The 270,933-nt window shown below is 44.1% G+C and overlaps 6 protein-coding genes and 1 non-coding gene across 17 annotated transcripts; 3 read left to right on the plus strand and 4 right to left on the minus strand.

Moving 5' to 3' along the window:
• The first annotated feature begins 776 nt into the window (after positions 1-776).
• Positions 777-5,065, plus strand: STMN1 (stathmin 1). The gene is given in 6 exon segments (XM_053398724.1): positions 777-846; positions 849-903; positions 2,220-2,284; positions 3,139-3,311; positions 3,734-3,925; positions 4,605-5,065. Coding segments are annotated over 6 exon segments (612 nt in total). The 5' UTR covers positions 777-791; the 3' UTR covers positions 4,677-5,065.
• A 3,991-nt stretch (positions 5,066-9,056) lies between these two features.
• PAQR7 (progestin and adipoQ receptor family member 7) lies at positions 9,057-13,659 on the plus strand. Of its 2 annotated transcripts, none has more exons than XM_053398726.1 (2): positions 9,057-9,475; positions 12,397-13,659. In XM_053398726.1, exons 1-2 carry the CDS (start codon positions 9,072-9,074, stop codon positions 13,490-13,492), a joined length of 1,500 nt encoding a protein of 499 aa, XP_053254701.1. In that variant the 5' UTR covers positions 9,057-9,071; the 3' UTR covers positions 13,493-13,659. The 2 variants fall into 2 exon arrangements, with proteins under 2 accessions (XP_053254701.1, XP_053254702.1); XM_053398727.1 differs by lacking the exon at positions 9,057-9,475 and adding an exon at positions 9,504-10,393.
• Positions 13,660-21,997: 8,338 nt separating this feature from the next.
• AUNIP (aurora kinase A and ninein interacting protein) lies at positions 21,998-37,904 on the plus strand. 2 transcript variants are annotated; one of them, XM_053398729.1, is made up of 4 exons: positions 21,998-22,069; positions 32,850-32,988; positions 33,566-33,692; positions 36,853-37,904. In XM_053398729.1, exons 2-4 carry the CDS (start codon positions 32,896-32,898, stop codon positions 37,752-37,754), a joined length of 1,122 nt encoding a protein of 373 aa, XP_053254704.1. In that variant the 5' UTR covers positions 21,998-22,069; positions 32,850-32,895; the 3' UTR covers positions 37,755-37,904. The 2 variants fall into 2 exon arrangements, with proteins under 2 accessions (XP_053254704.1, XP_053254703.1); XM_053398728.1 differs by lacking the exon at positions 21,998-22,069 and adding an exon at positions 31,535-31,642.
• Positions 37,905-40,226: 2,322 nt separating this feature from the next.
• On the minus strand, positions 40,227-62,248 carry MTFR1L (mitochondrial fission regulator 1 like). 8 transcript variants are annotated; one of them, XM_053398732.1, is made up of 9 exons: positions 62,021-62,247; positions 58,814-59,167; positions 57,139-57,218; positions 56,210-56,303; positions 54,284-54,388; positions 52,002-52,111; positions 50,581-50,792; positions 46,801-47,113; positions 40,227-40,615 (listed from the first exon to the last, which is right to left on the minus strand). In XM_053398732.1, the coding sequence occupies exons 4-9, from the start codon at positions 56,222-56,224 to the stop codon at positions 40,510-40,512; spliced, it is 861 nt and encodes a 286-aa protein (XP_053254707.1). In that variant the 5' UTR covers positions 56,225-56,303; positions 57,139-57,218; positions 58,814-59,167; positions 62,021-62,247; the 3' UTR covers positions 40,227-40,509. The 8 variants fall into 8 exon arrangements, with proteins under 8 accessions (XP_053254707.1, XP_053254708.1, XP_053254709.1 ...); XM_053398733.1 differs by lacking the exon at positions 57,139-57,218 and adding an exon at positions 57,432-57,465; XM_053398734.1 differs by lacking the exon at positions 57,139-57,218 and adding an exon at positions 59,294-59,520.
• A 5,178-nt stretch (positions 62,249-67,426) lies between these two features.
• SELENON (selenoprotein N) lies at positions 67,427-94,314 on the minus strand. Its single transcript, XM_053398739.1, has 12 exons — positions 94,019-94,314; positions 86,384-86,501; positions 80,343-80,473; positions 79,775-79,987; positions 78,651-78,775; positions 77,010-77,147; positions 75,460-75,541; positions 74,527-74,715; positions 72,106-72,211; positions 71,743-71,855; positions 71,424-71,525; positions 67,427-69,989 (listed from the first exon to the last, which is right to left on the minus strand). Exons 1-12 carry the CDS (start codon positions 94,235-94,237, stop codon positions 69,819-69,821), a joined length of 1,707 nt encoding a protein of 568 aa, XP_053254714.1. The 5' UTR covers positions 94,238-94,314; the 3' UTR covers positions 67,427-69,818.
• A 7,594-nt stretch (positions 94,315-101,908) lies between these two features.
• MAN1C1 (mannosidase alpha class 1C member 1) lies at positions 101,909-228,700 on the minus strand. Of its 2 annotated transcripts, XM_053398740.1 has the most exons (12): positions 225,943-228,698; positions 178,799-178,895; positions 135,112-135,227; positions 130,029-130,109; positions 125,430-125,524; positions 118,120-118,243; positions 114,170-114,263; positions 110,769-110,884; positions 109,417-109,636; positions 108,653-108,825; positions 103,965-104,080; positions 101,909-102,797 (listed from the first exon to the last, which is right to left on the minus strand). In XM_053398740.1, the coding sequence occupies exons 1-12, from the start codon at positions 226,555-226,557 to the stop codon at positions 102,674-102,676; spliced, it is 1,971 nt and encodes a 656-aa protein (XP_053254715.1). In that variant the 5' UTR covers positions 226,558-228,698; the 3' UTR covers positions 101,909-102,673. The 2 variants fall into 2 exon arrangements, with proteins under 2 accessions (XP_053254715.1, XP_053254716.1); XM_053398741.1 differs by lacking the exon at positions 101,909-102,797 and having other exon boundaries at positions 103,961-104,080; positions 118,120-118,234; positions 225,943-228,700.
• TRNAE-CUC (transfer RNA glutamic acid (anticodon CUC)) lies at positions 148,387-148,462 on the minus strand. Its single transcript has one exon. It is a non-coding gene; the product is annotated as a tRNA-Glu (tRNA).
• Positions 228,701-270,933: the final 42,233 nt, after the last annotated feature.

Consider the following 270,933-nt stretch of genomic DNA (forward strand, 5'->3'; position numbering starts at 1 on the left):
GGGAAGAGGGGCCAAGGGGGTTTCTCGGGCGGGGTCTCTGAAAAATCCGCTTTTGTCTCTGACGGCTCCGTTGCTTTGTCACCTGAGTGGGCTGCTGCTGCTTTTTAAGCGAGTGGGTGGCTCGGTGGTGACCAGCGGGTAGGAGCGGGGGACAAAGGACCGCGAGTGAGGAAGGCAGAAGGGGCGCGTGCTCTCCTCGCGGAGGCTATTGTTCGCTCGCGCCCCCACCCCAGTTCCTGAACAGACTGGCGGCGCCCGCTCCCATTTCCCCCGTCCTCTGGTTTTCTTCTTGACAGGAGTAGCCCGTCTATTGTTGGAGGGAAAGGGGCGGCGCCGCTGTTGCTGTCGAAGCTGCCACCGCCGCCACTTTGTCGCGCCCGCCGACGGGGATTAAAGGGAGGGGGCGGCAGGCGCGTTCCTCAACGGCGTGAGGGGCTAAAAATGTGACTTAGGAAAAAGGTGGGAGAGGGCGGGAAAGAGAAGAGACCCCGCGTGCAGCGGGAGGAAAACGAGAAGAAGCCCCGAGCCCAAATAGACGAAGAGGCAAGCGGCCCTCGCGGCCGAGGCGGGTTTTTTTGTGTGTGACGCCGTCTCGCTCGGGATTGTTTTGGCGCGCCGAAGACGGGAGGGTGGAGGAACGCGCGAGCAGCAGGTGCCCGGATGTTACCGTTATAGCTCAGATTCTTCCCTCCCTCCCTCCCCTCATTTTTTTTTTTTATTTTTTTCATTTTGCTGAGGGTGGAAGCGCGCGCGCGCGCTCTCGGGCTGTTTGAATTCGGTGCGGTTCTAGAATGGCGCGTGGGGTGGGCGGGGCTTCGAGGCAGGCGCCGCCCTTCATTTTCTCTCCTCCCTCCATCTTTTCCCCCTTCCACTATCTTGCATTATCTTTGATCCTTATTGGCTGTGAGTATTTTCTCCTGGTCCCGCCCCATAGTATGTAGTAGAAAGCCAGTGAGGGCTTTTTTCGAAACCACCCACCCCTGCTTTCAGATCTTGGGCGATGTTGCTAGCCTTTGGTTTTTCAGCCTGACCGCAGAAGAGGTGCCCCTTAAGAACCCCAGCTTTTTGCTATTGTGCGTGTTTTATTTCTTCTCCTCCTCCCCGCAAAAGAGCTTTGTTTGCCTGGGAATACAAACATACATATGGGTGCCATTGTGCTACATTTAATTAGATGTTATCTTAAGAGGTCAGGGGCGGAAGAGAAAAGGTTAGGGCAAGACTCGGATTTATTTAATGTATGCCGCCTTGCTTTGTTAATACTGGGTTTAGCACAAACGGTTCTAGATCTCGATTATAGTGAGCTACCCTTTGTGTCTTGAGGTAGCAAGAACAATGGCGCATACCAATCCTAGGCTAGCAGATAAAAAGGAAATATGTCATCCTTCTGAGGCTCCTGATGGAGGGTTTTAGTGAATCTAGGAGCATATATGTAAGGCTTTCATTGCTTTTAATCAACGTTGAAGGGACAGATGGAGCACATCTGCCCAGTGGATTAGTATTCGTTGCTGGAAATAAATTTCAAACCATAGTGTCTTACTTTTAGGTACCCTTGGATATAGCTGGAGGAGGGGGAGGCAATAAAATTCTCAAACATATCAACCTTCTTGGTGCCCAAGCAGCCTGCACTCTAGCAATCTATCTAGCCTTAGGTGCCTTCATTTGTCTAGCTGGTAGGAAAATCTGGTGTACCTTCTTACAAAATACTTGCACTTCTGGTTGCCCACTATCTACTTAAGAGCTTGGGGCACAGAATTGTTAATCCCAGACATAAATAACAGGATGTTTGAAATGGACACACGTAATTTGAAAACTATTCGTATTCACCTAGCTTGAGACACAGGACCAGCCCCTGCTTTATTGTGTATATTGGTAATGCAGTGTAAGACTGGTCTGCTTCACTCCAGTAAAGCACCAAGATTGTGTTGTAGCATCTTGATTAATTTCTTTTAATACAGTTTTGAATAATATGAGTTAACAGTGGTGGATCCTTAGTGTTGGGGGTGGGGCTGATCCGAGGACATAACTTAATTCAGAGTACATCATTCTAGATATTTACTATGTATAGCAGATTGGTTTCTTTTTTCCAGGTGTGTTATTTTGCATGTCATCCAAACCTAAATAAGGACTAGAAACTGGTAGAAGGAAAACACTGAATAGAGAAGTTCAAGTCCTAACACTTATGTAATGATACTATCTATCTAATGTTTCCATCTTCTTAGTGCTCACCTATTGAAGTTCCTGCAGCAAATTATTTTGGAATCTACTTCAGCCATGGCTTCTTCTGGTAAGTGCTACTTTATCTACTAATACTTGTGTTAGAATCATGGGACCCTGAGGATCATCTAGTCCAATCCCCTGCAATGAAGGAATATACAGCTGTCCCATACAGGGGTCAAACCTGCAACCTTACCATTATCAGCACCATGCTCTACCAACTGAGCTATCCAGATATACGTAATGATGTCTCAAGATACATTTTTAATAAATTAAAAGCATTCTAAGTTACTTAATACTTAAACATCAGTAAAATGTATATTAAAATGCATTATAATTTTTTCAATCGCATCAGCATTAACCTGCCAGTGTTACAGCTATATTACACATACTGAAAAGCACAGATGACGTCTAGGCTTGAATGATAGTGTTCTTGTCAGGTGCGATATAACTAAGGTTCATACCTACATCCTGTGACAACTATTAAAATGTCTATAACTGTCCTCAAATGGTGTTTTTATTGTAATTTGACTATGTGTGAAACTAAATTTTGCTGTAGGTGCCCAAATATTGATAGTAGGATAACTGTACAGGTCTTAAGTGTGAATATTTAGCAAATGCCTGTATTAAAACATAAGGCACTTTTAAACTGGATTTGTTGTTTTCAAGGAAACAGGGATTGTGCCTTTGTGGAGGTACTTTGTATTCCATTATAGGCCCCCAGGGACCTCAAACAACACTTAACGATGCAGAGGGAAGTGGGAGCCTCAATTAACTAGTCAAACAGGTTATAAAGTTTGTACTGCAAATGCAGACTTGAAATTTGATTTGCTTCCTTGAGCTTGAGGGCACTTATAAGCAAAAGTGTGTGTTAGCATGATGTGGCTCAAGGATACTAACTATTACTTACAATGTCTCTTCTAGACATTCAGGTGAAAGAACTAGAAAAACGTGCTTCTGGACAGGCATTTGAATTGATACTTGGCCCTCCTTCAAAAGAAGCTGTTCCAGAGTTTCCCCTCTCTCCTCCAAAGAAAAAAGATCTCTCACTGGAAGAAATTCAAAGGAAGCTAGAAGCAGCAGAAGAAAGGCGCAAGGTAAACATTATTTTTCTAGTTCTAAATACTACACTACATTGTGCACAAGTGTATACTTGAAATGGTAGCCAGTTTATAGAATTTACCATTAGGAATGCCGTAGCCCATGAAAAATGCCTCAAACTGGATGTTACAGCACCTTAATAGTTATAATAAATTGAGGATTAGATAAAGATTAATAGTTCAAATAGAATTGCTGCAGTTCTGTTTGAATTTAAGTATACTGGAAGTGGAGAAAGAGATTCCAAGACAAATAGGGGAGACACACTTGTCTATTCCATGTCTGCCCTGATTTGGAACTAGCTTAGCTGCTAGTAGACTGAGGCCACTATCAATGACTCAGATGATACTTAACACAGCCCAACAACTGTAATTGCATACAGACCACTCTCAACTAAACATGGAATGGATCTATATTCTAGTCCCATGAAGCTGAAGTGTTGAAGCAGCTAGCTGAAAAACGAGAGCATGAGAAAGAGGTGCTGCAGAAGGCAATTGAAGAAAATAACAACTTCAGCAAAATGGCAGAGGAAAAGTTGACCCACAAAATGGAAGCTATCAAAGAGAACAGAGAAGCACAAATGGCTGCTAAACTGGAGCGCTTGAGAGAGAAAGTAAGTCTGGTATTTAAGATTCTCTATAAAATAATGGAATATGAACTTGGACCACCAGTGACATTTACAAACTAGGAACAGTAGACCTTGGTTTAAAAAATAAAAATTAACACCTAACTGCTCAGAATTTGTACATAATTATTTAATTTTGGAGGGAATGAACTATTGGAATCACAGGACTTCCTAAGTAGCAATAAGGTAAGACCAAGTCAACAAATAGACAGTTAATACATACAGGTTTCTACTGATAACCACTTCCCTAACATTTGACTAAAACAAAATAGCTGCAGTTAGTTCTTCGTTTTGTCCCTGTGTTAAATACTGTGTTGAATAGGTATTTAGTGGTAGAGTTTAAAGAATGCTTTTGATAAATGAGAACTGCACAGAGCTGGAGGTACTTAAAAACTGGATGGGTGGATTTTTTTGGCTGCATGAAGCTTAAATGTTAACCTGTTGGGATGAAAACCATGCTTCTCAAGTCATTAAACTATAGGGTGCCAATCTGGTTGAGTGCATCACTATGTAAAACCCCAGGATATGCTCCACAGAAACTGCAAATTGTAAGTTTTATTTTAGTCCAGACTTTGCATTGTGTTTATAGAAACAAAACAGTTTTGGTAGCAGTAAAACCCCTGAAGAACCAGGTTCTATCTCACTATCTTAACTCTTGCTTTACCAGGACAAGCATATTGAAGAAGTACGGAAGAACAAAGAAGGGGGGAAAGAATCTGGTGACAACGAAAGCGACTGACTTCATCCTGGAAACTGACTTTCTCCCCTTTGTCTAAATATCCAAAGACTGTATTGGCCAGTGTTTTTGTTAAGTTTCTAGAAAACTGATGTAGAGCTGTATAGTTAGATCCAACTGTACACATGCTTTGGGGAGCTAGAGGGGAGTCCTTTTCATGTTCACTCTTTTTCTAAAATGTTGTCTTTCCAGTGTAGCTATCTTGTTGCATTTCTTCTATTCCAGTGCATTTGTTCCTGGATTGATGGCTAGTGCTGTATTCAGCTCTGACATATTTGTGAAAGAAATATGTAGTGTAATGCTCATGCTGAATCTGTTACACTTCAGAATCTGTCGGTTTTAAACATATTACTGTAACCAAGTGACTTAATAAAAGCTGCACAGTGCTGTTATCACAGGTGACTGTTTCTGAGACTAGCATGACTAAATATGCAACTTGGGCATAGCTATGGCTAGAACATTTTGATGCAATAAAGAACAAAAAATGCTTGCAAGCAATATATCCAATGGCTAGTCATGTTTCACAGTAGCCAGCTTCCTTAGTTGTTGCCTATTGTCCCAGTTTCACAATAAGAGCTTTGTCTTGCACCTCAGCAGTTGTCAGCTGGTGGTTTGTTAAACAATTAAGAACCATCTCCCTCCCTGGATAGGCTTGCACTTTGTAACAAATAACTTCTTGTTAACATGACTGTGATCTGACTTCTAAAGCATTTGCCTGTTAGTTTTTAAGTTTCATTTAAAATTTTGGGGTGTCCATACACCCTCAAGCTCCAAAGTCACCATTTTTGCAAACTGCTCTAGGTTCAAGTATAGTGCTTGGGATAAGAGAAAGCTTAGGTGGTGCTGGATATTAAAGAGACTTTATTGTTGAAACATACTGACTTAATACTTTTAAAAGGGAACTTGTGGATCTTGTAAAATGATTGCATTGCAGAGCCTTAAATTGGTTTTGGGAGTTGGGTGTGGGGAGTGATAGCAAAACAATGATCTGAAAGATGGTGTCTGCCAAATAGTGCTTGTTTTGTATCTTAGTGTTGTAAAATGTATTTGCCAGTTGGAGCAACTCCCCCATGTGGCAAAAAATGTAACTACATAGTCCCAGTATGGAATTCAATATTCCATTCTGAAGTATGGGTTTGTAATAAATACTTAACATTTCAGTGCACAAACAACTACTGCAGGCACAATACTTAATTCAGAAAATAAATTATAAATATTTTAAAGAATAGATGGCTTTTCTTCACTTGCAGTACGGGGAACGCCCAACCTAGCTAGTACTGTGTTCATAACCAATCTACTTTGATGAGAGCCACTTAACAAACCTTTTCTCCCCAACTCCCCCCCCCCCCAAGCTCCTGGAATGTTTCATAAGTAGTGTGACTGGTACCAGGTTATTCAAGCTGTATTTTAATGGCATAAATGCAAAATTGCTTCCTGTCCATGTCTCTGTACAGATGTGTGCTTGGTCAACTTGCTCATTACATCAACATATAAACATTACTCTGTAACCTATTAGATTTAGTCAGCCATCAATAAATAGACATAACTAAATTGGTTTCTTTTCCTTGCTGCCTATAGATAGTAAATACCTTGCCACCGAAAGCGCTTGTGATGCTTTAAAATGGGGGGGGGGGCGGAAAAATGAATGCTGAATGTGTGTATTTGCTAACTGGGAAGTATTCTTAAAACATATCTCCCAAGCTTTCTTGGAGAAAAAGGGCCTCACTGCATTCCTGCTTACCTCAATGGGACATGAGGTAAGTGCATCCAAGATAATCTTGTCCCTGTTCTGTTGCTAAGGGCTCCTTAGAACTTTCAATTTGATTTGCTTGCACAAAGCTTAGGTGGCGGTTAGACATCCCAATTTGCTTGTGGGATTGTCTACATTGTCTTACTGTTCATTGATTCCCCACCCCACGCTTCTCAGGGCATCTCCCCATCACTTAAAACAAGGTTTTTAAAAATGAAAATTGATGCACTAGGGTGACAGACCACAGTTGTCCAAAGCTAAAGTTCTTGTATGTGCTTGAATCACTCCTGCAAAATAGTGGCAAGTCTGGAGGTACACAAACTCTCTCCCATAGTCTGGAATAATTCAGTATTTTGCATCACTTGTCCTCTAGCTATGCACCAGATGGAAATATCTTGTTTAACAGACCTTGTGCAGGTAAAAAGTTTGTTTGATACCAAAGTTCACAAGGTAATGATGAAGAAACATACCAGTTGACATGCCTTTCTGGTACTTTCTGCTGTCAAGTCCTGAGTGCAGAGACTAGAAATGGGTAAATTAATGTATAGTAAATATAACTATTTACTATAGTTGAGACTCAAATACTTTGGCCACCTCATGAGAAGACTAGACTCCCTGGAAAAGAACCTGATGTTGGGAAAGATGGAGGGCACAAGGAGAAGGGGATGATAGAGGACGAGATGGTTGGATAGTGTTCTCAAAGCTACCAGCATGAGTTTGACCAAACTGCGGGAGCAGTGGAAGACAGGAGTGCCTGGTGTGCTCTGGTCCATGGGGTCACGAAGAGTCAGACACAACTAAAAGACTAAACAACAACAACAAATATAATAGCAATACAGCTGCCATTCTGAAGGGATGAGCCAGGCATGCAGGAGAGGCTGCTCTGAAAAAAGCACAAGCAGGGCTTTAAAACTTAATGAGGCAAATAAGCAGTGGCTTAATTCTCTACCCCAATGAATAAGAATTTTTATTTTGTGAACCACCCTGAGCTCTTTGATGAAAGACTGTATATAAATAAAAAATATTAAAGGTGTGTACTGTGGGTGGTGGAAGACTATTGAGAAGACTATTGAGAAGTTTTAAAAACTTCTAAATGATTAATAGCTGTGCATATAGTCCAACACAAAATACAGCTTAGTGTGCCTTTGTTAGCAGCCATTCGGACATGTAACACAGATTTTGCATTATTCAGTACTTCAGATTTAGCTTGCTATCTAGTAAAATATCAATGAATTCCAAACTGGGCAAATAAGATTACCAGTATGCAGTACACATTTATATTCAAACGGTTGTAGCACATAAATGCAGGTAAGCAATGTTTGATAGCATAAAACTCAGAAGAAGTGAAACTCATAAAACTTACTTAATAGTATGATTTTTCCCATAATGGCTTTGCCATAGGGTAGGGGGAAGACTAAATTAGCCATTGGGTGAATCAAAAGGTGGATGTCCCACATGTCAGAAGTCCCTTGTGCAGCATTTCCCGAACAGCCCGCTGGGTGTTGGGCATGGGAAACGCGCGGCATGGGACTTTGCTAGACCTGAGTTGGGCAAAAATGTTTTCTGCAGGCATTGGCTGTGAAAAGTTTTTCACACAAGTAGGTCACAGCTCTTTCAGCCATGCATTTACTCCATTCTTGTGTTACATGATGACTGGTTTGAGTCAAGTGAGTGTAGTTTAGGGAACAAGGCCTGAACCTACTTGGGGTTTGTGCTGGGCCTAATTTGGCCTGTGCCCCAGAACTTTTCCACACCTGTCTTGGCATGAAAGCACAGGATCTATGAAAGGTGATTGTGGCTGCTTTGTTCCCTGGTCCTTTGCTGTTGTGCTAAGGTACGATTTGGTTTAGTGTGTTGTCTGAACCTGGGCTCCTGGTTTAGCTTTCCTGGACAAACCTTGCAGTTAGTCTAGGGAGAGAGAAAAACAGTGGGTCTGGACGTGGGTGTAGCCAGGATTTGTGGGGGAGGGCAGCGCTTCAGTTAGCTATGTATTTTTATTGATTTGAGGAGGGGCAGCTACCCCCTGCCCCCTCTTGGCTACGCCCATGGGTTTGGATAAGTTGACACAGAGTGATGCAACAGCAAAAACCAATGAGAAGCAAAGCAGTCATTTTCTGGGAGTCCCTACACTGGTGAATTTCTGGTAAGGCAGGTTAGTGGTTGGAGCCCACTCAAGGATGGTGGTGGGCAGAATTCCTGCTTTGCATGGGGTTGGACTAGATGGCCCTTGGGGTCCCTTCCTCTCCAATTCTATGATTCTTTGCTGCTTCCCATTGGGGTCCATGTAAACATAAAGCAGAAAGAAGCTGCCCAGGACCCAGAGGAACAGTGCAGGATCCTAGTGCAGAGTCCAATGGGTTGGCAGGCATTGGACCAGGCTTCCTCAACCTCGCCTGCTACATGTTTTTTGAGACTACAATTCCCATCATCCCTGACCACTGGTCCTGCTAGCTAGGGATCATGGGAGTTGTAGGCCAAAAACATCTGGAGGGCCGAGGTTGAGGAAGCCTGCACTGGACCATCTCAGGTTATCTCCTCCATGCTTTATGGCAGCTCATGTTTTGCAACAGAGGCGATTGGGGATAAGGACACGGAGAACAGGGCTCCTCTGCCTTTAATAACAGCACAGAGGATGGAATTTTTGGCACATGAGGCGAGAAAAGCTGCGCTTCCCGGGATTCCCCACACGCATCTTCCCTCGGCGTCTGAGGGAGGGAAACGCAGCATGCGCGTCCCCTTCCTGCAGCTTCCGCATTGGGGTGTCCCCCCCGCGCGCCTTTCTCCCGCCCGGCGCTACTTTCGGGTGTCGGCTGCAACCTCCAGGGGGCGCAGCGCCTCGTTGGTCCCAAGTCTTCGGCGGCGCTTCTGTTTGGTTTCTTCCTGCAGCTGCGTGGGAAAAAGCAAAACAGACGAGGCGGGTCTCTTGGGGAGAGGCGGCTGTTGCCGCAGAGGGGCGGCCTTGCCCGGCTAGGCTGGGTCGGCGCCTCTCTCTTTTTGCTCTTCCTTCGGCGCTTTCAGACGAGCATCCTCAGGAAGAAGCTGCTGGCGATCGGTAAGAGGAGTGGGGGGGGGGCACCGGAGTGAGAAAATGCGGGTCCCCCTCCTTTTAAGGGACAAGATGCCCAGTGCGACGGGACTGTGTAGTAATAGAGCAAACCGGGGATGAGAGATTTCTGCGGGGAGCAATTATTTGCATAATGCAACGCGAGTCCGGGAGGCGTTTAGAGAAACTGAGGAAAGTGCGCGCGCTTTTGAGTTAAGGTGGGTGGCTGGGGGCAGTTTCCTTTGCTCCCCAATCCTATGCAAGCTTGCTTTAGAAGTAAGCCCCAAAGACATCAGGCGGCACTTACTCTCGAGTAAGTGTGCACCGGATCACGGTTTCCTTTGCAGCTTGGCTGCACTTCGGAATAAACCCCACACAGCTCACGAGGACTTGCTCTAGAGTAAACGTGCATAGGATTAGTTTGCAAGCTTTTACCGCCTCAAACTTTCTAACATCTTGGTAGTTCGTAAGAAAAGTTGGTCAGTTTAAACTATGGAGCGATCAGGGAGCTTCCCTAATAGGAGGGAGCGCGGGTGGGGAGACCAGTTTTTCTTCTAAAATGGGCGTGAGGTGTTTTTTTCCTCTGGATTTAGGGCTATAAAATGGGGCAGTCAGCCTGTGGATCTTTCCATTGCTGGCGGGGTGTGTGTACCTTGCTTGGAAAAAGAGCGTCGGTCAGCCAGTGTATATGGCTTTTTTAAAAAAGAGAGAGTGTTTCACAACTTTAAAATATGGAACCAAACGTTTGAGTACAGGGAGAGGCAAAGCAAGCCCGGGCTTGCAAATGTTGGGTGAGGTGTTAAAGAGAATGTGAAGTCTCGTAGGCATCTTTATTTTTAAAAGAAAGAAGAGGTGGTAGTGGAATTTCTGAATGCAGGAAAATATACAAGTTCTCACATGGATTCCGGCTTAAGCAGCTTCTTACAGGTCCGTTCCTATATAGACAATTCAAACCCCGCCTTCATCCCTTTGCATTATATAACAATGGGGTTCTGTTATGTATCCAGGCTGTTGGGTTGTGGGGAAAAACTGGGAGGAGGTTGCTATTAGTGCTGTTGGCAGCCTGTGGGAGAATTGGAAGTCTAATGATCACCAGACTTTCAGCTGATTCAAAGACTGACATGTGCATATTCCCTCATGTTATTTTCATTGTCTCAAAAAAGCCACCTATCACTGAATAAGCAGGATGCCTTGCTCTTTTTAGAAGAGTTGGTGTAGTGAGGTGACTTGGCCGTCTTATTTTTTGTAAGCATATTTAACAGTAACAGGTACACAGCCTTGATCTACAAGGCCTGCTCAAAAGTGCTGAGGAACAGGCTAGGGTGGCAGGTGGCGAAATAAGTTAGTAGTTGAAGGGAGAGCCAGTCATTCACCTGAAACTTTGGAGGGCACCCCGTTGGGAAAGGGGGCTCCGGGGTTTCAGAGAGAAGGCTCCCTTCAGCTGCCACCTAATCACTCTCACTAAATCCATCCTGACTTAAGACTGCTAAAATTTCCTGCCTTGGTTCTGGCGGCCCATGGCTTGGTTCAGAGTAGAAGAGAGCCTGGCATTTTCCCTCTGAGCACTGCAAAAAAACCCATGTTTATTATGTTAAGAAAGTGATCTCAGCCAGACGAATCTTTGGCTAGGAGGGGGTGCTCGTGGTGTTAGGAATTCTGACCAAGCCCATCTTTGGCAACAGATGAAAAAATGCCTTTGAACAGAATGTTTCCTGTAAGGAGGAGGTTGAGTGGGTTGCAGTTTAATGGTGGTGGAAATCAAGGCCAGGCAATGCTTTTGTTGTTGATTAATTATTTCATTCATTTTGGGGATTAAAAAAAAAAAGGAAGAAGAATTTCCACACACACACCAATCTATTTGACAAAAATCTAGAGTTGTAGTTACAAAAGTTAGAAGCATGAAACAGGATCCCCCCCCCCCCCGGCTTGATGAAAGAACTTGGTAAAATCTGGGATGGAAGCTGAATGTTCTTGGATCTTAAAGGATGCAGGTGTTGGAATCCTAATTTCCCATTGCTCAGGTAGCCTGTTGTAATGGATTTAGCTCGAATGGTGTTGTACAAAGTAAGCTGCTGGCTACTGCTAGCCAGCTGGCCAGAATCCCGTATCTCCAGTGTTCTTCTTCCTCTATCATGATTTGATTGCTCAAGTCAACCCAATGGCTTAATTATTGTGTATTAACTACACAAAGGCGCACCTGCAATCCATGGCTTTTTCTTGGTTTATGAACTTTGCTTTGCTTAACGTTAATTAGCTTTATTTGTGAACCAGGCCACTAAGTTTAGTCTGCAAACAGTGGACCACTGATAAGCTGCTGTTGTGCTTCTCTGCCTGACAGTCTGCCCATGGTATGCCTCCTCGCAAGCTCATTCTCAGCTTCTCACCTCTTGCCTTGCAAAAGTGATTGATGTAATCAAAGCAGGAGTGAAAAACGTTACATAGATTCATGTTATAATACTGCCCACATAGTTTACACCTTTCCCTCCTTACTCTAAAGGGAATACGCTCCTTTTTGCAAGGCCAATTCCAGCCACATTTCATTTCAGAAGCAAGACCCACTTCCTTCAAAGGGTCTTGTTTCCAGCTAAGTATCAGAGCCAGGCAGTGCAATTCCTCTGCATGTTTACCTATAAGTTGCCTCACTTTGCTCAAAGGGGCTTCCTCCTACTGCGCCTAGGATTGTACGCTAACAGCCTACAATCTAACCATGACTGCTCAGAACTCAGCCTTATTGACTGCAGTGGGGCTTACTCCCAGGTAAGTAGGGTTAGGATTACACTGCTGAGCTTCTCCTCTGTTCCCCAAGCAGCCATCTGCTCTGCCAATTCCCCCTGTGACTCTCGTTTCAACCACTGTCAGTTATTGCATCCATTGTTTCAAAATGCAAACCAACACAAACCCAACTCTGCTTCCTCTTTTCTTCCTGAAAGGGGTTGTTTTGCTCTGCAGGGCCTGCCCACTCCGGCCATGGCAACGATCGTGTCCGAAAAGCTCAGCCGCCTCTTCATCAGTGCCCAGCACTTCTGGAAAGTCCCTCGGCTGCTGGAGGAGGCCCTTCCCTCAGCCTCCTGCACGGTGGAGGCATCGGACGTGCCCCGGCTTTTCCAGAAGCCCTACATCCATGCCGGCTACCGGCCCCTCAACCAGACCTGGAAGTACTACTTCCTGTCGCTTTTCCAGCGGCACAACGAGGCCGTCAATGTCTGGACGCACCTGGTGGCTGCCTTGGTCCTGGTGGTGAGGTTCTGGCGGCTCTCGCAGGTGGTGGACTTCCTAGGCGACCCTCACACGCAGCCCCTCTTCGTCATCGCCGCCTCCTCGGTCATCTACGCAACCTTCAGCACCCTGGCACACCTCCTGCAGGCCAAGTCTGAGTTCTGGCACTGTGCGTTTTTCTTCCTGGACTATGTGGGCGTAGCCACATACCAGTACAGCAGTGCTCTGGTGCATTACTATTACGCCATTGAGCCCGAGTGGCACACAAGGGTTGCGGGCTTCTACATCCCGGGAGCCATTTTGCTTGCCTGGCTCTCGTGCGCCGGCTCCTGCTATGCCAAATACAGGAGCCCTCACCTCTCTTCCCTGCGGGGCAGGCTCTGCCAGGAAATGCCCTCTGCCCTGGCGTACGCCTTGGACATCAGCCCGGTGCTGCACCGCATCTACGTCTCCCCTTCCTCCGGACTCACAGACGTGGCCGTTTTATACCACAAGTGCCACGTCCTCTTTTTCCTGATTGCGGCCTTCTTCTTTGCCTACCCCTACCCCGAAAAGTGGTTTCCCGGCAAGTGCCACTTTGTGGGCCAGGGGCACCAGATCTTCCACGTCTTCCTGATGCTTTGCACCCTCACCCAGGTGGAGGCGGTGCTTCTGGATTATGAAACGAGGCGGCCCATCTACTCACGGCTCCACGGCGACCTGGCTCCACTTTTTTCTTCCCTATGCCTTCTTGTGGCATCCATCTGCTTCTTTACGGCCCTCCTCATGACTGCCAGAGTGCAGCGCAAACTGCATCGGAAAGAGGAGTGAGAAGGACAGAGTGGGGGAATAGAGGGTGGGTGGGTATTGATCTGCCAGTTTCCTTGTTCTCGCTTTGGGTGTGCCTGTGTCACTGTAATTCAGGGGACTGGACATTTTTGCCTGGCGCAGCTGGTGTTTCTTCCTATGGTTAAGAGCACGTCGCTTGCTCCCTTTGGAGCAGCAGCGAGGGTGGGTCAGATATTGCACCAGAAAGGAAGTGACATGAGCACAGCCATCTTGTGGGAGGAAGTGGCCTGCTTCCTGGATGCAATAGGACTTTCCAGGAGGTGGTTCTGTTTCCCCCTGCCTTCCCTTTGAGAGAGACAGTTACTCCTACACTTAATATGTCTTCCCTTCTGGTTTTCTCAGTGGTGGAAGAGTTCCAGGACAGATGGACGAAGGCTAGCGCCAGGTCCATACCTGACTAGGTGGGAGGGTCCTTCAAGCATCAACGGCCTCTGGGCACATGCCAACTTTGCTCCATGCCAAAGCCATCCCTCGATGCTCTTTGGCATGCCTGACCTATGCAGTCACAGACCCCATGGTGCATCTCCACAGATGCAGGGGGAAGGGACCCTAGCAAGGTTGGGTCAGACTGTGGTGCCTTCACAGCTTGCCTTCTGGCTTTCCACAAGGTAGGGGTGTCCCAGAGAAATCATTCCTGTCAGGTGCAGCAACAATCATCCAGCTAGTTGGGAAGCTGCCATGTTTACGTGCCTTAAGGAGTGGAACCCCATAACCCTTTGGATGGGGTAAAGCTGAATTGTAATATTTGGAGTAAAACTCACCCTAGTAATTTAGGTGAATGTGACGCATCCAGGGGAAAATGAGTGTCTTGTATGTGTTTATCTAGAGTAGGGCTGGCTTTTGTGGCTGGCTTTTAAAAGTAAAATGAACACACACACACACACACACACACACACACACACACACACACACACAAAAGTGGTTAGGCCAAAGGACCAATTAAAGCAGGGCTGGGGACCCTTTTTTATCTTGAAGGTTGAATTCCATTCTGGGCAACCTTCCAGGGCCAGAGACAAAAGTGGGCATCTTTTGTACAGGATGGTAATTTCTAAACACCCACACCCCTCTGTCCTCCATCCAGGCAAGCAAAGAGGCATTATTAGAGTTCAGTGACATGTTTCAGCCAACCAAAGACACTCAAGGAGGATGCAAAGCTCAGCTGGCGATGGGTGTAGCTTAGGAGTGCATATGGCCTGGTGACAGTCCAGGGGGCTGGATAGGGAGGCCTATAGGGCCACGTTCAGCCCCCAGGCCTGACGTTCCCTATCCCTGATCTAAAGCAACATTCTGTCTCCAGCAGGAACACAGGAAGCTGCCATACCAGGCCAGGTCATGTGACCATCTACCCCAGGATTTACGCTGACTGGCAGCTGCGCCTTTTCACTGGAGGCAGCCAGGATTCGACCTGTGACCTACTGCCCTCTGCTCTGCCGCTGAGCACATGTTCCATCCCCAACCAGAGATGCCTGTAAAGCTCTTTGGTGGAGTGTTTTGGGGATAGCACTTCCCTGAACACCAGGGTGTACTTTGCCTGGAGGTGCCAGCTCAGTTGGTGAAGCATGAGACTCTTAATCCCAGGGCTGTAGGTTCGAGCTCCACGTTGGGCAAAAAGGTTCCTGCATTGCAGGGGCTTGGACTAAATGTTCCTCATGGTCTCTTCCAACTCTACGATTCTATGGTTTGCAAGCCTGTGTGTGTCTTGTTTTAAAAGACCATCTGCCATTGAGAAATCTTGTGCCGATAAATCCCCATGTTAATTATGCAGTTGATGAAAAAAGGCTTCTCCTTCTTCATTTAAAGCAGCGGTGGCTCACCTGTAACCCTCCAGGTGTTACTGGAATTCCATCAGCCCCAGCCAGCAATAGTCAGTGATAAGGGCAGCTTCAGTTCAACAACAGTCAGAAGACAGTAGGTCAGTCACCACTGGTTTAAAGGCATTTAACATCAGGAAGAGCCTATGAACATTTCATAGAATTGGAGAGTTGGAAGGGATCCCAAGGGTCATCTAGTCCAACCCCCTGCAATGCAGGAATCTCAGCTAAAGCATCCATGACAGATGGCCATCCAACCTCTACTTAAAAATTTTCAAGGAAGGAGAGTCTGCCGCCTTCTGAGGGAGTCCATTCCGCTGTTGAACAGCTCTTGCTGACAGAACATTCTTTCTGTTATTTAGTCAGAATCTCCTTTCTTTTAACTTGAAGTCATTGGTTCGAGTTCTACCCTCCAGAACAGGACAAAATTCCATCTTCCATGTGACAGCCCTTTAGATATTTGAAGATGGCTGTCAAATCTCCTCTCAGTCTCCTCTTTTCCAGGATAAACATACCCAGCTCCTTCGACTGTTCCTCATAAGGCTTGGTTTCCAGACCCTTGATCATCTCGGTTGCCCTTCTCTGCACACGTTCCAGCTTGTCAACATCCTCCTTAATTTGCTCAGAGGTAGGCTCTGCTGTGTCCAGTAGGGCTCCTGACTCCCAAGTAAGCATTCGTAGACTTGCGGCCTAAAGGGGCTGATAATGTTGCACTTCAGTGCCCCAAGCAAGTTTGTAGAAATACTCCTGACTGCCGGTGGCATGTGGCAAGACGACAAGGCCTTGTGTCTTGAGACAGTCTGTGGCCACCCACCTGGCTGGAATCTTCATTGCTTTTCAAAATGCAGCCATCTGATTTGACTTCACCCTGTCGGAAGAGTTGTGTGGATTGGCACTTATGAGCTTCCTTAAAGGGGTGGGGTGGGCTTGGTTGAAATGGGGTGCTCTTCAAACCTCTTAAATCAAAGGTGTGGCTTTTAGCTGGCTTGAGTCTTGCTTTCAGTCGGACTAAAAAGCCCTTGCTTTTAAAGTAGACCTCTCGGAAGAGTGCCATTTCTGAATACCTGGTGGACTTGCTTCTTCAAGTTATTTCTGGTGCTTAAAAGTGGGGGGGGGGAACCTCTCGGGACACAGAAATGTGGCATCATTCTAGACTATAGTTAGCAGAGAAGATGAAGAGGGGTTAGGAGCAAAAGCCCCGTGGGCTGCATGGCATTATTTTGAAGGCTGCATGTGACCATCCCTGTGTGTGCTGGGGGGTTGTTGTTTATATCTCAACACAGCCACTTTTGGTCTTGTACAACATTTTGGAAAGATGATCTTAATCTCTTCAAATGGCCATACTTAATCATGAACATTTTTTAAATTTAAAGAACAAAGCCTATCATGTTAGGGAGCAAATTGGTCCAGAACATGCTCCTTTCCCACATGGCAGTGATTTCTCTCTGGGGAAGCAACATGCTCCCACATCGGAATTCTAAAGTGGTATCCTTTCAAGAGAGATATACCAGATATACACTATTTCTGAATGTGTTTGGTGTTCACCTAATGAATATGATGCAATTCAGAGTTTCATATAAAGGAAATTTCAGGGAGTTATGCAGAATTTTGCAGGAACTAAGGCTGGGAAGGTCATGTTGTGTGTGTTTTTTCCTGTCTGTCTGATATTTTATACGTTTTAATGGGCCTGTTTCTGCCATTTGTTTCTATAAAGCAATTTTCACAAGCCAAATGTTTTATAGTCTTCTGTCTCGTTCATCCCCACAGCAACCCTTTCGACAGCAGTATAACTAGGACATCGTCTGTAGAGACAACTTTGATAGGGGTGTGTCAGGGAACTGCCATCAGTGCCGGAGGGAGAGAGCAAAAGTCAGAGGGATTCCAGAGAGTGTCCAGGGATCGGGAGAAGCAGCCCATCTTCTGGGGAAGAAAATCAGCGTAGCACCAGTGGAGAAGGGGGGCAGATGGGGGAAGCGGTGAGGCGGTCCCATGACTCCTTGCCGGGGACCAGCGGGGAGAGTAGGGGTCCTCCGTTGCCCACGCCCTCCTTGCGCAGAAGGCTTTCGCGCAGTGAGAGTAGGAGGAGACTAGGCGTCAAAGAGCTTCTTTGCTGGAAGAAGTTTAAGAAACGCCCACTGACGGATTCTGCCAGCGATTGAGTCAGCCACAGGTGAGTGGCTGTCCGGACAGAAAAGGTTCACTTTCGCAACCCAGCCAGGTGTTTGCACCCAGCCGGGGAGATAAGCACCAGCTTACGCACGAGCAACCCCTAGAACCATTACAGGGTGCAAAATTAGTTACCAGTAGTCACAAACACATATTGATGTTTCCTCCTGGCTTTCTCTCCTCTCAACTGGCATTGTGACCACTGGACATTCTCATTCCCGATATGCTCTTGTGGGAGGTGGGTCTTCCCTTTCCTATCCTCTATGATTTTCCACCCTGAAGTATTTTTGTACTTCTGCAAACCTTGGGGTTCCCTCAAGTCTTCTGCTACCTTTTTCTTGTACATGGATGGTTAGGCTACATGAGGACCAACACGAACTGCCTGGACATTGAATACAGAAGGGATGGTTATAATAATGTCATGCTTTGCAATAATTAAGCTTGTTTCCAGAGTAGTATATTTATTTCTGAAAGTAGTGTTTCATGGCGCCCCAGTCTCCAAGCAGTGCGAGATTCCGGGGTTCATTTTTCCTTGGGAAATGAGGCACAGTGGAGAACATGATGTCTTTGTGATATATGAAATATGGTTTATTTATACAGTGGCACCTCTGGTTGCGAACGCCTCTGGTTGTGCACGCTGCGGGTTATGAGCTCCGGTAACCTGGAAGTAGCTGCTCCCGGTTGCAAACTTTGCTCCAGGATGTGATCGGAAATAGAGAGGTGCGCTTTTGCTAATGGTGCCTCATGTTACGAGCGGTTTCTGGTTACGAATGGACCTCCAGAACAGATTCCGTTCGTAACCAGAGGTACCACTGTACATATATATGACCTGAGCCTACGAAGGAGGGGTTCAAAGCACTACACTCCAATAGAGTCCTTTCTCTCCCACTGTTGTCAACCTTCCAATTCAAACAGGCAGTCCACATTGTGCTCCAGCCCCTCTCTCCATCTTGCTGAAACAAACTGGAACCTTTTCTGCCAGGGCAAATCATCACCACCACCACTGCAACCTTGGATTTGGATTTGATATCCTGCCTTTCACTCCCTTTAAGGAGTCTCAAAGCGGCTAACATTCTCCTTTCCCTTCCTCCCCCACAACAAACACTCTGTGAGGTGAGTGGGGCTGACACTCTCTGTTCCTCCACATGCAGCTGCTGGGTGACCTTGGGCCAGTCACACTTCTTTGAAGTCTCTCAGCCCCACTCACCTCACAGAGTGTTTGTTGTGGGGGAGGAAGGGAAAGGAGAATGTTAGGTACTTTGAGACTCCTTCGGAAAGTGATAAAGCGGGATATCAAATCCAAACTCTTCAAACACTTCTAATGCTATCAATGGCTGCTAGACATAATGACTATGTTCTGCCTCCAGTGTCAGAGACAATATGCTGCTGAATAGTTGCTAGGAGTTGAAATTGGAGAGAGTTGCTGTTGAGCCTCGGCCCTGTTTCGCTTCACATAGGAAACTGCTTGGCCATTGTAAAAGCAGAATGCTGGTCCTTTGGTCTGATCCCACAAAGCTCACCTTATGTAAGTTTTTATTGTAGCTACCATTTTGTTTCCCCCACAATGTCTTAGACTGACACAGTATTTGGGGGCATTGCAGATAAATCAAAATGGCAGCTACTGGGAGGCAGGCACCCACAGGGGCTCTGTCACTTTAAAAAAAACAACCCACTGCTTTGTTATATGGTATTCTATCCCACAAATCGGGGGGCAGGGAGGGGAACCTATTATATAATAACCAAGGTCCCTTTGCCAAGAACCCCCTCAGATTTGCAGCCAACGCCAATGAAAAGCCAGCCATCCATTGTCTGGTTTTGGCCAAAGTCTCCTGGGGCTCCATTAGAGATGTCCACAACAGTTTCTTGTTTTGTTTGTAAGAAAAAGTCACAGGAGACTGATGGGGAACAGAGGAACAGCAGCATAATTCTCTTTTCCCTTTGGGTGGAAAAGCAGCTGGAGGGATTGATTTTGAGCAGAAAAACAGCTGGAGGGAAAGGATTAAGCAGATGCTTGCACCCCTGGTTCTCCATTCCCATTGGCAGCCTTCGGGAGCTATTTTTCAGTTTTAATAAAGCTAAGAGTTGCTTCTACATGTGTGGGAGACAAGTTACACGTGAGCCTCTGGATGACAACAGCCAGCAGGTTTTTCTTGCTCATCAACTTGTGAGCAAGAGTAATCTATTTGAGAAGTGGGGATTTCAACAATACTGTTCCTTAACAGTTCATAACCATTCTTAATGCACCCCAATTTTTACCAGTCACACTCCACAGGCACCATTATGCAATGTCTTTTATCCATTGCATATATCTCAAGTCCTTTTTTTACCTTTTTTTAAAATAAAAAATATATAGTTATGGAACCATCCTTAAAAATAGGCCCATGTTACAAAAATATTACAAGACATATCAAGCTTGAAATACTTCTGTCTTGGGAAAAAACATCATCACATTGTAAGGCTCAGGAAGTGATGTTGATTTTGCAGCTCCTTCAAGAGTAAATAGAAGCATGGCCTCTAATGAAATTCAGGGATTTTTTTTTGTTTTTCAGCATGCTGTAAATAGTTTACATTTGGATAATGTTTTTAAAAATCATGTTTCTAGTCCATATGCTTTGGATGATGGAGTGTGTGGAGGAAGATTAGATGATAATGCCTGCAGCTCATTTTGAAACTAGGGGGTAGGCTTCAAACAGAGAGTTTTAGCACAATGTAACTCCACTTCAGTCTATAGCTGCCAGAATTTTGTCTAAGAGCCACCTAATATTCCATGCTAGATCACCTACAAAACCTTATCCAATTCTGTGATCCAATTCTGTGATACCCAGATTGGCTCTGCAGGAGCTTTTACAGAAAAGATCTCCCCAGCTCTGGTACTATCTCCCTCGATATCCAGACTTGTTGTGTTTTTTTAATTGATGCTAATGCTTTGTGCTTGGCTTAGCTTGGTTTGGGTGGAGATCAGGACTATTGCCTAATAAGAATTCCTCTTCTCAGAAACAATTGTTTGTATAATAGGCATGTGGTTGCAGCAGCCTGGAGGTTTCCTGTGTATATTCCGAACCCAAGAAACCAAAGCAGAATTTATCAGGCAGATTACACATGACATTTGCTAAATGATTGACAATGTCTGTTGATAGCAGCCAAAAGCCCCAAAGAGCTTTGGACTGTTAGGGTATTTATACAGATATTGAGGTTGAAGAACCATCATCACATTTATTTTTCTTTCTTTCAAGTCATAAAAGCTGCCTCCAGACTGTCAGTATTTTAAGGGAAGGATTCAAGCCCATACTTGAACACTAGGGTTGTGCAATTAAAGTGAATTAAGGTTCTCTGTTGCCCTAGGAATTAAGGTTCTCTGTTGCCCTAGGACAACAGATCCGCTTAAAAAGAACAACTGGATCTTTTGTGGTTAGGAACGTCACAGGGAAATTTAATGAAAAGTATGGGATGAACTAATGATTAATGGGAAAATGTGTAAACATAGCATGCAAGTAAGTCAGGATAAATGCTCATTATTGCATAACCTCCCAATGATCAAATCGGAATAGTCTAATCACCATGTAAGCAAATCAGGATGTATACTAACAGGTCGCCTGGAAGGGCCCCAAAAGCTTGAAAATGGTAGTTTTATTTTACTGAATGTGTTCCTCTGTCACAAGCAAGCCAGCAGTAAATCACATCATGCAAGTTAGAGTTAACTCTTTATTACTAAAAGTATGATCTGCACAGACTAGGCGGGGTGTCAGGCCTAGTGAGCACAGCAGCTCATCCCTGGTAGGCCTGGCCCCCATTCTTCTTCTTTGGCGATTACTCGTAGCCAAGTAAGATTGTCTTCCATGACCACGGTCTTAACAGTGAGTCTGTAAGTGACTATAGAGGCCAATTCTGGATCCACACGTCCTTCCACAGTGGGGACATAGGTTTCCGGGTGGGAGTTGATCATGGTGAGGGTTTGCCAAATGTGCCTTCCTCTTAGCACATTTCTCCCTTTTGTCCTGAGTTCGAGCGTCTTCAAAGTCCATGACACCTTTGGTAAAGGCTGTTCTCCAATTGGAGCGCTCGCAGGCCAGTGTTTCCCAATTGTTGGTGTTTATACTACATTTTTTTTAGATTTGCCTTGAGAGTCTTTAAACCTCTTTTGCTGACCACCAGCATTACGCTTTCCATTTTTAAGTTCAGAATAGAATAGTTGCTTTGGAAGACGATAATCAGGCATCTAAACAACATGACCAGTCTAACAAAGTTGATGTTGAAGAATCATTGCTTTGCCACTGGTGAACTTTGCTTCTTCCAGTACACTGTCATTAGTTTGCCTGTCTTCCCAAGTGATGTGTAATTTTTTTCGGAGACACTGTTGATGGAATCTTTCAAGGAGTTGGAGATGGCATTTATAAGTGGTCCATGTTTCACAAGCATATAGTAAGGTTGGTAGTACAATAGCTTTGTAAATGAGCATTTTGGTTTCCCTGCGAATGTTCCCTCAAACACTGCGCTTCAGTCGGGAGAAAGCTGCACTCGCAGAGCTCAGGCAATACTGGATTTCGGCATCAATGTCAGCCCTTGTGGAAAGATAACTGCCCAGGTAGGAGAAGTGATCGACACTTTCCAACATTACACAATTGAATTGGATTTGTGGCACTGCAGAGCAGTTGTTTTGTGCTTGTTGGTGCTGCATTTTGGTTTTTTGAATGTTGAGCGATAGGCCAAGCTTTTCGTAAGCTTCTGCGGAGATGTTTAGGAGGGTTTGGAGGTCATTCTTTGAGTGTGCACACACCCTTAATAAACTACAGTTCCCAGGATTCTCCATGACTAAGAGTGCTTTAAATGTATAGTAAGGATGTGACCTCTGTTCATCCAAGCTGGGAAAGCTTTGTTGGAAGCAGAGTGTCCAACTGGGGTTTGCCCTCTATTGCCTGCTACTGCAAGCAGATGAAGGCCCACTTAGACACGATGTTTTCTGCATTTTTAGCCCTTGCATGGCTTAAAAAGAAACACATAGCTTGCGATGGGCCTGTAGAAACATCTCCTTTTTGTGTGGCTGGACTGTCACCTATTGTACATAGAGAAGCAACATTTGTTGCCGTGCCCATCACTGGCATGTGGCCCTTGGAAGGTTGCCCATGAAGGATTGTGGCCCTTGGGTTGGCAGAGACCCCCAGAGCTTGCTCAGGAGAGCTCCCCGGGCGCCTCTGGCCCCTTTCGGATTCCTTGCCTTGACTCCAGCTGGTACTCCTCAAAGCAGATGTGGCGTGGAGGGTGCGTCATTGTATATACCACAGAAGAACGTTCCTTCCTGTTGCTCACATGCGATAAGCAATTGCACCCTGCCTCCATTCTGCAACCCACAGCAGGAAGCCAGAGTGAAACGAACCCAGCGCCAACAGCCCCGCCGTCCTGCAGCCTGATTGATCCAGGAAAGTCCAGAAATTGTGCAAAAACAAGGCGGCTAATTAGCTGCACAAATAAGTCCCATGTCTAAAAATAACAAAATAATCTTGGGCCACTTTAAATAGAAAATGCTATTAAACAACAACAACAACAACAACTAGTTAAAAGACTATTAATAGTTTAATTCTATACTCACTTAGCTGGGCAAAAACCTTGTTAAATTCCAGGGGATTTATTTCAGGGTAGACATGGTAAAAGTTAATGTGTTAAATGCTATTTGTTCCTCTTTTAAGGAGCTGCTAGGGTCTTTAGTCATTTCTGTTTGCTTCAGCAGACTAAATCTTTGCTCCTCACCCCCCCCCATGTCAGACCCTTTTCTCAGAGCATGGCAACGGGGTGAGAGGTGACATGGCCCCTGTAATTTTGGGAGCACTTTTTGAGAGCGCTGGTGGCGGCAGCAAAAACTGTGTAGATCAGGGAGAGGGAGAGGCAGCAAAAGAAGTAGGAACAGCAGAAGGAAAGGAGTGCAATGTCTTGTGCCTAATCTACACATGGCGTGGCCATTGAAAGACTTATCCTCTGTCAATTGGTCTAATCCCCTATTAACAAGGGTTTGGAACTTCAAGCTTAGGGTCTGAATGCGGCCCTCCAGGCCTCTCCATTTGGCCCTCAGGACTTTCTACAAGCCACACCCCTCACAGACTCTGCTCTGTACTTTTTCTGCTTTAAAGCCTCCAATGTATTTTTGCATCGCTGGAATGTGTCCATCTGATGATGGCTGTTCCTTGTCTGGACAGAGGCTAGAGAGGGATGTGTGAGTGTGTTTAGGAATCAACGTCCTGGATAAAGGCGAAACTCAAATTCATTGCTCCGCTCACTTTTGCTTCTGATCCCACCCACTATTCACATGTGGCCCTCGGACGTTTGCCTATAAGGGAATGTGGCCCTCGGACTGAAAATTGTTCCCCATCCCTGGCATAAAAAGTTTTATTTTGGGTGGGGGGTGATCTGTGGATCTCCAGATAATTGCTGGATAATTTATTGGCCATGCTGGCTGGGGCTGATGGGAGCTTGAGTCAAAAAACATCTGGAGGGCCACAGGTGAGCAAACCCTGTTCCAATGTGCAGAAGAGATATTCCTCTTTGGTGGTTGGAAGGAAACTTGGCGGGAGTAAAATCTCCCAAGTCTAATAATGGTGCAGTCCTCACAGCCTGCCAAATCGGAAGACAGTCCCTGCATCAGAGTCCCTGGGGACAGAGAGAGATGAATGAAGGGACCTTGATTTTTGAGCAGGCTTTATCAGTACCCCCAATAGCTGAGTCCATCGTCCTCTACTCACCCGCTGTGCAAAGGTCCAGCCAGACAGCCCAAAGCGAGGTTAAATGTATGCCATGTTTAAATAGCTGATAAAAATCCTTTGTGGTTGCTTGACCCTGTCTGGGCTGGATGCCTGACAGAGAGACAGGCCAAGACATGTGGGGGCCTGAGAGGGGGGAAGCCAAAATACCCCGCCTCAAACTGTGCATCCTGAATGCACTGCTTTTTAATGGGGCACAGACCTTCAATTCTAATTCCTGTTAGGGTTAGTCCTAGGGATACCCTATGGTAGGGTCTGTCTGAGCCCTAGTCTACCCTGTGGTAGAGCCTGCAGACAGTCCCAGGTTCAATCCCTGGTACCAGAGAACCAGTGGTGGTGCAATGGCTAGAGCATTGGATCAGGACCTGAGAGACCAGAATTCAAATCTCTACTCAGCCATGAAGCTTACTGGGTAACTTCCGTGCCGGATTCCCAAATACACAGAGTGGGCCCCATGCCTTTTAGGGCCCCCACAACAATGAATCAAAATAATAAAATTCATTTATTAAAATTGTTGGTTGGTAAAATAAGAAAACATATTAGGAAATAATTTGCGAGCCCTGAGATTTTGACTGCCTAGGGGCCTCTGCAGGGTTTAATCTGGCCCTGGGTAACTTCTGGCCAGTTACTGCCTCTCAACCTAACCTTCCTCACAGGGTTGTTGTGAGGATTAAATGAGGATGGGGAGAACCATGGAAACTCCTTAGAGAAAAAGGCGAGATAGAAACGCAGTAAATAAATAAATCTCCAGGTATACCTGACTGAACTAGGTAGGCGAATGGTCAGACTTTGTATTGAAAGCATCTTCCAAGTGGCTACAATTCTCTCTTCCTGGCAAAGGAGGACCTCTGCTGTCCTGCTCTTAAAAACACTTGCGTCGAAGATGGAATTATCTTCCCATATGCAGGCCTGTTGGATCCACTAAGGTTGTCACAGGGAGCTTTTTCCATGGCTGCCCCTGTGGTTTGGAACACCCCTTCCGCCTTCTTCTCTTTAAGCCATTAGGAGTATGAGATCCCTGGGCTGAAACTTATTTCTGAGCAGAGAGGATTTTGCTGCAAGTTCCCCTGTGGAAGTGTGCCTATTCCCACCCTCAGGTACGTAAGAGCAAAGTGGACTTTTCAAACCTGCAAGCTAGAGGAGCAGAGAGGTTGGTGTGTGCAGGGAAGCCAGGAGGGAAAAGGAAAATGTGGATACCTGTGACTCACTGTGCCCAGGGGCAGGGCTGGCCATGCCTGCTCTAACCATCCCCACTGCAAGAACTGCAGAGATCCCAGGGAAGGGCTGTAACTCTGTGGTAGAACATCTGTTTTGTATGCAGAAGGGCCCAGGTTCAATTCCAGATAAGGCTGGGAATGTCCCCACTTTGAAATCATGGAGCGCTGTCAGCATCAATCAAGAGTCAAAGAGGGGGAGCTGGGCCCAGCCTGCAGGCCATTTGGGCAGGTGGATGCGGCTGCTCATCTGTCAATTGCCTGATATCATCAGGCCATTAGGTAAAGTGTTTTGCTTGCCCTGGGCAATCTGAAATCAAGCCACACAGGCAAAGGTTTAGAGGTTTGGCAAATTCCACTTTTGGCAGGGAGCTCCATTTTTACCCGTCCCACAGCTGATGTCATATACGACAGCAGGTGCAGGACAGAGTGGCTTGGGGAAAACAGTCCTGCGGGCGAAATTAAGATGCCTAAAATGCATTTGGAAGCTCCCCATCACTGGGCGTAGACCATGCTGACTCAAATGGATCAACCGGCTGATTCAGTACAGGGCAGCTTCCTATGGAGGACTAGAGATCAGAAAATGGCTGCCAAGGAGTGATGCTCTTCAGTTTCGCTGGATAACAGGCAGTGCTGTTCCCAGGATTAGCACTGCCTGGCAAGGCATCCTGAGTAACCTGCTTGGAGCGCTGGCGGAGGAACGGGAGTGCAGAGGGAGTGGACCGCCCTCAGCATCACTATTCCAGTAGGGTGCCATTGTCCGGACACAAGCTGCGCACCCCCCACACTGGGCGCCAAGCCCCCACAGGCAGTGCACCATGCCCCCAGAACGCGCGCCATGCCCCTGAAAGTGGCATGCCCTCATGGGGGCGCCAGCTACGCCCCTGCCTGCTCGCCGCTCCCGGTAGCAGAGCATGCAGCTTCGCCACTGGCTAGGAGAGAGGGGAGATAAAATTGAGGAGTCTCACAAGCTGCTTCTTTTTCCCTGTTCAAAGTCCGTTTATCTACATTAAGTAAAGGTCACTGGAAGTCTTTCCAGTGGAAAATAACAAAAATACACAGTAGTTAGACTTCAGTAACATACCAGTACTATTACGTCAGTTGGCCTTCAGCTCAAGAAACAGCTAATTATTTCACCCAATTTATCGCAAAGACTCTCTTAGCAGCTTTGGCTAAGAACACTCTCCTGTAAGTTCTGAGACAGCTGTTCCCCAACTTTTTTCTCCATGGAACACTTGAAAATTGCTAAGGGCCTTGAGGGTCAGTTAATGACTTTCCTGTTGTAATGGGATGTGTTAGATGCTGTATGATTTTTCATTTTATTTTCATTGCTTCCAATAGTTCATTTATTGTGTTTTATTAAAATTTAAATTGTATTTTTGCGGATGCCACAGATAATAATAATAATAATAATAATAATAATAATAATAATAATAATGGTGTGTGCCAATCTGAACCTCTTCTGTGGTTTGTGGGAGTTGGTCCCTATGGTTGAAATACAGAAAATTAATCAACTTGAGTAGTGCAACTCAAATTGGGTCTAATGTCGCTTCTGGGGCCCCCACAGGATCAGGGGCTCTGTGTTGTAAACAAAATCTGCCCTTTTTCCCTTATTGGGTATCCAAGAGCCCATATAGAGTCCTTAAGTGGGTTCTTTATCGGTTGGAGAAAATAACAGAGGCCAACCAGAGAATATTGAGAAGCAAAGCCGCTAGTAAGCCTGATCTTTATTATAGCTGTTGCAACAGGGTGCTCCCCTCACACGCAGGAGGACCCAGAACAAAGGTGTGCCTGCCCTTATATAGACATTTTAAATTCCCTGCCCTGGAGCTCAAGACCACCCCTCCATACATCATACATACATCACAGAAGGGGTGTAACCCAAGACCACCCCCACAAACATCATACCTACATCACAGAAAAGGTGGTCTACAACAGAAATTTGAATGTTGTTTTCCTGTCTGCCAGGTTATCTGATAATGCCTTATCTGATTGCCTTTCCTGGTAGTCTGGCCATTCCTTTGAGATGGTGATTACCAAATTCCTGAGACAATGGGGAGGTTCCCTTACCCCCTCCCTCCTTGCAGAGAAAACATTTGGTCAGTTTGGGAGCCAAAATGGTTTCAGCACGGTCTTCCTGTGCTGTTCCAGACGTGGTTTATATATTTATGTACATGTTTGCTTGGTACTGTAATAGAATTTTAAGGACATATATATATATATATATATATATATATATATATATATATAATAAATGTTCATAAATGTACCAATGTTTGGAGCAGCACAGGAAGACCTCATGAAACCATTTTGACTCCTTGAAACCATTTTGACTCCGAATATCAGTCTCTGTAAGGTCAGCCAGGCTTTCCTGACCTCTTTTCTTGGAAAATGCCCCCCGCCTTCGTTTCAGTCTCTTTCAGTCCCCCCCTCTTACTTCTGTGCCTTAACAGGTAAATTTACTCCCAAGTAAGCTTCCTTTCATGAGGAAACTGCAAGGGGGGGGAGAGTGTTTGCTAGGAACTCCTTTTGGTGTGGAAGGTACTCTTACCCCTTTTCACTTTCTGTGTGTGCTTGTTTGAACCCTTAAGTTACTCCTATATAGTAGGCTTACCCTTACGATGCAAGTTCAGGAAATTGTTCACTCTTTATTTTATAACTCTTCTCTAGAAACTTTGCCCAATCTGGGTAGTTTAAGAAAGTAAATTCCCTCTTAAAACTGTTTATCTTAAGGTTTGTTAAAGGCTTCTATATGAAGTTGGTACTTTAATCTTCCCCTTCCTTCTTTTTCCCTTTAGTACATATGTGTGTTTGCATGATAGGGCATTTCCCAGTTGTGCGTCTGTACTTACATGCATGTGTCTCTCTGATAGTACAAATCTTGCTGTGAACCCTGTATTTTAGACGGTTGGACTAGGCGACCCTGGGGTCCCTTCCAACTCTGCCAATTTATGGCTACGTGGAAGGCAATGTATCTGCAAGCATTGGAGGGTAATTCTTAAGTTCTGGTGTATGGTGATGGGTTGAAATTCAGCCCAGCTTTGCTTTTTGGTACAGAAAGATGGAAAGATTGGTTTTTAGAGTTTAGAATAGATAGTTTTAAAGGGTGAGAGGTGGAAGCCGTGATGTTTTTGAAGCAGAACTGGTGATATCAAGCATCTGAGTGATTATCTAACAGTTTTGACATTTATTACCTATCTAAGACCTTAAAATTCTTATAACATCTAAAGCTTAAGCTTCATTAGTTTCATAGTAGATCTACCCGTTTCTCATCCCAGACTTTGTGTTCTTTTAGGCTTCAGGAAAAGCTGTAGCTATGGGGGGGTGGTGGCTTCTAGCCAGTTTTTTTTGCCCTGGGTGACGCCTCCAGAGGGGCCCCACTGAGGCTCCCAGCCTGTATATGTGTGTACGCAAATGTGCACAGAGGGGGTGCGAAACTGGCTTTTTGACCTGCGTGACATAAAGCCTCATTTTGACCCTGCTTCAAGATCTGGTATACCCTTCCCCTCCCTTTCTTACTCACTCTAGGCTTTTGCTAGGGAGACTTCTACCCTTTAGATCAAGAAGCGTATGCTCTGTGATTTGCTGCCCGCTTCTGTTTGTCCAGTAAAGGTAAAGGTAAAGGTACCCCTGCCAGACTCTAGGGTTGTGCACTCATCTCACTCTATAGGCCGGGAGCCAGCGCTGTCCGCAGACACTTCCGGGTCACGTGGCCAGCGTGACAAGCTGCATCTGGCGAGCCAGCGCAGCACACGGAAACGCCGTTTACCTTCCCGCTGGTAAGTGGTCCCTATTTATCTACTTGCACCCGGGGGTGCTTTCGAACTGCTAGGTTGGCAGGCGCTGGGACCGAACGACGGGAGCGCACCCCGCCATGGGGATTCGAACCGCCGACCATGCGATCGGCAAGTCCTAGGTGCTGAGGTTTTACCCACAGCGCCACCCGCGTCCCCTCTGTTTGTCCAGTAGAAAGATCCTAAACTTCTTGGGAGTGTTCTATCTTTTGTGATGGCTTTGGCTAAACAAATAAATAGTATTTGCCTTGGGTGGGTGCCTAGGCCCTAGGGAGACACGTGGGTAGTGGACACACATGTGGATTAAAATGTACACCTTGAGACGATGACCCGCCCTTAGAAACAGATAAAACAAATTCCAGTCAGAGGAATAGGGTGGCTCCTGGAAACATACCTCATACATCTAAGGACAGGGTAAATGGGTGTGTCTTCAGCAGTCACTGAAAGCTGTAAAGCACCTCTGTGGGGAAGGAATTCCACAACTTTACAGATAGTGAAGAAAGAAGCTCTCAGTCCATGGATGCTCCAGGGACCAGCTTGGGAGCTCCTGTTCTAAGAGCATAAGACAAGCCCTGCTGGATCAGACCAGAGGACCCATTTAGTCCAGCATCCCCCCACTGGCCAACCAGATGTCCAGGGGAAGCCCTACAAGCAAGGACATGAGGGCAGCATGGCTCTCCTCACTTATGTTCCCCAGGAACTGGGACCCGGAGGCATATCCTGCCCCAATACAGAATGTAATATATACCCATTGTGACTGGTAGCCTTTGGTAGTATTTAAAAAAGGTAAAGGGGCCCCTGAGCATTAGGTCCAGTCGTGACAGACTCTGGGGTTGTGGCGCTCATCTCGCTTTACTGGCCGAGGGAGCCGGTGTACAGCTTCCCGGTCATGTGGCCAGCATGACTAAGCCGCTTCTGGCGAACCAGAGCAGCGCACAGAAACGCCGTTTTCCTTCCTGCTGGAATGGTACCCATTTATCTACTTGCACTTATCCTCCATGAATTTGTCTTAATTCCCCTTAGAGTCACCTAGGTTGATGGTTGCTGTCTCTACATCTTTTAACTTTGTGCTGCTATGCACTTCCTTCTCTGTCCTGTGTGAAATGTGGTAAAATATAATCAAAACCTATGTTAAAATATGCAGGAAATAAAATCCGCAGCACAGACAAAAATATAAATACTGGTGTCATACATCATGAAAAGTAAAGCTTGTTTGATAAAGAATGTATGCTTTTGTGTTTTTTCAAAGCAGCCTTTGGTGGTGCTTCCTGAAACCTGTGCAGTACCTAACAGAATCTCCTTTGAATTTCTGCCCCCACAGTCTAGGGTTAAGACTGTGGCCAAATGTGGGTTTCCTGTCTTCATGTTCTCCCAGCTGATGATGATGATGATGATAATAATAAATTTATTATTTATACCCAGCCCATCTGTCTGGGTTTCCTCAGCCACTCTGGGCGGCTTCCAACAAAATATTGAAATACTGAAATAATGATTTCAGTTGTTTTGCCTCAGTCTGTTGTGTACACTGGTACAGACTACACTCGTCAAAGGCTACATGTGAATAACATAGGAGTGTACAGCTCAGCTATTTGTGTACACAGGCTGTACACTCATTGACTGTCATGTGTGGGCCTAATGCAGGGAGATTGCCCCAGTATGGATTGTGGATTCTGTACCCCTCCCCCTTGCTCCACCTTCTGAATCAACACGTCTGCTTTGACTTTTTAATTTGTTTATTGCATTTATATCCCAACAGCCCCGTGAAGTAGGTTAGGCTGAGAGGTAGTGACTGACTCAAGTTCACCTGGTGAGCTTCATCGCTGAGTGGGGGGTTTGAACTTTGGTCTCTCAGTTCCTAATCTGACACACTCACAACTACACCACACTGGCTCTTTGTGGGATTACTTTTGAAACTGAACTACACAGCCACTTTCGTATTTGGTGTGTGTCTGTCCAGATCTCTGGCACAATGAGAGTTGTCTTGGACCCCTGGGAGTAATCTCCGCGGTTATAGCTGTTAAAACTGTTGCATCCGTTGGCCTGGGCTTACTTGCAAAGTAAATAGGCAGCGGGTGGGGCTGTGTGTGTGTTGGCGAGAGTGTGCGGAGGGATGCGGGGATAGAGACGACTAGCTCGGAATGTCGCAAAACATTCACAAAGACCGGCTGGGCGCAGCTGCGAGAGCGAGCGAGAAAGGGGCGTGGCAAGGCGGCGGGAAGAGGCTAGTGGGCGGGGCAAGGTTCCTGCTTCCCCTGCTATTGGGCATTTCCTAGGGCGACGGGCGGGGCTTGAGACGCGGGAACGTTGAATTCTGGGAATCGCTTTGCAACAGGGCAAGTCTGGGCTGAAGCGCAAAGTCTCCTGGTGGGATAGGCTCTTGTTGGCGCTTCCTCGGATGCAGGTAATGCTCTTGCAAATGCAAGGTGGGCGAAGGGAGGGAGGCAGGGCGGTGTGGTGCTTCCGAGACGCAGATTGCAACCCCGCCCTCACTGAAAAACCTGGGCCGCTCCTTCTCTCTCAGCCTCCCCGGGACGAAATGGCGAGGAGAGAATTTTGTGCATGCTGTTCTGAGCTCCTTGGAGGAAGGGTGGGAATTTTATTCTTTTTTTTTTTAAAAAAAGGTTGCAAGTAGGACCACCGTCAAAACGTTGCCTGCCACCCTCTCTACGAGGAAGCATTCAGTGCTCACTGAGCATGCTCAGTTCTCCTGAGATAGTTTGGTCTTCCTACCCTCCCTCTCACCCTCAGCTGTTTGTGTGTGCAAAACTCTGGGTTTCCCTCAGCCTGCTGAGACCTCCGTCTTGTTGCTTACATCCCACCTTTTCTTCAAGGAGCTCCATGTGGTGTATGGGGCTCTCCGTCGCCCCAGTTTATCTTTACACCTCCGTGGGATAGGTCTAGGCTAAGAGGCTCAAGTGAGCTCCATGGCTGAGTGGGGAATAGGTCTCAGGCCAACCCCCTTCCCACTACACCACGGGGGCTTCACTGAATGTGCATGGCAACGTAAGAGTCAGTGCTTGGGGAACTGAGTTTGCTGTTAGAGAATCCTTTCCCTTCCTTCAAAGGTGGGAGGCTGTAAAAAATATAAAACCAATTAAAGGTTTTTTAAAAAGATTTGGCAGTCGATAGCAACTGACAGAGGTAGTGGGGAGGTCTGCAGCATTTTGGGGCTGGGGGTGGCTGCTGTGGAATTTACATTTCCCTGATCCAGCAGGCACTCAGGTTCTTTAAGTAGCTGAATAGGGAGACACGAGTTTTAAATTGCCACTTAGCCATGAAGCTTGGTGGGGGACCATGGGCTAGTCATATTCTTGGCTTAACCTACCTGGCTGGGTTCATATGAGGATAAAAGAGGGAGGGCTGAGCTCCTGGGAAGTTTGCTTTCCCACATTCATTGTTAGACGCAGAATAGTTTACCATGAAGGTTGCATCCAACCAACCACTGAGATGGGTGTGGAAGCAGATGGTATCAACGTGTTGAAACAATAATATAGGCTGGCCTTATCCCTTGCCTATTTCAGCCCTGAAGCTATTGGGGCAGGGCTGCATTCCTCTGCAGCCACAGAGACTGGTTTAACTTAGTATGCATGCCTCTCCTCTCTTCTTAGATTGCAGAAAGCCTTGCATCATCTGAACACAGAAGACAAACTGCTCATGAAACAGAAGGCCAAAAGCCCAGCACAGAAGCAGCCTGAGTCTTGTGGTGTCTGGCTGGATACATCAGCCCTTAAAAAACGCAAAATACAGGTAACGGAGGAACAAGTCTGAAAATATGTTTTTATAACTCCACATTGTAAGGTGCCAGATCTGCATATGGTGGAGAATTTTTTTGTCATCCCTGGGTGCCAGCTGATAATTTTAAGACTACTTGGTGAGTTTGTGGTTGGTGCATACTTGGGACATCACTTAATATTGGGAAATGTGCAGTGAGATAGGTAGACACCATGCAGGCTGTCTGGCCTGAGGGCCTGCCCAAACCTGGAACAAACACTGTCCTGGAGGAGGGCCATGACTGGTTGGAAGGACCCCTAAATCAGTGCTGCAACACTTTGTCACAGGGCCCACGTGCAAGTCCTGTTCCCATGGAATTAACATTTATGGGAATAAATCAGTTCTGAACAATAAGGAAGAGAACGTAAGAACCCTGCAGGATCAGGCCAAAGGCTCATCTAGCCCAGCACTTTTGTTTTCATGGTTGCTTGTAGGCAGAACTTGAGTGTGACAGCAACACTCCCCACCTGTAACTCCCAACAACTGCTATTCAAAGGGATGAATTCCTGCATGGTGATGAATTCTGACACAGAATTTCTGCTTTCCCACCCAGAGCTTCATGGCTAAGCCAGTATTAAGAACACTGAACCAACTTTCGCATTGTCCTCTTCCAACAAAAGCACCTCTTCAATGCACCAAGCAAACCACCATTTCCACCTTCTTCAGTACACAACAAGCAGGTATGTTGGTGTTTTTTTGTGTTCTAGCTGAGGGCAAAAGCCGGAAGATGTCATGGGAGGAAGCTGGGCAACTGGAACTTGGGATTCTGGATGTGATGCTCAAAATACTCAAGGTCAGGGCTAGGGAACTTGTGCCGCCCCTACAAAGGTTTCTGGATTACAATTCCCAACATCCCTGACCCTTGCCTCCTGGCTTGGGCTGGTGGGGACTGGGAATCCAGCAACATCTGCAGGGATGTGGGTTTCCTAGTCTGGCTCCAGCCTCTTCCAGATCAGTCTGCAGCCCTATTCATGTCTAGAGTAAGGTGCAGAGCTGCACTCCGAGCACTGCCTCTGACATCATGTTTCTTCTCTCCCTGCAAATAACCCTGTTGCATGCGGTGGTGTGAGCAGAAAAGCTCAAAGCAGGAGCTCCCACTCATGAGTAGCAGGTACATGCTATCAGGACAAATATTCAAGTGCCCCAGTTGGGCAGAGCCCCTACTTGTGAGCAGGGGTTTGTGCATGGGGATTTCTGATTCCACAACCATATGCAATGATTATTTTGTGGGCAGACAACAGGGCTTAAAGCATTCATTGTTCTACACCAGGGAGCCTTTTTCAGTCCAAGTGCCTCATTGGACTTTTCAAGGGCCACATGCCAGGGGTGGGAGGAGCCAGAGGTAAAGTGGGCTGGTCAATGATATCTTTGTGCAGTAGGCTAGTTTCTGCATGCATCCCTCTCAGTTCTTCATCCAGGTAAGCAAGAGGCATTAAGAGTTCAAGGGTGCATTTCGGCCAAGCAGGAACCTGGGTGCAAAGCAGGGCCACGGAGACGCAAGTCCCGGGCAGAGTTCTGAGGATCTGATACGAGTGTTTTCCCTTACTGTACCTGCTTGCACCCTATACATAAGCAACGTGTCAGTGGGGCTTCTGCTGCACTTGGCTCCATATGCCGAAAACAAATGGAAGCACCTCTGTTTACAGTATTGGATTTGTCAAGAAGCAGAGCACTGGGTGTTCAGCTGAATGGGTGCCTTCTGTTTTTATAGCAAATTAGGTTAGATCCCCTATTTAAATTTTAACCAAACAAATCTCTAAAATTTTGGTGTGATTTTTACTCATGTGAGTGAAAATGTATAGGCTGGAACTGCAGTCAAATACACCAAGGCAGGACTTTGTGAGGAGAGACCTGATCCAGCTGCGTGTCTGGCCTCTGGTCAGGTACACAGCAATAGTGCCAAGCATCTTGGCACAGGGAGCACAGTGACCAAATCCAATCTCATTCATTTTTATGCACGACTGATTGTGAAATATCTGATTAGTGCTCTGTACCTGTATGCCTGGTGGATAGATATGGGCACGCATGTCCTAGCTGGATTGGCACATATAAGTGGTATGCAAGCCATGCTACTTTTGACTAAATATTTAACTCTTCAGATGTGCTGTCCTGTGAAGGGAAAAGTACTCTTTTCCAACATGCTTGTACCATTCCTTAAATGTAGACCACCTCTCCATTACTATACTGAGACTGCTATCATCGTGTTTTATTTTGTGGGGTTTGGAGACTTCTCTGTGTTCTGTTCAGAAACTTGTATTGCTGTGCAACCACAAAACTCTTTCTCGTGGAGTGGAAAGCTTAAACTTGCCTTTGTCACCCTGCTGCCATGTTGGCTGGGGCTGATGGGACTTGAAATACAAAAGCATCTGCAGGGCACCAGCATGGTGAAGGCTGGTCAAAATGCTTAAGGTGCAGTAGTTTGCACATTATCCCAACAGCAATGAAAAGGAAAGTATAGGGTTTAATAACTTGCACAACATTTGCAATGCTTTCTGTAAGAGGATTTATTATTTCACACTTCCATTGCACCTTGCATTGTGTAAACACTATACAAAACCACACAATGTCCTTTAAAAAGCTTTGCTTCTCCATTGTCTGCAAACAAGGGTGCGGAGAGGAGGTAGCAACTGCCCACTCTACATCAAATTTAGAATCACTTGAAATATCCTATGAGGAACCAGAGGCAGATGGGAAAAGGTAATTGAGAAGAGCAGCAAAAAGTGACCCTACTTTGCTTTCACTTCACTTTTCTCAAAAAGGACAGACCAGCTGTTTTGTTGATTGCATTCTCCATGAAAAGGGTATGACGGGAATGCTGCAGAGATCTGGGAGGAAATAAGAGTGTGGTCTGCTGGCATCAGTCTGAGGATTAACTTGCCAGGCAGCAACAATGGTGCAGCACAAACTTCTTGGTGTTCCTTGAACAGTCCTCCTTTTAGGCAGAATATTGATCAGACCTATTGCCCTCATATTGCAGGAAGGTGGGTGGGTAAAGGCAGAATAGTGACTTGCTTAGGGCCAGTGGAGTGAGTCAACTTTTTAAATCCGGCATAGGCAAACTTGGCCCTCCAGATGTTTTGGGACAACTCCCACCATCCCTAGCTAACAAGCCTAGTGGTCAGGGATGATGGGAGTTGTAGTCCCAAAACACCTGGAGGGCCAAGTTTGCCTATGCCTGATTTAAATAGGGAAAATCTTGCTTGCACTCATGGCCATCCAGCAACACCAGAAATCTCCTGCCCTTTTAATTTAAAGTAACTTAAAATCTACTGAAACATAGACCTTGCATGCAACGATCCTTCATTTCCAGGATACAAATATGCAAAAAGGGGGAGCCTATAACACTTCTAATGTTTCTTCTATCTGTTATCAACAGTGGTGTTGGGTTTTTTGGGGGGGGAGGCTAAGGCACACTTTTTCTGAAAAGCTGCAGTACCTTTTGCTTATATACCCATCCACTCGCATGTGTCGGAGTCCATGTGCAAGTTGTTTGCATAAGTCACAGTTCTGGGCCTCCCCCCACAACTGGTAGCAGAAACCCATGACAAAGAAAGGTGCCCATGTGGATTCCTCTGGGGTGGGTAGTTCTTCTGAGTCTTTGAAGCAATAGTGATTCCAGAGGGGACTGGTAGTTTTGTAGTGTTACTAACCTGTCCAGGGGCAAGGGCTGAGCAGTTTGTCATGGAAGCAATTATGTGATACCTATTTTTTTTAAAAATTGCCCATGGAAGGCTGCTGATTTGTATTTGCCATTCCAGCATCATACTAAGTTTTTGTACAGGCTGTGTGTTTGATCTGTCTGGTTATATTCAGATTCAGCTTGGGGTTGTTTTTTTGCAGAGGAAAAGAAAACCAATCCAAACAGAAGGCTGGCTGTTGCATCAAACCGTGCCTCCAAGGTGAACAACCCCGAACTGTTTAGGAGCGGAAAAACCATGTTGCCAGCGGACATGCTTCAGGAAGGAGGAGGATGGACCCAACAAACACCAGGTTTACACATTTCTCCTTGCAATTCTACCCCTCCTGAAGCCCAGACTACCACTTGCATCCTCCCAACTGAAAGAAGAGACTCTGCTACAGAGAGAAGAGATCCTCAGTTATTAAACTTCATTCAGCAGCTAGAGGAGAAAAGGGATCCTGATCACAGAACTCTTTCTGATTTGGCTTTGAGAGAGAAAAATAGTGGTTGGGAAAGAGAAAAACATACCACCTTGTTTCCTCAAAGCAGCCAAAGCCTGACAGTTACAAGGAAGGACACCAAGACTCAGAGAAGACACAGGTGCCCACCCTCTTGTTATAGCTCCTTCATGCAGTCCTGTGACTCTGAGAACATAAATCCTCAGCTAGAGAAGAGTACAATGGAAGTGACGCCTCTGAAGAGTATCAATCAATCTGTTGCTGGGCTCTGTTTGAAAATCAACAAGGCCACCTGCAATTGTGATAAAGGGATTGAGGACAGCCAGGTAGGCCTGCCAATGTTTACGCAGGACTCTGAGGGTCACAAAGTCATTTCTCACCTCTTTGTTCAAGGGAGAGGCAAAACATCTTTACAAAAGAAGCTTCTTGGTGATGAAAGCAACTCTATAATGAGCCCATCCTACCACGCCTGCTACTCTGCAGAGAGTTGGAGCCACCTATCCCCAGGCGGGAGCGTGTCTGTTCTAACAGACAGTAGTGAGAAGTCATGTTATGACTTGTTATTCACCGAGGATTCAGAAGGCAATAGAGTCATTAAACACTAACTCATAATTGCTCAGTGAGAGAGAAATGCCTCTAATGCAGACTTTCAAAACAAACTGATGCAGACCTTAGGTGTATATATGTAGCGTTCATACATTCTGCATGCCGGTTTCTTTATAACTTGTACATTGCCTAATAAAGAAAGGATATCATATGGAGTATTGTTAATGGTTCCTGAAGCTACAATTGGAAAAAATATGCAGCTGTGTCAGGAAGAAAACCCGGATTACATTCTAAACAAGCAGGGGCTTCATGTGCTCTATTAGGTCATTTTTGTCTTAAGCAAGAAGACTGTTGCTTTGTGGGATAAGGCTTGTATTCCTAATTGTTACACTGTGCCTTCCCCACTGCTCCTTGCAAGGCTTCCCAACTACCTACCATTCAGTTTTCTATGAATTTTCTTTATCAGGTGGAGGTAGAATTAAAGTGGAGGCTGCCTTGGACTCTGTTCTCTGTGTTTTAAAATGAATTGGTACCTTTAAAAAAATCTGGATCTTTGTATGCAGGGGGGGGGGTTGCTTTAACGTTGCAAATTTCATCTGGTTTCTTACTATTTTTGTTTTTATCAGATTTTCCCCCTGGAAAAGATAAAGGACAAAAGAATACAGATTAGCATTTTGATGCTAACGGAGTTGTGTGGATGCTACAGAAAGCCTGCATGGCTAACGAGCACTGAGCTTACAACACACTAGAAGGGAAGCATTTTTATGGCCCTTGTCTGTAACTGACATAATGGAGAATTTTGGCTTAGTATATAGCAAGCTCTTCATGCCAAAGCAATCAGAATTGTAGAGCTGGAAGGGACCACCAGGGTCATCTAGCCCAGCCCCCTGCAATGCAGGAATCTCTTGCCCAGCGTTGGGGCTCGAACCCACAACCCTGAGATTAAGAGTCTCATGCTCTACCAACTGAGTGAGCCCAGGTTCATGCAAGAGTGACTGCAACTTCCTGGCTTATAATACATGATATATAAAACCTTGAATGATCTGCCAAACAGGCCACATTAACAGAGGACACAGCTTAGGCAGGTTAAGTGACAGCATGTCACTCACTCACCCTACAACATACCTCTACAAGCTTTTAAGGAAGGCTACTGACTTCTCTAAAGTGATCTGAGTCCCTTTCAGAACCACACATTAGCACTAATGCGTGCAAAAATCCTCTCCTCATCCCTGTGCTCTCCCAAAGGACTGGACGGGAGTTCTGAGTGCAGCCATTACTTTGAGAGGCTGCTGTCAAACGTTAAGAAGGGAGACCTGATTTCAAAATTAACTCTGAGGAAGGTCAGGGGTCAAAACTGCCCATTCAATGAGTTCTTAACCTCACCCACCTACAAGGCTCTTGTGAGAAAAATGCAGAAAGAGGAACCCTGCTCTGCTACATGGAAAACATGATGCACCAGATTCAGAACCGTGGCTTAAAGAAAATGGCAGTGATGCTCCTAGAGTTGTATAGAGGACAGAGGCACAATATAACTGCTTACGGTATCTGTCATTGCTCTTAAATATAGAATAAACAGTGGCTGAGAAGGTCCCCATGAGTTTAAACACAACCCTACCTTTAACAGACAAAAGCCAATCCTGCTGCTTATTCCGTAATTGCTCTCTGACATTCTGCATTTTTTATCCCTTAATTACAAGCTTTGAAGGAGCCAAGGAACTTAAAAGATAAAATAAATGACGCTCAACCACGTTTGCAGTACAGATGCATCCCCACTTAAGTCAGGGATGGGAAATTTGTGCCCCACTAGTGGATGAGAGACTCCAACTCCCATCAGCCTCAGGCAGCATCACCAAGGCTCAGGGATAATGGGAGGTGTAGTAAGGCAAGAGCTGGAGGGACACAGGCTCCCCACTGCTCTGGGTGCAAAAGCTGGTTTGCTCTTCAAAATCCTACACAAATAAAATAAAAAATACTTCTTGCATGAGATACCTTAAGTTCAAAGTTTTTTTGGAAGAAGCGTCCTTCAGCTACAGTATCAGTTTAGTATCTGCAGGGTAAAAGCAATCTAACTTCCATAGGCAGGCACAGGCAGCTACGAGGCTTCTCTCTCCAAGTCAACAAGAGGATGGATTCAGATAGCCATGCTAAAGCTCACTTGTAATGCATGTACTTAATGGGGAGTCAATATTTTCTTACATTGCCCAGACTTTCACTCCTAGGTTTCCCCCAAAAAACACTCTGGAGGGGAGGTAGCCTTCCTAACACTTGGTAAGCATGTGGTTGAAGGCTGCAAGTTTACCACCTGTCCACCTGGTTACACGTGCTATATGGTGTGCCTCCCTTTCCTTGTCAGCCAGTGCTGGAATATCTATCCACTTTGAAAAGGTACTTGATCGCCTTGAAAAGTTAAGTCCGGAGAAAAAGAGAAAATGCATCTTTCAATGATTAAATTTTAAAAACATCTCTACCTGAATGTGGAAGGGATACATTTCTATCAGTAAGTTATCACAGGCTTCAGAATTGCAGCAAAATTATGAATAGATCCTTTTTAATTCATCTCGCTACTTTGCTAACAATGCTTCAGTTCAAAATGTGGAAAACCATTTACCTTTTTTAAGTCTCTCTTGGCTGTGTGGAAAACAGCAAATTCACAGTTCTGCTTGGGTAGGAATTATTCCTCCCTCCAACACACGCACATACAGAGTAGAAACCTAATCCCTAAAGGACTTTTGATGTTCAAGGAAGGCAGCCACTGTGGAGAAAGATCTTAGGAGAACGATAATTTACTTTACAAGGTAACCAGTGAGCATAATTTTAGTTCTTCTTCATGTTTACATCTTCATCCTTCAAGGCAAACTTTCTTCTTAAAACCTCTGCTATAAGAACTGCAGGATCCTCCTCTTTCAGTAAAGTTCTGTTCCTGAAAGGAGGATACAAGATGAAGGGTATTAACAGGAGTGCAAACCACATTCTGCTCCACCATCCCCAATTGCTTTCTTCAACAGGATTTAAAAAATAAAATAAAGTAAGCTAACAAATTAGTTGTGGTTTAACTGCATGTTTTTCAACAAAGGGGCTATTATTCCAAATCTCTTACTGGTTTGTGTTTTTTTAATTCTTGTCACCATCAAATCCCATTTATTTAATATTAGGTAAGCAGTAAGAATAGGAAAGACTTTTAAAAATTACTTCCAGCATACAAGTTTTTACCTAGCAAATTTAGGGCCTTTCTAGAGATTTCGCTGATCCCTAATGATGCCACAGGCACCCATGATTATTTGTGCGACATTCCACATGCACAAATTACAAAATGCACTGGATGCACCAGACAATGGCTTCCTCCCCTCGACAGAACTGTCAAGGATAATGCTAGACTGGATTCCTCCAACAGGCTAATTTTCAATGTGCAAGGAACCTTATGTCATGGGGGAGAGGAAGCACCCAATAAAGCAATCTCTCTCTTGCACCCTGAAGTGCTATTCTATTGTCTGAGTAGAATTAGTAACAGTTAGAGAACTTCTCCAAAAAATCTGCAAGGATGAAGCCTACCTTCTGGCAAAAGTACAAAAACCAGGATGAAGCTGGCACAATAAAGAACAGATTACACACTCAACTCTGTGGAGAACCTTTGGCTCTCCAAATATTGCTGAAATTCAATGCCCATAATTCCCAGCCATTAGCCAGGAATTGCTGGGCTTGATGGGAGTTGGGAGTTCAGCAGCATTTGGGGGCGGGGAGGGGGGGAGGTTTCTCATTCCTGTTCTTGCAGAAGCAATTCACCACCTGCTTCTCTGCCCAGCACAGTATGCAGAAGTGAAGAGTCACCAATGTCTGTACGCATGGATTTGCAATATGGGCTACTACAGGGTGATGTGTGGAATTTCAAGCGCACAGCAACAACTAAAGTCTCTGAGGTAAATGTATGCGGTTTGCGTGTGCAAAAGAACATTGATTCCTTTATACAATAAGCATCATAAGGATCTGGAATCTGTCCAGTTTTAAATTTTAGCTCTCTTATTTCAAACACGTTTACTCACATCTGTTGTAGCTCTGGTTTTCAACCACCTTACGTTCCCCTGATACCTAGATAATTTTGTTTACCAGTTTAATTAACTAGGGGGTGAGGGCGGGAATCCCTATGGGTAAGCAAATGAAAGGCTTCTCTACAAAACGTTATTAATTTTCTCCTGGTAGATTCTTAGGGTGGTGGTTCCCCACCCCCCAAAAAACAACTTAAATATTGATGATTTTAAGCAACATCATTCTGTAAATCTATCAAAAGGACTCCAACCATTTTTCTTCAGTTTTGCTGCATACATTACCAAGTTCCTTCATACTGTGCCAACCTCAAATAGGAGCAGCATGCTTTGGGACAAAGAAAAGTCATTTTGAGCCCAAGAGGCACAGAAGTCATAGGATTTCCTCCATGCAAAAGAACATTTGTCTCTTCCTTCATTCCAAAGATTGGAAACTTGTGGTCCTCCAGATGTTGTTGTATTCCCAGCTCCCATTGATCTCAGCCAATGGGGGCAGGAACTGTAGCCCACAACATTTGGAGGGCCACAGGCTCATCATACCGGCTTTGTGACTTTTAACTTGGCAGATTCCTCTCCTCTCTCATGGTAACCATAAGTTGGTAATAAATAATAATAATAATAAAAATCTCTGACACAAAAGCCACTCACTTCCTTGTTCTGTGTGAACCAGTCCAGATTTATTATTTTCCTTTGTTTTCACCATTACTAGAGTATATTAGAACTTACAACATGCATAAGCATGTGATTAAAAAGAAGGGGGCACCTATATATTTACCATTCTTTAAGCACCTCATCTATAAGCATGACAATGGGACTCAAGATTTCAAAAGTGGTAAGAAATGTGAACCCTAGGACCCCCACCACATTGCTTCTGAAATTTCAGCCATTAGCATACAGTTCCTAAACTAAAACCCACACCCTGAAAAATTGAAAGGAGGCAAACTGACCCATTTAGTTTAGGGCAAACCATTTCACAAGGATTCTGAATGACAGCAGCACTGCACCTTCCTTTATTTTTTTAAGTGAATGGCACCACTTGGCTACTTTCTCCCTGTCCAAAATGGATTTAATTACAGCTTTCCATTTATCACCATTCTCATCATTTCTTCATAGTCAGCATATGCTGGGTCAAGAGCAAGTCCAAAGTGTTGCACTCATTACACAGTGTCACGCCCTGCTTGCTTCTGCAACTTACAGATTAAGGAATGTTATATTCTGATAGCACTTTAGCAACTCAAAGATTCAAGAATAAGCCCAGCTATAGCTACCCACCCGCCATGCTCTAAATTTGTGTCATGCACAGGGAGAAATGCAGTGGTCTGCATTGCCGTAAGACGAAGCAGCTTCAAGGGCAACCCTTGACTCTGCTGTTCTACAAATTCATCTGACAGACACCCACTCTAATTTCTATAACTTCTTGTAATTTATCAGTAAGACTGGCAAAAGCACCAGTAAACTCCTCTAATCTATTTATCTCTTTGCTTTTCTCACAGATGCTTAGACTAAACTTCCTCAAACTGCTGGCACAATGGATAATGGCAAACCTCTCTGATTCATACTTCATTGTATCAGAGGTTATTCAATTTTGTCCGAGGGACCAGTTGTGCAGAGCTGTAGTGCTGAGATCCAGTCCCAACATTCCCGTGGGCATCTGACAACATGTGTTTGCAACCGTCTCCTCTGCTCAGCAGGATGAGGCTGCACCTAGCTGAACAGTTCTCTCCCATAATAGCCCTTGTCTGCTGCTGCTCACTGCAAAGCACAAAGGGAGGGGGCAGCTCTTAAGCGCCTTAATTCTCTTTGTCTCAGATGTGCCCAGGAGCTTCGCTGCTGTAGCTACGTATACTCTGCAACATTTGTTGTCCAGAGTTCCTTCCACCCTGCAACAAAGGACACACATTTCTGCCAGGGCAGGGTCCCATTTGCTGCTAAAAAGGAGAAAGCAGGATTTCCTGTTTTCTACTAAGAAGGAAGCTAATCTCATCATTTTACCATGGACTTCCAGCACTCACAATTCAGGTCATTGTGGGTATGGCAAGGAGGGATGTGCACATTACATATGATGCAACTAACATAATTTGACGAGACACAAGAGGCAGATTAAAACGGCATTTTAAAAAAGTTCTACAAATCTGGATTGCTTTTTAAAACTAAAGATAAACCTCTTTTAAAAAAATATGTAGCGAAAGCCGCTGGCCTTAGGGAAGTGGGCTTTAGCTGCAAGCTTTACATTCAGAAACTCCCCGGTTCAATTCCCAGTATCTCCAGTTAAGAAAAGACGGCACAGCTGGACCTCTGCCTGAGACTCTGGGGACCTGCAGCCTATCAGAATAAACAATACTGGGCTAGATGGAATACGGTAGCTTCCCTATGCTCTTTGGTCCAAACTGGACACTGACAGGGCAAGCCACTTGTATTGATTCACATCCGTGCCACATTTTGGTATAAAAATGAGAGAGCACCTTGATTGAGCTATGCTAAAACTGGCCCCTCTTCCCCCATGCCTCGCTGTATTCCTTTGCTATTGTCTCCCAGTCTAGCTATTTAATAAGAATGGGCCAGGGATTGCTTAAAGTCAAACTATGTACACTGACTGCCCTGAGTGTCTTGGTGGAAGGGATAAATAAATAAAAAATTGTGAAAAAAGAAACAAATAGTCATGGAGGCAATTGCTGCAAGTATAATTCAAGAAAGAAAAGCTACATATGGCTATGTTTACTCGATTATGGAAACTACTGACTCTCTTTTAGAAGAATCATGGTCACAAATATGAGTTTGTGAAACACTGTTATGGATGTAGATAGACTTTCTGCTATTATGTGCTTAAGTTTAGACTTTGTACAAGTTCTGTTAAGACCTGAGATTTGAAAATAAAGTCTAATAAAAAAATTAGCAGTTACTTGTTCAAGGAATACCATTATATTAGTCCAACAAGTGCAAGTACAGATGCATTACATATTGTTTGGAAGAACAGCAATGCAATTTCCCCGTTACTGGATGTTGTAAGTTACTCAAATCTGAAGGCAAATGAGTCTGACTTATGAAAGGAGGTGGAGCAATTGCTGCTAATTCTTGCAACAGGTCAAAACAGTAGCAATCGCACCGCTTTTACTGTAACTGAGATTTTTCTTCTTAAAAGTTAATATATAGAGAGGAATAACCCCAACAGCAGCAATCTGGCAGATATACAAGCAGTATGAGAAGAGATCAATTTCAGCTTTGAGAATCCTATTCCAGTTTCCAATAAACTCAAGCAAATTTTTTTAGAAAGCTCAAATGAGAATGTGATTCTTCCTTCTGCATAATATTCTGTTCCTTAAGAAACCAGAAGGGACAAACCAAGGGCAGCTGATCAAACAAATTACACTTTAATTCAATGTTTCCATGGTATCTCACTGCTTATTACCAGAATTAAATTGCTCTAACTGGATTGTGCATTAAATGAATAAGAAATATTGTAATTATTGTTAAATGTGCTCCCCTTACTTCCCTCTCTCTAATGAATTCAACTTATGATACCATCTGCCTGTTGAACCCTCCAAACCTCAAGAAACACTATGTTCAAACAGAGTGCAGATGAAACAATAGTGAAAAGTTTAGCTTGAAAGAGGTTTTAATTTTTGCCCAATATTAATGCATAAAAGGGTGTTTTTTTGTTGGAAGGTGGTATATAAATAGTCTAAATAAATAAAACACAAAAACTTGCATGTAAAAAACTATCTATTATTTAGCAAGCATTCCCAGCTTACTGTTTTAGTTATATATTCTATTGTTCCTCCAGTGAGCTCAGGAAGATATCCATGGATGGGGGTGATCCCTGTTTACCCTTACAACAATTATGCGATAAAGAATGGCTAGCTTTAATTCACCCACTAACCGTAAGAAACAAGTTCAGGTTTTGTTGTTTGGAGCCAATGGCTATAACATGGTTGACTAAGGATTTAAACTAAAGTCTCCGTTATCCTGAGATAGAGAAGCTGTGGCGCCCTGGATCATATCAGCCTCAATCAGATATAGCCAACAGTCAGAGGTGATGGGATTTGTAGTTCAACATCTGAAGGGCCACAACATGCTAATCATGTAATCATATATGCATATATTGTAGCAACCTAGGAAGGCTTCATGCCTAGAAACTTGCAGAACACTTGGCAAGTGGTTTTTTTGCTTATCAAAGTACAACATTTTATACTCATCTCCAGAATGACACATAGTGAGGCAATTTTAACCATAAACTGTACAATGGGCAATCTGGGAGGTAGCAGAGGGAGAAGCAGGCAAACAGGAAGAGACAAGGCAAAACCTCCGACCTGTAGCTCTCATGTTACCCTTGTCTCTGCTGCTAGAATAGTAATAATCTCATGGGAACCTATGGCCCTTCCAAAGGCTGTTGGAGTCCAACTCCTATAATAGAAACATAGAGTTGGAAGGGACACCAAGGATCATCTGTTCCAACCCCCCGTAATGCAGGACTTCTGACCACAGCCACCCCTGGGTGGGCTCAAACCACCCACCTTCTGGTTAACAGTCAAACGCACTGACCCATCAATCCCAGCAAGCATGGCCAATGCTTAGAAATGAAGGGAGTTGCAGTCCATAGCATTGTAAGGGCTACAGATTCCCCATCGCTAGTTTAGAACATTCAGATCTTCAGGGCAGTGGTTATAATAACTTCAATCTGGAGGCAGTTTAGAAGAACCTACTTGTTTTTTTGACCATGGTGACTAAGTTGCCCTGGTAGTCAGGCAAAGAAGCTTTACCAAAACTGATTCTTTTCTTATTAGCCAAAATTGACTGTGATAAGCACAGGCAGGCTAGCAACTTTGGTGAACTGATTTGCACAGTTGTCCTTAGAGATCAATATTGTAAGGCCAATTATAAGAAAGGCTTAAAAAACCTGTGTTATGGTGATGCAGGGAAAGTACATAAGAACTAACCCTTGCAAATATCAGTCACAGTGCTAAAGATCAGCAGAGATCACACAAAGCAAAACTGCAAAGCTTCCAATCAGAAAAGAAAGAGAGACACTTTTGGGGATGGAAAAAGAGAAAACAAACAAACAAAAACTTACAAGTCTTTGTTCTGTTTCATCCTATGAATGTCTTTAAGAATGCCCATCATATCGGCAAAACTGCTGGCCTTGGACAGGGACACCGAATCTTCGTCGTCGGAATCCTTTGGGTCTGCTTTACAACATTCAGAGGTTGCAGAACAAAGCATGGAAACAGATGGAAGCTCTGGGCTTTCTAATTCTGCCTCCTCCTCTGTAATGTCACTAATGACAAAGGAAGTTGTAGACTGGAATGAGGATCCAAAACAAGGTAAGGGAGAAGAGACATTTGAACTTCCTGGTGATAATAAATCAGGTGTTAATGAAGTGGAAGCTGGAAAAAAAAAACAATACACATTGACATAAACCTAGTGCCAAACTACAGGTTTTATATTCTGCAACAGAACATGTACGCCAAGCCTATATACTGGCAAACCTCCCCATACATGGACATAAGCCTGCCTCCTGCCTTTACTCAAATGCTGGTTATAATGCCGCAAAAGGGGTAAAGCACTTTTCCATCTCACACCCTCCCATTACAACCACCATCTTCTATATGGCAGTATTTCAATGTATATTGTTAAGATTATCTTGTTCCTATCTTGCCACCCCAAACACTGAGCACAAAGTTCTCAGAGCCAGCTTGTTATTCACCTTATATCACAGATAGGAAAAGAACTGGCCCACAGTCACAGGAGGCCACTTTTGGCATCAACCAAGGCCCATCCTTTCCTTCCCAGTTAGAACCAACCCAGCCCTGTGCACACAATCACCTCTACTGAACGACTTTCCTTAAGAGCCACCCTTGAGAGGGTGGAAAGCATAACTCTGAAACAATTTCAGGAACCAGGATACCTGTCTTTTGGTCTAGAATGACACACATTTGTGAGAGCTCATGTGCCTCGGGTGCAAGATCTCAAATGGATATCACAGAAGGAGAACAAAGCACATGAGAAGGATTCAGGTTCAATCCCTGGCATTCCAGCTAAAATGGATGGGAAAGGTGATGGCAGTAGGTGATGGGAAAGACCTTCCTTTTGTCAAGGCCCTGGAGAGTTGTTGCCAGTCAATGCTGATCTAAATGGACAAATCGCCTGTGCTGGTACAAACACAACTCCTTATCTAAGTTCAAAGTCATCTGGTAATATCTTTGGGAAATCTATTACCTTGATGCTCTGTTAAGGGAATATTATGCAACGGTGGCAGTCTGTGATCAGTGCTTCACAACACTGACTTTAGAGTTACGTGCAAACACAACTGTTTTACAAGCTTAGTCATAAGAGGAACTGTGGCTTAACAAACCCAAGAAGCCCCCTCCCCATTTGATCTTCCAGAAGCTGTCTGGAAGCTTCACCTGACATCATAGTGATGTGGGTGGCCCCACCACCCTGTCAAATTTGGTCCATCGGGGGTGAGGAGATAACAAGCGGGCCAGAAAAGGTTCCCCATCCCTGTCATAGGCCATTACAAGAAAAGGGCATGAAGAAGAATGAAGCAGAATGCATCTTCTTTCCTTTTTACTCTCACCTTTATTTCTCCCTCTGACACTCCCCATAGTAAATTTTGGACTGTAAACTCCTCAGGGCATGGACTTTGTCTTTTTGTTTGTTACTCTGTACAGCACCATGCAAATGGTTGGCTCAACAATAATACAAATAAGCAAATTACATTGTATTAAAAATTAAGCAAAATATTTTGCCTGAAAAACTGGGGATGCAGAAATCATAGGATCCTGGCCATTATAAATTAGAATTTGTGACAAATTCTGTGCAATTTCTTCTAACATTATATAAGTCTCTCATTTATGTCTGGTCTGTTTATCAAAATGCTGTAAGGGGCACACACATTATACAGAGCTTAAATACAATAAAACCAGTTGATAATGTCACCACTCATAAAATGGAACCAAAAAGCACCATAGCATTTTAAAGCGGGTGAGACAGATGCCCGGTTAATAGTAATGGGTAAATAAAACAAAAACTTTGAATCTTTATTTCTCAAAGTGCACAAGGAAACATCAATGTGGGTTTCTTTGGACAGCTGGGCCCTGTTTTGTGGCTCCTGCCAACTTTACTTCCTGTGGCAAAGAGACCAAGGGCTGGTTCAAACTTAATGATAAAACCATAATTTAGAGTTATGTGCTTGAGCTGTGGTTAGTCTTCAGTTTGCATGCTCCCCAGCTTCCCTCTTTTGCATGCCAGTAGGAGGAGACGTTAACACTTCTGCCTTGGATTTTAGATTAACCAGGAGTTTATGTCTGAATCCAGAAGCTCTGACTAAACTATGATTAGACAGAACAGGAAAGAACCAAATTGTGGTTGATAATGCTAGCTTGTTCAAGGAACTCTATTTTCAATCAGAAGAGGAAGTTTTCAGCCTCTTCCTCTTGGCATGCAGGAGAATGGTGTGTCCACACGCCACCATGAGGCTCACTACAGCTGATGCACATGATACTCAATTACGGTTCAGCTATATGTCCAAGTCAGTACTGAGTATGGCCTCCTCTGATTTAGGGAACGGATGGACAAACAAGGGTATGAAATGTGTGTCAAACTTTTTAAAATTAGTGCAGACTTCATTTCTCTAATATAGTAATAGCTTGAATAATATTTTTAAACAAGCAATGATTTTGGAATTTTACTGTCCCCTTTTTAAAAATAAATAAATTGCTGTAATCAAATAGATTGATATGAACTGGCAAAAACCAATAAAAGTTTTTGCTACAAAACCGGCTTTAGGGGGGGAAACCAACTGCAGAAATTAGTTACTGACTGTGGAATATCTAAAATTAAGCACATAAGCCTGGTAGGCAGAACACTTTTTGGCCCCAAGGAATAATGCCAAAGCTACATGATGGAGAAAAACCACACAGTGTCTAATATCAACAGCTACTCAGGTGATGGCCCTAGAAATACAACTAATATCAGGAAAGAATAAGAACTTCCCACCTTTCAAGCTATACTATGCTATTAGAGTGATCTTTAAAAGCTGCCGGACTATAATTGCTTGGCACTTTATCTATTCTAACCGTGCTCCATGCTCCTTCTCATAGTCTTGCCCTTACAAAATACACATTTCAAATGTGGGCATTACACAGTTCAACATTATGTCTGAATACCTAACCCTTGATTGCCTGTGAGTCGCAGGTTCCCTACTGCTGTGACACTGCAGTGAAAAGGGGCAAAGTTTTCTGGTACCCTCTCAACATGGAATAAAGGCAGCAGCCACACAAGAAAGTTAAGGAAATTTGTGGAATGAGGTCAAACAAAGGAAGGTGGCAGGCAACACCTGCATATGTTGCTCCCTTTCATGTGTTCCAAATTTAAACTAGTCATATCTGCGCCATTTTGTTAACAACCTGACAACCAGGAGAGACAGCAAACCCTTACTGCACTTCCTAAGTGAATCTCCAAACTTACTATATACTTGTCAAACCTGACAAACAATTCCAAGGGCTGTATCCAATACTAGTCCTACTCAGAGCAGACCCACTGAAATTAATAAGCAAAACTTAGGTCACTTAATTTTAATGTGTTTGTTCTGAGTAGAATCTCCACCCCAAATTAGAAGAGAACAGGACAAAACACGCATCATGCTTTCTTCACAATAAAAAAACAAATTTTTACCATCCTCTTTGCCACAACTTCTGGTTATCAAAATGGAAATATAATTTTCAAGTTGTTTGCTCATCTGCTGTATCTACTCTTGTAGGCTTGCAAACGCTTACACACCCACCCCATTTCAAATTAGTGCACAAGATTTTGAGATGTTTCCTCTGAGCGCTTGATGCTGGGTACTTACCTGACTCTGCTGATACAATCTTAGCAATCTGACTACGCAGGTGGCTCAGTTCATCTTGGAGTTCTGTTGTCCGACTCAAAGCGGGTAAACCTGGTTTCTTCAAAGCCAGCAGCTTTTCTTCTTGCTTTCTCAAATTTGGGACAGAGGCATTCCGCTGAATAACAAAAAGTGGCGTGGGCTTCCATTTGTGCTTTAGTGGACGAGTGTCTGTCCTACAAGTCAAGATCCCAGAAATTCAAATGAAACTGGCCCCAGTGAATAATAGTAGTCCATGCTCATTATATCATACAAAGTTTGCTAGCTGTGACTGGCCCTTCTCTCATCACTACAGGACCCCATTTTTAGCTACCCATTAGTCTCTTTTCTCTCTCATTATTTATCTCTCAAACTCCCATCACTTCAAACTAACCTGAATATGTACCCATGGTGCAATGTTTTCTTAGACAACACTATCCCTAATTCAAGTTCATAAAGACATGAAGACATGGTGCAATGTTTTCTTAGACAACACTATCCCTAATTCAAGTTCATAAAGACATGAAGAAGTGTTCAACCAAATTTTACTCCGTGTAGACCCACTGAAATTAATGAACATAACTAAGGGTGGAGTTCAACTAACATCTATTCAGAGCACATCAAACTGAAATAGACCTAACTTAGTCAAGTCCATCAATTCCAATGGTTCTACTTTGAGTACGCCTAGCATGAAATTCCACCCTAAATTAGGTTCATTAATTTCAATAGCATTATTCTTGAGTAAAATTTAAGTCTTAAAGCATTGAAATATGAGTGGTATTTAGGACAAATTACAATAAAAAAGGCTGAAGATAGCCTAGACACCACCTACAGAGCTTTGAAACCACCTGAAAATAGTATTTTCCAATAGAAGCAGTTCAAACCTGAATCATCGTGCATGTATGAGTTAGCCCTTATTCCTCTTTGTTTGCCTGCTGCCACTTCACAATCCATATATTGGTATGTCCTGCAAATGTCTTCTGTACCTGCCTAAACCTTTTAAGTAGCTCAATTCTTCATGCAGGATTTTCTCCTACACCAATAGCTCCCCCTAGCACTTTGTGTAAGAATCAACTTCTAATTCAATGTCACTCTTTCTTCAACATGAGCACCAATTGGTCCCCTACTCCATGTTTCTGACCTTACATGAATATCCCTTAGGTCTGGAGCACCTCTCTCGCTCTCTGGTTGCCAAGATATATGAAAAGGTTTTCTCTCTCTCTCTCTCTCTCTGAAATGGCACCCATGCCTCATTACCTTGAAAGACCTACTATTAAAAGAAAGATAAAGATAGGAAGCCACCTCAATATTGCCCTGTTTTCAGGAAGTGATCATGAGCAATAACTGACCAAGAAAGGAAGAAGGAAAGTCAGGAGGCATGAGAAGAAAAGGAGAAAGGCTTGTACCTGACTCTAGCATATGTTTCTTCGTCATCTGAAGCTATCCATGCTACGTCTGCCAGAGTGGGGACAGGGGGCGTGTCATTTAAATAAAGATCTGATACATTAGGTAATTCCTGAGGAACAGAAAGGAAAAGAAAATAGCATTATCATGGGGCTGTAGAATCATTTTCTGATCAGTTCTGTATTAAGGAGAGAGACGGGACCTGCAGCAAAATGTAATATATCTTCATTACCCAACAGGTGTGGTCTGAGTCAGGATTCTAGCCAGCCAGCCATGACCTCTTTCAGGATACCATGAGCCATTACAGACCCAAGCAACCCAAGTGACTCCTTTCAGTTTTTATTTGCCATTTTTATTTTCCAGCTGTCACTCAACATTCCCTGGATCCTGGTGTCCATTCAGTACATGCAGGGGTGGAAAAGGGTTTGCGCCTTCTCACCTTTTAATATATATATATATATATATATATATATATATATATATATATATATATATATATTGCCTTGTGCGAACCTTGGGGTTCCCCTGAGCTTGCCAATACCTCCCCCTTTTCCCTGATTTGGCTCCATCTCTGTTGGCACAGCAGCACTGATTCCACTATTAGACGGAGTGATGTGTGGGCAACTCGTTCAGCACCAACAATCATGCTACAGATCATTTAGAGGCTGTAGCTAATTTGCATCAACTTGAAGGTTGGATGCTCCTCTGAGGTGTTACGTGGGACTAGAGGTGATCATGCACTAGACAAACAATTAGCCAAACCTAAGTGAGCAATGATAGGGTATTTGCAAATTTATGATTTCCAAAAGGGACACATCGTGCACACATTTTAATACTTTATAAGCAGCCCTCCAAGCATCTCTGTGTTACATAGGAGTTGGAAAAGTGGCCTATGTATGTCCTCTGAAGCCTACAATAGTGCAAGTGGCAAGAAGATGAGGTAATGAGTTGCTACAACACAACATAACTATCTACCTTTTTGCAAGCTTCTCAACAGCTGGAGAAATTAATGCTGGAGTTCAGGAGCCTCATGCAGCAGAGGTTATGTAGAACTGCCTACTTTCTTTGCTATTAGGTATCCCAGGCTAAGCTCTCTTGCTTGACAGCTGGGAAGACATACTAACCCCTAGCCCCAAAGTCCGAGAAGGCAAGAACACACATTATCTGAATTCTAAGTTTATGGGGTTATAAACAAGTTCTAGTATAGCTAAACACTCCCCACCTACATGACCCGTTAAACCCCCCCCCCTCAAAATAATAATGAGGATGTTAGGACTTGCTTTCTGGTTTCATGTAATTTTCCTATTTACTGTGAGCAACGTTGGGCACAGTCCACCCTGGAAACGCAGCATATAAACTAAAAATAACCTAACCTTGAACTATCAATATACAAACACAAGCATCATCTTGCTAGACAAGCAAGGGTCCTCCCAGTATAGCATTCCATTTCCAACAGTGGCCAGACAATACACACATTTTGCACCTTTTAGCCACATATGCAGCTCCTTTGCATGAGCCAGCATGCAAACCAACTGAGTCTTCCATTAACTGTAGTTGCCTGTTTCATTTGAACTGTGAAACTATCATTGGCAGCTTTGAATCGAGCCAGGCTTTGTTAACCATGGTTTCCCAGTTCTGACCAAGCACGAAACTATAGCTAGCTGAGGACTTCCTAGAATGAAGAGGCTGTGTCCAAATAAAGTCCGTACATATACCAGCATATGAAGCAGTCATTAAGGCAAAAAGAATTAAAGCTTATGGTAGGACTGTCAAGATTTTAGATCACCAAGCCAAATTTCTCTCAGGAGCTGCACCCCATTTCCCAGGATGCCAGTCCTATATATGCACATTTAGCAGAGTGTAGCTTCCATTAAAGTAAAAGAAACTTCTTTTTGAGAAAACATGAACAGTACTGGGCTATAAATGAGAGTGCTATTGCACCCTACATCAAGAAATCGTATGCCAACATATCCTAAAGGGTAGCAAAAAGAATTTATTTAGTTAGAAGCATGCTACACTTCCTATGCAGGTCCTGAAAGTCACAAGCTACACTTATTTCATTACAGGAAAAAGTCATTAAAATACGGGCTTGGAAGTGGCTAAAAACCATCAAATCACTGCTGGAATAGTAATTATTGCCTTTCTACGAAGAATTCTGACAGACTGACACGTAGCAATAAAAAGAAACTTCTTTTTTTAAGCAAAGCAAGGCTGAAGAGCAGGGCTCTGCATTTAAACCTGCCTTGAACAGGTGTGCAAATTCATCTGAACTTCAGTATTTTACCTGGAAGCATGCTCTAGGACACGGCTTCAAAGGAAGGTTTGTCCCAATCTTTCTCACAAAGCTGCGTGCCGAGCCATAAGGTTTGTTCTGCCAAATTGGGACAGTCTGAGGGTCAAAACAAAACACGTAATGATATTTTTAACCAATAATCAGTAGTTCAGTTTTTAGATAGTCTCCCTCATTTTGTGGATGAAACTGTGAATAGCCCAGGCCCAGAGGAATAGAAGCACAGCAATTGCTGCGCTGTGCAATTTACTGGGTTTTACTGTAGACACAGAGCCCCAGGAGAGAGATCAGAAGCCTGTGAGAGATCAGAACCCCATCACTCCAGTATAAAGGGACCTGGGAAAACCTGCTGAACTGGTCACTGCATCTACCCCTGCCAAACAGTTGACAGAAGCTTTTTGCAGTCAGTTTGTTATTGGGAGAGGCCACCAAAACCATCCCATACAGACACCTGTGCTAATGAACTAGCAGACTGCTGCAAGTGTTTCCACTCTGACCACATTCTATCCTGCCATGTATTGCACCCTCTCTAACACCAATACTATGTGCAGGAACCTATTTCTGTATGCTGATCACAACCAATCAATGGCAAGGGCTTTGAAGGAGGCCTAAATAACACAAACCATGCAATTTTGATAGTAAAAAATTAAGAGGTGTCTGCCTTGACACAATTCTGGGAATTGTGGTTTGAATCCATTATTTTAAAATGTTTTCCTTGCTAGAGTGGCTAAGGTCACTTTGTTTAAAGTAAGAGAGAACTTCTGTTTAATCCATTAAAAAAGTTGTCAACAGCTGGTACTATAAATACACCCCTACATACCTTGGGGCCTAGGCCACCTGTCAGTTTGTCGATTACATTTTTTAATGTTTATTTTTCATGCTATTACTGATGCCCCAAGGCTGCAAAACACATTTCTGATAAAACAGACACTAAGCTGACCTCTCATTTTAAGTAAAAGAGTTTATACCTTGATTTACAAATGCTTTGCTAGAAAATGGGTAAAAAACCTGGGACCTTCCAGATGTTGTTTAATTCCAACTCCCATCAGCTCCAGTCAGCAAGCCCAATGGTCAGTGCTGATGGGATCTATAATCCAGTAACATCTGGACAGCAAAAGGATCTCTTCTGGTGCTAAAATATATACTGCTGAAAACGTGGACTAGGCTACATGAAGGAGGAAAGTCCAAGCATTCACTTCACCACAGGAGAGTTATTACTTTGACCCTCCAGATGTTGCTGAACTACAACTCCCATCATCCGTGGTCACTGGCTTGCTGGGGCTGATGGGAACTGGAATGCAATGACACTCTGGCACCACATAGTCTAACAGATTTAGCTACATGATGTCATCACTAAGTTCCAATCACATTGCTCTAAGGGTGTCCAACCAGGCTAGCATTCCCCATTTGTCAATTTGCACTGCGACAATTAAAAAAGCATGAGACAAAACAAGGAATCGGCCCATTTGCCTCAGCAATGGGGACGCGTTCCCTCCTTATTTCACCTAACATACGTTCAGACTGAGAGCCACCCCTGGAAAAAAATGGGTGCAAGCTTTTAACTTTCTCACTTTTGGGGAGCTTTGCAATAGAAAACTGTCACGTGGGCAGGCACGATTATACACACTGAACACAAGAACATTATTATTATTATTATTATCATCATCATTTTACAAAAGTACAGTTTTCAAAGATGCCCAAGAGATTTCGGAAATTGAATTCCATCAATGTTCAGTTGGATTTAAGGATGAGTTCAGTGTCTCACGAGCACCAGAAATTGTATAGACCCTGGAAAGAAAGCCTAATTCAGAAGAGCCATATTCTCAAAGTGAACAGTATGTTTTGGAAAACACAAACTTTAAAGGTCTTCAATATTGCAAAAGTAAAAATAAAAAATGATGTTAACAGCTGTGTACTTACTGAATCTGCTTCCATCTCTGACCAAACAGGAACAAGTAAGTCAAAGGTCAAAACTGCAGCTCCAGATTGTGCACTAGCTTCATAGTATTCCACCCTTGGAAGAAAATTATCTGCTCATTATGAACATAGACAAGGGCACGTTCTAAATTTGTCTCATTAAAGTGGATAAGCAGTGATACGAAGAATCCCAATTACATCTTAAGCAGTTATGTAACTGTATTCTAGGATTAAACTAGCTCACAGACTTAAGAGTCAGGCAGAATATCATCAATTATGTAGTTCACCATACACATGGTGCAGCAGAATACACTCTACAGAAACTGTTCCTGGCAGGCACATATACTGTCTTAAAACCTAATGCAACTGATTTTGCAAATTCCCGGGGTAGTTAACTTCACTGCCCAACAATTGCTACAATCAGAACGAGGCAAGGGTGCCCTCTAAATGCTATTAGACTACAATTCCCATCAGACCCTGCCAGGATGACCAATGAATAGGGATGATGGGAGTGGTAGTCCAAGAACTTATGGAAATGACCACATTGACTATCCTTGTGTTTGAATATTATCCTGGTAGAAGGACTAATGTTTCAAGCAGAAAGACAAATGCCTTCTTTAATGAGAGCTAAGCCACCCTTCTGGCCAGCAAACGGCTGGTTGCCCGTATAACCTTGCAGCAGATAATAAACAAGTGGTACCCTAATGTACCTTCCATCAAGATGGAACTTAGTTAGGAAATATGCATCAAATAGTTCAGTAACCACAATGGAAACTGGAACTTTTGAGTCAGCAGCTCCGCCACAGATATACTACAATTTCTGAAGATTCTCCTCCAGTTTTCTCCCTTTGTAACCAGCCTACCAAGCATACAATCCAACCTAAGCATTAATAATCTGTCAAAGGAATCACAATAGGGTAAGGCTGATGCACCTAAATTGTCTGAGTCTGTTAGATTTGGATGCTGACAGTAGATTTCTTCACAACAGAGGGATGATGCAGGGCCTTTCTTCCTTTTAGTCTCCCTCTACCCTTTTAAACTGAGATATAAGAATTAGAGACCCCAGAGAAGATGGCAAGCGCTGCTGTAGAATTACAGCATTCCCTTCTCTAAAAATGGGACTCACAGGACAACCAAAAGGAATTCAGCTATTTCTCATGATGGGAGTTGTTAGGTGATGTCACATTCACCACAAATGTATATAGAACAAATCAGCAATCCACACCTTTGTAGTTGTTCCCACTTTCATACGATTGACTCTGCAGAAAGAAAAACCCATTTACTTACCAAGACAGGGGGGGAAACCCTAAAGTTTTGAAAGAATAAGAGACCACCAGGAATTGCCTATGGGAAATATATTCCAAAAGTATCTACTCAGCTGTTTAGAACATATTGTATTCCAGTTTCTCCCCTTTCAGCTATTTGTTTGCATGCTGCCCAATAACAATTTTGCCATTTCTACAACCAACCATATAAGCAAGGTATAAAGCTTCTCAAAGGTGACGTAAATTCCGATTTCACCAAATTTCACTAGAGACTAGACCAATTTGGTTTTAGGGATCTACTTGGAAAACATAAACTCATCCTCTGAAGGATATTTATTGGCCTCTACAAAAATAAGACCAGTGATGTGGGGCAGAAAAGTTTCCAAAAAAGATTGTTTTCCAGTGCTCTGTTTTTCTGCAGAAATTCTTTTGTTTCCCAAGTTAATTAGTAACAGTGAATAGATGCCAACTGCAAATAAAATTTAGACAAGCTTGGAAGTTTCAACATCTTTAGTTTTTGTTACCAAATACAAATAGCATAAACTTGTTAAATCAAATAATTTCCCAAGGCATCAGGAAAGCTTCCAGTGCAAATTAACCTGATTTGCATAGGAAATATTTTTATATCAAAACTTTCCAGAATTATGCACCACTGGGCAAGACTGGAGTAGGATACAGTATCCTACTATACTTTTAACATTTGCCATGAGAAATTACATATACTGTCTTACATATCTTACATATAGTCTACTACAAGCAAGCAGCAGTGATCACACATGAGAACATTTAGCCCTTAGATCCACTGATCTGTATTACAAGTTTTATCTGAAGTGATTACAAATGAAACATTGTCCAGATTTAATACAGCTTGCCAGCTCTGAGCAAAAAGGCACTGGCTTGCATATGACTATTGGGTTCAAATCCCAATAGAGCCACCAGAAGCAAAAACCAGCTTTCAACCTAAGCTTGTCCATGTTTAAAGGGGAAACAATAGCCACATGCATCACAGCTATAAAGTATGACTGTAATGCACTTTATACAAGTGCTACAGAAAGCAATATGACCATTAATAATATTTTATAAATAACCTTGCCGCTAACAGTGCTAAGTGCTCTGCAAAAAAATTATAAACTGTCCCTGTACAAGCACCCTAAAAGGAAGATGCAAGGTATGTGAGGCAGGAAAGGAAAAGTCTACACTGGGAAAAGCCAGGGTAAAGGCACTTCAATGTAAAAACAAGAGTGTCAGGTGGAAGGAAATTCCAGTTATAGTGGGTTGCAAGGAGGAGAAAGCAAACAAGGAAAAGTGATGGTAATATTAGGTCTAATTAAAAGATTGGTACCTGCATCAATAAGATCTCCCAGTGTGCTAACCAATGACTTTCTAGTTTCCTCTTATGTTTGTTACATTCTTCAGAAGAAAAAAGCCACCAAAATTTCTTCCTCAGCAGCAACAGGTCTGATAAAAGTGATAGAAAGCTGAGCCTTCAGCAGCCTCCTCTGCTCTGAGACAAGGTCAACAGACACACGGCTAATGATATCACAACTCAGCCAACCAAGGATAACCATGCATGACAGCGATGGGCTCTTTGGCAAGTCACTCAGCCAGAGGCGTTAAGTGGAGTTGTTGCTTATCTACCCCCAGCTCACATGCTGTTTATGTTGAGTGAAGGCACTGTCTGCACAGGAGCCTGCAGCTTAAAGAAGAGAAGCCAGAGAGAGATTTAACAAGGTCAGTAGCAGGAACAGCAGATCAGAGATTAAAATCTATTGCTGAGGACAAATCAACTGCTTTCTCAGCTGAAAAATCAAAATGCACTCACATTTCGCTCACTTTACACTGGTGAATGGGGAAGGAGGGGGTGTTTCTCTCTTTGTGTGTGTAAGGATTCTCGACTTGTATGCCTGAAGTGCTCTCCAACCTTGTCTATTGAAGGAGGAATGGGCCCAACTGTATAGCCCACAGAACTGTCTGAATGGCCCACTTCCACCTTCTTAAACCTGTCTGGATGCTTTTGGGCCTCTGCTCTGTGTCCATATGAGGTATGGCCTGGTGGGCAACAGAGGCAGAGCATTCTCAGAGGTGGAACTCAAGTTATGGAATTCCATACCACAGCAAGTCTGCCTAGCTGTCTCTTTATGTGCCCTTAGGCATCTGCTTTAAAACAGTTTTGTTTTATATGTGCTTTTTAATAATGCACTCTGAGCAACAAGCATAGAACCAGTAGATGCCGTTTTAGTCAATGTATTTTTGTCTTGTTTTTTATTGCTGTTCAACCGAGTTGTTTTAAGAAAGCTTTGAATTGCCTAGGTAGTGTTGTTTTCAAGTGTAATGGTGGGGCAGATATGTTTTAACAAATAAACACTTGAAAAATAAAAATCATAGTTATAGCTCCTTAAGATATGAGAGGCAAAGTGCCCTCTGCATCGAATCACTTTGGTCCAGGAATTCCCAAATTTTGCCATGAGAGGGGCTGAACCATACTGAGAATTTATGTTACTATACTGGATGCATCTATCAGTTTTCAACAGCCCTGCATCTAAGCACTAACCTGGTAGCCACAGGTGACAGCTCCTCTCCTTTCTATCAACCAGTGTCTAGTGCTAGTAATGGGCTGGATGAGGGTGAACAAACTGAAGCTTAATCCAGACAAGCCAGAGGTGTTTGTGGTCAGTTGAAAGAAAGATCAGGGAATAGGGAATTGACCTGTGGTGGGTGTTAAAGGTAAAGGTAAAGGTAAAGGTAAAGGTACCCCTGCCCGTACGGGCCAGTCTTGACAGACTCTGGGGTTGTGCGCCCATCTCACTTAAGAGGCCAGGGGCCAGCGCTGTCCGGAGACACTTCCGGGTCACGTGGCCAGCGTGACATCGCTGCTCTGGCGAGCCAGAGCCGCACACGGAAACGCCGTTTACCTTCCCGCTAGAAAGCGGTCCCTATTTATCTACTTGCACCCGGAGGTGCTTTCAAACTGCTAGGTTGGCAGGCGCTGGGACCGAGCAACGGGAGCGCACCCCGCCGCGGGGATTCGAACCGCCGACCTACTCTTCCCCTAAAAACTCAGGTTTGCAGCTTAGGTGTACTCTTGGTTTTGGCAGTTGCCAGGAGTGTGTCTGCACATTTAAAATTAGTGTGCGGCCAGCTGCCTTATGGTGAAGGGTGGGTAATCAGCTCCACTATTACCACTCCATCAACAACCTGATCCTTGTGGGAAACATTTAACAATTTGAGAAAAAAAGACTCTTAAATGCCAAAGACTGAGGACTTACTACTATCAACCTCGCACATTTATTATGCCATTAAGACATTTTACTAAATAATGAATAGGCCTAGCAAGGCTTTTTTTTAAAGTAGGTAGGGATAAAGTCCTTTGGTAAGCTATTTTTGGTACAAGGGGCTAATGTTACAATTAACTACACACTTACCTGGGGAAAAGTCCCATAAACTCAGTGCGGCTTACTTTTGAGGGCATGTGCATACAACTACATTGTCAGGTTGCAATCCTGCACAAGCTTCCAAGAAAAACCAGCAGGTGCTACTTCTGCACAAACATGTTTCAGGCAATTTATATTGTACTCTTCAATTGAATATACTGCACTCAAGGCAAACTGACAGTTTTAAAGCAGGGATAAGCAAGCTGTGGCCCTCCAGATGCTCCCATCATCCCTTACAATTGGCCATACTGCCTGGGACTGATGGCAGCTGGAGTTCAGCAACATCACATATTCCCCAGCCCTGTTTTAAAATAAGATAAAATGTGTGTGTGTGTGTGTACAGCACACAGAGAAGAGCATTAAATGGCTCTGCACAATGGATAATCTTATACAAAAGCTATTAATAAGAGTCAAGTACAGTATTTGATCTAAAAGCCGTTCCTCCCAGAAGCCCCCAATTTTGTAGTTAGTACTGGAATGCGGAGATAAGAGAATAAATTCTCTATAGCAAAACCAACAAATAATATTGTGATGCAATTTGAAGACTAAAGCTGCAGTCCTATCCCCATTTGCCTGGGAGCAAGCCCCACCGAATTCAACAGGATTTACTTCTGAGTAGTCATAGTTAGGACTGTGCTGCAACACATTTCCCACAGCGTAACCTTTTCACGGTCTGGAGAGTCTTACTTCATCAGATGCATTTAAGGAAGCAAAGCTGCAGCCCACCCCCAAAAAACCTTGCGCTACGCCATAATAATGCTGTCGGCCTCCTCTAGGGCGCCACACGCCTCTTTTACGGCTTTTGCTGCAACGGACTGCCGCGGCCACCCCTCTGCCCTTCCCTCAAGGCGGAGAGGGGGAAGGCACTCTGCACCTGCTCAGGGGCACTGCCGTCCATGCTGACGCCACACCGCCCCAAGGGCTGGGCCTTCTAAAAATCTGGGGGGCGGGAGGGAAAGAAAGATGCCTGGCAGGGAGGCCGAGACCCGCCTCCTCCTCCTCCTCGGCCATGACAGAAATTAAAACCCTCCCGGGAAACCCTCCCTCCCTTCGCACGTCCTCCTGACACGCCTCTCCCTGTGACAACCAACGCCGCCGCCTCCCCCTCCGCCGCTTACCCTTCCCTCGGCCTGCAGGCCGTTCCTCGCCCCCCTCGCAGGGGGGGCTTTGTGTCGCTTCGGGGTGAGCAGGGGCGACCCGCCTTCGGAAAAAAACAGGCGGCGGCGCCGAGTGAGGAGTGGGGGGAGAGAAAAGAAACGCCGCGAGGCGAAGCCGCCGCTTCCCAGCAACCCCGCGTCGCCCTTCCGCTCGGAAACAGCTGCGGCGGCGGCGGAGCCCACCCCTCGGGTCCCTCTCCGCGCATGCGCGCCGTGCGGGAAAGGGGAGGGGAGCCGCGGGAGTTCCCCGCTCTCCGCTTACCTGGGCTGCTCTCCAAGAAAGGGCGGGAAACGGGCATAAGCATCTTCCCTGAGGCGCAAGCTCCGCCACTGATGCGGCCCTCTCCTAGGATGCGAGGAGGAGGATGCCGGTTGCTCAGTATAACGGCCTCATTACACACTGTTAAGCATACTGTGATCACCGTCTGTAGTTTTTTTTGCGTTTCATTTCCTCCGGATCTTAACTTTTACCAGTTCTCTCACCCCAACCATAATATAAGCGCGCTTGCAATTCAGGATAATACTCCGCGCACCACAGAAAGGTTACACCATAATCAATTTGTTGGTCTTTTAAGGGGCCACAGGGTTGTAAACAAGGCTTGTCCTACTCGGAGTAGACCCGTCAAAATTAATGGGCAAAACTTCGATCCATTAATTTCACTGGGTCTACTTGGAGTGGTCGGATACAACCCTTTGTTTTCACTCTTTCAGTGCTACAAATCAATTGTTGCTGCCTGTAGTCCCGCAACACAATGTTGCTGCCTGGAGTGTTCAATGCCCTCCTCCAGGATATTCCGTTCCATTCCCTCCCACCTCACTCAGTCCTGGTTGAACTGCTTGGGGTGTTTCTCCCCTAAAGATTTTTGGAGTTCCCTTAAGTCTGCTTCTACATAAGCAACAGCACTCACACTTGGACATCTGGAATAGAAGGGATGCTATGAAATTGGTCTTTTTGTAGCAAGTCTAAAGCTGTGATCCTCCAATCTACTGAAATTTGTGAGACTTCTTAATAAACATGCATAGGATTTGGCTGCACAGCTGAAAAACAGATCTGCTTCAAGATATGGGCCAGTCCACAAATTTAGCTTTTCCTGCCCTCCTTTGCAGTTAAGAAACCACTTTCCCTCTGCTCTCATCTTCTGTGGGATGTAGCTTACTCTATACCATGGGTAGGCAAACTAAGGCCCGGGGGCTGGATGTGGCCCAACTGCCTTCTCAATCCAGTCCGCAGACAGTCCGGGAATCAGTGTGTTTCTACATGAGTAGAATGTGCCCTTTTATTTAAAATGCATCTCTGGGTTTTTTGTGGGGTCTGCCTGATGTTTTTACATGAGTATAAGGTGTGCTTTTATTTAAAATGCATCTCTGGGGTATTTGTGGGGCATAAGAATTCGTTCATTCTCCCCAAAAAAATATAGTCTGCCCCCCCCACAAGGTCTGAGGGACAGTGGACCAGCCCCCTGCTGAAAAAGTTTGCTGACCCCTGCTCTATACAAGCAGGAAATGGAGGTCAGAATGAGGTGGTAGAGTTATGGCAGAGTGAACTTTTCCACTTCCCACTGTAGATAATGCCATCTTTTAGTGTTCTGCCGTACAAATCAAGCAATTCCCTGCAAGTAGAAAACCAGCACAGCATGAGGTGATCTGGATTAAACAAACAAACAAACAAACCGCTCCTTTATGTGCTAGTTGTTTACACGGGGGAGCATTCAAAAATGTAATCCTGCACCTATAGCCCAATGCCCTATTGCAGCATTTTGTTGCCTCATTCCGCTTGCATGTATAGGCCAACTTCAGCTGGAGATTTCAGCCCAATGTGGGAGTCGTGTTGCATCTGCTGTGTGTCTGCTGCCCCTGAACAATTAAACTGCCAGGAATAATTTGGGTAAGACACACAAGACTCTGGCAATATGTAACAGCCCCCTATGAATTTATTTATTGCATTTTTTAAAAGCTCTGACATCACTCACATATACACCTTCCACTGTCGGCCTTGCCATTCCCTTTTAAAAAATTCAAATATAATGTATATTGCCACTGTATCAAAACATAAATCACACACAAATTGGGTTCTCAATTTTTATTACTCAAAAAAGTAAACAAAGCTGCAATATACTGAGGACATTCCATACAAGAATATACTCATAAAGTTTTGCTAGAGCATTAAACAAATTGGCTGAACTGGACGGCATGTTACTATACACACTTGTATTAGTGAAATGTGTGCTTAGGTATTGAAACACATATGTCTTTTTAAAAATAAATTAAAAAAGAAGTATGCTGCAGGTACACAGATTTCTTTATGGTGTACTGAATAATTATACACCAGTTTAGTTTCAGAGTGACCAGAACACATTTAGGATCTGGAGTGGGGAGGAATGCCACAGGTTAAGATAATAAATATATGGATTACATCAGTTAGTTAAAAAAATATCAAGTTTAAAAATAAGTAGATCATCACATTACTGACCATGTATTTTCTGCATTTTAAGTAATTCTTAAAATTTCTTCAATACTGCTACAAAAAAACTACCCACAATTGTCCTCTAATATAATTTATGACTAGTAACACTGATTAGGTCTGAAACATTCCCAATGTAATAGAGAATGTACAGCATCGGAGAAAGCTCACGTCTTAAATGAATCCTCTCTATTAAGTAAATGTTTAGCAAACAAAAAACAAAAACACGCACATTTTTTAAAGTAAACATTTTAAAAAAGAAGAGAGCAAAATCACAGGGGTTCCTTTTCTCCAACAGTCAACTGTCAAAAATCAGGCATGACCCACTCTTGATTTAAGATCATACCATCACAAAGTACAGATGAACAGGGAGAAAAAAATGTAACAAACACCTAAATTTTCCTCTCTTTGGAGTTATCAAAATATTTATAAAATTCTTGAAATATATAGAGAGATAATATGAAAAAAGTTGGCAACATTTTTTTAAAAAGTTAAGACACAACTTTTGCTTGAAGTCCATGGCTTGAAAACTAGAATGGGTTAGCATCGCCAGGTGCAAAACAGGGCAAGGCTCCTGCACCTTGAATAGCGGCGTGGAAGAAAGAATTGTCACTGGTCCTGGCTTGCACAACAAGCTGAACCTGCTGCAGTTCCCTCTACCGCACACTGAAAGTGCAGGAGCCCTGCTCTCTTTTGTATCTGACACCCTGGAATAGATGAAATGGTTAGACTTAGCGTTTTACAGTGCAATTCTATTACATGTCTTCTCAGGAGTCCTTATGCATTCAGGGAGACTCACTCCTCCTAGGTCCACTGACTTACTGTTATTAAAGGAGTATTTATAATCCTTGCTTTTGGATCAAAGCCCTTCCAAGGCCCCTTGGCATAGCAGCCTTCACCAACTTGGTGGGCATTGTAGTCCAAAACAGCTGGAGGGTGCCAGCATATAGGGTTGCAACAACAGCAGCCTTTCTAGACAGAAGACCAGTTCTTAGGGAGGCACTAGATTGCTTTTGTTTGCTAGGGTTTTCTTTATTTGCACAGACCATAGCAAATGAAGAGGGAGATCTTTATTCAGCAGTCAAAGCTCTTGGTAATCTAATCAGAAGAGTAGGACAAAGTTTAAACAACAACAACACTTTTCTAATCAAGAGACTCAGCAGTTGGGTTTATTAATTTACAGCACAGTCCTACAGAAGTAAGCCCCACCAAGTTCAATGGGGCTTGTTCCCAGGTAAGTGGCTACAGGGCTTTAGATGTAACGTTCTGAAGTGGACCTGACAGTAATTGCTTCTTGAACATCAGCTGAATAGCATTCAGAGATAGCCTACTCTTAAATGCTTGAAAATCCAGCCGAAATTGAAAGTGCTCTTTTTTCAAATGAGAAATGCTGATGTTTAGCTATTGGATCACTTTCCTATCACTAAGAAAAGCTGCAGAAGGCAATCGAAGAATAATGCTGTTGAGAGAAATGAATACTGCTTGCAAACGCCATCCCTTCCCCCACCTCACCGCCCCCCCCCAGCCGAAGTGAATTCTGCAATGTGTTTCTATCACATCAGTCACTAACAAAGTACAAATCCCACACAAGTTCCCACCCTGCTAAAATTAATGCTGGGAAATGTAATGAGAAGTAGGGAAACAAGGGACATTCTTCAAACCAACTATTGAACAGGATGTGCTCTCAGGAACATTGTCCGGCTCTTATTAGGCTGTGGCAAGTGACTGCATTTGATGGTTTCCCACCAATGGCTTCTTTACTCTACCAGCTTGAAAGAGAACCACAACCCAATGGCCAGGAATAATAACAAAAAAATAGGGGGGATACTTTATTTTATAATCAATAGGAGATAAGAAAAGTGCAACCCTTTCCCATCTGAGGTCCTCCCATTGCCCCCCCCCCCACAATACCTTTCTAAGTTTGCATCTAGGACTTTGAAACTATATTTGACGATCTCCTCAATGCTTCTTTTAAAGGAAAAATGTTGTAAATACTGGAGATTGCGCAAGCAGCTGTACAATATTACTTCCAGAGGAAAATATCAGAACGTTCCAAGCTTGCAGCAACCAAGCAAAATATGAGAAACAATACTCGAGACAAGCCTGACATTTCATGGTTGAAGGAGAACTATGGCAAACTTCGTGCAATCTTGACCAAAAGCTGCTCTCTCTAAACTGCAATTGCCTGTTCAAAGTGATGGGTTTCCATTCTCAATTTACAGCTCCTCTCTCCCCCACTACCCTAGGCTGTTTACTGGTCTGTATCAGTAGCTTTTACATCAGTGCCTTTCAAATTTCTCAGCTGCAGGGAGCCCTTCCTACAGCAACTGATCTGCAAAGGAGCCCCTGCACATCTGTCTGGAGCCCCTGCCTATTGATGAGGAGGCTGGGAAGTGTTCTAGGGCAGACCCAGTCAAGGCTATGCTTGGCCTGCTGGGTTTCACCACAGCCTGTCTGAACTGAGAATGGAGCTTAGTCTACATTTGTGCCCCGTGTCTGTGCACTATACTGGAAGTCTGGGTAGTGATGCCCGAGCAGTGTCTCAGGGATGCTTCTCTACCATTACTGACTTTCAAATTGAGGAACCGCAGATAAACATTCCAGGATTTCCTAAGATCAGTCTGAAGACCATCACATTACAGGCAACTCCCCAATTATGCGGGCATTACATTCCGAGGCAGCGCACATTGAAGTGAAATTGCATATATTGGGAACACCGATGAAAATGCCTGCAAACACCACAACCGCTCCCTCCAGACTTCCTTGCTCAAACTCCCAACTCTCCACAGCCCTCAAAGGTCGGTGCAAGGGCTCCTGGGATTGTACTTGCAAAGGCTTGCAGGATTGCTTGACACTGTTTTCATGCCATATTTGCAATTTTCATACTCTTTTAGGGCCATTTTTGCCATGCCACTTCCAGGTTCATGGCTATGTGTGTATGCGTTGTTGCGCATACCTTGAATGCATGTAAATAGGGAGTTGCCTGTACATGAAAATAAATTTGGAAGGTCTGCCTTCAGCCTTTTGGGAATGGGTGTATGTCAGTTTGCATTTCTTAGTGCAGAAAGTATTGATCTGATGTGTAGAGATCTTTCCTATTCTAATTAATTCAAGAGGGTTCTGGGAGCTTCTCTATGTGAAAGAAGCAAGCAGAAGGTTCATGTTTGGGTTATTCCTTCAGAGAAGCTGAGTACAGCTGGTTTAAACTGGTTCTGTTATCTCTTCTGTCAAGGTCATGCTGACTCTTTCTGTCTCTCTTTCCTTCTGGTGTGGTGTTCTGTACATAGTGTTAAGGTTTAGACTTATTATAAGTTATTGTAAGTTTAAGTTAAGTCTGCTGCAACTGGATTTCTTATGGACAGTGCCAATCTTGAATGTATTGGATTTGTGACCATTATGCTCATTTGTCTTCAGTAGCAGTAAAGCTCTGCTGGATGAAATACAATTGCCTCTGATCTATTTTTGGGGAATCCTGCAGTGTGTTTAAGTTGTTACTCTGCTAACTATACATTGGAATGTACTCTGGATCAATACTGATTACAATTCCACGGCAGCGTATTCACGCACAGAGCACTTTTTGGCTCACCTGTGGACCAAACTACACAATGGGAACTCCCTGTGGGTGTGTGGTTTTTGTTCAAATCATGGCTAAGGAGGAAAGCAAATAAGCCTCCCCTCCACACACACTGCTGTCCTGGTCACGACACACACAGGGGAGCTCCACCAATGTCAATGCAACTTAGGAAAGAAAACTCCAAAGACATAGCTGCAGCACACATTACACCATGAAGTAATTTGGCTTGTAAGCCCCATTAAACACAGTGGGACTGCAGTACACTGACCTCTCCCCCGCCCTTGGCCCCTCTCCCTACCAGAAGTTATTGCAGTGGCTCCACCCCACCAGGCAAGCCACTTCTGTGTAGGAAGGAGCTGCAACTCACATGTGTTGCAGGCAGCACAGAAAGGCTGGCCCTGAAATGAAAAAACTGCTTAGATCCGATTCTTCTCCCTGTACGTGCAAAGTGGCATTACTGCATGGACGGCATCGTATGGCAAAGAAGAAAAGCAATCTTGGGATAAATAGCCCCATTTTAGAACACTCTGCAGGCCCAGGATTATGGGCATGGCAACCATGTGATTGTGACTCAGAACGAACTCTGCGGTGGGGGAAAAATCAGTTATGTAAAATCACCCTTAAACATTTAGGTTTGGACAGTGACATGATTACTGTGAACGCAGCCCCCTAAGACTGTATGTGCTTTAGGAAAGAGCAACTGGTTTTTCTTGACTTGAAGTCACAATGATGAAAATGCATAGGATCAGCAGCTGGAAGCCCTAGGACAAAATCTGGCCCCTGGAGGGGTCTGCAGAGCCTTTTGTGACCTGGTTTAACCATGCTAAAACGTTTGTTTCGAAGGTTCCCCCCTCTGTGAAATAGCACCCACCTGAGCAGCCCACCAGACATCAGTGCGAGTGTAGCAAACACACAGGTCTTGCCTTGTTAGCCAGGAGTGTAGCAAATAACATAAGTGTTGCTTTGGGAAATAACCGTAGCCCAGTGGTAGAGCAACTGCTTTCCATACAGCAGGTCCCAGGTTCAATCCCCAGCATCTCCAGGCATGGCTGGGAATGCCCAGCTTACTGAAATCCCAGAGCGCTGCTACCAGGCAGAGTGGACAATATTGGATGGACCAACGGCCTGACTCTGTATAAGGCGGCTTCCTAGGCTCCTATACCTATGCTCAGCGGCATCCTTGTAGGCGCTGATCTTGAAGACACAACCTCCAATCTCCTTAAGTTTGCATCACAACAGTTCTAAAATGTGGAGCCCTTCGCAATGTAAGAGCGATTCAGGGCCATGAATGGGATCAGATGCCAGAGCCAATGCAAAAACATGGTATCCCATTCACAAATCAACAAAGCCTTTATACTAAGGGAACAACACCAACTGAATTCAGGCTTTGCATGAGACGCAACCTGCTGACCTCACACACCACAGCCCAGATCTCAGACTTCTGTGCTGCCCTGTTCCTAGTCTCTATTGTTGGCTGCAGGACGATCTGCTTCCAACAACTAGAATAATAATAAGACCAGTTCCTTTCAAAATGGTCCTGAAAATAATTTGTGTAATTGCAGGTGTAGCAGCTTCATATTTTTGAGGGACGCTTACTTGACTGGAGATCTTCCATTCAAGGACAGCACTTTACTATTCAGTACTGCATGAGCTCAAGGAGTGCCAGAAACAAGAACTCCTGTGTCTTTGGTGATCAATTGGAGGGCATTGGGTTGCTTCTCTGCTTAGGCCTGCAAGAACGGCTTTGCTCTCTGAAGTCCTTCTTTCAGGAACTGGAGGTAAGTTGCTGTTGAGGGATCTTCAAAACTGGCAGAGAAACTAAAGATGCTGCTCTCAGCTTCTTCGGGCTTCATAGAAGTAATATCCAGGAAGTAGTTGGCATTGATGTGGTGGACCTGGGAAATGGGAGGATGTGTTTAGGAAAAGACCATTCAATCCCTACGTTAGTTTTCTTTTCTCCCAGAAGTCATTGCAGGTGGATGGAGGTTGAAGCCCATTTGCCTTGCCCTCCCAAGGAGCAGGATGCACTGCATTGTTTAAATGCAGCACCTGCTGCTTCAAGGCAAAGGTGGCTGATGCCCTTCAATTTTAAACAGAGGTGGCTGCTGCTGAGGGTGATGAAAAGAGGCCTCCACCTCCTCCTCTTTGGGAGCCACAGGGCAAGGGAAGCCAGCCAGTCTCCAGGCCCCACTTGCCTGTAGTGGCTACTGGTAAAGTCTGCTCCCTTCCCCAGCTTTCAAAAATGGAGACAGTGGAAATACATGTATTCCTTTCTCAAATCAACCCCTGATAAAATAAATGGTTTAAGAGGGCAAAAAGTGAACCAGAAATGTGTGCCTGTACAATTTGGCAGAGGGCTTTCTCGGTGGTGGCACCCACCCTGTGGAACGCCTTCCCATCAGATGTCAAGGAAATAAACTATCTGACTTTTAAAAGACATCTGAAGGCAGCCCTGTTTAGGGAAGTTTTTAATGTTTGAAGTTCTATTCTGTTTTTAATGTTCTGTTGAAAGCCGCCCAGAGTGGCTGGGGAAACCCAGCCAGATGGGTGGGGTAGAAAGAATAAAATTGTTGTTGTTGTTGTTGTTGTTGTTGTTGTTGTTGTTATTGGATGGGAGGTGAAATGTGGAATGTGAAAGATTCTTCAGGGATTCAGGAAAATGCAGAGAAGTGGCCTGAGCAGAGTATGGTTTTAGTAAAACAACTTTTATCAGTAAGTGAGGCCTACCAGAATCTTTCATGGCTGTCTGATCAGGTCTAGCTTCTCTGTGTGTAAAGACAGAGAGAAGGAGAGGGAGAGAGCACCTAGCTCCCAAGTAAAGAAAAAATGTTTTGGAACTGCTCTGGATATGTGTATTCTAAAAGTTATTTAAAAACATGAAGTGGCCTACTAAACATTGCAACATGAAGCACAGAACTCTCTCCTAAACCTTCATTCAGTCTTATCTCCTCCTCCAAGGTAACATTCTACCAAGTTCTTCAATACCATTTGGTACCCACAGAAATATTCTGTCTATTAAGAAGCACGCTTTGTGAACCTATTGACTTTTTGTGGACCTTGTTTCCTGAGCTTTTGGAAAGGACAAGCAAAAGTCAATCACTACGAAATGCCCTGACAGTTTCAATCTGTAACTGCCTTGCTTAGCACAAGTACTTTGTATTGCTCCAAAATGAAACTGTTTTTCAGCTCTGAGAGGCAGCTGTTAGATGCTCAGCTGCAGCTGCTGCTGCTGCAAGCATATCAGAGGGAGACAACTGCCATCCCCAGCAGACACCACAAATTCATAAAAGAAGGAATTAACAAAGGGAAAATGGGAGCCAGAGCCCTACCACAGTGCCGTTGGGCAGACAGATCATTATCTCCACGGGGAAGTTATACTTTTCAAGGTGCAGGTCTGCGAGTTTGCTGTTGACCTCGTTTTCTCTCTTAGCCTGTGGAAAACAAAGTCATGTCTTAAACTGCTTTCAGTTACAAAAAGCACCTACTTAGTCCAAAATTGACAGCTCGAGTTTCTTTGGATGTCTAGAATAGGCGCTAGTGAGGTTGCTTGTGGGGTATGATGCACCCATTCTTGACCTGCCATCACCACCTTGTATTGACAAGCCAGCACCATCCATTGGCACTAAGCTGGTGCAGCTGAATGCTTACCTGTAATTCCTCCAGCTCCTTCACTAGTGACCAGGTGCTGATGAAACTCTCATTCAGGAAGGCGAGGATGGGCGAACTTTCCAGGACTGTTTCCCGGAGAGTTCGCCCTGAACCTGCTCAGACACAGAAAGAAAAAGGACACTTGCTTGTGGGGCAGGGGGTGGAGAACCCACCAATACATATTATTATTATATTTTTGTATAACGTACTGTATATGTTTATATCTTTTTAATCTTTCATATTATGTGAGAAAGGAATACTACTACTACTACTACTACTACTACTACTAATGGCCCTAATATGGATTTGGATTTTTTTACATGTTCTTTAAAAACAAACTGTGATGTGAAATGCTCCTCTTACCTCAGCATGACTGATCATCCAGTGCTCCCCACAACAGTATGGAGTGCACCAGCTTACTCTCAGATTTTGCTCTCTCAAAAGCTTCAGTAAAGGGAAGGTAGGAAACCTAAGACCAAAAGAAGCAACAGGAAAAGTTGAAAACATGAGGGACAGAGCACTTGGTCCGTCCCTGACCAGCCTGCTTGCTTGTTTAAATTCAATTCCACACACACACACACACACACACACACACACTTACCAAAATGCAAACCATACATTTAACATTGATTTCCCTTCCCGCCCCTTCCATGGATGGTTTTAGTTACCCTTTAGCGCTGCATATTCTAGTTATTCTGTATTCTCTCTTTCTCAGTTTTATCTCACTTTACTTTATACTGCTGAATTTACCGTATTTTTCGCACTATAGGGCGCACTGGCCCATAGGGCGCACCTAGTTTTCAGGGGGGGAAATCAAGGGAAAAAATGATTCCCCCCCCCCGCGGCAGCTCTAGGAGCAGTGGACAGGCTGCATGCAGCCTGTGCGCTACTACAAGACCTTCTTCCTGCTTTTGCGGGAGGTGGCAGAATTCCCTCACCTCCCGCAAAGCCCACAGGAGCCGCGCGCGACTCCTACGGGCTTTTCGACCAGGAGGGAGAACGGACTGAAACGGCCAGTCAGTCCCTTTTCCCTCCTGGTCGAAAAGCCCCCAAGAGCAGCACGCTCTTTAAAGGCCGTGCGGCTCCTGCGGGCTTTTCTACGAGGTGGGGGAATTCCCCCACCTCGTAGAAAAGCCAGCAGAAGCCGCGCACCCTTTAAAGAGCGCACGGCTTTTGCCTGCTTTTGCGGGAGGTGGGGGAATTCCCACAGGAGGGAGGGAGGGAATTCCCACAGGAGGGAGAAGGGATGGACTCGGCCAGTCTGTCCCTTCTCCCTCCTTGGGGAAAAGCCCCCAAAAGCGGCGCGCTCTTTAAAAGCTGCGCGGCTCCTGCGGGCTTATCGACCCAGCTTGTGGGGCTGGCGATGGTGGGAAGCGCTGCTTTCCCCCACCGCCAACCTCAAAGCCGGCTCAGAGAGTAGCGGGAAGGCGTCGTGCGCCTTCCCGCTGCCCCCTGATCATCTGGGGCTGGCGATGGGGGGAAGCGCTGCTTTCCCCCACCGCCAGCCCCACCGCCAGCCTCAAAGAGCAGACTCTTCTGGCTTCAGCGAAAGCAACATGAAGCCTCCGGAGCGCAGGCTTCCTAGGCTTTGCGTTGCTATCGCTGAAGCCAAGGAGCCTGCATTCGCCCCATAGGACGCACACACATTTTCCCTTCAATTTTGGAGGGGGAAAAGTGCGTCCTATAGGGCGAAAAATACGGTACTCTTAATCTTTCTAACACCTTAATTTGCTTACAATAATTTTTCAAATATTCTACAAATCTTTTCCAATCTTCATTGAAAGTTCTTTCTTCCTGGTCTCTTATTCTACTAGTTAACCTAGCCATTTCTGCATGCCCCATCAGTTTCGCCTGCCATTCCTCCTTTGTTGGTATTGTACCCTCCTTCCATTTCTGAGCATTATACCATTTGTGCTGCTGTACATGAAAAGATTTTTCTGGTCTCTTGCTACATCTGAGCCAATTCCTTCTTGCCTATGGCTACTAGGATAGTCCTTAAATGCAAAGCTTTATAGCCTATGACAACACTTTTTTAAAAAGTGAGAGATGGGTTAATTACAATCCTTAAAAGTCGCACAACAGGTCAAACAGATGAGCCCCTTTAAGGAAAACCAGGCTTCTTAAGGAAACAGCTAACTATAAACAATACCTTCAAATTGCACATTTTACTACATTCTGCCCCCCAACTCCCCCCCCCACATTTTTCAGCTGATTAATTAGATGTGGAAGGGTAGTTCTGGTTGCTGGATGAATGAGAATAGCATTCAACAGCTCATGCTATAAATTCGCTCTTTGTTTCAACTCCCACAAGCCACACATGTCTTGTGTTTCCTGCTGATAAGGTAAGTACTGTGCTAAGCCTGCTGGGTGTCCTGCTCTGCTTGCAACAGAAAAATGCCCTCCAAGACACCTCCATCACTTTCATCTTTTTAAAACGGCACCAGGGACTTAAGATAACAGGAAGGATGAACAATGCAGCACTTAAGGTCCTGCCTGTGCCCTAAGAAACCTGGTTCTGGTCAGAATATTCCTCTGTGGACTCTGCCAACATTTGCATCCATCCATCAAAAGGATGTACTGTACAGTCATTTAAAAGATCCCAGAGTCTTGGATAGAACTGCTGTGATGCTGTGTTAGCAGACATCAATAACTGCAGAGCCTGGTCAATTTCACAACCACCAAATCAGGCTGGGAAGGCTCTCTGCATTTAGCCCTTCCATACATGAGTGCTGGCAGAATAACTTAATCACGTTTAAGGGGATGCAAGGTAGGCTCTTTCCATACTTTCTTAAATGGATACATGGCAACTTCCAGTTTGCCAGCAGCCTCTTCCCAGCTTATTTCTCGCTGCCAGGTGATCTCTTCAAATATGAACTGAATTGGTTCTCCTTCTGAGTCTCTGCTGTTAATCACGTTCCCGTTTTCGTCGTGAATCACGGAAGGGACCGAGGGCCCCAAAGACTCCAGTTCCATCTGCAAGACAGAAGGCACTTAACTCTCAGTGAACATACACTGGTCTCTAGAAAACAGACAGCGCTATAGAGATTTCACACACAGGGATGTGGAATGCAGCCTAGAGCCAGGGTGAGTAGACATTTGGGTTTGTGGGATCTACTTCACATTTTTCTTTTTACTAGATTACTTGAGGTCCAACTGAGCCAGGTGCCAAATAAATATGACAGGAATTAAAGAATTCTGAGCCCAGAATTTGTTTTCCATTCAAAAAATCCACTTCTGCTTACCTCCTTCCAGTTTTTCTCCCACTTCAGCTGTGCAAAGGGGGTGGGGATTGCCATTGTTAAATAATTTGGGGTCAGAAATCATTGCCAATCTACTTCAAATCACTTAAAGATCTACCAGAAGATCCTAAGCTACTGACCCATTCCTAAAAGGCTAGAAGATAAGTTGCAACCATCTAGCTATTTGCTATTTATTTATTCAGCTTCTAAGCCACTCTGTGGTCCCAGGGTAGTCTACAATGTAAACTTCAAAGCACTATAATATTTAAAAACGAACCATTACCAACCACTATCAATAGCCACTCCTTCTACTCAACAAAATGTACTGCAAAAACCAAGGAGACAATGAAACTTTTCCCTTTATACTCTTTTGAATATAAAGAATAATACAAATCAGGCATGCAAATGTATAAGATGGAATCGGTCAGTACTGTAATACAGCGGCACAGACAGTCCAAATGCAATTCTCGCTGCTGACCTGAGGCAAGAATCCAATATCTACTTCCATGTTGCTGCTCTCCAGGGCACCATAGAGCCACTCCATGTCTACATTGAGAGACCTGGTGAGAAAAAGCCAGAAAAAGTCAGGTGCAGGATATCCACATGTGCTGAAACAATGTTTGTTAATTTTATCAAAATATATTTTATCTTGCTCTTCAGTCTGGAAACCTTCAGGTAGGTTGCAATGAATTAACACAATTTGAAAGCAACGATTAAAAAAAAACGAACGAAGACCCCAAACACCAGACCTCCCAAGAAAGCAGCATGGAATCAATTTGCAGTTAGCTAAATGCCTGCTGAAATAGCCATCTAGCTTAGATGGTTATTTTTTAAAGAAATACCTGTGCACCCTGATGGAAGACAGAAGTAGAGAAGCAAGGAGAACATACCATCAGCTTCTGAAGGACTATCAGTGGCCTGAGACAATGCTGGGGTAGTCCAGGGATGGGGAACTTGTGACCCTCCAGATCTTGTTGGGACTCCCAATTCCCACTGGCCCCAGCTAGCATGGGCAATGGCCAGGGACGATGAGAACTGGAGTCCAAAAACAAATGGATGACCATAGGTGCCACCTCCCTGATGTAGCCCCTCTCGTCTTTCTTGATAGCTACTTTGGACATGGGTGTGCCCTGGAGGAAGGTAGAAGCAAGGAAGCCTAAGCCAGGGACCTCACGCCACCAGTTCTTGAAGGGAACATCGGTTGATCTGTTGGCCTAAATTCTATATCATTTGTTTGTATTAGTATTTTAAAACTTTAATCGTTAACCACCTTGGGAGAAAAGCGGTATGTAGGTATATGAAATAAATTAACTGCCAGTAGCAGTATCTAATGCTAGTCCTACTCAGAGAAGTCCCATTGAACTTAATGGACATGAATAACTTAGGTTTATTCATTTCATTGGGTTTACCCTGAGTAGGACTTAGCTGAATGCAACTCCATGCCTTTGCTCCTTGCAAAGAGGCCAGCAGTGATAAGGCCAGGTGGGCGTCTCTCAGGAGAGCATTCTGCTCACCTAGCAAACCTTAGCTGCCCTGGGGACACAAAGCAGGGCCTCTGGTGTTGACATGAGTGCATGTGCAGGTTCACTGGGGAAAGAGGAAGCGCCAGGTCTCTCTGGTACAGCATCTGTTTTCATGCAGAAAGTCCCATGTTTGACCCTCAGCATCTTCAACTAGGGCTGAGGGCGACTGCTGCCTGAAACTGGAAAGCCACTGCCAGTCAATACCAACATTACTTAGCTAGGTGGACAAAATGTCTGACTTGGCGTAAGGTGGAGTCTTATGCTACTATCTTGTGTTCTTAAAGAGACAACCCTTCAGCTTTAAATCTATTAAGAACTGAAGCATAAGCCAAGCTGATCTTGTACTACAAATGATCAACTTCCAAACCACTTATTATGTAAATCTCAGAAGCTGGACTTAAAGTAGAACAATGCAAAATAATCAAATGTGTGGAGCTTGCACATTCAAGTTAAAAAGGCCATTTGTGGTTTTGTCAGAAGATGTTGGAAGTGGGGCAACCCTCACCTGTTGTTAGGAACAAACAGCTTGAATTCTCGAACGTGGGAGGAGTCCTTGGAGAGGACGACGTAGCCTGTGAACTGGGCAGGGGAAAACCAGAACGGGAAATCAGGAGGCTCGTTTAGTTGGAACTCTGCATGGATCCTGGAAGAAAATAAGAGAGAAAGTCACCAAGCAATTAGCTGTCCTGAGGAAGGCTAAGAAGCCAAGAGTAGGCCCAGCTGCTATGTGGCTAGTGGTGTTTGCCTAGGCTGGGGGCAAAAGCATGGGACCATATCCTGGAGTACCACACAACTCTCGCCCATAAAGGACGCTTTCTCTTCCACCAACATCTGCACATACAGTAGAACTACCTGTATTTACCATATTTGCAGTTCTGCAACAGATTTCTGGATGGGAAGTATGCTGGGCAGCTACTCTATCTTTTGTTGGAAACACTCTAGGCCTCCCTCCTAAGATGGAGCCATCACTATGGTTTGAAGTCTAATTTATCTTTGTAGTGTTCTTGCATCAATATATGAAACTCTGCATCTCACTGGTCGCTTGGATCACATGGGGGCTTCCCATGCCAACGTCAAGCGGCTCCCACAGAGGACACTGCTGATGTGGGGAGTGTTACGAAAAAGGAGCAATGCAGAAGCGAGCTCCAGGTGGCTGGAATGGTAAACAGGAAGCTGATGTTATGGGACTGTACCGTGGGAACCAGGGACGGTCTATTCAGGGCACTGAGCACCGGATGTTAGCTCAGAGTGGCACATGACCCTGTACTGGAAGTACATGGGTGGAGTTTTTCTCTCTCTGCAGTTGGGATGAGAGAGTACAGACATGTTTTCTCTGTACTGCTGGAACGACAGAAATAAAGGAATGTAAACATATTTCTGTCTGTCTCTTTCCCCTCCCCTGGAATGGAGGAGGGGGAGGAATGGTGTGTTCTTCTTCACGTTGGGAAGAATCGCCGATAAAGACCTCGCCTTGATCTTGCCGGGAGGACAGGCAGGGAGGTCAACAAGGATTCAAGCCGGGCACCTGGAGGGTGGCCAATTTCCTCTGGACTTCGCTGGCTCTGCTGGCTTGAATTCAACAGGGAGTACCCACATGGTCTATGCAACTCCTATGATATTGCTTAATGGCAGCTATAGCACGTCACTGTGAGTAAGCTCTAAACCATGGTTTACTGTGCATGAGTTGAATGTCCTGCTTCACTCCTCCCCATGCTAGGGAGAAATTGCCCTTCATTCCTGGGATTTGCACTACAAATAAACCATGACAATAAGCTAGTCCTTGGGGTGTGTTGGAGTGAAACAACCCATGAACCCTCGTTTGGACAGGGAACATGGTTTGTTTCTCCCCAGCATGAGCAAGGAGGAGCGAAGCAAGCCAGTATCTATGCAGAGGGAAGCAGATGTACAAATGTGGCCCATATCAATGCAAGGAAAGCAGATCAAGGAATTCATGTATTTATGAGCATTTGTACCCTGGCCAAAAAGACTCCCAGAGTGACTTACATACAATCAATTAAACAGAGCAGTCCCTGCCTGCAGGCTCACAGCATAGAAGAAACGGCAGAAAAGGAAAACAGAACAGGGGAAACGGCAAAGGTTACTCAACCAGTCTAACCGCAAGCGCCCTCCCCTTATGCAATTTTACCTGAAGGCTATCTTATAGTAGAACTCGGCAACAGCTTGGATGCAGGCCACGGCTCCTTGAGGGGCAAACCGAGTTTTCACAAACGGCCGGGGGTGGAACATACTCAAGAGTTTGTGGATGATGACCTATGTTGGGGGGGGGGAGTACAGGGGATTATAGCAGGTTGCAGCCAGTAAACCTAAGACCCCAAAACTACTCCCCTTCAAGGCCACATTCAATAACCACACCTGACTAAGGAAGGTCATCTTCTCTGTTTTCTTAGCCTCTTTCAACCATTTATAGCCTCCAGCATTCTGAATATTGCTGTTAGTGAGCTTTAACATGTCATACTCCATCTTTCCAGAAAACAGCAGCCAAGGACTGGAAACGGATCTGCTTGTTTTCACTGTTCTGCATTGTTCAGATGCCACTGAACTCAAAATATCACATGCAAGGAAGGTCCCTTCACCAATCCCTCTCAAGCTATGTGCTAGAATTGACGGAACCACCCTGCGCATCTGGGGTGCTCCCAAAAGGGTGTCTATTGTGGAATCAGCGCTGCTCACATTTTTCACAGTGTCCGCATGACGCTGTTATCCAAATGCCAGCAAGCACTAATATGAGCCCCCAAGAAGTAGAGTCTGTTATCAGAATCCACATCCTCAAGCATTAAACTAGGGATACAGCAGTTCTGTTAAGTCAATCAGTGCACAGGTGACACTTAACTTATGCTGGGGTTACATTCTGGGGATAGTGCGTAAAGCCAAAATCGCACATTGGATTCAATGGCAGGTGGGATTGCCAAAGTCAGCCGCCTGCCCCCTTTCCACCCCACTTTTTTTTGGCCAAGCACCTAAAGCTGAACGTGCACAAGTTAAATGTGTGAAAGTTGAGAGTTACCTGTACGTAAGAATATCTACTTTGAATATAGTAATGGGCTCTCTTACTAGTCTGTGTCTTCACCATAGCTGAGCGGTCTCCCACTTTTTACCATGCTATCTTATAGCTGCAGACGGCTTTTGGCCAAGCAATAAAGATTTAGATAGAATTGCAAGTCTATGAAGCACTCTGAACACTCAAAACATGATCCATCGTGACTACTCCCTAGCCTTCCAATTGATGGCAATGATGAACCCTTCGCCTACCTCTTTCCCCTTGGGGGCCGGAGGGTAGAAACGGTTGTTGGGAAGGTACCCAGTAAAGATGTTCAGCTCACTGGGAATCACCCACCAAGGATCAGCAAGTTCCAGTTTATTCTTTGGCGGAAGGAAGGCCTTGAATTGCTGGGCGAACATCAAGCTCAGAGGGGAAGCCGGAGCTGTCCAGTTGCGAAGCCCAGAAAGCGCAATGTGAGAAATCTGCAGAGCCAGAGAGACACGTTAGGAAGCAGCCCTGTGAAGCCTCTTCCACTTTAGGAGGCTGACGGATCACAAGACATTCAGATATTACACTATTACTCCATACTTGAGCTTTCTTAACCAAGGTTTGGTGCAATGCTTGAACAAAGCTATTACTAGAAGGAGAGACTGCCTAGCACTTTATTTTACATTCCCAGTTACAGCAATATAATTGGAGCAAAAGAAAAACAAGCACACATTTAATTCATTGACCTGATGGTTAAAACTGGACCAGCCTTCGTATCAATCCACTAATGCTTCTAGTTGATTGATCTACTGATTAAAACTTGCAGCACTAATTAAATGTGATACTCACTCCAAGGAAACCGTCTTTGCTCTTTGTCATTGTGTCCATAAGCAAGGGCTGGAATTTTGCAATGATAGAAAGAGTCTCCCCATTGGGATCCAATATCTCTTCTTCCTCAATCCCAGTTACTGGGGCAATGCCTGAAAACAGATCAAGGGTTACAAGATTTATGTATGCATTTCATTAACATAGGACTCAGCTACACTGGGCAATGAAAAAGCGCTTTATATGCGTTGTATGTGCATTATAATGCTGTGACACCAGATGGCGCTGTGGAGTTCTGTTTTTGCAAACCCGATTTCTCATACAAAGTTTACAACTTGTTTAAATGAAACACTTCTTTGGTGTGTCTAGATCCATCCATAGTGTTATTATTAACGTAACGTTATTGGTGACCTACAAATCCAATTGAAGAAGTAACCATTCGAATTACATTAAGAAAAGAACACCCTGCCACAGTGAATCTATTATAGTTCCTGTTACAAATGCTGCAACTTATTGCATTGAAAACTGCAAGTTCCACTATTTAAATTACTGAAAGAAAATACTATTTTCCCCCAATGCATATAACAGTTTTCATGTGGATTATTATACTGCAGCTTGTGACTTAAAATCATTATATATTCTTAATATTAATGATTGCTTATAAAGCTAAAGTGGTACCTCGGGTTACATACACTTCAGGTTACATACGCTTCAGGTTACAGACTCCGCTAACCCAGAAATAGTACCTCGGGTTAAGAACTTTGCTTCAAGATGAGAACAGATATCGTGCTCTGGCGGCGCAGTGGCAGCGGGAGGCCCCATTAGCTAAAGTGGTGCTTCAGGTTAAGAACAGTTTCAAGTTAAGAACAGGCCTCCGGTACGAATTAAGTACGTAACCAGAGGTACCACTGTACAGCATAAAAATTAATTAAATCCATTCATTTGTATGCATACCACTGCTATGAAAATATAGTTACTATATTAATTTAAACAGATTCGCAAATAAGAAAAAGCTATACAAAATTTTTGCACAACTTTTAAAAACCCAGTATTACTTTAAACCTGGCCACTGGCTTACCTGTGAGATCTCCTTGCCCCTTATATGCCCATTTGGCTACTTCAATTTACAGAACTGGCACTGGTGCAGGTGCTATATAATACTCTTTTCTCATTCGTAAGAAATCGATATTTCATTGTGACAGAACCTACACTTTGGAACTCCCTGTCTAATGATATCAGGCTGGTCATCTTCACTTTACTTTTTTAGGCCCCTGCTAAAAACATTTTTGTTTACAGGAGCCTACTCAGGTATCTAGAATGCTGATGAGTTTCTTAGTTTATTGCAAGTTTCAAATTTATAAGCGTTTTCATCAACTCTTGTACAGTAATTGTTTTTACTAGCAATTTGATTGCTTTATTCTTTCTGTATACTTCTTTGAGGTTTTTTATTTTTATAATCAAATGGTATATAAATTTTATGAAATAAATTAAATAAATTAAACCAAGAGTCTTCCATATATAGTCAAACTTTCAGCGCATTTAAGTCTGCATACCCCCTACCAGTCTGTATGCCTCCTGCACTGTTTTCATTTCACTGTGATATGAACCAGCTTGGTTTTTCTACAACTCTATAATAAAGCAATAAGAAGAATTTATTATAATAATTATTATTATTACAGCACCCTTTATGACCATGCAAATTGGAATGAAGCATTCCAGAAAGAAATGGGCTCAATAAAAATATAATTTTACTTCTTCTGTCTCTTATCCCAGCTCTACGCATTCAGATATACTCTTGGTCCTGCAGAAAGCTGTAATTTCCCCTGCACTGCCTTTTCTGTGCTATCCCCAATGGAGTCAGATAGCAATCACCGAGAAGCTCCGTCTGAGAAGCTGAATTCATGTATGCATCTACTTGTAAAGCACAAAAAATTGTGAGGCATCGTACAACAACTGGAAACCACACAGGCCCTGCTAAAAGGTAAATAAAAGACACTTTAGGGAGGAAAGAAAGAAAAGTAAAAGTAAAACACAGTGGTACCTCGGGTTAAGAACTTAATTCATTCTGGATGTCCGTTCTTAACCTGAAACTGTTCTTAACCTGAGGTACCACTTTAGCTAATGGGGCCTCCTGCTGCTGCTGCACCGCTGCTGTGTGATTTCTGTTCTCATACTGAAGCCAAGTTCTTAACCTGAGATACTATTTCTGGGTTAGCGGAGTCTGTAACCTGAAGTGTCTGTAACCTGAGGTACCACTGTAAAAGGCGGGAAGGTTCCTCTCTCATAATTCTAGCTCTCAGGACTAGCCAATGAAGCCAGATGCCGGAAGATTCAGGACAGACAAACACAGCGCTTACTTCAACTGTGGAATTTTCTTCCCTGAGATGCACTGATGGGGGCCACCTGCTTGGATGACTTCAAAAGAGAATCAGTCAAATTCACCGAGGGTAATGCTAATGGCGACTAGCAACAACAGCTATGAACTACCTCCACTGTATGCCTTCTATTGAGACTCACAAGGGGGAGAGTTGCAGATACATTCAGGTCCTGTTTGAGGGCTTTCCATGGAGACACCTGGTTGGCCACTGTGAGAACAGGATGCTGGACTAGATGGGCCATTGGCCCCACCCAGCAGGGTCCTCCTTATGTTCCTATGAAGGAGAATCAACTGGCGGAAACCAGGGTGAATAGTTGTCAAGACAGGTCAACGGAAGGGCCTTGCTTTCTTTGCCTCTCACCCAAATTGTGGTAGCAGCTGTTTGGAGTCCAAGAGGGAAGGGACTGGATGGCAGCCAGGCTAGGCAGAACAATATAAACAGCCTTATTCTCCCCCTGCCTCTGCTACACTCTAGAATGACTGGCCATTGAAAGCTCGTGAGAAGATGGGTGGTAGTTTTTCTGTGTTACATGATGACAGAGACATGTTGAAGACACAGGCTGAACTGGTGTGGGTTTGTGGTGGTTGCACCAATGCTCGCCTGCATGCCTGGTTTGCAAGACGATGCAACCCACACATCTTCATGAAGGGATCACGCTTTCACTTCTCCACAAGCACAACTAAACCCAAACATGCTCGGCCCACATTCCTACTACTAAGGTGTATCGTTGGCCCTAAAGCTGGGAAGGATGAAGAGCAAAACGAAGCATCCATCTGAGCAGTTCTATCTCTGTGCAGTAGGGGGCACCAACAGACCGCCAGCAACTCCTTTGCATTCTGCTTTGAACAAGGCTCTTTCATTTCTTGTGCATGTTCTCAGCTTGAGTGTGCAACAGCACACACCGTTTCTGTGAGAGCGCTGCCGTTCTGCTACATTTACCAAGTGGGCATGTCAAGGCTGTGACTGGCAAGGAGAGATCTGTGGGCAATCATACAGTCTAATTCCAGGCAGCCACTTTCCCTATCCCAGGCTGCAAGCAGGAGGCACCACTCTGTACCTGGCGGCTAAGTTTTTCAGCCTGGGGAGGGCGCAAACACTGTGGTGCCAGCCCCTGAGAAATTTGGCTGGGAAGAGCCTGATCTCCCAGGATGACTAAACTGGTCGCTGCTGTGTTGGGTCATGCCCACAGAGCCACTGTTTCTGCTCTTTGTCTGACACGACAGCGCAGGGGCAGAAATGTTTGTGCTCTTGAAAGCACAATAGGCAGCCAGCTGTGAGGACTGCAGAACCCACACTGGTGTCACAATCCCCTTTATCTGCTCTGCAGATGGGCAGGAAACAAGGGCTGCCTGAATCCCACTCCCCTCTGCGCTGGCTGTGAGAGCAATCGGGCGGGCTACCCAAGCGAGTGTCATCAAGCCCACAAGTAACCAGCAGGTGGAAGAGCCACAATTTCTGTATGCAAAAAGATTCCCGAGATTGCTTGCGTCTCGCCACCCGCCAGCTCTCTGGTCACATTACTGCAGAGCAGTATCTCTTGCATTCAGCTGCTCTGAATCCCCTTTAAGCCCCAGACAAAGCCAACGCGTGCAGTTCTGCAAGTCCGACAATAGGAACCGCAGATTTAGAAAAATTGCCCTTTGTGAAAGAGGCGTCTGGTGCATAAGCCTTTCGAAAAACACAGAAAGCTTAGCAGCCTTTCGTTGTGTAAATCAGTCTAGGGCTTGAGCAAAGAGAATTAAGGCAAGAGCAGTTGTGTGCTGGGGGCAGCTAACACCCACCCCACCCGCCCGCCAAGAGATCTCCAGTTTTTATATGCTTATGATGTTTGTTTTCCCAAGAAAACACCAAGAGGTAGGTCATTTGCACACCCAAGGGGGACTTCAAGATGGCACACTTTTCAAAACAGTCTCTGCAAAGACCTGAAACTCATTTGGGTCACCTGGCTGCTCTTGATGCTTATTGGAGCTGCACGGGTTGCTAGGAGGTCCCTGAGCAGCTGCTCCAGAAGAAACATGGAATGGCTGCTGCATTGCTATCAGCAGATGCTTTCAGGTAGTCATCAATGCTTCCTGGACATTGGGCGTCCCTTTAGATTATGCTGCTTAACAGTGCAAGCCTATGCATTTCTACCCAGAAGTTACACCCAGCTCAGCGAGGCTTCCTCCAAGCTTAGCGTACATAGGATTGCCGCCTAAGCCATGCAAATAGCTATGGTACTCACACACAATGAAAGCAGAGCTTAGCTAAAGATACTGGTTTTTTTTTAAAAAAAATAGTTCCATTGGTTCCCAGAAAGAAAAACAAAACAACCTCCCCTTCTTGGTGAGTTTTGGCATTTCTTTCCCCCCAGATGTTGACTTATTCATCTATTGTTTTCAGTGGTTTTATCACACGGCATATCGGATAGGCTACTGTAAGTAACATCATCCTGTTTAAGAAACGGTCGCGAATTGGGATGGCTTTCTTATGTGACCAACATAGAAGGAATAGCAGCCAGATGAGGAAATGGTGTTGAATGAGACTCAAGACAGGAAGATGTACCTGCGTGACATCCATGATCCCCCTGCCATGACATTTTAGCTCAAAATCAAAGGGGGAAAGCGGGGACCGAGGAGGGGCTTGGGATGTGGCGAGAAGAGGTGATTGGGGTAGCCCAAGCAAAATGGGACTGTTCAGTCTGCCTTGGGACTATTGCAGGTTCCTCCAGGTCCTCAGCTGCAGTGGGGTTCTCTGCAGAGTCCCAAGCCTCTTCCGGGGGAAAGGTCATGGGTCAAATGGGATCCTGGCATATATATACTGTGAAAGGCACATATTTAAGGCTGACCTTTAAAATGCATGCACTTTAGTGGCATTTAGGTCCCTGGCAAAGATCTGTTCCTTTTTGCCTGGGCTTTTAATGATGAGAGATTAATGAGCAATTCTGTTTTATGCTGTCCCCCGCTGCGCAGGGTTTTATGATCCTGTGCTTGGGATTTTTCATCTTATATGTTAATTGTTTTGCCTTTTTATGACACCATCGCTGTACGTGACGAGTTGCAAGCTGCCTTGGGGACCACGTAGTCATAGCACAGGTTAAGAATGTTTCTTAAAAGTAAAAATAAAATAGAATTGTACCCATGCATAACTCTTACTAACTGTTCATTTTCACTAGATGTTTGCTGCACTTTTGCTGTTGGAACCACCATTGGATGTGCCCTATCTCTGGAAGGTTCACGCTCTTTCCCTGGGGTGCTTTGATTTCGAACCCAATTTCACCAGCACTGGGAGACCTATAACAGCAGTTCCATGCCTGCCTAGGGAACCAGTGGTAACAAGAGAATGAGATGGTTTCAAACGCTTTTTACTAACCTATTGTCATCTGGCTATTTTGGACTAAAACTCCCATCAGCCCCATTTGACACACCTGTGCCAGCTAGGGATGATGGGCACTGTAGTCCAAAATAGCCAGAGGGGATCAGGTTAGGAAAGCCTGGTCTGGATTATCACTTCAGTTTTCCAGCTGAAGAAATGGCTGGAATGTCGTTGTCCTCTCCTCCGGGAATTAAGCAGACAATGAATGAGTGACAAACCCAATGTAAGAACTAGACAATCTGTGCTCAAGGGCCATAGTTTTGGTTTTGGTTTGGTTTTTTTAAAAAAGCAAGATGAACATGTATTTGTCTACTCAAAAAATTAGATGCCTACCAGTTAGCTTCTCTGCAATTGGTTTGAACTCCTCAGGACTGATGTACAGGTCATTGTTCGTATCCAGGGACGCAAAGAGGAAAAGACCTTCGTTTCCCAAAGATTTCAGGGCTGTCTCCTGTTTGGGAAATAAGAGAGGTGTTGATATGCACAAGTTACAATGCAAGCCTAACCATGTCTACTCATAAGTAAGTCCTACTGAATTCAATGGATCTTACTGCCAGGTAATTGGAATCAGGCGTACAGCCTGAAATAATAATACGTACATTTATTTACATGGCTCTGTGCAGAATTAAAATAAGAACTTCTACCCTGGGGGCAGGGCAGGAGGCATATAATTTGAAACAATGAATATAAACTATACAATAAAATTAATAGTTTAGCATACATAATTCAGAAGCTATTCAAATTAAATTAATTCAATTTAAATTAAAATATTTCAATTTAACTTATAACCTGAGCTTAGACCACAAATCTGCTCTGGCACCTGTGAAACTACCCGATATCTCTTATATGTCTTTTGGGAGGCAGGAGAATGCTTCACTGGATATATTAAGTGGGCTGAGGTTCCAAACAGAGGAGATGCAAGAAATCAGTGATCAGATCTCACAAGTTTGCTTTTAACTTTAAAGGTTGGAGGAGGGTGCCCCCCAATTTTGAACAGAACAGATGTTGTTGGACACTAGTTCCCATCAGCCCCAGCCAGCACTGCTAAAAGTCATGGATGATGGGAGCTGGAATCCAGAAACATCTTGAGGGTGCCACACTGTCTACTCCTGGATTTTTTTATTTATTTTTTTAAGAGAAGGACAAGTTTGGATTTGATATCCTGCTTTATCACTACCCTAAGGAGTCTCAAAGTACCTAACATTCTCCTTTCCCTTCCTCCCCCACAACAAACACCCTGTGAGGTGAGTGAGGCTGAGAGACTTCAAAGAAGTGTGACTGGCCCAAGGTCACCCAGCAGCTGCATGTGGAGGAGCGGAGACGTGAACCTGGTTCCCCAGATTACAAGTCTACCGCTCTTAACCACTACACCACACTGGCTCTCTACTCCTGGATTAACTGGAAACAATTCAAGGACAGGCAAGAGCTGAGAGTTGGTGGAGTGGTTCTGCTTCCCTTCTCTCTCTCCAGAGAAAAGGTCTAGATAGGGCCTTGGTTGAATCCAAAAGAGACTTCCTTACATTCTTCACTGATTAGTTAGGCTCTCTTTAGAGTATGGATTGGTCTCCCTGCATGGTTGGGACCCAAACTGGCACACATGAATCACATTTGATTTTGCAAGAAGAAAAATATGAAAGTCTTTTCTTTCTTTTTCCTTAAGGAAAACCTACCTAAATAATCCACACCCCATTTGTAAGTCAAGGAGCATCCCTGCCATGGAAATCACATCAGACTCACCCGAACTGTCAGGGAATTGTCCACAGGTAGCTGGCAGACCTGCAGATATTTTTGTTTGGCTCAGCGCTGGCCAGTGAACCATGGAGCGTGATCTGCACTCCTCTGATAGCATGGACTTATATAACCAACCCCGTGCATGAACCGTAAAGGTTACAGTCACATTTCACGTTCCGAAACGCACCAGGAAGCAGCTCCAAATCCAAATTAAGGCTATGGACACACTGTGAATGTGGAAAGTGCAGTAGTTTGGGTGGATATTGAGACCACTTCAGGCTACTTGGGTTTCCAAGTGGCGCTGACAGCAGAGCGGCAATCCCTGTATGGCAATAAAACATGACTGTCTAAAGTCACAGAACTAAGGGAGTTGGGAGCAGCTGAAGCATGTGAAGATGCATGTGAACTGAAGTAACAGTGAAGCCAGCAATCCAGGAATCCCAGCCTTACATATTTCAGTGCTGCCAGCTAAGCTCTCAGAGGAAGAGGAGTACCCAGAGAGCCTTAAATTCCAGAGTAGGGGTAGGGGGAACCTTTCCCAGTTCAAGCCTTGCATTCCCTTCTGGGCAGCCTTCCAGTGGGTAGGCCAAATGCAAAAATGGGTGAAGCACTGACTGTAAATTTTACTTTGTACAGTAGGTTGGTTTTTACACTCACACACCAATCTCTAGCCTCCATCCAGGCAAGCACTAGGTGCTTTGGATTACAACCATTTTGGATTACAACCATGTCAAACCCAGAAGTGCGTGTCCCTTTTTTGGATTACAACCCATTTTTTTGGGATTACAACCAATTTTGGGGGGGAGACCCCATTGGCGAAAGCACACCTTGGGTTTACAACCGGACCTCCGGAATGGATTATGGTTGTAAACCAAGGTACCACTGTATTGCAATCCAAGGACACATTCCTGCAAAGGCAAAAACACTCCAAACAGGTGCAAAGCAGGGCTGGGGAGAGTCTTAAAGGTCAGGTGGTGAGGCCTGGAAGGTTGCATTCGGCCCCTAGTGCTGAGGTCCCCCAACCTCATTCTAGAAGGAACCCTGCAATGACGCAAGGCGAGGTGGTGCCATTAAAGGAGGTGGGTTGATTTCGCACCTGGGCCACAATCCCTCAATTCACTGGGCCTTGTGCCCCATGTCAATGAGAGTGTGTACCTGGAAGCTGCTATTTGGAGTTTCTGCTGCAGCAAAACCTCTAAGGGCAGCCCTCCTAGCTTCTTCACTCTTTGAACAGCAAATCAAGATATGCTAAGGCAAGAAAGGCATCACCAATAAGAAGGTGCTGTTAATTGTATTTAGACTGCTGCCACTTTATTTTCAGTGAACTGCTTCGAGCACAATGCACGTGTAGGAAACCTAATATATAAATGAACTGGTTGTGACTAGAGGAACATGGTGAGCTACCATTGCAAGTCAGACAATTAACTCAGTATAGTCCATACTGAGTAGTAGCAGCTCTCCAGAGTTTCACAGAGGAGTCTATTCAGAGATGATGGGGATTCTGCATGCTAAGCAGGTGCTCTACCACTGAGCTATGCTCTTTTCTCGTAAAATCCTGGAAAACCTCCTGCACAGGAAGGTTTGTGATTAGCCAGACTCATTGGTCCATCTTGCTCTGAGGGTTTCTGACTGGGGCCCTTCCTGGAGATAAATCTGGGTTCTTTTGCACTGTATGCAAAAGAAGTTCTCCTCAGAGTAGACCTATTGAAAACAATGGACCCATGTTAGTCATGTCTATTTATTTCAATGGGTTTACTCTGTGTAGCACTAGCATCAGATGCAACCCATGGGCTCTACCAATGAGCTTCCTCAACGACGAAGTATCTTCCATACCAAAACATTTCTTAATTCTTGAACTCAAGAAATCCAAGCTATACACTGGCTTGGGCAAAGTGAAGATGATTTGCATTCCGTGGGTCAGAAAAAGTGGAGAGTTTTAAGCACTGGGAAACATTCCTTCCCAACTCACCAAAAGCCTGGTGTAACCCTCTAACAGCCCATCCCAGCTTCTTAGCGTTGAGCAGGACAAAATCCCTTACATCTAACATCCAGCTGGGCGGAATTCATTCAGAAATTTCTACTGCACAATCCACATTGACAGAAATGGGAGAGGTCATGTCATGCACTCCTAAAACACGGGGAGGCTGTAAAGTATTATATAATAGTCACAGCTAACTTTCTTGCTCCAGCTTCCATAAGCCAGATCAGGGCGAAGTTCTCATTGCACTCTTTCAAGCTAAGCTCACTCCTATTGCAGTGGCGCAAAATTTTGCTTCATTTAGTCTGTTTTAAGGATATTAGAGACTCAGGCCAATCCCTTATACAAAGCAAATGGGAGGGGCTGCCAACACCAGCAAGCCCATTTCTAGGCTGATGAGGCACAGCCGTGGGTGGATTCATACAAGTTGCATTTCCGTTGGCTACTCTGCTCTCTTCCCTGCAGCCAAGGAGTCTCCTCCTCCCAGTGCAACGAGTCTCCTTCTCTCCGCAGTTCAAGCTGCAGTGATTCTGTGCTGCCTGTGACACCATTAGTGTTCCCACAGCTCCCAAACCCGTTTATTTTCCATCTGCCGCCTGCCAGCCTAAAAGGATGCTAATGCTGCCTGGAAGGTGCTGCTCTTGTCAATTACCGTCAGGAAAGCACTCGAGTGTCTTGTAGGGCAGATCCAGGGCTGCACCAAGCAGACAAAAAGCAAAGACAAGCTGGCAAGGGACACAAAGCCTGGATTCAGAAGAAGCTGGAAGCCCAAGCTGGAGCTGAAAGCCTAGCAGAGGGCCCAGACGCCACTAGGTACCAGGGGCGAGGACATCTCTGGCAGTGGGTCAAGGCTATTGTCAGGTGCACTTCATGGTCAGTGGTGATGTGTAGAAGTATATAAAATTATGCATCACATGGAGAAAGTAGATAGAAAGAAGGGGTTGTCCCCCCCCTCTCTCTTCTAACACTAGATCTCATAGACATCCAATGTTGGAAGATTCAGGACAGACAAAAGGAAGACTTCTTCAAGCAGCCCATAGTTAAAGGATGCAATATACTCCCACAAGGAGCAATGATGGCCACCAATGTGGGTGGCTTTAAAAGATTAGACAAATTCATGGAGGAGAAGACTATCAAAGGCTCCTAGCCATGATGACTATACTCTGCCTATGCAGTTGTAGGCACTGGCAGCAATACTTCTGAATACCAATGGCTGGAAAAAGCTGGAGGGTAGAGTGTTCTTGTGTCCAGGTCCCACAGGCATCTGGTTGGCCACTGTGAGAACATGATATTGGTCCAGACTGGGCTTTGACCTGATGCAGCAGGGCTCTTCTTATTGTTAGAATTCCTGCTCCATGATTGCAGTCATAGGATTGTTGTCTTTCACATGACGGTATATGTTTTGACTCCACAGAGTGGGAAGTGACGGAAACAGGATGTTTGTGTTACTGTGTTCAGTGAAGTGGGACTATTGTCCTTTGTTTTTCCCCTCTTCGCTGTCTGATGCTAGAGAGAGAGTGAGCCATGTAGCAGTGCTCTCTGTGTGTTTATATGTAAATAAAGTAGATTAGCCAAAATGCTGAGTTGCTGAGGTCTGTTACGCAAGTTGCGCAAACTCTGCGGATCCCTAAGTGTGCCGGTGTCGGTTGGCATCGGTCGCTGTGATGTTCGGGCAGAAGAAAGCTTTTGAAGCTCCCAAACGATCGACCAGGAGGGAGAGAACATGCCAGTTGGGCAAGTGTCTCTGTCAGGGTCCTACTTGAGTGCAGACTGAACTCCTGACACTTATGTATGTTATGTTCTTATGATAGTGGCAGGGAGGAGATGGGCCCACTCTCTGAGGAAAAGGGTCATAGAATCATAGAATTGTAGAGTTGGAAGGGACCCCGAGGATCATTTAGTCCAACCCCCTGAAATGCAGGAATATGCAGCTGTCTATACAGGGATTGAATTTGCAACCTTGGTATTATCAGCACCACACTCTAACCTACTGAGCATCTTGCCAAAGGGACCGCCCAAAACCTAGAGCTGGCCTTGATACCACATTACTTCTGCTCATAAGGAGGAAACAAAAGAAAAGCATGGGAAAGGAAGCCTGGAGCTGAGAGAAACACCCTCTCTCTTCTCCCAGACTGCACTGCCAAACATCAAAGAATACAGCAGCTCTTGCAGAAGCTGAAAATCTCTATTCTCCTCTGTAAGTACATTTCTTGCTCTGGCGGCTATTCTCCCTACTGACAGAGCAAGTGGCCACACTCTCTGGATTCATCTATATGGAAAATACATTAGCTTATTTATAACAGCATCACGGTCTCCTGCAAATAATCCTGGGATTTATCATTTGATAAAGATCCCAAGCACCCTCTCAGAACTCCCTAAGAGTCTGTGGGGAGCAGCCAGGGGGAGACTGATAAAAACAGTTTACATTTGTAATATAGGCATGCCCAATATGATGGACAGGCAAGGAGAAAACTTGACTTCTCAGCTTGCACATAAACAAACAGGACAGCAATTAGGGTATTAATCCGGCCTTGACCACATTCTACAAAAAAACTTGCTAGGTGTACCTCATTCAAAGTATTGAGGAAAAGAACCACCAGTAATGTTTCTCTGTTCACTTAAAAACAGTGCTTATCTGTCAAGAAGAATTATGGGATATCCTCACTCAGGAAGAGCTCTGTAGCACCAGACTAAGCGCCCATCTAGTGAAGCATTCAGTTCCCACAGTGACCATCCCAGATGTCTATGGGAAGCCCTTGTGCAGGATGTGAGCACCGTAGCCCTCTCTCACTGTCATTCTCCAGTAACTCATATTCTGGATGCATACACACTACACATTTAAAGCACTTCTGAAGCACCCGCCCACCTACCCAAAAAGAATCCTGTTAACTGTAGTTTACGCAAAAGAGCAGCATTTTCAAGCATCCTTCAGTTCCCAGGATTTTTGTAGCGTGTGCACACTTTAAATGTGCTTTGAAGTATGGTGTGCACACAGTCTCAGAGGCATGCTGCCTCTGGCATTGGAGATCATAGAACTGTGGAGTTGGAAGGGACTCCAAGGGTCATCTAGTCCAACCCTCTGCAATGCAGGAATCTCAACTGAAGCATCCATGACTTTTGTTTTCCTCGAATTCCTGGGCAGCGCCTGGCACTTCCCACTTGGAAATACTTAAATGTAATTCTGCATCACACACCAGATACTCTAGAAAGCCCACAACCATGACAAGATGGCCCCCACCACAGCAACTGGCGTTCAGATATATAATGCCTACAAACACAGAGGTTTCTAGGTAGCTGTTATAGCTAATAGCCACAACAGACCTTTCATGAACATATCACACACACCTTGTTAACATCATCTAAACCTGTAGCCATCATCACATCTTGTGGCAACAAATCCCATAGTTTAACAATGTACCTCAGGGGCAGATATTGTGGTGCACCCCATATTATGTTAAGGTGCTACTGGTGTGTGATGCAGAACTAGATTTAAGTATTTCCAAGCGGGAAGTGCCAGTGCTACTGGAAGGATTTTTTTATTTTGTTCCCATATTATGTTGTTCGACTACAACTCCCATCAGCTCCTACCAGCCCCCATATCGGATGGCTTGGGTTGGTGGGAGTTGTAGTTCAACATCTGGATTGTACGGGGTGAATAAATTTGTGCCTGTGAATCTCCCACCATTGTGCTTCATTGGATGACTAGTGTTAGGGGAGATGCGGGATGACGGCGATCCCATCCCTGTGGCTGTTAATTGCCTACATTCATTAAATGCTACGCGAGGTATATTTACAGTGCAAGCGTATGCACGTCTACACAGAAGTGAGCCCCGTGGGATTCAAGCGGACTTGCTCCCAAGCACACGCACGCACGATTGCAAACCTCAGGCTACCAGCCTATTCACTGGTACATCCCGCTGAAAAATCCCACACGGGACTTGGGAGAGGACGGCACTGTGAAGTTGCAGTGCGATACACACTTTACTTGGAAGTCACGAGGCTTCCTTTCTGAACAGGCAGCTCTGGGGCTGCACTAGACACAGATTGCAAAACAAAAAGGCTCCCCAAATGCAAAACAAAAGACACCCCCGAAATGCCGTTTTTTGCCCGCCAACTTCTTAGCCGCACAAGACCAGCCCCGACCCCGCTCATTCTCCCCTTCGCTGCCCCCCAAGCAGCCCCGACTTCCAGCATCCCTCCCCGCAGGCGCCTCGCAAAGATTTCTCCGTCCCCCGCGGCGAGGCTCCCTCCGCCGGTACCTGCCGCCGGGCCACCTCCGAGTCCCGATAGTACTTCGCGGCCAGCAGGGCCGCCACCAGCGCCAAGGCCAGGCCCAGCCGGGGCAAACGCGGCGGAGGAAGGCGCCGGGAATTCCCGCCGCCGGCCTCGCGCTCGGCCTCGCCGAGCGCCGTTTCTGGCGGAGCGCGGGGCGGCGAGGCCTCGGGGGGCCTGGGGCGCCCCTCTTCTCCCCCGGCCATCACCCGCCGCCACGGCCGCTTCCGAGGCCCCGTTTTCCTGGCTTGCTCCCGCCTCGCGTAGCCTCGCCTGGCTGAGGAGGCGCCAGAGAGGCAGAGCCGCGGCCCGCTCGGCCCACAGACTGCAATGCCTCCCTGGCGTGCGTTGTTGCCTCGCTGCTTCTCCGAATAATAATAATAATAATAATAGCAATGTTGGTTTATGGAGAGTTAAAGTGGCTCCAGGTGAAACCGTCCTCCCACATAGGAGATGTACTAATACAAGGGGGCGGGGGGAATTATTATTATTACAGTACTGTACTTCTATTAATGGATATGCATAGCAAACGTGCGTAGGTCCGTCTGCCCAGCAGTGTTACTTCCTATTATTCCTCTGTCAATACCACGCCTTGTGTGTGGGCCGTTTTGGCAACCCAAGGATCCCCGCTTGGAGAATTATAAGGTTGCTGTCAGTATGTATGGTGCATAGGACTGTAATGCAATCGTATGTACGTCTGCTACTCGGAAGTAAGCCTTACTGATGCTCAAGGGGGCTTACTCCCAAGTACGTGTGCATAGCAAGGGCTTGCAACCTTTTTGGCCCCAATGAAGGGAGAAGGTGGGAGATAGGTTTTTTTTTTAAATTTAAAAAACTAAATAAAAATTCAAAAAAATACAACTTTTCAGTAGTTCGCTAAAGCAGCACAGTGGGAAGGGCCTGTGAAGGGGGTATTTAGATTATTTTTTAGTAAAGACTGACTCCTACTGGTCAGAGCGGAGTATTATTTGGTGTGCATTTGCTTCAGAGAAAAAACGCTTAAGGCCCCTGCAGACTGGTATTTTCTGGTAGCTGTTTTTATGCAGCATGTTCTTGATACAACAATAGTCCATTAATAGTGGATTTACACTGGGCCATCTACACATCATTTGACTTTATTAGTTTGTTCTGCAATGCTTCCCCAGTTCTACCACACCATTGTTCTCTGGAGGGTCTATAGCGCAACAAAAGCATATAGCGCAGCAAAAGCATAACATTTTTGGTGTGTAACAATTGGGAGGCTTAAAATTGGAAGTGAAGCAGTGTGACAGGCCCACAACTTTTGTAGGCGCAAACAGTATGAAAAGTGGGATTGCATGTGACCACCCCAATATCATAATTGACACACATTGTCAATGAAGGCACAATACAAAGGATGTCTGGAGAGGCCCTTAATCAGCTAAATGTCCCTATGTGATAGGGTTGCCATATTTCAAGGGGCTATATTGCTGAAAATCCAGGATGAACCGCTGCTTTCCGGAATTTCCCCCCAGACGTCACTTCTGCTATTGAAAATCCAGACGTAAGGCAACCCCACTGTGTGAGAATATAAGAAGAGCCAAAAACCCATCTGGTCCAGCATCCTGCTTTCACAGTAGCCATGCAGATGCCTGTGGGAAGCATGCAAGCAGGAGATGAGTAACATCTGGAAGACACCATGTTGGCTAGTGCTGGACTAAGGGATGAACCAAGGCTCTACGCTGGCTACCCCTGCTTAGTCTAACCAACCTCACAAGATCGTTGTGAGGGCCTTTATATGTCCCCGTGATGGTTAGGATTTATTATTCAGCAGTTTGTGGGTGGCACAATTAACATAGGTCTCATTTAAAACCAACTCTTAGATCTTTAGGATTAAAAGGTACATTGGTGGTCATCTAGTCTAACCCCATAAATGCTGTGAAGCAAAGTTCTGCAAGGATCTCTGCCCTATTCTTTTCCACACATGCAGAAGCAGCCATCGCTTCTTTATTCCAGAATCCTGGGAGTGTAACCTGACAGCTATAGCGCCTGCAATCATGCTTTCCACCAGGAATGGGGAACCTGTGGCTCTCTAGATGTTGGTGGACTGCAACTTCTATCATTCCTGACCATTGGCTATGCTGCAGGAGCTGTTGGGAGCTTCTGGAAGGTCATGGGTTCCCCATCCCTGCTTTATACATGGAAGTTCCCAGGTTCAGTCCCTGGCATCTGCAGGTAGGACAAAGAGAGACCCCCTGTCCGAAACCCTGGAGAGCTGCTGCCAGTCAGTGTAAGCAATCTTGAGCTAGAGGGCCCAGTGGTCTAACTGTAGAAGGCAGCTTCTTGTGGTTATATTTAATTACACAGGAGGCTCTTGAACATGACTGCTGCTGACACTGATCTGAAAGGGTTGCTTCCAGCCAGCCTTTGATTAATTTCCTCCCATTACTCCTGGTTATTACACTCCTTTTACATCACCTTTCCAAACAATCCCTCCCCATCCTTGATGTTTACTCTCCTCAAGTCCTTCTGCATGAATATCACATCCCTCCTTCCCTGTTTCGCCAAGCGATACATATTAAGTTATTTTAATCTTCCTTCATAAATCACTGTCACCCAGTCCCTTTCTTTGTTTCACACAAGTCTTATGCTCCCTATGAAATTCTCAGTCCGATCAAGTTTTAAGGCTTTCTCTGCTGCTTCAGACTGTGTGTGCGGACAAGCACACTATGAACACTAAATGTTTTTTGATCTGTTGAAGATCTTGGAAAGCATGAGAAGCAGATGTTTTTGGCAGCCCTTGCCAACCTGATGCCCTCCAGATGTTTTGGACATGGTGGCTACAGACCATTTAGGAAAATGTGCTGGAAAGGGGGGATGACATGGGCTTTGATGCAACATCATCTAGCCTCCCCACAAACAAATCTGAGTGAATCCTCATTAAATAGCCATTGTTGTCTAATCTCTCTGCAAACAAATTAGGATGAATGCTCAACAACAGGTCTCCCTCGTAGGTCTTTGCATTTGCCATCTTTGTTTTGTTCATCCCAAATACTGAGAAGTGCTAGTGTAGGTACAGGGATGAGATTATGAGATTAATCAGTTAATCTCATTAAACTCTCTCTCCCAGAATGTTGGTGGAAAAGGGGTCCTTCACTGCTCCTGCAATGCCAAAATGCTGAGGACATTGATTTAGAATTGGAGGAAAATTTTATTGGTGCAAAATGCCATTGGAAAACAGTTTTGAGCATGGGTTATTGGGCTTGAGCAAAAATTTCTTGCAAAGGTAGACTTAAGTCTATTTCAAGAGATTTCATCCATGGCCCCTTGACCATCCTTTCCCAAAAACTCTTTTAAGCTCTAGAGAGTATCATAGGTATTCAAGGCTATCAGCTGTTCGTGTAAATTAAGACACCAGCCCCCTTGTGTTTACCAAGAGTGACAATTGTTCAAATTCTCTAGTAGCTGGAACCTTAGCAGTTGCCCTAAAAGTAAAAGAAGTGACTTGTTTGAGAGGCAGCCAATTTCTATCCAAGTCTCCTAACTGCTCCTGCAGGGCCCTTCCTTCCCCAATGGGACCAAAAGTCAGGGACAAGATTACCTCATTGCAGCTGCTTTTTCCTCATATAAAGCGGTCTGATCTCTTTAAGATCAGATTCAGAGGCTCTGCTCAATGATCAGCTAAAGCGGAAATTCAGATGGGCAAGTACAAAATCATAAGGGCCCAGCAGCCCACAACTTTTAGAAGACACCTGAAGGCAGCCCTGTATCAGGCAGCTTTTATTGTTTGATGTTTTGCTATGTTTTTATATGTGCTGTAAACCACCCAGAGTTGGTGGGGAAACCCAGCCAGATGGGTGGGGTATAAATAATAAAATCATCATCATCATTATCACCATCATCATCATCATTATTCTCACAGTGGCTGACCAGATATCCCAATGGGAAGCCCACATGCAGGACCTGAGTGCAAGAACACTTGCCCCACTTGCAATTCTCAGCTACTGCACCATGCACATGGATGTTACAAAATCATCCATGGAAGCACAGGGTGTTGAAATGGTAGGAGGTTAAATGCTTCCTGAAAAATCCTAAGAACATAAGATAGTAATGCAAGGTTAGCTTGGATCCTGAAAAGACAGGAGTAAGAATGAACCTCCCCAACTTCTCCAAAATTAAAACACTGCTTCTTTCTGTTCCTTCACACCAGCAGTAATACCTGCAGGCATAGGCTTTGCTGGAAGCAGCACGATGAACCTTTCCCACCTGCCCTGCCCGGGACCCTTATAAGGAGGTGCTGCCCTTTATGAATTAACTCCTGCTTTATCTGACATCTTTCTGGGGGCTGCTCTTTTGCTTTCTGTCCAGAACATGAATGAATTTTAGTATTTTTTTAAAGTGTTAGGATTTTGTAAATTTTACACCCACAAACCCACCCCTCATCCTTTGTGAGATGCCTTTGGGGCTTTTCTTGGCCAAAAGGTGGCATGGAAATAATATTAAAGAATAACCATCAGACCTCTGAGCCTTTGTAAGTTACTACTATCCTTGAAAAGTAAACTGATCTTTGTGTGTTGGTTTTCATTTATTGTCAGCCGTCTCAAAGGCCCGTTGTAAGGCAGAAAGCCAGGATATAAATATTGCACATAAATAAACAAAAAATCTCATTTCTCTCTCCGTAATGATTAGGGAATTGTGTGCACTTTGGATTACAGGATAAGAGGTGGGGGCAATTCTCTTTATTTTTCTACAGATTACCTTGTCATAGCACACTTCAAAAATCAATCAAAATCAGAAATGAAGAAAACCCTCACAGCTGGAATGACTGTGCAATTCGTGTCAAAAGGAAGCTTTTGATTCCACAAGGAGGATATTTTAATCCACTGTAAAATTACTTTGGGCTAAGCTTATTTCCTTGCTATCAAAACCTCTCAACAGGATGACTCACATTCTCAAAGCTTTACTTACTAACAACTATCCTTCTAGGAAGAAGATTATTTGTCCACCTCCTTATACCCAAGATGAAATTTAAGTCTCTATCTGACAAGTCTTCCTTCCCTCTGAGACTTCAAGAGGTGTAAATTCAAAATGAAAGCTTTGTCTTGCTGCCTGCGTGAAATGCTTTTCTTTCCCCCCTTTTTCATTGGTGACAAAGAAGAAGGAACCCAGAATCTGATGAGAGAACAGAGAAAAATACTTCTAGCGGTAGAGGAATTGAATGATCCACTCTTACAGAGGAGAAAAACTACCTTTCAGCAACATAGTAAATTGGAAGTGCTAGCACTTAACACACAGGACCAGGCAGGATCTAGGTGTGGAAGGATCTGTCAGTTTTGATCCTGTTTTGATTTTTCCAATCTTAAATTCAGTTCTCCATATTTCCACTGCAATTTGCTTTTTTTAAAAAAAATCCTCATGAAAGTTCTTCAGCATTTTAGAATTTCTTCTAATTCTCTGTATGCATTTTCAACACACATCTTTGTGAGCAATTTCTCCTAACAGATAGCATTTTGTAGGTTATTTTCACTCGCATGGTCACTTTTGTGCATATTTCCCTATAATGCATGCATTTTTATAAACATTTGTTTAGTTAGAGAACTGCATCATGAAATTCAAATAAGCGTGGGTTTTGAAGGATGGTTGTGTTTTGGTTCTCATGTTGCTTGAATGCGAATTTCTCCCCCATCCTTAGCAGAATCTAACCTCATGTGTAACCTAAAATGAACCATCATGAACTACTATGAAGCATATCAACCATTCCTTGTTTCAAAGGGGACTGCTTTTCCTCAACACTCGTCGGCTGCTTGAAGAAGAGTGTTTCTGAGCTCTGGCAGCGTGTGCTTCCTTTATCACAGAGCTGCCATACCAGCACTTCCTCCTTGGCAGAGTCATAGTGAATTTTTTGAAATACAGTACATATCAAAACAGCATCCATTCATGTCCCCCCGACAGTTAAAAATCATGATTCATTTTACACACACACCTCACACACAAAGAGTGTATGCAGCATATATACTGAGGATCGTGGAAGTAAAAATGTTTATTTTAACCAGAGGTAGAGAACCTGTGGCCCTCCAGATTGCTGTAGGACTCCAATTCCTTGACATCCTCTATGCTAAACTGTCACAAACAACAGTGACACTTGAAAGCTTCATTATCCCAGCATTCACTTGCCAGACATTCACTTGCTTGTCCAATATCATCATGCAGATGAAAGAAGTCACAGAACTGCACTCTCCTTCGTTTCCATTCCATTATATCACTGATCCTGGAGTTGAAAGCCAAGGCTTACAGACTGGGCAGTTTACAGTTTCCTTAGGAAACAAGGTTCTCATCATAGAACATGGTTCAGAATGTGGCTGAGAACTGTTTACATTTGCATCCTGCCTGCCTAAAGGATTTGTTGTGATGTGAATGTTTGCATGCTTTTATATGGTTTATTAACATAAATTTATATCCCACAGCTTCAACTTAAATTTATGTTCTCCAGGTGGCAAGCGAAGTTATAAGAAGCAATAAGAGTACGCTTTCTCACTTCATTGCATTTCCATAGTTTGCTGCCGCATTGTTTTTCAAGGTTCTAAAAAGAGCTGGGGACATACATGGCAGGGACTATTTCCATGGTGCTAAAAAGCCGGTGATCGATTTGCATGCCCTGGGTGGTTTTTCTTTGGGTGGGGTGTGTGTTTCCCAGCTGCTCCATGGCCCTTTTCGAAAGCCCTAAGGGTGGGATAGAGGAGCAATAGGACAGCTCCCCCTGTCACTTCGCAGTAGCAGGCCTTTGCAAGGCACTTGAGCAGAGGAGGCAGGGGAAGAGGATGTGTGGTGGGGGGGAGAAAACAAGGAGCTGGGTCCTAATCCTAGTAGGGCTTTAAAGCAGGGCAGAGCCCTATTTGTCCTAGTGGATCACTCTCCACTGAATGTTCCATTTACCTATCCAGGCTAATGAACAGTGACAAACCTCTCCTGATGAACTCCTTGTCCTTTGGCCTAGAAGCCACTTATCAGTTCTTCCCAATCTTGTGGGCATTCAAATGCATGCTAAGATATTCTGCACTCACAGCAGGCAGTTCAATCTGGGTTAATAGACTTGTTCAGAAAGAAAAGAAGAAAAAGTGTCGCCTCTAGTGCTTTGCATTGCAACCAATTTGTTTTTCCCTTTTGCTGGTTTGTCAGCTGTTTATTATTATTATTTAAACACAATAATTTTATGCTGGTCTGTTTTTATGCTGGGTTCCGAATCTTGATGTACTTTGCATTGAGATTGCTTTTTTACTATAATACATTTCTGTATTTTGCAAACTGCACAGGCTCAATGGGTGGTCCAGAAGTTGATACACAAGTAAATTAACAGTCTGCCATCTCTGTCCACACTTACTCAATGGAATGTGCCCAATCTCCTCCCGCCATTCTTACTGCACCAAGTGCCTTCGCAACCTGCTGTTCCAGAGCAGGAGAGGGACATTCTCCTTCCAGCTGCTCATGTAGAAAATACATTGGGGCTCCTCCAGAGACCTGTTTATTGAGCATATATCCTGATTTGCTTGCACAAAGCTTGCACAGTGATTAGAACATGTCCAGTCTTTACTGAGGATTTGTTCTGATTTGTTTGCAGGGCAGTTATATGGCAATGAGCAGTAACCTTGATTTGTTTGCATCTCTACATCTTCCTGCTAATCATTTGTTCATCTCACGCTTTTTCAGTGCATTCCCATCACTTTCCCAACTGCAAGAAGTCCGTTTTTAAAGTTGTAAGTAGGGCAACATAGCACTTTCACTGTGAGCTTGAATTCCTCCTGTGAAATAAAGAATTTGGAGGCTTCCTTAGAGGATCTACTGAGATCTTCACACGGTCGTCAGTCCCTTCCCTCTTCCTCTTAACCTTCTGTGCCAATACACGAGCAATCCAGTCACACTCCTTATCGGACAGGAATTTTTATTCTATTCCACATCTCTGAGTATTACAGAAATGAAATCCTTACAAGTGCCTTGTAATATTTAAGCTCCAGATGAAAACGAAAACAAAGTGGGAGGGAAACAGAACAAATTTCAAACTTTAGAAAGCAAAAAAAGAATTACACATGATGCAATATTCAGTAAACATTTTAAAGAGCACAGAAAAGAGAGAGGGAGGGAGAGAGAAATGATGCCTGGGATTCAGAATTTTGCAGACATCTTCTGATCATTGATGGCATTGATTCCACTTAGGATGCAAGTCTTTTTAGGGGGGGGCAGGAAGGTGAAAATTAGAAAGATGATAAAAATCAACGGTATCTAAAAAGGAGCATGTGGAAGGGGATGGGAGGGAGACAAGAAGAGTGGCACAAACCAGCGTCTGTTTTATGGCAAACTCCTTTGGCCATGTGAAAACAAAGTCAGTGGATTCCGTAGAAATTCTCCGTAGAAAGGAACGTCCATGGTTTTGTGTGCATTATGGCCCATATTCAACATCCTCATTATCAGGTTTAGTGTAAGTTCCCTCATAGAGGAAAAAAAACCCCACAAAGGTGCTTGTTTCACAGTTTTTTATGCTCCCCGATATAACACTGTCCTGAATTGGACGAATGCCCCCAAAATACCTTTCTGGGAACACGCGCATTCCTTTACTGGAAAGGAGAAAGAGGGGTGGGGAAGCAAGTAACCCTCCACATCCCACTGCAGAAGCCGCGAGGGAGCAAGCGCCCCTATTGCACGCTTGTCTTCAGGATAAGGTCTGTGCGGTTCACGGGCAATGGGTGGGCTTCGGTGTTGAACACCCAGTCCTCAAGAGACAGCACATCATCTTCACAGAACAGAAGATAGAGGTACCTGGAGGAAGGAGACAAGTCAAAGGAATGCGTGTGCAGATGGGGTGCTCCTATCAATGGAGAATCAGTGGTTAGTGAGGAAAGCAGATGCCTTCTGGATATTGCTGGACTCCCACTCCCATCAGCCCCAGCTAGGGGTGATGGAATTGTAGTCTAGCAACAACTGGAAGGTCCCAGGCCCCTCAAGCCTGCATTAGAGTGCCAGGGAAGCTAAGGGTTTCGTGGAAGCTTATCCAAAGTTGCCCAGCAAAAAGTGCAGTTGACAGCAGACAAGTTTCCTTACACCCCTGACCCAGAGAGCATGTCCAATGCCCTCGGCAGAACGCAGCAATAATGTGGTAACACTGGGGAGCATTGTAGAACCAACTAAAACAGAAGAAATCCATTGCTAATGCACTATTACTGTGTCAAAAACGTGCTGCAGAATACACCTGTAATAAAACACAAGCCTGCAGGGACCCTAAGACGGATGGTGATTGTGTCACTTCCATCACAGGCATTCAGCTGGGAGGTGTTTTCTTTTCAACAGGCAGTCATGGTAGCAGCAGTAGTGGGAGATGGGACAGGCTGTGAGCAAGCAGGGAAAGAAATCACCCTGCAGCTAGCAGCCTGAGATGGAAAAGGGGCAGCCTCCTCCATTCTCAGGCAACCAGCTATGGGATGCTTCCTCTCCCGAAAGGGGAAAGAGGTGCAACCAACAATGAGGCAGGTGACTAATGGGCATGGGGAGAACATCTACCAGGGCTCAGTTTGCAGGCATGCCACCAAATCAAGTCATCGAGCACAGTGGGGGCGGGGGGTGCACTTTGAACTCTCTTCTTATATTTTGTCCATACAGATTCCAAGTAATGAATATGTACATATGAACCAGGCCTCTGGTGAGTTTCCAAAGACACGCATGGCACTTACAGGTGTCAAGTGCACACACAAAGCTAGTTCCATTCAACAGGGAGAATAGGGAAACAAGTCAGCAAAGCCTCATCTTAAATATTCCAAAGTACATTCCAAGTCACTCCAATGGATCAGAGAGGAAATGGCCAAGGGCAATTGGCAGATTCCTGCTTTATTTAACATGCAGCCACTGTTGATGACCCCCTCCCCCATGAAAGACATTCTCCACCCTTCACAGCTTTCTGTGGAAGAGGCGCTGAAAATGTTCAGGACTTACTTTAACGTCTCTGCTAGGAAAAAGCTCTGCTGCATGTTGTCGTGACTCGGGTTGGTGGTATAAACATCGCGGATCCCGGAGAAACCAGCTTCTACTCTGCAATATTTCTCAAGTGCCTGGTTGTGGGGTGGGAGTGGGAGTGGGGAGAGAGAGAGAGAAACAGTCAATCTCTTCCACTAATAGCAGCACAGCAAACAAGTAGCTCATTAATCATAATCAGTTGTGTTTTACCCATGCAGGTTTATGAGTTGGATTTGTGTTTTTATAGAGGCTGAGCTCCCATTGAAGAGCTTTTAATGATTCCCCAAGGGTCCAAGAAAATAGGCTCGCCACTGATGGTTAGCACTTTCTGTTACACTCAGTCTCCTGTAAGAGCCCTCAAGTACCGGCTCCTGAAGAAGTCTTTCCTGGAAATATTGTACAATTGACAGAAGGCCACCCGACAAACACAACTGCCAGCACATTAGGAGGGGGTCTTCAAATGTCCCATCCTGTCATAGGTGGCTCCATGAAAAGGCAAAGGGAAGCGATTGACACAGGCTGCAGACTCTAGGGGGGCCATTAGGGATGGTGGAGTGGGGGACAGACAGCCCTAAGACTGGAGCAGAGGAGTCACAGGGGTTCCTTGTGCTCCTGCTTGGTTGGAACGAAGAGGCACGCCAAGAAAAAAAAGATTGTTGGAAACGTAAAGAAAAAGAGGGGAATTTCTACCACATACAGTAAGGTTAAGGTTCATTGGGATATGATATACAATGAGTTAAAGAAAATGTACAAAAATACCTTTGTTAAAAAACCAGAAGCGTTTTTGTTAGGTATAGCAGGAGAAGAGATTCATAAGATAGATCAAAAATTGTTTATGTACGCGACAATGGCTGAAAGAATTCTATTAGCCCCAAAATGGAAGCAACAAGAAATACCAACAACTGAGGAATGGCAGATGAAGATGATGGGAGTATGTGGAATTGGCAAGGCTGACCAGGAAAATCCAAAACCAGCGAGATCAAGCTTTCCAAAAAGACTGGAGTAAATTTGTACAATATTTGAAGGACAATTGTAAACATTTACCAACACTAGCAGGGTTGCAGTAAGAAGGCTTGTAATGTTAATTCTTATTACCATCTTACATTTACTTAAAAATATGAGATAAAATATAGGAGGGGAAAGTAAATTGGAAAAGGTACAAATGCGAGGATGTAAATTGGAATTAGGAAAACCATGAGGTTGGGTGGAAGGAAGTTGATAGCTCGTACGAGCAAAAATCTAAGAATTTTATAAGGATGTATTTAATATTACAAAATGGAAAACTTAATAAATATATTATTATTATTTTAAAAAAGAACCAAGAAGTGTGGAGTCCCTGCCAAGCCCTGACACTCCAGCACAGATTAGTGAGTTAGCTGGAGCAACAAGAATACCCAACTCAGCAATAAGGAACAAAAGCAAAACTTAATAACTGAAATATGCACCTTAATCTGATTCGCTTCACATTTGGCTCCAAGTATGGAATTTGGAATTCCATCACCTGACCATCCACCCCCCACATGCCAAATTAATAATTGTAATCTGGTGAGCCAGAAATGCTCCATTGCTAAAGTGATGTGGAGATCAGACGTGCCAGGCACTTTGTGCTCCTTGGGCTACAGATGCCCCCTCCCTCCCAATTCTAGATGTGTGTAACTGGGGTTGCCCAATGGTGGTGGCAGGGGGACGGGACACTACAGATTCTCAGAGGCAGCTCCTTCTTGAGCCCGGCCTTGGCTGGGGAGGGCGGGGTATAAATAAAATGTATTATTATTATTATTATTACATGTCATGCGTGTGGTGGTCAGCCTTGGCACAGATTATAATTTTTTAAGCATCCTGGACTTTAGCCACTTCAAGTTCTCCCCACACTACACCCAAAACAGATGTGTTGAGGAAATAGAACTCATAGCCCAATACTCCACCTCACATGTGCTAGGCATGCTCTGTGCTCAGATATGTGCACCAAATTTGTTTTCAGAAGCACCATAACCCTTTGTGGCAAGAAAATGTACAGAGTGACTTAAAGGCTACTCAGGTTTAGAATGTCCACACTACAATCAGTGTCTATGAACTGTGAGTTCACTAAAATTTCAGTTTCCAGAAAGGCCTGGAAGTATCCTAACCATCTGCTAGTGTGGTGAGTCTTCCATGTTTGCAGGAGGGATTGACAAATGCTCCCCACTCCCTTCAGACTTTACTGGTACTATCAGGGTGGCTTGGATTCTGTGTGTAACCAAATGTCAGCTCCCTAGCTACCAATTTAATCAGGTGTACACCTGGAGATCCCTGTTTTAGGAGAGAAATGTAAGAAGAGCCCAGGTTTCAGACTTTTCCAGCAACTAGAATACCAGGGGCCATGCATGTGCTGAACAACGTGGCTCTAAATGAACTGAGGAATTTTTAAAAATACCCCTGTAAAAGAGTGAATCCTCATGTACCTTTATCTCAAAATGCCTGGTACTGGGATCACAAAGTTTACCTCCAGGTGAGAGGGATGGTTGGTCAAGATGCATCTTTTTCAACAGGCATTTGGACGAGGAGAAACCTGCTTGCTGATGCTCTTAGAAATTGGTTTTGGTGATTGTTTAGCTTTTAATGGCTTGTGTTAGTTTTCTGGATTTTATCAGCTGCTATCTATTTATTTTTGCTGTAAACTGCCCAGTGGTCTGTGCAAAGGTTGGTACATAAATAATCCAAATAAGTTCAGTGGGAAGCAGAAGCCCACACCTGTGTTTGCAGAATGCAAGCTTACTAGCTGGTTAGAGCAGGCTTTTCCCTTCTGGCAGCTGACCAGGTACAATGAAGCTCCCAGTGTCTCACCTGGATGAGCTGCTCCTGCCAATTCTGCTGCCGGCTATCCCCTATTCCTCTGCTGTCTTGCTTGGGCTGTGTCTTGGAACTGACCTCAGATTGGCTTCACAGAGTAACACACTAGCTATTTTCTCTGGAACTGACGTGATTTGTTCACTCAGTTGTTAGAGGGAGCCAAGACAGTGCTGCTGCCATAAACCTTCTTGTCCTCACATCTTTCTTAAGAGATCTGGCTATGTACTGTTTCCCCCCTCCCCCGCCCTCACAATGGCCAGCGTGGAGTGGCAAAGCACAGCTTGATTCACTTGGTGGAGGACAAGTGGTCAGCAAGAGAGGCTGGCAACACAGACAGTGAAGACCCATCTTCATTAACTGCCAGATTGTCCCTTTATATGCCATGCAGTGTGGTCTCTCGTTTTCTTTCAACAGCACAGGTTGGCATCATTCCCTTATTTTTCTTTTATTTAGCATGCAAGTGCAGCAACATTTTTAAAAACTATTTAAAATGTTTCATTTGCCTTTTGCACTAACTTGATAAGTGAGCACACAAACAAACAAAAAATAAATAAATAGAGCTGTTTGGATCTCTGCCATTATATATCCTGCAGCCTGGCCCCTTCTGCCACTACTGTTAAAAAGCCTACGTGAAATCTGTCAATTTCAGTTTCTCTCTGTTTCTCAATTTTCCAATCTTAAGCTCAGTTCTCCACATTTACACAGCAGTTTCCCTTTTAAGGAAAAAAGTTCCAATGAAAATTAATCAGCACTTTAGTATTAATTTCTGCTAATTTACCCATTTTTGTATGCAATTTTGCAGAGCAATTTTCCTAGTAACAATTTTCCTAGTAAAAATTATAATTTTATTTATTACCTGCCCTCCCAGGGGTCTCAACATTAAAAGAAAACATTAAAAACAGTTTAAAACAACTTACAATCCCAAAAGTAAGGTGAGTCCTAAGGATGCATTTTTAAATGTCTCTGTTACTAATATATACATCTTTAGGCACACCATACACCAATATAAGCATATATATTTTAGCCCATTACTTGGCTGGGGCACTGCATTGCAAAACTCAGAGAAGCATGAATTTCAAAGAATAGCCGGAGTTGCAGTTTGCATATTGCTTCGGAAAGTGAGAATTAGCTAACTTCACCTTTAAATGAGAACTGAATTGAATTTCTCCCCATCCCAACACATGTATTTTTACTGCTATGCTAAATAATATTGTGGAAGCATGGTGGCTGAGCTGAGCTGCTTCCAGCATTGAAGGGCCAAGGTACAGAAAGGATCTTCACACCTGACTCAGCTGTGAAAGAGAGGCCTGCACTTGGCTCTCTCTCCCACCTGGGAAGACAGTGAGAAACTGAACCACAATTTCCACTTCAGATGTATTCTTAAGCCACGGGTGGCTCACCAATTTTCACTAGAGGTTCGCATTTGCCCTTGGCCAAGTTTCCAGGAGGAGAGCACCCAACATCTAACAGACAAACTTGCACACAGATAGTCACCCCTTAACTGATTCGTGCAGAGCATCAGAGGTAGTAGATCACCTCCTCACTGCTCATCATATAATTAATCTAACGACCAGAGAGGGAGGAATTTGCATGTGCACCAGGCTGCTGGGCTCTACCCACCCCAAGGGTGTCTCTTCTTAAAACACACACACACACACACACACACACACACACACACACCCACACACACACACACACCCCTCTCTAACTTTTTGCAGTTGCCAAAACTGGCTGGTCTTTAGGAGCCAGAAACGAAAGCCCTTTTTTCTTTTTTTCAAGCAACCCCTGTCCTAAGCCAAGGGAATGGTGGTTAGCAATGATGGTTTGGGAGGAAATACCTGTACAGCTTCCCAGCCCCACTGCCTGTACTTGGGATTGTGCGTCAGCCTCCACATGTACATGTAACTTTCAACAACTTCAGGGCGCAGAATGTAATAGCGATCGCTGAGTCGGGTGGCCATTGCTTCGGTGCCAAAATCAAAGCGGAATGCTTCTGGGCCCAGCTTGGTTTCTGGCAAAGGATACATTAGACATTCAGAGACGATTAGAACTTTTATGTTTATCACACCTAGGAAGCTGAAGTTGGGAGAAGCTCCTAAAATATACACCTGCAGCGACTAAGAATCAGAAACGTTTTTTTCAGAGCTGTGAGAAGCCCTGATAGTTAAAAGCTGAACAGGATGGGTGTGCTCTCAGATTCTACGGGATATGGGGTTGATCCCGATCCATAGCCCCAGTGGAACTACAGTATGCAGCTTTTCTTAGCAGATTCTGGACAGTTATAATGGAGAGGTCCCAAATGCACACAGCCCTGCGCATAGGCCTCCCTGCAATGTCAGGACCACAAAAAGCTGCCTCATACCGAGTCAGACCATTGCTCCATCTAGCTCACTATTGTCTACTCTGGCTGGCAGCAGCTCTCCAGGGTTTCAGGCAAGAGCTCTTCCCAGCCCTAACTGGAGATGCGGGGACTGAAGCTGGGACCTTCTGCTTGCACAACAGATGCTCTCTCACTGAGTTATTATTCTTCCACCTTTAACTAGGGGATGGGAGTGGTTGGGGCAGGCTTTGCACTGATCTTTAGCGCAGGCTCAGCTTCTACCTGAGCGGACGTAAGACTCGTGACAGGTGTTCGTAATTTCTGCAGCTAGGTCCATGTAGTGCTGTTTCTGTTCTTCCCCAGCATGCTCTGCTCCAAGCGCTATCATCCCTCCGGAGAAGCAAGCCAAATGGCCCATTTTGTGGTCCAAGGCGCCACCTCGCCACTCTGCAATGTATGTCAGCCCACCGGCTGATTTCTTCACCAGGTGTTTTTCTATGGCCTAAATTTAACAGCATTAAGAAGAGAAGAAAATAAATGGGTGTTATTCCCAAGGAAACAAAGGGCTGACAAACATGCATCCTCCTGAACAGCCACCATGCTATTTATATACTAAATATATGCTGTTGTATTCAGTGTTAGAGTAGACACATTTAAATCAATGCACGTGGCTAATTCAGGTCTGCTAATTTTAATGGGTCTGCTCATTAAAGTAGGACTTAGTTGGATACAATCCTATATACAACCCCATTAAACATCAATAATCCTATTAATAAATGTATTAATCACCTTTCAACAACAACCAATATCCAAAGAAACTTGCGGTACAAAATCAGACTACTGGGGCAGGGGGGAATCACACTAATTATGTTTACAGCACTTTTGCTTTCTTTTCAGTCCATATATTTCCTCATTATCATTAACCACCTTGTGGGGCAAGTCATATAAAAATTCCATTTGATAGAGAGGATGAAAACTGTGAAAGGGTGCAGAGATAAGAATTTAAGGCCAAACACAGCTGGTTATTCACCCTACAGTGGAAGTCCAGCATCGCAGCTTGCACTACAAATGCACATTTCAACAGCCCATGCACTGAATCACTGTACATTTTCCCTTGCTTTAACCTAAGTGTGCCAGTTTTTCTTTTTAAACTGAACATATTTGTTTCTTTATACATTCATCTTCATATTGTCGAAACAGAACAAAAACAAAAAGCAATTTTAAGATAGTTGCAGACAAGCTCCAGGAATGCACTTAGGTATGTTGGTGATGTCACTGGTGCTAGCCAAAAGGCAATTTCTGCAGGTGGATTTTCCCTGGTTCAAACTGAACCATTCAGAAAAGATGCAAGATTTTTCTTTTTTAAAATCAGAGCCCACCCTGGGACAGAAGAAGTGATGTCTGAAAGTGCCCTCCACACCCCAAAGTTCCCAAAACATGCCTTGGCTTCATCCAGAGGATGAAAGACAAAATGGCCAGCTGGCCTGAGGCTGCCCGGTGACTCCACAGCAGAGGTGAGATTTGACTCTAAGCATCACAGTGTTTAAAGTTCTTTGAGGCAGCTTGTGACCTACACATTGCTGCCTTCCAATTTGCTGTGACATTTTCTCAGCTGCAAAAGGAATTGAGCTTACCTCTAGCGCATTGTCATACATGGTTTTGGCTTCGGCATCCTTCTTGTCCGACATCAGCCAAGATTTGATCAGATACTCATAAAAACTGTCCCCAAGGCCGCCGATGGAAACATGATCTGCAGCAGCAAGAAGAATAAAGCATTGCCTTGTGATTAGGGCTGTCATCCAATGGAAGAAAACTTGATTGGTTAATAGAGTAACATGAATATGATTGTTTGATTAAATCTGCACAGGGGTGTAAACAGACACTCTGAAGACAGCATGCTTCCTTGCAGCATATGCTCTTTGGAGACATGCCCTCTATGTGTGTGTAGAATGCCTCTTCCAATGTAAGAATATTAGAGTCCCAATGGATCAGGCCAAAGGCCCACCTCATCCAACATCCTGTTCTCACAGTGGCCAACCAGATGCCTGTGCGAGAAGAAGTAGAACCCGAGCACAACAGCCCTCTGCCCACTTGTGATTCCCAGCAAGTGATATCCAGAGGCATACTGCACCTCCAGCTGCTTTGAGGTTTTTTTCCTTTAGTATGAAATAAATATACAAACAGTGGAGGTAATACAAAGCCATCATGGCTAGTAGCCACTGGTAGCATTATTCTCCATGAATTTGCCTAATACTCTTTTCAAGACTTCCAAGTTGATGGCCATTGCTGCTTTTGATGGGAGCGAATTCCATAGTGTTCATTTTAAAACAGTGTTTTCCTTTGCTGGTCCCAGAGGATGATCCGAGCTACAGGAAAGCACCCTTCTTCTCCCAACCTCAACATATGTAGCTCCTGACACCTCCTGAACCTACCCCAGTCACCCACCCTATCAGAGTTCCTTCCTTCTTGCTTCTTTCCTCATTTCCCCAGGCTGTAGTTTCAAAACAACTGGAAGGGGAAGTATTTCATTCAAGAAAAATGCACTGATTTTTATTTTCAAACAGTGGAATTTGCTGCCAAGGAGTGTGGTGGAGTCTCCTTCTTTGGAGGTCTTTAAGCAGAGGCTTGACAACCATATGTCAGGAGTGCTCTGATGGTGTTTCCCGCTTGGCAGGGGGTTGGACTCAATGGCCCTTGTGGTCTCTTCCAACTCTATGATTCTATGATTCCCTGGTTGTATTGGCTTGGGTTATTCTTTAGTTATTGGATTTTCCACATTAGAGGGGAAAACCAGGTTAATAAAAACACAGGGTGGCATTTTGATGCCGACGTGAACATGTTCATGCTGCGAAAAACATGGCTGCATAAGCAGCACCAATTACACACACACACACACACACACACACACACACACACACACACCAAATCTCATTTGGAAATACCCAAAATATTAACTGTCTCATAGCAGGAGAATTACACATGGCGCAAACACCTCCCTCACAATGACCTCTGGAAAATTCTGCAACTTCTCCGGCTCCTTAGAATTTCACTTTCAAACATAAGCCTACAAACCTAAGGACTAGAATCTTGCTTTAAAAATTAAAATCAATAAAAAAAACCCAGATACCCAGGAAGCTGAATTTTGCACCCCATACCACTCTCTCCAAAAGACAGCATATACTCAGCCCTGCCTGTTGCTATGTACTTCCACCAGACATTCTGTTCTCCTTACAGGAGGGGCACAAACCGCAGGGGATGAAGAACATGCCATGGCTGCAAGCATCACAGCAGAAAAGCCCATCAATTGACAGAACAGCAAGTTCAGAACCTCCTGGCAGCTGGCGAGGCCGTCTAGATTTTGTAGTTGTGATTCTCTGCCTGGAGTGACATATTAGAGTCCTGTGGAGGTTTCTATAGCTGTAGCAGATTGACAAAGAGGGGAGGTGGACTGAGCAGAGAACCACGATGCCAGGTGTGGAAATGTGTGCAGAATACTGAATCGCAGAGCTTTTCCAAGGCTACCTGCTCAGACTAAGCAGCTCTGCAACCTGCTAGCCTGAGGGAAATCTGCCTGGAAAACCGTTGGACAGATTTATAACTTTAAAGTACACTAGGGGGGATTTTATTTTTACATCTCAGCGCATAGATTCTTCAGGGCAGCCAAGGGTGTGCAAATCACCCTTTTTTTCAAAGAAAAGAACAGAATTTATTCCCACTGCTATATATATATTCCTAGATGTGAATACATGTATGGCGAGCCTCTCCATCAATGAGTATTCATGGTTTCCACTTGAAATGCAGGTTACTATGTGGTGGCTTCTTGCATGTTTTCAAGCTTACTGGAAATACCAAAATCCCATTCTGAAGATTCTCTACAGTTTTTTCATTGGTTTCAAGCACAGTCAAGCCTGGCAACATACTCTGCTCCCTAACCTGGCACCCTCCAGAGGTTTTTGATCACAGCTCCCTTAAGCCCTAGCCTGCACAGCTGACTGCCAGGAACATGGGGGGGGGGGAGGCAGTGGATGGAGGAGTGTTGTTGTAGCAGTAGATGAGGGGGGATGGAGGGCATGGTTAAGGCTGGCCATGGGTGGGATTGAGTGGGCCATTTGCACTGTTATCAGTGTCCTTTCCATTCTTAAAATAGGTGGGGGGTTTTCTGGTAGCTCAGACAGCAACAGAAGGACTAGTGACACATGTGCTGCTTGTGACCTTCCCTGTTTGACCACAGTGTAAAACACAATGCTGGACTAGATGAGCCTTTGGGACCTCCTCATACTTTATCCTAAATCTACTGCTTATCAATTTTATTTGATGCCCCAGAGTTATCTTATTATAAGAAAGGGGCAAGGAATTATCCACAGCATATATACTTTATAAACCTCTAACTTGTCCCTCATATTAGTACCCCACTCCCCTGGTCTGGTCCTTCCTGCCCCTTGCAATGTTTTAGCTTAGGAAAGTGCTTTTGGCCTCTGACAATCACAGGGGAGAACAGAGTCCTAGAATCCTGAATCCCTTCAACTCTCTTTATAGCAGGCCTGGGAGAACTGTGGTCCTTGAGGTACTGGTGACCTACAACTCCCATAGTCCACCATCATGTGGACGGCCAGAGATTTCCCATCCCTGTTTGATAGGAGTCTTTCAGCCTATGCTTGCAACTGCAAGAGAAGAAAGAGAAGAGGAACATCCCAAGGGTTAATACGGTTGGTGCATTGTGGAGGTCACTTGTCCAAGGCTGCCCACCCCGCCTCTTAGTCTAGTTCGCCTTGTGTGGTCCTGGATGTTAAGAGATACTTGGCAGGGATCAGGGCTCTGGGCGTGAGTGATGACTCTCTTGCATCTGTTCAGGAGAATTGCTTTGACTGAAGCACCCTGCATAATGAGCTCCTTGATTAGCATCAGTGAGGATTTTAATTTGGCGGCTAATGTTTCCTTGGCTTGATGCTCTTGCCCTAGTGAGAGGCCCTAGAAAGTCTGCCACACATCAGCAAGCATTTCCCTGGCTCAGCCGAGGGACTCTTGAAATACTCACGCTGCACCCAGTTCCCGGTTACTGGACTGAGGAAATTAGGGTAAAGTCCCTGTGGTTTCTCAATTCTGTTCAGGACTTTGCGGATGTTCATCACCTATAAGCAAAAAAGAAAGCAGAAGAGATAAGCTCCTTTCTTTTTTCCAATTCACAGGTGGGGTTTTTTAAAACAACAACCCATAAACAAACTACCTAACCAACCAAATTGCCAAACAGCACCAGTTTCAATCAGTTCTGTGCACACCTTGTTGTCCTTTGCGAAAGCAAACACTGTCCTTCATTTCCAAATCTGTGGTCTTCAAGAGAAGACCTTCCTATAAGAACACGAGATAAGGAATCAGGGCCTGCTCTGAAAAGTCTGAAGGCATGTCATGAAGCTTCCTATGTGGGCTGGGGCCTAATCAGTCCTTTGATGGGAGACTGGCCTAGAACTCCACAGGAGTTTCAAGCAGGTGCAGGATATGAATACACTGGGTAGAATTCTAATTTTCAGACATGCATTAACTCTTCCCAGCTGTGACTCACACACTCAACACTAATTAGGCTTGTGGGGAAGCAATGGAAGCTTTCCCTCACCTTTAATTACTGCTGAGGAGGGGAGTCAGTGGGCCAGGCATTGTTCTGTGGGTCTGCTGCTCCACATAGGAAGCTACGTTATATTCAGTCAGACCACTAGTACAGATTGGTACATTTACTAAGGAAGTGATGTGATTTGGTGAGTGTTACGTCAACCTCCCTCCACAAGGGCACTCATGCTTGGGAAAGGGCTCCTCTTCTTGTGTCTCAGGCCTTGAAGTGGGTTACTCCTAAAGAATATAAACCTAGTGTTGCCAGATAAGGTCAAAGTCATCTCCCTAGCTTGCTGCTTCTAACAGTAATCAGCCAAATGCCTCTGGCAGATTCAAGAGTACAAGAACATTCCCTCTTGTCTGTCCCCAGTATCAGGCATTCTGAGGAATACTGCCCAGAAGTACATGTCCTGGGACATGTGGCTACAATTGACACTGCTTGCCAGAAAATCTCACCCATTCACTTTCCTACCATTGCTTCGGATTCACCAGGGGCCAAAGGCACCAGGCTGACAACTGAAGGCCTGTCCCAAGCAAGAAAGAATGAAGAAATAGATGCAGCTTCCTATAAGTTCCTGATAAGGAAAAATCAAATCTGTTGCCGAGCAACTGCAGCCTGTGGCCTAGCAACTACCCATGCATTCCTCCCTGTTTTCCCTTTGCCAACAGACCTTTGGCTGGCTGGGACATCTCTTGTCTCAGGTAGTTGGAAAAGCCAAGCCAATGGCGTCTGGCGGGCCAAACAGCAGCCGGATCTGGCTTGAAGGCTGCCAATAACTGGTTCTATGGTACACAAAGGGCAATGGCCAAGGGTGTTGGCATTTCACCTCAATAAATATTCCTGATAATTCAAAATTTAATAGCTGTTTGGCAGTGAGAAATTCAGGCAGGTGTGTGAGTCCCACTACTTTCAATGTGGATGGTTTTTACAGGAGGCATTTCTGGCCGCCTATGTCTCACATATTTTATAAAATCTAGCTAAAGTGGTCCTATGCAGACACAATACTTAATCATAGTTTCTTTTAATCTTCCATAGTTGTGGTAAATCCCATAACTTAACTGTGATGGAAGTTTGGTTTACAAACTAGAAAGTGAAACCAGAGTTTAAAACTGAGTTTGCCAACCATGGGTTGCACTGTCCTCTGTTTTAAAAATTATACCTACACTGAACAAACCATGGTTAAGGCAGCTTCCCCTTCCCCAGGGTTAAGCAACAAACAGGGGTTAGCAATAACTAGGATTGAGTATGAAGTCTGCCCCAGGTGCTTTTAACTAGCCAAAAAAGTTGGTTCTAGCCACATAATCATAACTGTTATCCTGTTAACCACCCTGAGACCTGAGGGTATAGGGCAGAATATACATTTAATAAACAACAACAACAACAACAACAACATCATACTGGTGCAGCCGAAGAACCTGGCACGTTAATGATGTGTCCATAACAAACAAGGACAGGCAGTGCCCTATTAAAGGGCCCAGGCGGCCTTGGCTGTGCGCTAATGAGCTGATCAGCTTTTCAGAAGCCCATTTCCCTCTAGATGGCTATCTGCAACTGGTTCCTCCTGTGCGCTTTTGTTTTCTCACGCAGCTTTAGCTTTAATCTACTGCATGTTCAGAGCAGGCGAATCCATTAAACAAGCCGGTTCTCACACTTATTGATTGGCTGGGCTTAATAGCACAATGGAGATTCAGTCGGCCTCTTGGAAAAGCATTAAGAACCTCACCCCCTCCCCCAAACCCAGAGCTCTCCTCATACACCATGGGATGTCTTATGAACAAGACATATCTCTAGGTTAATCATAGAATCATAGAATTGGAAGGGACACTGACGATACTCTAGTCCACCCCCTGCAATGCAGGAATATGCAGCTGTACCATACAGGAATCGAACCTGCAACCTCGGTGTTATCAGCACCACACTCTAATCAACTGAGCTGTCTAGGTTTAAAGCTGAGTTTGCAAACCATGGGTTGCACTGTCCTCTGTTTTAAATATTACACCTACACTGAACAAACCATGGCTAAGGCAGTGGCCCTTACCCTCTCACCAGGGTGTTTCTACTCTTCCTTTCCAATTTTGCCTTTCCCACCCTACTAGGTTTCCTTTCTCTGATCTTCTTTTCGGCTTGTGCCCTTTCTCATTCACTCCATCCTTCAGTAAACTTCATCACTCTTATGCAATGGGCCTTTCTGCTGCCCTGCTCTGTTCAGGCCTTATCTTCTCCATTCCGATTCCGTGGCTTCCCTGTTTCACATTCATCTCCTGCTACTCTTGTGTCTCTTGCTTCTCTGCTGCCCCTGCCCTTTTGCATCCTATTATCCATTCTGGGAACGGGCTGATTGTTCACAAGGTGTCTTGCTGAAACAGCAGGGAGAACTTATCAGAGCGGTTTCTACCAGGGTGGAACTCTGGGCTGATCTATTCCTGCTGGACTCGAGGGGTGGGTTCTGATTCTAATTGGAGCAGTTTGTCTCCTTCAGAGTGAGCTATTCCAAGGATGCTGAGCTGGAAGGAAGCAAGGGAGGAAAGGAAGGTTCCCAGCAGCACATCTAGTTCTTCGTTCTCTCACACACAATGAACAAGAGCACGGAATAAAACCTTGAGGTAAAAAACCAACGCTAATACAATTATTGTCTGAAAGCAGCTCCAGAGGAGCTCCTTGAGCTGCTGAAGGAGGAAATTGCAAAATCACAAAATATAGTGTGCACCTAGAGGGGGGGCATAAACCTGTCTTAGTATTAACACATCTCTCTCATCAACAGATACTTTGGCAGGCCTAAGAAGTTGGGGCGGAGGCAGTACTTGGGCTTAAACACACAACCCTCCTTTGGACATGGCCAACAGCAACACAGCTGCTTTTAGAAAGAACCATAAAAGAATCAGGATTTTTCTTTAAAAAACTCTGCTTTCCCAAACTGGGTCTTCTAAGGGCTTCTCAGACTTTCCATCCACAGTGTCCTCATTACATCGGTCAGGACAGCACATTCAGGAGTGCCTTATTTTACTGACAGACAGTCAAAAAGGTGCCCCAGTACAATTGCTGGAGTTAGCCAAGGCGCTTAACCCTGATGACTCCCTGCGTCTTGGCTCTGGGGCTGGAGGGAGAGTGCTGACAGTAACTGCTCCTGGAGTTCCATCCAGCTCATCAGACTGACTGACACAGCCTGGTGGGCAGAGCCAGGCAGCTGCAGGCTTGAGTCTGAGTCACCAAAGAGGCAATGGGCAGGTTTGTGTAGCAGCAAGAGGTTCCTGCTCCTCAGGAGCTCCTCAGCCAGATGGGTGGAGTATAAATAAATTATTATGATCATCACCACCACCACCATAAGCTACAATTACATCTAGGGAGGAGGAACGTACCCGTGAATGTGTAAGGATTGTACTTGCCTTTTCAGTATAAACAGGATTTCCGGACAGCTCTGAGAGGTGCACAAATTCTAAGTGGAGGCTGCCAAATTCTGCTAAAATGCTGCTTCCTGCGGATGCCCATCCCCAGCTCCAGCTCATTCCACTGCAGGGGGCAGAAAAGAAAGCCTTAAATTGCTAAGCACAGAAAGCAGACTCCCAGAGCCAGCCCCGCTGCAAAGCTGGTACAGTCTATTCACTGCAAGGTCTAACTGTAGGTCAGTGGCTTTCGAACGGTGTTACTGGTAATGTTGGGATTCCTCAGAGGTTTAACGGGGTCCCTCAAAGAAAAGGGTCAGTGGCCCCCACCACTACCAACCGTCCACTCCTACAGTGCCCCCAGAGTGTGTTCAATGTGTTCTGAAGTGCACTACCCAGAGAACAGCCTTGCCGCACAGCAGAGACGGGGAATCTGCTGCTCTGCTACAATTCCCATCAACCTCAGCTAGCACAGCCCATGCCCAGATATGATGGGAGTTGTAGTCTAGCAACATCTGGAGGGCCACAGCCCTCCCTTACAGCCTTCACCAGGCCTGAGTCACTGACTGACTGTCCCAGAAGCATCTGCAAGGACTGACAAGTGTGCAGGAGTTTCTCAGCAGACAAATTCACCGAGAAAGGGCCGCAGCTCAACTTAACAGAACATGCTTTGCATGCTAAAGACCCCAAGCTCATCTCCAGTTAAAAAGACCCCCCTGGTAGCAGGTGATGGGGAAATGCCTCTGTCTAAGCTCCTAAGGAACCACTGCCTGAGTAAACAACAAAGGTCTACATGGTTACTGCCAGAAGGAAGCTGCCAATGTACGTGGAACAGATGTGGAAATGACTCCTTGCAGCTGTTCGAAAACCATGGACCTAGACGTAGGGGTGGAATACCTCAGGTCCAGGCACCAAAGGCAACCCTCCAGGCCCCTCTCTCTGGGTCTCTGCAGTCTCCCAGGCTACACATCCTCCCCAATCACACCTCCCATTGGCCTTGCTTTTCGCCCTCCTCAAAGTGTTTTTGCCTGGCTGGAATGTGTCTTTGTGAACTCAGAAATTGACTCTTGCCTGCCTGGAGGGCAGATAGAGAGGAGTGGGAGAATGTGAAGAAACTAGGCTGCTGTACAGAATGCAATTTGCACATTAGTTACACTTCCCACTTTGCCTTGAATGCCACCCACCGATGGCAAGTAGCCCTCGGCAGGTTGCACAGAAGGGAATGCGGCCCCCAAGACACACCCTGGACATAGACCATGACTTATCAGATGTGGCTGGTAAGATCCATTTTCTTGTTCCATACAAGTAAACTGAAAGCACTGGAGCGTGCCATTCACTGTTTGAGATGGAGCAAATGCAACGATTATTTTTTTTTTAATCAAGTCTTTTCACCTTATCCCAGCAGTTCTGCTTTTCTTAAACAGGCTTTTAAAGACTTTAATCATTTTCCACCTTCAAACAACTATACTATGGCTATCTTTCCCTGATCTTTTTGCTGCTCAATTAAAATTTTTATGTTTGTGGCTTCTTGGTTATTGCCATTAATTTGTATTGTGGATTTTATTCCTGCCTTTCATCAGATCAAAATGTGGGATATTAAGCCATAACCATAGTATATAAAAATAAAACGCACTCAGCCCACTGGAGAGAAATAATATTGTTGGCCTACAGCCTGCGTTTTTGCAGACAGCAAAAACAGGAAGTTCTCATAAGAAAACAAGAGCCTGCTGATCTAGTCTAGCATGCTGCTGGGCAATGGCTGGTTTAGAGCAGCATACAGCTCTCACAGTGGCCAACCAGATGCCAGGACCTGTGCATAACAGCACTCTCCCTACTTGTGATTCCCAGGACCTGGCATGCAGCAGATCCAGCGGTGGAGGCAAAACATAGCCATCATGGCTACTAGCCATTTTAATCAGTCTAATGCTCTTTTAAAGCCATTCAAGTTGGTGGCCATCACTACTTCGTCTGAGAGCAAATTCCAGAGTTTAACTACAGGCTGCTTGAAGAAGTACTTTCTTTTGGGTTTATCCAGACTTATCCTCTGCGCTTTGCAGACATGGTCTGAGCACCCTGAATCAGAGCAAATGGCAATCAATCAACAATACAATAGCCCAAATAGATTCAGTTTTAAAGAGTGGGTTTTTGCAGGAAAATTTATGGAGAGAAAAAAGAAGAAGAAGGGTGCTCTGACATGGCATTTTAAAGCACAGACCTTTGCCTGGAAAAAGCAGGGCAAAAGCTAAGTGTGGATAAGCCCTATGTCTGCTCTGAATCTCCCAATCATTAGATGTCCCTAAATTCCACTATTAAGAGAGAGGGAGAAAACTTGTTCTCCATCCATTTTCCCCACACCATGCTTAATTTTACACACCTCTATCACATGTTCCTCTTACTTGCACATTTTCTAAACAAAAAAGCCCCAAATGTTATAGCCTTTCTTCATAAAGGAGTTTCTCCATTCCTTTGATTATTTTGGCTTTCAAGGCTCAAAGGCAGTCTTTCACAAACTGCTCCCCGCCCCCAATATTTTAGAATACAACCCAGCATTTTGGGAGTTTTGTCCTAAAGATCTGGAAGGCACCAAGTTAGATAAGACTGTACTAGTGAGCGAGTTCTCGGACAAGGTTAGCAAGCTGTATTTGGCCTGAATGTCACAGGCTGTGCAAGCCTGAGAACAGTGTACATTTCCCCACATTCACGCAGAGCGCAAACAACACCATTGGCAGCACCGGTCATAGGTGACTGGGATAATCCAGAGCACAAAACCCAAAGCCTGAAGCAACAAAAGTGCTGCTTCTGGTCTTAAACCAAAAATGACACATGCAGCCCCAGTCCTTGAGAACACTGCAGAGAGCCACTACAGTGTTAAGAACTTGCTCACCAAAGGCAGAAACTTTCTCACTTATCTGCTTCAATCTCATAGCACAACATTCTTGATTACAGTCTTTCTTTTTCTTTTTAATCATCTCTGCCTCTTGCACTGCGACCCATATCTTTCAGGGTTTGATCTGAAAATAGCCTCTGCAGCTGCTGGCTTGGGAGAGTTTCAGTAGTTTTCATTTCAGGAGAGATGCAGACCTGATTTTGCAATCTCTTGAATAGCATGATCATGGGTGGCAGATTGCTGCGCAATGCTCCCTTCTCTTGGTTTTGTTTGTTTTTTTAATTAAAAAAAGGAGGAGTTAATATTGCTCCAACTGGGGGGAGACAGCAGATGGCGCTGAAAGGCTTGTGCAGCAGGCACCAGGATCGCTGGTTCAAGGTTTATAGACAAACGCTCTCTTGGCGAGATGTCAACTGCGGACAGATCCACACCATACATTTAAAGCATACGCAACTCACATTTAAAGCATGTAACCTGCCCCCCAATCCTGGGAACTGCAGTTTCACCCTCACCCAGCTACAATTACCAGCACTCTTAACCAACTACAGTTCCCAGGATTCTCTGGGAAAAGTCATGTGCTTTAAATGTGCATTGAGTGTGCTTTAAATGTAGTGTGGATCTGCCTTGTGTTTAGATAATAGGATGGGTTTAGATAATAGGATATTTTCAACGGGCAGTTGCACCTCCAACAAAAGTTGAACCCAAATTACCTTCAAAAGGCATTATGAAATTAGACAGATTCACAAAGGATGGGTCTTTCAACAGCTATTAGCTGAAGGAGACGTCTATGTTCAGAGGCAGCTACCTCTGAATACCAGTTGCTGGGAAGATCTGTTGCTTTCATCCTCTGCGCATGGGCTTCTCACTGGCCTGCTTGTGGGCTTCCCATGGAGTCACCTGGTTGGCCACTGTGAGAACAGGATGCTGGACTTAGATAGGCCTTTGGCCTGATCCAGCAGGCTCTTCTTATGTCCTTATGTGTGTGTGTGTAGTCTCATGACTGCAAGCTTGAGGGCAAGGCCTGCATCTTTTAATTTTGCTTTATGTACACTGCCTAGTTACTTATACATACTTGAGAAAAATAAAAATTCATTAAACACACAAACGTTGGATTCAACATTTTTGTTATTTTTTAAGCATTTCGGATGGTGGTTGCCTAGCAATTCATCCTCTGTACCGCTGTCACTAAAGCAAGATTAATAGGGTCAAGTTATAAGAAATTTGTTGGGTCATAAATCCAGGTCTGTTTGCCTCTAGCAACAGGCATAAGATATGTGCCAGGGGCTGCAATAATGCTAAACTCACTTACCTGGAAATAAGCCCCACTGAACTCAGTGGGACTTTACTTCTCCACAGACACAAGTTACAGAAAATTGCTTCAAGTTGCAAAAAACTGAAAGGAGGTTTGGAGAGAGGATAGAAAACCTGTATGGCCTTTTACTTCTTGGTTAACAGGGGGAGGGTCTGTGCAGATTTCTTCCTTCCGTCCCAGTCAGACGTCTTTGATAATCGTCACCACCATGCCCTTTTCTCTCACCCCTTTGGGATTATGTTCTCACATATGGTCATTCAGCTCCCCTGCCTCCTCCATACCCTCCCATCGCAGCACACTGCTCTTTCAGAGTCTGTAAAGCCTCAAGAAACCTCCAAACATTTTCATTTGTTCAGTGTTAGCCAAGGTTGCCGGTGAGATGTCTGGAGGATTCTAGACCAGCAGTATCATTTTCTCAAGTGCCACACATGTGGCATTTGGGGCAAAAAGCCTAGCTGGTGGTATTGAGTTTAGTGGAAAGGGACAGAGGGGAAGCGCAGCTCTGGGACTTTCTTCAGAGCAGAAGCATCAATGCCATGTACTGGAGTGACAGGGCAATTGACAGGCCCTCGTTGCTCTAGCAAGGCTTACAAATGTGTTTGTGACAAATTAGCATGGAGAAAGTTAGAAAATGGGGGAAATAACCAAGCAAAGGCGAGGTAATTCTTTTTCTTTGATGTGGGTTCCTCTTTCACACTAGCAATTTAAATCATAACACTTCATTGCAGGATTGTTTACGTTTCTAATCAAAAGCTAAAGGTTACATTACAGCTGCCTGAATAACTTTTGTGAAAGCCTAGTGTTGAACCTGTGCAGTCGTAAGTAAGCAGCACTGAGTTCAACAAAGTTTACTTCCTGGAATTTATGCATAGGATTGCTGTCATTGCTAATCCTAATATACTGGGCATTCTGTTATGTAATGCTGTTGTATGTGCTGTATTTGTGCTGGTATACACAGACAAAGAGCAGCACCACATAGCATAAGATCCTATTTATTTATTTGTATTTGTGTGTGTGTGTGATTAGCTATGGGGGCTATCGAGATGAACTTCTGCACTTCAAAATTCACCTCAATGCTGATTCAGCCAGATTAAAAAGAATTAGAAAAAAACAGACAGGACTTTATTGAGAACAGCATCCTGAACCAGACTGTAACCCATTGCAGTACAGGCACAATGTGAGGGGAAAAACACAACCACATCCTGTACAGAGTTAGGCCACTGGGTTCATCTGCAACTCCCTCTTGGCTACAGCTCTCCAAAGCCTCTGAACCCTTCCCAGACCTGACACCTGAGAGCTTTTCAATAGGTTAGACTAGTTTCACAAGGTGAAGAAAATCTTGGCATGCCTAGAGGTGTTTGTGTGGCTGGAGAATTATAGAAAGATCTTACAACTTGAAAGACTGAAGTAAAATTATGATAAAAGTGTGCAAAGGCCTTGATGTAAGATGATGCCTTCTGCCACACAAAAAATAGAGGGGCTATGGCTAAACACCCCCCCCCAAGCAATCCAGGAATATGAGATGGTTTGTGCCACTGAATCAGTTATTTCTTCTGATCTGCCTCTCTTCTTATTCCCCCTCTCCTCCCAATCATTAGATCACATTTTCAAAAAGTTGTTTCTGTCTGCCACCATGAGAGACAGAAACTGACTTTGAAAGCGGAGACTCTCAGATTGGGTTGTCCTTAAGCCTCAAGGCACCTTTCACATATACTGTACATAAATTTACCGTTAATATTTACCATGTTGCACTTTTTACATATAAAAAATAAAGAGGCAGGGTAACAAACAAAGAAAAATCCAGCTTTTCTTGAAATGTTCCATCAGCAGTCCCAAAATAGCCAATGCCCTTTGGCAGCTGTGCTCAGAGCAGCTGGCCATTGTGATGCAGTTCTTGTGGGGAGGGAGGAGCGGGGCACATGATCCCAGCAGCTGTTGGTCTTTTGACCAGAGGCTGTGCCCTGGCTGTACCCTTGTCCGTGGGGTTCAGGCTCCATTCTTCCAAAAGCCTATGCATCACTATGCATAGGATGTTGCCCACTCTTCGTTTTAGAATATGCCATCCCCCACACTCAGGCATAGTTCCTCTCCCTGTCTTAGGGTGAAACTCCCAGTCAGCTGCTGTATGTGGGTGCAAGGGAATGAGGAAGCCTCTTTAAGCAAGCCAGACTCTATCTGAGGGTGGGCATGCTGGCCAGGGCAGGGTGGGGGTGGGGAGTGAGCTCTACCTGAAAGCTATTTCATTGGATCATAAGGATCGTGGAGTTGGAAGGGACCATGAGGGTCATCTAGTCCAACCCCTTGAAATGCAGGAATCTTTCACCCAACATGGGGTTTGAACCCACAACCCTGGGATTAAGAGTCTCGTGCTCTACCAACTGAGCTATCCACCGTGAGGGAGCTGCAGGGATGGCAGCAATGCTTTAAAAGCGAGATCTGGTGTTGAGAAAGTGGAGAGGGAGGGTTTTCTTTCCTCTACCCAGCCCCTAACTCTAGGACATAAAAAGATGGAGCTGAGGTATGTCTCATGCGTATACAATCAAAGATTTGAAGTAGCAAACGCTTCAGTTTCGGCCAGTTCCAGTTTGCCTAGGGCACGGGTATAGAACTTTTTTCCAGTCTGAGGGCCACATTCCTTTCTGGGCAACCTTCCAGGGGCCACATGTCAATGGTAGGTGGGGCTAGAGGCAGCAGTGGGCACAGCAAATAATGTAAATATTGCCTTTGTACAGCAGGCTAGTTTCTGCAAACACATTCCTCTCTCTATCCTCCACATAGAAGAGCAAAGACATATTCCAGCCAGACAAAAACACTTGGGGTGCAAAGCAGAGCCAGTGAGGGGTGTGGCCTAGGGAGCGGAGGCATTGCCCAGTTAGCATGCCCAGTGATCAAGGACAATGGGAGAAGTAGTCCAAAACATCTGGACGGCAACATGTTGGCACTAGGGGAAGCCTACCACCATCATGCTCTGCTTGTGAGCTTCCCAGAGGTACCTGGCCACTGGAAACGGGATGCTAGACTTTTAGCCTACCCTCTAGCTGGGCTTGCCTGCTCTCATACCAGATGCAACATCTGCATTTATTGAAGACAACAGATGAACAATATGTGCCTTGCCTGCCCAGGTTTATGACTCCCCGTGGGATGCCCGTAGGTGTGTTAAAGGCTGGCAGAAGTTTCTCTCCAAGTTCTAGGGCTTTGCTTTTGAAGACCTGTTTGAAAGAGAGAGAAAGAGAAGAAAGACATCGTGAGAAAGCAGATAAGGAAAATAAGAACTGTGCAGGAATGCAAATTGTGTTGTGTTTCCAAATAGCAATCTCCGTATGTTTAGTTTGTAAGAGGCACTTCACAGAGAGGCAGGCTGGGGTTTCAATCCACACAGACTTTATTTTTTCTGCCAGGATCAAATGCAATGTCTTTGTGTGCATTGGCCACAGGGGCTATCTCTCCCCGCCCCCCATGCAAATGTAATGAACTATTTGAACCATCAGCTGGTGCATCAGGTTGGGATGGCAGCTTCACACCAACCCCAAATCCCGCCAAAGCAAACCAGGACACAAATGAATTCATGATTCGAAACAGCAGCTGCAATGCAAAGGGAGATGAAGTGACTGCACCTGAACCAGTCACCTGTGAATGACTTGAGGAGGTGAGGAAAGATTCACCCTGGAAATTGATCTTCTACAGCTGGAGACAGGCATCATTTTTGCAGAGCATTTAGGATGATAGGAAAGAGGCACTGTTGTCTATAAGGTGCACACTCAGCCCACTACAAACCCCGGTAAGCCTGCAAAGCTCTCTTTGACCAGATGCAATAGCATACAAAAGAAACTGATATAAACACCACCAATAAGAATGCCTCTTTCATACCACCTTCAGCAGCCTTTAAACCTGTTGCTGGTCTGCAGCCTAAGCAAGTCAGGAGTTGCCAATTTAGGATACTAACCAATAAGCTATGAAATGATCCACTTTGGACATTTGTAGAAAGAAGGGCTTTGGCCAAGAATGTGTGGTGTACATTCAAATAAACAACAAGGGGTTGGGAGAGCTGAGAGGACCTCAGCTCGTCTGCAGTCTTGGGACTCAGCACAAGTAATTCATTTGCAATAAGATACCTACTATCAGACTCCGCATTTGCATTCTCCCCATTTCTCCCCCCGCCCACCATCCATGTAATTTACAGGCGAGCCCTGTGTTATCTGAGGAAATGGAAAATGAAGAGGATTACGTGAATGCGTCCTTACATCTGGCATGAAAAACGTGGCATCTCCTCGTGTGGCACAGCTCATCTCTCCCCCCTCCTCCCCACAAGCCACTGCTCCTTTAACCAGCTGAGTAAAGACTAACCAATAAGTCAAAGGTTTCAGCTTCAAATCCTGCCACCTGATCTACTGCCAACTCACTCAGAGAAGCTGGCTTATGGCTTCTCTCCACATATTCTTATGCTAATGCCTTGGCAGGCGTGCCTTCACTCTACTTTGAGAAGTGTAATCTTTGTTTTTGTTTTTGTTTTTGTTTTGGCTGGAAGGGTGGGTGGAGCAGGATGGGCATTGCATGTCTGAGATGTTCACGCCAAGGGACAAAAATGATTTCAGGAAACAGAAACCACAAGGGGTCTGAAACTTGAAGCACAACCACAACAGCTCCTAATGTAGTGTAAATATACCCACATCACACAGTCTTTTTGCTCACAGTTCATTACTACACAATGAACATCAGGATCTAGAACTTCAAGTCCACAGTTAATGTCTTCCTCTTCCATTTTTTAACAGTTTACTGTCTATTCTAGTTCATTTCCAGGGTGTGTTTTTTTAACTTGGCAAATTAAGTTTCCCCAATCTGGGCCTGCCAATTCTTTTGCGGAACAATTACTACCAGTGCTCAATAGATTAGTCATGACAACAGGAAACCTATTAAGTTGCTTAGGGGATCGTGCACAAGCTTTTTCCTTCAAGCCCCCCTAAGTGAGTCCAAGCTGCAGCTGATGGTTCTAAGACAGCAGGAAATCCTCTGGAGGCTATAGTCCACACTGTTTCCTATATATCTGGGGGCCATTCATTTAGATGGCAAAGATCAGGTCCAGAAAGAGAGAAGAGGTGGAAAGAAAAATGACCTGGATGTACCTAAGCCAGGCATGTCACAGAATTTCATCAGAAATGGAAGAGAGAGTGGAAACTGCCACAAATTACATACTTGCAAGAGCTAGGGCAGCCTTCGTCAACCAGGCGTCAAGGGGGGTTGCAGTTGAAAACATTAAGGAGACATCAGGTTGGCAAAGGCTGAGCTACTAAAATAAACAGCTCCACAGCTCAAAACACACTAGCATTTTTATTTTTTTTAAGTAGCAAAATGCTAGAACATTTGCACACAACTCCTTCCATTTTTGGCCCTGGATTGGTTTAACTCTCTTGCTCAGATATGCAAACCCACCAGCTGGTTCTGTGGACAGGGAGCTTGCCGAATGCTCCAGCCTCTGCCTTGGGCATTTTGCGCAATCCCTCCATGCCCACCATCAGAAATAGATGATGCGAACAGCCTCTGCTTGTACTTGGGAGCAGCGGGAAAACAAGGAGAAAGCGTACTGCAGTGGAATTTTATCGCTCAGCAAAATTCATTTTGGCAAAGGAGATTAATCTTTGTTGAGGCTGGAGGCTGCATCACCTTTGGAAAGCAGATGGCATTCACTCAAAAGGGAAGAAACATCTTTGGAGGGACACACCATCGGCTGCAGGGGTATCACTAAGGCCTTCTCTTCCCCCTGCCCTAGGTTCATACCTTGCCCATTCAAAGCCTGTCAGTTAAAAGCAAACTTCCTCTCCAAACCAGATCTGGGATTTTGGGTCATCAGGGATGGCCCAGTTCCTCAGGGCTTGAGTAGGCAGCATGACTCCCTCCAGATCTGTATGCAAATACATATTTTCAAGGTGTGAAGATTAAGCTTTGGGGCAGGGAACCAGGAAAGGAGAGGTAGCATCATTTGTTCTGTTTCTGTAGAATAGGGTGAGCTGTAGCTTAGTGGTAGAGCACCAGCCTTGCATGCAGAAGTCCTGGGTTCAATCCCCAGCATCTCCAGGTAGGGATGGGGGAGAACACTGTCTGGAATCCTGGAGAGGTGCTGCCAGTCAGTGTAGACACTGCTGAGCCATATGGACCAGTGGTCCGACTCAGTATAAGGCACCTTCCTATATTCCTGTGCTAGAAATATGGAGGGACACCAAAGCCCTACCTCCTGATCCTTGGAAATCTCACAGACAGAGGAGTCCCTCTCTGGCTTATGCCGCATCACCAGATGTTGCTCACACACTTGCAAGACTACATTTGCAGTCGTACGGGCCAGAACCCCTCTCAAATGAAAGCTGGAATTTTCAAGGTACCAAATCCTGTCCTCAGCAGTGAATTATTGTGCCTTTCCCGTCCTTGCATAGCATCAGTCCAGGGGCAGGGTCTGTGTGCTTTTTGCAAGTACAAGGACTGAAATCCACAAGCAAGCTAGGATTTCTAACCAGCCCTCTCAAATCCAAGGCCACAGCTCCATGTGCTAAGATGCTGGTTTTCAAAAGGGAGAATGAGAAAATCAGTCATGAGGATAAGTTGCCTCAAAGACAGCTTATTTATTTTTATGTAGTTTAGCAAATTTATAGCCTGCCTTTCCTGCCAAAGATACCCTGGGCAGCTTCTTTGCCATTGCGACCCTCTCCCTCTTCAGTGCACAGAGGACTAGCATATGGATGGTAGAATCCCTGCGTAGGATTCTGCGATGTACGCTAACGCATGACACCGGTTGCATGGAGCAACAAGCTCAAACACACACAGCATGCTGTACGAAGGGAGGTTTCCATCCCCCCCAAAAAAAAATTCTGTTTTTTAAATAGCTTGCTAAGACAGTGAGTGGCTGGCGTTTCCATGCCGGCTGTAGAAGAGGGTGGGTTCTCTTCCACTGCAGCTGGCATAGGAAGGCACCCTCTTAGCAGACTAGTCTTTTGTTTTTCTGTAAGTTGGTCACTTTCGTTGGCTTATTATTTACAAGACTGCTCTATCTTCTGACTAAAAGTTCTGAAGGTAAGTATTACTCATCTGATAAATGAAAACCCTAATGGGACTTTCTGTCTTTGGACTGAGTTTTGGTGGTGGTTACAAAACGTGGGGGTGGGGGCCTTGCAGTTGGCGGGGCTTCCGCAGAATGGTGCAGGATGCCTTGGAAGGCAGAAAACAGAGCTGAAGGCCTTGTCAAGCTGCCTTGACACTCATGGCTGCTTTTGCGGTGATATAGCGGAAAACAGCCGCCACTAAAAATGACACTTACCCCACTGCAGCATTTAACATGACCCCGAGGGACCTATGAAAGTTCTTCTCTCGAACATCAGGAAATTAACAAGTTCTGAACGCAAGGCCAAGATCACGGCAAACAGCATTTCAGCAGGGACCAATGTACCAAACCAAAGAGCTATTTAGGAAAAATTGTCCACGGGAGAAAATATCTATACAGATGAGCCAGGCAAAGTAATTATGCAAGACTTAATTAACAGCAATCATCAGCATTCCAATATTTATAAAGGAGTCAGATTTTTAGCTTGCTGAGACACATGGGATTGCTTCGAAGGGTTTGGTGGTTAGGGTTCTCTGGGGGCAATTGTGTGTGTTGTGTGGATGTTGGTGCGTGGGTGTACGAATGCAGCTCTCTCAGACGCTCCATGTATGAAACGATGTGGAACAAACCTCTTCTCCAGTTAGGTAATATGCAGCCAGAAGCCCTCCGACGTAGCGGATGTTCACTTCAAACAAGGAAGCTTCGCCATTCTGTGGAAAACAATGTGGGAAGGTTTCAGGTTATATGCTAACCAGATGGTAAGACTGTAAGACTGACCAGTGACACAAAGTAAGCAAAAACACATTCCTCAGGATGGAACTTGAAGCTGATACAGAGCGTGAGGCTGCTGGCCAAAACAGAAGCCCTGAGTTTCCTTGCAACTTCTCCTCCAGTAAATCTCACTGCATGACATCATAGCACTGAGCGTGTCGCTGCCCACTTCCATTAGCTGCTTAAAGGGGTGGGGGGAACATAATGGTGCCTAGCAGTGAGATGCTAGCATGGGGGAAGGGGAGATGGAAATGCAGGGCCTTTGCCAGCAGTGCTATATCTAGCAGTGCTCTTACGAGAAGAAATCACACATGGCTGCAGCACACACTGAAGGGGTGCAGAAGTGAGCCTTGGACTTGCTCACCCTCATCCACATTATGCTTCGAATGAAAACTGGGGCCTGGGCAGGTCGGTTCCCAAGCAGGATCCCACTTACACAATCCATAGGTTGGCAAAACGGGGGTGGAGGGGCTTTCCATGTGAGGGTTTTTTGCAGACAGACCTCTGATCACATTTAAGAGGCTATGTGAAGTGGGAGAGAATATGCACATCCACAGTCTGCCCCTATGCCATAAACTGCTCCTGTGTGTGAAACTGACATGCCAGGGCCATGTGTGAACTGCCACATATCATGTAGCACAGTGGTGGGAAACCTTTGTCCCTCCAGGTGCTGCTGAACTAAAACTCCCATCAACCCAGGCCACTAGCCATGCTTGCTGGGGCTGATGAGAGTTGTAGTTCATCAATATCTGGAGGGCACCATGTTGGCTATCCCCGAGGGGTTCTTAAAAAGATTAAAAATGATGAAGTCACATGAGGAAAGTACAGGTGACTCTCAGTTTACAGTGGGGTTACATTCTGCGGATTGCCAAAGTCTTTTTTCCCAGACGCCCACTCCCTTTTTTTTTTTTTTTGCCAAGTGAGTAAAGCTGAATGTGTGCATGTTAAAGAACTGTAAGTTGTGAACCACCTATATACTAACCCTAGAGTTACCTGCTTACTAGCCCTGCTGTGAACTTTACTCAGCAGAGGAGGCCTTCCCACATGCAAAGGAAAGGGTGGGGCTTCCAAAATGGCGCTCTCCAGATGTTGCCGATGGGCCAATGGCCAGGGATGATGGGAGCTGCTGTTCAGCAACCTCCAGGGGTCAAAAGTTCCCTACATCCAATACAGCCATTTTAAAAAGTGAAAGAGCTTTACATGACTTCCCTAACTTATATAAATTCATAGGTGGGGGACTGGGCCAGCAGTGCCAGCAACCGAGTGTTTGAACGTTACAAGAAGGGTGTTGGCAGGAGAAGGCAGGAAACATGATTGCTGAACGCTTCCTGTTCCCTCTGCTTTGTGTCTCGTTTGAAGAACTCGCATATCCATTTCGTTCAAATAATGGAGGGATACGTTATGGATAGGCAGGAGACAATGGGGTATTTCTAAGCAAATACATTTGGGACAGTATGGTGTAGAAGGCATCCGCTGATTTGTAAATGGGAGTCTTTCAGATAACCCTTTACCTGCAGCTAGTTGTGATCTATAATAATCCAGCTTTGGATCAGTGAAATGTCAAAGCAATTGCAGTCAAATTGTTCCTTTCAAAGATTTGCTCCTCAAGCCTGATCCTGCATGACAATTCAGTTTTGCTTTCTGAATAAATATCAGCTTCTTGCAACACACATGCACGCACGCATACACAGCTTCCAGGTAGAACATCTACTTCAGGGATAAGTAAAAAGCACCATTAGAAAAAGGGAAATGGAAAGGAAGTGCAAGAAAGCAGCATACATCAGCCTTGAGAAAGGGTCGCAGGTTTCTCTCCTCACATCATATACAGGGAATAACTCTCTCTCCCTCCCTCTCTTTCACACACACTTTACTCCCCACAAGGAGCTCTCAGTGGTACACATGGTTTTCCTCTTATTGCCTTCTCAACAACCTAAGAGGAAGGTTATATGAGGAGTGTGCAACTGGGTCAACAAGTGAGTTTTACAGTACAACAGGGATCTGAGTCCAGGGCTCTGTACACACTATACATTTAAAGCACACACACACACACCGCCACCTGACAAAGAATGGTGGGACCTGTAGTTTACCCCCAGAGCTACAATTCCCAGAACCCTTAACAAACTACAATTTCCAGGGTTATTTGAGAGAAGCCATGTATGGTGCATATACAACCACTGTGGCATATTTCAAGTTCTGAACATTTTCAGGTTGGTGTGACTTTAGAGTAATGTGTGGAATGCCACAAGCCTGACATTTCATAGCTAAGTACACACATTAGTAAAACTGGGTCTCAGATGTGCAGGCAGGGCAGGGTGGTTGAATCCAGCTGTTAGATAGGTCAAGCCTACCTGCCCCATGCTAGGCTACCAGTGCCTGGCTGTGTGTGGCCAGGTGGGAGCATCAGATGAACACACATGGGAAATGAGATGGTAAGAGGAAACAGTGGCTGGGGTGCCCTGAAGTGTAGCCCACACACCATCCAGCGGAGGGACAGACAGCCATGAGGTGTGGCATTTTTATTTAAGGATAAGACACTTGCCCAGGACCATCCAGTTCTGACTGGACAAGTTTTGAACCTAGGACTTCCAATTTTAAGTCCAATCCTTTTAGGAAATAGTTAATTCATCTCTGCTCAAAAACAGACAGAGTTACCAGCCTTTGGGAACAACGCACTGTATATTTTATTGTCCAAGTGCATCACCTTCATGTTGGTTGATTCTTGACTGCTGACAGTATCAAATATGTGTGCACGCGCATGCACACACACACACACGGTTTTTAATGCAGACCTGGTCTCACCCACATTTAAATCCTGCGATCCAGCTATTTAAAAGGTTCATTCTTGAATTTGCAGATTGATCTGTGAGGGCGGATGGGGTGGGAGAAAGAGCTTTTGTGAAAACACAGATCAATTATCCCTGTCTATTCCATCTCTTGGCCTATCGATCTGATGCCAAACACAAACCATTCAACCAGAATTTATCAGATGCGACTGTCCGTTTGCAAGTTCGTGCTGGTCACCTCTTTCAAAATGATGCTTTTCTAGGAAGGTGAAGCAGCTGAACTAGCTGCTCTTGCTTTAAAGAAAATGCTAGTTATGCTGCAACAACTGCAGCACAGCTCTGAAATTAGAATCTGAACACCATCTTGGTAAACACAGGATCTGAAACCTCAGTAGTTCTTGAACCAGAGACCGAAGGGATGCATGCCAGCCTGTGCATATCACGACCAAGCTCTAACCTTAGGTGAGAGTGGCACAGGGACTGGCAAAGAAGCTGTATCTCAGTGGCTGAGCATCTGCTAAGATCCCAGATTCAATCTGTGCAAACTCTCCAGCTAGGGCTGCTAAGTTCCCTTCCCTGAAGAGTAATGGCCAGTCAGGGTAGGCAATGTTGATTTAGGTGGGGAACCCTTTTCAGGCCAAGGACCACATTCCCTTCTAGTGACCATTTACCAGCTGTGGGAGGGGCCAAAGACAAAAGTGGGCTGAGCAACTAATAAAAATGCCATCTCTACACAGTAGGCGAGTTTCTACACATACTCACACAGCCCTCTCTACCCTTCTGCAGGGCAAGTAAGAGGCATTATAAGAGTCCAAGAACACATTCCAGCCAGGCAAAAACAATAAAAGAGGGTGCAAAGTTTATCCAGTGAGGAGTGTGGCTTGGAAGAGGAGGCGTGGCCTGGAGGGTGCAGACCTGAGGGCCAAAGAGAGGCCTGGGGGCAGCATTTGGCCCTAGGCCTGAGGTTCCCCAGCTTCCTATGCTCCTCTGTCTCTTAACAGAAATAGGCCAGAGAAGATCCTGATCCCTATTCCAGCTTCTAGGTCAGCTACTCTCATTGGTCTGAAGAACAGTGGCGATTCTCTCCCAGTATTTAGCCTCTAGGCTTATTACACAGAAGGCTGCACTAGCTCATGCAAAGTTATGTTTAGCTTCATTTTCAAATGGTGATTAACTGAAGCGGAAGATTCAGAAACCCATTTATGATGGCCAAATACCAATATCAGACTTAAATGTTCATAAGAGAGCCCCTGCGACCCAGTGATTTCGGTTCAGGTCTGGGAGGTTTGGGTTCAAGTCCCTCCTCCACCAAGTTGCCCCATTCTGCACCTCCAATAAAAATGTGGTGTTAGACTTAACACAACTTTTTATAACAAATTGAAAGTGCTAGGCCTTTAACACTTAAGCTTCAAATGCCTGCAGCCATGTTTGACTTCTGAAACACCAACCTTGCTCAGTGGACAAGGAGGAGGAGGAGGAGGAATTGGAGATAGAAATAAATGTCACTTAAGGGGAAAGCAACAGAGAAATTGACATGATTGGATTTTATCTTCTTTGGTGCTCTTATCCAGTGAGCAAGGGAAATTCCTAAATGATAAGAAGCATCAAGGACACTTTGGGCTCATTCACACTTCCTTTTGTGCTGTGTTTCTAGGCACAGGTCTGGGAATTCCAGGTCTGTATCCCAGTGGGTTTTTTTCCTTTTGTACCAGAGCTTTCACTGGCTAAACCCACATTTTACCACTGAACCGGAGTAAATGGCAATCAGGTTTTCAATGGATTGCTCCATTATTTTGCTTGTTTGTTTGTCCTGGCACTTTCCCTGGGAAAATAGACATGTTACCACTGAATCAAACTAACTAACTAACTAACTAACTAACTAACTAACTAAATAAATAAATAAATAAATAAATAAATAAACTGGACACGGACTTGGAATGCCACTGGATCTTTGCCTAGAAAAGTGCGCAGCAAAGGTTAAGTGTGGATGAGCCCTTTCTTGGTACTTGACAGAACTGCACTAATTCCCAATTCTCAGCTTGCTTCTGCTGGGTCTGCATGCCTTTGTTTGTGAGGAGCCCAAAGTCAAAACTCCAGGGTCCCAAACATGCCAGGCGGTTTCTGCAGCTCAGAGAAAAATATTCAAAGACTGACTCACCACATTCAAGTCAAAGTTCTTCTCCACCCAATCTTTGGCTTCTTGGAATTCTTCTTGCAGCTCCATGATATACAGAGTATCTAAGGCATCCACCACAGTTGCTCCCCGGAGACCTCCTGCATCAGCAGAAAACAGAACAGTTTGAAATGGATCTTTATTCTACTTCCCATGTGTTTGTGCATGGATGGTTGTAAAAAACAACAACCCCAGAAACACTAATGGTTAAATGGCATTTAGCACTCACGTTATCATTTAGAATTTATACAAGATTCCGGCTGGCATCTGTGCTGCTGTTGTTTTTAGCTACGTAATTGTTTTAACTGCTTTTATATATGTATTGGTTCTTAATTGTTTCTATATATGCTTTTATATGCACATTTATTGCATTGTGAAATTGCTTCAAGATGTTTCATGGGAAGCAATTCATAAATGAAATAATATGGTACTTTTAAAGGGGGCAAATTCCTTCCCCAAGGAGTTTATGCCTGAAATTGTGATTGGGATGTGTATGTGTGCCAAACAGAGAAGCTAGGCAACAGAGAAATGGCTGAGGTGTAAATGGGAGTTACAACACACACACACACACACACACACACACACTGCTTGCTTGTCAAATTGGCTTCTAAGTGGTTTCCAAGTATAAAACCAATTACAAAAATATATCCACTCAGAATTAAAATATACAGTTGAACAATTTCACCAAAACATTAAATACATGCTTAAAATGTAGAATAAAACAAGCCCATTAAAGAAACATAACAATGAAAACAGTCAAAACAGCAATTGCATCCGGAGGTTCAGGTGAGGAGTTGAGGGAAATGCTTGTCTAAATAACTGTGTTTTCAAGAGCCAGTGGGATGTCAATACTGATAGGGCCTCTCATATTTCAGCACAGAAAGCATTCCATAACGCTGGTGCTACCAGTTAAAAAACTTGCCTTTGTGCCACAGCTCCATAGCTACATTTGCAGCTAAAAATTCAGCTGTTGCTGAGTGTCAAGGGGTTATTGCTGAAGGCTTTCCAGACAGGGCAAGTTCTGGTGAAGGGCGCTGGAGGACTTTGTCATTGAAATTTCAACAAGAACCCCAGTTTTCAACCCATCTTTAAAAACACAGCTTTAATTTTTATATCCCATGTTGAAACAGTGTGTTCAGCCTGGGTTCACGCCAATTAATCAGTGCAAGCAGCATGATCAAGTCCATCAGCTGGGTGACTGGAGAACGGAAATGGAGCATAGACCAAGAGTTCTCAAAAACAGAGAACAGGCTTTCACAGCAAAGCAAAGGCAAATAGCACCTCTTACTTGCTCCTCTTAATCTCCAGTTTAATGAGCTTCACATGGAATCCCTGCCTTTTTCACAGATGCCACACACTGAGATGACCTCCTCATCAAGTTATCCAGTGCAACCCCGCTAACTCTTTCCTGGTTAGTCACCAACAGTTCAGACTCAGTTGGAGTTCTTCATGGTCTGCCTTGGATTTCATCATCCCAAATAATGTAGCATGATCCCTACACTCACATACCCATTTGCTTCCTCCCCCTTAACCAGTTACCATTTCATCAAAGCAGGAATAGCCAATGCGGGGCCCTCCAGATGTTGTTATTATTTCATAAAATGTATATATCACTTGATTGTATAAAACCTCAAAGCAGTTTACGTGTTGTTGGACTTCAGTTCCCATCAGCCCCAGCCAGGAGGGGCGACGTTCAGGGATACTGGGAGTTGTAGGTCAGAAATATCTGAAGGGTGCCCTGTTGGCTACCCTGACCTCTTATCTTGTGACTGCTATGTGTACTTAATAGCCTTTGGGGAAGGATTTTGTCAGAAGGTTTTTACAAGATCCATGTGTACAGTGCCTATCAGTCCAACCGTATCTATCTACCTGTTGACAATCTGAGAGAATTCTGAACGACCGATGAAGTCAGGTCTCCTAAAGCAGAAACCGTAACAATTTGTCCTTTTTCTTTTGTCTCTCTAACAATTTTAATAAAGCCTCTGCTCCTAATCTGTCAATTCATATGAACAAGAGGGAGGTTCACCTATCCTAAGTCCTCCACAGAACAGTCTGCTTCCTCTCCAGAAAAGCAGAATTCTGGAATAACCTCATATGACTTCATGCTCTCACAGGATCTTCATTCAGGTGTAAAAGAAGGGAGTGTATGCAGTGGTATAACATGGGTTGCCAGTGCCTAGGGTCACACAGAGGGGGTGGGTGGGAAGGAGGGAAGTGGATGTAGTACGCATGCATATTCAACTGCCTAACGGTGTCAGAGATGTCACTTCCTGGTTTGCATGGGAAAGTTGCTTTCAACGGAGCCCAGAGATGGAAGCATGAAGCTGTATTTAGGCAGCACTGGGTGTTGATATTTTGCATCTGAGGCAACTGCCCCTGTGCTACACCACTGGGTATATGGCCTGAAGCATGTTGAGCAGGTTCCACTTCTGCATGTTTTCCCATTCAGCCTTCCCAGATCATGGACTGGAACAAGACCCGGAGCATGTACACAGTGGCTCAATTTGAAGAAGGAAGAAAAGAGGGCAAAGACATCAGTAAAACAATCTCTCCCTCCATTGAGTTTCTGGTGCCTGGATGCAGAGCAGAGAGGAGACAGACCCTGAACTGTCTGGTGTTTAAGGGCAGAAAATCCCTAGGGGTATATTAAGATCCTATAGTATTGAGTTTTTAAAATCTATGAATGACTCAGTGAAAGCAATACTGTCAGGAGACTTAAAACAGAAAAACCCTTTAATTGGTTCACAACTCTTCTGATAACTCGTGGCACTCATCAGCCATGAATTCGAAGCCAAAATGTGTTAAAGCCTGATAAAAAGCGAACGGTGTGCTCCTGGGGAAATCAGCTGCAACAGATGTCTGCGTGAAAATAGTTTGTCAGACCATTCTGAAGAACTGCTGCTTGGGTCACACCAATATGGTTACGCATGGGATTCCTACCAGAGAAGCAGAGCGCCATTAAAGACCAAACACACTGGCAGGTATCTCCAGAATGGTCTCTGAAGGGATGCTTAATGCAAAAGACAAGTTGCCTTACCACTATGACAGCAATGAAGAAAGAGTGTTTTTGTTCTGTGTTTCTGGTTGTGGCCTAGGCAGATAAATGCCAGGAATTAAGAGTGAGGCTTATATATGCCGTGAGAGATAACAGAGAGCCCAATCTGAGGCAGATCAGAGCCTGAACAAATGAGACCCAAGACATTTTAGTGCTCGAAGTGGAGAGTCTAGATTATACACCCGCCATACACCAAGCAACACAGGGTATTCAGAAGAATGCTGCCTTCCACAGTAGAAGCTGAACATAGCCATTATGGCTCCCTACCACTGATAGCCTTGTCCTCCATGAAATGTCTCATCCTTTTGGAAAGCCATCCAAGTTGATGGCGACCACTATCTCCTGTTGGATCAAATTCAGTAGTCTATGTGCTGTGTGAAGAAGTTCTTCCTTTTGCCTTCCAATGTTGCCTCCGTTCTAGTGTTATGAGATCCTGACTGACTGCATAGCTCCAGCGAGGCTGGTGTAACATGTACGCTTCGGACCAAGCTCTGAGACCAAAAAGTCTCTCCAGGCTCTTTCTGGTTAAAGCACAGTTTTCTCCACAGCTGCCTGGCAAAGGCAGGAGCCATTCTCTAGCTGCAAGAAATGACATGCAAGATCAGATAGCTCTCTTAACGGAGAACCCTTTGTTCTGTCAGACAATGAATGCACATTTCCAGTGAAAAGTGACTCATGGCTTTCTAGCACCGTTATGAATGCTAAGAGATGACAACAACTGGCAACAGCAGGTTTCTAAACAAACACTCTGGGTGTCCAAAACAAGCCTTGTCAAAGGAACGGTGCTGCTGGATTAACTAGCAGAGTATAAATTCCCTACTGAGCAGGGATCTAGTGGTTACTGCCATTGTCCTCCAGCAGGGGGCAACAGTGCAAATGCAGACCAAGCACAACTGACTCCAGCGCCCCACTGTATAAACCACCAGGGGCTTCACAACCTTGTCACACTACCAAGCAGAATGCCTCCAACCCCCTGTTTCTGCTGCCTTGGACTGCAACAGCAGAGGGGTTGTTGAGCACCCACCATGCCAGATTAGGAGGGCCAGAGGGCTGAGTATGGCTTTTATTGCAGGTTTTCAGTTGCAGGCAACCTTCAAACTGAGTTGCTACCCAGCTCTGAAGCTATTAGGTGAGATGCAGCAAATTTAAGCTGCATTAATAAAACTGCAGTTTCCAAGTCACAAAAAATAATGTACATCCGCAGTCACCCCTGAGTGCAATTCGTTAGATGACTTTTCCATGATGACAGCCCTACGCAATGCTTAATTCCCTTCCCTTGTAGCTAGTCTTTATGTTGATGCACACCAACCACCCTGATATATTAAGAGAGGGTGGTACTTTCTAGAAATAAAAATAAATGAACAAACTTATTTATGAAATATTTATATACTTCTTGATTATAGCAAGACCTCAAAGCGGTTTACTAAAATAATAAAACAATAAAATCATGAGTAAAAAACAGTTTAAAACAACTATGTAAAACATGAAAAACGACAACCCAACAATAAGCTAAAAACCAGATTGGAACACATGCCAGCAATTCTACATGACTTGATAGGCTTGCCTAAAGAAAATGCTTTAGGCAGACACCGAAAAGAGTCCAGTGAAGGTGCCTGCCTAATGCCAACAGGCAGGCAGTTGCCAAGTATGAGTGCTGCCACACTGAAGGATAATTTCCTGCAAATGCAGAATGAGCATCATGTGGCACCTGTAAGAGGGCCAGGTGGCTCCCCCACTCGAGGTCATTGAGCAGAAGCTGGGCAGCCAAAAGGTTGTCCTAGTTGGCCTACACAAACCCCCTCCAACTCTGTGGATTCTATTACTGTAAACTCCTGATGGGACTAACCATGGAGGCTTGGCTAAGCCATTTTTCTCAGCTCCATCCTCTGTACAAGCCAAGTGATAGTGGCCCACATCACATGCTTAACATGGGCAGTATTGGAAATAGGACAATGGAGGGTTCACAGACCACTTGAAGATTGCTGAGGCTCTTGGAAGACCACTTAATGGTTGTTGTTTTTCTGCCTGTTGTAGCAGATGTAATGTGCTATACTAAATGCTGTATGATTCTTATTGTGTATTTATTGCTTCTTTTATTTCTTATAGATCACATTTTGTTGTGTTGCAATTTGAATTCCATGCAAATAAAATAAAATGCTATGTAAGAAATAAAGGAAGGCATAAGACACCATTGAAAATCAATATGAATATTCAATGTGATGGAGGTGCTGCTTCCCATCTTCAACCACAAATCCACACACGGACCACCTGAATGAAATTTGGGGCCAAACTCCTGCTCTATGCCAAACTGTACCTGAGGCCTCCATATCTCCCCACTGCTCAGGACTTGGGACATTCAAACACAGACACAAATGTATTTCACCTGGCCTTATGAATACCTATATAGTATTTTTATTATTATTATATGATGTTTTTAAGCCTGTGTGCATATGTATAATAATAATATTTTATATGGTTTCTGATTCTGCACATGGCCCTGTGATTCTTGGATGAAGGGAGAGTTAGAATTAAAATACTAAAGATAGATAATAATATAATATGGCACAGTACAGAGGCTGGGAAGCAGCCTTACAGTCTCAATAACACAGTCATCATTCTCCTGCTGCGTGATAGAAGAGAATATCTATTCATGAGACCAAAGAGATGTGGACCCACCTGGAGGGGAAATCTAGCAGGGAGCATCAAGTAAGCTGCACTGAACTTTTAAAAGCAAATATTAGGTAAGAGCATCATAAATAAGGTTTGGAAAATATTTTAAAATAAATGCAAATAATTATTGGTAAACCATATTTTGAAGAAAAGCTGGCATTTCCTGCAAGGCTTTCATATGGTTGGACCAACCTCACTTTAATGACTTTTTGTTTTAAAGGCTTGCTGGTTCATTCAATTACTAGATTAACGCTTTTGACAATTTTGAACCAGTCAGCAGATTGCTGACCACAACCAAATACACACACACACACACACACACACACACACACACACACACACACATAGTGTGTATGTTTTTCTGGCAGTTATGAACAATGCATCGAAAACTAGGGGCACCTTTGACCACTGCAGTAGCAGAGAAGAGAATTTGATCATTTATTTTATTTAACACATTAATATACTGCTTAATGATAAAAACAATCCACAGAAAATGAGACTATAAAACAACAACAACAATTTATCAAAATCACAAGCACAAGACCTGCTTGCTCAAGGTGGTTTCACACATTACGTTTTTAAGATGCACCTGCAAAGTTTAAGTGTGTGTCAGAGAGAGAACACACACACATTTTCAATGCTTTGTAAAAAGTATGTGCATGAGGGACCTGTGATTGCTTGTGGCTCCTTGTGACACATACACTAATGTGTCTGCAACTGCACAATGTGCAAAGGAGGTTTTTAAGCAGTGTTTGGATGGCCCTCTATCACGGATTCTTTAGCTGTGATTCTTGCATTGTGGGGGTTGGACTGGATGACCTTGGGATCTCTTCCAACTCTGTGAAAGCTGCCTGTAAGCAACAGCTTCCATGGGAACCCTCCTGCCCATGTACCACAGCTCCAGTCCTGGTCCCAATCCTGCACTGGTTGCTGTGTACATAGTTGCAAAGGACCCAGCGCTCACCCTCCACATCACAATGCTGAAGATTACTACTGGATCTTCCCTCTTCAATTTAACTCCAAATGTTTGCTGGTAAAATACAAGCCCTGCTCCTGAAGGATCCAGTGGGCCACCCAGCAGTTGGGGGAAAACAAAACAGTGGCATTTTACCACACACACAGCTCTGCAGTCAAACTGAAAGAAAAACACAGAAGACAACAAATTGTGCAGCCCCATGCATGTGCCCACTAGCCCCACGGTTATGTGCAAGGCTTCACTTCATAAACTTTTCACCTAGTTTGATCCTCAAGGCAAACAGTGGAATTGTTTTTAAAAAGATGTAGTGTTTAACTTTCTCTCATCTTGTACTACTGCCATTATTATACAACCTAGCCAGGTTATCTCAGAGAACAAGCATTAGCACCTCATTTGTAGCTCAGGTTTCACATCCACCTGAGTAATAATGGAGGTATCAGGGAAGGCAGCTGAAACCCAGGTTGAGGGGCTGATTCAGTCTGTGTTCCCCTCATCCCTGGTCTGCGTGAACTATCAATTTGTCAACCTCAGGTCTGCTCATGGGCAGAAAGAACTTGGCAAGATAAGCCTGGGCTTCTGCCAGCTAGTGGCAAAATAGTACCAAAGGACGATGACCTAACTAGCAAAATCTGAAAAGAGCACAAGGGAAGAGAAGTCACCCTCCCTACAAAAACAACCCTGTCCCAAGCTCCAAGGCTGTTTCAAAAAAAAGCTGATTCTGTAACATGTTTACAAAATGCAGTGACCATGAAAAATAACATTGCCCGAGCCAGTGCTTTCCTTTCTTTTTATCAGCTCTAATGATTTTGCAATATTAATGATTATGTGCTTTTTATGCCGTTTTCTATTAATGGAAGAAATGTACCAGCTCTGAGCAACATGGGACACTGGCGAGAAGACAGGCAAATATGGGGGGGGGGAGGGAGAGAGAAACAAACACCCCCAAAGAGCGCCCGAGGCACAGACTATTACTGTGATATTGCAAAAGTAGCACATTAATGGGCTTGATTTAATTTGACGATATAATCCACAAAAGCCTTTCATAAAAGAGGAGAGAGAGAGAAGAGAGAACTAGATTCCCCCCCCCCAACTAAACAGGAACTGCGAGACGAATAATAAAAGCCATGCTTAATTGAAATGAAGAAAAAAGAAGTTTGGATTGGCAAAGGGGCTGCTGTGTAAAATAAATGTCTTTAAATACATGAAATGCACTGAGGGATTAATAACAAGTGCTGCTCTTTTATCCAGCACCATGAATGGTTTCGCTTTCTCTGTTGCAGCGTGTACACAACAGAGGACAGGCTTCAGTGATGCATTGGCCTTTTGTAACAAGACACAAAGCTATTATTTCATCCTGTTCCTAGAATGCTTGATGTCCAAGGAAGCAAGAGGTGGAAGGTTTGCATTTGTCTTACAAAGGGACTTAAGAATCGGCTCCTTTCTTCTGCAGCACCTTTGATTAGATCTGCAAATAAAGGGACAGGAGCAAGTAAGTGTGTGTGTGTGTGTGTGTGTGTGTGTGTGTGTGTGTACACACTAAACTTTACAGGGTGAGCAAAGCAAAATATTTCTCCTGGAATAGTGTTCAAACCAATAAAGCTTTGCTGTAAGACAGGGTTGTGGAACCCGTGGTCCTCCAGATGTTGCTCATATCTCCGACCACTGATTGACTGTGTTGGGGGGGGGGCAAACCGGAGTGCAAGAACATCTGGTCTCAAGTTCCCTATCTCTCTTATAGGAAATAAACATCTATCCAGGTTTTTGCCAATGGCCCCACAATATGTCCTGCTGGATCACGCCGAAGGCCCATTTAGTCTGACACTCTGTTCTCACCACAGCCAACCAGATGCCCCAAAATGAAGCTCACAAGCAGGAGCTTAAGTGCAACAGCACTCTCCCCACTTGCAACTAGAACTGGTCTTTGTGGGCATACTGCCTCCGACAGTGGTGGCAGAACACAGCCATCACTCCTGGCAGTCACTGATAGTCTTGCTGCCCATGAATTTGTCCGTGTCTCTTCCAAAGCCATTCAAGTTGGCTGCCGTCACTAATCTCTTGTGGAAGCTGAATGTTGGGAAGATTCAGGACAGACGAAAGGAAGCATTTCTTTTAGCACAGAGCTAAAACAAAGGACAGATAGCTTTCTGAAAGTTCAGATCAGTGTAATGTCTCTCTCTTTCTCAGGGATGTACTTCACATGGAGATGGTTAGCCCATGTCTGGCCTGTACACTTCAGGTGGTTGGTTCCCGCAACTGAACTCTAAGCAAAAAAAGGGGGGGTTGCAGAGGGGAGGGGATCTATGCATTAACTAAACAAAAAAGAGATCTCAGGGAGAAGAGTTCTAGCCCCACCTGCATGTAAGTTTCCTGTGTGCTGAACTGCACTGGCTATTCAGTAGGAGAGCATGCCATCATTTGAGCCTTCCAGTCTAACAGACCAGCCTATTTTTTGTCAAAGAGATGAAATGATGTCAGGCACCACCCAACAGGGTGTTTTTGTGTAAAGTTCCATTGCAGTGAACGGGATCAGCTCTTCCCCTTAGTTTCAGAGGGGACATCCCCCTTTGGACTGTGCCCTTTAATGTTAAAAAAATCCCTTATCTTTTCAGCCTAATGCAGAGGCTACCAGACACGCTCTGAAGTGGCTTCCTCATGGCATTTTTATTTTTTTATCTATCTATGATGAGCTGCTCTCTCACTTAGAACAGGAGTATCTATTTTCATCTGAGCAGCACTGAGGAGAGAGAGCATGTAGAGACAATGAGAATGGAAGTCAAAGGTTCGCTGTTTTACGCTGTCACTAGACCAGAGCGGACAGACGTCTCTGAATGAGCTCTTGCAAGCCTTGTATTATGACTGCCTATTTGAAGACCTTCCCAGAAATATGCCTGCATTCAGAATAAAGCCTCTATAATTCAGGAAAGACAAAACAAATTCAAACCCAAGCCTATCAGTATTTGACTACATCCATGTCTTCTCCTGAAAAACCACTGTTTCCAACTGCTTTCTACAGTTAGAACTGGAAACCTCTCTCCCACAAGGAACTGTTTAGGTAAAGAAGAAAACTACCTGTTTTCACATCTGAAAGGGGCTAAAACCCTAAACCATCCAAAAGTTCAACCTCATCTACAACCTAAGTTTCAAAACCAACAATCCACATTACTTTCACTTAAACCAGTAGTTTCCAGTTGCTTTAGTCTAGGGAATTCACTTCTTAACTCTTGCCTGCAATTTGGAACTCTGTTTTAAATAATGGAGATGTCCCTTTTTCTCCTTCTCTTTATCTGTTTTTCACAGGCTGATCTATACTGCAGGCACACTGGATCAGCAGGCATTCTTTCCCCTCAAGTGACCCCAGCGAAGGACCACAGCTCAGTGGTACAGCACATGCGTTGCACTCAGGCTCAGTCCCCGAAGGCTCCAGCTGCAAGGACAATGTAGCAGCAGGTGATGGAAAGACATTTTCCCCCAGATAACTGAGAGCTGCTGCTAGAAAGAGCAGACAATCCTGGGCTAGATGGACAAATAGCCTGAGCTTTCCTATGTTTCCATAAATTTTAGTTCAGGGGAGGGCAGTAAGAGATTGACGGGAGATTCGGGGAATGGTTGTAGCTTAGTAGTACGGCATCATCTACCTTGCATGCAAAAGACCCCAAGTTCAATCCCCAGCATCTCCAGGTGGGGCTGGGAGTACCTCCTGTCTGAAACCCTGAAAGGCTGCTGCTGGTCAGTGTAGACTATACTAAGCTAGATGGAGCAATGATTGACTCACTAGAAGATGAGCCTGGTTAGAGTGTGGTGCTGATAACACCAAGGTTGTAAGTTTGATCCCCCGTATGAGCCAGCTGCCTACTCCTGCATTGCAGGAGGTTGGACTAGATGATCCTCAGGGTCCCTGTGCAATACAAAGCTCCATCCTTAGCCTCTCAGAAGATGGCTATACTCGACATGGGAAGCTGCCATAATACAGTCAGCCCACTGGTGCATCTAGCTCAGTACTGTCAACAATGACTACCGGTGGCACTCCAGGGTTTGGGGCAAGGCATCTTTCCCAGTCCTACCTGGAGGTGATGGGGATTGAACCTGGGACCTTATGCATGCAAGGCAGATGATCTACCTTCCCCTATCTTCCTCCCATAAAATGTCATCCACCTGGGCAACCAAGTTTTAGTGCCATGGCCAGGACTGACGCCAGACTAGAATGAATCCAAGTAATCAGTTTCCTCCTAGCATGTCTGAAACTGCACTGCTGCCACCTTCTCAAGCCCCTTGCCCCAAATGAATGATAACATTTTTTAAACATCTCAGGGGGCAGAGAAGTTGCCTTAAGGAGGGGACACACTACTGCAACCCCAAAAACTCCCTCCTGGGTAGTCACAACCAGCAGTCTCAACCTCAATGACTTTAGGAAGCTAGAATATTTTTGTACATCAGTTGAAAAGCTTGTACAACATTATTTATAATTCAGACTAGAGACAGTCCATTAAAAGACCAGCAATTCTGTGTGTACCTCAACATCGGAAGGAGCTGCATTTAGTTGCAAGCAGAAGGCTAGAGGCTGCAACAAGCTATCTTGCCTTGGAAAAAAAAGACTTTGAACTATTCCTCAACTTGGATGATGCTGGAGGATGTTGAATTACCAAAGATATCGTGGCAATTTCATACAAAGGCAAGCAGAGAGCTGGAACAACGCTTCACTTTGTTCAGCATGCTGGCAGGGTGAGATCCCTAGTGGAACAGGGCTGCCCCGGAAAAAGATCAAACGCATAAAATTCAGTCAGGTGGAAGCAGTGAAGCAACTAGGAAAAGAACCTTTAAAAGCTTTGGTCAGATGCACACCAGAGAAGACACCAGGGAGGTGTAAAGGAGGAAGGCAATTTTGAGATAGCAGGAATGCGGTCTAAGGCCAGCCCAGAATGGCATCCTAGAACTAGTTTATTCCAGTTTCTCAGAATCACTTGTAAGGATTATGATCACCAGCCCAGATCTTAAAGGCTTTGAAGGGGGGGGTTGACCGCACACACCCCTTAAGCAACATCAGGAATCCCATTTTTGGGATTAAAGTGTGAAAATGAACACTGGGATTTTGCTGCTTTCCCTTCCCATGAGTTGGTAATCTTGAGCCAGGAGACTGGCAGAATCATTGCCTATGGCCTATAAAGCAAGGAATTAATCTCAGGTATTAATGTTGGATTGGGGCTATTGCAGAATTTATCCTGATGGAAAATGCATCATTCATTATGGACCGATATGGCCACCTGTTCCAAAATGCTGCGTGTCAGAATGATGGCAACAAAGAGGAAAATGCTGAGTTCCTTAAGCACCAGTTACCTACTCTGCCATAAGAACCGATGAGAGAGGAAGCTGCACTCTCGGAGGACACTGCCCTTTCTCCTGACTGCCCTGTATGCTTGGAACTGCCTCCCCAAACACTTGTGTAATGCCTCCTCTTTACTTACTTTAAAATCCCTCCTCAAAATCCACCTTTTCTATGAAGCTGCTGGCACAACCCCTAATTCCCATGCCCCACTGTAACTGAACCGAAACACGTGCAACCCAACCAATTGCAAATTGCATCTCTGTTTTACCACCCTGTTTTCTCTGCATCAGAATTTAGATTGTAAATTCCTTGTAGCAGGGGCCTATCCTCTTCTACTCTGCATTACATTATGCACCCTGACGGCACTAAAGCAACATCATACCTGTTCTCTCTCTCTCACCCCACCCCCGCAAAACCAGGCTAATACCCATGCCATCCTTGTTGCCTTTTCAGAGAAACTGGACAGGGCAGAAAGAGAAATGGGAAAAGCAGAAAACTATTAAAATACAGAAGTTTGACTGGAACTTTAGAACAATCCTGCTGCCTACCTAGAAGAAAGGGCTGGTTTGAGGGCAGAGGGGACTTTCCGTTGATCCGTTAGCCATGGTGAAGTCAGAGAATGACCCTGCCTTACCCTGGGAGAAGGTGTTATCTTGGAAGTGAAAGACTGTCACCTATAGAAGAAGCTAAATCCAAAGGAAGCTTTTGCAAAAGGCATGCAAGACAAGCTAACTTTACACAGCAACGTCAGAAAGAGAGAGAAAGTTAAAATACTCTGCCTGCAGAAACGGTCACAAAACTGTGGAAGCCTTGAGGATGACACAAGGCTTCCATTTGTTCTCTTCAGCCGCAAGAGGAACTGCCCACCATAGAAGCAATTTCAGATAACAGCAGAAGCAATCTTTGCCCACTCCTCATGTCCGAGAACTGGTACCACGCAGTTCTAAGGCCAGTGTTGATTTATTCCATTCGTTCACAGAGAAGAATAGGCACATGGAATGAGTGCAACAAGGCAGCTTTGTTCAGTTTTCAACTCACCCATAAACCTTATCACTCCTCTCTGCTCTATCTCTTCAGAGTGTTGCCTGTGAGAGGTGCTGAATGGACAGCTCTTGAGGCAGAACAATGGCAAAAAAAGCAAAAGCAAAAAGCACAGGAAGACTTAGGATCACAGAATTTGCATAGCTGGAAGGGACCACAAGGGTCATCTAGTCCAACCCCCTGCAACGCAGAAATATTCTCTCCAACATGGGTCTTGAACCCAGGATCTTGAGATTGAGATTCTCATGCTCTACCGACTGAGCTAGCTTGAAGAAAACCAAGTCCATGGGTTGAAAACGACATGGAGCCTGGAAGGCAATTCAACCGCAGGCAGACCTTCAAGAGAACCAGTACCGGTACTTTAACAATGGATTATGTGACCAACGGAGAAATGTCACCCAATGAAACTGATGGGCAAGTAATCCAGGTCAAACAAAACGGAGGCACTTCCTTCACACACAAGCATAATCAGCTTATGGAATTCAGTTGATTATGCTTTTGTGTGAAGGAAGCAGAGATGCTGGTTCTCTTGAAGGAGGTGTCTTTTCTCTGTTAAGAGAGATGCAGAGATGCAGTTGTGGCCACTAGCTGAGATGTCATGGAGGTGGTTGGATCTATCAATGGTTTGGAGGCATGAGATGAAATGGAATATCCATGCCACAGTAACAAGAATGGGAGAAGTCTATTGCCTACAGCCCTTTGGTTGGGTTTTTGGGAGACATCTGATGGCCACTATGGGAAACAAGATGCTGCACTAGTTGGACCCAGCTTGGTCTGATCCAAGGGCTTTTGGGGTTGTGCCCAATGTAGTGCTAAATTAAAGTCACTTTGTGACTTGCAAAATGTTCTGTGTCAGTGGGAAATTGTTGGATAAGCAAATGCATAAGGAGGTTGCTGGTACTTTTTTACACAACAGATTGCAAAATATGTTGTGCAACGACTTTCTGTTAGTGCAACTGTTGTGTTGGATTCCTCTGTTATGCAACATTAAATCTCTCCTACCCACTAGCTCAAAAATCATTGCACTAGCCGACAGAGAACATTGGATACTGATTCTTAACAGCCAGGTAGAGAGTATAACCCTGAAAAGTTTCCTAAAAATAAAATGGTCCCAAGTTAAATGTCCAAATGCCTTCTTCCTTAGTGTCTAATCACACTCTCTAACCATTAACACATCCTGCTTCTCTTTCCCCAATGAAATTCTTCCTGCCATAACACTGGCTCTTGCAAAAATATTCTAAATTCTGCTACACCTTGCATAGACGAGCCGCATGAATGCATTAAAATTGAGCAAGTTTATTATGAACTGGAAATCCTGCACTGAGTTTTAACCACACATAGAATTTTTAGGCATGCGATTCACAAGCCTTGGATTGCATTCAAATACCTGTCTTGACTGCCCTGCAGGAAACAAATCCTGGACTGGAGCAGCTAATAAGCCGCTTTCACTTCTCATTTCTTTCCTGTGAGCCCGGGCCTCTCTCCTGAGATTGACCTAGAAAGGTATCCGTTAGGGCCAATTGTGGTGATGGTTCAGCGACAAGGAACACATCACCCAAGGCTCATTAGGAAGTACAATGTGTGTTCAGTTGCCTGTTTGGGGAATACTTTGGAAGGCACACGTCAACCCACACAGCCATGGACACTAACAAGTTTAAGTAAGGCTGTCATGTAATCAAGCCACAAAAGCACTAAGTAATCACAGACGCGGGGAGGGGAGGTGCTCCAAGATCCCACCCTTCAATTCACGTTTGCACTGATTGGTACAGACAATATAATTTGAACATGACAAAGAAAGCACAGGAGGAATAGGAAAGCTCACAACAGAGTTGGAGATCTGCCTGCGTTCTGGGTGCAAAGGCTGGCATGCGCTATAGCAAGGGCAAGTGCTAACCTAGCCCAGACACACATTCTGCACACCAGGTGAACAGCTGTAACTACCTGTGAGCCACCTGTCCTTCAGAAATGAGTTCAGGATTGTTCCACCCTTACTCAACAATTTTCAGATACCTCCCTTCCAGCATGCCATCCCTTTGCTCCTGGTGCTCAGGAATGCATGATCAAAAAGGCAGGAGGTGTCAAATGAAGACTTGGGGACATTGTAGGCAGCCTTATTCCAGGTCAGACTGTTTACCCATCTAGTGGAGGTGTTTTCTACCCTGATTGGCAGCAGGTTCCCAGGGTCAAAGGCAGCGAGACTTTCCTGTCACCTGCTGCCTGCCCTTTTAACTGGGGATACCGGGAAATGAACCCGGGACCTTATGCACACAAAGCAAGCCTCTGCCACTAAGCTACAGTCCCTCACCTACAAGCTTTTCTCTTCCCACCCTCTTTGCAGGTGATCTGAATGGGTGCCTAACAACGCTCCCTTCAGTGGCTCCTCGCTAAACAAAATCACAACCAAGAAGAGAGAAGGAGGGGGCCGCTTTCGAGCAAAGTATACACTAATCCATTCTGTCTACGTTCAAAAGTGAACAGCACAAGTCATTAAAAAGCTATCATACTTAATCTTGCATATAACAGGGCGCTTAAACGCTACAGAGTTGAATTTGCAAATAGCTTTTCTTGCTAACTTTAATAATGGAGTTTACAACTGAAAAGAAAGGAGGAGGGGGCGAGAGAGAGAGAGAGAAGACAAGAATTTAGATGAGAACAATATAAATCCAGATCAAAAATGAAAGGCCTCGACTCCCACTACTCTTATGTCAAATCATATTTGTCAAAACAAAATTAGTGCCAAGATCTTGTTTGGAATAGAAATTAGGATGCTGTTTCTATGAGACCTGGTTTACTTAATACTTTGTGCTTAGTCACAGAAGAATTCAGTCATTCATTCAACTCAGTCATACCTCTTGCAGGTCCTAAGGAGCTGCCAAAAGACAGGTCACAGGACATTAGACAAAAGCAGTCGCTTCTGCTGTTGTTGGTGCCTGGATAGGGATTCAAATGTGCTCAGCAGCTTTGATTTACACTGCTGCCTCATTAAACTAGAAGTCCAGAAAGGCAGGACTTCACTGTTATGAGTTTAACAACAGCTATGAAGCTCAGGTGTCAAATTTTGGTGCTAGGGTTGTGTGCTTGGGCCTCAGCCAGCATAGCCAATGGTTGGGGATGATGGGACTTGTAATTCAGCAACATCTGGAGGTACCATGCTGGCTACTCCTGGTTCAGACTATTTAGTTAGCAAGAGCCAGTGGTCCAAATTCTGTAACTCCTCAAGGTCCAACAAATATTTATAGGGCAGCATCTTGGGAAATGCTTTTAGAAGGCAGGGAAAAGGCAACTGTTTCAGCAGAGTTGTTTACAAGTGCTCAGGTGCAGGGCCAGGAGCCAGGAAATGCTGAATTCTAATATTGACATATGCTTCACTTTAATTTTAGATTTACTTCAACGCCTGCATTGATTTACTTACAGACTCTAGGCCAGTTGTTCAGTATTTAGGGGAAGGGCTACAGCACATGTGCTTTGCATGCAGAAAACCACAGCTCCAGTCCTTTACCTCCTCATTTATTTATGTCATACTAGGATATTTATATATCATCACCTTTCCATTCTGCAACACGGCTTCCAGAGTTCCAGTGTGGTGTGATTAGAGTGTTTCAACGGCAAACTCTCCACCCAAGCATGAAACTCACTGGGTGACTATGGGCCACTCACTCTCTCTCAGCCTAGCCTAGGTACAGAATTGCAAAGTTGGAAGAGACCCCCCCAAGGGTCATCTGGTCCAGCCCCCTACAATGCAGAAATCACAGCTAAATAATCCCTGACAAATGACCATTCAACCTCTAATCAAGAACCTCAAATGAAGGAAAGCCCACCACCATTCCACTGTTGGACAGCTCTTACCACCTGAAAGTTCTTCCTAATATTTAGTCAGAATCTCATTTCTTGCTATTTGAATCCACTGGTTTGGGGCCCACCCTGTGGAGCAGCAGAGAACAAACTTGCTCCATCATCCATTGCTCAGCCCTTCAGATAACTTCAAATATCAGATGGTTATTTTATCTCTTCTCAGTTTTCGCTTCTTCAGGCTAAATATACCCAAATTCCTCAACTTTTCCTCATAAGGCTTAGTTTCCAGGCTCTTTATCACATTGGTCACCCTTCTCTGCACTTGTTCCAGCTTGTCAATATCCTTCTTAAATTGTGGTGTCCAGAACTGGACACCATCCTCCAGGTGTGGTCGGATCAAGGCAGAATAGAGTGGTATCATTACTTCCCTTGATCTGGACACCAATGTTCCACTGATGGAACCTAGAATTGTATTAGCTTTCTTTGCTGCTGCATCACACTTTTGACTCATAAGCAGCATGATAAGCTTGTGTTCCCCATCTTATATTTTTGTATCTGATTATTCCTGGCTCAAGTGTAGAACCTTACACTTTATCTCTACTGAAATTCATTGTGTAAGTTTTGGCCTAGTTCTCCAAACTGTTAAGGTCATCTTGAAACCTTATTCTATCTTCTGAAGTATTAAGCTCCCCCTCCAAGTATGGTGTCATTCGCAATTTGGATGAGCATCCCCTCTATTCCTTCATCGAAGGCATGTATAAAGATGTTGAACAACACCAGGCCCAAAACAGAACCCTGTAGAACCTCAATTGTCACTTTTCCCCAAGATGGAAAAGAACCATTAATGAGAACTCTTTGGGTTTGGTCAGTCAACCAGCTACAAATCCATGTAACAATAACATCATATAGCTTCTCTGCAAGACTATCCTGAGGGATTTGGTCAAAAGCCTTACTGAAATCAAGATATATCCACAGCATTCCCCTGATCCACCAAGCTTATAACTCTATCGAAGAAGAAGAAGAAGAAGAAGAAGAAGAAGAAGAAGAAGAAGAAGAAGAAGAAAGATTAGTCTGGCATGAACTTGCTTTTGAGAAACCCATGAAGGCTCTTAGTAATCACATCATCCTTTTCTAAGTGCTCACAGACCAACTTTTCAATTATCTGTTCTAGGACCATTAAGCTGGCTGGCTGGCAGTTGTCTGCATCCTCCCACCCACCCCTTGGAAGATTGGGACACTTGCTTGCCTCCAGTCCACAGGTCCATCACCAAGATTTCTCAACGAGACAGAGACTTTGAAACTAGGCCTGAAAGACCCTTTAGTACTGTTGGATGCAGTTCATCAGACCCTGGAGATCTGAATTCATTTAAAGTAGCTAGGTAATGTAGCAGGGATGTTGTGAGGATAAAGTAGGGGAACCATATATGCCACCCTGGGCTCCTGTAGGAGCGGGTGGATAAAAATGCAACAAATAAGGAAAGAACAGTGCCAAAAAACGAGGAAGAACAATGTTTAATCTGCTTTTTCTGGTTTTGGCCAGTTTGGGATGGAAGAAACTTCTTTGTGAGAATGCCAGGGGAATCCAAAGAATTTGCTCCTTACGAAAAGGGTTGTGGCTGGCTTGTTCTCCAATCCTCTATCCAGAAAACATCCAGAAATAGTGAACAATTCTACAGGAACTTTTCTTTTCTTTTTTTGTAGACAGGACCAAGCTTGCTTTTCATCTCTTTTAGACCACAGACCAGAAGTTACTAGCCAAAGTATGTCTGGGCATATGGTGAAGTAGCTTATACCGACTTTTTTACAAAGTTGCAATACTGCCAATTAAATTCAGTGACCTGGTGGAGAAGCAGCAAAGGCATGCCTGGAGTACTTAGCCCCTGACACACTGCAAACTTTCAAAGTCATAGCTTGTCCTTTTTCAACCCTTTTTCTTTTATAAAGAAAGCCAGATATTTGCTTTTCTTGAAAGCTGAGGTTCTGCTGGTTTTAGCACCAAAGGGTGGGGGAAAAGGCAAGGGGAGGAAATGCAGAATTGTTGAAAAGAAAAATACCCTGGAAATGGGCAGTGATTTTCCTCTCACCAGAGCTATTCAATGAGTTTGAATCCCCATCTCCCAAAAGCTAAGCAATTCTGATGTAAATGCAGGTTCTCTCCCCCTTCCCAAACACATGTACAAAAAAAGAAAAAGGAAAGGAAAAAAAGAAATTGTTTAGGACAGAAACTCCATAATTGTCCCCTTGCATCTTACAATTGCAGCATTACATGAACCGACTTCTACCAAACGTTAGTGGTAAATGACAAATGTTCTGGATACCAAAAGGAATTTGCAATCCCCGCCACAGTAGGAGATATTTCATTTTAGCTCTGTTTCTTTTCTATGGCGGTATTGTCTGTGAAATAAAAAAGAAAAAAAGAAAGAGAAAATAGAACAAGAATGTAGCTTTTGTTAGCTAGCAAGAATGCAAAGTGAACCAAATGGCCAATGCAGTAGCATCATAAAGGGAAAGAGAAAAGAAAAAACAATTTCTAGGTATAATGATTTCATTTATGATCCTCTTACACACACACACACACACACACACACACACAGTTCAGATACAACACCAAACCATTGTTGGGTTCTAAATTAAGAAATTCTGTGCTTGTACTCTCCCTCCTTTGATGCCCTGCAATTCATTACACATTTCCTCTTTAATGCAGACTATAGTCTGTTGTTTTAGCCAAACCAATAAAGTATGGTTTGCACTTGTCCTCCAAACCAGACATCAACACACAACTACATTGTGTACACACAAACTACACTGACATACAAGCAAAAAATAGATTCACATAACACTGAATCGTAGTTTGGCATTAAATGTGAACTGGCTGACAGTTCCCATATGCTGAGGACTGGTAAAAGACATTTAGGGGGTGATTTCTCCTATATGAGTTTCCTAAATCAGAGCCCTATGGGGCTGCATGAGTGCCTTCCATATTTGTAGAGAGGTTCTCATTTGCAAGCAGCAGACCCCTTTTTGTAGTGACACAATTATAGTCCTACCAACTCCAGAATTCAGCAACCTCCACAGTCCTCACAGCATAAAATATTCCACAGATAAAGCCTATGGAGTTATTCAGCGGTGGTTGTTCATTTCTGGGACTGGCAGGGCCACCATGTATGGAAGAGGAGGAGGAAGAAGAAGAAGAAGAAGAAGAAGAAGAAGAAGAAGAGGAGGAGGAGGAGGAGGAGGAGGAAGAGCTAGTAGACTCAGTCAGAAAGAAAATTCACAGTTTCAATGAAATGCCCATTTCTGGGAAAGGCAGGGCACTTAATCTACCGTGAAGCCAGTTTTAAGAGGACAACTAGAGAACTTAAGAGTAATTAAGAACTGTGCATTATTTGTACACAGCTTTAGTCAGGCAATATTTCCAGAGCTGCTTCCAGAAACTATCATCAATGAGCATAATGAAATTATATAATAGTACATTTTGTACTAAATGTCTCAAATGATTAGTACACTGAGGTATGCTGCACCAGAGAATGAAATGATTGCCTGATAATCTTATGCATATCAATTCAAATAGTAAGACTCATTAATTTCAACAGAGCTAACTCTCAGGAATGTTATTTTATTATTGCAGGATGCATTGTGGGTCTTTGGGGAATCAACTCCAGATATATGTGCACCCATCTATAAATACAGTAACTAAATTTGACCTGTAAAGCAATCAGTAATTTGTTAAAGAACAGAAAGCAGTGAGTAGTAATAAACAGACAGTTCTCCCACTGGAGGAATGTAACAAGTGGTGTCCCCCAGGGATCTGTGTTGGGACTGTTTTTTGTTTTTAACTAGTTAATAAATAATCTCGAGTTAGGGGTGAGAAGTGAGGTAGCCAAGTTTGCTGATGACACCAAATTGTTCAGGGTGGCGAAACAAATAGGGGCTGTGAGGGGTTTCAAAAGGAGCCTCTGCAAACTGGGTGAGTTAAAAGGCAAGTGTAGTTCAATGTAAGCAACTGTAAAGTAATGCACACTGCAATACCATAGCTACGTGGGCGCCAGCTGGGCTTTTTGCCCCAGGTGAAGCTTCCAGAGGGGCGCCATTGAGGCTCCCAACCTGTATGGGAGTACACAAATGTGTGTGGTGTGTGTGCGTGCCAAACAGGGGCTTTGACCTGGGTGAAATAAAGCCTAGTTTCATCCCTGCACACTGAGGCCCCAAAAAATTCCTAACTTCACATATACATGAGTCTGAGCAAACACTGACTCACCAGAAAAGAAATATTTGGGATCATGGTGGAAAGGACAATGAAAAGGCCAACTCAGTGTGCAGGAGCTATGAAAATGGCAAATTCTGCGTTAGAGATCATTAGCACAGTGATTTCAAAAACAAAACTGCCAAAATTATACACATCAGTGGCGCAACCAGACATGGAAAACTGTTGACCCAGCACCTCAAAAAAGAGTATCGAGAAGCTGGAAAAGATGCAGAAAAAAGTGGCCAAAATAATCAAGGAATCTGAAATTTTGTGAATGAACGTGCTCAGAAAAAGGGGTTTTTCGGTTCAGGGAAAAGGTATGCAATGTGGGGGAAATGGCTAGTGAGAATTTTTTCTTCCTCTCAAATAATACATAATATAAGAACCTGAGGTCATCCAATGAACCTCAATATCGATAAATTCAGGGCAGACAAAAGGAAGTAGCTTCTTCACACAACTGTGGAATCTGGAGAATAAGGCAATGGCAACTAGCCCCAATGGCTGTATACTACAAGCAATATGTCCCTTAACGTCACAATCGCTAAAGATCGGGGGGGGGGGGTGGAGTTGCTGCACTCATGTGCTGTTTGTGGGCTTCCTACAGGCCTCTGTGAGAGCAGGATGCTGAACTAGCTGGGCCTTTGGCCTGATCCAGAACCGGAGGCCTAATCTTAAATTCTGGCTTTAGCAGTTGCCATGCAAAGCATTGCCCTATTAAAATCATGGAAGCATACTTATATGAGTTGCTAAATTTATGAGTTCTGGCTGCACACTCAGCAAAAACTGAAGCCATTCACAATAGCTTTAACTTATTTTAAAACTGCCTTTAAGGGGGTGAGGTCAGCTTTCAACTTTCAAAAATATCATTTGAAAATTACCTCTTGGGAAAGCCCTCTCTTTCATTACTTGCACTAGATGTGGAGCCATATGCCACAGCCATAAGGAAGGAAGTTTCTTAAAGTGAAGGTGAGAGCAATTTTGAAATTATTAGAGTCTTTGCTTTTATACTTTATGAGCCATGAGATTAAAAACAGATATCACGCCCAAACAGTTCTCTCTCTCTCTCTGGTTATAAACGAAATTGCAAGGAATATGAAATTTTGCAAATGAATATATGTTCAGAAAAAGAAAACCCTTATGTCTATAGTTGATCGGATCTGCAGAAAGGAGTAGCCATTAAACATACTACTGCTTTTCATCTCACGTCTTAAACTTTTTCAACAGTGTTTGCAACTGTACAGCGCTGAACTCACATCAACCCTCAGTACATAAAAACTGGGTATCAGATTGATGGTGTTTACCCATCCAATTTGGTTGACTGAAGTTTTGTAACATGATATGATTATTATGCATATAATCCTGATTTGCTACAAGGCAGACACCTGATTGGGTGTATAGAACCATCTGATTTGCAGAAGTCATGCCAAAAGCAAGGGTGAGAGACGGGGGGGGGGGAGGCATTTGAGGAAAAACTGTATAATTAGACTACCAATGTTATAAATAATTCAGCTACCAGAAAAATGCTAAAGGACATTGGAAAGGGAAGAAATATATGACAGAGCTTCATAAAATTATGAATGATGTGCAGATAGAGATTTTTTCCCTAGGTTATAACTCAGGGCTGTCCAACAAAACTGATCGGCAGTATGGTCAGCATAGACAAAACATACTACTCTACACAACCAGCACATTCACATGTGACAGCAAGCCATAAACCATGCCTTAGCATGAAAAAGATTTGCTCTCATTTTCCTCCCCCCTTCATTGTTGGAAGCAATGAACCACAAGCGTTGGCTTAGCCTAACATGTGAACCAGCTCTTGGTGTTTGGTTCTTTCCAGATAAACCATGATCAGTAAGCCAAGAACAAACCTTGGCTTGACCATCATGGTTTGTTTTGAGAAGAAACAAACAACAAGCTATATGTGTATGTTCATTTTGATCACCTGCTGCTGCCTCAACCTTTCTTCTGCTCTAGGACATATATTCTGAATCATAATGAAAGAGTCACTTCCCTCCTACTTCTTGGATAAAGTCACCGTATTGGATTTGGGATTGAAAAAAGCCAACATTGCACGACAGGGTTCGATAGTTTACTGCCAGATTTACTATAGCTGTTAAGATGCTGCAGTGACTCACACTGAGCAATGCAGACAAAATTGTGATTCACAAAGGCTTCAGATGTCAAGCACACACAAGCGTGCCTTTGACGAATACAGTTACCTATGTTTGCATGTACACCTTGTACTTCCCTCTAGCAGTATCAGGACTCAGAGAGAGCTAAGGCCAAAGGATGATGAGTCATCATACCTGGTCACATGAAATCTGGTGCAAAATTAAATATTTTGAAAATCTCAGGTGTCTAGTCCAGCTGCAGATGCTGGTGACTGAACCTACAAAACAGATGTGCTATGTGCAAAGCAGATGCTCTGTCACTGAACAGCAACCACTTCCTGATAGGGCTGGGCAATGTCAGTTTTTCAACATCACAATGAATCACCAGCCCAACATTGCAATATAGTGATATATTGCAATGTTGAAAAGTGGAGGGAGGAACAAGCCACATTGGCCCCAAATCTTGTTCCTCCCTCCACGCAGAGAGAGTCACGCACAGGCAAGCGCCCCCCCACCACAATATATCGCCAGATGAAGGCCCCGCCGCACTCTGGTTCCCAAACCGGTCCTGGGCAATGTACAGATACATCGCCCAGGCCTAGTTCCTGAAATGCAAGATGCCCTCTTCCAGATGCAGAGAAGGAGTCTTACAGCACATTTAAAACTAATACTTATTATAACAGAATTCTGTCATTCCCAGTAGCCCCAAATGCTTGTCTCAAGCTCCTCTTCCCGCTTATTCCGTTCTCCCCCCCCCCATGCTTCCCTGTACAGCGGTACCTCGGTTTACGAACTTAATCCGTTCTGGAAATCCGTTCTTAAACCAAAACCATTCTTAAACCGAGGAGCGCTTTCCCTAATAAGGCCTCCTGCTGCCGGTGCCCTTCCACTGTTCGGATTCCGTTCTTAGACCAAGGTAAAGTTCTCAAACCAAGACACTATTTCCAGTTTTGCGGAGTTTGTAAACTGAATCGTTCTTAAACCAAGGTACCACTGTACTTCAAACTCCAAGAACAGCCAAACAACAGAGCCAGACCATCACATGAAAATTATCCAGGTAAGACGTCTCAAGTCCTATCACGATAAAAGACCTCTTGGATAAACCCCTATACTAATACTAATACTTACAGCAGCAGGAGAAGCATTCCTGGTATTGCGCACAGCTATGGAATTCTCATCCCTGCAGAAATGTGGACTAGTAGGACATGTTCCATATTTTAGTCACATTTTAATTAAGTCTTTATATATGGGATATTGTAGAATACAGTTAAATAACTGATGAAGAGAGAAAAAAGTATATCCCCCAATTTAATTTCTTTTTTTAAAAAGTTATCAAAGATTTTAAAGATAAAGCTATACACAAGTAGTCAGTATAGACTCCATAAATAATCTGGGGGTCTCAGAAATCTCTGCTGTCTTAGGGAACAATCCAAACTCAATATCCACTTGGATGAGCAGAGTTTGGAATAGGCAGATCTACAGATCAGCTAGGGCCAACTGAAGTCCCTCATCCCAGCTCAGCTGGAGATATGCTAGCGTAGATCCCCCATCAAGGCCCAGTTGGATGAGCTGAGGCCAAAGAAACTCTCAGAAAAGTGGTGTGCTGAGATAGACATACTTCGATTCCAAAACTAGTTCAGCCTAGCAACCTAGCAGAAGTTACACTAGCAAAAAGGGTTGTATAAGTCAAACTCTAATTTAAAGGCTTTTCTATCCTCCACCAGTCTCAGGACAGCTCTGCTCTTGATTGGAGTTTCGAACGGGGGTAAATTACAACAGCATAATTTACCCTGGTGCAAATTACGCTGACTTCCAATAATTTGGGTTGTTCTATTGGTCATTCATATTTCCCCTCTCCCCCCAAAAAAATCTGATGGGTGAGAACAATAACATCAGTCCTGAGAGGGTTAAACCCTCCTGATCTTAAATGCTGCATCAATACAAAGCAGCCATTGTATGATAAGTGAGAAATTTCAATATATTTAAACGCCTCAGCATCACTCTCCTGCCTGATATATTGGGCTATGCAGTTGTGCATTTATATATTTTTTTACAATTCTACTGGCATCTGACCTCAATATCCTTTTAATTTAATCCTGATATTTTGAAAACGTGTTCTGTTGTGGCTGGGGGGCTTAAGAAAACAGGGCAACTGACCCCCCTACTGTAGGAAAATATGCTAGTTAAGAGAAATTTTTATATAAGGAAGAAACACGGCGTGTCTCACATTTTCTTTTACATAATATTCTTGCATGAAATGTTTTGAAATAGGGAGAAATTCAATTTCTACCTTTAATAAATACATTTCTTATTGTCAATTGAAGGTATTGTGCATGGATAACTGAAAGCTATTTTTGAGTTGGCACATATATTTAAGATCCGTGTGATTTAATAAAGATTTAACAGGATGAAGTCTGTTTTCCAGGTAGAGTGTTTTACATATTTATGTGGTATTTGGAGATAGCTATGAACTTCAGTAGTTGGAGAACTAAAGTACTAAACAGCCGGTCATGCCTTTTTACAGGATACTCCATTTCCCCATCTCAGTTTTCCATTTTTAAATTTATTTCTTTTTATGCTTGCCAACAGACAACATTAAGTGTCTGAGTCAGCAGAACTTTGAAGAAGCTGGTCTGAGACTTTGCTTTTTTTAAAAAAAGAAAAGAAATGCTCCATTTCTCATTTCGCCAGGAGAAAAACATCCTTAAAGAACAGCATTAACAAGATCTGTCCAACAGCTGATTATAAGCCATCTCAATCTGTTTCATCTAGTCAACAACAGCTCATCCCTCTGAATTCACAGGCAGAACTAATTAATCACTGTTCCACCTGTACTGTACAATGAGACCCAGCCTACACACTGCACAACTGCTGTCAGATTTACGACAAATTGTAGACAAGTGCCATGATCAATGCTGGTTTTTGGATTTGCACAGGCATCTATGTTACTCAAAGCCGTCTCCTGGAGACTGACACATCTTTACTGTGTGTACTGTACTATTTCTTTTTGCCAGCAGGCGAAACAATTCAGTTCAAAGAAAACCAAGCCAGGCTCCTATCTCAGTGGTACTGTGTATGCTTCATACTCAGAAGGTCAGAAGTTTGATCTGCAGCATCTCCAGGAAGGACTCGTCTGAAACTCTGAGATCAGGGTATGTTGGCAGTACTGAGCATTTGTCTCACTTAGCATAAGGTGGGCTTTATTCTGGCAGGTTTTAGGGTCTGCTGAAAATATGATGCCTGTGTTTCAGTTTTACAAATTGTGTTTTTATTGTTGTATCTTTAATATATTGTATTTTAACACTGTGATTTTCAGTGGCTGAAGGCTGCCCCGAGTATCGTTTTAAGCACTAGAAGAGTGGGACAGAAAAAAATAAAAATAAAGACAGCTTCCTATGCTCCTAAGCCAAGAAAAGAAGAAGAAAGTAGCTGGCGTCACTGGCATGAGGCACCTCAAGTCAGGATGCAGCCCACCCGCTGACCAGTGCCTCTAAGTACACCTTTCTTCTCCTTCCCCTTCCCCTTCCCCATCAAAGGTGTTTCATTTTTTGGTTTTTTTTTAAGTGAATGGTTTCTACTCATTTTAAGGTTATATTCACATCATGGTCTCTCTCCCCCTGCCCCAAATTCTATGAACTGTAGTTTGTTAAGCTTCTCCTGACAAACTACAGTTCCCAGAATTCTTTGAGGGAAGTCACGACTGTTAAAGTGGCACAGGAGTGCATTAAATGTATAGTGTGGATGGGACCTAATAGCAGGGACAGTCAAGGGTGTCTTTGTGGGTTGTAGCCAATGCTAGCCCTACTCAGAGGAGACTTAGTTGAATACAACCCTGAGAGTGCTATTGTGTTGAAGAAAGAACCAGAGCAAAAACGGCTCTGGGGAATTGTGACGAGGCAGATTTTGTGCAGATCCAAATGTGCCAATTGAAAGAGAACACCACAAATATGTTATTGGCTAGAGGCCCTCTAGGCTGCTTTATTTTAACGCCTGAAATTAATTGCAAGCTGGTTAAAGGTAACACGATTTGCCTTCTTCGTCATGCACCTCCCCAAGGAACTGCATCATTCCACACGAGGCCCGTCGAAATGAGCACCCGCATCCCATCTAAAACAATTATCCACAGACTTCAAGCGCCTTAGCTAGTTGCTAATGAGCAGAAGCAGATAATTCCTCTTGGATCCAAGAAGAGAGGAGAGTACTATCTGCATCAGAAAGAAAGAAAGAAAGAAAGAAAGAAAGAAAGAAAGAAAGATGCATCCTTCAACTCTGCATGCATTTAAAAGAGCAGCAAGAAATGTGTTGTGATAAGGGAAATGAAACAGCTGCAGCTCCCAACAATATTTCCCCGCAGTGAAAAGTATTCAGAAGGTTTTGGCCAGAGCAATAGCTTGGTGGCACAACCTGCAACTTTCCCCATGAGGCTTCAAAGACTGGGAACAGAACAGAAGGCAATCCAGCTGAGCTGGTAAGAGGTTAAACTCAAATATGGCACCATCAATGATGCCGTGTCCTATACAGGATTGGCGGACCACTTTACACTGACATTAAAAAGGTGAGGATTAATTGTGTTGAAACAAAAGCTACATGGATGGTTGCCTCATTTGCCCCAGGATCTTCTGGGCATTGGAAAGCTGCCAATGTTCCTAGTATGTGAATGAGAACTGGGGTAAAAACAGGTGCTGCTGCTGATACCCTGCAAGATAATACACTTTTTCTAAGTCAGACATTTATATTCATGGTATGAAACTTGTTTGAAGCAATAAGTTTTTGGGAACATAAGTATTATCCTGGAATCCAAGGTCTAAAGGGACCAGCAAATGGGCTGGTGCCCAAAAATGCCTTAATTGTCACAGTGAATGAGGCACACAGCAAAATCCTATGTTTACTCAAGTCCCACACTTACGTCAACACTGGTACTTGCTTCTAGGTAAGTCTTCAGAGGACTGCAACCTTAGAGAAGGAAAGACTCCCAGTAGATCTCAGATTGAATTTTCTGACTGAACACAAGATTCCTTAACCCAATTTTCTTGAAAAATATCCCAGGAAGAAGACTGAAATGTTTGAGGGCATCTTGTTCCACCACTTTCAGAAGTAACAAGTTGCTTTTAGAATTTACATTTGCTCTACCTTCTCAAAAGTCAAGCAGACTGCTCCCATCCTGGAAAACAAGGTGGACAGCCGTATCTTCTTTCTGATAGCAGACACACAATTAAAAACATAACACATTGTCCTTTAGTTTTATTTTTTAAGGCTAAACACTGTCATTTCTTTCAGCTTTTCTAACTTTTTTGGAGAGTGAGATAATATGCAAGTGGGCGTGCTCTCCAATGCGAAGAAAAAACCCCACACCAAACACCAAAAATCCAAATATGACACTTGTTGGACTCATTTTGCTACTTCCTTATGCTCAGATACACTAATGAGATAGAAACATGCCACAGTAACACTATTTAAATTTATAACCTCTCCATTTGCTAATCTAGTCCTACCTCAAATTAAATTCAACTCCCTTCCCAGTAGATATAGCACATACTATGTAAGGTAAAGGTAAAGGGACCCCTGATCATTAGGTCCAGTCGTGACCGGCTCTGGGGTTGCGGCGCTCATCTCGCTTTATTGGTCGAGGGAGCCGGCGTACAGCTTCCGGGTCATGTGGCCAGCATGACTAAGCCACTCCTGGCGAACCAGAGCAGCGCACGAAAACGCCGTTTACCTTCCCACTGGAGCAGTACCTATTTATCTACTTGCACTTTGACATGCTTTTGAACTGCTAGGTTGGCAGTTAATAATATTAATATTATGTACATTAATACATAATACTATGTACCAAACCTATTAATGAATTACTGCAAAAAGTTAAAACATACACTTTCTTTTTTGCTTTTCTTTTTCTACTAGCAACTCACGACACAGCTGAAAATGGTTTTGTCAAGCCTTTTCGGCTTTGAGGTTGAACAGAAAAGATTTCCTAACTCAAAAGACAGCACTCTGAAAGAGTTGCAAGGCTCTTCGGTGCACCTACTATAACTCTACAATACATGAAACTACCCTTGAAATTGGCAACCAACCAGATATGAAAGCTAACGTGCCGTGGGATGGGGGGGATGGGGTGAGGAAGAAACTGTATTCAAGGTAATGATCAGGAACTAAAGCTATTACCTGGGGAAAGTACAGGAAAGATGCGTAAGAAACGAGATGTCAATCGGAGATCACAGAGAGGTTAGCAGAGAACTGGCATATTAATTCAAATCCTGTTGGGGGTTTTTTAGTGAGTGGGGAGTTGAATTAAGCTGAAGGAAACATTTAGTTGCTTGGTGCCTCACCAACTACAAGGAAAAGAAAAGAAAAGCCCTCACATTGGAAGCTAACATAACATGATTAAGTCTGATGCCTCCTAATCAGGGCTGTATAGCAGAGAATTAAAAGTCAAAGGAAATGGGCTACTCTGGCAGGTAGATATAAATTACGCAAGAAGAAACTCATTGCGGCTTACCTTTAATTTTGCTGCTATACATAGCCCCTTAAAATGATTTAAAACTCACTGTCTTTCCTAAGTAGACAAGGGAAGGAACATTATATGCAGAATTTAAAATTAAAAAGGGAACAGAGCTGCAGGCAGAGAGATGTCTTGCACAGAGGAAGTGCTAACAATCAGAACCAAGGACTCAGTGCGCTTTGCTGTGCTTGCACGGGTGCCCACATTCATTACCAGATGGATGGTGAGGGAAGAATACTCCCGTAAAAGAATACGGACTTGTTGTAATGCAGCCTCCTACAATGAGAAACGTTTTCAAACAGCTTCAACAAAACAGGGTGTTTTGACAGAATAATAATGTAATCTAGGGAAAGTTGCTAACACTCTTTCTTTCAGCCTCCATTCTAACATAACACAGGAACAATAGTGTGCTATCCTGCAGGGTTGCAAGGACAAATGAGACACTAAAGCTGTCTGCTCTGGGGAATAGTAAGAATAATAATAAAAACAAAACACCGCGGAATCCTACTGATATCTACAAATAAGTCTGAATGGCTTTTGCTCGCATCATCTCCAAGCAGAGGAAAACAAGCCCCTCCCTCACATCAAGGTACAGGGCTTACTCAAAATTTATTCTGCGATCAACACACTTTTGTGCTTGCCATGTTCTATAATGTTCCCGGCTAAGGACTTTAGGGCTCAAAAGCTGGAACCACAGGACCAAGAAGCTGGGAACAAGTATAAGTGAGCTGTAACAGTAAAATACCAGAAGTCCCCTCCATAGTAACTTGGAGCAGGGCTTTTAAAGTGGCTAACTTCGGGACTTCCGGGGTGGCGCCATCAGCAATGGCGGACTCCCTCTGAACTGGAGGGACCAGCTCCGCGCGAAATGGGTCGTTTCCGCTACGGCGAAGCGGGGACCCTTTAAAAAATCACAGGCGGATGAAGCCTGTGACCATGGGACTCGGCAGGCACCTTTAGCGCCCCCCTAACCCGCAAAGGAACCCATTAACGGGCTCCGAAGCGAAGAGGGGGAAGTGGCGCGGTGCTGTGAGTCAATTGCTTTTTCCGTGGAGCGAAGCCGCATAGCCGTTGCCGGAGAGCGCTGCCTTTTTCCTGGGACAATTTGGCATCTAAAGAATCACCCGTGAGTACTTAAATCTTGAACAACTGGACTTTAAATAAGGACTGGCCAGAAGAGAGGAATTGGACTCAAAATTTATTTCAATTTGGTACTGAAACGGGAAGGTCTAAACAGGAAGTCAGCCTTCCGTTTCTTTGTAGTCAGAATAAAGCAAAGACAACGTAAACTAGAGCTTAGAAAATTACTTTTAAAGGATTGGCTTTCATCATTTAAAATCGTGGAACCCCCCTTCGGTAGCAGGAGAAGAAGGGGGATTTCTTTTTGGACTGTTTAAACCTGCAGAAGTGAGTTTAAAGTAAAGTAACTTTCCACCGTCCTGATCCTGGAGCGGAGTGTCAGGACTGACGTTTGAAGCTCATTGACCAGAGACAAATGTTTTTGACAGACAGCTAAAAGAAAAGTAATATAGTGATTCCATTGTTTCCTCTCGCATTTCAAAGGAACAAATATTGACAGAATATCTTTAAAAAGAAACTTTGTTGCTATTGTTCTTAAAAGAAAGAATAAACAGAAGTTTTCCCCCTAGAGGGAGACTGTGAAATTGTAACCAATTTCAGAAGCTTGCAGCTGCTACAGATTACAATCGTTGGAAAGGACTTGTGACCTTGTAGGACAATGTTTTCAGAAGCTCTGTTGGGTGCTTTCTGTAAAATAAATGCCCTATTGGATCAGTTAAGTCAGAAGACGGATTTGATGACTAATGCGGCCAGAATTTTTGAACAGGCAGTAGGAAACTACATGGAGCCTACCCAGGAATTAAAACAGGAGTGTGCTATGACAGCACAGATGAGAGAAGAGGATGCTGCTGAATCCTGGGTGCCAGAAATGGAGGGAGTTGCGGCCCTGCAGGAATATGAGCCTTTGGATTTGATAAATGAATTTGGAAAAAACCAGATTTGGAAAGATAAAGTTTGGTTTGGTTTGGAAATGGGGGGTTGGATTGACCCTCCCATGCAGGGATGTTTGGACTTTCTGAGTCTGGTAATGGGCCATCAAATGTTTGGAGCTGTGGGGGCTCTAAATTTTGGAGGAAATCTGAAACAGGTGTTTAAATATTACATGGAGTTTAGTCTGGATTATGGAAATGGGGCTGATCTGCTGAAAAGGGTCAAAAACATTACTAAGATGGAGTTCCCACGAGTGAAAGGAAAATATGAAGAAGAGTCACGGAAGGGACATGGAAGAGACTTGAGGGCCTCAGATATAAGGATACCAGGTTAATGCGCTAGATTAATGGGACAAAAAGGACTGACAAAATCCGGGACCAGGAGGAAGGGACGCTGGATGAAGATTGGATTGTTTTATCTTTTTTTTCTTTTATCATTAGGACTCTTTTAAAATAATTGATGAATGTTAGAAAAATGTTGAAATGGAACTACCTGGTTCTAGTAAAAATGTTTAAAGAATTAGGTTAATGATATGGTTATGAGTTGGTAAAAATAAGATTTAAGTTTTAAGTTTTAAGGTTTGCTATAAGACAAGATGAGAATAGATTAAGGTAATGTAAGGACAAAATATTATGAACTATGGAAAGGATTTGCTGTGATAATTATTAACCAGGATATAAGAAAGGGGAGGATGAGGAGGTCAAAGAAAGAAGGTAATGAAAGTTGAAAATTTGAGAATGATGGGTGTATTTTTTCCCCTATTTTTCTGTTTTGTCTTTTTTTGTTTTTTGTTTTTTATAATTTTAAAAAAATCTTTAATAAATATTATTTTAAAAAAAACAGAGTGGCTACCTTCGGTTTGTAGAACAGCATCCCTGTTGAGATATGGCAGATGCTCTCTAACTCTACTTTCTGGAAACAGCAGAATACATTTTTTTGCTTCAACAAGCTTTTTCCAACTGGATGATACTTTCATTAGTTGTGGGGTTAAAACAGTTTTAATTGCTTTGTGGCATGTTTGTGAATCACCCTGAGATGCACATAAAAGGATATTAATAAATACTAGTACTAATAATCCTGGACTGTGCACTGAGGCCTCATAGCAACCTTTTCAGGCACCAACTGATGTAGTGGCATTTATTACCAACCCCGAAAATTGGCAGGCAATATTAAGCCTCTGTTTTGGATGCCCTAAGATAAAAACTAGAAGTCTGGTCTTCTTCCTTATGACCAGGGTATTCCATTGTGCTTGCTGTACTGCAGGCTGCGGGCCCCAACTCAAGCCACTGCCGGCACATAACAAGTCAGAGTTTCTGGTTTGTGGTGGTTTACTGTGAACAAGTGCACAAGTGCCTTTCACTCCTGAATCACTCTTAAAATGCTTGGCAAAAATATGTTGGGGTTCAAAACTCCACTCAGCCATGACACGCTCTAGATGGCCTTGGGCTGGCCACTCTCAGTCCACTCTCCCTCCCAGGGTGGTTGTGAAGATGAAATGGAAAAGGGGAGAACAATGCACACATTTTGATCTCCTTGGAGCAAATGTAGGATATAAATGCAACAAGGTTTTTTTAAATAAAAAAATGAATAGAACTGGGGAGGGGAGAGGGTCCCAAGTTCAGAGGAGCGCCAACATTCATCAATAGAATGTGAACAGAAAGACACAGTACAAGATTCTTGTTAAAGGCTACTGAATTATATAACATAGAACATCTAAGTTCAGCATCCAGCATGACCTTCCATTCTCTGAATTAGATGGGTACAGATGCTTTATAAATGCACAGGCTCTTAGGAGAAGTGAGGAAAGGATTGTGGTCTGCTAATGATCAGATTCAAAGAAACAGAGAAGCAACTTGCGTCCTCACTCTAGTCTAGAACACAAAAGTGATGCCTGTAGATAACTTTTGGCCAGTTAATGATGTGTCCTGTTTGTCCTTGGCCAAGGCGCGGGGGATGAAAAACGATAGAGGATAAATGTCAGCTCAGATGGGAATCAACTGAGAAATATCCAGCTACTTCAGTGCCTCGATAGAGGAAAACAGGTTTGCTGTGACTGATCACAGAGCAATAACAACAACCCACAAAAAGGCCACAACAAAAAAGTGTGCTGGTTAAAACTAATATTCAGCCAGGCAGCTGTCACTTCAAAAGAAAAAGAATAGCAGGTCATTGCATTCTAGGATATGGTAATAAAAAACACACAACTTTGCTAGAACTGCAGAAGGCAGGGTGGGGGAAGAGATAAAATACATTTTCTCCTGCAAAATGTGCAAAGCAATTCCGAGTAATGTGGCACATGACAGCTAGCTGGGATGGATTTGGAATGCAAATTTAGAGCAACTCTGAAATCGATCACAGAAAAGGACCCCTTTGAGGTTTTGAAATTGTATGAGCCTAAGAAATGAGGCATGGACTCAAGAGTCCCCCAACCGTCCTTTCACTCATACAGGGACTTCTTTCATCTGTAATGGTGCCCGTTAATACTTTCATCCAATTACCTTGTCCTGCATTCTACACAAACATACCAGCTCCCATTGCTTTAAATGAATTTGAGCTTGTTTTCCTATAGTCTTTAACCAATGACTTGAAAACAAAAAATTACCCACAGCAGTATGAGACGGCATGGAAAAAATGGGTGGTTCAGTGGTAGGCTGGTTGGCTCAAGGGACTGCTAATGAGACGCACGGCCTCCTATCTAGGTCACCCTTGCATTCGTCTCTCCAATGGCATGGCAGAACTACACTTGGACAAGCACTGCGTAATGGAACGACAGCACAAGAGGCTTTCGTTTTGATTCATAAAACCAGCCTTTTGTCAAGGTTTGGAGTGTGTAAACAAGGTTTTACTCTCCCAGTCATCTACAGAACCACAAGGAAGATGCTAAAAATGAGCGTGAAGATCAGAAAGAAGTCAACCGGCAAGAGGCATAAAATGGAATTTCACGAACTGAAAGGAAACCCAATACATTTTGAGCTCTAACAGACCTGCACAACTTGAGATTCATCAAGTCAAATGCAGCCCCAAAAGTCATAGACTGAGTCCTTCCAGATGTCTTTGAAACTCTGTGTTTTTGTAGTCTCAGGAAGGCAGCCCAACTAGTTTAACTGAGGCCCAAGCAAAGTGCAATTTGGCCCTGCTGACCTTAAGTTGAACAGCCTTGTGCCTGGGTAGCCCTTCATCAGGAGGCTATTTGAAAAGGAAATATTCTTTAAAATGCAGGGATTTTTTAAAAATGCCCTTTTTTATTCTAGTGATCCCCCCCCCCCGATGCTAGCTGCACCCTAGCAAAATACATTACTAAGAATAATTATGAAGCAGCCAGCAGATTTTGAACGAAGGGGCATCCTGCTTGGTAGCCCCTTGCCAACACTGTGTAAAACAGATAGCACACTGATAGGGTGAATGTGGAATACTAACTGAAGCAGTCACTGGGAAGTGCTGCAAGAAATGGGATTTAATATTCCGGAACACAGGAACCGAGGAGGTTGGAGCCACCAACTTAGGCAATTTAAATAAGGAATAGAAGATAAGGCTCTCAACAGCTACTAGTCATGATGGCTATATGCTACCTTTAGGATCAGAACCACCATGCCTCAGAATACAAGTTGTTGGGGAAACACCAGTGGGAGAGGGCTGTTGTTCTTTTGTGAGCTTCCCATAGGCATCTGGCTGGCTATTGTGGAAAAGAGGGTGCTGGACAAACTAGGCCTCTGGGTCTGACCTTCTCCTTTCATTTTATACCACTGTTTCTCCAGGGATGTGTCAGGGTGACACACATTGTTCTCTCCTCCTATTGTATCCTCAAAAACAATTCAATGAGGCAGGTTAAGCTACTCCAAAACAATTGTTTTCACTCCCGTGCAAAATTATGCAGATGTGGTTGATTAAAACTCCCATAATTAACTAGCTAAGCCTTCTTTGTATCAGGAAATAATAGTTCTAATGACATTCCCTAATAAAAAGATAGAAAGAAACCGAGGACATTTTGGGAAGCACTTTCACCTTCTTGACAAGGACACAAGCTGGGCCTAAGAAGTCTGTGACTTTCCAAGAACGTTTTATCTTACTATCTTTAGGTCAGCGCAGCACATGGTCCACTGCACACAGTGGAACATTGCTGGAGGGGGGAGAGGGGGGGAAACAGGCAGCAGATCTCCACACAGAATTCAAGAAACTTCACATCATTAAACTTCGCTTGTCAACATTCATGCTGCTGAAGCCCTTCCAATGTGCCAGTTGTCACAGATTCAGTGCAAGAGGAACTTGCCAGGACTGGCAAAGATGTGCAGGTTTGGGAGGCAGCAACAAGCCACAACAGCATTGGCCCAATTTAAGAATGAAACTTAGCCATGAAGACGACAAACCATGTGCTGTGTATATTTGTGTATTCTGGTTTTTGCATGTGCAGCATTAACACACTGACACAGAGGGCATCTGGATTTTGGATTCCTGCTATGCCAACAATACACACACAGGGGTCAGCAACCCGATTAAAGTGTGATGCCAGAAACATGCCAGTTATCTTTTTCATAATCAGTATCACTTTTAGCTCCCGCTTCTGACAAGCCAATTTTAGATGCTCAATGCAAATTGTAATGAAGTTGGAGCTAGGAAGAGAATTGATCTAGTAAAGAATACGATCTAGCATAAGAAGCAGCTTATTAGACTCTAATATGGAGTTATAAATAGGACTGTAGATTCCATATTATAAAACATTCAAACAATGGGCCAAATTCTGTACCAAGGACAGCAGAGCCCTACCTTATGGCGAATAAAGCAAATGCACACATAGTTCTGTGTCATGTGTTAGAAACATAGGCAGCTGCCTTTTAACAAGTATGACCATGGGCCCATCTGGCTCAGTATCGTAAACACTGACTGGCAGCAGCCCTCCAGGGTTTCAGGCAGGAGCTTTCCCAGCCCTACCTTGAGACACCAGAGATTGAACCTGGGACCTTCTGTATGCAAGACAATTGCTCTACCGCTGAGCTATGGTCCTTCCTCAAATTATGCTGAAACTGCCTGTTAGTATTCCTCAAGCCCTGCCACTTTCAAGAGTATCACTTCAGCCTTAAGGGCTAGCAGATTGCTGTTTCAAAAATAAGCACACATTCCATTTCAAGAGAAATCTCAGGAGGTTGAATTCCTCATCAGACACTCAGTTTTTACACCTGTGTCCTACTGCAGTCTTTGAAACCAGCCAAGGGTTCCTCCTCTTCATGTCAGCTTCCAAGTGGAAACCATATTCGCCATTGGCAACATCTTTGCCCATCATGGAACTCACTCTCTCAGGAGAGTTAACAAACCCCAAGTCTGAACACATCTTTCTGGATGCACTGAATGAACTACTTATTTAGTTCATGTTGGCTTCCAGTGTGAGAATTAACCTCCTGTTTCAACAGCGTCTCAACTAGAAGCGAACTCTATTAATGGAGGGATCACCCACTGAAATTCTTATCCATCTCAAGCTTTCAGTAACATTAAAGCACCGAAGCCAAATTTGTAAGTAAGCAAATGGGGGAGGGGGACTGCTGCACCATCTTGGCCAGAAGAGATCCAGCTGTTCCAGCCCCAAGCCACTCTTAGAGGTGCCATAGGAGACCTGCTTGATTGGACTGGAGAAGGAAGGTTGATGCTTTCAGGTTCTGATGAGAGCTTGTATGGTAAACCTGGTGGATTCCTACCCTGGGGCATTAGGAGAGGTACTCTCCCTCCTGGTGTCTGGAAAGAAAGGGATAAAAGCCTACGTGAGAGCTGAGGATTGGATTGTTCAACAAAATGGACCTGCCATCTTCTTGATAGAATCAGCTCCTTGATAGGTCCACTGGAAAGAAAATGGCATGCTTTAGAAAGCTACTACGCCTCTAGCTTTTTATAGCATTTACATCTTGTACTTTTACAACTGTTGTTAGAATTATTATTTTTTATAGTTATAATATATTATTAATAGATTCGGAGATCTTACCAAAATGAACTATTACAATTATTGGAAATTGAGCTTTTTAACTGAGTTGTTAAGAAACTGTGTGACATATTGATACTGATTAGTCTTTTTGGCTGTGTATTTTTGCTTTTATTACCAAAATTTTTATTGCTCTGTTTTGATTTGTTATGAGCTGCCTTGGGCACAATTCCGGGGAAAGGAGGCATACAAGCAAATTGATTAGTAATCAGCTACACAAAGGTATAGAACAAAAACTATGCCCTGGGCCTAACACTGTTATGAGAATCTGTTTTTATTTACCATCTGAATTCAAGCACGAATTAAGACAGGGAAACAAGTCACAAGATGGATCCTTTCGGCTACCAACATGGTGCACACAAAGTAATACCAGGACGGGGGGGGGGGCGGAGAGAGAGAAAGAAGAGGAAAATCTCTAGCATCTAAAAACAGCACTGGAGTTCAGATAGTGACATATCAGACCTTAACTGATAAATTTTGTTGATGCACCCTTAGAACAGAATTCAGCTCCTTTCCCCATAACTATATAAAATGCTGCCAGGCTAAAGGGATTTAAAACGTTTTGTCAGAATAATAAGTAGATATGACAGACACAGGGAGCAGGCAGAATAATAAGTCTGTTGTATAATGGCAGTCATTGTGGTGACAGGTGTGCTTGAAATGCCTAGCCAGATAATAAATGTCCTTCTCTCTAGCACCTCTGAAGGAAAAAAGGATCACGGTGCACTTTCCAATGTTAATTTGCTCAGGTTACTGCAGAACCAGCAGCAGGATGAAAGGAAGGAGGGGGGGGCAGTGAACAGGCATTACGCTGGGCTTACCTTAGCAAGGGGTTGTGTTAAAATGGTACAATGGGGACAGGTAAGGAAGAGTGCAAAGGTATGCAGATGAGAGAGAGAGGCTGTCTGGATTTGTTTGAGGCAGCTGCACCTTCAACCTAACCTAACCTGATTCACACCACCACCTGCCAACTCAGAATGAAGCAAGGGTTGGGGCAATGAGAGGCAGATGGTAAAAAAAAATCAATAGTAGAAGAGCTCCCCTTGACACTCAGGCTTCAGGGCCAAGCTACAGTTCTGTAGATGGCTAGGTCCAACAAACAACATCATGCTCATAGCTACACAGGAAGCTACAGTAAAAAGTAAAGGTAAAGGACCCCTGACAGTTAAGTCCAGTTGCGAACGACTCTGGGGTTGTGGTCCTCATCTTGCTTTACTGGCTGAGGGAGCCGACGTTTGTCCGCAGAGAGTTTTTCCGGGTCATGTGGCCAGCATGACTAAGCCGCTTCTGGTGAAACCAGAGCAGCGCACGGAAACCTTACACCAAAGTCAGACTATCGGTCCAATGGCTGAGTATTGCCTACTGTGATTGGCAGCAGCTCTCCAATGTTTCAGACAAGGTGCCTTTTCCCAGCCCTGTGCTGAGACACTGGGGATTGAACCTGGGACCGTCTGCATGCAGAGCATGTGCTCTACTGCTTTCAAGTGTTTTTTGTGTGTGATCTGACTGACAACTCTAAGAAGAAAAGAATAGCCTGCTGGATCAGGTTGATGGCTCATCTAGTCCAGGACCTGTACTCAAAATGGCCAACCAGATGCCCGTGGGAAACCAGCAAGCAGAACATAAGCACAAGAGCACTCTCCCCTCCTGTGGTTTCTAGCAACTGGTATTTGGAAGTATTTGGAAGCTGCCTCAACGATGGAGGTAGGGCATAGCCATCACGACTAGTAGCCACTTTATTTTATCTGTTCTAAATCTTCTAGCAATCAGTTATTGGGTGTCTACAGTTCCCTCCTAGAGCAGGCATGTCCAGATTCAACCATTCTTCAGTATCACAGGCAGTGTGGAGATATGCTTGAGGGAGGGGCTGCTCATTCACCCCCTAGTTCCTCCTCAAGTTCACAATCTGGCCACTGCTGAATAAGGAAGGTAATGCCGTAAGTGAGCATCCTATGCACAACTGAAAAGCACATGTTACACCCTTAAGGAACTTGAAGATTTCGCAGTTGCACACACACAGTTGAAAATAGCCTTGGTGTGGTATCCTCCCTCCCACGCAGAAGCAGCTGCAAATAAGGCTTTTGCTCAATTTTGACACCTCCAGGAAGGAAAGTACCGGGGCTGCCTACGCTTCCCATCTGTGACTCAAAATTTTTAAGCCTTTGTATCAAAGGGGAGATTGGGGAGCAGAATCTCCTGAATTCTTAAATGCACTGAGTGTTGTTGGGAGTAAAGTTACTCGGCAAGGGGATCCGCTGACTTTGCTCTGTGGGGAGCGGAGGATGAGAAGAGCACTAACTAGCACAAGCCCTTCTGCTCCAGGACATTTTCTCAGGAGCTCTCATAAATGCAGTACAAGTCTCTCCTAAGTAGCACCAATAGCTTGAGCATGATAAACACATTAAAATATTCTCCGACTCTTGTTCCCTTTTTGGTGTCATGTTCCTTTAGGAGTTTGGGTAAAGCTTAGCAGATTGGAAAATAGTTGCAAGATGCAGGAAGGCAAGGAGCACAGATAAAGAAAGCCAGACTCAATCACGGAGCACTTCCAGATGGTGGTTTTCCAAGTATACAACTGTGTACAAGTGCAGCACCCCCGGGGAAAGGAAGGGGCTGCTCCTGCCCCAGTGCTCCCAAGCTGCATGAAGGAAGCCACTGGGGGTGGGGCTATCTCACCCCTTATACACCCAACTGATCACTGCAATCTGCAGGTGAGGGCCTCCTGCGAACATTTTATTGGGAGATCCATTCCATGCAATAATTGGAATTTGGCCTTTAGCGTGATGGCAACTACTTCTTGGAACCCCCTTCCAAGCTAAATATTATACAGGTACTTCCTCTCTTATCTTTTCAGTGCCTACAAAACACCTTCCTCTTTCAACAAGCCTTTCATGTAGAGTTCTTTCCCAGTCTGCACCTCTATTCGAATTGCTTTTAGATGCTTTTCAGATTGTTTGTGTGTTTGCTGCTCTCAGAACCTTTGGAAGGATGCAAGGATTCGTCCATTAACTCACCAACTCTGGCAACAGGGAAGAACCCACAGTTAAAAGAGTGGGATTATTAACAGGAGCCTCTCAGCTGAAATAACCAATTCCACACGAAGAGTAACATAGGAGCAGAGACCAAGGCTTTAGATTCTGCAGTGACTTCAGCAAAAGTCCAGAGGCAACTAAGCCATTTTTAGAAGCAGAGTGGTGGGAGGGCAGAGGTTCGTTCCGCTTCTTCTCCCAGAGGCAGCCTTGAGCAGGTGGGTCAATAAAGAGAAATTATCGAGTGCATTGTATATAGCTGCTCCAGTGCAAAACTCTCCATTTGCATGAAGCTGTAAAAGGGCCAGTCTTGACATGAGTCTTGAGGAGATGTACCAGCAGGACTAGTGTAATGAGGGAGAGGAATGTCAAGTGGCTGTAGAACTGGATCCTGGGGGAGGGCCCAGAAGTTCAGGAGGCACTGCTCTAGATGTTGAGGAGGAGCCATGTGGGCTGTCAAAGAAAAGTCTTGCCTCAAGTCCTCTCAGCAGAGAAGCCACCTGATGCAACTCTGCTGCCCCCTCCCATCATCAAAGCGCTTCCTGTCCCCAGGAAGACACCTGAGGCTAGATCAGACAGTGAGCTGACCACTCCAACTCTGCCTCTAAGGATGTGGCTGACCTAGCCCACTCACAGGAGTGCCTTTTTGCTTTCTCAGTCCCAAAGCTTGGATCGCCAAAGCAAAGCAAATGATTGTGCCCACACTGCTATTCAGAAGGAGAGCTCAGGACACGTGTCAAGTGTTGGAATGTCTTAGCTTATGCTCCACCATGTAACTTAGTGCTCAGATATAACAGCTGGCTTGCATCTATGTTTTGGTCATGCAGTGAATTCTGGATTAAAGCCTTTGGCAACTATTGATCAGAGAGTCCAAGTACTGCGCCCTCAAATAGGAGCCAGGACAGGTCTATGTGTTAGTGGTGATGGTGGAGAGGCAACAGCCAGATGTCCTTATCTGATCCTTTACACAAGTGATGGAAAAGGAATGAGAGAGACTAAATGCCAAGAGTGCCCAGACCTGATGGGCTGAAATCCAGGTTACAGATGGTGGCCGTCACAATTCCTAACAACCCTCCTGGCAGCCTCAAGGGTCCTCCATGCTAAAGCAGTCCAAGCAAATGCAGCAAATGTCAACCACCCAAACCAGCAGCCTACAGTGTGCCTCAACAATTTTGTTTAAATCAGAACAGCTATAATGCTTTTCCAGCTTTACGTAGAGCTGGCTAGAGATTATTATACTGTATAGAAATTAACATTTTTTTTAAAAAAATCAATTTGTCAAATCAAAAGGTGATGGCATTGGGGAGCTGAGTGACAAAGGAGGCTGCTTAGCTTCAGAAAAGCACGAGGGGAGAGGGAAAGAAAAGAAAGAGGCCGACGAAGAGAACACCAGCTGCCTAAGCAGCATAAGCATTTGAGTTACCCAAAACACTATAATCGGCTAAAGAGAAAATTATACAAACCAGTAAGCACACAAAGCAAAGCCTTTAATATTGATTCATGTTTTCAATATTTCATGAGAAGCATCTTTCTCTGAATAGAACTGACGTGAGAGGAAATGCATGGCCAGTTCAGAGAGCCACAGATTCATACTGAGAGTAAGGCCACAGAACCTCCACCTCTCCTTCACAGAAGCTTGGAAGCAGGGCCCAAGACAGGAAAGGGGCAACCTTTCTGGTTCCACGGGGCAAATCCTTATAAGGATCGGCTTTACAGGCCAAAGTTGACCGGTGGCTTGTCTTGCCCATCAGTCAGAGTGCTTTATGTGGGGTTCCTGCTTGGGAAGTTGTTGGCCGCATGTTCCAAGCACAGGTCATTGTTTCTTCCCTCCCTACCACTGATGGCTGCAGTTTGCTGATGTTGTTCGAGAAAGGTATTTGATTCTCCCCTCTCTGCCAGTTGACGGGGATAGAAGAATCAAGGCTGCTTAGTACTGGGTTCAGGTGCATGAAAGAGCTCTCTGGCACACCCAGCCCCAGTGCTAAGCAGAATTGCTGCCTCTTATTGGCTGATGTGAGGGGACAGCAATCCTGCTTGGTCCTGGAGCATCAGAGAGCTCCTTGGTGCACCCGGAGAAAGCAGGGTCATTCTCCTTTCGAATCAGCCGAATGATTGAAAGCTGTACAGTTTTTGTCCTAAAGTTCTGCTGCTTGTTCTCTGCTCTCAGAAGGAAATCCCGAGGGGCTTTCAGCTCATCCAGGGCCCATGATCTTGACTGTAATCTCCCCATTGCTTGGCTCAGTAGGGATCTGCCTGTGTGGCGAGGTCATTAAATGACCATTTTGCAATCACTGCACATTGTGTAATCTTCATTCCACTATGTAAAAAGGGCAGTTAACTTGGTCATAACTCTGGACTGCATCTAAAAGAGTGAATTTACAGGGGGAAACCTGTTCTGACAATTCATGTTGCAGGGGAATGGTTTCATGCAAGCTTTTTCAGAACAGAACTAATTTCAACTGCTTTTACATACAGTACCTACCTTTTGCAATTTTAAAAAGCTATGATACTAGCATGTAAGGCCCTAAGGCACATCTCCTTTCAGGAACTTGGTCTGTTCCCCCCCCCTTCCAATCTCCCTCTACTCTTCTTCCTCTTCCTCTTCAGACATATATACCTGTTCAGCCTCCAGCACAGATTTATGTCCCTCCACCCTTCCCAAATTCCTTAGGATTCTTAAAACCTTCTCTCCCCAGTTGTCAGGGAGAAGCTTCATGGCTGTTGTATGGGCCAAATAATCAGTATTCTACACAGCCCAGATTCTGCTGGAAACAGAAAGGACTGTTGCTCCCGGCCTTGATTCAGTTTCGAAATGTGTACATCTGTCCTACAAGGGGAAAGTGTGGCTCCACCGTGGGCTTAGTCAGTCCTTAATGTATGTATGTCTGCCTCTAATCTAATTTTCTATTTCCTAAACATTGAACAGTTGAAATTGTTCCAGCAAATTGTTCAGCTCACCAAACATGTTCCCGATGTGCCCATTCTTAGTGAGAGGTCTCAGTTCATTTTTCCCCATTGCATATTGCTTGTAGTTGTCCCAAGCAAACTTCATCATCTGCAAGAAAAAGAGAAAGACGTTTAATGGGTATTTGGATATTAGACTGCTGCATTCATAGCCCTTATGAATCGCCACACTGAAAAACAGATTAGAAGGCAGACAGAAAAGGCAAGGTGACTGGTATTGATGTAAGAAGGCAGGAATTTCTGTTCTAATCTATATTGTCATAATCAGTGCCATTTCCATTCAGCTGCAGTTCGGTTTCTGCCACATACCATGTTATACATCTCACTGCCCAGTATTTAATGTAATTTGCATAACATTAATTTCAAAGTGCTGGCATGCTCTGGTCCATGGGGTCACAAAGAGTCGCACACGACTAAACAACAACAACAATTTCAAAGTTAGGGAATCATTTTTTTTTTAAAAAAAGTCATTAATTGCATATAGTTTTTAAATCTGCAAACAACACTGTGAATGAATCCTATTCACTTGACTGATTTCTGTTCCTGACCATAGGATTTCTCTAGTATCCCTAATCACATTTGTACAAGGTTGAGGCATAGCCTAAGGAGAGCCCTGCTGAACTGGATCAAAGCTGCATCTTATCAAGCATCATATCTCCCACAGTGGCCAACTAGATGCCTCTGGAAATCTTATAAGCTGGACATGAAGGCTGAGGAACTAGGGCAAATAGTGCTGACATGAGACACAGTTCCAGGCCTTACTGATAAATTTAAAATGAACATGTCCAGATGGCTGGGCTGGCACAAAAGACTTTGCCACCTGAGTTGCTGCTGCCTCTGCCACCCACTTCTCCTGTGTCACTTGCTGCTCTAACCCCTTGATTTTTATAATTTTGCCAGTTGATTAGTAATGGCTATGCTAACTCTCTGCTTCCCTTTCCACACCATCCTTGCCTTGTTCTGAGAAAAGGCCAAAGGGGTACAGTGGTACCTCAGGTTACAAACACCTCGGGTTACAGACTCCACTAACCCGGAAGTAGTACCTCGGGTTAAGAACTTTACCTCAGGATCAGAACAGAAATCACCCGGCCACGGCAGCGGCAGTGGCAGTGGGAGACCCCATTAACTAAAGTGGTACCTCAGGTTAAGAACGGTTTCAGGTTAAGAACGGACCTCTGGAATGACTTAAGTTCGTAACCAGAGGTACCACTGTAATTTCTCAAAGTGAGGCATTGTAGTCAAACTTTGCCCAACCCTGAGGGAAATGTGCCATATGCACAGAGGTTTTTCCAAATTTACAAGTCCATAATTTTTTTTAAAAAATGAACTGGGTGATACACAGGGTGAGGCACAGCTCAAACATGTGTTAGTTTGCAATGTCATCATTCTGGAGGTAACTCTGGGGTCACGAAAGGTGTGGGAGCATTGGTTATAGCATGTTCTGAAGCTGTGGTTGGAGATAAGATAGAAATATAGAAAGCTGCTTTACACCAATTCAGACCCTTGGGTCTACCGAGCTCAGTTATTAACTACACTGACTGGTAGCAGCTCTTCAGGGGTTCAGACTGTTGTTCAAAATACCGTATTTTTTGCTCTATAAGGTGCACTTTTTCCCTCCTATAAAGTAAGGGGAAATGTGTGTGTGTCTTATGGAGCGAATGCAGGCTGCGCAGCTATCACAGAAGCCAGAAGAGCAAGAGGGATTGCTGCTTTCACTGCGCAGCGATCCCTCTTGCTGTTCTGGATTCTGAGATTCAGAATATTTTTTTTCTTGTTTTCCTCCTCCAAAAACTAGGTGCGTCTTGTAGTCTGGTGCGTCTTATAGAGCGAAAAATACGGTATATGTAAAGGAAGGAGAATTCCCTTGTTGCCAAAATCCAGGTTTGGGGCAAGTTCTTTTTGTTGACAAAGCGTCAGCATTGATGTAAAATCACAAAAATATGCATCAAAGTAAAGTAGAAATATAGACTTTTCGACCTTTAAAATATGCCCTCCAAGTTCCTTCCAAAATTTTCCACTTGCTCTGGCACAGAAAAAGACCACACATTTGTTAAGTTAAAAATGGTTTACTTACAAACTCTCCAAAGGTCAGATTCACAAGCTTCAGAAAGTTGCACAGGGAGTAAAACTTGACTTAGTTACAAAGTGGTGAAAGTTCCTAAATTATTGGTACAGGAACTCAAAGAGTGGCTTGGGAGAGCCATGCAGTCTGAGCTAGAGCAACCAGCTCAAGCCTCTTGAGCTTCTCAGAAAGGCTAAGAACAAATGCCCATTTCTTCCCAAGGTGAGGGGAAGTGGACATAAGTAAACCTGGTTGGACAGCTTACTCTATGGTATTAACCCCTTAATGCATTAATTAGACTTAATCATGTTGTTTATATGAGGCTGGCTATGCAACACAGACAAGGGTGTCTCCCAGCCCTACCAGGAGATGCCAGGGATTGAACCTGGGACCTTCTGCTTGCAAAGCAGATACTCTTCCACTGAACCATGGCCCTTCTCCAACAGATGGTTAGAGATGACAACAGATGGTTGGAGTGGAAGATGGTTTGGAAGAACAATGGCTGCCCAGGCTATGTCTACCCAACCTAATTTCTCTTCTGTTGAACAAGATTTTGTATTGTTTCAAAACCCTGTATAACTAGAGGAGACAAAAGGGTGGTGTGAAGCAAAACCTCACTCAAAGTCCCTTTCTTAAAAGCTATCGTTTGTCTCTTGCTTATATGTTATGTGGACCTGATCTATGCTTGGCTAGGAGACCAGAAGAAGCCTTTCACAGAAGCCAGGAGGAGCTGCTAAAGAGGAGTGGAGTGTAGGAATATATATATATATATATATATATATATATATATATATATATATATCCACATCTCAGAAAAAGCTGTGTTTGTCATGCCTTCCTAAAAGATTCCTTATGGCAAAATAAATTCTCCAACTCCAAAGAGCATGGTTTGGGAGCGACTTCCAAGAAATCATCAAACTGGCCTTCCGGGAAAGACTCTGAGGCATGGGGTCATTGACACGTATGTACAAACATAACTTTTTGCTTTCCCTTCGCACGCTTAACTCCAGCTGGCAGGGGAAGTGAAAATGACAAATATCCACCCTTAAGAGACTAGAACTGGTCAGTTGCCAGGCTTTTCCCTAAACAAGGCCTCTCGCTTTTGAAAAATGCAATCCAAGGCTACCTATTTCGCAGAGCTTTCTAAGGTCACAATCCTCAAGCAAGCTTAGTCTGCAGCCAGGGGTACAATTAAAAAATGCATTCACTAGCCCAATTAAAAATTCCATTTTTGCCACAGTTGCCATCAAAAACTCACAACAGCATGTACGGGGTTCTATGCATCTGCAAGAATGTTTGAATGCCCTTCTCATACAAACTTAAGAAAATGCTGCTGCATCTGGCCAATGGCTCATCTAGTCCTGAACCACATTCTCACAGTGGCCAACCAGATGCCTCCTCTGGGAAGCTCTCAAGAAGGACCTCAACACAACAGCACTCTCGCTACTTGTGATTCTCAGCAATTAGTATTCAGAGGCATACTCCAGCAGTGGAGGCAGAACCCAGCCATCCCCCTGACAGCCTTATCCCCCGTGAGTTTGTCTAATCCTCTTTTAAAACCATCCAAGTTGGTGGCCATCAAAAAACCTGAAGGACCAATGATTACCTAACCCTGGTGTAACAAGTACCTGTCAAGCAAGTTTACTTCATGCTGAGACAACACAGTGAAACTCATTCAGCCTAGGGAAGCTCTATCAGACCTTGGTGCCTGCTCATGAACCCTAGAGCAGGAGACTAGAGAATCTTCTTTCTTGTGAGAGACTTTGGGGTGACCTGTGAATTTGTTTGTGCCCTGGGTGAGAACCAGGGTGGATGGTTGGGTTCACAACTATTTTTCAAGTCAATGGGGGAAAAAGGGATGGGGAGCCCCATTTTTGCCATGAATATACCATTTCAGTCTAAGCCCAAACCGATTTAGCAGTCTTGTAATTTCAGCTGGGTGCCCATTCAGCCAGGACTTAAAATATGAACTGTGGGCCTCCCTAACATGGCATTAAGAGGTTATTCATCTTCTTTACACAACCTTGTGAATGAACTCATTGATAAGGATCCTTCCTGTTTTCCTATGCACGTTTCTCAGGGCATGGTCAGTCTGAGGAGGAGCCAGGCTTCTCACATCCAAGATTTCTAGAGTTCCCAATTTCTGTGTGTGGGTTGTGCTTCTCTCTCCAGCTGTATAGTTTCCAAAACCCAGCGTTACTAGCATCTGGCAGCACTCACTTTAATTAGCACAGGCATCCAAACACCCAAACACCCACACGTGTTACTACGTATAGTGCTTGGTTTAGTGGGGAGGAGAAAAGAAACCCCACACTGAGCTAGCTGATAATATTAAGATGCCACCATCAGAAGGAAGGAATTCTGGATGAATCAAAAAAGAAAGAAAAAAGCTAGTCAGTTTTTGAGATTCAGTGTGGGATGAATCAGTTTTCAGAATTCATTAACTCTCACAGCCTAAATGTGCTCTCTAACAAGAACACAACCTCCTGTAGAAGGCTTTTGAGTATGCATCACTCATATGATGCAGATATCTCATACCACTTTTTCCTGAGTTTAAATATAATGTTGTCTACCAATGGCATTCATCCCAGCTAAGAGGAGGATGGCAAAATTAATGGATTAATTAAGACTTGTGAATACGTACACAGATGTTGTTGGCCCTGGCCTTCTGTCCAAATGAAAGCTATCATAGCATAAAAGAAAATACAGTGGTACCTCGGGTTACATACACTTCAGGTTACATACGCTTCAGGTTACAGACTCCGCTAACCCAGAAATAGTGCTTCAGGTTAAGAACTTTGCTTCAGGATGAGAACAGAAATCGTCCTCCAGCGGTGTGGCGACAGCAGGAGGCCCCATTAGCTAAGGTGGTGCTTCAGGTTAAGAACAGTTTCATGTTAACTACGGACCTCTGGAATGAATTAAGTACTTAACCTGAGGTACCACTGTAACAGAAACTGATTTTTTTTTACAAAAGTTATGCCTGGTCCCCTCAATGCAATTTTGTATCTGCCACAGGTGACTAATCAATAAACTATTTTCAAGGCTGGATTAACAGAGAGATCAGACAAAGGTTTAATTTTAAATATTTGCTCCTCAATTAATGGCAGAGCACACATTGAAAAGTGCCTTGCTATCTGACTTTTAGAAGACATCTGAAGGCAGCCCTAAATAGAGATGGTTTTAATGCTTGATGTCTTACTGCGTTTTAATTTGTTGGAAGCCACCCAGAGTGGCTGGGATAACCCAGTCAGATGGGCGACATATAAATAAATAAACTACTTCTTCTTCTTCTTCTTCTTCTTCTTCTTCTTCTTCTTCTTCTTCTTCTTCTTCTTCTTCAAGTCACTGTCTTCCCCACCTGCTGTACCAAAATTAATGGCAAACACATTGCGCAGTACACAGCTAAATAGCTGCAGAAGCAGAATAACTCCCACTTGCACAGCAGGACTTCCCTCCCTCTCCTCTCCCCCCCATTTGCTCCAGGGGGTTGTGGGGACCCCTAAGGTAAATTTGGGGGGCAGAGGAAGACTGGGGAATAATTTTCCATTGCGCTAACAGAACCAATGACTTAGTATTATGCTGAATTCTACTAAGAAACACATTTTCCTTCCAGTTCCTATTGAAAGCTGGCAGATATACAGTTAAACTAATATGGCCTCTTTTCTATCACTAAGAACCATGGTTGACAGACGCTATCAAAATTCAGTTGAAAACAGTGCCAAGAAATCTTTTGAATCTTATGGATGTTCTTTTTAAAAAATGAAAGTAATAAAAAATAAATATTTTGAATCAGAGTCTGTCACAAAACTAACCACATTTGTTGTTTTTAGTCCATTTGGCTTCTTGTGTGTTACTCTCATAGGGACTACTCTGTATTCCAGATTCCTCTATACCTGAAAAAAGAAAGTGTGAGCATTTGTTTATTAAAATTGTAAATTAACTCAACAGAAGCGACACCACAACCTTCCTTCAGTATCCTCTAAAAAGGTGCCAGTGTTGAGACTTAGGTAGCAGATTCATACATTTAGTCCGGTCAACTGATTAGACTGAGCCAGCTGATCAATCAACTGGAAGTACAGTATTTGATTGGATGGCAGGTTTTATTTCATCGTTTGCTTATTTATACATCACACCTATTAAAAGTAAGCAAGAAACATCATCAGGCAAGTCATACAGCAGTGGGGGAGGGAGTTACCTTTGCTGCAGACCACCCCCCAACCCTAGAAAAATCCCAAATTCCGGAGGATAGGAATCAATGAGAAAGGTAAGTAATATAGTTTTGTGATTTTCACCTCCATTCATCAAAAATGAAGAAGGCGGGGTTCCCCAAATCTGAGAATAACTACTTCAGAGTAGTACAATCAGTGCAACAGTGCTACTTAATCATGAAAATGAGGTTAATCAGACATTTTGTAATTTTGCATACTGTGAACTTCTGCAGATGTAACACCCATTTGCTGCCAACGGGTTGGAGAAGCAAATCAGCAAAGTATACTCCCTGCCTTCTCAGGGGTGCGGTTAAGCATTTGGGCAGCACAGAGAGACCTTACCCGTGGTTAATGTTAACCAAGAACTGGAATCACAGTTTTAAGTGGCTAGATCTCAGGGCAAATATTGTTTGTTTGTATGAGAAGCACACCCTCCTACAAATTAAAACCGCCCATCAAAAGGGTGCTTGTGCCCAGTAAGGCAACAGTATGTATTCAGCAGCAATATTTCAGACCAGCAACCTAAAACAGTTTTTGTTCATGTTTGATCTTTTGCCAACCAAATGGGAAATGAGGCCAAATTTCTCATGTTGTTATGAAAAGGCTTAGCATTAAAATAAAATAAAAAGAGAGGAGAGGAGCGACTCACTGGTCGGATGCTCTGACCACAGTGCCTGAAACTCTTACACTTATTCTCCCTTTCTGTGCTTAGATTCACAGGGAGGATGGATTGCTTTCAGCATGTTGCCTAGTGACACCAGAGAGCCAAATGTGTTCTCTGGTGAGCAACAACCATTACATCTACACTTCTTATACTCTTATGATTGTGTGCAGTCCGCATATTTCAACATCTTTTCTTTTCTTTCTTTGTCCCGTGCTCCCCTTTCACCCCTGCTACAAGAATATTGACTGCAAGTGTTTATTAGTGGCAAAAATTATTCAGGCTGTTCCAGATAACCCAGTTTTCATTGATTTATTACAGAGCTTTAGGGGCTGGAAGAGGATGGCTCTTTTAAAAACCACAACTCAGAAGGCCCCTGATCAAATCTTAACATACTCTACTTTGGTAGCTAGTGATTAGAATCCAAGTTGCTGGATACAGTCCAAAGGCAGAATAAGCTTTGTATGGATTCAGTGCTTGGTCAAGAGGCATGACCATGAACACCAAGCAGCCAAATACCACGTACTCACCCTCTCTGCTGCTGTTAATACCAAATACCATGTACTCACCCTCTCTGCAGCCCTCTATCCCTTTCACTATTTTTCCAGTAAGGGTAAGCAGGAAGTAGGTGGTGGTTTCAAAGATACTGCCTGATATATTTGCACCCAAATAATCCTGGAAATAGTCAGATATCTTGTGGCTGCCTCGGGAAAGGAGTTGCTTGCTTACTCTTCCTTAACCCAAGAGAATGGACTGGGAATGAAGCACAGGGGAAATATGGTAGCGAAGGGGGTAGGATAGGTCCCAGAAAGTAAAGATGAAAGAGATCAGCTGCAAGGAGAGAAGGAGCTCATTTAGTTGGAGCCCAAGAAGGGAGGTGGAGAAGACAAGGAAGAGGCAGAGCAAACAGGTTTCTGGCAGCTCCAAGGCAAGAGGCAAGGGAGGTAGAATAGCCCTAGCAACAGATGGTTTTTTTGGAGGGGGGGCATCATGGAGGTGGGTCCTGGGATGCTACAAAGGGCCAAATGGGAGGCAAGAAACCTTGACACTGCATGCAGACTACTCATTTCCCACAATACACTTAACTTCACAGGCTGCGTACTATTTTAAATCACTTGACTAGTGCATCAGTTACAATTCCCATTCCTCCAAAATTATAAAGCCTAATGTTTCAAAGCAAGAGCTTTGTGCCGTTCCCACTGTTTTCGAGGGAAATCATGGTTACTTATGATGAGACAACTGAAATGGCTTAAAGTTAACCAGAATTCAAAGCAATTAAATTACCCTGCTCCTGGTGTGAGGAAGGCAAGCCGCTAATGCATAGAAGGGAGGCCCTTGGGGCATGCGATAAAGAAACCGGGTCGGCGCTAAATTCTTTATCAAAGAAATGGCTTACTGTGGAGATGCATCTAAAAGCATATTGTATAGGTCTAATCTGATACATGGAGGAGTTAAACACTGGAATCCTTTGGTTAGACTTATTTGCAACGGCCTAAGCTATCAGCAGGGGTAAAATGTGAGCTTTACCACAAAATCAAAGTGACTAAAGGAGCTTATTCTGGACTGTACTACTTTTGGTTGCTGCATTTTTAGTTGCTTCCACAGTAAGATCTCAGGATGCATTGTATTTTTTAAAACACCACACTATTCAACTGGCTCCAATACTTTGGCCACCTCATGAGAAGACTCCCTGGAAAAGACCCTGATGTTGGGAAAGATTGAGGGCAAAAGGAGAAGGGGACGACAGAGGACGAGATGGTTGGACAGTGTTCTTGAAGCTATAAACATGAGTCTGACCAAACTGCGGGAGGCAGTGGAAGACAGGAGTGCCTGGCGTGCTCTGGTCCATGGGGTCACGAAGAGTCGGACACGACTAAACGACTAAACAACAACATTCAACTGGCTCCATGACAAAACAAACCAAAACAAAAAATGCTTGGACACAGAGTTTTTAAATGGGACAAGGGGTAAGTGTGGATAAAGCCCTGAGACTTCTCCATGGGGTGTGACTCTGTACTCAGCTGTGGAGGCAGCACAAACTTATTGGCAATGGGGTGGGGGTCAGACCCTGGGCTTATCCTCCAGCAGCAGGACAAGAGCCAGTGGGACTGCCTCCCCTTCCCTGGCCTCCTTCTCATTCTGCTCCCTGTTGAGTGTCCTCGTCATCTGACAGCAACTGCAACCCCAGCCCCGAGCTCACAGCACAGTGTTGGAGGCAGCCCACCTCTGAATACAAGTTGCCGGGTATCAAAAGGGAGGAGAGTGCTGTTGTGCTCAGGTTCTGAATGTGAGCTTTCCATGCACTTCTGGATGGCCACTGTGAGCACTAGACTAGGTGGGCCTTTGGCCTGAACCATCTGGGCTCTTCTTCTTGCTCTTACTGAATGCAGCTACTGCTTCAGAGGCTTGGTAATAAAGCACAAATTTTGCATGTACATGACTCCAAGGATCTATCATTGACATTGCCACTGAAAGTGTCTTGGATAGCAGAGCTGTGACCCAAGAAACCCCTGTTACAAAAGAACTTGCATAGCAAAAGCCCTTGATAAAAGCAATCATGTCAAAACACATCAGGCAACTCTGCAATAAAACCTTTCTCAGTTTTGGCATCGCCGAGGTATATTTCTCTCTTGTTCTGTATAATTACGATCTGCCATTTAAAAGAGGAATGCAGTCCCGCCCAAGAGCACAGTTGGTCCTTGCTACTCTAGAGCTCTCTTCTGAATCTTCCCTTGACTAGAGACCCCAAGAAGCCCAGGAGAAAACATGTCCAGAGAGGTGTCTCATGGACAGGCCATGTACTGGTGGACGCATGCAAGCCTTGAAGGCTCTTTGGGTTTGCGACACAATTTCCAAGGCTGCCTGTGATCATTATATTAAAAGAAAAAAGAAAAAGTGACATTTGACTAAAAGGTTTTGCTCAGCCAGAAAAGCATTAAACCACTGCAGACTTTTACTCCCTCTAATTTAAAAGCTGGAAGCGGGTGGAACAGACCCAACACACCAAAAGAGGTTACTAGGCAACCCTACGAAACGGACAGCAACACAGATAATCCATCCTAAAGTAATTACACTTTTTCTAATTAAAGATTACTGTAAATCCAATAGATCCCAACAGGAACTCCAGCAATTTAGACACACATTGGCTAAGTTATCTGTTTTCAAGCAGTCACATTAGCATCTAACCCTTCACAATAAAACACTAGGAAAACAGAGGAGATTTTAATTTAATAGGACTTCAAACAGGCAGCTACTAGCCTTTGCATTACTTAACAGTCCTTAATGCAGATCTTTCACTAATTTGTATAAATTACTCCTGGGATTAGATTCTACAAAAAGGTGCCAGAGTTGAAAACTGATTCAGCTTCCAGTGTCAGGTCTCAGCGTTACAGAGTGTGGAACGACAAGAGGAGAGTGTCCAAATAGGCACAGAATGCCTTCCCTACACACTGCGTAATCATAGCCAACTCCCATTTATCAGGAATCGGGAGGGCAGAGTTCCTGGGAAGTCTTGATGCCAAATGCATCCTGTTAAAATGAACTCTGCTGACATGGAAGATAGAGCAAGCTTGTTTTCTCTGACTCCAGAGGGTAGGACTCAAACCAATGGCTTCAAGTTACAAGAAGGGAGATTCCTACTAAACATCAGGAAGAGCTTTCTGACGGTAAGAGCTGTTCAACAGTGGAACCGACTCCCTCAGGAAGTTGTGGACTCTCCTTCACTGGAGGTTTTTAAACAGAGGTTGGGTGGCCTTCTGTCACGGATGCTTTAGTTAAGATTCTTGCATTGCAAGGGGTTGGACTAGATGACCCTTGTGGTCTGTTCCAACTCTACAATTCTATGATTTTAAGACTCCCTGGAAGTCTTTTATTCTGTATGAAATGGGAACTAGATAGGATGATATTATTATAAGTATTTTTAAAATTAAAAAATCAAGCACCTAAAATTGGTTGTTGCACAGTGATATTCAAGAGAGAGAGATTTGTGTTTTGCATAATGCTGGAGAACTTGAAAGCTAGTCTGTGACTTTTTGCTGGTTCAACTGTGCATTTTGGAATTTTTATTCTCTTCCTTTGCTTTTGTGGGTGTATTGTAGAATACACCAAATGAAGCAATCCAGGAATAGGACCCTAAAACCATACGAATATTATTTTCTACCACCTGAAGATGGGAATTTACTAACCTTGAGATATAATTTTGCCATTCTAACAACTCTGTGAGGTTAGGCTGGCCCAGGGCCACCCAGTGACCATAATGGCCGAGTGGGGATTTGAATCCTGGTTTCCCAGCCCAGCACAACACTTTAGCTGTTACATAATTTGAGGCACACAGAACAATTCCACTGCCAAAGTGGAAAGGAAAAAATCAGCCAGTGCGCTCTTATCAAAGTAACCTGAACAGCTGCCTGGGGCTGGTTGGGAGTGACAACTGTCTTTCTCAGTAATGAGGACTAAGACCTTGCTAGGGTGTTTGTTTGTTTTAACTGAATGCAGGGTTTGTCACATCCCAAATTCTGTTCCAGACATCAGATCCTGTGCGAATGAAATCATAGAACAGTAATGGCATCCACTTACAGCTACACACACCCAAACACACACACATCAAAAGTTGTGCTGAAATGAGATTTGAAAGCCTACCAAAGCTGGTGCAGAAGTATAAATACATTTATGCTATTTATTTATTCCTAAATAGTAGACAGATACTGACATTTTCTGTTTACTATAAATACTGTTGCTATCAACAAAGCAAATACATTCTTATAATGTTCAAACAACTAGATTGTGGGGGAGGTTTACCTTTTCCAATACAATTTCTAATTATTAATAAATAAATAGGGCTAGTGAGTAAAAAAAGTCAGCTCTGTCTACGACTGTAAGCCTTCAGTGAGGAAAGCAATCAAGTGTTAGAATTAAGAGCACAGCTAACAGTGAATCTCAAAGTGCTAATTTTCTAAATACTAGGTGACTGGTTCTTTTGGGTGTAATTTAAAACAAAAAACAAATTAATGGGAAGCATTTAAACGAGTAACACCCACCCAATCTAAAGTGGTATGGTCCCATTCCCACAGGGATGTACCATTATTCTGAATGGATACTACCTGAAAAGGCTTGACCAAATTGCATCAATCAGCTAAGGTCCACTATGATCAAAAACAAAAACAAAAAAACCCCAAAACTGTAGACGACCTGCACTGAATTTTAGCAGACAACAGACTTTCCTGCATACAGTGCTTGAATCAGAGCCCCAGAAAGACTCCAGTGGTAATTCACCAATTTTTGTACTGGAGGAATATGCACACTCCTCCACTGAGCTCTGGGAAGGTTGAGATAGTCCAAGAGAAAAAAGAAGTTGTGGTAAAATTGACTGTGATTTCACCACATAGCCAGCTATTCAAACTAGCAAGGTAGGGGGTGGGGAACAGCTTTATAAAAGCCACAGAGAACCAATAGCTATGCAAGAGAATTTTTAGTTGCACCAGTGTTTTGCACAATTCTAAAGATAATTTAGGTCTTCCTCCCAGAGCCTGATTCCCATGCAACGATCTGATTGAACAGCCAGATTCTGAACACAAAGGCTCTACTTCAGAGCTTCCTCTTTCATTAAGTAAAGATAAAAAGGAATTGTAGCCTTAGATAAGATAAGGGTATCTTCAAGGAAAGTAATAATAGTAGGCTCAGCTGAAATTTAGGGGACGCCCACACTTCTACTTGTCCCTTTTCCTGTGTCTAGAAAACACAGATCCCAGCAGTTTTCCCCTTGCCCCACTCCTTCCCCAGGGAAAAACCTGCTCTTCAGCTCTAAATTGGAACAAAAGTCAATCTGGAAAGAAACCCAAATTGCTGTTTGCTCCAACTGAGCAGCAAAGAGTGGTTTTCCCTGGGGCAATTAGCAGGACAAGAGGAAGTGTGGTTACACTCTGACTGGCAGCAGCTCTCCAAACTTATAGACAAGGATCTCTCCCAGCCCTACCAGCAGATGCCTTGGACTGAACTTGGGAACCTTTTGCCTGCAAGGCAGATGTTCTACCACTGAGCTATGGCCCTTCTCCAATTTGGTTGCCATTTATGCAGCTCTTACTTAACTGCAAGCAAGAAACTCCCACACATACAGTGGTACCTCAGGTTAAGAACTTAATTTGTTCTGGAGGACCGTTCTTAACCTGAAACTGTTCTTAACCTGAAGCACTACTTTAGCTAATGGGGCCTCCTGCTGCTGCTGAGCATGATTTATGTTCGCATCCTGAAGCAAAGTTCTTAACCCGACGTAATATTTCTGGGTTAACGGAGTCTGTAACCTGAAGTGTATGTAACCCGAGGTACCACTGTACATCATTTTTCATATTTTGTGGGGTGGAAAGATGCATTGCCCCCATCACTACAATGCTACACAATGGCTTTAGAGAGGCTGTTTCCAAACTAATCCATCTCAATGCTTCCAAGAGTTGCTGGGTTGCCACCTTAAAGGTTGTGAGAATAATATGGCTGAGAGATAAGCAGCAAGCATAGTAACAGGGAAGCCCCTTACTCTTCAAATGTAGTTCTAAAGACTATGGTTTTAAAAAGATGTGCGGTCATTTGTCATTCCACAGGAAACTGCAGATAATATAATTTGTTTTATGAAACTAGGCAATTTAGACAAGTTATTTAATTTATTTAATTAAACAACACAAAAGAGGTAACATTCATTTTAACTGTATCAGGGAGAAGGGAGAGGAAAGGGAGAGGAAGCTCTAATGCCTGCTGATGTTTCAAATCTAAGGTGGTCTTTGATAACCGCACATCCATGATAAATTGAGAATGTGCCAGTTGTTAGGGGATTAAAATTCTTAATGTTCTCTTTGGCCTACCTCAGCAGGCCTTCGGCAGAAATTCCCCATCAAGAAATTCTGATTTATCCCAATCATTCAAGAAGGAATAAATGATGTGTTGAGTCAGAGCACTGCAGCTATAGACGATACAGGGTTAGAGTCAGCGTGACATCATCTGCTTGGACCATCACCTTATATTCATTATCTTCTGTCTTAATACTTTACATCACCTCATTAGCCCTGGTTGGAACCATTAGTGTGTGCAAATGCAAGGTCAATGAGAAGGTGAGGCAAAGGGCAGCCCTCATGCACACTTCACTGCAAAGCAAAAGTCTTTAAGACAAATCCAATGGCCATTACACTTAAGCTTGCAAGAAGTATAAAATTTCTTTGAATGCACTTAACCTCTCAGGCAAACTGAATCACGCAGAAGCAAAATATGATTATTAAAGTATTAAAATGTTTCTCTCTCTGGAGTAAAGGTTAACACCGTTAAAGGAATACTAATGTCTCCTCAGCATCAAGCACCAAGGCTTCTACAGCAGGCACGTCCAACAGGTAGATTGTGATCTACCGGTAGATCACTGGATGTCTGTGGTAGATCACTGGCTCCCCCCAAAGAAGCTCAACAAGTTTGGCTCCCCTAAAAAAAAGCTCAACTTGTTTGCCCTGCATCCCTAAAAAAAGGTAGGTAGATCACAGCCAGCTTTTAACTCTGTGAGTAGATCGCAGACTCTTGGGAGTTGGCCACCCCTGTTCTACAGGATCTTCCTTGGTAGGTTTGTGATATCAGCATAGGATCCGTTTAAACTTCAAAGCATATCCAATGGATGTCCAATGCATGACTTCCCCAAAGAATCCTGGGAACTATAAGTTGGTAAAGGTGCTGAGAATTGTAACTATGTGAGGGGGAAACTAGAGTTCCCAGTCATGTGCATTGCTTTAAATGTATGCTGTGGATCTGCCCAAACCTATCTGCTCAGGATGAAAGGGATCAGGTGGCACATTTTGCAAACTGGAAACTGAAGCAGAATTCAAGATGAACACGTTTCATTTCATTTAGAGTTGGCGCTATCCCAAGATTTTAAGCACTGGCTGATTCTTAGGAAGCTTGATTCCAAGCATGAAGCACTTTGTGCCAAAATCTGGTGCTACAAGATAGGAATGCCAAGAATCTGCCGCATATGCGATCCTGGGTGGTGGAAACAGTATGTCTGGCTTCAAAAGAGCAGATTTCTTCCAAAAGATAGCCTTATAAATATTTGAAAATAATTTGGAATCCTTGTGTTTTTTGACTTCACATTTGTCTGCTGGGATACCTGACACCAGGACTCATATGCCTTTGCAGTTTCTATGAATTCACGTGCAGAATTCCTTGCTTTTAAAAGACATGCTTCCGTAATGTTAATTCTGCTGTTAGAAGAGGCAGAAGGAAACAAATCGCCTGGACATGTGGAAACTGTGAATTAACTTTGTAAATGGTACCTGCAGAGGTCTGGGCCTTGCCCAAACCATGGTTTGTTGTTACAAGAACTACCCCTAGTAAGCCTTGGGCTCATATTGTTCCTTTGCTCTTTATGTAAACCATATTTTTCAATCAAAAAGGATAAAATTATGTCTTGAGATCCTAGTTTGATCACAAAGTTCTTTTTTGCCATCTTTGGATAAAAGAAGAAATTATGGTTTTCTGCAAACTGGAACCCAGAGACTTCCAATGTTTGCTACTCACATAGAGAAGGCAAAACATCAACGCCTGAGGATCACTGCAGCTAGTTCACAACCCAGTTTAGATTGCACAATAGTAGAATTAAGCCAATGTGCCTCTTCCTTGGCTCATGGACTAAACACGTCTGTACTTTTATTTTGTCCATTTTAGACTTCTTTACTCTCTTTTTTTGAGTACAAATCAAGTTTCTAGACCTTGTGGATCTGGAGAAAAGTATCATTGAAGATGAAGAATGAGACTTTGAGAAAAACCCAACCTGCAACTTCCCATCCAAATCATGATGGCAGCTATCACAGCTGATAGCCTCATTGGGGTGAACAATACCAAAGTGTTTCATCAGCCGAGACACACTTCTACTTGAAAAAGCTTCCACTGAAGAAAGAGGACATTTCTCACCCTGCCACGAGGTGTTTCCTGACAGCAAAAGTTCAAAAAGGGACAAAATCACAGATACATGGGTTATGTGAGCAAGTACAATGTGGACATGAAATTCTCATACTATGAAAATGAAAAATATTGGAGGCTGTTTTACTTCTCTTCCTCTTTTTTTTTTTTTTGGCTGCAATATTCCCCAAGGATGCTGAATTGCCACATCGATTTTCAGGCCCAACTGCACAAAAGGCATTAGAGGAGAAATGATACCATGCCCAGTTAGCTTTGGTCTGGTTTTCATCAGGCTCAAGCAAATATTAGGCAATGTACAAAATGTGCTAAATACGTTTGGGGGGGAATTCAGGGCAGCCTGCTCAAATCCATTCCAATAACAATTTCCAAGTGTGATGTCCTCTTTCAAGTGAGAAGAAGAAAAATGCCATTCATCAAAAAGGAGATGATCAGGCCAATCATACTTAGCCAGCCGCTTGCAATATATTTCAAAATTATTATTAGATTAAACCCCAAAACAATTGTGACAAACGCAAATTCTTACTCCCAATTTGCAAACGATGAAAACACTAGCAAGCAAGAGAGCTGAGTTACCCAAGGTCAGATATGCTAACTGAAGCACAAGTAGGAACAGTGCCCTGGAGACCTCCTGACTCACCAAATCCCCCCCCCCATGAAAACTGAAAAGGAAGAAAAAATCTTTCAAAACACAGTTTAGCTTAACTCCTAATTAAATGCCGAACCCAGCTGTACAGAGCCATGAGAAATATTTTTAAAGCCTTAAAAACAGGGGCTATATTAAGCAATAATCCCAGAGGTACCTAATTTGGGAAACATCACAACAGAACTGGTTGACTTTGCAAGTTGTTGCTTTCTAATGAGGCAGCAGAATGCAAGTGAGTGGAAATGGCTTTGGAGGGTGAAACAGCACAAGGCTAGGGGGCTAACTGTGGAGTGGGGGCTGCAATAGGCAGGGAGGAAATGCTATTTTGGGTCCCTTCACCTCTCTTAATTAGATATTACAGGCAATTCTATTAGTGGCTGAAGGTTTTTGACATCCCTGGGGCTGGAGAAGGAAAAAGAGGCCCCTTGTTTGCCCCAATCCCCTTTATCTAATCCTGCAAATCATATTCTAGAGTGCAAAGCAGAGCGGGGTAGGGTATTTCTGAACAACACAACTCAAGGAACAAAGCAAATAAACTAGCACTTTTTACTTATTTATTCCACTCTGGGTGGTAGTCAGGACATTGGTTTTCGATGAATAGTGCTCCTCAAGGAACAATTTCTGTGTTGCAAACACCATCCCATCTACCAATGAACTTTGAGAATTAGGGGGCAAGTTGCAGGGCAAAGTCGCTGTGTAGGTAACCACAGGGAACACTGACACCAAGATTTTGGGAACCTCCATCACCATGGAACTCCAGATAACCTTCTCAAGAACCTCAGGATTCCCCGGAACACTGTGTGGAGGTTCAGATGTAACAACAAACCATAGTCTGAGTGAGCCCTGTATTTTATATACTCCCAAATTCCAGCTTCCAGTCTCACTTGAAATTTGGCTACAAAACCAAAGTTTGTCATTCCATCTAATTTGGCCCCTAGATTAACATTAACATGCAATTTTTTTCCGTGTAAGTAGCAGCTGTTGGGAAGCTCAAGTGGCACTGAGAACTTGGGAGAGTCTAGTAGCCATGGTCTCAAACTTCTTCACTTCACCCACAAGGCTGTTCAGGCTTCTCTGTGGCTTGATGATGACGATGATGTTGATAAAAAATATATATTTATATCCCACCCTTATTCCCATTTACATAACATTTGTTATGTGAATGCGATGCACATTTGTTAACTGCATTCACACTTTCAATAGCCTTACTTATCTGACCCTATGTTTTGCCTGCTAATCAGGATTGCAAACTTTAGTTTTAAGTGTAATTGCAGTCATGCTTCGTGGGCAAAATGGTTTGCCACTAAATCAGAAGGGAGAATGGAAATTATCATGATTGTGAAGATTTTGTCTGCCATTGGTCCAGCAATATCTGAGAGGGCTGGCCACAGGTTCCCCATCTCAGCTAAAGCTAAGTGCACAATAGCAGGACTCCATAAAACTGAAACAAAAATATATTCATTATATTTAAAGGAAAATCCAGAAAATAATGAAAACCTGCTAATAAAAAGACTGAGGTGCCACAAAAAGATCCCAACGGAAGCATTTAATTTTAAACTTGAATCAGCTATAACAAAACCAAGGAAAAGAGCAAACAAAACTGTGAGACAATGTCAAAGCTCCAAAACTGTCAGGCAAGATAAAAAAAAAAAATCTTTACTTCCCCCTGAAAAGAATTGTGTGTGACCTCAAAAGCCATCATCCTGATGCTCACACTAAAATATTAAATAGCTTCCTCTAAACAACAGGCAAACAACAACTTGTCACTTATCTTTTTAAAAATAATTTGCTTTGGATTTTTAATCTTGTCCAGCCTGGTGAGACAGCTTTGAAGTGAGGTGCGCCCAAGGGACGAAAGGGCGTGTGAGCACAGAGCTTGCTGACATAACACTACATCACAGTTCGCTATTACATCTGAACCAGCCAGGTTTGAAAACCACCCTAGGTCTGGTGCAGACACAAATGGGTTCCAGTCTTTCAACAGTAATCATGGTGTCTACTCTGAAGGTGTGTCAATGCTAACAAGTACTTGGGCACATTCCTTTCAAATTCTGCCATCTCAAACCACTGGTGCAAATGTAATACAGCCCTATGGCTAACGCTGACAAAGGAGGAGAGGGGTAAGGTGGGCACGACCCTGTGGCTCACCTTCAGTCATGGTTCAGGGATCAGTACTGTTGCGTCTGTACCTCCCAGTCTAGAGGAAGCAATTGTTTTCAACCTGCTAATGTTACACCCTGCCATTCAAGAAGCAATCAGCTCTGCGTCAAAAATTGCAGCTATTTTCCAGGATTAAACGTACCTATACCTTCTGCCATACTTTTCTGACCCCCTCCCCAAAAAGAGAGAAACCAAAAGATTTCCTTGCAGTGAATACTGAATTGGTGAAAGAATACAGCTTGTGTAATAAATGAGCATAAGAACTAAATATCATTATAATCAACGATAAAGTAATCATTAAAGCGATGAGTAGGCAGCTCTCTGGTCAACAATTTTTGTTCTATGGGCTACAGAAGAACCACAATTTAAGTTTTCATGCTATCAAAATCCAGCTATCCATCCTGATACTTGTAACTCAGCTGTTTAAAAACTTTAAAAATTATTTCTTATTGCAGAAAATGACCAGAAGGTGGACGGGACATTTGAGGAATGCGATGGTTTCTATCAGATCATTCTTTAGGCTAAATGTGTTTTCAGGACTAAGTTGTAATGTATTTGTTCTTCTCTTTATTAAAAGGCTCAACTGTTTCATTTCAATCTCCTGACCACAGACTGGGAATCTTCCATGTTCCTCCCTCAACTATTGTGTGCACATTTCCCTTCCATGGTTATTTGAAGTAATGATTTGGCATTACAGGTGTATATATCAGCACTAATCATGGACTGCTCTTGCAACCAGAATCTGTAATCTAGATTTGACATGGTTCTGCAAATCTGGTTAAAGAAAATCATAGAAAGAGGGGAGAACCTTGCAATTCAGTACAAATGAAAACAGTTTTAGATTAAGAACCTGTTCTGTACTTCCGTAAAGCACATGAGGTTTAGTAGTGGGACAGAAAGGGAAAAACTGAAATGGAATCCTGGTATATACAAGAACACATACACACACCACACACCTCCTAAAAGGAAGAGAAGGCACTTGTCTCTTTCAGTGTTCTGTTCTAGATCAGCTAATGGGCCTATCCAGTCACTGAGCACTATCATAGACTGTTTTATCCGCTACTCATCCATTTAGCACTTAATATCTCTTCTCATTTTCTTCCCTTTGACAGCCTCTGAGATGGACTACTATTCTTGTGTTGTTATTCACAGAAGCTGAGGTAGCAACTGCTTAAGGCTGTTAGTAAATACATAACCAAGCTAGGGTTTGAACCCAGGCCAAGCCTGTCACTATCTACCAAACCACCCTGGTTCTCAATGCTTGCATAATTTAAGATAAATAATCCCTTAGGGGAGGGAAATGTATACAGCAGGCGTGCACAGGAAGGGTAATGCAAAGTTAAAGCTCTGCTTAATGTAAACCAAATACACACTGGGAGTTATGAAAATATGGTGCTACGGTAGCTCAGATTGTGATGAATAACAGCACTGAGATGGATACAGCTTCCTGGAGTGGTGAGAAAGTGAAAAATAAGGAAGAGATTTCCTCCTGCATTTGCAGAATGGCATTAAGTTTATATATACTCCCAAACTTTTAATAAAAATCCCAGTTTTCCAAAGCTATCTGACATGACCGCAAGAAACCTTTAAATCATCCGCCAAGCCCCACAAGTGGAGCCATACGCAGATGAGATCAATGAACGTTGAATTAAGTCCTGTTTTTATTTTTTGAGTCAGTGAAGTCACAAAATGATTAACATTATGATCAGCAGGATAGACGGGGGGACCAAACAGAGAAAGACCATACAGCAGAGGTAGCTAGCATGGTGCCCTCCAGATGTTTTCTGGACTGCTACAGCCATCAACCCTAGTCAGCAAGCCCAAAGGCCTGGGATTATAGGAGTTGTAGTTCAGGAACATGGAAAAGTTTCAGAAAAGGACAACCAAAATTGTCAAGGGGATGGAGCAGCTCCCTACTGAGGAAAGGCTACAGCATTTGGAACTGTTTGCTTCTGAGAAATGATCAGTAAGAGGTTACATGATATAAGTTTATAATATAATGCATCGCATACAGAATGTGCCCTGCCTCTTAACACTAGAACTCGTAAACATCCAACGAATCTGAATGTTGGAAGATTCGGGACAGAAGAAAGTACTTCTTCGTGTAGTACATAGTTAAACTATGGAACTCACTCCCACCACAGCCAGTGATGGTCACCAATTTCAATGGCTTTAAAAGAGAATTAGAAAAACTCTTATTTCCTGAACATAAATTCAGTTCTCCACATCATAGTTGCAATTATTATTTAAAGTCCTCAAGAAAATTCACAAACATTTTAGTGCACATTTCTGCAGATAATTTTTCCTGAGAAAAAGCATTTCCTCTAAGACAATGAACTGGAGTATGTATTCACCAGTATATGCATTTATTATAATGTATCCTAGTATATGCATTTTTGTACACAGTACTTGGCTGAAAAGCTACATCAAAATTCAGAAAAGTAGAAATTCCATAGGATGGCTGTGTTTTGATTTGTGTATTGTTTCAAAAGCTGCAGATTAGGTTCAGTTCTCATTTAATCTAATTTCTCTTTCTTCCCTACTCCTGAATCTCATCCTTTGTTCGTTAGTCATGTTGGAAAAACTGAGTGGGGGAGTAAAACTATTCTCTCCCTTTCTTTTAGTTTCCTGTGTCCTTTTTTAATCCTCTATTCTTGGCATTAATACAAAAATAATCTCCCAATACAGTTCTCTCCTGAGTTTTATGTCTCCAGCAGAAGCTGAACCGGAAATTCCTTTTACCTCTAGATGTCTCGTCCCAAGAAATACCTGGAGGCTGCCTTGAGGGCTCTGACATGGCAGGTCACTCTTTTCAGAGTTTCTGTGAAGCTCCTAATTAGAAAAAAACAGGCAAGTTCTCTCTTGCTGAGAATCTCAGCGTGCCTAGCACAAAATACCGCAGAGACCCTTGTTCCCAACTTGGTGCCAGAGAACAAGAAGTTAGAGAAAGACAGTATATTTTTCCAGCAAGACTTGGTGTCAGAACACACAAGTCACACACAGATCTTCAGACATGCCAAGGGCTAAGAAAAATGCTCTGCAGAAAAATATCCAAAGCACAGGTTTCAAAGCACAGGTGCAGCCACGCTAACGGATCAACTCCTCACATATGTGATAAGTGGTGAAGGTAAGTAATGGGTGGCTGCAGGTGGGAAGTTTTCTTCCTCTGCTCACCACTCCTCTCTCACGTACTTCCTGTTCCTCTGCATGTTTCCAACATGTGAGGAGGGGACAGAAAAATAGTGGCAGGAGGAAGGTTTAGCCACTCTTCTCCACCTCTGTTTATTGGATGGGCAGAAGTGACTTAGGACATCCAAAAGCAGGCTCTCCACCTGTTTGGTTCTCAGAAATGAGCAACGACACAGAAGCTGTTACGATGGATGTCAAGCTGGTATTATTTAACCTCCTCTCCACCCACCTATGCCCGTCACACACCAGTACAGCACAGTCAGCAAGAGCCCAACAATCGCCACTGACCACCTTAGAAGGAACATCAAAAATGCACCCAAGTCTAGGAGCAGGACTAGGATTGAGAAGGAACACAGCTTTGGTCTTTGCCAAATGTGGGTCATTGCCAAAGACATGTAAAGCACTTCCTACTTTTTGGGTGTTCAGGAGCTAAGCTGCATTTGAAGACTGGAGTCTGCTGTTCTCAGGTGCTGCCCTGTGGAAAAGGATGCTTTGCTTAGGGGTGGAAGCAGAGGAGGACTTTCAACTCCTTACAACACCTGCTGCAACGAAAAAGGTCTTTTTCACATGCCTGAAGTTCAGCAAGGAGGGTCCTGTCTAATCTCAGTTGGGAGGGAGTTCCACAGGTTTGGGCCCACAACACAAAATGCAGACATACAGCTCATGGATTGAAACACACACGCGTCACTTCTGGCAGCCTGTCCAATTTATTATGGTTTCTTTCCAAGCACCTGGCTTCTTCATCTGCACCATTTGTTCAGCACTTTATTTTCTTTAACCACCCACTTTTCCTGGTTCATTTAAGAGTGAAGCCCGCTCCAGTGAGCAGGGGAGGTGCCCTCAAGATTGACACATGATTGCACAAATCCAGTTTATCCTGTAAGCTAGAAAAACAGGATGCTCCCACCCCAGGTCTGTTGATCTTTTAGGCACTTTCTTTCACCACATCACAAATCTCCCTATTTGTAAAACTGGCAAAGGTGCTGCTCTTAATTACTCTTCTTTATTATTTCCAAGGGAAACCAAACAGAGAATAAACAGATGCCTGCCCTGCAACAGACTGAAAATGGCATTAACGGCTAATAAATTATTGGACACTTACACCACCACGAAGATTGTTACATTTTGATGTCCATTTCAGTAAAGCGTAATTGTTCTACTCAGAACTAAGGCCAGGTCTTTAAAGAGAGAAATGATAGAGGAGTGTTACAGATCCAGATTGAGAGTGCAGTGGTGAACCCTTTTCCCTTACACGCTTAGATACATACACATACACACTTGTATTTGTATCAAATAATGGGGGTTTGGGAGGGTGTAATGGTGTGCTAATCTTAATTTTTGCTATGGTTTGTTTGTTTGTTTGTTTGTTTGCATTTATATCGACATAATTCCTGCATAATTCCTGGGACTACAAAAAATAAGGGGCTGGCAAACATCTGGTTGGTTGTTTCCTCTCTACATAAGCTGTTTTAAACTATTTTTAATATTGTGTTTTAATGATGTAACCTGCCTTATGGTCTTATGGTGAAGGGCAGGCAATTAATTAATAAATAAAACATTCTCTATTCTTCGTTTATGTTCTGAGCTAAGTAAAATATAAATAAATTAATAAATTCTGCCAAGGACAGTTCTTAACCTTTAGGGGGTCATGCACCCCTTTGAGAATCTGATGAAAGCTCTGGAGACCCTCCCTAGAAAAACGCACATCAACATGTACACCCAACATTTTGCATACAATTTGCACCTGGTTCACAGATCCCTAATACCAAGCCATGGATCCCTTCGTAGACCAGGAGGGATTATGAACCCCTCCTCTAGAAGATCTCTGCCTGGCAAGGAAGGCCTCTAGCTACACCAAATATCCTATATACTAACAGTAAACTCATTATCCAAGTGTGGATCCTCATGTAGCCAAAATGGCACCATCCACATGCAAGAGGGAGGCACCAACAAGCTTGTGAAAATCCAAAGATCTGCAAAAGTATGTTTTTGAAAGAGATTGGGATGGTGGTAAAAAAAAAGCAAACAAGCACAGCTCAATAAGGCCTGAGCATGCTCAGTGGACACAGAATGACAGATGAGAGAAAATGTGGTGGCAGGATGGAGTGGGATGGAGTAGCCTTGAAAAGGGCATGCTGGAACCCTGAACAGAAATATTCCGCATTGCAGCATTTTACTCAAGGACCCTCTTATGGAATCCTTATAAGCTCTCAGTAAATTAGCTTACATTATCCTAACAGTATGAACCGTAATTGTTTAATTTCCACAGTCCTTCACACATATGCAGTATAGACCACTGTGTAAAACTGGTGAGCTGCATTTAACTTGCTGGGTCATGAGTTGCAAGCACCTTTTCTGAAACTCCAAGACCTTTGGGGACAAGGATCCATCTTTCTTTCAGTTGTACAACTGAATATTCATGAAACTTCCCTCAGGGTAGAGGAGTTGTAAATCTGCATTAATAAATGCTGGCAATTCAAATGGCATTCTTTGCTCTGACGCCAGAAGTTTAATCTATTAGCTGGACTTGCTTAGACAGATGCCACCAGGATGAAGTATGAAGTCTTATAACAACAGTGCTTAGTTACTTTTAACCAGGAAGCTCATCTCATCATTGCAAGCAAAAGCCTTTTAATACAGGCATAATAAAACCACTTTGTTTTTACAGATACTAACACTGAGAAAGAGAGCACCGGGCTCGCAGCCTTCAGAAGAATGAGCATGTTATCAGTAAAACCAGAAAACGTCAACAGGAAATATGATCTAGAAGTGTTAAAAAGCTGAGACCCTCTGCAAAAACATCGAACTCCAGGTGTTTCCATCTGAGGTTAAAGCTATGTTCCAATTCCTAACTTCAGTTTCTCTTCATCACTCCTCCCATTTCTTTCTTCACCTCTTGACTACATGAATACCTAAGAGAGTTTCTGTACTACCTACGCCTAATTATCGCCTCTTCCTAGTGAAACCAAGGGCTAATAGTAATACCTCCACTCACTTCAATCCTGTTTGTTGACTTGGAGGAAGTTAAGCACACATACACACACATGCACAGCAGCTCTGGATAATTAGAGGCTGAGGTAATTATTTAATATAAACATACAGTGATCTGAAAGAAAACCAAGATGCTCATGCATGAAGTTGGGCCAGCATACCCTGGTATTTCTCTGGCCCTAGTTTCACAGACTCAGGTAATCACATTATGGATTGTCTTTTAGGTAGAAAGGTGCTGTAACCAACCATGTACTCTTGATGGTTCACTAGAAAAGAGAAGCCAGTGGTTATAGCACTCAACTTCTTCCCTTACTTGGAAGCAAGTGTAAAAGTTTCCTCAAACTCTTCTGACTTATTTGTGACCAAAGGAGAACTGGTAACACAAATGCATGTATGCTTCCCCAGTATTTCTGACTGATTGGCAAAAATAAGCAATCAACAGGGATACAAGGCTATGGTGTTTATTCCAGTTGCACAGCCCATCTGTCCTTAATTCTTCAGCATCAGCATAATAAATATGTGTACTTTGCTTTCATATCTCTGTTATTACAGGTGGATTCAATCATGCACAACACAATCATCTAAATATAGTTCTAATGTTCCATTGAGCTCACATGACCAAGAAACAGAAGCCAAAGGGTTGAGCTTTGAAACTGAAAGGACAAGCTAAGCAGGTAGAAGCAGGCTTGGTTCTCAGTGGCTCAGGTTAAGTTCTCTAGCACAAACAAAATAAAATGGAAGCAATATGGAACACTGCTGAGAACAAATAAACCCAATAAGACACAGTTGTGATGTGCATCCTTTTACTTTCTCCCATATAAGCATATGACTGCCATCAGTTCATATGCAGAAAAAATAACCTTAAACATGGGTACAGTAAGGTAACAGCAGTGGTGAAAAAAGAGAAAGTCTCCAAGATGTACACAATGTATTTTGTCCCATATTTCAGATGTGGGAAAACTTTTTTTTACCTAGTCAGCCATATCCTTATCTCTCCAAGATTCCCATGTGCCAACTTTTTATTATTTTTAAATTTATTATTTTTATTCACTCTCAAAACACTTTTACATAACGAAAAGGAGAGCCACTGCATTGCAACAAAAATAAATTAATACATAACATAAATCCATCCATATGCACATGCCTGCCTCCCAACAAGAAGGGCAAAAGTTAAAGGTTACTGCTGTAGCCCCCAAATTCTGTCTTGATCAGACCACACCTGGAGTGTTGTGCCAGTTCTAGGCACCACAATTTAAGGAGGATATTGACAAGCTGGAATGTGTGCAGAGGAGGGAAACCAAGATGAAAAAGGGTCTGCAACCAAGTCTTATGAAGAACGGTTGAGGGAATTGGGTACATTTAGACTGATAAAGAGGAGACTGAGAGGAGGTATGTTAGCCCTCTTAAAATATGTGAACAGTTGTCACATGGACATTGGAACAAGCTTGTTTTCTCCTGCTCTGGAGCCTAGGACCTGACCCAGTAGATTCAAGTTACAAGAAGGAGTCTCTGACTAAACATCAGGAAGAAGTTTCTGGCAGTACGAGCTGCTTGAGGGTGGAACAGACTCCCACAAAAGGCGGCGGACTCTCCTTCCTTGGAGGTTTTAAGCAGAGGTTGAGTGGCCATCCATCGTATATGATCATTGATATTCCTGCATTGCAGGAGCTTGTACTAGATGACTTCTTGGGTCCCTTCCAACCCTACAATTCTATGATTCAACAAACTATGCTAAGTGGTAAAGCTCAGGCACATTGCTCAACTCCAATTCATGCAAATAAATCAGTGTACACAGACTGAATATCAGAGAACTCCTTGTCCTGCTGCCGTGTATGAAAAGCTACCCACTCATATGCTGCCAAAGTTAACAGATCCTCCAACCACTGTACAGTGTGGAGTAAGAGATACTCTTTCCAGTATTACAGCACCAGTCACTTTGCCACCATCAGCGACCACAACATCCAATTTTGTTGTTCTTCAAGTGAGGTCCCATTACACTGGAATGTAGTTCAACTGTACATTAGCATCCACTAACATCAAAGATTTTGATCTTGTTGGAAGCGCCCAACAAGTAGCCAGACTAACCATATATGATGTCTCTGGTAAAACAGGTATGCATGGCTTGTCCGAATTGGTCTCACAGGTAGAATGGGAAGGCCTGGTGGGTTGAATTAGTCCTGCAGGCTGAAAGTTTCCCAACCCTAGCTTATGTGCTCTGACATGAAGTGCTGACAAAGCCTATTGCACACAGACAAAAACACATGTAAGCATAGGCCAAACTAGATGTTTACCTGGTAAATGTGTGGCCCCAAACCCGTGTTTGCAAAAATAATGTGGGTGATTATGGAAGGCAACTTACATGAGAGAGACAGCAGAGAGGAGTGATGGCAGGAGTCCTAATCCCTCCCATACCTTCCAATCCTTTCCTGCAAATGCCTCCAGCAATACCCTTATTCATACAACAGAGAAACAACAGGCTGGGAATGAAAATTCTCTCTTAAGTGCTAGTTTTGGCCCACACACTGGACTAGGAATTTTTGCTTATCTTGCATATTTGCTTAGTGACATTACACAGGCAATTGCCTGCAGAGCTTCCAAACCATAGACCAACCTTCACCAATCTGATGCCCTCCAGATGGTACCCAGGATGGCCATGCTAGCTAGGGCTGATGGGAGATGTAGTACAAAACACCTGGGTACCAGGTTAGGGAAAGGCTGCTGCAGATTACAACAGCAACAAGCTTTGTGGACTGGCAGCAACCACCAATGCATCTTAATGTTATACATCAAAGGGACTTTTTCAAGTCTGAAAAGTAAATCTTTCCTAAGCATGCATAATACTAAGAACCAATTTGATTTGAAAAGATAACTATCAGCCTCAACCATGAACGATGTAAGAAGAGCCGAAAAGTCTGATGCAACAGGACAGCTGCTTCCCAGTGCAGTCAAACAGGAAATCCCCATGTAGATGTGGCCTGTACTGTTTTGCAATCCTCCTTCATTCTCCAAAAAATAAAATAAAAAGTTACGGTAAGTCTATGACACATAGCCCTACTGATGGATTAAATAATTTTTGGCTGACAAGTCATCCACCTTTAAAAGTCACTGATCAATCAATCAAGTTGAAATTAAATGTTTATATTAACAAAACCTCAGTGAAAATGCATTTTTGAGACACGGAAGGAAAAGGACAGATAACATGTCAAATTTAATAAATGAAAACTACCACCCAGTTAGTAGGAAAGGCCAACTTTAATATTTGCTTTTTCATTGCATATTCCAGCAATTCACCAGAATCAAAACAGCCTTGAAAAAATGAAAAGGGGTAACCTTAGCTCAGAGCTTGAGAGGAAAGAGACCACCTACTGGTGGCTGATAGCTATGCGTAACATCCATGCTAAGAAGCAAGGCTACCTCTGATTATTAGCTACTAGGGGCAAGCAGGAGAGCAGTAGTACCTTTGTAAGCTTGTGGACTGACTGGCCACTGTTAGGAACAGTATGTTGGACTAGACAGACCTTTGGTCAGATCCAATAAACAACAATTAAAATTGGTCACCCATGAATAACACCTCGCCTGCACTATGACTTCAAACAATCATGGGTTCCCCCAAAGAATACTGGGAACTGCAGTCTGTTAAGGATGCTTAAAGTTGTTAGGAGACCCCCATTTCCCTCACAGAGCTACAATTCCCAGAGAGTCTTAACAATCAATCCCTCTTCCCAGAGAACCCTAAGAGCTGTAGCTCTGTGAGGGGTCTCCTTTAACAAGACCCCAGGATTCTTTGGGGGGAAGTCATGACTGTTTATAGAGTGGTATGGCCGTGCCTTAAATGCATAGTGCAGATGGAGCCTAAGTTAACTAAAGATTTATGTACTAGATGAAACACACACGTGTTTATTTTCTTCAAAATATTATTACCTCACCTCTGACCTTTCCATAACTCGAGGGAACTTACAACAGTTATTTAATAAAACCCCTGAGAGAAGTGGTGAAAGGGCTAGGTTCAGCGGGCTGCTACTACTTAACTTATTCCACCTTCCCTTCTCTACTTATTTGGGGCAATGCTTTAAGTTTTTTTAACTAATTAAACAGTTGTGCTGTTCCTCTCTGTTTGGAACAGGCCAAGGGCTCCCCCAGAATCCCACTTAATCATGGTCTCTACTTATGGCTGGAAAGAGCCATATCCCCAGTTGCTTGACATTTGAATGGCTTACTACACTGTCCTGCAGAAGCAGTTGATTACAAATCATTTTTAAAAGCTTTAAAAAAGGAAGCATCCTCCACACCCAGTTCTATAGCTGAGAACAAATATTAAAATGAGAAGCAGAATTCCCCGAAAGACTAAAATATCCTTAAACAGGCAATGCTGGTACAGTGGCAGTATCTCATGTGCCTAAGGGGGTTAAAAGGACTTCCTCTGTTTGTGCTCTTTCATCAATAAAGCAAATATGCATACATTTTAGGCAACCAACCATGTCGATGAACAGTAAATACAGTTTTAAACTCCATTACTCATATGCGCCAACTACGTCCCCCCCCCCAAAAAAAGAGAATTTGCAATGTTAGACAGGTTAGTGGTAAAACTGTGTTGGCACGAATGCACCCGAGATAGACGAAATGCAAAAATCTATCACAAGCTGGGGGAGTAGAAAGAAAAGAACCAGAGACTTATCTGCAATACAACCTTTTTTCACTCAGCTTGCAGAGAACAGCAGAAGACAGCATGTATTAGATTTCTATAAAATGTATCTGACTTCCAAATATATTAAATACCTTTTCCGACTCTAGAAATGAAAGGTGACATGATCACAGTAGAGCAGGGAGAAATTGTACCTATGGTCTATCATTTCAGTAGTTCACTTCGGCAAAGTTCATTCAAGCAGGTTATAGTCCTAATTTACACTTCTACCAGAGAACTGTCAGCTTGAGCTAGGAACCTCACACCCTGAAGCAGCCTGGGCGCAACTCTAGGGGACCACCTAGGCCAGAATACCCATTGTCCTCAGAGGCTTCCTCACATACCTAACAGGACAGGGCATGCACAAGATCAGTTTCCAAAACTAGCTGGCAATATTTATTTATTTATTTTACTTAAGGCTTCTTAAACACCTTTCACCATAAGATCCCAGGAAAGTTGTTTGTTCACTGTGTGTTTTGAACCTCTCTCTACGTATCATAACCAAAGTTTATATGATGGCTCCTGAGATCAAGGAGGATGTTTTCACCCATGTCTAGATACAAGTGGATGCCATTGTGAATCGATGGTGGGCTAAACCTTTCAAAACTGCATTGTGGTTTTTTCCCCCCTCAGCAATTCTGGATATGAGGCTGCTATAACAATTATAAAAACAGATAAAAGTGTTACAGTTAGGAAACATGGGGAAACGTGCCAAATGGAGCAGAACACTATAAATTTAGCAAAAGACATGGCTCCCACAAAACAAAAGACATTAACTGTAAAAGGCTGGGTTAAAGAGTTCATCTTCGGCATATGGCCAAAACCTGTACAATGAATATGTTAAACATACTTCTGTGGAAAGAGAGTTTCACAGTTTATGTATTAAGTATCCCGACTGGCCAGGCCAGGAATAAATACTAGGAGCCTAGCTTTCTGACTCTGCTTGGTTAACAGAGAAGTACCTTCTGGTTGCTTTGGCCCCCAGGCCCAGGCCTCTGATTTGCATACAACCTGGCCTCAACAACTTGATCTTCTTACAAGGGCACCAGACCAAAAAAACCTCAGTCATCATAAAAGCCTGATGGTTTAACATTGGCATCCAGCTCCAGTTGCTGCTAACACTATTCACTTGTTGAAAACAAGGGTCAACTCACGCTGCCCATCTTCTATGGGAGAACCACATCAGTGTGGATTTCCATGTCTGTAGATTCCAAGGTATAGTATAACAGCAGCAGCCTACAGTTTTTCAACAATTTAGAGAAGCACCATGGATGCAATCTGGGCAATGTCCCTCTTACACCTCTGATTTAAAGATGAAGTAAACACACATTACTTTAAGGGATAGATCAGTTCCCTCCAGGAAACTGTTACTGTTGTGTGGTTCACTTGCACAATGTCACTGAAAGTCTGAACTCTTATATAGACAAATTAAAAGATTATGTGAAGCGTTGGTGACAGTAAGCAGCAGTCTCTACTAGTGCGGCTTCAGTTGTATGAAATAAGTAGTCACTGAACACCTAAGGATGGAGAGGGGAGGAAACTAACAAGCTCTGCACCCTGTTCTACAAGGCAAAGAAAAAGAAACTCAAAGATCTGTTTTAAATTCCAGTCAGCAGGTTAGTACTACAAATCTTCTTTGCAAGAAGATCAAACCTATCCATTCTGAAGGAAATCAGCCCTGAGTGCTCACTGGAAGGACAGATCCTGAAGCTGAGGCTCCAATACTTTGGCCACCTCATGAGAAGACTCCCTGGAAAAAACCCTGATGTTGGGAAAGATTGAGGGCACAAGGAGAAGGGGACGGAAGAGGACGAGATGGTTGGACAGTGTTCTTGAAGCTACCAGCATGAGTTTGACCAAACTGCAGGAGACAGTGGAAGACAGGAGTGGCTGGGGCCACGAAGAGTCGGACACGACTAAACGACTAAACGACAAAAATTACAAATCTTACTAGAAGCCAAGTTTAGAGTCCAATCAATGCTGCTCCTTCTACCATGAGGTGCTCAAATATCATATACAGCTGCCACCTTTGACTTCTTTAACATAGTTGGTGAGAAACCACTTAAGGCATCTTATTAAAGTTCTAGGATTAAAGATACGTTTTCCAACCATTTGGCTACTGCATTCCAGTGGAATGCAAAACATATAATCCCAAATCCGACTGGATAGAATGCCTCTCTCCCAATACCAAACTGAGGAGCTGAAGACCATGGAATACATTAATTGTACACCCAGAAAGTGTAAACTGTTTTAGCTGCAACACATTGTTGGGTATACAATCAGTGGAAAACCTGGATTTGACTCTGTGTAATCCGTGAAATCGCTCCCTGAAAGATAGCTGAGCTTTCTACTTTTTCTTGGAATAGATAGCAGCTTGGCTTCAAAATTACAGCTTCCCATGTTCAAGGTTAAATGAAAACCTCTAATACAAAAGAGATTTACAATGAGTACAGTAGAGAAAAAGGATTAAAACAAAAAAGAAGAGAAGGCCAAGAGGGCATCAATATACTCCAAGTCGATTTCTTAGAACCAATACTAAGCAACAAACAGTTGATATGTACCAATTCTGTGCAATCTTAAAATGAATGATGTGTAATAGCCCTGAGAAAATGTGATACTCAAAATATATTTACCATTGCTTCAAAGTTCTACTCAAGCTAGAATGCCATTTAGGTTGAAAATATGACTTACCTTGTCAATTGTCAGCTCTCCAAGTTTCATATATTTGAAGTACATCCAGCTTATAGAGGAAAACATTACTTCAGAGGAAAATGATTTAAGTACATTCACATCTACTGGCTATGCAGGCAGAAAACCAAAGTGCCTGTAGGCCTCTGGCCCTAGCAAAGACTCACGAAACCCTCAACAGGCGAGCCACAATGCAGCTATGTATCCCTATAAGTACCATCTCCATTAAGCTCCTCAGGTCAAAACACAGTCCATTACAATTCGACAAGAATTCACATGTTAAGTGCCACAACCATATTGTCCGAGCCATACAACTGTTACTTTTCTCCCTCAATTTACAGTAAGGAAGTGTTCTTTATCATGGATTTTTCAGCCTCGAGAGAAGTAGTGGAAGCTGCACAGGTAGAATCCCTATGTAAAAAAAAACCCAGGATAGATGAAGAGCTACATAGGTAGGAGAACAAATAAATGTCTTAAGTAGAAAAGAATGCTCTAAAAGCCTGGATACAGAGATGTCCTAGTAAGAGGAAAGGCCTCTTCAGGTCCAAAAGTGAGTTATGAGGAAACTTTTCTTACAAGGAGTGGATAATATAGACATGGAATTTATTAAGTGTTTTGAGTGTTCAAGCATCCCAAATGTATTACTTCAGAAATCTTTACAATTATCCTGTAAGGTAGGTCAGAATCATTACTCCCATATTGCAAGTGGTTATAGGTTCTTCTACAATTCATTTACAAGCTTAGCACAGCTTCTAACAACTATGTATGCTCTTACCTAGTATTCAGTTGTTATTAGTTCTCCAAACATGTAGTGTAGCCAATTTTAGAAGCTACTACACCTCACCCCATCTGCCAGTCTTAACTACCAGGGCCCAGATGCTGGAAGAGCAGAGGAAATCAGCATGGTCAGACCCATCTGCCTCCCTGATCTTCTCCATCCCCTTCAGCTTGTTTAACACCTTGGTCTCCTGGGTGAAAGGAGAAGGTCAATCTGGCTTCCCACCTCTCCAAAGCTCAGCAAACCTCCTCAACCAAACATAAAAGCTCTGTCTTAAAGGGCAGGTGTCCAACCACAAATTGCCCTCATGTCCTAGATATTCGGGGAGTAGTTGGTCTGAAGACTTTCAGACTGGATCTGAATCTCTGAAGGCACTCAAAAGCAAAAAGAAGCAGGCCACACTGTTGCAGGAGGTAGGGAGAAACTATGCATACTAGTAGCAAAAAGCTAGGAGGGCTTTCAAAACATATGTTTACACCAGCAATGCCTCCCCTGCATTGCTTGATTTAATACTGTTATTTATCATAAGCCAAGCTGCATATTTGCAAGAAAAACCAATTTGCAATTGGGTTTTTTGTTTTTTTTAAGCTAAACCAAACTAAATAAAATAAGGAAGCAACAACAAATTGCACAAAAGCAAAAAAAAGTTTGCATTTAGAATGAGAGGAAGTTCAATGAGAGCAATTGGCATGGCAAAGTACAACTGAACTACAGCTAAAGGGAATGCAGGAAGCAACTTTCACATGCACAGCAACTTTCCATCCTGTGCACTCATGGCAAAACAAACCTTCACACCACACTTCATAAGAGACATACTTTTTCCTACAGGGCAACTACCCTTGTGTAGCAAAACCACATGTGATCCAATCTATTTTAGTAGAGAAAATTCTAATTGGTCTCCAAGGTAGCCTAGAATGTTAAGTGCTCACTTTGAACAGAACTGCATGTTGTAAGATACACAGAGTTGCTATATAGGCATTTCTAGAGTTAAGTCACTTCTTTTCCAAGAAGTAGAAAACTTGACCCATGTCCCTACATCTTCCATGTTCTTTATTTCCCCATTCCTGCTTTGCACCATTGGCAGTAAATCTTCTTTAACCTGCTTGCTATCTGCCATTTGTTCTTACGTTCCATGTGATGCAGAGGTAAGCAGGCATGGAAAGGTACTAGGCATATGATAAACCTGCTGTTATAATAATCTGGGCAAGCAGGTCACTACTTTTGGAAGAAGTACAGAAAGGGCAGCTTGACCACACCAAGCTTAATGTTAACGGTTCTGTTGCACCCAACTGGCATGATGGAACACATGGAAATGATTCTGGGCACCAAGTCTCCTGCACTATCCAATAAGCAGCTAGGCTCTTTAACACCCCCAACACCCCAACAAGGGCCACAACTTGGTGGGAGAGTTTCACATGCAGAAGGTCCCAAGTTCAATCCCCAGCATCCCCAAGTAACACTGGGAGAAACTTCCTGCATGAAACTCTGGAGAGTCGCTGGGTCACTCAGTACAGACAAACCTGAGCTAAATGAACTTCATTGGTCCAGCTTGGTATAATGCAGTTTCTTGCATTCCTATTCTATTCGGTGTGACTCTAAGAGTCACAAAGCAACATTCCCGCCTTCTAGCACTCCTCTGCAATTTCCTGGTTATTCAATAAGCTATCTTATAGCCCCCAGTAAAGGGTTGGGAAGTATGAGCTGTGCAGCACATGAGCAGCCCAGATAGCTCAGGAAAGTAGCCAAGCTGCATGTCAAAGTTTCCTAACCTTTTGAAATGGCCACAGTATGCTCAGAAGCATCTTCCTCATTCTCCATGCCAGGGATGCCCAGGAACAGTTTTATCCCCTCTGTCCGATCTTCCAGGATACTCAAGACAAGTTCATATCGACTGCATTAATCCAGACCATCATTCTGGGCTCATGCTCATAATCATGAATGGATATTAGCAGTGGCGTAGCGTGGGGGGTGCCAGGGGTGCCGGCCGCACCGGGCGCAACATCTGGGGGGGCGCAAGTCCAGAGGGAAGGGACAAGTTCCTTCCTCCGCCGGGCTCCCCGCCGCCACCACCAGCCTTGCGCCCTAGCGCGCGCGCCCCCCCCCGCCGCCGCTGCGGCTGCGCTCCACTCACTGCTCGCAGGAGGAGCAGCCGCTGCAGCAGCGCCGCCGCCGCCACCGACGCCTGGCCGGGCATGGGCAGCCTCCGCACCCCGCCGCCGCCATCCCCTCGGCCCAGCCACAGGCGGCAGCTGCTTCTGCCGACTGGGAGGGAGGAGAGCTCCAAGGGGCCTTGCCGCGCCCTGCGCTCCCCAAAACCCTCCGAGAGGAAGCCGGCGGGCGGGCGAGGGTATCCCGGTGGAAGGGGGCGCCACTGGCTCCGGCTCTCAGCGCAAGTCTCAGCCGCGGGGGGGGGGAGGACGGAGCGCAGCTGGAAGCCCCCGGACCCAGCCGGGAGGAGGAGAGGCGCTCGCCAAGCCCGGATCTGGAGCGCCTCGGAGCGCAGGCTCCACCTACAGCCCAAGGAGAGGAGGGGGCGGGGAGGCGCCCGAGGGGAGGGGGCTTCAGCTGCCTCGGCATGCGGGGGCTCCGCAAATAATAAATTTAATAAATTCTTGCTGAGCCTTTGGGGGGGGTCTTTGGCTCCTTCGCTCACCCCCCCAGCCCCCGTGGCGTAGCGTGGGGGGTGCAGGGGGGTCGGCCGCACCGGCGCAACATGGGGGGGGCGCACTCGCACTCAAGTGCTAAAATCCACGGGTTAGGGGGCGCAAATTACTTGCCTTGCCCCGGGTGCTGACAACCCACGCTACGCCACTGGATATTAGCATCAGCTATGCAGTCAAGGACTAGACTGTCTGCAATTGATGGACTTAAGTGAGTCATGTCCATTTATTTCAATGGGTCTACTTTAAGTAGGTCTAGCACTGGGATCAAACCTTTTGCCACACAAACTGCAAATACAAAATGGCTATTAGAGACCCCAAGAGAAGATTGCAAGGTAACACTAAGACCATATGGTGTCTTTGAAGCTTTCTCATATCACTTTGGCTCCATGCATCTGCGTGTTAGGAATGAACCAGCAATAAATCACATGGAATAAGTGAAGTTAACTCTTTATTTAAAAACCACCAAGATCTGCACAGGGGTGCCAGGCCTAATGAGCAAAGCAATTCTTCTTTTGTAGGTACTGCCCCTGAAAGACAGTTGTGGAGACTGACGGTCCCTGCCCTGCCTTCCTATGTCCCCTACACTCCAGGGTTTTCCCCAAGCAATCTGAGACTGCATCTGCATACTTGCCTTTACTCTTCTGCTTCATGCCTCTCCGGGTCCTGGGAGATCAGGGGGAGGGGAGCTTGTCGCAGGAGTGAGACCCATGCTTCTTCACCAGCCTGACTTATCTCTGTTTCTTAGAATCACTCATCCCACTCTCCTGCTTCTGGACTTCTCTTTACCACAGACTCTCCCTTCTCACTAAGCCCTGTTCCCTCTTTAGCTTCTGATACCACCTCCTCCTAGTCTTCTCTCTCAGACCATTCATCGTCATCCCACCACCAATCCCCAGACCCTGAGCCTTCTTCAATTAGGGGTTCCCCAGCTGGTTCCTTCCACCATTCCTCTGTGTCCAACCAGTCCCTGACACTGCCTTGTCTTGCTGCCCTCTGGAGTCAGCTGTTTTGCTAGGCTACCCAAAACAGGTTTCCCCCACCCAAAGAAGCCGCAGAAATGACTCATAAATAGACAAGAATATAATGTATTGTGGCTATCAGTCAAAAGAAGATCCTGAACAGATGACACAGAGCAAAAACAAAAATACTCCTCATTCCCCCCAGTGTCCAATAATTGATTCTCAAACACTAATGCAATCCTTATGACTAGGCCTCAGAAAACTGAAGGAGACCATATCTGTTCTTTTTGTTATTGGTCTCTTTCACCCCTACCCCACCCATCCTGTCAAGCCAACAAGACATCACAAAGGAAGCCTCTTCTGCCTCATCCATTACTAGCAAAACTGTCTGCTCAATTCCAACAGTACAACACTTTATTACTGCTTACAATGACACAAGAGGCAGGAATGAAACTGCTTGCAGATCTCTGGTTGTGTTTTCCAAAGAAGGCAGCCTTAGGGGGGTGGGGCAAGACCGCCAATCATGTTGACTTGCAACTCAAGCGAATTTGATCTGAAAAAATCATTGTGAGAGTAAATACAGAATCCCACTCTGTAATTTTTACGGTCACAAGCAGACAGCAGTTTTTGAACATTAATCACTAGTATTTGGCACTTGTTAAAAATTAGATTTTCTCTGAAACTATGCACTGCTGATCAATTATATGACAGCAGCTTCCAGAGACAAATTTAGGAGATGAATTATCCTATATTTGTTTGACGCTTTTTAAAGAAAACAAAGCAGTACTGCACATACTGCTGAGGTGGTTTTACTATTTTCTTACCTATAAGAAGCATCAAGCAACTGTCAGAAGTAACACACCTCATCTTAGGCAATTCTCTAGATGGGTACTAACCTTCTACAGTAGGGAAATATAGTGAAGATAAATTATTACTTCTCAGGTATAGAGCAAAATGTCTACCAACTTGCAGCTGAGAAACGAAGGTTATTTTTACTCTCTTTGGCAGGGGTGGGTGACTTTTGGTCTGCCAGTTGTTGCTGAACTACAAATCCCATCAGCCCCTGCAAGCATGGTATTTTATGGGAGTTGTAGTTCAGCAACATATGGAGGGCCAAAGATTCCCACACCAGCTGTATAGAAATCTTTCTCAACTTGATGCCTTTCAGATGTTTTGTATTTCAGCTTCAACCAGCACTACCAATGGTCAGGGATGATGGAGTGCAAAACAGTCTGGGTTAGGGAAGGCTACTCTAGCGGTAAGGAGTAGGACTGAACAGTTATTTGAGTTTGGACCTGCATAGAATGGAATAGTCTTTTTAAACTAAGACCAGCCCAGCGATACAGTTTCACATGGATGAAATCAGAGCTTGAAATGGGATGACAGAGAATCAATAACTTCCTGACCCACCTGTCTTTCATCCTGTGAAATGTTACTGTGCACATCACAGGCATATCATCATTTCTGGTGACCAGGGCTCATGTTTCCAAAGAGAAACAGTGACACAAGATAACCAGGAAGAGTGCATAGCTGACACACTGAAATTCTTTGTTTACAACTTTGGAAGCGGGGAAGAGAAAAGCCTTAGGCAAATCACTGCTTCTGGTGCAGAATGAATTCAAAGAGTTGTTGCAAGGGTCAGCTAGATAAATACATAAAAGGCTTCTGAATATTGAAATGCTGTGTAAACCAATGGAAATGAGCATATGAAGTTCTCTTATGCCAATTCAAACTATTGGTCCATGTGGCCTAGTGTCTGGCAGCTCTCCAGGTCTGATGGAAACAACTTCTGCTCCCTATGATCCTTTACTGGAGTTGCCAGGGATTGAGTATGTGAATTCTTTGTGCGCTCTATGACAAAGTACATCTCCTCTCCTTGATGTTCTGAAATTTCACCAGGTATGGTCCACAGCCTTTCAAGCAGAGCTGCATGATTATAAGGGCCAGAAACTTGTTTTAAGAAAGGAAGGAAGGAAGGAAGGAGGGGAAAATACCGAGGCTGAATTCGGTGCCTGATATTGCCGTTTCTACACAACTCTGACTCTCCTACTACGTTAAAATCATGGCTACAATATATTCACTTTTAATAAACATTAACAGCTGTCTGAATTGAACTGCAGCTTGTAGCCCCCTATGGTTTATCATTTGTGCAGCTGTGGACCATTATGTGCAAACCAATGTACAGAAAGTTTCCCCAAAAGCAACTTTCCAAATTAATAAAGTGCAAAGTACCCCCTCCTGTGGCCAAATACGAAGCCCAGGAATTGCATTGGCAAATTGTATTCCAGGGAACTTGGGGGTCCTTGAAAGTTTATCAAAGTTCCTCAGTGATGTTATAACAGTATTCCTCAAAGACTCCTTGCTAGTTCTGCCAATCTTTCTTGGCAATTTGCAGCAGAAGGAGAACATTACTTATGTTCTGTATTGCACACTGATCAGCGGGCCAATAGCAAGGCACAACAGAACTGCCCAGATCCCCGCACAGAGCACATCAGAATCCTGCACAATACAATGGCAGGTGCTCAGGGATTCCTCAACTGGCAAATCAACATAGAAGTGTTTGGCACAGAGCAAGTTCCCCGAAAGCAAAAGCTTCAACAATCACTGCCAATAGCATGCCAGCTGCACAGCCCCTAATAGAACATGCACACAAGAACTCTACAACCTTTGCTGATGGTACACTGTACTCCTCACATCAAAACTAGAAAAAAGTGTATTGAAAAGTGCAAAAGATCTCCAGAACTCATTAGTGTCCAGGCTGATAGAAGGCCAAGAGTATAGGAGTGGGACCCTACAGGAACAGTCCCCAGAAAGCCACAGCATGAATAAAATTTTTGGGCAATGAGCCATGTTAAAGAAGCTGCCTCTGAGTAACAGCTTTATTCTTTAAAAGAACCAAAGCTCAACAGGCACAATGCTTACAGGATTAATTTTCCTCAGAGAGAGAAAGGCTCTTCATTCACATACACCAACTCCATATATCAGGTGTGAGATACTTCTGGCCCTCCAGATGTTGCTGAACTACAACTTCCACCACCCCTGGTCATCAGGTATTCTCACTAGGGCTGATGGGAATTGTGGTTCAGCAACTTCTGGAGATCCAAAGGCTCCACATGCCTGCCATACATGGAAGTTAGGTGGACCTACCTGTAAAAGGGCTGCCACTACTGAGAAAGTCCTACATCTTGTAACCATCTGCAAATGTTTCAGGAGGCAGAGAACACTTTACAGCAGGCCCTCTTCCGAGAATGCTAGAGGGAGGAGACGGTCTGAAACCTGGAGCTAGCCTATCTGGAGCCTATTTCTACAACCATTTTACTCCAAGTTAAATACAACTGCAACTCACCCCATCCTCAGATTGGTTACATTTTCAAGATTGGGGGTGGGGGGCGCTAGTCAATAAACACCAGAAAGTTTAAGGGCTCTCAATTCAACTTACTTTCTTTGGAGATACAAGATTTCATGACAACTCCAATAATTATTTTTGATGAATAAACTGAATGGCCCAACTGTTGTCCCTGGAATTCCTTGAACTTATCAAGTCCCGCCCCCCATCAGGATGTTTGCATCCTGATGGTGTTGACAAACCCCTGAACCCTTCCACTAAATCAGTATAGGAATGAGTGGCCCAAGAGCATTAAACAGTGCTGTGGTTGTTTAACCCATTATCCAGCAGCAAACCTAGGCTTAGAACTAAATGTAAACACAGCAAGAAGCAGCAGATAATCCCAAAGACATAAACTACCTGGGACCCAAATATCTACAAGATGCTTCCCAATATTATCTCAGGTCCTATTATCAGCAGGGGAGGCCCTGTTAATTGTGCCACTGATCTGAGACAGGGCCTTCTTGGTAGTGGTTCCCTGTTTGTAGAATGCCCTCCCTGGTAAGGTACCTCTGTCTTCTTCATTAATTACTTTCACAAGGAAGTTAAACACATTCCTGTTCACCCAGGCATTTGAGAGTGAAAGAAGCTGTTCCTGTCAACCTTGAAAAGAAGAGTTGTGAGGATATGTGACTGTTTTTACATGTTTTTAGATCTTATTATTGTTTTTGAATGCTTTAAATTGGTTTTTATTATATTTTAAATTGTCCTGTTCTACTGCTTGGCAGTTGACCACCCTGAGTTCCTGTGGGAAGAAGGGAAGATAGAAATTTTATTTTAAAAAATTAATTAATAAAATAAAATTTCTATATGGTACACATTAGTAAATTCTGACTTGTCAACATGCACATCCAACTTTAAATATACATGTAAACATTTCAGGGGCATTAAAAAAAAAAGATAAAAGAATGTGAAGCATTGCTAACTTGCATTTGAAAATGTTCCTGATTCATTACTACCCTCTCCTTGTTCTGATTCTTAAATTCTATTAAAGGAATTATCTGGAAATTAAAGTCACAAACCAATTCATTGCACAAGAACTTCTGGAAAAAGCATTTTCATGTGTCTATTGCCTAAGAAACAACTTACACATGCCATCCAACCAATCTCAGTGTCTTCTCAGCAACACCCTAAAATTGCATCACACTAATAAATCAACAGCTGCTATCTATCCTAAAGGTTGACACAGAGCTCTGTCGCCTTCTCTTTCCTGCAAAGATTTTCACTTTTTTCAATACATTTTTATCTTTACCCCAATGTTCCATTTCCTTCCTCTAGTCCTTACAATTGCTGAAAACTCAACTTTTTATCTTTAACTAGCCTCTTTTCCTGTTTTGCACAGTTACCTCCCTAGTCCAACAGCTGAAAAGATGACAAATGAAGTTATTTAAAAACAACATGCAGGACTTTTACTTAATTATAACGACACAAGTATTTTACGTTGAATTTTACTACTTGATGTATCTGAAAATTAGGTAAGTTTTAAGAATTCAAAAACAACTCAGCAAAAGCTTTTCTGATTCAGAACGCTTTTCAGGAACAACCAACTGATCTGCTTGTTTTTATATTGAACGTTTGCTGCTGTTTTCATATTTTCTTGCTTAGAACTGGGATGTGATGTGCTCTAACCTGTTTTACCGGATTTTTTAAATTGTAAGCCACTCAAAGATCTGGTTAAAACCAGAATGATAGAATGCGATATTTGGAGATTATTTAAAATACCACAGTCCTATTAATTAACCCATACATTATTTCAATGTATTCAGAATATAGCATATGTTACACCAAATTCTGTTACTGCAGCAGAGTCATTACAGATGTAACAATCAGGTCAGTTTCCAGAACAGAAGCTGCATCTTTGTCCCCAAAGGATTGTGAGGCAACAGGGGGAGCTATAGCTTCAAATCCTGGGGGGCTATCCAGATGAATTTGCCTGGATCTGGGGCAGGGAAGACATCAACTTTAGACCTGTACTTAGCGAGTCACACCTGTAGGCAACTTCTGTACAACCAAGCTTACTTCTGATCTGCTCCTATGCTACAATAACTTGAATACAATAACTTTTTTCTGGTGGGAAAAAGAGATGCAACACTTTCTACAAGTAGGATTCACATTCTGTACCCATCCACAAAAGAAACCAAGGCTGCCTTTTCCCTTCAAGAAATGGCCACATGCAAACTCCCCAGAAGTATCTCCTGTTTTCAAGTCTGTTTTAAGGCTGTACTGAATATACATCAGCTACAGGTTTTCTGCAACAAAATGTACTAACAAAAGGGAGAAAAGGAATGAAAATGAGCTACTTGGAAAGAACGGGGGTGGGGGTGGGGATCCATTTCTTCATTAACACTGCTTTCAAAGCTACCTCTTAACAGACAGCAATGTAGGCCCTTCAACGTTAGGTGCCAAGTAATCACAGATGCAGAGATGCTAGCTCTTCTGAATCAGGTGAAGCACTTTTGCAGCCTTGCATAGATTACTCTTAATTTATGGAGAAATAATCATGTTGGACATGATTGTACATTAGAGATTGCTAGAGGTGCATGCTTAGGGAAAATTCACACGTAGCCTTGGTTTCATGATTCAAGTGCCACTAACTTAGAGGTGCTTTACTCATTTATTCAACCTGTTTGTATGTGCTGCCTTGTATAAAGCAATGCTACTGTGGTTAAGAGAAACTCTTGTACCAGCATGCTCTAGGCCTCAGAAGCTTGCAATGCAGCAAGAAACAAATGAGAAGCCTTAACTCCCAAGTGTCAGAGAAACCAAGGCGGCAGGGAGGGGGGCAGCAGTCCTCTTTCAATTCCCTGCTGCTAACAACAGTCCAACAGGCAGGCAGAGCTAATCTCAACTATGCCTGGGACTGTAAGGAAAAACGAGCACCCCGGGTGCATTTTGTCTGGTTGCCTGGCAGAGAAATTAGAATTTTATTGTTAGTGCACTGCTTTCTCTGCAAGACTTGATCGAAAAGCTCAGAATCAGAAATAATATTTTATATTGTATATTTTTAAAAAATAAATAAAAAGGTGTGTTGCGACCATGATTTGTCACCCTGGATTTTGTTCTACTACATTTAGACTTTCCTCCCTGTTCAAAGATGTTTGATGGAGGAAGTGATCCAGAGAATTAATGCTCGCACCATTTCATCTCTGTGCTTTATGAATTAGCATCTGTTGCCAACCTCAGGTTTGCTCCAAGCCAGCGGAGCCAAAGGATCCCAAGTGCTGCATTGAATCTATAGCTTGTTGGTTAACTAGGTCACCCTTTTGCAAAGCTGCTAGCCAGTCCTTTATGCATGCACTGCTGGCACTGGGCCAAATCTCTGTCCTCAGTTACACGTGTGAAACCCACCGTGACAAGCGAGATTGTTCGGAATCCAACACAGACACATGGGAGAATCTGGTCTATTATTCTCCTTGTGTCTCATCAAATGCTGGGTGCCAACATACTGTACAAAGGGAGAGAGGCCGCACTGGGTCAAACACAAGTGCTTCCCACGGGCTTTTATCTATGTCTGTTCTGTTGCCTATAACACTGGGAATCGAGGGTTGCTTTGACCAGAAATGGCATGCACCTTGGTGGGTGGACATGTGCCAAAATGAAATTTCCTTTTGAGAAAATGGGTTTTGCCACAAATACAGGTTCTCACCGATGGTCAAGTTCAGGGCCAGGTGTGTCCCCCGCTCCAGTGCAAAGGAGCTAGCAAGACATTTCTGACTTTTCCTACACTACAGCTGTGTGTCCTGCCTTTGGCAGAGGCGCAAACAGTTCATCCCAGCCCTCTGCACACTAGCTGAGGAGTGGAAGTCCACTGAGTCATACCAGCAGCATTATTTTTGTTACAAGAAAGCAAGAGGAGAAAGGGGTAAAGGTAGAAAGACGTGCCGTCAAAAACAAAATGAAATACAGGAATGGGTCCCATGTGGCAAGCTGTGGTTAATGATGAGTCCAAGGTCTGAAAAGGTTGAAACAGGTCTTAGAGAGGCTGATGTAATCTAATCGTTAGGCGAAAGGTTCGCTTTGGACTTGGGATGACCTTCTGGGCCTCTTCACCCTATCTGTTTCAAACACTTCATCAAGTTTTAGTTTCATGCATCTCAATTGACCAAACTTCCACCATTTCCCAAGAGCCATTTCAATTTCTACAGTGTTTTCCCCCGAAGACCCAACCAGAGAGTCTCTTTACTCAGTTTGATCTTATTGTGTCCTGCTACCAGCTTATTAGAATTCCTTCATATCTGCTCTATGGGAAAGCAAAGAGAAGAGGTGAAGGGGACATGTGCTTTCAAAGGGCTGAGTGCTAAGTTAGCTCCAGAAAAGGAATCTCAATCTGGTATTGAAGAGAAGGAAGTAGAAGTAGATGGGTGGCAGAAGCAGGGATGGATAAAACCACAGGAAAGGTATTTGAAAAGCCAGAATGATCAGTAGAAAAAATGCAATACAAGTAAGAATAATGGGGGAATGTTGGTGAAACACACACAGGGATCCTGGTGAAACATGAACTGAAGGAGAACCAAACCAATATAGCAGACTAGCTATAGCTATATCCAGATAACTTTTCAAAAAGTCTGATAATATATGTACTGGGCAAGTATATCTATTTTAACCGCTTTTGTCATGCTAATTTCTGGTTAAATAGGTTTAGCAGGCTTTTGTTGTGTTTCAAAAGCCTGTTTCACCAGGAACAAATAACAGAGTTAAAAAAGACATATGTGCACCATAAGCTCTACTATATTACCTGAAAAACTGTTATTTGTACACAAGACAGCATAGGATAACAAAGAATTGACAAGTGACACTGTAAGAAAAAATACAAAAATGAGCAGCAACGTTGAAGGGGCTCATTAACTAAAGGTGAGAAGGGATTAGTTCATATTGTGTGTTAATATGGTGCATAAAGTTTTGAAATGAGAGTAGGAGAACAAAAGAAGCAAAATATGAGAGAGTGCATTTTTGTGTACCATGTTCACATATGATACACAATACATTGTGTAACAGATGGGAATTATATTTATTTATTCTTTATATGCCACACTTCTAGTGCTTACACATCACTCAGCTTCAACAGTAGGCTTAAAAAAAATTATGCCACATCTGCATGCTTTATCACACGTATACAACACAAACAATATGTACACTTCTGTAGTCAATTCCTAGAAACAAAATATATTATTGTACAAAGGTTTGACTTGAGGTTGCAAAAAGGTGATTGTGTGTTTAATATTTTGTATATATAACATTGTATCATGAAAAAGAATGTATAATGGAAAACACTGGGGTAATGAATGCTGGGAGGGGGGAGATAAGGGGAAGTGAAGAAAGTAATTAAGTCTGTACAGTATCCTAAACACACTTACTGGGGTGTAAGTTTTATTAAATATTGTGGCACTTACTTCTAAATAAGCATGCATAAGGGCTGGTACTGCAGGGCTACACTCTTATACATGGTTACAGGGAGAAAATCCCAGAGTGGTGGGGCTTACTTGTGAGTAAACATGCATAGGAGCAGCTAAAAGGGAGCAAGAAGATACAAATTGAGAAGGCATGAAAGAGTAATTGAAAAAGCCATTGAGAGTAAAAATGGAAGGTAAGTCAGAACAGAGAAAGAGTGGTTAAGTGGAAACATGAGGGGGGGAGGAATGAAGGGTAGTGTGTGAGAGGAATAAGGCAGTCAAAAAATGCTGAATGCAAGGAAGGAATTGGGAACATGGAAAAGGTGACTGGACAAAAGGAGTATTAATGGGCAGTTAATAGAAGTCTAAAGAGGCAATGGGGTGAAAGGCATAACCCAAGGAAGGGGATGATGATGATGATGAGAAAAGCACAGTACTCAAGATATGATGCTTACTTATCACTCAACATGCCTTTTGCAAGCCACTTCACAATTTTAACAGCTATGCATTACAACCCCATGTTGCACACACTCTCTAGAACCTGTAGTCTTCAACATGTTTTAAATCACGTACATCACAGAAACACACTGCACAGAGCTTCAGAGATCTCCAGCTCTTCAGCATACATCTTCATGGTTGAAAAACCAATGTGTGTCCCCACTTCAAAGATGATGGCATTAGCAGACGAACAGACACAACACAGGTCTGCAGCGCATTACCTGTTAAAGTCACATCTGAAGTTGTTCCAAGTTATATGCTTTACAGCACAATATGCTTTACACACATCCCTCCAAGTTTTAATGGGGCTTACTTACTCCCCAGATAAGTGGATTTAAGACTGCAGTCTCAAGCCGGTCTGTTGTTCCCACCCTTTCAACACATGCTTATGAGGCAAAGTGAGGAACTCTAATCCATGTAAACACTTGTGAAGACAGAGCAATTTAATACACTAGTAACAATTCCAGATTAATTCTGAATGCACTCAAAAGATAAGGTGGAGGTGTGGGGACAGAGGGGAGCTGTGGAGAGGTAACCAAAGGGGTGGAATGTATTTGAGCCAGGATTCAGCCCTGCAACCTATTTCCAGTGTGCAATAGGTGCAGCCCTGATGGAAAATCATACCTCTGAACATAGTCAGAAAGCCATTTCACGTTAATCATCTATACAGGATTCAAAAGCAGAGCTTCCACACCAAAGGAATTGTTTCATCCCTGTTTACGGCAAGGGTAGCCAACATGGTGCTCTCAAGGTGTGGAGGACTTCAATTCCCATCAGCCTCAGCCAGCATGACCAATGGTCAGGGACGATGGGAGTTGTATCTTGACAGCACCATACTGACTACCCTCATCTATGACACATTTTACAGCACTTGTCTTCAACTGGTGGGTCACTGCCTGGTCCAAGGGGGGTTGCAAGGGGAGCAGTACCACCATGATAACAGATGGGGAAAGATTAAGATGCACATGCTTGGGTGAAAAGTGGGTCCTGGGTCTGAAAAGGTTGAAGATACCTGATTTATAGAACTTAGGCTCTTTGGGGCAGGGACCTGTCATTTCTCAGGCATTCTGCTAAAAGAACCGTTCCCATTGATAGCATCTTAATTAATGAAGTAGTGAACAGAAATTTAATTCAGAAGGCGGCAAAACCTGAGGAAAGGCATGGGAGGAAAAAGATGCCAAGAGAAAGCGTGTGTTTGTGTGTGCAGAGGGAGAGATGGAGAAGCGCCTCCTCACTCACCTCCTTGAGCTTCAGGCGCCGGACTCGGTTCTCGGGGTCCTCGGTGCCGCCTTTCCTCCTTCCCAGCACCGGGTGGCGGAGGCTGCGGCGGAAGACCTCGTAGTCGAAGCGGAACGGGGCTCTCGTCTGCCGGAGCGGGGCCGCGCTGCCGGTGCCGCTTGCCGCCGCCTTCTTCTCCCCGGGCGGCCCCTGGCGGTGGAGCGGGCTGAGGCGCTCTCGGCGGGAGGAAGTGGCGGCGGCGGCTTCCATCACCGCCGCCGCCTGCGCGGGGGGGAGTTTGGGGTCCCTGAGGCGACGAGGGGGCGGCGGGGCGGCGGCGTTGGGCGGGCTGGGGGCGGCATGGCGGCGGGCAGGGTCGGCCCCGGGGGGCGGTGGCGGCGGCGACGTGAGGCTGCGGAGCCCGTCCAAGTCCCCGCCCGCGTCACCGGCGCCCCCTCGGCGGGGCAAGAAGAGGCGCTTGAAGCGGGAAGAGTCCGGCAGCAGGAAGAGGGCCCCGAAGCAGAGCGTGAGCAGGCCCGAGAGGAAGAGCAGGAAGAGGAACTTCTGCGGCAGCCGCAGACCCAGCGCCGACGGCGGCCAGCCCGGCATGCCCGGCAGCTTCCGCAGCAGCAGCATGGGCGCTCCGCAAGGCCCGGCACCAGCGGCGGCGAAGCCACCCCGGATCGAAGCTACCGGACCCGGCGCGAGGAGGCTGCGAGGGCGGCGGCAGCAGCAGCAGCAGCAACCCCAGCGGGGCGTCAGACAGGCGACCCGAGCCACCTGCCGGGCGGGATCAAAGGGCGGGTGGTTGGGATCAGCTGTCTCAGCAGAGGAGAGAGCTATATGCTTAATAAAAATGCGCGCCCTGCTCCCTTGAGTGGATCCATCCAGAGACTTAAAAAATAAAATTAAAAATCCCGGTTGTAAAAATAATAATTATAATAAAGGGTGGTGGTGCAGGAGTGTGAAAATGCGCGCTTCTCCCGAGCTACAGTTAAAAATTGGCGTTCTTCAAGAAAGGACACGTGTATCAGTCTAGACTAGACACCCCAGGAACAGAGACAGAGAGGGACCCACCCGGGCGCGCTTCTTTGCCACCGTCCCACTCTGCTTTGCAGCCCTTGTCCCTGGGAGAAGTTGCAGCAGCTGCTCCGGGTTGCTCTTCCAGCCGGGCAAGAAGTTGAGGAGTTGCTTGACGAGATGCTCAGCGGAGAGACACGCAGGGAGAGATAAGCAGCCTCCTCTTCCTGCCTGCCCTCCTGCCGCCTCTTCGCGCACACGCTTGTAAGAGGAGTTCCCCCTTCTGGCACGAAGGCTACGGCCGAGGCATCGCTGCCTCCTTAGGGGTCCTGAGACAGCAGATGGAGGCAGCCCTGGCCAGACAGAAAGGGAGGGGGGTATCTGGCGGATCTTTCTTTTTCTTTCCCTTTACTTCGTCCACGCCTTGCTCCCTCCTTGCTTACTGCTGCTGCTATTAAGCACCAGGGGTGCTGTTCTCTGTCTGGTTCAGGGGCAGATCCGGATGGGTGATGGGTTCATGATGCAGCATTTCTGCAGGGAAAGGAGCGGGAGCTTGGCGCGCTCTGCACAAGGGAGCTGTTGCGCACGGGGGGCGCGATCGGCTGGTCCCAAGCGCGGCGTTGTCTGCAAACCCCCCTCCGTCCTTCTCTCTCCATCCACTTTAGCCCGGCCTCTCTCGCTCGCTCTTTTCCCGGACGGACTCACCATCAGCTTTCGTCTGTTGCAAGCCGCATCCTCGAGGCTTCCCAGATCGGGTTCTTCTGGCAATAATCGGCCGGCTGTTTAGGGAAAAGCCGAACGTTCATCTCCTCCTCCTCCCTCCAAAAAGAAAAAAAGAAAAGGGGAGGATCTACAAGGCCAGAGGAGGGGTTTGGATGGGGCGGAGGGAATAAAAGAAAAAGGGGAGAATCAAACTACTGTATCGCTAATATCCCTCTTGCTCATCTCTAGGTAAGACTTCGTGGGAATCTCCTTCTTAGCTTGCAAGCAAATGCACCTAATGCAGAGTAATTTCTTTTTTAAAATAAACGTCGTCGGGTAGCTATTTGCTTTCTTTCTTCTCTTTTTATGACCATCTGGAAAACTGCATCCCGACTTTCGTGGCTCCTCCTTCCTTCTCCTCCTCCCCAGAGAAGAAACGATTCACAACTTTTTCTTCCTTGTTCATTGGATGGAAGCAACTGTCTCTTTAAAAGAAAAGCCTCGAGAGAATTCACTAGAGATCCACAGCTCTAATCGGAGATCCACACTTCGGTTTGAGAAAGCTAGAGGGTGGGAGGGAAATTGTGCATTTCATTATTGGGCTGGGCGGACAGTTGGTTGCCTGAGCTCCCAGCCCCAGACTCTCTCTCTCTCGGTCCTTCAGGCACTGAAGTCTCTGAAATCGCTGCCTCCCTTTTGGTCTTGCTATTGTCTGGGCACAGATGTTGGGAAAGCGGAGAGAAAAGGCTGCTTCTGCCTTTGCTCGCTTCTCGCTGCCAATGGGTCTAAGTGCCCACTAAATAAGGCTGCTGCCAGGCGAGCTCCCCAGAGGCAGCGGGCCTCTCTCGCGCTTCCCATCCAAGAATTACAGGTTCGGTACCTCCCTCCTCCTAACTGCACCAGGCTCATCAAACGCAATTACAGCCCTGCCGAAGCGGCTGCCAGTTCGCATCTTTCCTGGAGATCCAAACAGCGCGGCTAGCCAGCCTTGGACTGCACTTACTGCTGCCCCCTCCGCAGCTCCGCTCTTACTGCGACAGCAGCAGCTCCTGCTCCAGCCGGCCCCGCCTCCTCCGGTCCGGCCCCGCCTCCGCGCGTGGGCCCCGCCTGGCTCGCACACCCTCCCCCTCGCAGGCCACGCCCCCTCCCAGCGGTTGATGTTCCCCTCGAGAGGAAGAGAGAACGCGCGCGTCGCCGCCGCTGCCTGGTTTTGGCGCGCGCTTCTCCCCCTCTTCCCGCCTCCCCTCCCACTATTGGACCGGTATGCGTGGCTACTCCCCGACTGATTGGCGCACCAGGACTATCGCTCAGGCACGAGCTCCCTCTCTTTATTGTTTACCACAGCGGCCGGCTGAAGCTTCTCCGACTCGTACGCTATTGGTTGGCAAGCTCTTCCCGTTCTGATTGGCTTGAGATGCTTCAGATCGTTGGAGAGGGCGGCGGAGCTTTACGCGGGGGTGGGAGCGGGTGGATGGCCGTCTTGTGAAGGCGGCAGACACGTGTTGGGGCGTGCCTCTTTTTTTCATGGAAGAGCCGCATATCTAATAAACACAACGGAGTCTGGTTTCACCTTAAAGGCTGACACATGTCCTGTGGGATACGATTTCCAGAACTAGAGTCCATTTCCTCCCAGTCCACAATGGCTAATTATGTCGCAATGCATTTTCTCGGAAACGTGTGTAATAAAATGGTTTGGATTAAAAATAAATTTCTCAATATGCCACGCTGGCAACGCCAGTTTGAGGCTAGCTGGGGTTGTTGCACTATTTGCAGATCAGTTTTGTGATTCTGCTGAAGCGTTCTCATATTACACATGCTGTTCTTAATGGTAAAAAATTCCCACATAGAACCAATTGGGTTGTGCATGATTTGGTTTTGGAGGGTCACAGAAAAAGAAGTGAAAACCTGCAGGTGTTGTCAACTGTTTATTAGGGGACTGAATCAGGGATAGCTAACTCTTGGCCCTCCAGATATTGTGGGTCTACAACTCAGACATCATCTGACCTGCTCCAGCCAGACTGTCCCCTCCTCCCCCACAGGGTCCACAGACACCATATGCTCTGTGAGGAGGGGGGAGGCAGCCAGCAACAGACAACATCAGGGTCTGCTCCTGTTGGACTGCCCCTCCCATAACTTTAAATGTTATATCATTTGTTTTAATCCTCTAAAATTGTAAACTGCTTCAGCAGAAAGGTGGATAACCTCTGCTTTACATACTTCAAACTGTCTGCTCTTTTCAAGGAAGATGTTCATCCGTATATCTATATGACATTTCTTTGTCTGGAATAGGGTAAACTTTCTTACAGAATTTGGGCAGACATTCCCTCAAATACACTATTATAGGTACAATGCTGCTGCTTCCATTGCATTTTCTCATCCATGTTTGGGGAGGGGATGTCATTCGAAGCTTTGGGTTGCACTGCCATCAATATGTTGATGACATACACAAACATGTGACACCACTTTTGCACCACTTGTCTTGGTTACCAGACCATTTAAAAGTGCTGGTACTAACCTCTCAGACCCTAAACATTTTGGGACAGGACTACCTATAAAACTGTTTGCACCCATATTACCCTGTCCGATAGTCTAAGATCTGCATCTGAGGTCCAGCTTACATGTTCTAAGGTGAAATTGAGTAGCTTGGTGAGCCCACAATACAGGACCTTTTTGGTGGTAGTCACAGGGTTGTAGAACTCATTTCCAGTTAAAATTCATTTGGCTCCTTCAGCTCTGGCATTTAAAAAGGCCTTAAAACTTATCATTTTTAATATTGCCTTCGCTTAAGAAAATTTTGGTCATCAAATCCAGTACAGTGGTAGCTCGGGTTACAGATGCTTGGACTAAAGGCTGGTCCCAGATCTGAAAAGGTTGACAACTACTAATTCTAACAATGGAATATTTTATATTTACAGCCTGCTTTTACTCTGAGGAATTCAAACCTCAGAGCAACTTGTAGCTTGACAACCTTGTGAGACAGGGAGAGAAAGAGCTAAGACCAACTGCAGGTTTGAAGGAGAACTTTGGCAAAGTGTTCTCTCCTGGGGTCCCTCCTACATCAATGGGCCCCTCCCAGCAGGCTAATAATAATAATAATAATAATAATAATAATAATTTATTATTTATACCCCGCCCATCTGGCTGGGCCTCCCCAGCCACTCTGGGCGGCTTCCATAGAAACCAAAAATACAGTAAAATATCACACGTTAAAAACTTCCCTGAACAGGGCTACCTTCAGATGTCTTCTGAATGTCAGGTAGTTGTTTATCGCTTTGACATCTGCTGGAAGGGCGTTCCACAGGGCGGGCGCCACTACCGAGAAGGCCCTCTGCCTGGTTCCCTGTAGCTTTACTTCTCGCAATGAGGGAACCGCCAGAAGGCCCTCGGCGCTGGACCTCAGCGTCCGGGCAGAATGATGGGGGTGAAGACGCTCCTTCAGGTATACTGGACCGAGGCCGTTTAGGGCTTTAAAGGTCAGCACCAACACTTTGAATTGTGCTCGGAAACATACTGGGAGCCAATGTAGGTCTTTCAAGACCGGTGTTATATGGTCTCGGCAGCCGCCCCCAGTCACCAGTCTAGCTGCCGCATTCTGGATTAGTTGTAGTTTCCGAGTCACCTTCAAAGATAGCCCCACGTAGAGTGCATTGCAGTAGTCCAAGCGGGAGATAACCAGAGCATGCACCACTCTGGCGAGACAGTCCGCAGGCAGATAGGGGCTCAGCCTACGTACCAGATGGAGCTGGTAAACAGCTGCCCTGGACACAGATTTGACCTGTGCCTCCATGGACAGCTGTGAGTCCAAAATGACTCCCAGGCTGTGCACCTGGTCCTTCAAGGGCACAGTTACCCCATTCAGGACCAGGGAATCCTCCACACCTGCCCGCCTCCTGTCCCCCAAAAACAGTACTTCTGTCTTGTCAGGATTCAACCTCAATCTGTTAGCCGCCATCCATCAACCGCCTCCAGACACTCACACAGGACCTTCACCGCCTTCACTGGTTCTGATTTAAAAGAGAGGTAGAGCTGGGTATCATCCGCATACTGATGAACACCCAGCCCAAACCTCCTGATGATCTCTCCCAGTGGCTGTATGTAAATGTTGAAAAGCATGGGGGAGAGGACAGAACCCTGAGGCACCCCACAAGTGAGAGCCCAGGGGTCTGAACACTCATCCCCCACCACCACTTTCTGAACACGGCCCAGGAGGAAGGAGCGGAACCACTGTATGACAGTGCCCCCAGGTCCCAGCCCCTCAAGACGGTCCAGAAGGATGTTATGGTCGATGGTATCAAACGCCGCTGAGAGATCCAGCAGAACTAGGAAACAGCTCTCACCTTTGTCCCTAGGCAGTTTCAGTCCCATGATGAGGCCTGAATCCCGATTGGAAGGGATCCAAATGGTCCGCTTCTTCCAGGTGTGCCTGGAGTTGTTCGGCAACCGCTCGCTCAATCACCTTGCCCAAGAATGGAAGATTTGAGACTGGGCAATAGTTGGCCATCGTGGCCGCATCTAAAGATGTTTTTTTAAGAAGCGGTTTAATAACCACCTCTTTCAGCAGGTCTGGGAAGGCTCCCTCACGGAGGGAAGCATTCACCACCCCACGAAGCCCATCGCCCAGTCCTTCCCGGCTAGCTTTTATAAGCCAGGATGGGCAAGGATCCAGGAGACAGGTGGTTGGTTTCACTCGTCCAAGCAGCCTGTCCACATCCTCGGAGGTAACAGATTGGAATTGATCCCACTCAACTTGACTAGACAGAACTCTAGCACTCTCCCGCCCCGGCCCTGCTCCCACGGTGGAGTCTACTTCTTCCCGAATCTGAGCGATTTTATCTGCAAAAAACTTTGCAAAATCATTGCAGGAGAACATGTGGCCCGTACTGGGCCCCAATGCTGCAGGTGGTTCCGCTAAATTGTGAACCACCTGAAAAAGTCTCCTGCTGCTGTTTTCTGCAGATGCAATAGAGGCGGTGAAGAAATTCTTCTTCGCCGTCGCTATTGCCACTTGGTAGGCTCGACGTTGAGCTCTAACCTGTGTCCAGTCAGATTCGGAATGAGTTATCCGCCACCGGCGCTCTAGCCATCTCAACGATTGTTTCATTGCCCTCAGATCTGTGGAAAACCACGGGGCTGTCCGGGCTCCATGCAATCGGAGAGGGCGCTTCGGAGCCAAACAGTCAATAGCCCTGGTTAACTCCACATTCCAGGGGGCCACCAGGGAATCAGCTGAAAGGCCATCAACATGGGATAAAGCATCCCCTACCACTCTCTGGAAACCATTTGGATCCATTAAGTGGCGGGGGCGGACCATCCGAATTGGTCCCACCTCCCTGCAGAGGGGATGGGTCACAGAGAAGTCCAGTTGCACCAGGAAGTGATCTGACCATGGCACTTCTTTCGTTTCGCTTTTACTTAGTGTCAGATCACCAACATCCATAGAGGTAAACACCAGGTCCAAGGCATGTCCGCGGCTATGGGTTGGGCCAGACTTATTCAGGGACAGCCCCATGGAGGCCATGATTTCCACGAAGTCCCGAGCGACCCCTTGTAAGGTCGTGTCGGCATGGATGTTAAAATCCCCTAGGATGACCAAGCTAGGTGTCTCCAGGAGAACATGCGCCACGACCTGAAGCAGCTCGGGCAGGGAATCCTTGGTGCAGCGGGGAGGTCGGTACACCAAAAGGAATCCTGTACTGCCCCTATTGCCCAACTTCCAGAACATGCACTCGGAAAACTGGGTCTTCCCAATAGGACGCCTGGTGCAAACTAATGACTTCCTAAAAATCACTGCAACCCCCCCTCCCCGCCCACATGACCTGGGTTGCTGTGCGTAAGAGAAACCTGGTGGACAAGCAGCGGCAAGGACAGGCCCATCTGCTTCATCCAACCAAGTCTCTGTTACACATGCCAGGTCAAGTCCTCCATCCATGATCAAGTCATGGATGGCAGTGGTCTTATGAATCATTGACCTGGCATTGCACAGCAGCACCTTCAGGTCATGTGGGTATCCCTTGCTGATTCTAGTATCCATCCGGTCAGGACCAGACCCGGAGGCAGGAATAGTCCTCAGACAACGACTAAACCTGCCCCCTCTGTAATGACATGGTCTAGTCTTAGCGTAACTCCTCCTCCTACCTGTGATCACTGAGATCGGTTGTCCCAGTGCACCCCCCCCCCCCGTGGAACATGCCCCAGCCATTTTGTGGGCTGGGGCCCACTCCCCGGCAGCCCTGGTGGCAGCAGTAGACGGCAGCAGTATGATCTGCACCAGAAAACCCGGAACTGCCTGTCACTTTAATTTCTTCCTATGCTCTGACTTGTTGCCCAGAGCTACTGTGGAAATTGAAATGGGAGGCAGCTTCCAAATCCAGCATCCCAACACAAGGATCCTGAGCCAGCACCAGTGGTGGAAATTGCCAGAGTCCTGGAGCATTTAAGGATGTTGGGTGCTGATGCCAGCTTGGGGAAGAGTTATTTTTCTTTAATACAGTGGTACCTTGGTTTAAGAACAGCTTAGTTTATGAACAACTCAGATTAAGAGTGCTACAAACGTGGAAATAGGTGTTTTGGTTTGTGAACTTTGCCTTGGAATAAGAACATGTTTCACTTCCTGTTGAGTATGTTCCATTTGTAAATTGAGTCCCCTGCTGCTATGGAAAAGCATGCCTTGGTTTAAGAACGCTTTGGTTTAAGAATGGACTTCCGGAACTGATTAAGTTCATAAACCAAGGTACCACTGTACACCCATTCTCCTGCAGTTCGGACAATCTATTTCTTGAGCATCCATCCTGATTTGATTGCACAAAGCTTATGCAGAGGTAAGATTATACCCTGCCTTTACGAGCATTCGTTCTGATTTGCATATAGGGAGTTTATATTACAATAAGCACTCACCCTACATTTATCCTGATTTGCTTGCAGGGTGTTCATACATTGTGTTATTCAGTCAGTCAGTCAGTCATTCCACACTTTCCAATGCATTTCTCCATCACTTTCCTAACTGCAAATAATTTGTTTGTTTGTTTTTTAAGTGTATTGCTTCTGCTAGGGCAACAGAGCACTTTAATCCTCTTTAATCATGCAAACCTAAATTTCCTGGCATGCACTTGAATCCATCCTGCAAAATATTAACATTCAGAAGGTGCCCCCAGTGAACTCTCTGACTGAGCTGGAATTAGCAGGATTTTCCCACTGGAACCTAGTATTGCTGGATGGAACCAGATATTTAAGGCAAAAATAAGATAGATGCAAACTATCTGATTCTCAAGCTAAAACAACCAGATACTGCAGCTTATCATTTGTTTGCAGAGTTGAAGAACAAAACACACTTGAGTCCATGAATGGAAGAGCAGAGTGACTCCATGAAAAATGAAGAGAGATGTACACAAGAGCTGCGCCTACAATGAAGACATCTAAAGGATGTAAAAAGTAAGATATTCCATTTTTAAGGTAGATCACTGGCCTCAAGGATAAATACGTAATTACATTAAAAGCAAGCAAATTAGAATGGGGAGGTGTAACACAGAAAACCAAGCCTCCCCCTCTACTGTTGTAATTCAGTCAAGGCTGGATCTATGAAAAACTGATAAGATAAACTGGAAAGGACAGTTAGAAGGCCCAGGTGTAATTACAGAGAGAGTGGAATCTTCTTGTATTATGAGGTCTATTTTTAGCAGGACCGGAAGAAATAATTTCAAAGAAAGTAGTTTTTATAGCCATAAGAAAAACTGAATTTAATATCTACTGTTATAGGAAAACGCCAGGAGAGGGAAGAGACATGCAATTGTTATGGACAGAACTGGAGGCAAAAAAACCAAAAACTTTTGACAGGGTAATTAAGTTTATTTGTAAATCCTCCAGCTTGTCTTGTAAAGGCAGGCCTGGTCCTTCTGGCGAAGACACTTCCATCTCCTCTGCAGTAGCCGTTCAAATCCATGTCATGTGAATATCTGGCATATAGCGAGGTAATGAGAAGCATGAAATTGTGCCTTCTGGATGCACACATATGGGACAAAAATGTCTGTAGTCTTTCCAGGCAGTCTTATCCGATTGGCACATGTGATCATTAGAGGCTGCCCCATGAAATCTGGAAGGATCTGGATGGATTCTATTGGATGTTTCTATTAATGCTTATACGTTTTGTGATAATGTTAGTAATAGGGCGCTGTGTTAAGGAGATTGGGAGAGGGGCTTAACAAGTTAGTGTAATTTGACACCAAAGTTTTTTGGGTATATAATATGTTTGATCATTTACATAAATTTATGTGTTATTAATGAAGAAAATACAGTTGTCATCTATTTGCTACGATTCACAATCTTGTATTTTTATGAGAAAAAATAATCAGGTATCCATAGGTTATAGACAATGCTGTTGCTACTCAGAGTAGACCCACTGAAGTGGTATTTATTTATACCTTACCTTTTCCCTATGAATAATATGCTCATTAATTTCAGTGTGTCTACTCTGAGTAGAACTAAGGTGGCTACAACTCCATCCTTGAAGACCTAGCCTTTTTATTATAAATTATTGTTATTTTATTATCAATCACCTTTTATCAATGTATTTTAAATAGACATTTAAATAAATTTGTATTCTTGCAAATCAACTTTATTTTAAGCATTTGTTTTGTTGCACAGAACAGCTTGAATTCTAAGTGAAATCTAGGGATCTGTCGCGAGACCTTAGAATTTCAATTTCATTTTCTTCCTATAAAGAGGAGCTCGTACAATCTCTATCACCACCCCCACCCGGCTTCTCTTTCTTCACATATTTATTAGTTCAACAGGCCAAAACCAGATTTGCAGCTGGCTTTTAAAAAAACCCCACCTTGTCACTTCTCTTAGCTGGGAATTCTGCAGAAATTAGACAAAGAGCTTTGCTGTTGTTTTATTTTATTTATTTTGGCGACAAGCTGAAGATGCCTTGAATATGATAAAAGGGTTGAATGGCTCAGCACAGTATCCCTTCTCCCTCTTTCCACAGAAATCAAACACCAACCAGGCAAAAAATGTAGAAGAAGAACTAAGTAGTAGAAGAACTAAGAGGTGTCTTGGGAAAGTTACATCCAGGCAACCAATGAAATAGTTTTTTTCTCTCCTTTATAGCTCTGCAATAAAGAGCATTTGGGAAGGATTGGGAAGGCAGCTGAATCAGATGCACCTCAGAAGGCTGGATACCTCAGCTTATCAGTTTCCACTGTGGAAACAATTTAGTCTCCTTTTTTTCGAGGGGTCCAGGGGCAGCCATTTTGGCACTTGAGGCAAAACGCCCCAGGGCCACCCATACAATGCAGGGGGGACAAGAGGCTCTGAAATGGCTCCCCCTCTTTGAGTCTCCCACACCTAGCAGTGAGGCTTTTGCAGGGGCTTTTCCTTAAGGATCTAAGACAGGGGTGTCAAACTCAAATTCATTGGGGGGCCACATCAGCAGTTTGGTCACCCTCAAAGGGCCGGTTGTATCTGTCACATCACAGGATGGCATGCGCTCAATATAAAAACAAGTGGAGGTTTCCTGAATGCATGTAAAGTGGAGGTTTCCTGTGTAGAACGGCCGGCGCTACACGGGCCACATGACGAGGTCTGGCGGGCCAGATTCGGCCCGCGGGCCTTGTGTTTGACACCCGTGATCTAAGACTACGCGCCTTCAAATAAGAACACAAGCTACAGTTCTTAAGAGTGGTTTAACAGTCAATCCCTCTTCCTGGTTGAAATCTGGAAATGGTAGTTCTATGAGGGGAATAGGGGTCTCCTAACATCTCCTAGCAACTTTAACAAACAGTTTCCAAGCACCTTTGTGGAGAAGTCATGCCTTTTTAAAGTAGTATGTATATGAGTGCTTGAAATACAGTATACATGGAACCAAATACACGTTTTAATAAACAACACCACAGACATTTTGCAGTTAAAAAACAGACAGGAAATGCAATGAAAAGTGTGAGGTGAATGATTCATTGGGAGATGTGTAAACACCATGCAAACAGATCAAGATGAACATTCATTGTTTAACCTCCCCACAAACAAATCAGAACAAATGCTCAGTAAAGACTGGACATAGTCAAATCTCTAGGTAAGCTTTGTGCAAGCAAATCAGGAGGAATGCTCAATAAACAGATTGTCCAGAGGGGCCCTTTGTCTTGATCTCCTGTTCTGCTGCCCAGTAGTGGAAAAGCAAGGTGAGCTGTGTTTTAAAATACTATTTTTTTATCTCTACAGTCCCTGGGCCTCTCAGCCTGGAAAGGCAGCCTCTGCCACATGAGGCAGCTAAAGCTGTCCTCTTCGGTGGCAACCCATTTTTCCCCTCTCCTCTTTCCCCGCTGGAGTGGTTAAGAGAACATTACATCGCCTTGCAGGGGCCATAATGAAAATTTGAGTCCTGTCACACACTAAATAAAATAGCAAAAACTGACAACTCACGGTCTGGATCTGAAACGGATCATTGCTTGCAGGGACTAGCATAAACCATAAGCCCTCTGAGGCAAGTAATGAAAACAGAGGAGCACTTTTCATCTTTGGCCAAAACGTAAAACACAGTGGAAAGGATTCTGTCTTTGTCTTCTCCCCACTACCCCACCCTGGCCGCCTGCCTCAAAATGTTAGCAAAAATGGGAACAGAAGCTTTTGTTTCACATGGCTCTGACAGGATAATTCAGAGGTGGGGAAACTTTTTCAGCCTGAGGGCCACATTTCTTTCTGAGTGAACTTCCAGGGGGCACAGGTCTGTGTTTGGCAAGAGCCAAATGTGGGAGGAACAACCATTGTGACTTAAACTTTGGACACAAAGCTACAGCCCAGCCACAGGAAAGCTGAAGCTCGCTGCATACACCACCCCTTCCCTCCAGGCAAGCAAGAGGCATTATCACAGTTTTTCAAGGATACATTTCAGCCAGGCAAAAATACTCAAGGAGAATGTGAAGCAGGCCCAGTGAGTGGCATGGCTTGGGAGGCATCCTGAGGGCCAGATAGAGAGACCCTGGAAGGCCACCTTCAGCCCCTAAGCAGAGGGTTCCCATCCCTGCGATAAATGATTCCAGGCAGTTTTGATCAGTGTGGGAGGTGTGATCCAGAATGAGTGCACCTCTGGACAGGATGCAGTAGACTTGTGAGGAAAATGTCTGGACCACAGAAGTGCGCTCTGAAGACTACAAAGCTGAAGGGAAGCACACTTTTGGTGGTGGCAGCATCTGGGCAGGGCTTTGGGGCAGATGTCTAGTGCCCCACTCATTACAACAAGGAGGGCTGCCCCAAATGTTAGCTTACCACATTTTGAAGTCATGCATATTATCATAAAAAGCAGATCCCTCTGCAAGACCATACACACCATGCATTTAAAGTGCCCTCTCAAGAATACTGGGAACTGTGGTTTATGTTTCACAGAGCAAAGATTCCCAGCTCCCTTCACAAACCACATTTGTACTGAGGGAGGGAGAATGTGCTTGTATAGTGCATACGCAGCCTAAATCCACAGACTAAAATTGCTCAGCTGCACCACTGCACACTCTGACCTCTGGAGACCAAGGGTCACTGTATTCCTGCCTCTCAGGAAGAGCATCCTGGAAAGGGGAAGACAAGCGGCTTGCTTTCCTCTTTCCTCCCCTTCAGATTCCTTTTTCCATTTGCATTGTGTCTATGAGATTATGAGCCGGTAAGCAAGGATTGCCCAATGTTTTCATATCTCTTCAGCATGCAGGAAATGTTAGTTCCTCTCCTGAGTCGCACCACAACCTTTTGAGGAAACTCCTGGGTAGGCTCGTTAACTGTTATCATTAAACTTGTAAGTAATAATAATTATTAATGTGGCTACCCAGCAGCTTCCCCAGGAGGTAGGTCATAAGAACATAAGAGCCCTGCTGGATCAGACCAAAGGCTCGTCTAGACCAGCTGCCTGTTCTCCCAGTAGCCAACCAGATGCCTGTGGGAAGCCCAAAAGCAGGAGACGATGCAGCAGCACTCTCTCTGCTCCTGATTTATAAAATTATGCATGGCATGGAGAAGGTGGATAAAGAAAGGGTTTTTTCTCTCTCTCATAACACTAGAACTTGGGGACATCCAGTGAAGCTGAATGTTGGCAAGTTCAGGACAGACAAAAGAAAGAACTGTACTTCTTCATTCACAGCATATATGGTTAAACTGTGGAACTTGCTCCCTCAGTGACAGCCACCAACCTAGAGGGCTTTAAAAGAGGACTTTGACAAATTCATGGAGGACAGAGCTATCGGTGGCTACTAGCTATGATGGCTACATTCTACCTCTCTTGTCAGAGGTAGTATGTCTCTGAATGCCAGCTGCTGGGAATTGCAGGTAGGCAGAGTTGCTGTTGCACTCAGGTCCTGCTTGTGGGCTTCTCACGGGAATCTGGTAGGCCACTGGACTAGAGTGGCCATTGGATGGATTCAGCAGGCTCTTATGCTCTTATATGAAGACACGTGGTCTCTGATTCTGGAGGGAATATAAATTACTAGCAGCAATTGATCACTTTATCCTCCCTGAATTTGTCGACTCCCCTTTTCAGCGCAGAGGGAGGCAGACATTGGGCCCCCACTCAGCAGAATAATCAGGAGGGCTCCCTAAACACAGTAGGTAGCTGACTTACCACATACTGAAGTAAGCAAAGCAATAACCTTTATCACCTAAGAGAAGGGGAGGGAAAGACCATTAAGCCCAAATTACCAAACAGCACCACAGTATATGAGAACAGGCCTTCTGTTCAGGCCTTGCCACGAAGTTGGTGAGTGGGTTTTTGTTTTTGTTTTTTAATGCTCCCTTGGTTTTGTGCAAATGCAGCAACCCTATTCCTGATGAGCAGAAAGAAACAGAGGTTGAACCTGCCAGCATGCTATTCTCTATGGAGTTGTTTTCCTTTCCTTTACCTCAAAGGGTGAACCTAGGACAATGATCAAAACTTGAAGCTGCAGCTGAGGGACTCTTGTGAATTGCCTGTCAGACTCAGTTCCTGAGGAATTGATGGCAGAAGCAAAGATGCTGTAGGAACACCAAGAGCAAGTCTCCTAGTTGCTGTGAGGCCAGCAAGCAAACCTGACTCCATAAGCTTTTATGGTGGCCTTGTCCACACTTTGCTTGTCCCGTGCCTGGAAAGCACAAGTCTGAGAAGTTTTCTGGTTGTCCTGAGCTTTCCCTGGAGATACCAGCTCTTTAACACTGAATTGGAACAAACATCCATTCACGGAAAAACGGATTGATGCTTGCTCCTATTCAGCAGAAATAGCGGGTTTCCCTGGGGGAAGCAGCAAGGCAAGTGGAAGTCTGAATGAGCCTGGTGATAGAAGAGCCTCACCTCACTTGTTCTGGCCTACAAGTGTGCAGTAATGCTTCCTTGGCTGGTTTGAGACAAACCTGGCCTTAGCAGCTATGGTGACACAGAGCCCAGTACTGTACTCTGCCAGGATTCTCTATGGATGCAGAGCTGGTTGTTGCTTTATCCCTGCAGTGAACATAGTGGAATTTTGAACTCGCCTCATGTTGCATCCGACCACTGGTCCAACTAGCTCAGTATCCTCTCCACTGAATGGAAGCAGCTCTTCATGGTTTGGGACAGGGGACATTCCCAGCCTTCCCTGGAGATGCTGGGACTCAACCTGGGACCTCCTGCATGCAAGATACGTGCTCTCCCGCTGAGTATTTATTTGTTCGTTCATATTTATTTTATTACATTTCTAACCTACCTTTTCTCTAAGGAGCTCAAAGTAACACAGATGGTGCGGCTCCTCCCCGTTTTTCATCTTCAAAACAACCCTGTGAGGTCGGTTAGGCAGAGAGACTGTGACTGACCCAAGGTCACCAAATCAAATTGACAGCTGAGTGAGGATTTGAATGCCTGCTGTCCCAGTTCTTTAACAACCACACTATGTTTTAATATGTAATATTATTTTATAATTGATATTTCTATGCTGCTGGCTTCATTTTTATTTTTGTGTGTGAACTTGATTTAACATCTGATTGCATTGGTATTTTTAATATATGTTTTATGTACATCTCTTAGAGGTTATGTAAATTAGGTAAAATAAAATAAAAATAAAATAAATCTGAGTGTGTCGAATTGTCAGTAGGGATTGCAATCCGTTGGTCACAGGTCCAAAACTCACAGTGGATTCAGAGCCTGAAAAGAAAACCCTGCTAAGTAAAGATGCAGGTGGAGTCCTCAACTCTACTTTGCAACCAGATTCACATCACATAGAAAGTGCAAAAATGAGGGTGGCCCCTAATGAGGGACAAGAGTCCACTCGCAGTATAGAAAATCCCCCAATTGTGCCTAAGTGCAATTGGAAACAATCTTTCAGAGAGGAAAATATATCTCTTTGCCCTCTAAGCAACTAAATTAATTTTCCTTTAACCTTAATAGTTCTTAGCTATGCAAAATAAGGGCCACTTCTGTACTGCAAAAAAGAAATAAGAAAACTTTACATATCCCCACGATTTAGCCAGTGCACAGTCAAGGTGCCCAAAAGATTTCTGAAAAACAATGATGAAATGGTTTGCTCCATGGTTGGAAAACGCCCTGTTGAAGTGCTAAATGCTTGGCTCTTCTCATGGGACCACTAAGCCTTGGCTAAACACATTTGTCATCTTTATAGTAATTCCATCTGCAGGGCAGTGCAGGGCAATGGGTATCCTTTGGGCAATTATGTTAAGATGGATATACAGCTTCCAGGCTATTTTGCAGGCACCAGACAGATATCATCACACTCTTTTTCTCCAGTGATCTCGAACTGCCAGAATATCGATTAGGTTAAATGCTTCTGACATTTTGTGTGCCTACTGCATATGTCTGGGCAAGAAATGGAGGGCTCATCAACTCCCAAGACTCCCAGCGCACGCTGAGCAAAAACTGCTTGAATGAAGCCAACATTGCAGCGTCAAGGGGCAGCAAGTAGCAGAGGTTGCAAAGGCAATTTCTGAGTAACTAAGTATATGTGATTCCTCCAATGGACTCTGGTTGCCCATGTAGAACTCAGAAAGGGGAAGGAGCACAAAACAAGAATTAGTTGGCAATGTCTGTCAATGGCTCTGGCTCTACCTACTGTTGGCCTCCCAGTCTTCCGCCCTACCAGTACTAATGTCCACCAGCTACCACTGTCTATCAGTCTCCTTCACCCCTCATTTGTAAGCAAGTCAGCCAGGATTCCTGCCTAGTTGTCTACTCTCCTTCATCTTGTGCATGGTAGTCCTTCAGAATTAACATTGACTTTGACATGTATTAGGATGACCGGATCAGAGAAGCTAGCTTAAGGTTACCAGACGTCCCCATTTCCCAGGGACAGTCCCCGGATTTATATTGAAAAAAATCTGGTAACCTTTAGCTAGCTGGTCTTTTAAGTTCTAACACTATGACTGGGACATGTGAATAGCTCAGTTGGTTAGAGTGTGTTACTGATGATGCCAGGGTTGCAGGTTTGATCCCTGTGCAGTGCTATTTTTCTAGAAAGAGAGGTTCCAGAACTCACCATGAATGCCTCCCTTGTTCTCTTATAGTGGCAATGGTGCTCACCTGAGAGGTGCCGGAACTGAGTTCCAGTGAGTTCTGGGTGGAAAAATGCCCTGCCGCATAGGACAGCTGTCTATTTCTGCATTGCAGGGGGTTGGACTAGATGATCCTCAGGGTCCCTTCCAATTCCATGATTCCATGATTCCAAGACATGTGTTGCCTTCTGTCCACAGAACAGATTGGTGCAACACTATCATTCATTCCTGCAGCTACTAGCTATGACTGTTATGTTCTACTTTCCTTGTCAGAGGCAACATGCCTATGAATATCAGTTGCTGATAATTGCAGATAAGAGTGCTGCTGCACTAAGGTCCTGTTTGTGGGCTTCGCACAGGAATCTGGTGGACCACTGTGAGAACAGGATGCTGGGCTATTGGACGGATTCAGCAGGCTCTTATGTTCTTAAGATATAATTGTAAATACCATAGAAGCACAGTCTCACAGTTATTTCTAAATGTGCAGCTATGCATATCAATTAGCACATGCAAATCTGTGGCATCTTTTTTGGTGATCCAGTTGCTTAATTTTATTTTATTTTTGCAATGTGGTATAGACCATCCTCTTCTATACTTAAAACATGCATACAAAGTCTTTTATTTAAATACACACACACACACTGCCTCCGTTGAGCTAAATCATCATTTATGCATGCTGCACAGCAGTTAGAAAGATTGGGAGTGGAATGTCAGGTGGCTGAAAAGAAAATGGAGCAGAGTGGAGTAAACTTTGGGGAATAGCAAATGCTCATTTTGACCCAAATTGTGGTGGGATGTGGAGAGAGAGATAGCCGCTGCTTCTCACAGGGTCTTTCTCTCAAATACATTATCTGGAGAATTCCAGGCTAGGAAGAAAAGCACCATGTAGAATTGGATGAATAGAAATTATGTATATTGTTCTACTGCAGGCTGAAAGATGTCTGAAATAGTCAGCCGCAATTACAGATCTTCAGGTACCAGGAATCATCAATATTCCTTTAGGGTATTATGCGTTCTCATATTCAGACATATTCACAAGACAACTGTGGGTCCTGGAGGACAAAATTAAAGGAAGACAAAATGTACCTGGTGGGTACAGAATGAGAAAGTTCGCCTCTGGGACATCCTTAGAAAAATTTTACACTAAAAGGGAATTTGACCTACACCATCAGCTCGTGCTGATATACCAGCCTTGATTTTTGCCTTATGAACATCATATATGTGCAGGAGTGAATTAAGCAAAAAGGAAAGGGGTGGGGAACGTTGGAAGTCATTTTCCTGACCCCTTTTAGGAGGACACACAATGTCACCTACTTTGATCTCGGCAAATTGTTGCTTTGCGTCTGCTCCAATTTATCAAATGGTTTCCTCCACCCCCGTATATCACTTTAAAATAACCCCAGAAGCCACACGACTCCTCAAGGACATAAAATTAGTATACATATCATAGAAAGCAGCTACCATGACTGCCGCTGCCACCAGTGAATGTATCTGTATTGATACCTAAGAGAGAGAAAGGGAGAGGGAGAGACTCCTAATTAACTGCTCAGTTACCTAAATGTATGTATCCCTGGGAAAGGAGGAATGCCGGCTTTTCCCTGGGGCAATCATAGCCCAGGCTACACAATTTCGGGTCACATTTACTCCCCCCAAAGAATCCCGGGAGCCGTAGTTTGTTAAGGGTGCTGATTTCACAAAGCTACAAATCTCTGCACCCTTAAGGAGCCTCAGTTCTCAAGATTCTTTGAGGGAAGCCATGGCTGTTAATGTGGTATAAGAGCACCATAAACGCATGGTGTAACCCAGGATATTCTCTAAGTATTCTCAGGCTTCATTGGGCTTTTGGGGGGAAGTTTTGCCCCATTGTATTTCCCTTTCCTAAGGATTTGTGTCCTGCACACTTGTTTCCGTCAAACATACTGATGCCTTCCACTTGTGCCTCAGTGGCCCCATTTGGAAAACAAAGGGGAATGTAGCTTTTTTGGTTATTCTAGACTGTTTTTCATCCAAAAGGATCTCAAGGTAAGGATACAAAATAGGATAAAATAAACAGATGCCCAGTGTCGTGTTGTTTCGGTGATTGAATATATTTTTGAATATATGAATTGAATATTTGAATATATTTTTGTTTAAGAAGGCTTTCCCTGAGGTGTGACACAAACATTTATGGAACAATTGCTTATCTGTATAGGTTAAACCTATGCATTAAAGCCTCCTCTTCGATCACGATGGGACAGATATAACTCCCCACACCCTGTCTGCTATTCAACAACAAAAGCCCGTGTGCACTTTCTAAATTCATGTTCAACATTCCAACCAGTGAGACCATAAAACAGACTATTCCCAAAGAGTTTTTCTTCGCATCCCACACTGCGCATCTCTCACACACCGTGATGCAGTTAAATAGAGATAGGTGAATTTGTCAATATTGGTTTTCTCAGTTTCTCACTTTTCCACTCTTCAGTTCTCCACATTTCCACATCCATTTGCATTTTTAAAAAAGTACTCATGAAAATTAATCACCATTTTAGTGCAACTTTCTCCTTATACACATATCAGTGTGCAATTTTGCCCTATATATTCAATTTTGCAAAGCCATGTTCCCTAATATAATGCATTTTTATATGTTATTTTCACTATTATATTATTTCTCTGCATATTTTATCCTAGCATGTGCGTTTTGGACATATTATTTGGGTGGAGAAATGCATTGCAAAATTAAGAGAAATGCAAATTTTCAAAGATGGCAGTGTTCAGTTTGTGTATTGTTTTGGAACTTGCAAATTAATTGTGAATTGAATGGAATTTCTCCCCTGTCCCTAGAGTTACCGTAATCATAGCTAACATGATAAGCAACAGGCTGATTTCAATGCACTTAAAACTGAGGAGAAAGAACAAATCAGGATCCCACTAAAACCATCCTAGTCTGAGAAACATCCCAGATTACAAATCATTGCATTGTCAAAGCAAGTTCTTTTATCAATGTCTAAGCTCAGTTGGAAGGGAACAATATGATCACTACTTGCAGAAAAACAGACATTGATTCATTTTTTTAATAAAAGAAGCTTAGAGGAGGCCTCAAGCCTGGGTGGAGCTTGTCCAACATTTCTCCGATGAAAATAGAGACGTCCCATTCCATAATGCTAATTTTACTATTTATACCCCCACACATCTTATTGGGTTTCCCCGGCCACTCTGGGCAGCTTCCAACGTATATAAAAACAGAATAAAACATGAAACATTAAAAAAACTTCGCTATACAGGATTGCCTTCAGATGGCTCGGGGGTCAGATAACTCCATATCCTCCCACATTTCTCCACTGAAAATAGGGACACCCTAAGGAAAAGCGGGACATTCCAGGATCAAATCAGAAACTGGCACAGTTTCTCTAAATCAGGAACATCCCTGGAAAATAGGGACACTTGGAGGGTCTGTAATCCAGTGGTGGTTGGTGTTACTTAGAGGGCAGAAGGCAGCTGCAGCCACAACCAATGAAAGAGCCACCCATGGTCTGGATGTAAGAAAGACAACTGCAGGGAGGTGACGGCTGGCTAAGAGCACACTGTGGTTGGTGGGGCAACCCTAAGAGACGCCAACTCCCATCATACCAAAGCAGTGGGCATGATGGCATGGGCTGATGGGAATTGTAGTCCTGCAACACCTGGAGGGCACCAGGTTGGGGAAAACCAATGTGGGGTCAGGCTCTTATTATTCTGTGGCAACGCAAATACTCTTTGAGTTTAACACATTTCTATATCTGAGGCATCTGATCATAGCCTGCATTTTTAATCAAGGCTTATATTTTGATCAGATTCCTGTATTCTAAAAATGACCTTAAAGAAATATATTTGTAAATGTTTGTATCTCTCATGCCAGGCAGAAACCATACTCTGGCAGCTGTTTATCTTCTTGATCAAGGGCCCCCCTGATCTATAGCAGTGTCTCAGGGTTGTAAAAGGAAAACAGGCTGGGAACAAAAGGTCACACTGACCATACAAATTATAGAATACAATCAAGGTTGCAAAAACAAATAGTAAATAATTATTGTGCCTCCCATTAAACTTGAGCCACATCTTCCTAAGGTTAAAAGGGCAAGAGCTAATACAAACAGCAGCTGGCTAGGGAAGAGGCTTCTCTCTGAAACTGCTTTGAATCTTTAGAATTTAGAATTTAGCTTAGCTTTTACTAAGTTCCCTTTCTTCTAAAAAAAACTATATATGTATGAAATATATTGGCTTAAATGTAATTATGCAAAGGATTTAGAAAGTAAGAAATTATAGAATCATAGAAGAGTTGGAATAGACCACGAGGGCCATTGGGTCCGGACCCCTGCCAGACAGAGAGACGCCATCGGAGCACTCCTGACATATGGTTGTCAAGCCTCTGCTTAATGACCTCCAAAGAAGGAGATATTTCATTGATAATGTGTGGGAAGATGAACAAAAGATCTGCCATCATCTGTTTTGGAGTGAATAGGGCAATAGGGCAAAAGATGAAATGTTAGTTAAGGCGCCTAGTCTAGGGCAAAAGGTTATCTGGTAATTAAGGTGCCTGGTCGAGGTAAATGTAAGATATATGACTACTTATTTGCCAATTATAAATAGAAGGAAATATAGCTCTTTGTCTCCCATAAAAGGTAATAGGAAATGGGTGTATCTTTTATGATTGGTTCTAGCAAACAGCCAATAGGAATTTTAACCAGGCTGATTGGACAGAGGCAGCCAAAGGAGGAGCAAGGGGGCTGAGCTGAGGGAATATAAGTGCTGGCCATAATGGCAGGAAGGCAGGCCAGAGCTTGGTAACCATATACCACTGTGCCTCTTATTTATTTGTCTGACAAATAAATTATTATTTTAATTTCTCTATTGCTGCGTTGAATATTTCATTCCAGCTAAGCGTTAACCACAAGCAGGGTGCTACATATCATCTTCCAATTCAAAATGTCCAAGTTTTGTAATAAAGCAGAAAAGGCAATGCTAAAACAACCATAGCAGAAATAAAAACAGACAAGCTGAGGTTAAGAACCTGGGAATATAAAACAATCGCAGCAGGAATAAAAGGAAACTTAACTGAGGCTAGAAAACCTCAGAAAAAAGGCTTTGCCTGGTGCCTAAAAGTCCTTTACTGTACAACTTTTTTCACATGCTACACTGAACTCAAGTACAAGCGATCTCTGTACATGCAGGTCTATTTCCCCACAAATATGGATATGGATTCATACAGCTGTTATGCACACCATCTTGCAAATGTGGTTCTCGCCTGGAGCAACAGCAGCTTGGTGTGTCATCCTGTCACATCTTACAAGCTAAGAAGCAACAAGACTGGACAATATTTGGACAGGACACTTCAGCAAGGATAATTCACCCCCTTCCCACTTCCTGCTCCTTGTGCCCACAACCCCTGTTCAGAATGCTTCCCAGCTGCATGGTATAACTAGGGGTGGAGGAGAAATTAGATTCAATTCACTTTTAAAGGTAGAACTCCTTGGGTGGCTTTAAAAGAGGATCAGACAAATTCATGGAGGAGGAGGCTATCAAGGGCTGCTACTAGCCAGGATGTCTATGATCAGGCAGCAATGTTTCTGAATACTAGTTGCTGGAAACGACAGGAGGGAAGGGTGCTCTTGGCTTGAACAAATATGCAAACCAAAGCCATCCATCAAAGTTCACAGTTCCCCAAATTTTGCAAGATAGTTCTCAAGCCAAGTACAAAATAAAAAAATACTTATACTAGGGTAAATTGTGCATAAAAATGTACATGTTTTTGAAAGCAAAATATGAAAATGTGGCAACTGCTTTGCAAAAGCAGGAAGAACTGCATACTACTAGGCTCATAATGGATGCCACATTCTTGGGTATAATACGGATCAAAAGTGTACATGGCATTTTTCTACCTAACACTAGCAAGACATCTGCCCAATACTCAGATATTTATTCCAGAATAACTGGTAACTTTGATTTTTGTTGATCCCAGTGTTGACTTTGTTAACAGTCATTCATTATGCTTGTTAGATACTCTGTTAACTTGTTCAGCATCTTTTTCTTCTTCTACTATTATTATTTAAATTTGTTTCCTACTTTTCCATGTAAATTATGCACAAAGAGGCTGAAAGCAGAACAAAAATGCAAATCACTACATCATTTCAACAACAATCTGATACTAAATAATTTCAAAACACAATCCAACTCCATTTGATTATATGAACATTATAACATTTTAAAGCCATAATAAAACCAACTACCTGTCACTAAAATGTATCAATTAATGGCAAATATAATAAAAATAGCAACATAAAACTCTTGTTCTAAATGATCTTCAGCACATCTACCTGACTTTCTTGTGCATTGACTTGACAGCATCTTTCAAAACAATTATGCTTCCCACAGTTAAAACAGTTTTTCAGATGCATCCCCTGTTTAGGACCCTGCTGCATTCCAAATAATTTGCATGCTTGTTTCTTTTGTCTATTTCCCCTCACAGTTGCTTGTGACAAAGGCAGTTCAATTTCTGAGTCCGACTTTCTTCTGCATTCTTGCTTCATTCTGCTGAACACCTTCAGCAGAATTCAGATAAGTGGCCTGTGTTTTCACAGCTTCAGATGCCCTGCATATCTGAAGACCTTTGTCCAGGACGGATCTCCCTCATGCAGCAGCCGTTCCCCTGAGGACATTATCTCAGAGTCCACATTTAATTCTTTCCCTTATCAGGGACTCTCTCGAGTCACCCAAACCCCAATTCTTACTCAGCCTCCTTAATTCTATAACATACTGATCCATAGTTTGACCGGCTTTTTGCATGTACACGAAAAACTTCTGTCTTTCAAACATTTCGTTATTTTTAGGCATGCAGAATACTTCAAACTTCTCCGTTATTTCTTTTAGTTTCATAGCCTCACCTTCAGCAAGCCTGAAAGCCAATGCCTCCTGGTCCCACAACATGTAGGAAAATAAGGTGGTTTGATCATACCACTTTTCTCTTCTGCAACTCTTGCTCCCAGGTAGAGTTCAAATCTTTGTCTGAACCAGTGGTTTTCAACCAGTGTGCCATGGCACCCTGGGGTGCTTTGAATGATGTCAAGGGTGCCATAGGCAACACTGACCTCTGTCCTTCTTCCCTTCCACCTCTGATGCCCTCTTGCGCCTCTGCCTGCCAAAGACTTGCACAGCTGTTTGTTGCAGCAGCCTGGCTACAAGCTCCCCAGGCAAATGGTGCCTCTGGGGCTGGCCAGGGGGTGCTTCCCAGGCCCCTATGGGGCAGTGTGAAGAGGCACTTCTCTTTGGGGCAGGGGTGGCAGCTCAGAGACCAGGGGTGGCTGCCCAGAGGACTCCCAAGGAGAGGGGAGAGGAAATGAGGCTGAAGGAACATTCCACAAGGGAGGGTGTTTGAAAAAGGGTGAGAGGCTGCCAGCTCTGCAGGCAAGTGGTGACATGACTAGACTCCTGAGCCCCAGAGGGGTGCGGAAGGAAGAATGTAGTTGGTCAAGGGAGCCGTGGACCCCAAAAAAGGTTGAAAACCTCATCTAAACCTTTTCCGGATACCTGCAATATCCCCTGACAACAGCAGGCTTGATGACGGTTATAAGACATCCACGTTGCTTCCTCCAGGTCTGGTTCCCACAGCTTCTTACCCTTTCCTGTAGCTGTACATTTCCGTGGGCTTTGTTTGAGTAGAACTTAGCTGGATCTAAGCCAAAATCTTCAGCCCGGCAATAGCCCCATAACAATACCTCAAATCAGGTGAAAATGGGCCAGAAAGCAGGAATTGGATGACTCACAGTGAGACCCTGCTACAGCAATTTTATGCAACAAAACAATCCATGGCCTTTTAAAATGGGGAGGTGTTGGTTTTGTTTGTTACTATGTTATGTATTTTTGTGTTTCTATACTGTAAACTGCCCTCTGATCCTCGGATGGGCAGCTAAGAAATTTAATCAAAGAAATAAATAAAATAAAACAACCTCCTAGGAAGTGGTCAACAGGGGTGTGGAAAAGGTGGTTCCGTTCTCCATAGTTCTGCCCTGTTGGAAACCTGCTTTAGTTGCCTGGTGCAGCCCTATGGAAGCTGCACAGCCTTTCTCAGGCTGACTACTATGGCCATCCTTTAGCCATTGATTGGGCTACATTGTTGTCCAATTTCTGCAGCCTTTTCGCACTTTAAATATTAACTCGAGTGTTTTTTTTTCCAAAAAGCAGCCAGCCAGAAAGGGCCCCAAATCTGGGATTGCGCCATGTGGATAATCTACCTTTGATAGATGTGACAGTTGCTTCAAATGTGCCGTGTGGGTCTACCGTACAGGTTGGCGCAGGCAGTTAATTTCCCAAGCTAGCTGTAGACCTTTAAGCCCATAAATTATACAGCTGTTCGATATGAAAATTGCAAAGTCCCCCAAAGAGTGCTATATAGTAATTATCAGTGGAGGCTGGCCTGGGCTGGATAGTTCAGTTGCTTTGAGCATGTTGCTGATAATGCCAAGGTTGCAGGTTTGATCCCCGTAAGGGACAGCTGCATATCCCTGCATTGCAGGGGGTTGGAATAGATGATATTCAGGGTCCCTTCCAACTCTACGATTATAAGTAATCTTATGACAAGTGTGGCGCTGCCCTCCCTTCTTTCTGCCCATAGCCAGCCTCCACCAGGGGGTGGCATTGTCTGTCAGCTTCCTTCTCCTTAGTCTCAGTTGTCCTTATAGAACTCAGCCAGAAGGAGGATGGGGGCAAAACTAGTGTTAGTTGTCACCATCTGTCATTGCCTCTGGCTCCACCTACAGTTGGCCTTCCTGTCTTCCACCAAACCAGAATCAAAGGGTGTTGGAAGTTTGGATGCAACTCATCTTGCTGAGAAGGGGTTGCATGGGTTAAGACAGATAGAGTAAGGGACCGCCAGCTTCCCAGAGTATCCCTGTACCTTTATTGCTATGCTGGCGTCTCTCTATCTCTTTGATGTTTAGACTGGTAAGTCTTAGCTTGGATCCTCTTTACAACTTCCTGCTCTTTCTCTGGACCTCAAGAGAAGGGGTCATCTTCTGGGTCTATTTTCTGAGAACCATAGAAGAACTGGAAGGGACCAGAATGATCATTTAGTCCAACCCCCTGCAGTGCAGGAATCTTTCGCCCCACACGGAACTTGAACCCATGACCCTGAGATTAAGAGTCTCATGCTCTACCAACTGAGCTATTCCTTTCCCTGTCATAGGCTCATCACTGATAGGCACCACCTCAAAGACACATGAGAACGGCCTCTGCTGTACATCTAGGTGATACTAGTGGAGACAGTCCTTTGGATAGATTCAACCCAAACAGCTGAAGGCTTTAAAGCAGAGGTGGGGAACCTTTTTGCAGCCAAAGGCTGTGGTCTCTAGTAGGCAACCTTCCAGAGACTAAATGCCAGGGGTGTTTGGCACAACTGATGTAATTCGTATTCCTCTACAGCAGGCTATATAAAAGCTAGAGATAGCTGGGATAACTCAGTTGGTAGAGCTGGGGCGTGGGTGAAATATTCCCACATTGCAGGGGGTTCCAACTCTATAATTCTGTGATTCTATGATTGATTCTGCTTGCCATTCAGGCAACCAGGAGGCATTATTGCAGTTCAAGGACATATTCCAGTCAGGCAAAAGCAGCAACAAATTCTTGAGAAGGGTGTGGCACAGGGTCAGTGAGGAGGGTGGCCTGAGGAGGAGGCATGGCTTGTGGAGAGCCCGTTGACCACTGAGAGGCCTGGAAGACCACATTTGACCCTGGGTTTGAGATTTTTTCACCCTACATTTAAAAGTTAAAGCCAGAACTTTTATGGGTTCAGAAATGCACCAGAAGCCAGTGCAGCTGGAACGGTAAATATGAATCTGGCCACCTTGCCTTTGTTAGAACCATGGTGGCTGCATTCTGAAGCAGCTCTGGTTTCCAAACAGTCTTTAAGGGCTGTTCCACACAGAGTGTATGACAGTAGCCAAGCATGACTGTGATCAGGGTACGAATTGGTTTGGCTAGATCAAAGCTCTCCACATAGGGCTGCAGTTGGTGCAACAGCAAAGCTGATAAAATACATTCCTAGATTGCCATAGTCAGCGCCTTCCCCACCTGGTCTGACTGTGCTCCACACCAAGAGGTGCAAAAAGGGATAGGATAGAAATAATCCCCTCTAAACAGTTGGTACGCAGAGCTGTGCAAACGGAGCTGGGGTGGGGAAGCAAACTGCGGGAATCAGCCTCCTTGTCAAATGGCACAAAACAAATCCATCAACTTGCCGATCAAGCATGGAGCTGAAAGCTGCCCTGCTTGAGTTTTGTCGCTGCCTCCTGCACCAGCCCTCCTAATAAAGCCCGTGCACCTGGAATATATAATTTTCTCAGTGATGCACGAGTGAGGAAATAATCCAGCTCATTAGCTTTATGAGCTCTGCAGAGCCAGTGTGGCAAAGGGAGGGAAGGGGCTGAAAAAGCACACGGCGAACCGAGTCAAAAGATACCGAGTCAACAGCACAAACTGATGTAAAGGCAGGCAGCAACACCACGTCAAATAGTCACCTTCTGCGTCGTAATAATACTTCAAGAACAGCAGCTATTGTGTGTATTTTTCTTGTTTTGCAAGGTCCCACTTTCCCGACTCAAAGACTCTTTTCAACAACCACAGGCTCATTTTCTCCAGAGAGAAGGCAGCCGCTCAGCTAATAAATAAAAAAATAAAATAACTCCCAGTCCGCTTGCAAGTATCATTCGCTTGGATTCTTAAAAGTTTCCCTCTGCTGCTCATGTTGAATACGCTCAGGCAGGAGAGTGACTGGGGTGTCTTTTGCTTCTTTAGCTGTTCTCTCCCCCCGCGCCCCCCCACCTGCCACAACCCTCTTCTAAACTCAAGAGGCCCTGTCTTTAATCTTGTGACATGCAGCTTGTTCACATATCAAGCAAAGTGTGTAAACAACCTAATACCAAGAATTTTTTTCAAAATCCTCCTCAAGCTTTGCTTTTCAAAATGTGAAGTAAAAGCGTCAACTGCTGTGGGAGACTCAGGTTCCCTCCAAACCAAGCCCCATTTTGTGTGTGTGTGTGTGTGTGTGTGTGTGTGTAAAAGATGATGGGGGGGGGATTAGGAATGGGCAAATCTGCCCATTTCAGTTTTTCTCAGTTTCTAATTTTTCGAATCTTAAGATCAGTTATCCACATTTCCGCATCAGTTTTTTCACCAATATTTTGTTGCAGAGATACACTTTATTTTGCAGTCTTCCCTAATATAATTCACTTTTGTTTTATTTTCAGTATACAGTATATGCATTTTAATGCACATTTTTGCAAGTATGTGGTTTTAGTACGCAAAACTTGGCTGGATAATTGCACTGCAAAATTTGAAGATGTGTCAGTTTTGAAGGATGGCTGCATTTTTATTCCTTTATTGTTTTGGAAGTGTGAATTAGTTAATTTCGCCTTTAATGCAAACTGAATCAAATTTCTCCCACATCCCTATTTATTGTGAGGGTAAAATGTGGTGGGTGGGTAAGAGAAAATCATGCCTCAACACCTCCTAAAGTTGTATTCCTTGGAGGAAAGGCAAGAAATAATGAATAAAACACTTAGCAGGGCTGCTTAGTACCTTTTACAAACACAAAGGATGCATTTGAGGAGGTTGGTGATGATGGAGAAGGTTACCTGTATCCAATGGTTTATTTGCAAGAAGTTTTCTTAAAAATAATTTTCCCCCCGATACTGTGCTGGAGTCTGTATTTAAGCCTCTATTGAAGGAGTGATCAACTTGTAATAATTTAGATGTTCTTGTTGCTATGGCTACATTTACAAAAAGCGAAGTGAACCATTATAATTTAAATTTCCAGTTATCAGGAAGAAAAAGAAATAAAGGCGGAAAGCATTTTTTTTAAAGGGGGGGTTTCCTAGGCATGCAACTGCTTTATTCTTCACTGTCAGTTGTACTCGCAACATGACAATCAGTTGGATTTGATCAAATTGCCTTGTCAGGAGAGATTTAGTGCATTTTATACATTTAAATATATCCGTGATACTTGGGGCTTCTGCATTAAGCTTGACATTCGTTTGCCTGGACTGTTGCTCAGGTCTCACTCAATGAAGAGCGCCTGGCTCATTGGGGCAAATGGGGCACTGCCCCACCACCCTCAGCCAGCTGCCCTGCCTGCCGTCTTACTTAGAGAGGGTGGCTCTGCCCGTCGCCATTGGCTCTAGCTCCACCTACAGGGGGTCTCCTGGGCTTCCACAGGGCACCAGCCATCAATGATGTCACTTTAAAGTTTATGCTGCTAAGAAAGAACAAGAGAGAAACCGCATCCAAACCAAAGGCTCCAGCTTAGGCCCAAAATGGGGGGGGGGGGGGCTCAGCATCGTGTCACACCTGTGAAATCACATGGGCCCAGTGCACCAAGCCTGGTGGTGGAACCACCACTGCGCCCACTACAGCCACGGTTGGTAGCAGCGGCGAGGGAAACAGCAGCAGCAAGAGAGCACTGCAGCAGGGCTGGCTGCTTGCAGACCTGCCTGACTTTTCGTCGCCACAGCTACTTCTGCTGGAAACCTGGTGGCAGTGGGAGGTGGCGGCAAAAGAAAAGAAGTTTGGTTTTGTGTGTGTGTGTGTTTTGCTCTGTGTATTTGTTATTAGAGATGGTATATGCTCTGGTTCGCCAGAAGCGGCTTAGTCATGCTGGCCACATGACCCGGAAGCTGTACACTGGCTCCCTTGGCCAATAAAACGAGATGAGCGCCGCAACCCCAGAGTTGGCCACGACTGGACCTAACGGTCAGGGGTCCCTTTACGTTTATTAAGCTGGGCAGTTAATGTGCATAACAACAGACCATTATGCACATTCATTACGCTGCATGATCATATATTTAATTTGCACATACTCTAAGCACCTCCAGTTGCCAGGATTCTTGTTTAAAGTGGAATGATATTGCTTTCAATGTAGAGTGTGAATGGGGTGTAATCCACTGTTTCCTCCAATACCTGTGATTGGGCCTTCATTGTAATTCTCAGCGAGGCCTCCTGTCAATTCTGTGGCTGCTTCAAAGTGGAAGAAGCCCGCCCATGTCATCCTCAGCGCTCCACGAGACTACAGAATGCCTTGGGTCCAGCCCTTGATTTAAATATGTCCCAATTATCTTCCCACAAGGGAAGAAAGGAGGAGGGCTGAAATACACAAGCTCAGGAGGACCACAGGAAGCGGTGCCAAAGAATTTGCATAGGTTAGGGCCATAGGAATAGGTCAGCGTCAGAGCACACGACTTGCATACCATCAGTCCCTGCTTCCTAGAAAGACGGCTACAGAATCCGTTGGAAAATGGCATCCCTGGGCACGCCAACACTCCCTGCAAGCACCAGCCAGCATTTTCATCCTCTTGCTACAGAGAAGCTTTCTTGCAACAGCTCAGACGTTTCCCCCCAAAAGCCTATGTGAAAAACAAGGACCATTGATCTGCGCTTTGTGAAGACATTAGCCAGGGAGCATTCACTTGCTCACAAGGGGACAGCAGCCATGTATTCATTTCAACAAACAGCCAACCTCATCCCTAAAGCTTTGAGGTTGGTAGTGTTGAAAGATGATTAAAAATAAGTTTCCTGCTTTCGGATTGTGTAGGCACTATATACATTTAAAGCACATTTCCTACCCAAGAATCCTGGGAACTGCAGCCTACCCCGCCCCCCCCCACAGAACAACAATTCCCAGCACCCTTAACAAACGATGGTTCCTAGGATTCTTTTTGGGGCGGTTGGGGTTGAGAACGTGCTTTAAATGTATGGGGCAGCCTCAGTTTAACCCAAACCCCCAGTTCCACGGCTCACTATATGGCCTTCAAAAGCTAATCTGTTTCCGGCTTTGTGAAGTCTCTGTGGAAAAGAAGCCCCGTAATTGGGAATGAGGAACCGCCGAGAATTCCCTGGGCTCGGCTATAGATAGTGCAGGTGAGAACTTGTGTTATCTTCCGCATTGTATAAATAATTCTCTATGTGCAACACCATCTCTGCTATTGCCTGTATAGCACTTGCCTTGATCTAGCATCAGCAAGCTTAAATAAATGCACCACGGTCTGTAGGTGAGGAAGCCTTTCTGGTGGTAAAAAAGGCTGTTTACTCCACTTGCAGCTATCCCCCCCCCCCCGCAATACAATAAACATTGATGTACATGATTTTATACACACACCCCTACCTATGGGTGTGAAGCGAGGAGTCTAACCTGCAATAATGATTGTGACTACTGTATGGGAAAGAGGGTGGGTTATGCAGTATTCTTGGATATACTGCAAGTACTGCACACTTGGCAGCAGATTTATTTTTTTCTTATTTATCATTTAGAGTCATGCTCTCTTGAGCATGTGGAGATCTAACAGAGGTCTGCAGCATGCAGAGGAAAAGAAGAGGCAATGTGTCAATGGACAGGGTGGAGGGAGTTATTCCCTTCTGGTAGCAAAATGACTGGACCAGTGCTGAAATGCTTGTGGTTGGTCCATCTACTTCAGGGGTCAGCAACCTTTTTCAGCCATGGGCCGGTCCACTGTCCCTCAGACCATGTGGTGAGCCGGACTATATTTTGAAAAATAATAATGAATGAATTCCTATGCCCCACAAATAATCCAGAGATGCATTTTAGATAAAAATACATATTCTTCTCATGTAAAAACATGCTGATTCCCGGACTGTCCACGGGCCGGATTGAGAAGGCAGTTGGGTCGCATCCGGCCCCCGAGCCTTAGGTTGCCTAAGCCTGATCTAGTTCAATAGTGTCTACACTGACTGGCAGCAGCTCTCCAGGGTTTCATGACCTACCAGGGGAGGCTGGGCATTAAACCTGGAGCCTTTTGCCTGCAACACACGTACAGTGGTACCTCAGGTTACATACACTTCAGGTTAAGTACTTTGCTTCAGGATAAGAACAGAAATCTGGCTCTGGCGGTGCGGCGGCAGCAGGAGCCCCATTCGCTAAAGTGGTGCTTCAGGTTAAGAACAGATTCAGGTTAAGAACGGACCTCCGGAACAAATTAAGTACTTAACCCGAGGTACCACTGTACTCTGTCACTGAGCCACTTCAGGTATTTAAAGGGAGCTCAGCTCCCTTTAACTTTTACCCCAGCCCCCTTCAACCAGTGGTTTCAGAATGCTGCAAAAGAACGAACGAAAGGCCCAGTGTGAGAGCCAGTGTGGTGTAGTGGTTAACAGCGGTAGTCTCGTAATCTGGGGACCTTGGGCCAGTCACACTTCTTTGAAGTCTCTCAGCCCCACTCACCTCACAGAGTGTTTGTTGTGGGAGAGGAAGGGAAAGAAGATTGTTAGCCGCTTTGAGACTCCTTAAAGGGAGTGAAAGGCAGGATATCAAGTCCAAACTCTTCTTCTTCTTCCCAGCATCTTAGTTCCCCCACAGGACTGGCCCAAGACATTTTGGCACCTGAGGCAGGCCCCGCAATGGTGCCCCTTCCCCATCAGGGAAGAAGGGGTAAGAGAAGAACTAGAGGAGGGGAGATCTGCACTAGGATATGCTGCCCCTGTGGATCATGCCACCTGAAGCAGTCACCTCACCTTGTCTTATAAGTGGGCCGGCCCATATCTCCCAGGTGTCATGTGCCACCAAGCCTGTACAGCACCGCAGGCAGTGACATCAGCTGGAGGCAACAGGCAGGTGGACAAGAGGGCCAGGGTCTAGGCCAAAGGGCTGTGCCTTTAAGGGGGCTCCATTCTCCAAGAAGAAGGCAGAGCCTGGGAGGGATAATCAGGTTTGAGGATTATACAAGTGCTACACTGGACTCAAGCAAGCCAATTTACTGTGCTCTCTGTCACACCCCATAGATTTGGAAAAGGGTACTCACTGTGTGAAGAAGCCTTGTAGTGCATCTGCACTAATCCCAAAAAGCAGGAGGAGTCAAGACCACTTCAATAGTTGTATTTATTAGTGAAGAATGGATTAACCACTCAGAAGACGAGCTAGGACTCACCACACAGCTAAGCTGAAGGTTCCAACTACTTCCCACTTAATTATGGAGGTGCAGAAGCACACCTGAAGCAGGTGGAGTTTCTATTACAAACCAGTTGTGTCTCTTAAAGAGACAGGTCACATACACTACACTCCCCACCAGGGTTTTCTGGTCCCCCCCCCCCACGCCACCCCATCCCATGGCTACTGAACATGCTCTGCTCTCATTGTACTGTTGTTTTCAAAAAGCGCTTCCCCTCTTAATCCTCCCACCTGCAAATCATGGGGTTCCTCTGAGCTCGCTGATTCCTCCCTCTCATTCCTCAGTGGCCCCATTTCCACCCCCAGTGTGGGCACTCACCACCTGCATCTGCTATTGGAGGAAGTGATAATAAAGGCTCAGTTACCACTCATGAGAATAAGCTGTGTTTTCCTGGGACCTGTGCAGGGTTCTGAAGAACGTGGCAATGGTGAAATACTCCACTGTCTTTTCTGCACTTGTTGAAGACCTTCCTTCTGGATCCAGCTTTCAAAGCGCAGACCTTTATACTAGTCTGTCTTTTATTTTCTTACATTGTTTTTACATACAGAATTATTTTTAATTGACTGCATATATGGAATTGTTTTCCATTGTATTTACATGTGGAATTGTTTTTATTGATGTTTCCGCTGTGAGATATTTTATGGAAAGCAATTCATAAATGGCGTCAATAATAACAATTGCACACAAGACCCTGTCTGTTAGTAACTCTTACTACCTTCCCTGGATCATGGCCAGGCCTGATTCCTTGAGGCACATGGTGGTCTGGGCTGGACCGATTCTTTTGCACAATGCTTTTCTACGCATTGCAAATTATTTTGGATTGAACTGATGATTACTACACAATTTTTAATGGTGGCATAATCCCTCAAAGATGTATCTAATTCTTTTTCACTGTACCGATATTTTGTGCTGCTGTAACCTCTACATTCAGCCCTAGTTTAAATCTTGGTTTGAGATGTAAACATTTCAGCAAATGTTGTTTTCAACATGCACGTTAAAAATAGATGAAATCTGTCTTTATAGGTTCTATGTGTCGACTAAGACTGCAGTCCTAAAGTTGGGGAGGAGGGGGATGTGCCAAAGGCAGATCATCTGCCTCATCAAGCCCCCTGTTGGGCTCCCATCAGTGGGGCAGCAGTGAGAGTAGATCAGCTTTTATACTCCTAGGGATATAGGACACAACCTTATACAGAGTCAGGCCATTGGCCCATCTAACTTAGTATTGTCTATGCGGACTGAAAGCAGCATTCCAGGCTTTCAAACGGTGATGTTTCCTTCCTAGAGATGCCAGGGATTGAACCTGGGACATTCTGCATGCAAAGCAGATACTCTACCACTGAACTCCACTGAACTACAACCCTTCCCCAACCTTCCTCTGGCCTTGTATTTGCTATTTCATTCTCCCTTTGGGAACAATGGGAAGGAAATTCACTACGCCACATCCAGGGCTGCTGTAGTTTCCGCCCTGCCTTGGAGGTGTTTCGGAGGACAGTGAAAGCTATTTGCCCTGATCTGTCCAGCCACGCCAAGCACCAGTCCTCCCCCCCCCCCATTTGCTTCCACCAACATCTCAGCTTCAGCAGCAGGGCAAAAGCAACAGAATATACCAGGGCAGCATGGAAAGGGAATGCAACATGGGATCTCCCACAAGGGTTGCCAGGTCAGGAGCATCCCAGACCCTCAGATTTCAGGGTCCAAACCTTTGACCTAGGGGCAAGCATTATCCTGTCTCCAGTTGGGAAACCATCCTAGGGACTGTAGGGTTGCAGGGTTGTTTGTCCTTCAGAATAATGATATCCCCGTTTCCGTTTTTTAAGACTTTTACCCACACACACATAGAGAGAAACAAACAGGAACAATGAAAGCAGCAACAGAGTAATAAATATAATCCCTTTTAATTTACTGATTTTTGCCTCAGTATCAGCAACTACGTTGTGTTGATGACTTTAATTTCACCTTCACTAATAAATCCTCATTTAATTTTTTAAAAAAACTTATAGAAGTACCTCTTTCCCTGCTTTCTCCAAACAGAAATTGACTGCAACCGAACCCTCCTTACTTGAGATTGAGCTTCACTGAATTCAATAGGACTCACTTTTGAGTAGACATGGTTACGACTGTGCTGTTCAATGTGTCATATATAGCATCTCTCATACTCTAACCAGCTATTGATCTGCAGACCTTCTGCATTTTCCCATTTACTTGTTACCTCACTTTGCACTTCTGTGATTAATTAACCCACCAATTCTCATTTCTCAGTTGGCATTGCATCCTTAACGTATCTTAGAAGAAATCTTAATGGTCGTAACAGTATAAAGCGAATGGTAATTGTTCTTAGAAACTCAACCATTTCCTACCAATCTATATAGGTTTCTATACATCCCTGTCATATAATAAAGTCAATTTCTTTAGTTAAGTAGGGCTGCCATATGTCCCGGATGTTACTGGGATTTCAAAGGCAGAATCGACATTCAGGGGGAATTTCCAAAAGGCAGCGCTTTGTCCTGGATCTTAGGCAAGTCAATTGAAAAACAATCGGGGGTGGGGTTTCCTGGCAACCCTAAGTACCCACCCTAGCTAAGATACGGCAGGTAGGAAATAGTTTTGACAGAGGTGGCGAATGTCCAGCCTGGGGGCCAAATTTGGCCTGGCATGGGTGCCAATTCGGCCTGTGAGGCTGTTTCCCCCCCCCCAAACCTTATCCACCTACCCCACACCATATGTGATGTCATGTGTGGGGCAAGTAGATGCACATCTGAATTGGTTGCACAGCAATCCCTGTAGGAAACAGGCTGGGACTCCTCACCTATCAGCTGATGAGTGGTGACTTTGACCCCACAGGATTGGCTGTGTGACCGAGTTCCCCATGAAGAGCTTGATCATCAAGTTGATCCCTTCAGAGCGCAGCTTTGAACTCGCCACCCATCAGTAGATAGGCAGTGACTTCCAGCCTGCTTGATCAACAGCACTTCAAGGAATCACAGAGGGTTATTTTAAAGCCCTGCATGGTGCTTCACATTTCCCAAAAATTTCTTTGACACCAGTTGATTGACAGGTGGGTAACCCCACCTACATGTCAAATCTGGCCTCTGAGAGGTAGGGGAGATAAGGAGTTGGCCCACTGGCCAGGTCAGGTTTCCCATCCCCACTCTAAGAGACAGAGCTGTCTCAGTGGTGGCCCCTTGTTGATGGAATGTTTACCTCAGAGGCCTGCCTAGCAACTGCATTAATGTCCTTTCAGCACCAGCAGAAAATGTGTTGTTCTCCTAGACATTTTAAAAATATGCTTTTTAAATTACCAGTTTCTGCTGTCTTTTTATGTGTCTTCCACTCCCTGGCATTTTAAAATTATATGTTACTGCTGGGTATGGTTTTTAACTCCTTTTTATAAATGCTTTTGTGTTGCTCATTGTTCAGTTCTGTTAATTTTATTTTGTTGCAATATTATATAATGCAGCATCTAATAAATTTTGTAAGTGAATAATTAAACGTGACTTACTAGGTTTATAGATGGCCCTGTTCTCACATTTCAAAATACGGTACATATCTGCCTACACATTTCACTCAAGCTCACAACAACCCTGTGAGTCATATATTAAGCGGTATACAAATTAATAATCAATTATTCTCTTTTGACAGCTGGGGAATTGAGGTGGAGAGTGAATTGCCGAAGGCTGTGCCAATGAAACTGTGTCTGAACTAGGATTTGAAAAACAAAGTCTCCTCCAGGCAGCATGTTATCTACTGAAAATAATTCAAGGTGAAAAAAATATTCTGTGCAAAACAGAAAAGATAAGAAAGAAACTTGCATCAGATTAAGATTGCAGCTATTTGCCCTATTTTTATTTTTAATTTAGTGCTGCAGTTGAGTTTTCAAAGCTCTAATTACCTGGATATACTTTACTGCCTTTTACAAATTCTAATTTTTGCACAACCCAATGGAGCAGCTTCTTCGGGAGGAGGAGGAAGATGACCTATTTACATTTTCCCCCTTCATTGAAATGCAGTCTGAGGGTTTGTTTACCTCATTGCATAGCTTGCTTTAACTTCAGTTCTGTTTACACAATCCAAATACAGTGGTACCTTGGGTTACATATGCTTCAGGTTACATACGCTTCAGGTTACAGACTCCGCTAACCCAGAAATAGTACCTCGGGTTAAGAACTTTGCTTCAGGATGAGAACAGAAATCGTGCAGCGGCAGCGCAGTGGCAGCAGGAGGCCACATTAGCTAAAGTGGTGCTTCATGTTAACAGTTTCAAGTTAAGAACGGACCTCCGGAACGAATTAAGTACTTAACCCGAGGTAAAGGGACCCCTGACCATTAATTCCAGTCGTGACCGACTCTGTGGTTGCGGCGCTCATCTCGCTTTATTGGCCAAGGGAGCCGGCGTACAGCTTCCGGGTCATGTGGCCAGCATGACTAAGCCACTTCTGGCGAACCAGAGCAGCGCACGGAAACACCGTTTAACTTCCCACCGGAGTGGTACCTATTTATCTACTTGCACTTTGACGCGCTTTCGAACTGCTAGGTTGGCAGGAGCAGGGACCGAGCAACGGGAGCTCACCCCGTCGCAGGGATTTGAACCGCCGACCTTCTGATCAGCAGGTCCTAGGCTCTGTGGTTTAATCCACAGCACCACCCGCGTTGTGGCAACCCGAGGTACCACTGTATAAATTCAGGGGTTCCAAAGAATCTAAAGAGAGGTGGTGGCAGTGGTGGGGACTGTCTTGACAGCAGCAATGTGTTCAGTGGTGCCATTGGGGTAGGACTTTGGGGACAGAAGACCAGGTCCCCACTTAGAAGCAATAGCAGAAGCCACCCCCCCAATGGTGGATTGCAATATTTTGAAGTGGACCCGGAGTAAAACCACTAAGTCCAAAGTCTAAGGTAACCTAACTGTACCACTGGATGTGTTTCTGACATGACTCGTTTCTTGTGAGTACAGTAATTAGGTGCAAAAAGGAAGGAAAAAACACATGTTTAACTCCTAGTGATCAGTTTCTAAGAATTGAGATATGGGTTGGGGGTGGTCTCAAGACTGCCTGAAAGTTTAACCTGCAAACTCTACCTTCTACTTAACCCCAGGGGTCTAGGAATTAGGTTGATCCAATGGATTTATTAGATGGTCCACTGGGGTGGGGCAGGACATTATTAGTATTATTACATTGTCCTCGGGCAGGCTACAAGTAAAACAACATTAAAATCAAAACACACTATTACACTAGAGAGAGAGAGAGAGAGAGAGAGAGAGAGTTTTAAACAACATTACAGAAATAAGGTGGATCCTTAAAATATACATCTTGAAAGCTAGGATGAACAGCTGCATCTTCATATTCCATTAAAACTACAACGAAGGTGCACGTCACACCTCTGTGTGTGTATTGTGGGGGGGGGGAGTTCCACAACTTAGGGGCTGCCACAAAGAATGCCCTTTCCTACCTCCCCTGACCGCCCCCAAATTTCATTAGTTTATTACTCCTTCAGATATTAGGAGTGTATATTATTTCTGTATGCTTGCCAGTGACCCTTTGCATTTGGGTTGTGACATTGTTAACTGTGAGTGGTTTATAGAATTGTAGAGATGGAAGGGACCACGAGGGTCATCTAGTACACCCCTGCAATGCAGGAATCTTTTTGCTCAGCGTGGGGCTCAAACCGTTGACCCTGAGATTAAGCGTCTCATGCTCGACCGGCTGAGCTACCTTGTTGAGTGTCTTCATGTATGAGTGGCTGATAGATGTAATGTTTGAGGTAGTGAACGGTTGTAGTGGGGATGTGGAATGGATGGTGAGTGAGATTGGATGAATGATGGTGCGCTATTTGAAATTTTGTATTAAATTTCTCTGTAGTGCTCTCCAATTTATTATTATGTTTATGGATATTTCTATGTATTTTGTTAGGTGAACTATTTGATATGGTTTTGTTGTGCTTATTATGCAAACCGCTTAGACATCCTTTTGAATAGTAAAGTGGTCAATAAATGGAAATAGTGATGATAATAATAAACAAACAGGCAAGCATGTATTTCTAGGTACCTTCCAATGGGGCAAAATTACGCACTTCCTACCCCTGGGGCTCTGTGCCCTCACTAAAGCACCCCCCCTTCAGCCACAAAGACAAAAAGGGCAACAAAAGGGGGGTGCCCCTCTCAGTGCAATCCCAAAGAGTGCTCTGCAGTGGTTGGATTTAAAAACAATTACAGGAAATGTCATCAGCAACCCACTGTTTTACCCTGCTCTTCCTGCATCAGGAGAATTGTCAGGCGACAAACAGTTTTAAGCTGATGATTGTGACGTTTGCTCCCAGTTGGACTTACCAAGTTTTCAACAGATTTTTAAATTGGATATTTTTATCTGTATGATTTTTTTTTAAAACCAATTTATTACCTACCCAAGCTTTAGGGATGAGGTGGTGGTAGAGATAAATAGATCAATAATGAAAGGGATTTGCGGAGGGCAAGGCAGAAAGAGATTCTGGATTCCCGAGATTCAACCCAGAAGCTTGAAAAAGGTCACATCAAAATTGAAAGATCAATTTGCTCCATGGCACCTTCATCAGTTATTCATGAGGCCGGGTGGCAGACACTTAGTATTCACAATTTGAGACATATCCTTAGACTGGAACAGCCTATTTAAATAGTAAAATTAACTTTTGGGGAATATTCCACACAGGTACAACACAGATGAAATAGCAGGGCATCTTTGTAAACTTCCGCCTGCTCAGTATTCAACACCCATTTCCAGAGAGTGAAGTCTTCACTCTTCAAGTTTACGTTCCATTTCTCCTGAGGTAAAGTGGTTAAAAAACAAACAAATAAAAAACCTCGTCTGTTTGTCAATAGCCAAAAACTAATAATTTCTTGCTTTTCTTCGTTATGTGGCTTAACAATTAAGAGGAAGTTTGGAAGGGAGAATAACGTGCCTCAAAATAAGTTGAGTATTTGAATTGTGCCATTTGTCAGGGCTATATACATACAGATACTTCGATGACCAGGCGTGACGGTGGCTGATATGCTCCACAAAACAGGAACACGAAGGCATAAGATGCTCTCTGGGTGTGTGAGTGTCTTGAATCTGAGCAGAAAGGGGGGAAATTTTCAATCCTGAGGGCCACAATCTCTTCTGAGCAGACCTCTGAGGGCCAGCACCAGAGGCAAGAAGAGTAGGTGGAGCATTAGGTGTAAATTTCATCTTTGTAGGGTAGGGTAGTTTCTTCAAACAGCTTCCTCTATTCTCCTTGTAGGCAAGCAGCAAGCGTTTTCCAAGTTCAAGAGCACAATCGAGTCAGGCAAAAACATTCAAGGAGGCTGCAAAATAGGGGTGTTGAGACATGAGGCTTGGGAGGGTGTGTGGTTTGGGGTGAGACCAGAGAGAGAGGGGTCTGGAGGGCTGCATTTGGCCCCAGGGCTTGAGGCTCCTCATACTACCCTCCAGTGCATCCGGCTGTTAACCAGAAGGTTGGTGGTTTGAGCCCACCCAGGGACAGCTGTGGGCAAGATTACTGCATTGCAGGGGGCTGGACCTTCAGGGCCCCTTCCAACTCTGCAATTCTGCGATCCGTGAACTAAAGATTCCCATTATCAGGCTTTGGTGCCTAGCCGCCTCCTCTTCAACTGCAAATCTGGGAGGCTGAGTTGTATGCCTCATTCCAGGGGTAGGCAACCTAAGGCCCAGGGGATGGATGCGGCCCAACCGCCTTCTCAATCCAGCCCGCGGACGGTCCAGGAATCAGTGTGTTTTTACATGAGTAGAATGTGTCCTTTTATTTAAAATGTATCTCTGGGTTATTTGTGGGGCATAGGAATTCGTTCCTATTTTTATTCAAAATATAGTCCAGCCCACCACATGGTCTGAGGGACGGTGGACTGGCCCACGGCTGAAAAAGGTTGCTGACCCCTGCCTCATGCAGTCCACATGCAGTCAGCTGACTCCAAAAGCCAATCACTACCCACCAGAGCCTATAAAGCCCTGCTTTTTATGACTATTGTCACCAGCTTTGAATACTTTGAATACTTTTCAGTAGAAGAGTGTGCAATACAATTATCAAAACCAAATAAAAACGGTCTACTGGAAAAAAGGTAGAATTTTTATTTTCTCAACAGCAAATGTACTTTTTACAGCATATGTTTAACTATATACACAGAGGCATTATATTGTTCATGTTACATATACTTTTTTCCTAGAGATTTCCAAAATAGGTATGTTCTCATAAAAATGAAACTTCTTAGACCATTCTTTCAAGACCTTTGCTATAGCAACAACTGCAGCAAACTCCTGTATATGAAGCCTGGGCGACATAGACAAGGAAATGAGGTGGTAGAGATATGAGGTGATAAAACAGAGTGCATCACATTAGACGGTGGGTGTTGGGAGGAATCACCTTTGTGAATTCTCCTCTGCACTAGGGATGGGGACTATCTGGCCCTCCAGATGTTGAACTATCAACTCTCATCACTCCTAGCCAGCATGTACAATGGTCAGGCATGATGGCAGCTGTAGTCCAGCAATATCAGGAGAGACACCTGCACCCCAATCCTATTCTTCATGAAAGACTCCATGTGAGTAGAAACAAGGAGTGAGTGGGGCAACAACCCCTCTCCCTAACGTGCTAGATATTTACCTTCAGGAATTATTATTTTGCTTTAATATGGACAGCATTCCAAATTTGAGCCCTCACCTGTCCCCTGAAGTGAAACATTCTATTCTACCACCTTATTCTGCTCCATGTAGAAGACAAGTTTCTGTTCAATTCTAGTTAGTTTTGTACAGATGAGGATACCGTCTATATAGATATACATATTTTCAGCAGAGATCTTCAACGGACCTTGCATTGTCAACCCAAATAGAAGAGTTTTTTGTACCTTGTGCTACAAGGCAGGGCATGCTGAGAAGAGATGCCTTTTTGGAGAGATGAAGTAAGTTTCATTAAACACCTTTTCCTCCCAGGGTCAACTTAGTACACAGTTTATAAGAGCCAAGTTTCCAAACTATCTGGTTTCGGAGGTTAATCTATCTGCTGTCTTCTGAATAGTCAGCCTCATTAAAGTTTTACTTTGCCCAGCTGTAGCATTAGCAGAGTTATATATATAAAAAGATTCTTTGGGAAAAGTGAAATTAGTATTTCAGAAGCCAATTACAAATCTATAAAACAGATTAGTATATTTCCAACAAGGCCACAAACACAGCAAACTGTGCCACAGTGCAGCTATTCAGGATCATTGTTAAACATAATCTCTTAATGACTGTAATCCTGAGTCTCCCATTATTTAGTTTTCTAAATCCAGAGTCTTATGAAATGAGAAATTAGACTGAGAATTTATTTTCTAAGCCTCTGTCAGAGATGCAGGTGGGAAGAAAGAAAGATGTATGACAGAAATGCACTTATAAACAGCCATTTAACATTTATTTTTTTTAAAAAATAGAAAGCCGAAAGGAATTATTGTTTTCCTTTAATCCAATTTGGCGGCCTTCAATTTAGCAGCTTAAATGGCTGAGAGGAATGCATAGGGGGGACCATGGTGGAACTTACCAAATATTAACAAGAGATGTTTAAGAATAAATATAAGGACCACTGTTGCCTAGTCAACTAGCCAAACCTCAGCATTTGAGTTCTTCCTAGTTGGCAAATATACAGAGAAATCTAAGTGAAACTGCTCAGCATCTCCATCAATGTGATGGATGAGTCTTCAAACATTTTTGCTGCAGCAAAAGAGCAAAGGTCAGTTTTAGGAAGAATATTCAACAGCTGCTGTGTGTTTTTGGATGAAGTACTTTCAAAAGGCAAAAGAGAAAAAGGTTACAGAGCCATACAAACCTGTTCTGACATTTGAAACCATAATTTTGGTTCAAGTTTTTTTTCCTTTTAAAGTGCAAAGCTATATGTCTTAAGAGAAAGTATGCCTACTCTCTTCTGAAGCTGGCTGAAGAACGAACGAAAGAACCCATTACTGCCCACTGGTAATTCAAAGAGGCGGTTCTTGATCTTTCTCATTTTAACAGCTAACACAATTTCCCCGTTTCCAGTAAGAGCTCAGGAAGAATGCAATGAGACAGACCCTGCTTCTGATGGAGCCACCAAAAAGAAAAGCAAACATTGGTCCTTATTTTTTCTCTCTCTTTGCTAAGACCTATTTGAGTGAGAAAAGGAGTGCAATTATAGCCTGCCCTTTGGAAAGGGTAAAAAAAAGCACATCGGATTCAAATTATTGTTCAGGCATGGTGCAGTTCATCACCACAAAGGATCAATACCATGCTGCTTTCCAAAGAATATCACCTGTTACAATCTCTCTTTCCCAACCACCTGTGAATCTTCCTTCCCTCACAACCTTTCCCAGTTGTTGGGGAGGGTGCATGCGAAGGCCAGCTCCACACCATACATTTAAGAAACATTTATAGCACTTCAGCAGTCATGGAACCTGAAGTCTACCCCTCACAGAACTACAATTCCCAGCATTCTTTGGGGGAAGCGCTTTAAATGTGTAGTGTGGATGTGGCCAAAAACTGTTCCAGGTATGTATGTATGTATGTATGTATGTATGTATGTATGTATGTATGCATGCTAACCTTTATTGACCCAAGTGCCACATTCATCCCTGGTGACCTTCTGGGGGCCACAAACCAGCAGTGAGCGTGGGCAAAAGTTGGTGTGGATGCGTCTTTGTCTGTCTGTCTGTCTGTCAGTCAGTCAGTCACACATACACACTAGCTCTCACACATGCAAACAGGCACTCACTCCTGTTTGAGATGATCCATACAGATCAGGTGAAGGAATGGGTCATCACCCTAGCTCATCAAAACACTGATTGATGTGGACCGGGTGATTTACATCCCCCTCAGGGCACTGGGCTGAGCAGTCTACTTTATTTTTTTCTTCTTGCCAAAATCAACGGGGTCTGGGATGAGGAAAGGAGGAAGAAAAAATGTGCTTGGGGAGCCACATCAGATTTTAAAACAACCTTGTACATAAGGACAGAAAAGTGACTAGCCTAATGAATTTTCCAGCGGATGAGGTACAGATACTGCATCCTGTCTCTGGTAGCTCAGTTGGTCTCTGTGATTAGCCTCCACGGAATTCATTTTTGCCTGTGGCAATTAGGCAAGTGGTTAAATACAAGGCTGATTAAAAAATGTACAGCCTGCTTTCTTTCCTGCTTAACAACAGGGCTCCAAAGCAGTTTACAATCAATAAAATAAGCAATAAAGTATTATTCTTTTAAAAAGGCATTGGCAGTGATCAACTCTCCAAGAACAGAAAGTGGTGGGCATGTGTTTTAACACCTGCTCTCCAAACCACTTCCCAACACATTGAAAAGAAGTAAGTCAGGGAAAAGGCAAAATGAGAAGTCTTCTTCCCAACATTAGCTTTCTATATATATGGAGTTTGTTACCACCACCAAATGGTGAACATCCACTCATGTGATCCATGCATGTGCAGCTTGAAGTGCAGGAACAGAGTTAAGACTTCCACTGCTATTTGGATACATGAAGCTTAAGATTGGGTAGAAACCACACGGGGCTGAAATTGCCCCTCTCCCTGCATGTCTATATGAACATTTTCCAATGGGCTCAACTCATACCAAGCTACAAAGAGGGTCATGAATGGTGCCCCATTCTGACACATGTTTGGACCAGTTCCACAGGAATTTCAGGGTGGTGCAAACAGACTCCTCATGAGACATGTTCAGATGTCAATTTCCTGTATTCCTGGCTCGAAGCACGTGGCTGTCATTTCTCAGGGGGAAAGAATGTTATATTCCACCTCCACCTCCCAGAATTGTCTACATGGAAAGCCAGCCCTGTTCACTACACTGTGCACACTATTCCAGTCTCACTATGGTGTCCCAACATGGACAGGA

Source organism: Podarcis raffonei, chromosome 8 (genome assembly GCF_027172205.1).
Source record: "Podarcis raffonei isolate rPodRaf1 chromosome 8, rPodRaf1.pri, whole genome shotgun sequence".
Classification (NCBI taxonomy): domain Eukaryota; kingdom Metazoa; phylum Chordata; class Lepidosauria; order Squamata; family Lacertidae; genus Podarcis; species Podarcis raffonei.

Bases quoted from the DNA above. Each gene is read 5' to 3' on its own strand.
- PAQR7 (XM_053398726.1), top strand. From the start codon at position 9,072: ATGAGGCGAGAAAAGCTGCGCTTCCCGGGATTCCCCACACGCATCTTC. The intron at 9,476-12,396 runs GTAAGAGGAGTG...TCTTCCTGAAAG, and splicing joins GAAGAAGCTGCTGGCGATCG to GGGTTGTTTTGCTCTGCAGG.
- AUNIP (XM_053398729.1), top strand. From the start codon at position 32,896: ATGAAACAGAAGGCCAAAAGCCCAGCACAGAAGCAGCCTGAGTCTTGT. The intron at 32,989-33,565 runs GTAACGGAGGAA...TTTCCCACCCAG, and splicing joins TTAAAAAACGCAAAATACAG to AGCTTCATGGCTAAGCCAGT. The intron at 33,693-36,852 runs GTATGTTGGTGT...GTTTTTTTGCAG, and splicing joins CTTCAGTACACAACAAGCAG to AGGAAAAGAAAACCAATCCA.
- MTFR1L (XM_053398737.1), bottom strand. The intron at 52,112-54,283 runs GTAAAATACTGA...TCTGTTCCTCAG, and splicing joins GTCCTAGAGCATGCTTCCAG to GAATTACCTAATGTATCAGA. The intron at 47,114-50,580 runs GTAAGTACCCAG...TTTTTTTTCCAG, and splicing joins GATTGTATCAGCAGAGTCAG to CTTCCACTTCATTAACACCT.
- MAN1C1 (XM_053398740.1), bottom strand. From the start codon at position 226,557: ATGCTGCTGCTGCGGAAGCTGCCGGGCATGCCGGGCTGGCCGCCGTCG. The intron at 130,110-135,111 runs GTGAGTCAGTCT...TGTTTTCCACAG, and splicing joins AGAACTTTGACTTGAATGTG to AATGGCGAAGCTTCCTTGTT. The intron at 125,525-130,028 runs GTTTGTTCCACA...TCTTTCAAACAG, and splicing joins ATTACCTAACTGGAGAAGAG to GTCTTCAAAAGCAAAGCCCT.